This window comes from Ctenopharyngodon idella, chromosome 11 (assembly GCF_019924925.1).
Source record: "Ctenopharyngodon idella isolate HZGC_01 chromosome 11, HZGC01, whole genome shotgun sequence".
Classification (NCBI taxonomy): domain Eukaryota; kingdom Metazoa; phylum Chordata; class Actinopteri; order Cypriniformes; family Xenocyprididae; genus Ctenopharyngodon; species Ctenopharyngodon idella.
In genome coordinates, this window is record NC_067230.1 from 21896631 (window position 1) to 22183439 (window position 286809).

Below are 286809 nucleotides of genomic sequence, written 5' to 3' on the forward strand. Positions count from 1 at the left end.
ATTTTTTCTATTTGAATATATATATATTAAGTATTTTTTTACTGTGATGGTAAATCTGAATTTTTAGCATCATTACTCCAGTCCTCAGTGTCACCTGATCCTTCAGAAATCATTCTAATATGCTGAATGGTGCTCAAAAAACACTTTTTCTTTTTTTTTTTTTATCATGTTTAAAACAGTTTCTCAGTATTTTTCTCGAAACAATGATAATTTTTTTTTTTTTTTTTTTGTCAGGATTCTTTGATAAAAAGAAGATTCAAAAGAATAGTATTTATTTGAAATACAAATATTGTGCATTATAAATGTCTTTTATAAAAGTATAAAAAAAAGTATAAAAGTCTTTTGTATAAAAGTATTTTATAAAATAAATACTGACCTCAAACTTTTGAACAGAAGTGTGCATATATATATATATATATATATATATACACATAGAGTATACAAAAGTCATTTAATACATTTTACATTTATATTTACATTTTTTAATACATTTAAACATAATTCTCTCTTTCTTTTTTTTTTTCTTAACTTTTTTGGTGACCATTTCAGTCACAAAAAGGCATTATTTTAGTGACCAAAATCCACGGAACATACTGTACATCACATTACAAAAAAGAATACTTTCCTTTGGGAAAAAAAAAAAAAAAATGGTACTGAGGACATATTTTCCAATTATTAGGTAATTTACTGTGCCCAGCTTATTTTTTTACTCCATGTCCATTTGGCAGTAAAAACAGTCATTAGGCCAACAGTAACTGACGTGTCCTTGTCGAGGTTACAAACATTATTTGAACTGCGGTGTCTAGGGAGGTCATTACAGTCATGCTCATTTAATTGTGGGCTTTGTATGTCACTTTTTGCACACTGTAAATCCAACATTACCAGCTTACTCAAACTCGCTCTATTATGTCGAATTTAAAACCATTTAAGTCAGTTTTTCAATACGCCACGTGCAATTAGACCATTCGACAGATCCAACTGTGTGATTGGCTTTGTCTACCGTTCGTGTCACGGGCCATTTTTTTTACGATTATCCCAAAAATAAAGCAAAACGTAGGCCTAATAAAAGTCCAGCTGTAACTCCTGTGTGTTGGACTGAGACTCTTTTAATTTCAACAAGCGCTTTGATGGATGCTAGTTTAAATTTCTTTAACACAGGAAATTAGCTTTCATTCTCGTTGCATCAGTCGAAAAGTCACCATTGTGTTGTCTCCAGCCCAAAAGAAAACATTATCACAGTGCGCTTGCTGGTTCACCTTTACTACACCTCTAACTGCTACCTCACCACCTCCCAATGAGCTGCCAAACTAATACAAAGAGCGCAGCGGTTCGACAGGTCTGCCTCTGTAGCCTGATACGGCACAGGCTTGTCCAAGCTCTCCCAATTGATTCAGTGGCACGCTCCGTGTTTAAAAAAGAGCGAGACGTTGGGGGGGTAAGAAGACTTTTAGTTCATTCATTAATCACAGAAGTAAACAGCCCATCCAGTGACACCTGGTGAGGTTAATGCTCGGGACCCTGGAGTAATCACCACCTCCCCCATGCACCGACTCGCCGAGCCACTCACATGAAAGCTTGTGATTATAGAGGAAATGGGAATTAGCAGAAACATTTCGGAAAGGCAGTCTCCAGTCCGTTTGGTAGCGAAGGATGGATCGGCGGGAAAAACGGAGAGGCTGTGGGCTGATTGGAGCCTTCCCTTGAGGGAGCCGAGCTGGGAGAGGCAGGGGGCCAAAGGTCGAGCCTACACCAAATTAGTAGTGTCTGTTATTCGAAACCAAAATAAAGCAGGAGCAGAAGTAAGCGATTTCCCCCCCTCCGATGCTGGAGTGCTTTCTGGGCTCTTTCTTGAAAATTACCGAGAGGCCACATCGCAATTAGTGGTTTGTTTCTTTTAGACTGAAATATGGCCATAATTCATAGCTTTCAAATCATTTCATTGGAAAGATGTATTGGCTAGCCGAACTGAAGAAGTAATTGTAACACATGATATGGCAATTTGTTACCCAGGCAGCAAGTACACAAGGTATTTGCATAGCGTCGCATTAAACGTGGGAGAGCATATAATTAGTTTCCAGTATGGTGTGTAACAGAAAACTGACTGCGAAAGTTATTACACCTCTTTCATTAAAGAAGTATGAGGCACTAAACTTTGCTATACAGCTTGGCTTGTAATGGCTCCAGTTAGTGTCTCAAGTGTCAAAATATGCTTGGACGTACAGTACATTTCCAGGTTTTTTCCTGTACCTAACACAACGTGACTGCCGGCCAGCTGAAAGCCAAGGTCGCTCGATATTTTACTCGAATATACAAACACGATCCGCTGTTTAGAGCCTGTTTAGGACATCGACCATGAAAAATTACTCTCATGTGCGCCTGATAAATGTTCAAATGAACGGTATGCCAGGGCTTTGTTTAACTGAGATTTTAAGGGCTAATCCATTTGACATGAATCATTAAGTTCTCTATGCAATAATTACAGCATCCACGTAAGGTTCCAAAAGCGTGTTTCGATTCATAACAGCCTTGCCTTTCCCAGAATGTTGCCTTCACAAGCTTTTGCCAATGAGAAACCAGAGCATCAGCTTTCCAAATCATGAATAAGAATTCCTGCTCCAACGCTGCCTGTTCCTCATTACGGATTGTATTATAACTTGGGTATCAAATATAGAGCATGTTTCCATCTCTATTACATAATGACCTTTACTTTGAGAGCAATCAATCCATTAGTAAACAATTTAAAATCTGTTTGCAAATGCAGAGATGTAACAAAAGATGTGCTTGTTTCAGGTCAGTTAATATGATGCCATTAAACTCTACAGCAACGGTCACTCTAGAAGTAGTATATTATTCCTTTCCATATTGTTCTCGTTTATTAAAACCTAAAACACAGGACGGTATTTATCATATAAATACATATCTTCACATTAAACATTTATTTAAGTTTAAAATATATTTTTTTTATTTTACCTGTATATTGTATTAGAGCTTCCGCTAAGAAAAAAAAAAGTCTTTTTTAATGTACAAAACAATCGGTCTAGCAATAAGACAAACACTGCAATAATATTACAGTAGTTTTTATAATGAAATCCTGTGAGGTCATTTTCATCTGTGTCTGTATGAAACAAGAGGGCACCAGTACATGGCGTGATATGAAAGATATGAAAGTAGCACTGTTTTTAATTACCTACTGGAGATAAGTGTAAGCTGTTAATCGATGGTATATGCTGTTGTTAAAACCATCAGTCCACATTATTTCAATTTATTTTTAAACAATCATGCAAAGGGTTAGTTCACCCAAAAATGAAAATTCTGTCATTCATCTTTAGAACACAAATTAAGATATTTTTGATAAAATCCGATGGCTCAGTGAGGCCTCTATTGCCAGCAAGATAATTATCACTTTCAATGCCCAGAAAGCTACTAAATACGTATTTAAAACTGTTCATGTGACTACAATGGTTCAATCTTAATGTTATGAAATGACAAGATACTTTATGTGCGCCAAAAAAAATAAAATAAAATAAAGACTTTTCAACAATATCTAGTTATGGGCAATTTCAAAACATTGCTTCGAAGCTTTACGAATCTTTTGTTTCGAATCAGTGGTTCAGATCGCGTATCAAACTGCCAAAGTCACGAAGCAGTGTTTTGAAATCGCCCATCACTAGATATTGTTGAAAAGTCGTTAGTTTGTTTTTTTGGTGCACAAAAAGTATTCTCGTCGCTTTATAATATTAAGGTTGAACCACTGTAGTCACATGAACTGAACTAAATATGTTTTAGTACCTTTCTGGGCATCTGAAAGTGTTAATTATCTTGCTGTCAATGGAGGCCTCACTGAGCCATCAGATTTCATCAAAAATATCTTAATTTGTGTTCTGAAGATGAACAAAGATCTTACGGGTGTGGAACGACATGAGGGTGAGTAATTAATGACAGAATTTTCATTTTTGGGTGAACTAACCCTTTAACAGTGAAAGTCCTGGTGAAAAACTACATTACCCATGATTCTGTAGACAAAATCTCTAGCAATGATAGATTCCCAACAAGCAAATTGCAGCAAAAGTACTTTAAAGGGTTAGTTCACCCAAAAATAAAAAAAATTCATTAATTACTCACCCTCATGTTGTTTCAAACCCGTAATACCTTATTAGTTACCACTTTCAAGGCCCAGAAAGGTAGTAAAGACATTGTTAAAATAGTCTCGGATTTCATCAAAAATATCTTAATTTGTGTTGAACAAAGGTATGTTCCTTTGACCCTTTAACGCCCGCCTACTCACCTAAAGCATATACACATCTTTAAGTTAAATTTTTAATTTCATGATGTCATTCGCAATTCCTGGGATTGTAGATTTTTCGTTCATTAAAGCCGTTTAATTTATTTTTTGTCAGATTTTCAAATACTTTTTTGCTTCCAATCAAAGTTTATAATGTTGTGATTCACCTCTCAATTGGATGGTTTAGTTCATGGTTTATAACTCATAAACAAAGATATTTTTGAAATCCTTATGGGAAAAATACTTTCGGAAACAAGGCTGCTGAAAAAGTGGGCGGGCGCTTATACACTCTATTATAAAATATCAGGCCACTGGATGGCGCGATTGACCAATCATAATCCAGTATTCCAGAGAGCCTTGTAAGCAATGAAATCGTCTCTTCAAAAGATTTGGCAGCGCTGCCTAACTGCACATCTGCCTGGCTACATCGCGAGCAGTGATAAATAGCAAACTACACTTAACGTCCTCAATAGAGGTTCACTGAGGGTTTTTTATGTGAAAGTTTACAAGTGCTCGGCAATAAATGAAGCCACAGGAGCACTTTAAATGACAGAAGAAGTGGATTTAAACATCTGCTCTGCAATACAGATTCCTGAATGCGGAGGAATGAGGGCTGCTCGCTCATCCAACACAGTCATTTTGGCATAGCTGGATCTGGCCTAGTCAATGAAGACTACACATTCATAAGAGTTACATTACAGGAATTACATTAGTGGTGTGTCATAGAAACTAATTTACACTTTAAAACTGCACTGTGTCTGGCAGCTGCATGTAAGATGTTTGGAGAAGGAATATTTTGCCAAGAGCTCCTGGCAAAAATGACTGTACTCCGGAATCGTTTAAAAATATTAAACGGCACATAGAAAATATATGATGTAAACAAACCTGAGGGTTGCTGTAAATGGATACAGGTCAATTAGGACATAATGAACAGAATCTGGAATTATTTAACATTAAAACATTAAAAAATTGTTCCGTGGTAACACTTTACAATTAAGTTCAATTTGCTGTATGAGTATTGTTCATTGTTAGCCTTATACCGAATTATATATTTAATAATGTTAACGAATGAAACCTTACTGTAAAGTGTTACCATTCGATTTGTGAGAGTTTGTTATTTAAACAATGTTTTGTTGAAAGAAATCTGATTCTGCTCGATTAAACCTAGAAAAACAAAAATTATGGCTTACATTTTAGGGCTGTCAATAAGTTGAAATTATCACGATATCATGATTAATGATTTTTGTCAGTTTCTTTTTAATGAAATAAAACTAAATAGAATGAGTAATCTTAGTCAGTTTTTGTGGATCTGAGTCTTATGACCTGTGGGTGATATTTCATACTTGTTTAACTTTGATGATAATTAAATTCCAATACACAAAGACTGCAAATGACTCTTAAACGTCCCATCTGGATTTAATTTATAATTAAATTAGCCATTGGGTCTTTTTTAGAGAATGTTTCTGTAAATCATCCCCTGAACTGTCAAAATTTTTCAGTAGAGAAACTCATAAAGCTACTCGGTGAGCCCACAGTATTGACTGTTTTAATCAAAAGTGAATAATTGTGATACTATAATATGGAAAAGTGATACTATAATGGAAATCATCTCTGGTTGGTGTTGATAAAGCAAATAATACAAAAAAAGTTTGGGAATCACTGTTGTAGAGCGACAGAACCACCAACAACAAGTACAATGTTGCTTTGCCCATCCTAAAAGAACAATAAAACAGCTCTTAAAAGGTGTTGAGATGAAGAAGTGCAGGTACCATGATAAGTTATGCACTAAAAAACAAAGCCAAGTATATTTCAGGCCAAATCTCCTCTGTCATTCTCTGTGCAGTAATTTTCCACAGCATTGTTAATCTAAATTCAAGGTCGTTGTTTATTTCATTCCATAACATGGAACAGATTTCATAACAGGTGATTTATTTCATCTAAGAAGTATGCTAAAGCTGATTTTCTACTGGCTTGATGGGAATGTTACTAAGGTATATTTGCTTTATCCACTTGGGGGAAAATATTTGAACCAAGAATGTAATTTTGCTTGACTCTTCGTCCTTCGGTGACTTTGGAGGCCATAACCTCTCCTTGTCCTCCAGTATTTCTCTCGATTCAAGAAAATCACTGATGGCACCGCTACTCGCAGATGAGGTTAAAACAGTTAGCCAGCTATCTGCCTGGCTCATTGAAGAAAGCATACTAACCTTGTACGCTGAATTAGCAAAGGGTTTCTGCATCGATAATCATCAATCTTCCATGGCAGCGGGTGCCTTCGGTGCAGGTCAGAGGCTGCCATGTGCAATCAAGAATGAGCTGGAAGTCTTCGGGGTGCTTGGAGAGACTCTTACCAATCCCAGATGAGAGCTTTACTTTGTCTCGAATTAGCTCATGAGTGTGTTTCCAGCGCACGGCACGCACCTGCAGACACAAAGGATAAACCACGAGAACGTTTCAAAGCTTTAGTATGAAACAGAGCAGAACTCGTCAGAAAGCAACTATTTTTTCACAAAGCTTTTTTCAAACACATTTTCTCAACACCTTGAAGGTGACACAATGCTTAATCACCATCACTGCTGACATGCTCTTGTCTAAACTCTGAGGTAAAGATAAAATACAAGCCATTGAGCTTCAAAAAGCTGCACAGTGAGGTAATTATATAGAAAGTATGTCATGTAACTAATGAGGTGGATAAAAATGTAAAAACAATATTGCACCTCACCTTTTGAAAAACGAAGCTGCTTATCTTAGCAAAGAAAGATACTAGGGGGAAAAAAAGAGATCTTGACCGTAATTGGTCTAAAAATGCTATAGAAAGGTTGTAGAAACTTCAGTCACGGTAAATTAAGCATTCTGACAATCACAAAAGACTTCATGTCTTGACTTTAAACATCTGCATGCTCACATGTTTAAAAAGAAAAATAAGTCAGAACATGTTTGATGTTAAGAGCAAATGAACAAAAAATAAATAAACTAATTACGTTGTTGTCATACCTTCGGCACAGCAGATAATATGTCGTTGTCTAGACCTAATTGGTTATTTTCTTTTGATGTAATGTTATCAATGTAGAGTGCTGGTAAGCCTTGATTTGATTTTGTTTTGGCAGTTAAACTCGTTCCAGACCACAGCATGTTGACCTGATTGAACGGTTGCATTTTCCACCTGATTTTTCAATTATTATTTATTAATAATAAAAGGATTTAAAATGTTTAATATTTGTATTTTAAATTGTTCTATTCTGGGTTAAAAACAACCCAAGTTGGGTTATGACAAACCCAGCGGTTGGGTTAAATGTTTGCCCAACGCGCTGGGCAGTTTTATTTAACCCAATTATTGTTTAAAAATTACTATATGGCTGGCTTAAAATAAACCCAAAATAGGTTGGAAATTTAAAAAAAACCATAATGACTAGAGGCAACAATAATAATCAAAAGGTGAACATTTATTAATAAATAATTTAATACGTTTATTGTTTAATTATTATTCATTAAACTTATTAATAAATGTTCATTTATTAAACATATTAATAAATGTTAATTTCCAACATATTTTGGGTTCATTTTAAGCAAGCAATAATTTTTAAACATTAGTTGAGTTAAATAAAACTAACAAGCACACTGGGCAAACATTTAACCCAACCGCTGGGTTTGTCCATTTTCAACCCAACTTGTGTTGTTTTGTTTGTTTGTTTTTTTTAAACCAAATGCTGGGTTCAGCCTGCTGGGAAATTTTATTGTTATTTTTTCATATTTTTACCCATGTGCTGGGTCATTTTGTTTTTACCCAAATGCTGGGTTCAGCCTGCTGGGTAATTTTATTGGGTTATTTTTCATATTTTTACCCAGTTGCTGGGTACTTTTCTTTATCTCAGCTGCTGGGTCATTTTAACGTCAATGAACCCCCTTACATACCTACCCAGCGCTGGGTAAATGTAACCCAATGTTGGGTAGTCTGTCCCAAACAGGTTAAAACTGGAACTAAACGGTCATTTTGTTTTCTGTCCTAAGAGAAAACTTCCTGAGGGGAAATTCCTGAATTAAATTAAGGTTTGTATTACATTGTATTATTACTGTACAAAGAAAAAAACTTCTGTAGTCTCACATTTTACCTTTTTTGTTCACATGTACGCCGCAGTCTGCTTAGAACGCTAGTCTTCTAAACGCAGCATACCACGTGACCGGATCTACACTCAAACGTAGATCCGCCATGGCAGTTTCATGGCCGTCAAACGAATGCGCGACCAGGGCTGAAACACGACATCTCTGTCATATGTTATGGCAAGCCGATAATATGTAACAAAGTTGTTGTGCGCTTCACTGACTACAATATGAGCGCTGTTGATCTAGTGCGCTATGCGTTAGACGGTTGAAACTTAAATGCCTGACAGATGAGATGGCACAAGGTAACGCTATTTTTATGTAGATGTTTTCAAAAATGAATATATTAGATTGCCATTTAACGAATTGGAACAGCCTACTGATACAATTTTCTTACCACAGATTCCCATTTGCTGCTGTTGCTGCTCCGGTCACGTCCTAAAACATTTAGCCTACTAAATGTTTTGGAGTATTTTATGATGGTAAAAGACTGACTTGCCATTGAATAAAATATATTGTATATGAACTGTCCGGTCCTATGTAGCCTACAGAGATTTTATAGTGTATTTATATTATTTAAGATAAAATAAAACAATATTAAATTGACTGTCCCAGCACTGATTAAAAAAAATACAACCCAGCAAATGGGTTTCATGTATTTTTAACACAGCATTTTTTAGATTGTAGAGTGTACTATTATTTTTAGTTCATAGTTTTTAAAGAAAATTCCAAACAAGGAAATATTTAAACTGTTGTCCATAAAAAAAATAAAAAAAAATTTCACAACCCTTTCCACCAACTGTTTATGTTCTCCTTTGTTTTTTATCACATTTGTGAGTATCACTGAAGTGACCAGCAGAAAGGAATAGTTTAAAAGACACCTCTGTTGGGTTCTTTTTCTACACGTCAAGACCAACAGAAATGGATCTGTGACCCCCTAACCTCAATAACATTGTACAATAAAGTCATTTTGGTAGGAAATATGTAGTCGAAATGCAATTAGATCCTTATACATCATCTCCAGAGTAGGTTTATCTAAGGGGAGGACAGGGCTTTTGAAACTGCACTCTTGCTGTGGAAATGTCTTCCAAGGGCTGACACCGTGCAGTCAAATGAAGAAAGATGGTGCTTGTGTGGAGCAAATGGCCCATGACCAAGCTTAAACACCAACTGTGGCATAAAACGAGTTGATAAATGTATCATAAATCTCTCCGACAGAAAACCCAGCGACGTTTCATTCATATTTCACACTTTTTTTCAACTCAAACACCAAATAGCCGGTTGTTAGCTGACCTGCGCGCCAATTAAAGTAGTTATTGAACGTGTTTACAAAAGCCTTTGTGTGCAGTGGTTCCTTCGGAAAGAGTAATTACTCCAGTTCAAGTGTGATCTGGAAAGCATTTGATTAACAAGCTCGATCCCATCCGCTGGAATGAGAGTTACCTTCTGATGCCATGTCCTCCTTGTCGTTCAAAAGCTTTTCTATGGCGTGGAGCATGGGGTAACCCAAAGGGAATAAAACGCAAACATGCAATTAGAGGGGCAGCGAAGGAATGAACACAGAATAAAACAACCCACATTAAAAAAAAGATTGTAGTATGTAGCAATGCCAGAGGTTATGGTTTTCCCAGGCAATACATCTTGATATTTTGATAAATCGTTGACATTGATTTCCAGTGGAAAGGTTTTTGTTGTGGTTTCTTACACGGTTTTATCAGGACTACTATGGATTGTACAGAATTAATCAACGAGATCAGAGCGATTATGATGCCAACGAAAAGGAAAACGCTTCATTATCATGTGAGGTTGAGCTACACATAAAAGTCCAATCACATTCACAGAAACTTAAAGTGAGTCACAGCACACAGACATGCCAAGTTGGACTTTCTTAGTGGGTGGTCTTTCCTCTGCTTGATGTGGAAACTGAATTAGCACAGAGCCAATTTCGCCCTCGATCTGGAAACATTTTCTACCTTCCAGAACACGCTTAATATAGAGACGTAATAAAACACCTTCGGCCTCTGGCGTGTTGTTTTACCAAATAACATCTAACTGGCCATTACTCCCCATTAAGGCTAATGGTTAGACTAATTATGATAATTCCATAAAAGGTGCTGTGTTTAGCCCAAACTGTGGACGAACATTAACTTAATGACTAAGGCTGACCTCTCTCGAATGCTGCTGGGGTGCATGTCTCTGATAGGCTATTAGTCACTAGCATTTTGCATTATACTGTTTATGTAAAAGCCCCCAAAGAGCTATACAGTCATACTTGTCTAGAGGGTTATCAGATCATTGCCAATATCTGTTTCAAAATACAAATGAGGTGGATTTGCTCTCTGAGCCACAGATCTAGCAATTTCAAGTGATGCTTGAAGAAAAAAAGAAAGGAATATTTACCATGTGTCAACTTGTGTCATTGTAAATGGCAGACTAAATAGGTGTTAGATAAGACGTTCCAACCTACCTCTTTCACAGGATTATGGCGGAAATCCCCTCCACACCCTCTGAGTGGAACCAATACTGTAATGTCAAACACTAAGACAGCCTAGTCATGGATACCTTCATTTGAAATGACTTGTCTTTCCAAAGAGAAAACCGTCAGATTCCGCAGGGTATGTTTTGTCTTATTGCCGAGGCAATGGACACACCGCAGCTCATGAAAGAATGCATTAGGGCCGCTTAAATATTTTTCTTCGCCACTTTCCCTGCAAATTCTTTGAGATCCTTTCAGCAATCAGGAAGATTTCCGTAAAAATGTTGTCATTTTGCCTCGGCTAAACGCTGGAGTCGTGGCACTCTGCGGTATTCTGTTTTCATAAGAGCAGCGGTATCGGCTGTTAAAAGTCAGGGCACAGTATTAATTGTATATACGAGCCGCTGGCAGGCATGCATTGCTGCTGATTAACACTGGGTCTGGAACCAAAGCTGTTGTCCCAGGTGCGCTGTGTTTAGAAAGGGACTGTATCCAAAATGAAATACTTTGCAGAGGAAGTCCATCACAGCCCGTGCGCTGGCGAGCCAGACCACATTTAACCACTTTTGGTGCGCCTCCGCTTCCTCAATTGCATTGTTAAAAGAAGATTTTTGTGAGAATGATCAAGGCCAAGAAAAGATTTAGCCAGATATTCAACGAGGGGTTTTCCTGCCCTGATACAATCTTATTCTACAGGCCAGCACATTCAGAATTGTTTTAAGAATATATAAGGATTTATGGTTAGTTTCAGTCCTCTAATCTGATGTGATTAGCACAACATGGGACACTTTACTGTTTGTATCACTTTGCTTTCCTCTGTTTGCAGCAGTCCAGAGCGATGCGAAAGCTGTGCGATTTCAATGGCTACATCCGAAAGCTGAAAATGTTGCCTTCGGAGGATGCATTCCAAGGCAGGAAAGCATCAAGGCATGTCCGAATCCAATGCTGTCTCCTGAGATACCGTCATCTGATTGATTTTTGAAAGCAGCATAGATGTATCCTTCACTGCCTTTGATATCCAACAATCTTGTGCATGCCATTCCTTGAAAGTTGAGCTAAAAAATAAGGATGGTATCAGAAAGTTGCGGATGGTGGTCAGTTTCTGTGTAAATGTACGTCTTTGACTAAGGTTTTCCACTACTATTAGAGCAAAGTCCCTTTCAAGGAAAGTCTGTTCACTCAGCGGCCATATTTGCAACACCTCCAGGCATCTATTTCGGGCATCCAAGACCAAGTCCTATCTATTTGAATGGGGGAATCGTTAAATCTCAAAAACTGCTTGGCGAACTCACAATTAAATAACATATGTCACATCAGCAACAAAATCTGACATGAACTGTTCTATAAATGTTGTTTCTTATGCTAAAATAGCATAATTAAAAAAAGTTTATTTTTCAAGCTAGACGAGCCAGTGCGCACGTGCAGTCCTATGCGCCAGCCTCATTTTTTGTATGGGAACCGGAGCCTTTAACGGCAGCTGCAGTGACGCAATGACTTTATCAATCAGCGATTGGCTCTTTTACTTAGAAGGCGTGATGTATTCCACCATTTTGCACATTGCAGTTTCTCCCATTCATAACTAATAGGAGTGAACTGTCTTTCTATATCTATAGACTTTGATTATAGTAATTAAATATTCGCTTAGTTATCACCAAAGCTTGCTCTATTTTCCTGCAGATCACACTGTAAAAATACGCTCTATCTACTCAATAAAATTGTAGCAACAGATTACAAGCAATATTATTAATTAAATTCAACATATAAAATTGAGTTAGCATTAATCAAATTAATTCCTTGAAAGTCAACCATTTAAAATGTGTAAAATTAGCAAACACCATTACAAAAACCCACAAAGTGACATAGAAAGCAGAGTCAAACTGCCTAACTAAATGAAACACTGATCACCATAATAGTGACCAAACATTTTCAATCAAATCAACATCAACATCTAAACCTCTGTTTATTCTTGTGTTTCTCTTTGCTTCAGTGATTCTGCTTGTTATCATCGGGTGTCTTCAATGTTGGCAATAAAAAATAAAGAGTTCTTAATTCATCTTTGATGTCTGTCTTTTATTTTTGTTTAAATTTTACATACATTTTACTAATTTTAAATGGTTGACATCAAAGGAATTCATTTGATTAATTCTAACTCAATTCTATTTGTTGAATTTAATTAATAATATTGCTTGTAATCTGTTGCCAAAATTTTATGGAGTAGATATAGCGTATTACTTTTTACAGTGCATTTAACCATTACGATGCCTCAGAAGCCTGTCCGAAATCAGTTTTATGAAGTGCCTTAGTGTGCAAACGCTGTCTGCTAAGTCACTGCCTGATAAGTCAAGTCAACTGCTTAATCTATGGATGCAGACGAAGTTTTAGGTGAGTTCGACTTGAAGCGGATCGGTGACCGTGAGAGCGATTCAAAAGCATGCATAGCCGTCTGCTCTCTAAACGCTCTTGTGGTAGTTTGATGTCATACACTGATCGGTCTGCGCAGTCGAACACACCTTTTCTCTCACCAGCAAGCAATGAATGGGAAATGGAAAACCCGGAATGGAGCTGGAACGGACTGATGACATGGCAAATAAATAAATAAATAAAATTAGTCTTTTGGTAAAAATTAGTCTTCTTTTTTTGTTTAAAGCATTAAAAAGTAAAAAAAAAAAAAAAAAAAAAGCAGTGGAAAAACTCTTCCAGTTCAGTAACATTCAGTTGTATTAAAATAAATCTTAAAGGGTTAGTTCACCCAAAAATGAAATTTCTGTCATTAATTACTCATCCTCATGTCATTCCTCACCCGTAAGACCTTCGTTAATTTTCAGAACACAAATTAAGATATTTTTTGATCAAATCCGATGGCTCAGTAAGGCCTGCATTGCCAGCAAGATAATTAACACTTTCAATGCCCAGAAAGCTACTAAAGACGTATTTAAAACAGACTACAGTGGTTCAACCTTAATGTTATGAAGTGACAAGAATACTTTTTGTGTGCCAAAAAAACAAGATAATGACTTTATTCAACAATATCTAGTGATGGGCGATTTCAAAACACTGCTTCATGAAGCTTCGAAGCTTTATGAATCTTTTGTTTCAAATCAGTGGTTCAGAGCGTGCATCAAACTGCTAAAGTCACGTGATTTTAGTAAATGAGGCTTTGTTACGTAACAAGAGTTTCGAAATTTCAATGGGCAGTTTGATACAAGCGCAGAACCACTGATTCATAACAAAAGATTCGTAAAGCTTCGAAGCTTCATGAAGTAGTGTTTTGAAATCGTGCACAAAAACTATTCTCGTCGCTTCATAACATTAAGGTTGAACCACTGTAGTCACATGAACTGTTTAAATACGTCTTTAGTAGCTTTCTGGGCATTGAAAGTGTTAATTATCTTGCTGGCAATGCACGCCTCACTGAGCCGTCGGATTTTATGAAAAATATCTTAATTTGTGTTCTGAAGATGAACGAAGGTCTTACGGGTATGGAACGACATGAAGGTGAGTAATTAATGACATAATTTTCATTTTTGGTTGAACTAACCCTTTAATATCTTACGCAGTGTTGCTTCTCAAATAAATGTATCTTGTTTTTTTTATTATTATAACCAGAAAAAAAAAAAAAAAAACTACTTGCAAAGCTTGATGGTTTGGCTTCCTTTGTAACCATTTTCATTTTCAGAGAAAAAAATTAACTGGCTAAATTTTCTCTAAAGCGCACTGAATGTTTACTGATTTAAATATTGTTTAAAAGCAATATCTCACTCTTAATCATGCTGTAGTACTGAATATTCAATACCACAGTGCAATTGCTTGTGTGAAATTGCTTTATTATACATCTCAGCATGGCTCTTTGGTTAATTAAAGGATACATAAAACTTTTAACGCAGCTGGCGACCAACCAGGAACACTAACATAATAAGCATTATTGCTAATGACTGTGTCTAAGAATTGGGGGCCACGCCACCGTTCGATTGCACTATGTGCCGTCTCTGCCTTCAACAGAGCTGCCAGGATCATGGTAAATGGTGTTGATTAGAGCAACACTGGTACTCTGAGCCAAAGCAGCTGCTTTGATTCTGACTGATTGCTGGACGTAGGGAATTAAATGAAGTATTCACTTGTCAGGGATTGTTTGGCTGACTACATGTGTACTACATTATTACTTTTTTTAAAGCTTCACATCATATGCTTACGAATGTCTAAAGTAATTCTGGCTGTCCAAGTCCAACGTGTGGGAGTCCTGATGTCACTCGCTTTCTTGATAATGCATTATACATTATACTTTGCTGAAAACCACAATGCAAGATTATCTGACAGCTGTCTAGTTGGTTTGGGAAAAGTTTGGAAAATAATAATAATAGTAAAAAATGCAGACTTGCACATTTAAACTGAAATTATGACTTTGTTCGAAAGCATAGGTCCATGACAACCACAACCTGCAGTCAATGAATTTACATGCTTATATCTGACTTCATTAGTCCATAAAGGAGGGCATCTGCAGCTCTTTACAATCAAATGGACTGTATATTCAGTGTCAGGTTGCTTGATGAAGTGGCAGGGAGTTCTGGCTGTCAGTCTAGGAACTGCAACACATTATTACTTCAGCAGTACCGCACAGAGTAATTAATGTCCATACATGCTCCTGTTTCCTCCCGTCTCCTGGCCCCACGCTCCACTGTTGAAACATGAATGACTCTCTGAGGGGTCACAGAGCGTGTTTTTACAAACTACCCTTCCTCTCTTGGCACAGTTTCATTTACATGTCATCTGCAGAGATGGACACCACCGACGCTATGAATGTCCATTCATGTAAGAGGTCTTGATGAGCCAGTGACGATTACATTTGGAACAAAAAGATTATACAAGAGAAAAATCGGGCATAGAGTAGAATAAACAGGTATATTAACCGTATTGTTTTTTACTTCTTAATTTTTTACTTCATAATGATAAACCAAGAAAAATGTTAAATTATGCCAAGTATCTTTGACATAATAGCAGTCATTGCATGTGAATTGAATGTTTAACTTAATTAAGTTAGATACAATTAAGATGGAAGTACACAAAGGCCAATATTACACCTGTACAATTGAAAACTGCCTATAATATGAATTCATATTTTGTGTTCATATTGTTAATCAATACAAAACACATCCTCAAATGGAAGTCATGTCATATTAGATTTTAAAGCTAAGATTAATAGTGACATCAGACTACAAAAATACATCTTTTAATAAACCTGAAATAGATGCTTAAATAAAGTGAAATGCAATTTTATTTTTATAAATGTAATATTAATAAATATTATGGCAAAGTGACCGGGTTGCTCTCAGTGCATTCTGAATATGTCATTTTCAGTAGATCATAAACATTTCTGATGACGGAGGCCATCACATTCATAAAAAAAGCAATTCGTGAAATTATGTAATAATGCTAATAAATCAAAAAACAATACAAAACCATGTGTAATTTCTGAAGGAGAGAAGACTGCTTAAAATTCTGCATGATTTATAGTAAATAAAACTGAAATAAAAATGCCATTTCTACTGCTCACAACAGATTTTTTTTTAATACCACATTTCAATATTCACGAATCGTCACTGAAAGCGTAATTTTGGAAGGAGATACAGAACTGAATTTGGCTAATTGTATATTCATTCAATAAATGTGCAACAATATGTAATGTATAGAAAGTCTGTACAATGAACTGTATACCCAGCTAACAAAAATATGTTCATTACATTACCATTAAGTTATAAAAACATTATTTCTGAATGTTCTCTGAACATTCAAAACATCCAGTTTATTAAAAGGTTTCAAAAATGTTATTTCTTGGTTATGCGAACATTACAGGAACATTCCATTTTATCATATTGCAATCATTATGGGAAAGTTATTTGGGAATGTTCTCTGAAGTAGTAAAACATGCAAGACGAATGTCCAACTAAAATGTTCTAGAACATTCCATGAACAATGTATAAATAACGTTTTTGTGCTAACATTTTGAGAACATTATTAAAGACCAAATAACTTTGAACAGACATTCTATTAACGCTACTGGAATAACGTTTGTTCATAACCTTGCCAGAATGTCCAAAGTTCTGAGAACGTTCCCTTTAGCTGGCTACGTACTGCACTGAAGATTCCGGTTACGGCTTACAATTGTAAGGAAAGATCTTCTGTACGTGTTCTCTACACTATAGCAAAAATATAAAGGATGAGTCAGTGTCAACAACCGTGATAAATTTGCTTGAAAGAGCAGAGTGAAGCTTTTCCTGAAGGGTCAGAGTAGGCTGAGGTTTTAGATTATGTGTGTGTTGGAAGAAAAAGGGTGCCATGTGCAGTAACCTGAGCATAGATGTGTATTGCATGTGTGTGTGTGTGTGTGTGGGTGTGGGTGTGTGTGTGTGCGTACGCTTGGGGGAAGGAGCACATCTGAGAGCAATCCCCTCATGTGACAAAATGCAGACATAACAGTCTGCATCGACACTTGTTACCAGCACATAAACACTTGCCTTAGAGAGAGTGGGTCGAGAGAGGGCCTGCAGCAGCTGAATGGGGCTAGAGCAGATCTGCTATTTATCAAACCCTAATTAACTGTTAATTTGCCAACCTTTAGGTTCAAGCATGTGACCAATTTATCACACCCAACAAACAGACTCTCCAGCTCTCCCAAGGGGTGGTCGACAAGACAGTCAGCGCTAACGCCCCCTAGATCCAAGCCTATTAGGTCTTTGTATATAAAATAAGAGATTAAAAATGCTGAGAGTTTAAAAGCAGCAACCACCATCACAAGGAATTTAATTATAAACCAGATAAATAAATAAATAATAAAGGATGCTGGTTGGAATCTTAGATTTTACAAATTTAAAGCACAAAATATGCCTTGATCAAATCAAGTAAAAAATACTTCTAAGTATATGAAATTTTATGTATATGAAAATACAAATCTGTATTTGTCTGTTATTTTCTTCAGTGAAACACAAAAGTTGATTTTTTTTTTTTTTTAACTGTTACGTAGCTCTTGCCAACATTTCATTAAATTGAATGTCAAAAAAACTAAACAAAAAAAAAACACCAAGAAAGAAGTTAGCGTATACAATAACTATGAATAGTTTTGTGTTAGGAACCGAGAGAAATTAAAGTCTTTATTCATGATAATTAATGATATTCAATATAATATGTTCTTCCACCAAAGCTTGCATCTAGCAAAAAGGCATCTTTTCTTTTCTTTTTTTTGGGATATGTGATAACCAAACGAGACACAAACAAGACAAATCCATTCTCTAGATGTGAATGCAGGTTAGACGTGAGGATGAGTAAATAATGACAGCAGTTTCTTTTGAAACTGAATGATTCCTTTAAGTATTTCTTTGTCCTGTTTCCAAACGCTATGAATTATATGCTGTCTGAACATTAAAACAGTTTAATTCGCATCTGATTGTTTATGACAAAGATGACTGACAGCAAAATATTTGTGCTAGTCCTGAGCTATAGAACACATTCACCAATGTGGCTGTTAAATTATTGGCATAAAAAAAAATTAAAACATTATTGTTAGTGTAATTGTCATAATTACGGTAATCTGAGGATACACAGGATTTTCACGGCATGAATAGATGCGACTTTGCAGCAGTGTTGCCAAATCTTAAGTTCAATTTATCACACCCAACAAATGCACTCTCCGCCTTTCCCTAAGGACAGTGGAGGTGACTGCTCATGTGTTTGAATGAGTTAAAGAAGACATCACAGGCCGTACACAAGCATATGGAGGTCTTTATAACACACTGGTGAAAGCAGCTGTCAATGGAAAGGTGGAAGTGCACGCAAAAAAACATCTTTGTTGAGAGATGTGTTATTCTATCCTTGTGTTTGAGTGGGTCGTGTCTATTAAGGCGGACATCACTAACACCTCACAGACAAATCACGCTATTAGCATGTCACATCGAGCGGAATTGCAGATGAAAAGCACTGATGGGAATTAATCTGTGACGAGCCTTGAATGAAATGAAAGAGTTTTCATCAAGCAGTGTTTGTGCACATAAACCATTCTGGCAAGGCTAATGAGGGAGAACTTGAACAGTGGATTGCTCTAAATGTGATGTGAAGACAAAAGAAATAGCAGGGGTAATATGTTCCCCCCTCTTTAATTTTCCAATTGATGTTACTTTACCTGTATATATTTTAGCACACTTACTGAAGCACAATGCTATGCTTTTCTTAATTTTGACATTTCATTTGAACATCAACGGACAGATCAAATTTTTTGTCTGGATAACAGATAATCTGTATATCTATATCTCTATCTATCGATCTATGTATTAACCAAATGTATATTAATTTATTTTTAGTGGAAAAGGCAAAAATGCCACCCTCAGAAATGGTGCAAATGTTATATTAATAATATATATATATAATAATGCATTAATAATAATAGACAATGGAAGTATTATTTAATACTCATTAATAAACTTAAATTTCGACCATGTTTATTATTCATCATTATTGAATAGAATCTGAATTATAGTCATTGTTGCTATCCCTTGTTTAAAAATATGTAATTTAAAGGAATATTTCAGATGCATTTTTTTTATTTTTCAGTTATTATAGATTATTTTATAAGTTTATAGCTTATTCAATCTGAGTGAACCAAACTGATGCAAAGTTTTGAACAGAATATTCGATTTTGGAGATTTCAAGAATATAAATGATTAAAAATAATATCTGATGTATTTTATTTATTCTGGTGGAAGTTAACAAAATGGAAACTTTTAGTTTAGTTTTTTTACTATTAAATTGAGTATTTTTTTTTTTACTACATAACACCTAAACAGCACCTTGCAACATGTTTCAACCAGTACATGCTTATATCTTAATCGCTTCAAAAAAATATATCCATAAAATGTGATTTAGATTTGCCTGAAGTTGTTGGCCGTGTTGTGGGAGGGTGTAACTACAGATAAAGAAATAATAAATGCACAGTCCCACAGCAATTAGGATCACTCAAGCATACAGCTAGAAGCTCAATGCCAAATTGGGTAATTCTGCTGCAATTGCACTTCCTAGAGCAATTATCATAGGCACTTTTGAGAAATGACAGACTGTTTACAAACAGTCAAGGCTTAGTTTGTGGGGTACATCAGCATTCTGTGTACACACACACTCAATCTTACCAGAGGATGTAAGATTGTTGGGTTTGGCAATTTAAGTAAAGTATGACATGTTAGAAGCCAACATGATGTGACTTTTTTTCTTGCATGTTTCCAGTAGACTACATAAAAATGGGACTCATGTTATCAAGCCAGCGACAACTGCCCTGTGTAAATGAACTTGACTGCAGTCGTCCTAGACAGTAATTAACAGAAAACCTGTAAGCACAAATATGCTACTGACCGCTCGTTCTCGGTGTGCCTCGCATACGTTGGGATTAAAGGCGAGTATTTAAGGTTGATGAAATACTGCTGCAGTGTGTTCCCCGGGCAGCTGCGTTTCCCCCAGGCTGCTCTCGGTCAGTCTAATGCGCTCTGATGGTCCCACTAGAGTATTTCCTTACACACTCGCCCGGCCGGCCAGCTCTTGATCAGAAGCAGAGCTCGCTGTGGCCATTCATCCACCCCCCAGCCCGGCGCACGTGCGTCCGTGTGTGGGGCTCAGCGTGTGAGAGCTTTAGCGTAATGACATCCCGCTGAGAAGAAACCTGCGGCTGAAGCGGATCACCGCTTGCAATCAAGCGCTAGAGACCGTGTCATTGCTCTGCACTGAATGTCTTACAATTCTCCCCAACTTTCGCTGAGACAGCGTTGTTTGCTCAAAACAGAGTGCAGTTCCATTTGGTGCCACTAGTAGAGGCGCTGATTCACTAAAATTACCAACGCCACACAGCAACGTCATAAATTACGTAAATTTGGTGTTGTATATATTGATAGACATATTTCTTGATTGCTTATCAGTTATGTTTCATAGGAATTGATATGTGTAGTATCCGCTATGTTGGCATTGTCATGTAAGTCAGTTTGCGAGTGGGAATTTTCTGAGTTGAGGGCCTGTCAACGAGAAAATATGGTGGGTGCAATAGAGTACCTTAGGGATGCCGTGTTTTTGTAGGCAAAACCCGGAAGCGAGTTAGCATTTTAGGACTTCCGGTTCCATCGCCCCGAAGTCAATGGGTTTTTGCTAAATCGTCTGAAATAAGGTCTGTGGTTAACAAATCTTCTAAATATTTTCACGTTTTGATCTATGACATAAAACACACCAGTTATAACCTGCTTGTGATTTTTTAAACCTTTATTGTGTCTTACAAACGGCGGTTGCTAGCAAATTGCTAAAAGGGACTACTTCCTTTGGCGGGGACTTTCGACGTCATCATGACAAACAGGACATTTGGACAGCATTTCTCATGAAAAAGTGGTTAAGTATTCATACACAGCGCAGATCATAATCAGCGAGCATGTTTTTAAATAAAGTTGTTTTCTAAATAAAGTTTGAGGAAGCTTGGTGGTGGTGACGTTGATCCGTGACCATGGTGTGCTGTAGTCCGTTTATAGCCTACTGTTAGCTTTTCATATCTGACGACTTTATTTAGGCTTTAAAATGTATAAATGTTGTGTTAACTTGTAAAGATTATCTTGATAGACAAAACGTGTAAGTGTCATAACCCTTTGTTAAACACAGAGCTTATTTTTTGCGATTTTCCAAAAGCCTACGGGAAAAATGCATAGGCGTTCGACGAGGGAACCCGTGCACCACTAACTTCCGGGTTGGCGTACAAAAACACGTCATCCCTGAGGTACTCTGTAGATGCAGCATCTGTATTGACGATGATTTTTAAAAAAATTATTATTTTTTTTTTTAATTTACAATGAACTAGCTAAATTGCTGTAGGTTATTTTTGTAGAAAAAGTCTAACTTGATGTTGAAGGCACAATAGGTGATTCTCTACAGAAACATTTTTTTATACCGGTTGAAAGTCTCATATCCTGATAGCAATAACTATTTTAAACAGTCTAAATGTATTTTTATGAATATATATCATCTGTGGAAGGCGTAGAACTATAAAAAATGCATCCAATCTTTATTCTTTCTGAATGACATACGATGTCTTACCTGCCTGTCAACGTATGTTTTTCCATACCCTCGCGCACCCTGTTCACGCAGACATCATATGTCATCAGCGTGTTTCATGCATTGCAGCATTTATATGGACAGACCTTAGTCACGGAGCACCACAAACAAACAGCAGCCGCCTTTTACAGTTCCTACCGAATCAAATCAACAAACTTATGCTGTGTTCACAGCATAACTACCATAATTAAGAGATTGCAACCATTGACGTTCTAACTGGAGCTGTTCAGTCAGACTCTGAATTATGCATAACCATGTGAACAGTATCAACACTGAAATGAATCTGCAGCAGTCAGGTACAAGCTCTTTAGCCGGGGACACACTTAAGGACTGTAAGACCGATTATGAATGTAATTTGATAGTCACGACTGATCATGCCCAAACACGCCAAGTCAGAGGCAGTTGCGTACAGTCGGTATTTAAATTCTGTGTAAGTATTTAAGTCTGCTTCAGTCAAAGGAAACAGTCTTTGTGTGTTGAGCTCAGTCTTAGAATGTTTTATCTAGTCGTTAAGTGTGTCCCTGTTAAGTTGTTTACGTTCATTATTACTGTATTGTAATGTTATGTGCTTTGAGACATAACGCCATCTCTTGTGACGCTTTACCGAGATAAGTTGTGCCTCTTCATGTGTTTTGGAGGAGGTGTAGCTTGAGACAGCGATTTGCAGGGAGGGTGGGATCATATGCTTTAAATGCTAGCAGGCTAATGTTAACATTTCCCAGATCACCTACTGCACCTTTAAGTGATGTGAACGCACCAGCTTATAAATACGAACTTCGCAAGAGGACTTACTCATTACTATAATTTTTGTATCATATTACAGTGATATATGTAATGTTGTAATAATAAATGTATCAATATTCTATATTAATTGTAATTGACAAAAGATCGCCACTATGGCTGAATACAGAGCGGAAGCTTGTTTGCATCACTCAGACTTATGGAAATACGTAGCATAGAAGATATTGGAAAGTCAACGATGCGGCTGACTTCATAGGTCACATGACAATGCCAAAAGTAAACATACTTTATTAACGGTTGAGAAGTTTTTCATTAAATGTAGTACAAAAATAAAATAAAGGTTTTTATTGGCATCTATATGGTTCTATGAAGAACCTTTAACATCCATGGAATCTTTCCATTGCACAAAAGGTTCTTTTTAGAGTGGGGGGAAAAAAGATTTTTAAAATGTTCTTCACATTAAGAAAAAACGGTTCTTTTAGGAACATTGTATAAGCCCCTGAGTGCAAGATGAGTCATAAATATTTTTGATCTGCTAAAAGTTAATTTTGTCAGTGTTATACACTAGCTTCAAAGCTAACAGACATGGTCTAAACGCCAAAAAAGGAGGAAACTTTACTGAAACCAGAGCCAGTCTAATGATTTTTCAAATGAATGAGTAAAAACATAAGCTACACCTTATCAGAGATATCTGTATTTTTCGGAAATGCACGTCTTAAACTTGACACATCATTGGCCTATTGTCACGTCAAAAGCTAAAAAATTAAATGCTTTGTGCCAGATGCAGGAAAAACACTATTCAATCAATGCACTTTAATTAGACAGATTCTGGTTTCCTCTACAGTCTGGAACACACACTTTGAAACCAAAGAAACCGAACAAAAACATGCTTCCCAGGTAGAAAAACATGGCACTGACTTTTCCCTCTTTGTCTTCCTGACACCCCACCCACTCGCACACACAAACACGAATACACGCACACTAATGGTTGTGTGCTCTGCGAGGTGTTGTGTTATGAACCAGACCACTGGGCTGTGTGAGCGTACCACATTTCTAGGTTCTAGTCTGGACACTGTGCAGGCTCTAGACTGGGCACTATTATCACAGCTGCAAGTTTGCCAGGGAAATTTGTCTGTAATTCACCTGAATTAGAATCACTCAGGCGGCTTGCACTAGTTCCCCTCAGAACACAGCCTAATGGTTTGTTTATTTTAAAGGTTTTGCTTCTAGCAAATCATTCCTTATCTGTCATTGCCTTATTGTCCCACTGGGTCACCCAAAGGAAGAGAGAAGCAAAAGGGGTGGGGTGAAAGATGGAGAGATAAGCAGATACGTACCTGTTGCTTCATTTAAATAAACTCATAGGCGTTTCAGCTGAGGAATCGGAAAACTCAAATAGGCCTTAAATGGTCAGAATATGATAAACGTCCTTTAACAAAAATTATGATGCGTATAGCCTCAAATATTTTTATGTTCCCCTTGTTAGAGACATTTGATTTTTCCAGTGTCATAGCATTCCCATAAACAATTCTAAACAATGCACTGCAGTTAAACAGAGTGGGCATTGACATAAGACAGAATGATTTAGTGATAACAGTGGGTTACAAAATAATATATTTTGAAAGTGACTCGTCTATATAACAGCATTGCAAATGGTCCTTGACATCATAATTGTTGGGAGTAATGGCCTCTGCAGATGTCTGTCAACTCACTCTCTGGTGTAAAATGGTAAGGTATTCGAGTGGAGTGGCTGTTTTGTTCTCTGCCAATGTTCCTAAGAGCCATGACCACGCGAAAAGAGCCGAAAGACCACTCCAAATCTATCTGTCACGGCCGGCTGCTTCTGTGTCCTATCTGCTACCACTTACTCAAACATGCAACAAATTTGCTTTTAATTGCAGGGATTCTGCTCTGCTTGTAAATAGTTTTGCTTTGACAGTTCATTTATTTTGTGTGATTGCTGCCATCTATTTATAGTTTTAATTCAGGGGGAATGCATTGCATATGAATTCCTTGTGTCATCTGTGCCCTGCTCAAAGACAAAAATGCATGAATTATTATTGCCTGGTGGGGAAGTGTTTATTTATTCATAGACCCCAAAATTGTTCTTCATCCACGCTTGGCAAAGCAGATGGCATTTCCTAAGGACTCCACAGGTCTAACAAATGAATTGGTGGAGCATAATTACTGCAAACATAGACTCTCTTTCAGAAATTTGGGTTTTATTAAATCCCAATTCGATATTTAAAAACATTAACATTTACTTTTTTTTTCTTTTTGAGTTTGAATTATAAAAGTATACACAATAAAAACATTTGCATACATTAAGGATATATAGTTGATTAAATATATAATAATTAATCAACTATATGGCTTATATAGGCCTATTTGATGCAGATTTTAAACAGAAAGTATAAACAGTGCTATCTAGATTTCATAAATGTAATTTTTGGGCAAGTTGTAGCAAATTGATGTAGCAAATTTTATACAAACTATTACTTCAGGTGACCAAAACAAATGTTTTTTGTTTTTCCTGTTAGCCTATCTTTTAAATTTTTGCTGTTGCTATTTATAAACTTTTGCTGAAAAGATAAAGATTTGAATAGCAAATTAGCTATTAAGTGTCAAGCTACTGAGTGAATCTTTTTTTCGTGGGCAACAACGGAAGGAATGTGTCTATACAGAAACTATTAGAAAAATAAACCTACCTTGGTGAATATTTACTGGAGTGAAAAGTGCGACAACTAGCCAAAGAGACCCCTATAATGTTGCCACAGTCGCAGTAACAGCAGCATGTTTACTCGGCACTAGAGGGCAGATGTTCAGCGGATCTACAGGTGTTGTTGTCATCGAGTGTTTGACCACCGCAGACGGTAATTAGCGGCTCAGCCCTTCACGCTGGGCGCGATAACATCAGTGGTTGAAGATGCGCCCTTATTCATCTTCCCGCCATCAGCGGTCACGGTCCATTTCCGCTGCACAAACGCCCGCGGATGTTTTCCTGATTAAAGCGGCAGATAGAGCGCCTGTGGGCGGGATGAGCGGAGTCAAGTGCAGCCTGTCACTGATGATGCGGGGTAAGTGTTGAAATATTTACCCTGCAAAACAGAATGGATTTGTATTCAGGAATATTCACGAGATACAGCGGGAATTAGCCGTTCTGATTTACCAAGACCAAATGCTTTAGATATAAAATGTTGACAATATCATATCTTAAGGTTTTCCCCTCAAGACGATGTATTAAAATGAAGAAAAGACCTGGAGGGTTGTTACAAACTGTTTAAATGTCTGTACCTTAAAGTGCTTTCTTACGTTAGCCTATGTGTTTCAAACTATGATATTTCCATGTTTATCCTTATCAAATTATTATCGTTTCGAAATAGCTTACCTAAACGATGTAAATTATTGTAAAGTACAAGAATGTTGTTGTTACAATCTAATGGATAAAGGAAATCATTTTAAATCTAATAACCTAATCAAATTTCTTTGTTCAAAATTTTATTCCATCCCCCATCACAACTACCATTTCATTTTTAACATTTTAACTCAAAATGGCACATATAGGGAACATTTATATTCCAAACAGCAAATGCAGCTGGAATAAATGTAGAATACATTAAACCGTCTAATAAGGCTGTTGTTATATGATATTATATATTAAATTAAACATTCAAATTATACCAGTTCTGTCATTTAACATCCATTAACATGATCATACATAAAAACCCATAATCCATTTGTGAAATTTTACATTAATTTTACTGCACATTTAGATGTCATATCTCAATATCAGTATAATTTCAAAGTGATTTTTTAAATAACATGTTGCTCATATATAATTATGACTGAATCACAGTGTACTGGAACTGAAAAAATGTTTTAATACGCTCTTTATTTCATTCTCAACCACGGAATTAGCCCTTTAAAGGGATAGTTCACCCAAAAATGAAAATTCTGTCATCATTTACTCGCCCTCAAGTTGTTCCAAACCTGTATAAATTTCTTTGTTTTGTTGAACCCAAAGGAAGATATTTTGAAGAAAGTTTGTAACCAGGCTGCTTTGGGGCACCATTGATTTCCATAGTAGAAAAAAAATACTATGGAAGTCAATGGTGCCCCAGATCTGTTCAGTTTCCCACATTCTTCAAAATATCTTCCTTTGTGTTCAACAGAACAAAGAAATTCATACAGGTTTGGAACAACCTGAGGGTGAGTAAATAATGACAGAATTTTTATTTTTGGGTGAACTAACTCTTTAAGACGCACCTTCATTTTCTGTTTAGTTTAATTTATTTATTAATTTAGTTTTATACATGCGTATTCACATTAATATGATGACGACTTCTTAAACGTCAACCAAAATGTTCTCCTAAATCTGCAAATCACTCCAAATCAAGTTGTTCAAATACAGACACACTTTGGAGGACCAACAGGATATACCTCTGTTGAATATTTAACCAAATACACTGAACCAAATCTTTTAGTAAAGAACGAGAGGTGTGATAATGTTGGCTTTGTATTACTATGTGAAAGCACCTGAGCCAGACACAAGAGGCTAAACCAGCTGCTGTTTCCGCTAGCTCTCCAATTTTGTTTAAAGAAAAAACATAACAATTATTTACACTTCAGAAAGCCAAAGGTCAGGCAACAGAGTTTGGAGAATGAGCACCTTGCATCTGCTTCATGCTCCAAGGTGGAGAATCTGACATGAGTGATTTTTGCCATACACCCTTTTGGTGTTAAATGAGATCTGACCTGGGCAAGGGTTCACTATTAGCTGCAAAATCAGATATGCAACTGAATGCGCACACACAGACTTCTTCCAGAGCTTGTTTGCTTGGATTAGCAAAATTTTCATTCTATACTAATACATTTTAAGGTTTTTAAATGTTGTCATCCAGCATTCTAAATAGCACTGATAAATAAAAATCAGATCTCTCAAACTGAATCAAATTCCTCCAAAAACAGATGCCTGTCTTCTTGTAAGAACTTCAAAACTCATCTGAAACAGAACGGCTGTCAGAGCTCTGATAATTATTTAGATCTGCCGCATACTTGTGGTAAGCAGGCTGAAACGCTCCCTTTTAAACGCTCCACTTTAAACTGACCAAAATTGAGCGAAGAATAATCCCTGTCAGTTGTAGTGGTCTGCCTCACATCAGCCTGGAAAAGCTTTAATACGACTGTGCCACATTCATTTCTGTAACATAAACGAACTCGATTCATTCTCCCATAGCCCGAAAGCGCAACTTAGCCGAATTTAACTGAGGCATTACAGCCGGCGGGCCTGTGACCACATAATTTCTCCTCAAAATGCCCCACACTTCCTCTCTGTGTTATCATTATGCCTCTCAATGAGACACTTGAAAGCCTCTGCCGTTCTGAGACCGAAGCGCTGAACTCTGGAGCTGTTCGCACTGATTGGGCCTTTTCCAAATGAGGCCATGGTCTATATCAGGCCCGTTTGACGACATAACAAGCCTGTTAATATTCGAAGGAAATGCTGGGGGTCACAGAGCTCGCAGCCATTTGACCTTCAGGGTTCAGAGGGCAGAGAACCGAGGGGTGGCACATGGCAGAAAGAGAGCCCTAATGATTTAGATATCTGTTACACACTCAGCAGAAAGCCAATCTCCTCTTATTAACCGTCTGCCCTGAGAGAGTCGAGCGTCTGTCCGCTAAATAATAAACCAACTTTGTGGAGAGTGGGGCCAATTTTAAAGTGCATTTGAATCGGCATCTCCAAAATGACGGATAATGAAAGACAGTTGACCGCCGTCGGTGTGTGGTACGATGACGATTCATATTCTTTAAAGGCGTATAGTTGGTATACAGTAGGTGGTGGAGGGAATGTCAAATATTATGGAAGATTATAGAGTCTTTTGGACACATTTGTTTATTTGCCTTGCGCTCAAAGCACTCTTGCACTTCAGAGTTAAGGAGGGTGCTCGGCCTTTGTGGCTTCTGACAATGAGGGTTGTCACAGAAGTGGGATCAAGTGAGCTTTTGCTAAAGTTCGGCTGAAAACGGCCCGTCTTACTTGCCGAGGCATGGAGTGGTGCTCAATTTCATCTAAATAATTTTGTACACATGAGCCTTACAAAACCGTGTCCTTGGAAAACACTTTCAAAAGCAATTTCCGTGTTGTACTACTGCATGTAAACAGAGTAATTGTATTTGGGAAACTCCCTCTGCCAGCTGAACGCAATCCTCCTTGCACAACGTTTTTTTTTTTTTTCCGCTGGGACAGAATTGGATTACAGTTTTAATTTCATGTATGATTACGATATCGAAAATGATAAGCAGAATATGTGTGTTATTAGATCTTGGGACAGAGTATCGTTCATTGCATTGAAAATATAAACATGATACTATGGCTTTTTTGTGGAAATGTACTAAATACTAAATACTAGTTTTTTAAATTAACTTGTGGGTCAAACCGTTGTTATTTGGGGACACTGACTCTACTCTTAAGTTACAGCCCAAGTGTTTCCTTATGGTCATTGGGGTTGCTTACATAGAAAATGGCTGGTTTCATATGTATGGTAAAAGACCAGATGTTTGCATTTGTGAGCCTCAACCCTAAATTTGTTGCATCTGGCGCTGAGTTTCTCTGTTTATGCCGAACTGAAAGGTTGCGATTATAGATGTTTATTCACGTCACAAGGATTTGATCACACTACAGTGTGAAACACTTCACAACTGCTCATGTGAATGGGGGTCACAGAGAGTTTAAAGACCTGATGGGAAAAGCTTATTGGCTAATGGAGGCATAGATATGCCCATTCATAAAGTTCTGGCATAAAGTCTACAACATTTTTAACTTTTTTCCCCAAGTATCTTTTGCAGGTGGAATATTCCACTTAATGTGACCCACTTATTTAATCAGCTCTGGTACCCACACTTATGACCTCATAGCTAGTCCAACAGCTTTAAAACATCTCAGTATGTCAGCTCATTTAGTTTTAACCTATTTGTGTCATCAGTGGTTATTGTACAGCAGGGGTCTTCAACCTTTTTCAGGCCAAGGCTTCTCATTCACTTGTTAAATACAGAGATCAAACAGGGTCCACCTGTAACATATTGCATAAAACTGCGTATTGCAATTTAACCCTGACCTATAAAAACAGGCAATTAGTCCGATATTAATTTAGATACTTTATAATGTTAAGCATTTTTTCCCCTTCACATAGACTACTAGAGCTGCACGATTCTAGATCAACTGAAAATTACATTTTTTTATTTTTTTTTTTCAAATAGAGATTATGATTCTCCCACAATTCTGAAGACAACTAAACAAAAGAAAATGTAATTTACTAGAGGTTCTGACAAAATATTGCCTTCACTCTTTTTTAAAATGTTTAAATAATTGAATTGAATGAATGATTCAATGACTCAAATACTTCCCGTTTCATTATGGGGTGAATCAGCGCTTTTGAACCAATCTCTTGAATGAATGATTCAATGACAAATAAATGTTTTTAACAGTCACTTTTTAACAGCAACAATGTAATTGATAGAATCATTATTTGAAGCCTCAAGTTACTTTCAAAAGGTGATGTTCTATTTTGATCGCTAGAAGACATCAGTGTTTATGTGCGAACTATAAACTTTTTTCTCAGTACTTCTTTGATAATTTGAATATTTGTAACACATACATAATGATACTATGTTTGAAAAGACTGTCTGTAGGTGAAGCTGATTCATACCTAAACATGATAACTGCTTTCTCTGGGTCAGATTTGAACGTTCTGGAATGATTTTGTCAAAGGTTTAATAGGCACAGGCGAATTGTTGTCATTTAGGAATGAGATCGTGTGGGAGTTTGAATCGCGATCTTTTAACGATTAATCGTACAGTTTACAATACCGTTCAAAAGTCGGAAAGGTCGGAAAGATTTTTTAAATAAGTCTCATGCTCATCATTGCTGCATTTATTTAATCAAAAATACAGTAAAAACAGGATTATAGTGAAATATTATTACAATTTAAATGACTGTTTTTTATTTTAATATATTTAAAAATGTATTTAATTCCTTTGATGACAAAGCTGAATTCTCAGCATCATTCCAGTATTCAGTGTCACATGATCCTTCAGAAATCATTCTAATATTCTAATTTGGTGCTCAAGAAACATTTTTAGTAATATTAGTGCTGAAAACAGTCGTAAAACTTTACAATAAGGTTAATACTTGCATACTTTAAACATTCATTTAAACATTCACTAATACTCTATATAAATCCAAAGTTGTATCTGTTTTATTTAACAAAACATTTAACAGACCGGAGCTTACATGAACCAACAATGAATGACAACAATGAATTTTTATGAACATTAACAAAGATAAATAAACACTGTAACAAATGTATTGTTCATTGTTAGTTAATATAAGTTAATGCATTAACAAACGTTAACGAATGGGACAGTTGTTCTGCTTTAATTTTTGTGGAAAACATAATACTTCAATTATTTGAAATAGAAATCTTTTGTAACATTTTAAATGTCTTTACTGTCAAAAATAGAAAAGAAAGAACAACAAATTCTTGCTGACCAAAACTTTGAACGCAAAATAGAGACATGCACATAAAACAGAAAGTCCCTGAAGGATTTCTTCAGGGGCATCACTGGGACCTTCCTCCCCTCTGCAAAAATCTTCTTGAACCATGAGGAATGTAACTTCTAAGACCCTACAGCGAGGCTGAAGACCACCAATAATCCACAGCGATGCCTGCATCACTGTTAGGCCACACAAAGACATGACTTACTCAAACATTCCAATGCAATTAAAGCATCTTCTGCATGGCACGTTTCACTAAACCACTGGGGGCTTGTTAATAAGACCGCAGGGCTTTTACTGAAATCACAGTGAGAGGCGGGCGGTCCATTCACATCTGTGACCGCTACACCACATATGATCACCATGAGATAAGCTCAAATATGACACTCCGCAGATCCACCTGGACTCCCCCGACACTGCAATTATGAAACCACTTGCCCTCCTAAAGACACCTATAATTAATTCCTAATGGACTCAGAAATGATTTTAAGCCTTGTGACAGTGCTGTAAAACAGAGCTAAAGGGAAAAACCTAAATAAAAATGGACAAAAAGAATGTCTTCTAAACATTAGAAATTCTGTAGACATCCTAAAAAAAGCATATAAACATCATAGAAATAAAATAGCATCATCAAATAATTGTTTGATTACATAACCTGTAAGTGTTTCATCAGAACCGTTATTGTTTTCAAGTAACAAGTAAAGTAACGCATTACTTTTAAATTTACAACCAAGTTACTTTTTCAAATAAGTAATGCAAGTTACTTTGTTTACCCATTTATTGACTAACATCATTTCACTTTTGGTTTGAAAAGGGCCTTGACGTGCCAAAAAAATTAAAAAACAAACAACCAAGTCCAGCCCAGGTGAGATTAGGTAACGCAAAAGTAGCAAAACACATCACTTTCCATAAAAAGTAACTAACATAATTAGTTACATTTTTAGGGAGTAACGCAATATTGTAACATATTACTTTAAAAGCAACTTTCCCTGACTGATCAGAACCATTTAAATATTAAACACAAGAATTTTAAAGTCTCAATCCATATCCATTATTTTTCTCAATGTAGCCAACATGCCTGTTTTTTTCTCTAGGATATTTTTGGTCGAGGAGAATGTCCTCCATTGCTTTAGTCATCTGCCGTCCACAAGCTTAACAATAACACACACTCTAAAGACATCGGGCAGATGTCCCTGTGGATGAAGAGTACATTTTAAATGTAAGTATTGTCTTACTCATATCTGCTGATCTATCCAACCATACATTTGGAAATACTACCAGTCAAAAGTTTGGACACAATTAATTCATGTTTCCCACAATTTAAAAAAAAATCTTTTTTCCAAAAATAATTGAAATTAATTTTGTAGAAATAAAACACAATTTGTACACCCAAAAAGGTTTTTAAAGTACAATTTTTTTTAAAGTACAAATTTATTTTATTGTTGTATTGTTTTTTTTTTTCATTATTTAGTAGGATCAGATATTGAAGGAAAATGCAAAGCTTCATATTTTTAATGAATTTACTGCTATTATAAAATGTAGATAGTAATAAAAAAAGTAGGTGTACAAACTTTTGACTGTTATTGTAAGTTTTAAAACTAAATAATTAAAATACATGGCAAATAAATCACACAACTTTTGTGAAATAGGCCATGTATTAATAGATTGGTTTAAGCATAGCATTAAAAGATATTTAGCCACAGAACACATGAATGGAGATGTTAGGATTCTCTTTAGGGTTAATGTCCTATTTTATATATATATTCCATTGTTTTTTTAATGCAATAATTGATTAAAGGTCTTAACCACCAATCTTCTTCCAAATCAGTCATACTCCATCTTTCTGAAATGGCACTGTTTTTTCTGATGTTAACTAACTGCTAAAACAATGTTTGCTAAACACTGCTGTGCACAGACAAACAAACTGGTGGCAGGAACAAGTTAGGCCTGATATACGAGCCTCTTCTGCAATTCCTCTCAGAGATAAACATCATTAATACGCTACAAAGTACTTAGGGGGGGACATTGGTTGCTACTTTGCTTGGGGGGGTGGTTTACCGTGAGGCAATGAGCTGTGGCGTTCTCTGCGCTGTGTGGGATACGTGGCAGATGTCGATGACAAAATCCGCATTTTCATGTCGAGAGTGGAACCCTGCCACATACTCCAACAATAACAAATAAAAAACTCAAATATGGTTTTACCCTGAATTATTTGAAATGCATGTCATGCCGTTAAGATTTATGTGGGATCGTGTGTAACGTTAAAGACCAAAAGGAAGAAATTGAGGAAAAAGTAAACATAAAAAATGTGAAATTGGTTGAAGCCACATTTTTACAGTAATTGTTTGCTTATGGACAATTGCTTTTGAACTGTAAGCTAAGATTTCCTCTACAAATTAGCTCAAAAAAGACCCATCGATGACAGACCTGCATTTTGTTTATACAGCAGCTATTGTGATGCACATTCTAGAACATTAACTTTATTTTGATCTGTAAAACTAGTGTCATAAGTGGAGCAGATGTACCTGTCAACCCTTTCCACTGAGAAGCAAGCAACAGACGCATTTTCTGGGATTTCTATCTCCACCTGGTGGCTCTCTGCATGTTCACCTCCAATCCTTGTAAATCAAGAGCTGAGATGTTGAAAATGAGTCCTTGCTCTTAAAAACTATTGGAAGCCACTAGGAAGTAAAGAAAAAAACACAAAGATAATTTACACAGAGCAGAGATATCATGAAGTGCAATACTATTCTACACACGTCCCCTTACACATACGCACTGTTGCATATGACGCTCAGAGTATATTTGAACTATACGACATAGTCCGGCAACACGAATAGAGATATTAACAGTGTTGACCTTGGCTTGGTTTGTGAGAATGATTTGGCCGGAGCCGCCGGCTTGACTCGCTGGTGTTTTGGCTTTAGCTGTGTATTAAAGAAGAAAAGCAAAAAGCGCAGCTCGACTCCCAGTGGACAATGTGGTTCTAAATGGGGGGATTGTGTGCGAGTCGAGAGTTTCTCCAGGGCATCAGACCTGAATGGTACAGTAGCATGAGCCCATTTAAAAGTAATTACCACAGCATGTTCCAGGGAACGTGTGTAGCCCTGCCATTCCATATGAATGGTGGAAGAACATGTTACCAAAACTGACTTTTGTGTGCCGTTAAGGCACGGGAACAGATTTTATATACATAATGAGCAACTCACTGCAGTAAGAAAAACAAATTATGCATGGGACAATAAAGCCTAATACAAAAGGTTAAATATAAACAGCAAGAAAAAAGCATTTCTGCAAACACATGACATGGATGTTAATTCAAAACACATCTTTGTGAGTCAGAAAACAGAGTGCACCACTACAAAAGTATCATTCACTGCCATGAAACAGTGGATGCATTTAATTGTTTGAACATATAAAAATAAACCACAACAAAGCAACACACATTTTGTACAAATAAAAACCTGAAATAGTTCCATTGTTTTGATTCGGAAAGGTGGATACAAGATTTACATTGGTAACTAAAACACTGCAATTTATGAGCACAGTAAACCTGGTTAAGAATGTACATACTCTATTACCAAAATAAAACTCATGGCATGATGGTATGGATCTTTAAAATAGCTGCTTAATAATAATAATAACAATAATAATGTAACATTTCGTATTGATGAGCAGTTGCACTTGATTTGATGACAAATTTTGCTAAGACAAAAAAATAAACTATTGCCCAATGTTAATGATAGAAGTGTCCTAAGGGGCTCACAGACTGATAAAAGATTTAAAACAAAACCTCTTAAGAATTATACAAGTATAAAAGGCTACAAACATTAATAAATTACATCACTGACACAGAAAACACTTCACAAGGTGCTAGTAAAATAACTTTAAAATCCATCAGGGGTATTTTAGCTCAGGCTGGTCGTAGAAACATTGTTGATTTTTTTTTTCTCCTTATCCCCCATCATAAATGAATCATAATACACATGATTTTCTGCATGTAAGGCCATATGAGAATAAATGTTACACTGTGTATTTTGTTCTCCAGGCAACACCTTTAGTCTAATGTAACAGAATGAAATGAAAACAAAACAATGGTTAAAAAAAGTACAGCTATTGTGTATCTAACAAAAAAAATGAAAAACGTAATGACTATTTCTATATCTTTATATATATTTTTGTTTGTAATTAGCAAAAACTAGTAAAAATGTATAATGAAGTATTAAGGAAAAAAGGATACAAAAAGTAGTCATTTAAAAAGCTATATACAGGCTACATTCTACATACTGTACTGTGAAGCAATATAAATGCATATTTCATTCTAGGGTAATTGGTGCTGCCTGTGAAACAAACAGAAGAGAGAAAGTATCCCCATGTAGTGAAATGTCATGGATGAGGCTTATCATCAGTGCTAGAGATCCTATTTATGTAGTGTTTCGTTGCTTTTGGCAAGTGTTTTGTAATGTAAAATTGAACTGTAATAAGAGCTACATTGTCAAACAATAAAATAATGCGAAAAACAGGATGACATAAAACTGATTGTAGTATCAATGTCTAAAAACAACAAAAATATATAAATAAAAATGTAAAAGATGTGTTAACTATTCAGTAAAAGTTTAGTTGACATTGTATGTCATGTGATACACTGAATTGCTAGAACAAGGGGAAATAAGATATTTTTAAACTATGTAATTAAGTGGAAATATAGTTTATCGATATGCATGTTTGATTAGTTTTTTCCCAACAAAGACAAATTTTTCCTATATTTGTAAAAAAAAAAAAAAAAAAAAAAAAAAAAAAAAAGTTAATAAAGATAAAATAAAGTTGTCATTTTATAGTAGCTATCGAGACAACATTAACAATATGAGTTCATATTTGTGCTTCACTGATGTTTTGTAAGTGCCTTCTGGCTTTTCTCAAGCTACCTATAACTTGTACAATTATATTAGGTCAATAAATATTATCTGTGATAGTGCTTAGCAAACAGAAAAGTACTTTTTCAGTTGTCCCATGTAGGTAATGCGTATAAAATGCTTTTTTGCTTAAGGAAAGTAAATTCCAAATGGGGGATTTTAAAATCACCCAGGCAGTTATTGTGAAAGTCGTCATCTCTTTAGTAATACTTGTAAAAAAAAAGAAAAAGAAAAGATAATGATAAGCCACATCCAAAAAGCAATAATGAACTTCTTGTTTGCAACCTTCCACCAACCCTTTCCCCCCGCAAAACAATGCATGCAACTGGAATACATGCAAGGGATACTTTCTTTGTCTTGGAATGACTGCTATTTACTGTATCTTATAATATATTAGCAACCCCTGATAAACTGATAGCCGTAGTAAAACAAGACAAATTCTTCTTACAAAATATTAATAGCAGGTATTCTGTACATTTTTAATATCTGAAAGTTATAAAGTAAAAGAAGAGGCAAAAACCTATCTGAGCTATGTTCTTCTTAGAAATTGAAAACTTGTGGGATCCTGTTTGCGTTCCCGTCCGTTTCAGTCCTTGCTGCTCTCATCCCGGCTCATCGAGGGAGGGAGGGATCAGTCCACGGGTCCATAAACATCAGGAGAAAGTCTGAGTAACCCATTGTCCATGTTACAGCAGGAGCTTGCCGTTACGATGAATCTTTAAGATTTTTCCAAGTCTCTGTTTGGCCGTTGCCATTCCTTTCTTTAGCCGCTTGGCTGTGGGCGAGACAAAGCAAAATGGTTAGCATATGCAACAACAACATCACAACTCTATGATCACTCACTTTCGCATCAATACTTTATTAAGCCACAGCTGTGTCAATAAATTATTAATGGTGCAAAAATTGCTGCTCTCATATTGGCCCGTGCAACATAAACAAACCTTTAAACATGAATTAACACTCATCACAGTAGATCCTATTTATGTTTTGGCCAAAATCACCTTTGGCGTCCGTCGAGTTCCCACGTTCGACTTTTGCTGGCGGGACAGATGAGGTGATCTGCGATGATGACGATGATGAAGGCCGCCTCTGGCTGAGGAAGACTCCGGGGGCCATGGGTTGCGAGCTGCCGGCGGTTTTGCCCGTTCCAGTGCTGTACTCGTGGTCGGCCAGGTTGGTCTCGGAGTCTGGGGTGGGTTCTGGAGAGCTGCTGTCCTGAGAGAGTTTGTGAGGCTCCTCTACAGCCATGGGCTTCTTTTTGGTGCTCTTTTTCTTCTTCTTGATCTTTTGCTCCTCCTGTAGCAAGAACTAGTTAGTAGAGTAATTTAACTAAATCAGTCTTACAGCTGTTTCTATGAAAATGGAAGCTATTAGAGAGGATTGAGAATTTTTTACTTTAATGACACTCAAGCTACATGAACTCCACAAGTTTGGGAAAAACCTGATGATCATGTTCTCCAGTGTGGTTTGAAAATGATTCAAAGAGCATATTGTGCTTTAAGAAACAAAGGAGTTCACGTGGTCAATGCCATCCATTTGCGACCTTAAATAGTGCAGGACCTAAATATTTCTTCATTTTGATTCAAAATCCTTTCAAAGTTGTTTAAATGGAATTTTAAATTCCAAGATGTTTATGTGGTCTCAGACGTTTGAACCCCACTGTAAATGAATGGCACGATGCAATGTAATGATTGCAAATGAGACGTTCACAAAATTTTTATTAAGTAAATTGTTTTACTCTGTATTTACATGGGCTACACTTTTTGGGGGAAAATACCTAAATCTGATAAAATTCGATTAGGTTTGCTGTGCTTGTTTGTAGGGCTACACAATTTGGCCAGAATTTTGTGATTATCAATGTGATTATAAAAATTATATATATTTTTATAATTTGTATTATTATTACTAAATAAAAATATTAAACAAACATATCAACCTAAATTCATCCTGTGTGTGTGTTATATATATATATATATATCAGTCAAACCAAAAATTATTCAGACATTTTTGATATATTTGTACTAGTGGGTGCAGGACACTACAGTTCATTTATGTAAGTGAGGATAGCAAAATAAAGTAAACTGTGACATATTATACCCAAAAATTCTTCATACAGTGGACTACCAGTAAAATTGATAAAAATTTGGAATCAAAAATTATTCAGACACTTTGACTTGACCATGTTTTGCTTAAGTGTTATCTGACATAATTAAGATAAACTTTTTCTGACACAGTTTAACTCTGAGATCTTGTCATATTTTATTACCATTTTTTTTTTAAACTATAGTGAATAAACTGTGATAATGTGTGAAATGTTCAAGGTGTCTGAATAAATTTTGGTTTGACTGTATATATAATTTTCTATTATAGTACAACTGTAACATTTCAATACAAATGTTAAACCAATTGAGGTTTTATTTTGTTAGAAAACCACAGCTGCTCTTTTGTTGACAATAGCCGGTTTATAAGCACTTCTCATTACAAGTTTGGGAAGATGGCTGGTGCATGTTATGTTCCCCAATGGACATTATAAGTGACCCAAACTCAGAGCAGATGCAGAGATGAGTTTGTATGGAGCAACATTTACTGTGATCCGAGCCACTCTGAGACTCTGAGACCCTAAAAACACAGAATCATGAGCCGCTCGCATGTATATATAAAAAAACAAAAAAAAACCAAAAAAAAACAGTGCAGCCTTTCACAATGAAACATGCAGCGCATCTATTTATTTAATTAATTTGCAGCCTTTGTGACTTGATAATCGCACTAAGCCAATTTAGGTTTTATTTCAATTAATCATACAGCCCTAGAATTTATTTACTTTAGAAGTAGAAATTAATATAATTTTCCATTAACAAAGCTATAATTTCTGCAGACAATGCAGACAATCACAAAATTGCTTAAAACTGGCTGATTAAATAACCCATCCAATGTGACTGCTTGTCACAATTTCTTAATATCAGTTAATGTTTTTAAATGGGTAACATTTGGGTGTTGCATTGAATGAACCGCTTCATTATGAGCATAAAGCGTTAACCTGATGAGACAATTTAGCTGCCGCAGCTGCCAGTCCTGTCTCTATGGACGCCACACGTGCCCCCTCCCGAGCTGGTCTCTCCTGTCGTGGTACAGTAGGCCCAACTCGTGCTGCAACAGTATGAATATAATCCCATGTGATTACATTTAAATTATAGTCAGATTCCCACCTGAAACTGTAGACTTCGCACTACCTGTTGGACTATATGGAGTGTCATCTGTATTTTTCCTTTTTTTCGATCTCGATTTGAAAATGGGGTTGTCCTCCTCAGATTCCAGGGATGGATAAACTGAAAAAAAACAAAAAAAAAAAAACAGAAAAGTACAAGATTAAAAAAGGCAAAAGTTAGCTAATTCTACAAATTCCACCATTTTCATTTCTACAGGAACTTCTCTTATGTAGAATACATGCTCCATATGTATGGTCTAAAGTGATTAAAGAAAGTAAACGTAAATATGTCGAAGCACATTACTTTTAAACACATAGCTTGTACATGAGAAACCACCCTATTTTTGCACTCCATAAACTACAGTGCTAAGTATTTTCTCATTGGACAGGATGTTAGCGTGACACAGATGCATGGCAGCTGTTCCTTGCCCTGCCTCGGCCTGCATGCACCTAGCTTCTTTGAACTCAACCACTCAGGAACACGCAATTTCCAACAATTAAATTATCAAGAAAAAGAAAAGAGATGTTTACAGAAAGGAGGAATGCTCGTGTGCTTGATAAAACGCTCTCTTAGTGTGAGTCCGAACGGGAATGTGCGTGCTAGTAATGACTAATTAGGGTATCAGATCAAAAAGCATTTAAAACAACAGTTTAAAACTCATGCTAATGGATTATTAACAGGCTTCTAATGGTCTTGCTGTTCTTGGAAGGGGTTCACAAAAGCTATAAAAGGGACCACTCAAAAAGGAGGGCTTGAAGAGTTCTAGCTGAGAGTAAACACGCCTGTCACTTTGCCGTGAATGAGAACCCTTAAGTCAAAATCAAACTCTAATCAGAACGTTGATAGAGCAGATTTACACTGTTTTGCTTTGCTCTAAGGACACCTGGGCAATTCCAAGTCATCATGAAACATCCTTGACAAATTGTCTCACAGGAACTAATTGGTCTTGATAATAGTGCAAACAAGCTATCCAAGATGAAGGTACGAGAGAACTACAATCTGTTCTCCAAATGGTTTCTTAAAGGGATAGTTCACCCAAAAATTAAAGCTCAACATTTACTCACCCTCATGTCATTCAAACTAGAGCTGCACAATAAATCAAAATTATCGAAATATTGCAAATGTTACATTTTGTGATATGCATTTAGCAATGGCTTGCGATAACTTAATGATTTGAAGGTCGACAGATAGCAGAAAATAGACTGGACACGATTGTGACATGCTTAATGTTAAAAAAAATTATTAAGCACAATAAGCCGTGGAAAATAACTCAATGTGGTACTCGCACGCACACAAAGCCACCTCTCGGACAGCATGCAATCCCGAATTCAGTTCATTCTAACAGTAAACTGGATCCGTGCATTCGCTCTTAAAGTGACAGGAGACTAATATACCTGCTGCCGTCTGTGTCATTAATGTTAATCGAACAACAAAAGACAAAGAAAAACAAAAATTACTTATGTAGCTTTATTAAGAATCAGTGTATATTTATTCATACACTGAAGACTAAGCAGTTTTATTTTTACAATTTCTGTTTTATACTTAAAGCATTATCATATCGCACATCTCATTATTTCACGGGTTAGCGCATATCACATTTTTCTTCAATATCGTGCAGCCATAATTCAAACCTGCATGACTTTATTTCTATTGAATTTTGGGGCCCAAACAACATTACACCCCTTCATTGTATAATCAACAAAAACAGACATTTTTCAAAATATTTTTTGAATTCCCCAGAAGTTATTACTTCTTTTTTAGGTGAACTATTGCTTTAAGCACAGTAAAAGAATCCGTTTGAAGAACTTACCATAATCAGAATCCTTAAAGCAAGCATCCAGGTGGTCCTGGTCATCATCGAACATGTCCGAACTGTCCACGCTGCTGCTCTTTTGCGTCTTTTTGGGCAAGCGTTTGGCTGGTCGCTTGCTGTTCCCCCCTGCTCCGGCCGCGCCGCTCGGCTTCTTGCTGGCTGAGCTGCTGTGCGAGTTGTTCTTAGCTTGACTATTGCTCCAGGTCGGTTGCAGACAAGAGTCTGATGACTGCAGGTTAGCCATGGACAACATGCCCTGGATGGCCTCCTGTGTGCTGGGGGATGCAGGTGGCTGACTGTAAGTCCATCAATGAGAAATACACAACACACACGTACATTACTCCAAGTGTCAGTGGGAATGAGAAGCGATTCGAATTTTAGGAAGTGAGTCGGGTGATGGGGAGCAACGAGAATGGAAATGGACACTTAAAGGTGAAGTGTGTAATTTCTAGTATAGTCTAGTGTAGCAGAAAGATTTCCCAGATGAACAGTCCCAAACAGACGCCACTGGTCAGGTTAAAGATGATAGATATATGTTTCCAAGCTGCACATTTTGTTTATACTAAAACTCTTAATATCATGAAAAGCAATTTGCAAATAAAGCCGTATTTCCAGGCCAAATTATTCAGACACAATACTCGAGGCAATGTCACATGACTTTTTTTTTTTGATACACATATACTATTAAGTAATGTGTTTCCATTGTAGCTAATTCTCTTGTCTACTTGCTGAATTTAAAAAAATGCATGCAAATTTTAGGCGCATTATTAAATTTTTACTTGCATCTTAGTATATCACCCCAACCCCAAAAAATGTGTTAACTAAAAAAAAAAAGGTTTTGTTAATTGAAATAAAGATTAAATAAAATCAAATATAAATATTAGATAAATATTATAAAACTAGAAATGTTGTCTTGGCAAGTAACTGAAATGAAATAAGTTGAAGCTAGAGTAGTAAAAACTAAAACTGAAACAAATTTAAATTAAAGCTAAATATAAATATAAAAAAAAATTACAAAAGCACATAACAAAATTACTGGAACCTAAACTAAAATTAAAATGAAAACTGAAAATATAAAAATGAAAGCTAATTCAAAATGTTGATAACAGTGTAAAATAATTATAAAACAACACCGGTGATATCCCAAAATCTGCATAAAAATAGGATGGAAACTCACTGCTGGCACTCTTCAGAGAAATACAAATAGTTTACTTATAGTTGATTGTGCATATTAAAAATAGTAAATTAAAAAATACTATACAATATTGAAATATTTTACTTATTACATTATAATATTTTAATATTGAAAACATTACACACATCACCTTTAAACCACCATAAAAATGGTTGATGTCAATCATGGCCAAAGAGCTTTTCCGCTGCAGCTGATGTATGGCATTGTTATGTGGATTTCTAAGGCATATTTAATCAACCGAACATGTAAAGCTAATGGGTGGGCCTGGCAAACTAACATGAAAATCCTAGTTAAGATTCAATCCAAGATGTGTTACCTGCGTTAACTATAACGTCTCTACTTTCATACATACTGAACCTTCATTCAACCAAAACTGAAAGCACAAGCCAGAACTTACCTGTTCTGTCTTATAATCACATCTGCTCATTCAATAAACCAACAATCTGCACATCTCACTCTTGCTTTTCTAACTTACCTGTCACTAAACATTCATTCCCCATAAAAAAAAGTTCATTTCCTCATCATATAAATCTCTTTAAATAGATCTTTTCATGTCAGAAGAAGATTCTACCGTGTGAACTAAGACTATTGTGTCCACATCTGCTTTCAAGCTTGAGGTAACTAGCAGAAAAATACGGATTTAGCTTGTGCAGATTACCACCTATTAAGTGATTAACCAGTGAGGTGGAACAATGAGTCAAGAGCTTGTTTAATGTGGTCGCAACTGACTGGAGGCATTTCCTCCCCACAATCCTGCAGTCATATGTCAGGTTTAAAAGCACAAAAAAATAATTTGAGAAATTAACATATTTTAGCCATGTTTTCCCTCTCATTTTGTGTTTGAGCTGATTTGCAGCTTTCAGCGCAGTGGAAATAGACCATCAAAAATGTGCCCAAAACAGCAAACAGTAAAATGAAGAGGAATGGCCTAAAGCTTTTGCTGTATTTGACAAATTAATAGTGCAGAGGGATTAAACAAATAACGCCAGCACATGTAAACTGCTTATAAAGAGCCGTGCAAACTATTACTTTAGCCATTGTTCGACAGATGAAGAAACGCCTGTGTTCGATGTGTTTACAGTGTGAAGTTTAAGAACTAACAGTTAAGCTAGAAATATGATGTGTTTTATTTCTTTAAGGGTCAGGAACATGCTTCATCATATAAATTGTATGTTCCCTTTGGCCCTCTGCCAAAGACAAAACATATCCATAATACATACTCTGCCACATTAGCGTGCGTGATGTACAAAACATACCACATGAATCATGAAAATGTATGAACTAGGGATGTGCACAACTGACCAGTCGATGGATTGTCTAAACAACTAGTTGCTTAAGGAAGCCTTGTATAATTACACTAGTTTAGGGTCATGTACACCAGATACTAGTCACGATTTTTCACATAAGACACATTCTTGTGTTCAAAAACAGATGGACGGAGCAAAAGAGAATAGAACAGAATGCGAGGTCTCAAGCCATGTAGTTTTAAACTATTTTAACTTGAAACAAACAGTAAGATGCCGTACGAGGGCCAAAGATGTCCATCTACATGTATATACCCATTTAAAACTAAAAACATAAAGCTGATTGAATACAATAATGACCTTACAGGGTTAGTTCACCCAAAAATTCTGTCTCTTATGTTGTTCGAAACCTGCATGAGTTTCTTTCTTCTGTTGAACTAAAAAGAAGATATTTTGAAGAATGTTGGTAACCTTACCAGGCAGCTGACGGTAGCCATTGACTTCCATAGTAGGAAATAAAATACTATGGTAGTCAATGGCTACCGTCAACTGTCTGGTTACCAACATTCTTCAAAATATCTTCTTTTGTGTTCAACAGAAGATTTAAACTCATGCAGCGTAAGGGTAAGATGACAGAATTTTCATTTTTGGGTGAACTATCCCTTTAAATAGGATAAATGAGATATTCAAATCAACAAAAATATGGAATAAATATCTAGGACTTTTATTTCACAAAACTGTCAAAGTCTACACAAAAACAAAAGGCTATGGATTATATTATGGAATTTAATATTAAAGGCAATGCTGCTTTAGAGGGAATGAACTTCTCGGAAACCGTTTACCACGCTGATAGCATGCCATAGTATACCATCGCAAAATTTCTCTCTTTTAAAATACTAAAGCGAAAACTCAAATAAAAGCAAGTAAGGCTATTTAGCCTTATTAATCAAGCAGGCTAACCCATCCCTTTCAGAAACCAGTATATGGACAACAATGTGCATACCTGTTGTTACTGTAGTCAATGCCGCCCACTTGTTTGCTGGCCTGTAGGAGATCCAGAATCCCAGCTGAACTGCCCCCTTTCTTCTTAGAGACCTTGGAGTTACGACCTTTGACCTCTGTCTTGGCCTCTGTGTCTATGTGGAGTGATTCTTCATCTGATGAATCTGGATTCTAAAATAACAATGGGAAAAAAAACACTCTATTTGACATGAAGTACATAATTTAAATGTACCAAAACATACACAAGCAGCTGAACGTTCTGCATCGGCAATATTCATTCTATATAATAATCCAGGATTTCTCTTTGGTTTGTGAGTTTTTTTATTGGTATATCCTGTAGCCTTTTGTAACCCCTCACATAGTTCGCCTGTGAGCCTCTGTCATGATTAACTTTCTCCCTCTCATTTGATTCAGTCCACAGCTATTTCCTTCATCAGTTTTGAGGTGATATTTGGCTTCGTCTTGCAGCTCGCTCTCTTTGATTTGTGCCGTATGTTGGTTTAAGTAGGAACATTATGGGTGAATTATCGCAAGCCGAGAACATCAGTGCTGCGATGTTTTAAATGCATCCAGAAGGAATTAATCAGCTACTTCATGAAATAAAGATTGGAGATTTGAATTTTATCCTAATTTCTTCCTGTTTACTGTCAATCAGCCTTTTAATGTTATTACCACTGTCTGATTAAAGAGAAATAGTCTGAATGTTCTGTTAAATAACACTGGACCAGCCCTATAAACGGAGTTGATGCTTACCTTCATGTCCGACGCTTGTAGCTTTGGCTTTTTCGATGGCTGAATGGGCTCTTTGATGTTTGATAAAACTGTAAATAACATCAGATGTTCGAGATTATTCTCACATAGCATGAAATGAAAGATTTATTGTTAATCAGTTAAAAGACTAGTGTATCTAATATAGACAAGCCCACATGGAATCAGCGGCCACAGATTTCCACATAATCTGAATGCCTGTCACTCACAAATTTTTACATATGCGCCACCCAAGGACAAAAATTAACACTGCCAAATACAAGCAAAAAAATTGAAGGTATGGAGGCCAGTAACATTATTAGGAAACTTGCCCCTGGAAATTTACTATCAGAAGTTTATCTAGGATTTGATGTGGTGACATATATGTGAAATATTCCTTGTGTCTGTGTATCTGTAACACAATGACCTGAGCTGTTTGCTACTAATTCAAGAAAAAAATAATAAAAAAGCTAAACAATTCCACTGTTATTAGGACAAAAATGATTAAAACTATTAACTAATTTAAAATGATCAAAATAATAATGAAAAACCGTTTCATGGCCTATAAGAAATGTTTATGAACAGTAACATTTCACTCATCATTGGCAGATATTGCAAAATGTTCATTTTGGACCCCACCCCCTCTGTGCTATAATTTTATTATACTTTCAGATATCAATAAGACTGTAGTTTAAATCATTGTTGTCGCCCAAAATCAGTGTAATAAATGTAACAGAAGTCTGCAGATTCCACCTGGGCCTGATTATAAAGTCTATAATCATTTTTGCTCTTAAAATTATGTTTTATTTAATCAGAAAATCACCCTGGCCCAGATCGCATATCATGAAGCCTTACAGGAAAAGTCTCTCTTGACTGCGTTCTTTTTCCTCCTGATTGGGAATTCGTCGATCTTAAGCTCCCCCTCATCAGAGACGTACTCGTACTCGTCTCTCACAGGCTTGGGCTTTTCTTCCTTGATGTTCTGTATTGAGCCAAAAACACTCGAATTGGTCTGGGTCTTGAGCATCTTTGATCTGAGAAAACCAGATGAAAAGAACATTAGTTGGATTGTCAGAAGAGACAATACAGACATAAAATTGCTGAAAATTACGGCTGTCGATAAAATTAAAATATTTATTACTGCACTTACCCCAGCAACTTCTTATTCGACAATGAAAACGCAAATTTATTGTCTTTATGGCTGAGTAGACCTTTGTCAAATTTGTGCTCTTCTTCCATTTTCAATAACGAGTCAGGTTTGCTGTTCTGCAAGATGAAAAGAAACACCAAACAATCATCAGTGCTTTGAAACTCTTCCCGTCTCAAACACTTCATGGGTCTTCGCTGTCAGCCGCTATCTGTCAGCCACGTCCACTGTGATCAGACGTCAAAGACTGAAGCCATTGAGGCTGATGACCTTGAAGACTATCTAGCAGAGACTCCTCTCCATCTGCAAATGTTTGGCGAGCGGCAAAGGAGCACTCGGATCAGGAGACTTGGAGCAACTACAAACATTCCTGGGCTGTCTGGCATTGAATTTTCCCCCTTGAACGAAAGCCCTGTAATGCCTTCCGTTCACCAGAATTAAGCTTTTCCTACAAAAGCCATCCCATGTTATCCAACAATAACGCCACAACACGCTCATTTTGATAGTAGAAATGAAGGCATATGTAAATACTTAGCTGGCATGTCTAGGATATGACATAGTATTATAGCATTAGGTAAACTCTGAGGCTGGGTAAAGGGTTCTGCTGCTTTGATGAACCCAGAACAGAGAGAGTGACTGAGCCGCAGAGTTATTTCTGCTGATTGCTTTGATCTAAAACGTGTAAATCACTTCTGGATGATCCCAAAGCCCAATGTGCTACTTTTCAACTTGTCTGGGTTTGATATCATTTACATGGATTTTCAAAGCCTCTCTCTAGCACTGATCTATGTTGCAGTGGAGGAAATCATTACGTTTGCATTACACAACGTTATTCATTACAATTGTGTCCTTACATTGTAAACCTAACAAACATACCTTATATTTCCATTTGGCCTCCGTCTTGTTCTTATTATGCTCTCGAATCATCTCAAACTTTGCAACGTCATTCGGTTTACTCGTCTCTTTCTCCAAAATACTCATCCCAGTCTTTAACAGCTGTGTAATGTGAGAGACAATAAAATGTGTTTATTTTAAAGGGATAAAAGTGCATACTGACAGTTCTAGAGCAGGGTGATATATTTACAATATATTCACAATGATTTTGCAAGTGCAGTATCATTATATCGTTTATGTTCAGTTCATTTTAATTAATAGATTCAAAACTCATTCAGAAATGTTCCTGGGAGTCTCTATTTGGCATTTTCCATTTATTAAAAATGCTTTACTAAAAAATATACACTACCGTTCAAATGTTTGGGGTCAGTAAGAGTTTATTTTTGAAAGAAATTAATACATTTATTCAGCAAGGATGCATTAAATGCTGCTCTTTTAAACTTCATCTAATATCTTCATCAAACTTTTATTCATAAAATAATCCTGAAAAAAAAAAAAAGTTTCCATTCCATTAAAATATTAATTAGATCAACTGTTTTCAACATTGATAATAATAAGAAATGTTTCTTTAGCACCAAATCAGCACATTAGAATGATTTCTGAAGGATCATGTGACACTGAAGACTGGAATAATGTTACTGAGAATTCAACTTTGTCATCACAGGAATAAATTACATTTTAAAATAGAAAACAGTTATTTTAAAGTATTTTGATCAAATAAATGCAGCCTAGCATAGGAGTTTTCTTTCAGAATCATAAAATAAAATTGTACCGATCCCAAACTTTTAAACGGTGGTGTATGTAGGAAAATATTGCTGTTTATGTGCATATAAATGGAAATTATCATTTTTGCTACTATTCTTTGCCTTGGTTCTTGATTTTTTTTACTACTTTGCATTACATATTTCGATGGATTTGTGTTACTATTTTTTGCCTTAAATATTGTTTTAATCAAGACTTTTATTGCATTTTACTTGTATTAAACATTTTGATGGATGTTTGGTTGAAATTATAATTCCACTGACTGCAAAAAAAAAAATCCACTCAAGTCATTTTACACACATAATATAATATATATTGAATATTATAAGATGGAAAAAAACGTTACTTTTTTGGGCTGGTCCATCTTGTTCAGGATGTCCTTTGCATGGGATTCAAGAGCTGCCAGACTCGAGGGCTTCTTCTCGGGTAAAATACCTTCTTTTGCTTTCTTCCCTTTCTTTTTGCCACCTTCTTTTATTTTGGGTTCCTTCGGTGGTTTGGGTACCTTGGGCATTTTGGGCGGTTTGGGTGGCTTTGTGGCTTTCTTCCTAGCTGGCTTATCTCGTGGCGGGGAGGAGATGTGTGCGGGGGATGTGGGCTCTTCTGGTTCTGATAGAGCAGACGGCGGTTCCTCGGCTGGGGGCTTTGAGTTGCTGGGTTCGCTCTTTATGGCTTTTGTTGCATTCTGAGACAAAAACACAGTGGAGAGGTTGTAAACCATTACTGATTCTGACAATAACTGATTGAACATGTACAAAAACATTCTACATAATAAAAATCAAGATCATATCTGAATAAATGAGAGTAAAGACATCCAACAAAAGTCTCTAACGACTTTGCAGTGTCTCACCTCTGAAATCCGAATCTCTTTGGCAAGGTCTTTAATGAGCTGTGCTGGCTTCATGTTTTCTGGAAGCTCGTCCTCATGTTCTAAAAGAGCCTTTGGGAAAAGACAAAAGACGAGAGTTATGGTCAACTTACATCATTGAAACTACAGAATATCGAAAATGTCCAATCGAATATCTACCTGTTTTTTAGTCCACGATCTGAATGCTCCATTGACAATTTTGGCACCGTGTACCAAGTAAGGAGGTGGCTGCTTGTTTGCCTTATGTAAACCTGCAAAATGTTTAGGAAATTTTGCATCAGAGTCCATTATTCCCATCTGGATCCAAACACTCAACTAGTGCCGTATTAGTAACACAAGATCCTCTCTAGAAAGGGCTGTTTTCTAAATAGGCAAATTGATGAAAGGTCCAACTTTCCTTAAATCATTAGCAGCAATGCCTAAGACCGTGGTCGCCCTGTCAGAAATGCTCAGAGCATGAAACTCACTGAAAGAAGGGGGGGGAGAACATTACACCAGAAATAAAAATGGACTACATTTTCAACCTGACCCATTACTGTTCAATAACAAAGGCTATTCATATATCAAACTGATTACTTCAATCCAGAGGGGCCTAAAAACATGTTCATGTGCAGTCATAGGCATTTTCTGGAGCGCCAGCTTCAACATTGATTACATTGGACTGGATACACAGCCACTACAGGAAATATATTCCACACTGCATTTAAATGAATAACATGAACATAAAGTGAAAGCTGAAACAGTGAAACGAGAAGGGGAGCAATAGAGCTGGCGGTGGCCCAGTCGGCCTGCTGGGCCGGGGGCCAAGGTCTTTTTTCCCTCTACCTGAAGTCACACACGAGATTTGAACCCTTTAAAAGATGACCTTGAAAGCTGATTCCCCCCATCTGAACATCAGATAGCTTGGAGACCAACTGCGGTCCTTTTTGCAATGTGCGCGCTACAGCAATCTGGCAAAATTAAGTAACGTGACGGGGGAAAATGGTGGAAATATAAACACGCAGTCCAAGGCCAGATGAGGGGAGTTTAAACACCAGGTTGTAATGGAGCAAGTGATTCTGCCTTTTGAAGCTAATCATCTGTGAACTCCACGATGCACCAATCTAATGACTGCAATAATACGCCGGGTATCCAGACCCTCCTCATCTGCTCAGCAGGCCCCTTCCAGGATCACGCACAAAGCGAGGGAGGAGGAAGCCATTTGAGTCTACCTTATGACATTAGATCTTTTTATTTCCAGTCCCAAAGTTCACTATTACGGATAAATCTTGTGGTGTGCAGGATGGAGAGGCAATTTTTGAAAGCAAAACCTTTGAAGCCACTTCAGGGGAGTCACACAGGGGAATTTTGCTGTGAATGATTTAAGTTTGCAATAACGTGAGTGGTTGCAGTGAAATTGACACTTTGCTCTTTTTTACTTGTGAGTTTTGTGAAACTACAATACCTACAAACAAGCCAAATAAAAACATACTTTTTTAACTGATTATATTTATTAATTGCTCACCTTTAAACCGCTCCAGGTAGTATTTTCCCACATACCAACATGCTGTTTCGAAGTTTGGAAAAGGAGTGAGGCTGGCAACTTTGAGTCTTTTTTCCACCTCATATGCTCTGAGTGGAGAAGCAAAGGGAGGATTACTTAAAAGTGTGCCTTGAGAGGAAATCGTGGTCTCACAGATGTGAGAAATGCACTTCAGAAGGCAAAAGCATATGCTCTTGACTTCCCCTCTTTCTTTTCATTGCTTCAGAGGCTTGTTAGTGCCAAGAATAGAACAGCGAAGGTTTGACGCTTGAATGCTTCAATTGCATCACCATCCTCCAGTTGTCATTGCATAGCAAACTGCATGTAATAACATTTAAAATGGGAACAGCCAAAGACATTAGGCCTACAAACCCACATAATAGTCATACAGTATGCACCAAACCCTCTGTACCTAATGTATATATATATATATATATATATATATAAAAATATATAATATATATATATATTTTTTTTGAACAGCATACTTTAGTGAACTACAGTTCTGTTCCAAAATCTAAATAAATTGCTAAACTGCTAATCGAACGATGCATAAAATGCATCAAAATACATGGCATACACAAACATTTTTAATTATATGTAACTATATTTTACGGATACATTTGAGCACTGACTGAATTATATTTATAATCAAATATTCAACATTTTTCTAACTTAGTGCACCATCTTGGATGGATTTTTATCACGGAGATCATCACACTGTATTATGGGAACCTATAAAATTTAACATACAAAGCTTGTCTTAGAGGGAAAAAAAGCAGATCACTGACCTCATTTGCATTTCTACGCTCAGACTGTGGACAAAATGCCCGGAGAAGGCTAAGCAGTCCACAGGAGTCAGTATTGCATTAATCCATCCTGCCAATAAATAAAAACAAAGAAATGTTAGAGCTTAAAGCATCTTTTTTTTTTCATTTAATTACTGGCACCCTGATGTCTCACCTGATGGAATAAAAAGAGTTTGCCCTTGTTTAAGTGTGCACTTGTAACACTTGTCCACCTGGTCAGCAAAAAACATCTCGCTGTGGTTGGAGGAAGACCTCCAGCGCTCATACAGAGAAAGGTTGGCAGAGGTGGGCTTGATCAGAAAGAAGATTTTCTCTCCCTATACAATACAAAGGTCAAATATACTGTTCAACATCCACTACACAACAATATATGACCACTGGTCAATCAGAATCAAGAATTCTAGAGAATTGTTTAAAAAATGATCTTATGTCCTGAATAGTATGTACTTGTGTATTAAATTGACCAGTTCTTTGTTGATTGCTACATATTTTGTTAATGAAAAAAAGTTTGTTTTACTTCACACCATATCAATAATTATGTAATTTTTAAATTAATAAATAATATATTTAAAAATTATTTTAAAATACAACAATTTTTCTGTATAAAAAAAATATGGTAAGCGAGATATAAATAGAGTCACCTTAAGTACATGATACCACACAGAGGCACCTCCACACTCAATGTGGAAGTCTGTATAGCTGTCTTTCACACAGATGAGACAGTATTTGGACACTTTGGGCTTCCCCAACAATGCATCATCAGGCCAGTAGTTGTCCACCCAGGATAACTTCCGAACTATCTGCGGACTCTCAACAATATTGGCCATTCTAGAGAAATAAAGGGAAGAATATTAAATATTCTCCAAACTCCAATAAATATGTTTCTAATGACACACTAATAAAATAAAAAAAAAACACCCATTTTATTATACTGATGTGTGAATTTTATTTAAATAATGTTTAAGCTTGATTATGCTGTATAATGTGAAAAAATTAAAGCACTATTTTCATTATTACTTAAAAAAACTGAAGCAATTTTTATTTAATTGAGAAAAACTCGAAGGATATATGCCATGTTTACATTTAATTTGCTTATGTTGATGTTAATAAATAAAAAGGAGTGTGTTTTAGTGTATTAGGTTTTGCTGTATCAAAATAGATACTAAAACTGAAATTGCACGGGTTTTTGTATAGAATTCTGAAATTTTGCTATTTTCACAATCCTATGCAACCTTTTATAGGGCTGCTTACCTTGTGTCAGAAAACTCCAGGTTGATCACATTTAATACTTTCTTTCTGCTTGTGCTGTAGTAAAAATCAACAAACTCTTTTAACTTCATCTTGCTGTCTGTTTGTTTGGTTACATCAACAACATCCACAAGAACATCAGGCCCTTTGAATGAAAAAAGTAGACAACAATTAGAACAACATAGAGGAATACTTGGTTTTACTATACTTCCACTATCAGCAACTGCATTAATATTAACAGATTCTAATCAACAACATACATTATCTAAATTCACTTACCGACATAGTTTTCCACGTCACTGACGTAGAATGTGGGTGCAGGCATGGCCATCCCCAGCCCATCTTTCTTCTGGATGAGAATTGGCTCGTTGAATCCATTCTCCTCAAGGTAGTCCAATGTCAACTGACTTCCAGACAGCTTGACCACCACATCTTCTGAACTGTGGTGGAAAATATACCGTAAGAATGTTACCTACAGTCACCCACACAATCTCTTCAAGACATCATACTGGAATCTCTTCAACATGTCTGGTGGAAAAGTTCAGAGCATGAGCAAAGCTGATCATGGAGCGCCATCTTCTGGACACTGACTGAACTGAAAGACTTAGTCATTATCAGGAGCACTGGCCCTTTAAATTCTTCACACAGGACTGGGATGATCTTCACAAAGGTGCATAAATACATGTGTACTCTACCTGGGGAATGTCCTGCTGCGCAGCTCTTTTATGAACACCTGACTGCCGTTTTGAACCGGTCTGACGTCGCCGCTTTGCCCCGTGTCATGCTTATTCCAGCTCTTTTTCTTTTTCACTGTTAAAATTATAAACAGATGAAACTAACCAAATCAAATTCAGACATAGTGACCATAATTCTCTTTAATCTTTCTCGTTGCTACCATTTACTTAATACAGAAGAAAACAAACACTTTTGTAAACTGCAGAAGAAAAAGCATAAATGCATGAGATTTTAACATGGAATGGTTTATAACCAAAACTGTGTAATTCTGTCATTTTAAATTACATTATTTTTATGAATATTGTATGTTATTTAGCTGGTAATCTTGGTAATGGAAAAAGACTACTTCAGTTGTAAAGATTATCACTTATCTAAAACTTGTTTTCATTCATTATAGGGTTGGACTGATGAAAAAACTAATGTAGAAACCAAAATGTTAGTTAACTTCACAGTTAATCACAAAGAAACAGCAAGTAACACATTGAATTAAACTTGAAATTTTGAAGTAGAAAGATTGAAATTGTATTTTCTTGTAAAACACTCCAATAATCTTTGTTTTATTTACAACTTTGAAAAATAGCTTTTTACAGTGCATATTATGTACATATTATGTATTTTAATGGTTTTCACATATTTCTACACAAAAATATGATACTGAAAATAATAGAAATAATTAATTATAAAAATAAATAATTTAATTTTCATATTCATTTATACACTATATAATATATATATATATATATATACATATATATAGTAAAAACTGTAAAATTATAAAATACTGCTACTATTTAAAGTTCTATTTTAATATAATTTAAAGTGTAATTTATTCCTGAGATACAAAGCTGAATTTTCAGCTTCATTACTCCAGTCTTCAGTGTCACATGATCCTTCAGAAATCATTCTAATATGCTGATTTGCTGCTCAATAAATACAGTTGTGCTGCTTAATATTTTTTGGAAACATTTTTAATTTTTTTCCAGGATTCTTTGATGAATAGAAATTTCAAAAGAACAGCATTTATTTTAAAAAGAAATCTTTTTTTAACATTATAATTGTCTTTCCTGTCACTTCTGATCAATTTATTGCATCCTTACTTTGTTTTTGTTTTTTTTAATCTCCAAGTTTTAAATGATAGTTTATATAAACAATGCAACAATGTTTATGTGTATGATATAAAATACTACTTATGATATAATATAAAACAAGAGAATTTAGTATATTATAATTCAACTTCACAGTCTGAAGGAAATATACTCACAGGTGGATTTGCCATGGGTCTTTTCACAGTTAGGACAGTGATAGATGTCAATATCTGGTGCTTCATCTTCATCCACTCCCACACAGCTGTAACAAACAGATAATATACATCTATTTATTTCTATATCTCCATTGCAATATTATTAAAATGGCACAGCAGCTATCGGCATTGAATTACAGCAAATGAAACCTAGTTAATCACAGTTCTATAAAACAAATTTGCAATATACAATGCATACATAATTATTCAAAGATCTGGTTCAAATTTAATCATTCTCCACTGACAACCATTTAAAACCATGTATTCTGATTAAATATTCTAAATGAAAATGTTAACAGATGGCTTTATCCAAATATAGACTTTCTTAGTGTGGACAAATCTTTGTCAGCTTTGCACATCTGGCCACTAATATTTTCCTGCCCATGGCAGCCCCTTAGTGGTTAGACAGCTTTGTTTCGCAGTCTCAGGCCACACGTCCTGAGGTATCGGAGGCCCCTGGCAGTCAAGGGAACCAGGCCGGTCCATAATCCAGTCCTACATGGTGGAAATGGTGCATTTTTGATGATGAACAGTGTTCAGCCTAAGCCAAATATGGCGTGTAGTCTGATGGCCAACAAGCTCAACCTCTTTCCAGCTGGCTTTAAAGTCCACCACATGCCTTCTGGCAAAACTACAGCAGAGATGTCATGTGACATTAATAGTGGCTTTCTCTTTACCACTGTCCCATAAAGTTGTTGAAGTGTTGTTGTATCACAGTTTGTAACTCCTTCAGACTTGTCAGTGGTCACTTGGTGACACAGGAGTGATCTCAGTTTAACTATTTATGTGTCTTCTAAACCCAATTGAGTGCACTAGCATGTCGTATTAAAGGAAAAAAAGTTGTTTTTTTTTTTTTTTTTTTTTAAATATTTTTGATTTTATAATTATTTCATATCTGTTTTTAATTTGACGTTATGAGTCTGATCAGTGGCAACAAAACATACAAAATCCACTGTGATTCAAGGCTGTAAATTAACCAAACATGAAAACCCTCCAAGAAGCTAAATACTCCTTATAGGCACTGTATGCATTTTTGTCTCCCCATCTGCAGTGCAAATGTTCTTCCTATACTAATATAACCCTGATGTATCTATAACACATTCCAGCCATTAGGAGGAGCTGCTCACGGGTCATGAGGAAATATGGAATTGGGAGTGTCCATTATGGGCTCTCCTCCAGCGTGGTATAACTACTACGTGCAGCCTTGTGAATAACACACATGCTGTCCACTCAGATGGTGGGTGGTGTCAGCACCCTTGAATCACAGCAAAAGTGAAAGGAGCCAAGTCTCACTGAGACTCAGGACAACAAAGAGTGCATGTGGGTGTGAAGGGTCAAACCGCCCACTCGTGCATCAGGATTAGCAGTGAAATACACACTTCCATGTTCTTCGCCTCTCCTTGGCTAATCCTTATCATGAGTATCTGCATGCTGCCATAAAAGGGCCAATCCCTTGTCGATTTAAAGGAGCGGTTTACACATAAAACTGATATTGCACAGTTAATAATTCATCGTCATGTCATTCCAAACCCATCTGCCATTTTTACTTTCGAAATACACTAAAGGAGTATACATGAACACAGTGGTCAAGATCCAAAAAAAAAAATCACCAAAAACACTATATGTATGTGCTATATTACTTTTTTTTTTTTTTAAATCTCCTTTTGTGTTCCATAGGGTGAAAAATCATTTAATGTACCTATGTAACATGTTTTTGATGTGTACTAGTCTCAATGTTGGTACAAAAATATATTACCATAAATTGTTAAATTTAATCATTAAACATAAAAATAAATAATGTACAGTAAAAACAGTAATATTGTGAAAAATAACTTTTCAATTTTAATATAATGATTTATTCCTGATGCAAAACTGAATGTGCCACTTTTACTTTAAAAAAAAAAAATAGAGCTTTTGAAGAATGTTCATGCAACAACAATTTATAGACACCACAGTGGTCAATATCCAAAAAAAGGGGGGGCAAAACTATTTAAAAATACGTATGTCCTATATTACTTGGAAAAGAGTGTGAACTATTCTTTTGTTGTTCCACAGAGAAAAATAGCCTTTAGGTTTGAACAACAAGAAGGTGAATAAACAATAACAGATTTTTCATTTTAGTGTGAACTGTTCCTTTAAGACAGAATACACACCGCTTGTCTCTCTGTGAAATTACATTCAGAACAACATGTCTTGTTGTGCTGGCACAATAGACCCTAAATCGTCAAATGACCGCCTGGCTGCAACGGATCCGCAGCAGCGCGCACGATGATAATGTTTATTTACGGGGCCATTTTGTATGTTAAGTGTTGACAGTCCAAGGAGAAAGCCTCAAAATCCCTTTCTGGAAATAGTCACATCTTAGAAAGCATCTTCTTAAAAGCACCTTAAGTACCTTAATGCAGTCATTGTATTCTATTTTGTGTCTGAATGACAAGAAAGTAACATGATCAGTGACAACTAGTCTTTAAATACTGCTTGAGTCACACCGGTCAAAAGCAGAAGTAAGTGAAGAAAATGTCATTGAGACGAAAAGAAAAAAAAAGGAACTGAAAGAAACTACAATTGGATTTTCACTCTGAGACAATGTAATTACACATTGTCATGACAGATTAAATCAACAAATACAACAACAACAACAACAAAGCATGAAGGAATATACCTAACATTATGACAGCTCTAAATGATTCTTCCTGTAAAGTCGTCCTCGAGACAGGTGTAAACAGAGTATTATTATAACTTATTTAATAAACTTGTGCAATATGCCAAAGCTGCTCTGTCACAGACTAGCTATTATTGTTAATGGGACAAATCACATTTAGGATCTGATGCGCCACTTGTAGCTGGCATCCTGCCCTGTGAAAGGAGAATGATGTCATTCATTACCACCTGATGAGTCGACTCGAGAGCACACGCCCACAACTACAAACAGCGGCATGCGGTCAGGAGGTGTGTTGCAGACGGCAGTGTTAAAAAAACGTATTCATTTCTGTTCACCAGCCAGTATGCATGAAGAAATCATTATATCAACATGTTTACCCTTGATGGAAATGTATGCTGATCAGAGAGGCACCTGATTAAACATTTATAAAACATATATAGATAGTGCAGCTGTTAATGAAGGATGATTAATTCAAGCAACAAAAGGAAGTTGTAATAATAGTGTGGAAGTGGAACTTAGCAGTATCTTTGGTGGTGATGCTCATCTGATCAGTTTACGAAAAATGATTTAAAAGTAGCCTAAAAATTCCAACAGCATGATTTTAGTTTAGAGCCCGTGGCTGCTAAGGGGTGAAACTGAGGTAAAAAGCGAGGTTACCGAGTTCACATGCACTCGAACAGGCCGTGTAACTTAGTGTTCCCACACTTTTTGACCTACAAATTTCTATGAATTAAATTTTCTGTTAGCTTTTCAGTCATTTGTGATATGGATTTAAAATAATTTGGACTAAAAAGAATGATTCATTTATGAATAAGATCATCATTATGGCTTGTGAGCAAGTTTGCGCTACCCACAAGCAATATGAAATATAGTGCAGAGCAAACTAGAAAAATGTGTATTCACTATATTAATTCCCATGACTTTTAGAGGCCTGGATAACACAAGTTCCAGTTTTTCCATGATCTTGGGAACTCTGATCCTAAAGTTACTTACGGAGAGTTCTTCCTACAAATGAAAGTCACTTAGGCTAATATTTTCGAAAAAAATCTTATCAGTAGCTGTCTGAAAGCATCATCAAGTTTAATTTAACCAAAATATTTCATAAACAAACATGCAAACATGCAAAATTTATCAATGATAAATCTATGAATGCTGCTATTGAAACTTGTCATGGTTAATTGCAGCAGACAAAATTGTAATATTGATTTTTATACATTGCTATACAGTCAAACCAAATATTATTCAGACGTTTTTTGATATTTTTGATATATTTTTACTAGTGGGTGCAGGACACTATAGTTCTTTTATGTAAGTGAGGATAGCAAAATAAAGTAAACTGTGACATATTATACCCAATAATTCTTCATACAGTGGACTACCAGTAAAATTGATAAAAATTTGGAACCAAAAATTATTCAGACACTTTGACCAGACCATGTTTTGCTTAAGTGTTATCTGACATAATTAAGATGATTTTTTTCTGCCACAGTTTAACTCTGAGATCATGTCATATTTTATTACCGTTTTTTTAAACTATAGTGAATAAACTGTATTAATGAATGAAATGTTCAAGGTGTCTGAATATATATTAGTTTGACTGTATATATTTATCTTTTTGTTTCTGTGCTCTATTTATAAGTGCGAGTGACCAGTTTAAATTTAAGATGCATGGAACGTAAAGTTCATTTTTTTTATATAAATATCACTATTCCATAGCTGGTCTATAATTCCATATTGAGAAACTATTATAAACCGCCTTTAGTTAGCTAAATAAATGCAATAGATAACATTATTTATTTTGAAGGTGTGTTTTAGAACTAGCAAGCATAAAAAAAGAAGAACTACCAAACTATAGATGATGTCAAATCAAATATTGTTTTAGATGATCAGATGCTGCACACAAATTTTGTATTGGATAGCAACTGTCAGTTAGCAACTTGACTGACACAATATTGTAAGTTCACTCAAAGTAAGACTGAAACTATTTTTTCTGATAAGTTAACGCTGTCATAAACAGCTTATTAAAGAATTATAAGCGTTAACATCAGCGTGTACACTTTAAACGCCATTTCTCCCTTCATCTGATCTCACAGAATCAGTCGCCCTACCCTCTCGATATAGAGGTCACAGATGTTTAAAATCACTGAAGGCGGTAAAATCTCATTCACTCCAACAGAAACAAACACTTCAGCCAATTCCTTAAACATTTGAATGTGCAGTTAACCACATATTCAGACTGAAAACGAGAACGAGACCTGATTCTATTTACAGCGCGTTGCGTGTGTTAAACAGTCACTTTCTTTAGATCGTTAAACGACAACAGTCGTCATGTAGCTGATTATCATATTCTTGACCGCATGAATTGAACGTTTGAACTGTAACAATCACTGGGTTCATTAAAGGGTTAAAATTAAACGCGCGTAAATGTTTCAGTCAGTGAACTGGAACGCTTGTTCTTTGTTTACATTTACAAAATAGAATTTTAAACCTTTTCTCGCTTAAGTTTCGTTCACGCTAAGAAAACAAAATGATTAGCGGGGGGAATTTAAGATGAAATCGAATAATGACAGACTACACATCGACTCCCATTATCGGATCGAGTTAAACTCGTTTGCTACGACTACATGCTGCTGTCAGTGGTGCTTCACAGCACATAAACGGCGAATAAATCTGAACTTACTGGTTTTGATCATGATGAATCTAGTGGCTAGATGTCACATTTGTATGTTAAAATGTGCAGAGCAGCTCTGAATCTGCAATGTCTGGCTCATATGCAGCCTACTATTCTTTCAGCAGACACCAGAAAGGACAAGGGCAGTTTTCAGACATTTCGAAGCCCGTTAAAGCACTGATATAGGAGCAAATCAGGACGAATACGGCGCATAAAGGACCGTAAAAAGGTCTAAAAGAAAAGCCATTTGTGTTAGCAGACACCCACGGCTCACTACTACGACAACGTCCAGTCTGAGACGCAACCAAAGCGTGCGATGCACGCAGATCGAGTTCACATCGTAGAAAATACATCGAAATGGCTTTACGATTAAGCAAATCTTTTTGTACCGTTCACAAAAATGTGTCAACCGAGCCAGCTAAATATAACTCCGCCTTCTTCTTCAAGCGGCCCTCGCTCTTCAGAGCAATACAAAATGTGCGCACGGGAGCAAAACGCTTCCATCCAAATCCACACTTTAATAGTTGTACGAAATATTGTGGTTACCTGCCGTGAAACCAGTCTTTGCAGGCGTCGCATTCGATCATAAACTGGGTTACGTCGTAAGGTAATCTGCAGATGCAATACACGGGTACAGTCGCCATGTTAGATCAATTCACAACAACAGCCGGAGAGATGGATGGGGGCAGCAGGAACCTCCCGTAACACAAACTACAGCGATATGAAGAGCCGCGGAGCTGCTCCTACGTCCATTCGAACGTTTCCCAGATCCGATGTTACAATGTTACGATGTTAAAATGTTTCCCGCGCTGCATTGACGTGTGCATGCCCCCTGGTGACTATACGAGCGCCGAGACTTTCATAAAGCCCAAGAAAATGCATCCTTTCATTGTAATATTGTTACGTCAGTCTGCAAGACGGGAAAAATCGCCTCGGTCATGCTGGTCCAGATGAATGGAGCTCATTAAACGCTGCGGCTGCTTCTCAGGGTTTCCCGGGACGATAGAAAGACGAAAATCCACCGCCAGGGATCTCCAGCCAACCGTCGAACCAGCTGCAGCAGAGTCTGTGACACGTTAATAAGGTCTCATGCAGTTTTGGCATAGACGTGAGAGGATTAAAAGAACAGGGTTACTTCAAATTTTGACAAGGTTATTATTTTGAACTATAGATAAAGTTGTGAAACGTAATTATTTTTTTTTTTTAAACGAAGAAAAACTGACAGGGAATTGTATGTATGTATATAATTAATGTAGGCATATATTTTCACATATATATTTAACACAATTTTTAAATAAAAGCGAAAGTGAGGCAAGGAATAAATTATGATTTTTTTATACACACATATATAATATATATACACATACATTTTATATATTATATAATATATATATATATATATATATATATATATACACATATATATGCCGATGAAGACAAAATGGGTCTGAAGAGACTCATGACACAAATTAATCAAATGTCATAAGAATATTTAAACATTTTGCTCAGGTACATTCAAAACATGGTCGCAATGACGATGCAAGTTTTGTCTAAATACACCAAAGTGTTGGTAAAATACATAATATGGCAGACCGGTAGTATGACCAACCACCAAAATTGGTGTCATTCTACTTTGACCAGTGACTATAATTGTATAAGCAAAATATTTTTTCTTTCTGGCCAGTAAGTGCTGTCCCAAACTGCTTCAGGGAAAATTCAGGGAACATCTGATGAATGTTCTAGGATAAGTTTGAAAAATGTATTTAAATAATAATAATAATAATAATAATAATAATAATAAATACCAGTTACAACCTGAAAGGTAAGTGCACATTTGACCTCTTGGTGGTGCTAGATGGTCTGAGATTTAGCCACCAGTAGTGTTCAGACTTTCTGCCAATCATTGCGCTAAATGTCACATCTTTTTAATGATTCTCAAGGCTGCCATTAAGCCAAAGCCAGAAAAAGAGGAAGATGAAACTAACAGCACATAAATAAGTGCTTGTCTCATAGAATGCAAAAATAGGCCATTAACTAACATTTAGAAAATATTTTACATATTCTACAAAATGTTCTCAACATTGCTGTTTTCAAAAATGAAAGTTTATTACTAAAGAACATGACTTGACAGTTTATTCTCCAGCAGGGGGCTGAAAACATCCACATGCTGTTGCAAAGCTTGACTGCAACACTGTAAAATCATGAAAAATTAAACCTGTGTAGTAAAAACATTTTTACAAGCTATGAACTCTTAAAAAAAAACACACACACAAAGAGAATTATTCTAAAAGAATAAAGACTTTTATTAAGCATTGTAAGTTGCATTCAATTTCCTTCAAGTACATCACACCACAATCCATCAACAATCACTCAAACCCAACAGTAGTTCATTCTTTTACAATCCATGAGTTAGGAAGAAACTCCGATCAACTTACATCAAGGTAACCTACTTAGACTTGCGGCAGGGGACTGAGGGGAATACACCATATTTCTGATCACTAATGTGCAATGAAAAGCATCAGGAGGATTAGATGGAGAAGTAATGATTCTCGTTTAGAAGTACGTTTATAAGTTCTGAAAACACTAAAGTAAACATCAAAATGATTACAAGTGTACTTGTTTAGGCTAAACTCTCAAATGGGAGGGTCGAATGTTTCGCAAAACTTGTTCCGAGCTAAGAAAAGGGGGAAGAATTTAAGATCAAAGCCATTTTTTTTTTCCAAAGATTTTGTTTTTTCAGAGATGGTATGCTAGTATGAATGCGAAAAACAGCAACAGAGAACAATAATGTATACAGTGATGAGTACACCAGGATTAACAATATTTAACGTGGCTAGATAATGTTGGAGTAAATACAACAGAGGTCAATAAATCACAAAAATAATCAACTTAGGGTTAGCGCAAATCAGTTACTGACTAACAGTTAACACCTTTTATAGGACTATTACTGATTATCAGCCTTTTTAAATTTTGCAGATGGGCACGGTATTTGTAATGAAGGAAGAAATAGGACAACATGCATTATAACTACACACCTTTTTTTCTTTTAATTGTGAGCCATGCAGAAAGTTTAGCTGAGACAGTTGTACTAATGTGCTACGTTTGATTCAAGAAACCACATTGATCGCTGATCACTGATGCATGGCATTTTCTGACACGGAAAGAGACATTGGTGTTTTTTCAAGAGCTCATTTGCAACTCGTGAGATTTTTCTAACCATTTCTTGACATATTACCTATAACCGCTAATGTATGACATTGAAATCATCAGAACTTAAGATGCAGTAGTAATACTAATTACTCAATGTCAAAACAACCGCACATTTGAAACACGAGTAAACTCACAGTGGTGACACGTGAGAAATGCGTTGTTGGTTTTCTCTTTTTCAAATCGTGAGTTTTAGGTTCTCAAACAATAAAAAAGCATTTACCGTGACAATACGAACTCAATTACAATGGCAAATATATATATGGTACTTGAATCTCAACTTACTAAAACTAAAAGACTGGCAAATGAAATAAAATCAGTATTTCGGTTTCTGCATTTCATCAAGAAAGTAAAATAATTTCATGTAACCAGTTTTAAAACACGTAATATCATTGATGAGGGAGAACACCGTCTTTCATCGTTAAACTGGTAAGATTCTCTATTTATTGACTTGTATATCTATGTTTTACTGAGAGGTATCCTCATCATTACTTGTGGCTTTAACTCGCTGACATCGAAGAGGGATTTCAAAAATTCGTAAGTCCTCATTTATCGCTTTCGGAGAGGAAAAAATGTACACCAACTGTAGGCCTTCCATCCTTCCAGATATTCCTTAACACTTAACCTTCCATCAACCTTCACCCTCTCTATAAAAATAGGTTTACTCTTCTGCTTGTAAGACAGTGGCGCCCAGAGCTTCATCTCTGAGGCCCTCACCGTCTTCATTTAGTGCATTTAAATGAGGATTAGTATTGCACATTTTAGATTCGTTGCTAAAGGCACTTTCAGGTTGGTTTGGAGCCCTGCTTTCCCCTTCGTTTCCATTGAGCTGGTCTTCCTCTTTACCCTCCACCAAGCCGTTCTCTGCTGCATCTTCTGAGGGCAGATGTGGTGTTTTGGTCGCCAACTTGGGCTTTTTTCTGTCTTTTAACACGTCATTGGTTGAGGCAGCATAAACAGGCTTGCTCTGTTAAAATTAATTTTACACCATTTTTTAACGTCAATGTCCATCAATCATCCAATCAGTGTAAAAATTTAGAATAAAAAAAAAAATCACTGATTTTTTATTTTTTTAACCACACACTGCATTTAAATAATTTAATGATATGTCCCAGGACATGTCATGGAATTGATGCACTACCATTGAAAATTTTGTGGTTGATTAGTAAGATTTTTTTTTTAATGTTTTTGAAAGAAGTCTCTTATGCTCACCAAGGCTGAATTAATTTGATCAAAAATAAAGTAATATTATGAAATATTACATTTTAAAAAATTTTATCCATTTCATTATATTTTAAAATGTAATTTATTCCCGTGATGGCAAAGCTGAATTTTCAGCATCATTACTGTATATTATATGCAGATTTGGTTCTCAGTGTATATATTCTTGCTGTTTTAAAATCTAGAAACATTATGAATATAACATTCACCTGGTATGATCTACTGTAGTATTTGGTTCCTCGACCAAAGGTCCTTATAACAGGAGTAGAAATCACACCTCTTGGACGACTGTTCAAAGAAAGGGAATATGTTTGTTTGTTATTTTATATACATATATACACACACACACACACACACACATACAGTATATACACAATATTTAAATGCAGATATTTCTGCAACAGAGACAAATACAAACCGTGAATAAGCAAGTCAATTCAAAATAAACAGTACAGACAAGAAAAATTTACTAACGGTACATATAAATGTATTTTTGGAATGATACAAGAGTACAGAAATACAAACATTAGAATTGTATAATTTATTTAAAAACAAGCAGTACTACAGTACTAAAGAAAAATTACAGAATATTTCATGCTTACCCTCTGGTTGGTCCACCAACTGACACCACCTGTATGGGAAACGATGCTCTTCCTCTTCCACGACGACTACCGGCCCATTGACCCACCACAGTGCCTGCAATCTCAAGCTTACCACCTTGTGAGGGGATGGCTTGAAGGCCAACTTGAGAGGAATGAAATGAACAACGTAACTTTAAAAACTCTGAAGAAACTGCATCCTTAAAAGATTAAATCAAACTGTTTAGCTTTTTCAGCTATATGTGTTTATAACAGCGATGTACTTTGAGTCACAGATCTTTGCAAAGAATCGGTTGACCAAGTTCATAAAACCAATCTTGAGCTTTTCACACTTTACATATTCAACCCTGGGTCATTCTAAACCCTGGGGTAAACGGAATCCTGGGTTATATTGTTTCGCACTTCTCATAATTTACCTGGGTTAACAATTAATCCTGGGTATTCATACACTGATGTTTCACATTGTACATTCCTAAACCCTGGGCTAATGTTCTTATTTGCACATTTGCAATTTCAGTGTCATTGATTGGACGACTTGCAACACCTCACTTGTCAAGGCTGTGGCATTGCGCATCCTCATATTATATATTGCGGATGACAGCTATCAAGTTTGACTTTTCTGACTATTAAAGGTAAGAATGAAACTGTCTCTTCTTCACTCCTATTGACACGTTTTACGTCAGCATTTAACATTTTTCCTATCAAACACTGAAACTACTGTTTATACAATGCGCAGTGTTTCCGTGACTGTACAAGGCAAGTAAATATAAGGAACGCAATTGGTTGTTTATTGCTAAGCATATAATCATAAGCCATAACATTCTAACACAGTTTTGTTTCACACTATATTCGTTTGGCACCAAATTGCAGGGTTAACAGCACAAAAGTGGTGTTAACCCTGTTCCAGAGCAGGGTTTCATAACCCCGGGTGAAAAACGTTGCTAAGCCTGCTTCTAAGTTACAAGTGTGAAATGTTTCACTACTCAGGGTTTTAAAGTGGGGTTTGTAACTACGATAACCCAGGGTTAAGCGCCGTGTGAAAAGCCTTTCGGTGATTTGTTCCTCAGTTTTACTGCCCAGTAATAAACATAACTTGCATTGTATTATCAAGTTGCTACTAAATGAACAATGTGTGTTCACACATTTCACATCTAAGCTAAATAAACAATTACTAATAAAAAGGTGTTTGGTATGTTATGAATGTGTACCAACCAGTCTAACAATCATTCTTACCAGGCATGCCCCTGCCTCTACCCTGCATTGGGGGCAGAGGAGGTGGAGGGTAGAAGGTGCTGTTGTGAGGGTAGAAAGGCATTCCGTGTGGAGGTGGAGGGGGGAATGCGAGGGGCTGGGGTGGACGAGAGAAGTTCAGACCCTCCAGGATACTCTGACGCATTTTCTCTACCTTGGCAACTAGTTCTGTCTGGAGACAACAAGCGGACACATGTATATTTTAGACTGACTATACCTCTGGATTGCAATTACAGACTTACAATTTCATCCTTACATTATAGAAAAAAAAAAAAACAATGTGAAATTAGCTTTCACCTTGAAAGATTACTTTAACTGTACATCAGATTACACCTTCAATTCGATGGATTAATGATTAACAATTTAGTAAATATTACAGTATATACTGTGCAAAGCCATAAAATACAGCGAGCAACAAAACTATAAATTAAAGTGCACTACAGAGTGCAAGCTCACAAACGGTGTTTCAGCTCCAAAAACATCTTTGTTACACATTTAAAAATAGAGAAAGGTATATTTGTTATTTGTAAATAATTTATATCTCAGTTATTATAGATTTGGTTTGGGTTCAGCATTTGCAAATATAGAATGTGTGAGAGCACCTCTGACTGATGTCTTTTAATATATAATATGCTTAATATAATTTTATTGCATTTTATATACACACTACTATTCAAAAGTTTGGGGTCAGTAAGATTTAAACAAAAAAAAAAAAAACTGAAAGAAATATCTTATGCTCACCACTCCTGCATTTATTTGATAAAAGAAAAATAGTTAAAAACTGTAATATTGTGAAATATTATTTCAATTTAAAGGGTTAGTTCACCCAAAAATGAAAATTCTGTCATCAATTACTCACCCTCATGCCGTTCCACACCCGTAAGACCTTCGTTAATCTTCGGAACGCAAATTGAGATATTTTTGTTGAAATGCGATGGCTCAGTGAGGCCTACATAGGGAGCAATGACATTTCCTCTCTCAAGATCCATAAAGGTACTAAAAACATATTTAAATCAGTTCATGTGAGTACAGTGGTTCAATATTAATATTATAAAGCGACGAGAATATTTTTGGTGCGCCAAGAAAAAACAAAATAACGAATTATTTAGTGATGGCCGATTTCAAAACACTGCTTCAGGAAGCTTCGGAGCGTTATGAATCGGCGTGTCGAATCCGCAGTTCGGAGCACCAAAGTCACGTGATTTCAGCAGTTTGGCGGTTTGACACGCGATCCGAATCATGATTCGACACGCCGATTCATAACGCTCCGAATCTTCCTGAAGCAGTGTTTTGAAATCGGCCATCACTAAATAAGTCGTTATTTTGTTTGTTTTGGCGCACCAAAAATATTCTCGTCGCTTTATAATATTAATATTGAGCCACTGTACTCACATGAACTTATTTAAATATGTTTTTAGTACCTTTATGGATCTTGAGAGAGGAAATGTCATTGCTCCCTATGTAGGCCTCAAGGAACCATCGGATTTAAACAAAAATATCTTAATTTGTGTTCCGAAGATCAACGAAGGTCTTACGGGTGTAAAACGGCACGAAGGTGAGTAATAAATGACAGAATTTTCATTTTTGGGTGAACTAACCCTTTAAAATAACAATTTACCATTTCAATATATTTTAAAATCTAATTTATTTTCAGGATTCTTTGATGAATAGAAATTCATTTGAAAAAGAAATTTCTATTTAATGTGTATTCGCTAAATGTAAAAATATTAATTTCATAAAAAAAAAAAATTATTACTGACTTTAAACATTTGAGCAGTGTGTGTGTGTGTGTGTAAAAAAAAAAAAAAAAAAAACTTCTCCCTTAAACTAAATGTGTTGACTACAAAAAAAAAAAAAAAAAAAAAAAAAAAAAAAAAAATGTGTCACAGTCCTAGTTGAATTTCTTCTGTTACCCAAGGCTGTTTATTTGCAGCCTCAGCTATTGATTTAGTATCAATAATGAAGTACCAGAGGCTGGTTGTGTATCGAAGCCCAAATTGTTTCAATCTATCCCTAGCATACAGTTCTATCATCAATCTTTTCTGCTGTAATACTTCAATCCGGTGTGTCAGTTTAAGGTCAGTGTTAAATCATTATATCTGTAAATCTTGTGAGGTTGAACCTTTCATGCATGTTTAAAAAAAAAAAAAAAAAAAAAAAAAAATGCCAATGCCAATTATACCTGACCATCGCAGAGGTCAATGAGTTGGGCCTTGTCTCTGTTGGCCCGGATGAGTTTACTCTGTAGCAGCTTGCCGTCAAAGTACATCCACGGACAGCAGTGTTCCCAGGGAATGGGCTGCCCGCACACGTCATTGGCAAACAGCGCCATATCCACTCCACTCATAAAAAGAGCAGCCACCTGAACGCCGCGTGGATCCAGGTTATCAATCTGGAGGCGACAGATGCAGTGACAGTCAAACAAAGCTCTTAAGGTGAAATAACCACCCAGCAGATTACAACCTCCTCTCCCTTCAGCCAAAGCACAAAGCAAGCATGAACAAATCATAGTCTATCCATACAAGGACACTAATGCACAAACCACACCAGCCAAATCACGAACAGCCATCGAAAGCAACCAGCAAGAGCAGCAGCGAAGCAAAAAGCGCGTATGGACCGACAGAACTGACAGACATGGACAGACACAACACAGCACAGCAAGTGTGGATGGTTCACGTGTTTTTATGAGCTCACAGCAACGCAAACTGAAATGAGCAAGAAAAAAAAGCAGCTCAGCTAGGCAAGTAAACCATCTACACAAAAAGACCACATTCCTAGCACTCAAGTTGCTCAAATGCCATGTCTTTTTTCCCGCAAAACCGACTATCAGATGAAAACATGCTTTTACAAATCATTAAGGCCAATCAGCCTGGCAAGCGTTCTTACAAAATAAGAAGTGTCCAGAAAAATACTTAAAACCTCACTTTTTGAAACGCAAGTGGCTAGTTGCTTTAAATACCTTAACACGTAAAAATATCATGCTATTAAATAAACTGGAAAACCGGAGCCGGTTCATAACCAAATCTGAATGTGAAACACAAGCTTTAAAAGAAATTAATTCATTAATCTATGAACTCTTCAACAATCATTAAAAGCTATCATCACAATAATGAATAATTTCGTGGGCAAAAAAATAATTTGTGAATATTTTGTACTTTCATTTTTGGATGCCAAACAAATCATTCAGGTATACATTTAAAAAAAAAAAAAAAAAAAAAATCATACTCTGCACAAATAGCTTTATGTACAAACAACTGTCTGCGGATGTTTGTATGGCAAAATGTATCAAAACTTTTTTTTTAGGAGATAACAAATTCGTCATTAGGCTCAGTGCAAATAGTTTGCGCACAAAAATTTTTGTGAATATTTTTCTTCCATGTCGTTTAGTTGCATATGCCTTGATATGAACAGGCCTTTAATGTGGGTTTGTGGGTATTCTCTGGACGCTCCTCATGCAACATTCTCCACATAAATCACCTTCAGGTCCTGCAGCTGGTCAGGCTCATAAAGTTTAGGAGAAAGTGCTTGAGCTAGGAAAGCGTCAAGTTCGTTACGACGCAAAATTCTTACTCCTGGCCATTGTAACATAAACCTGAATTAAAACACAAAGGAGTGAAATATTACAAATAAACAAGAGCTGATACTGAAGGCCCTTACTGCAATGGTTTAAGCCATTTGTAATCCGTGGGAAAGCATTTAACACAGTATCCTACCATTTTTTTTTTATGTCTTTCCAAGACTTTAGAAATGGAAACTGTGTTTAGATGCTTACCGTAGTACACAACAGAGCACCATGAGAGGTGTGGGGACATTGGCAGGGTTCAGCATAGCTGGAGTGTCCGACCTCATGCAGGCCAAGAAAGCCCTCATCCTCCGGTTCTTGTCCTCCACTGCCTTGCCCAGCCAGAGTTTCTTCAGGTTTGGGCAGGTCCACTCCCGGAAGGGAAGAGCTTCCACTAGTTCAGGGGTGTGTGGCGATTTGCCTTTGTAAGCAGCCCATTCTTTTATTATCACTGTTGGATCTACAATGTCACAAGACAAACACACTGTTTAGTCTGCAGACATGACTAAACAAGAACTAATTGGATTACCTTGATGTTTGACAACATAAGACATTTAAAGACCACTCCTTCGTCAAAAAATATTGAGTGTAAACAAATAAATTTGATATTTTAACATAAATATTTATAGGAAGCTATCCAAATATTATCTTATTGGTGGATCATGGGTAATGCAGTTTTTTTCACTGTGAATTTAGCTATTTATTTTTTCCTAGTTCTATGGAAGCATATATTGTTAATCCCAGAGTTCACTGTAGATCTGCCTTGACAGTAATTTCTCTAATCGAATAAATTAATGGAATGTTTACTTCTGAAAGATGGAGTATTCCTGTTCTATTTTCATATCTTGTATTCCAATTTCCACTAAGAGGAAAAAAGACATCAACATTACCAGAGCTGATGTTAGTTCTTGAATGATGCTAATTATTGAAATTAATTTGCCTAGATACGATAACAATAACAAGCTAATGTCACTCAAGTGCACTCTGTGAGTAATTAAATCAGCCATCAACAGGCCCCCGTAGAGAATTTAGGCAATAAGAGCAGGGTTGGGAACTGAGAACCAATGATTTCAAGTATGTCTGAATACCGGAAAGCTGGAACAATTAATTTTTCCTAATTTTCAATACACTTTTTTTAAATTTTAATTAACAATTGAGGAGATTCGAAAAACAGAAGCAGAATTTTGAACTGATTTAGGGAAAAAAAAAAAAAATTTGAAATTTAGAAAAGTCTACATTTGTAAATCTGCCAAAGCTTACCAAATTTCGATGGTTCTTAAAAAAACATGTAAAACTGTTATTGTTACATCGATTTTGATCAAATAAAATAAAAATTATTTTGGAACCACAGACAATTTTTTCAGTTTTCCTTATTAATCATACTTCTGACTGTTGCAATTTAGATGTTTAGTTCTATTACTCACAATCTGGGAGGCGATTTCTCCTCATGGCAAGTCTCTCTGCCTTCTTTTTGGCCTCGGCCAGGCTGAAGAGCACCCCGTAAACATATTGACGGATTGGCCGGTACAGTTGCACCGCAGAGGGCAGGTCTTTGTTAGCTTCATCCTCAATGGTGACAGATAACTTTATCTCACCCTGCAAAAAAACAACCATCAAACACTGTCAATCGTAACAGTTTAACAAGGAATAGTTACAGGTGAGATGCTAATAACTAAAAGTTAACCTTGGTAAGAACATGGTAGATGTACGGGTACATGAGGCCCTTTTTGTGTCTGTGCTCAGCGACTCGTAGCACCTCTGGTGCCACCATTGGTAAAGGGGGAGTGGTAATATCCATGTGATTTCTTGTTGGCATCGAAAGGAGGGATGGAATCTGGGCATTGACCCCTACGTGACCTCTGCCCACCAGGCCTTGGTTTACAGGGGAGGTCACAGAGGGATCAGACTGAAAGAGAAATCAAAGAATTCACAAAATGGATATAAAATTATTGTTTCAAGATTATCTATTATCTTTTAACAAAGATATAATCTTTTGACATATAAAGCTAAAAAGTAGACCTACTTTATTTTGGTCCCCATGGTCTCCTTCTGGGATGTTGTCCATCTGGTTTCTCTGTTTGTCCCATCCCTTATGGTCACTTACATGGCTACATTTGAGAATGAAAGGATGCACCGATATTAAAATTTTAATACCAATAAGCCGATATATACATTTAATGTTATGCCTGGTAAATTAACAGCCAATATTAAAATTCTACACTATTTTGTCTAAATAAATTCAAATTAAAACACAAAAAATTTAAATCAATCGTATAACACTACTAATGAACTTAGGCATCACAACCTTATAATGTATAGTACAAAAATGGACATTAATTTTGTAATTGCCATATATTCTGTTCTTAAATTATTAGTGTTGTTATAAGGCTTACGTTTAAGTGAGAATTTAAAAAATTTGGGGCAATGAACATATGCTTTTTTCCCCCTTTTACTGGTAAAATATCCAATATCAACCATATACATAAAAAAAAAAAATAAACCATAAAAAGTAATATCATCTGATACAGTTTCCATAGCAGAAATAATGCAAGCAAGCATCAAAACAGTAGCTTTACCCACAAAACTGTCTGTACCATCAAAACCTGGGTAAACCATTTTCGAAAGACACATTCCCCACATACATTCCCTTGTTCTCGGTTACTCACTTGGCAGTGGAGCCCATGTTTTCCTCGTTCTCTGAGGACGAGGATGTGGACGACGTGGTGAGGAAGGCTGGGTCTGTGTGGTTGGAGTTGCCGCCGTGAGCCGGGTTGATGGGGGACAACCTCTCATAGAGCGGCGTGTGCTCCTTTCCGTCACTAGGAATGTTGCTGTAGCTGTTTTGTTCTAGGAGCCCTTTACCCGATGGGTCCGCCTCATGGACAGGCTCGGCCAACGGTGGGCCGGAATAGCCATGCTGGACCTAGGAGAATGAACAGAAACATGTATTTGTTTCTGATGAGTGAGCGCAAGTCATTCAGGATGGACCATAATGGTGAAATGGTTCTCACCCCAGGTTTGCCTGGAATGTTAAGCATCTGCGGTGCTGCTGGCACTCCCATCTGATTTGGTCTGACTGCAGGCATACAAATGTTAAAAAAAAAAAAAAAAAAAAAAAAAAAGTCTAGTTCAATCTCTAGAGAAAAACCTGAAAAAAGTAGAGGAGCATGGAAATAAAAACAGCCATACAGAGAAAAGACTAAAATTTTCTAACTGAGATTCTTGTTATACCGCACATCCACCCACCATAGAAACTGACCTTGATGCATTCAAAATGTGTGTAGGCACAGATGTATTGAGGTTTATGAAATGCAGCTCTTGCGGTCATACCCATACCATTCTCTGCAAGTTTGTTTCCACCACAGGAAAAAAAAAGGTAATCGTGACTTTAAAAACCACACAACTCTGACATTTTTAGTCAAATTATAAACTCATAATTGCAAGTTTACATCTCGCAAATCGAATTTTTACCTCAGAATTGAGAATTTACATTTCGCAATTGACCGTTCACAAAGACCCGCCCCCTTTAGTTACTGTTGCTATGTCCGACAAGCCATGCCGATCTCACGCCACACATCATGTTCTCACTCAGTGAAAAATACATCATGGAGCAAAGACGACACTGACGACGATTTTTCAAGTTCAAGTCCACCTACGTTAATCTGCTAACTCCCCTGACTGCTTTGTCGGACAAAATGGCGGATTCGGCGTTATGACTGGATAGATCGCCTGTCAATCAGACTCCTGGCGAAGGGTCAATTCTGACTTTTTTTCCAGAATTGCGAGAAAAAAGTCAGAATTGTTTTATTCCACCTTAGGAATAAAAAATAAAAATGGTAATTGTGACTTTTTATCCCACAATTATGACCTTTTAATGCCGAGTTAACGTCTCACAATTTAAAGTTATAAACTTGTAATTGCGAGTTTACATCTTGCAATTGACTTTTTTGCTTTGAAATCTGAGTTAGCATGTCACAAAAAATGTTCCCCTTAGAAGTTTATATCTCTCGATTCCAAAACATTTTTTATATAAAAAAATAAATAAAAAAAAAGTCAGAATAGCGAGATAAGCCGCAATTACCTTTTTATTTTTTATTCACTGGCAGAAATAAGCTTCCATAACATTGACAACATCAGAACATTTAAAATCATGCAAAAAGTCGACCTGTCTGAATTCTGAAAAGACTATTAATAATTCTACAAGACAATCCCTCTAATTTGTCAAACATGCTTTAACTAATTGGAAGATGTCGAATCGAATTCTCCTCTCATCTCATAACTATTCAATTGACACCATCTCAATGGACCTGTTGAAAGTTTTCAGGCGAGCAAAGGAGAGTTTTTCCAGACTAGCAGCTCTCTTTGCGAGAGTCCTTTCTAAAGAAGCCTATTTGCATGCACAGGGCAGAGCAGCCATTCCAAGAGCACACAAGGTCCGAGGCAAGTGGGAAAATTTCTCACATTACTGTGAGGGCTGAGGGCGAGAGAGATGGTTAAGAAAGAGACAGAGTGTGCCTCTTAAACCTGGCCTCAAACACAGACAGGAAAACACAGCACCAGGCAAGCATTAGTAGACATGTCCTGCTCCAAGAATTTAACAAGCCCGAACCAACAGGAACAGAGATGCCATTCTGTTAGAGATGGAAAATCAAAAATATGGACAATCTTACCTAAATAGGGAGGGAAGTAAGGGGGCTTGCTGGCGGTGGCGTAATACTCCACTGCTTTTTTGAAACGGACAACTTTGTCATCGGTTCTGGACTAGAATGCAAAGCCACAGAATTAACACACATTGTCCATAATTCTTTGTGGTTAAAGGCACCCAAAAATGAAAATGTTCAACATGTAGTTCTAAACCTGGTCAGCTTTCTGTGGCACACAAAATACATTTTGAAAAAATATACAAAAGTCAGTGGGGTCCAATTTGTTGTTTTGGACCACATTGACTTTCACTGCATGAACAAAAACTTTATTTTATATTTTAATCAATTGTGCAGTCCTACATAATTTTCGTTTTTGAGTGAACTATCATTTTAAAAGGTGTGTTAGCTTACCTGAGAGTGCTTGAATATGTCTTTAGTGATTGCGTCCAGGTCATGGACATCTTGTAGGTTGCGGACATAGTCTGCCACGGCTCTTATGACGACATCACATGGAGGAAGAACGAGTTGGTGCGCGCGGACCTGGGTCAGAGAAAACAACCCATCACACCCCCAGCAAAAGCTCCTTCTGCTTAAAATGTGATGGGCGTCATAGGAGTACATATCTGACTGGGTACAATCCGATACGTGTACAAACACACAGATATTAGGTTAAGTGACAATGGAAATCATAAACTGCTAAAAAAAAAAAAAAAAAAAAAAAAAGGCCTATTTTTACAATAATCACCAAGTGATTACTAAATATAGAGCCAAACACAGAAACGTGCAAACATGAGCCGAGAATGATAGCGCCAAAAAGTGACGAAGCACGCACGGATCTCCAAGTCAGGTAAAGTCAAGTAAAGCCCACTCTATTCTAGCTCATGGTGAATCAATAAAGCCATCTGTCAAGCAAGAGCCACACAGAGAGAAGATAACAGAAGGCTACGCATGAAGCTATTTCTCAGCTTAACTCTTTCCTTTATAGTCGTAGTAGTTGATTTGCCTGGGCGAGATTCAAAGACTGAGTATTTAAACCTAAAGGGTACACACATTGAGGACAATGCTGAAGTGATTTTGCATGGTCCTGATAAGTTATTTTCCAGACCTCATTTCAATCTGGTTGTCAAGGAAACTGGTCACAGTGGCTTGTAACTGGGGGAATCTAATAAAAACTTAAGTCTTATTTTTGCAACGTTTAAGCATTTATTAGTCGATATAACAACCTGAAATATTTGAACTGTTATCCACAACACATTTACTTACATTATGTAACGTATTTGCAAGTAAAACAGGACATTCAACGGGAACACCAGAATGTAGCCAGACTGAATGCATGTTTGCTCAAAATTTTCTTAAACAGCTATTTGGCTATAAAGTGTTAAGTATGAATGAACACAGCTGAATGACAAGTGAAAAATATACACAAACACACACACACAGGCCAAAAAGTCGCTGTTTGGGTTTAAATGACTGGATCATTATGCAGTGATTATTATGTTTCTAACATATGTTTGGCAACACTTCTTCTAACCCTAATTGATGGAGTGTGTAACTTTTCATTTCTTAAACAACAATGTAGGAAGACACATCATGGCCATATTCCAGGATGACAATGTCAAGATTCATCAGGCTCAAACTGTGAAAGAATGGTTGGGAGGAAGCATGAAGAATCATTTTCACACATGAATTGGCACCTCTGAGTCCAGACATTAAATTAATTGAAAGTCTTTGGGACGTGCTGGAGTAGACTTTACAGAGTGCTCACCTCTTGCATTGTCAATACAAGATCTTGACCAAAAAATTGATGCACCTCTTGATGGAAATAAATGTTGTGATGTTATTTACATAATAATCATCACTGCAGTAATGATCCAATCATAGACTCTTAAGCATTTGCCTATTTATATATATGCAGAGACCAAGGCAAAATAAAAAAAATTAATTGTTTTTTTAATAAGTGGCTTTACCTTCAAGGATGCTAAGGGGTGCTCAGGACCAAGTAAACTCCAGTGAAAGGCAGCCAAGTCTTCATCAGGCAGTATGTGATTACCTTCAAAAACAGCATTTAGTTATTTAATCATGTATTGCAGAAGTATTAACATTTTACACTTTTTTATTGCAGCTGTAAAACATTTTTCAGCCATGAAGTTGAATGATTTGTGACAATATTAATAACCTTTGAGCAATTATTTCTACGTCTTTTTAAAAAAAAAAAAAAAAAAAATAGAAAAAGAAAAGCATTTATTTGAAATAGAAATCTTTTGTAACATTATAAATGTCTTTACTATCACCTTTGATTAATTTAACGCATTCTTGCTGAATAAAACTTTTTTTAAATGCCTCTATTATGATATTTTCAAGGTCCATAATTTTGGATGTCTCCCTCAATAGGTTTACATACATCCAAGGTCAAAAAACACTTTAATTTCCCATAATATACATTGCACATTAACTCATCTCTCAGAGTCTGAAAACAGTTTGTTCGAAGATTCAGTATCACTAAACCCCTCCTGAGAGCACACTCTGCTCTGATTCGTCAGACAGCCCAGTCTGTTGCAATTGGTCTACCGCTTACAGCGTGTGTCGGAAACGAAACACCTATTACCAAATCTTAATTTCAGCTCCGGAGGCTTCCTCAGCGCTGGTATACAAAGTGATACGAACAGTAACGATGCCGTTGGTTTTTCTGTATCAATTACAGCGCATCTTCATCCTTTTAAAGTGCATGCAAAGTGGATTCGCAGTGCAGAAAACACATCTCGACAACATGAACCAAACTCTTCCAGGCCTCAGCTACAACTAGTGTTTGAGGGCAGGTAAAAGTAGACATTGTTCGCGGACAGCCAATGAAAGCCATAGGCTGGCATTATGCAAATGTGTTACATTGTTACGTAGGTATGTAACAGGAAGTGAAACTGGAATTGCTGACGACTTGTGTCGGCAGTTCAGAATCGATTCTTTCTTTAAAGAGGCAACAACTTTATTTTTTGTGCAATTTGATCTTTAAAACTTTGCAGACTTTTTTAGATTCACAAACAGCGATATTACACACTGCATGAAAGGTTATATTAAAAAAAAAAAAAGCATAATAGGTATACTTAAAAAAATATATAGTGACCCCAAACTTTGTACAAAGGTAATGCAGGACTTAATTTTATCCACGGGAATATCCTAGATGAAATAAATATTATAAAGACAAACCATTTTGTCTTTAGAAAAACATTCAGAATAAGACAAAGAACATGTATTAGGGTCAATATAGGTGTCATGTTGACTCAAAAACTGCTAGGCAATCCTACAAACCTACCTAAAAGTGAAGCAAAAATGACAAAACGATTTGGATTGAGATTTAGTTGCTTGGCAACTTCGTGCATCAGGTATTGGCTGGTGGTGAGGCTTTTGCCGTTGCGGCTGAGTTTGAGAGCATGGGCACTGAAGTAGCACGGGATGTTGCACAGGGCGTAATCAGAATCATAGGCAACTAAGCCATGGAACCCATTTTCCCTAAATAAGGCAATCACTTCCTGGTGATGATCCTCGATGGTCTGGACAACCTGAGTGAGGAAGCAAATAACAGGAAGGCTCATTAGAAGAATGAAAACAAATTTTACATTGATGAGACTGACTAGACTGCAGGGTTTCACAGATTTCCATGAAAGGATGTGTGGCACGTTTAGCCTAGGAAATGTTATTTCTAATTGCATCACATAATGTGATGCAATCGATTAGCACTATTTGAAAGAATCATTGATGAGATTATTCTGGGCTGTGATGTGAATTTTAAATCTATACATCGAGCAACAGGAAGTTCAATGGCCTTTAACTGATAGGAAAACAAACAAATCCATCATATTGCACATATTCTGGCCCAGTTTCTGAATTGATCCAATGTTTGTGAGTACAGGAGATAAGTAGATAAAAATCCCAGTAGTATAATATTCCATGCCTGCATTAATAACAATAATCCATACATACAAACACTTTTGCTGAAAGTCCCCTAAAAAAATAACTTAATAAATAAATGCAAACAAAAGTGTTCATGGGCAAGAATCTCATAAATCATGTCTCTCTTCTCAGAACAGGGCCCATAAACTTAGTCACAGCCTGTACGGCTGCTAAATCTCAGCAGAAGTGACGCAGGAGAGCATGCAGCCAATCACAGAGCAGTGCTTACTATTTCTGTGTCACAAGAGTGCGACGCAACAGCCAATCACAGAAAAGAAGAGGTGGCGCTTCCTTTTTGCCAGCACAACCTACTACTACATGGCTCTCATTTCTTCGTTTTTCTTCTATTCTGAGAGGTTTGTATTTAGTTATTAATGCATAAGGTTATTAATGTGCACTCAAAGATAGCACTTTTCCTTATTGTTGAGAATCCTTGTAAAATATTGAATAAATATTTAAGATTTGTCTTTTTTGTTATTAGTTATACCACATTTACTTTTTAATATTATGTCATTCATTCACTTATGCTTTCTTTTTATTCAGTTTTATTGTCAACGTATTGCCAGCCTGTACAGATGGCATCTCTGTGTTCACCAAATGCCTGTGGAAATGAGATCTGATACCATCAGCATGTCCTACAGATTTGTGTCCAAGACCTGTCTTCCTCTGCACACCCAACCCATGTAGTTGGATGTAGCTGATTAGCTGGCTTGTAGGTTGGTTTTAGAGAGGTTTTGGGCAGTTTTCAGCTTTTCAATCAGGGGGAGGGAAACTTAAACCAGCTGCCAATCTTGGTTCTAACATGTTTTAGTATAAACAAGGCAACATGCAGACCAAGGTAAGGCTTGATTCATATCTGAAGAATACTGTTTCACTGGCAGTCTAGTTTGATTACCTTCCCTTGGTCTGCTGACTGGTTTTTGGAAACTTTTCAGCTTAGCCAGACTGTGAGACCGGCTTAAATCAGCTAAGACCAGCAAATGTGAAAAAATAAATAAATAAATAAAAACACTCTTAGGCTGTTTTTGTTAAGCTGGATACACAACATGAAACCAGTCTAGGCCACCTGCTAACTGTCAACCCACTGTCTTGTAAGACGAGCACTTGCCTGATCACTTGATCTGGGTCTGGTTCTGCTAAGCTAATGGCTGCATATGTAAAAAAACAAAAAACAAACACACAACGAGCATCTGCAGCTACTCACCCCGATGTGGAACCTGAGGAGCGCCAGGCGGATACAGTGAGCCATACACACCGGTGGCAGGAACCAGACCTTGGGCGGTGGGGTTCCCTTGTTCTGGACGTGGCTTACAATCTGCTGGGCGGTCTGCCTCTCGTTCACCTGTCGCTTGACCCACTCGTGGAGACGGCCTTTCTCCAGGGCGCCATTGAAGCACACTAGCAGCTCGATGTTGCCGTTGAAACAGGCTTTGGCGAGGGCTGCGAGGTACCCGAGCATGTGGTTCCACTGGCCTCCGCTCACCCAGTCGGTGTAGAAGCCGCCGTAGAGCCGGTGCAGGCAGTTCTCGGCGTCAACCAGCAGCCGGAGCGGAGTTTGAGGGGGTCTCTGCCGGCCGCCGCCGACCAGACTCCCCCGGGCGAGCTTTTGGAGCTCCACCGGCACCACGGCATTGGGGCAATGCTTCTCAATGTATTCCTGGAAACCCTGCACACCCATGACTGTTGTTTTACAATATGATATCTACTGTTATTTCGGGTAGAGTAAGAACGTAAAATTGCCTGGAGGAAATGGAGACAGAGAGAGAGAGAGAGAGAGTTGCAAGCAAGCAGCCTCTCCCGAATGCTGAAAACCGGATTGAAGAATATTGCGGCGGATGTGATAGTTGATCAATCGAAAATCAATCAAATCGGAAATGCATCTGTAGTTTTTGGTGAGTTGTTTTTTGGTTCATGGCTGCTAGCCGCCATGTGCACCCTTATGGAGCCATGTCTGCGGTCTGGATGTATCTGGTGTGTAGGGGAAAGAGAGGAGAAGAGCGACGCAAGGCACGTACAGTCACACCGGAGGAGGAGTCTGGAGTTCAGTGGGCGCGGTTCGTTTGGAGAACTGTTGCATGTTATGATACTCTTGCTTTTATAAAACGTCTCATATTGGCTATATTTCTCAAAACCGTTTTAAAGTTGAAAATTTTAGCAAATAGTAACTATTGTGGAGTAGTATATTAACTAATGTTATTTGCTATTAAATTGTATGGGGATCTATTTTTCATATATCAGCTGTATTTGCTACGGACACAATTTCAATTGTGACACCTACTTAATATAGCTTAAGTAGTAACCATTCATTAGATCTAGAATCTAAAGATACTAGTAAAACATTTAAGTAGGCCTACTGGACATTTTAATCGTACAACTTACATTAATTACATTATTTCTAACTGATAATCTGTTATGAATTATATAATATATTAATAACTGTTAATGTTCTTAAAGTTAATAGCTTTTTTTAATACTGGGGGGCCATCTGTTGGTTGAGGTCCCCGTTTACAGGAAAATTAAATGTTTTTTCAATGTTCAATCGATAGAGGGCGCCAATGCGTTATTTATATTTGTACACTAGAAGCCAGACGTTTCTCATTAGAAGCAGATCATTTGGCACATTGGTGATAAGATTTGATCTAACACACTGGTGATCTAAAGTCATTTGAATTATGTTAATTTAAAACAGCTAGAGAACCTTAAAAGTCCCTTAAGGGTGTGCTTAAAAAATAAAATTCTGTCTTAATATTCTTTCCCTTATGTCATTACAAATCTGTAAGAAGATAGTTTGAGAAATGACTCTATATACACATTATTCAGTCAGAAAATGTTAAGAATCATTTTATTTGTGTCAAGAAATCGTTTCACAGTCATGACTGAAGAAACTGAGAATTCTACATTCTTACTGTGTGAGAAAAGACTGAACATTGAAAACTAGAAAAAAAATGACAAATTATACAAAAACTGTAACATCAATTGTATTGAGGAAATATTTACATTTTTCTTGAACACTGAATTTTCAATTATTGTACAAAAAAGTGGCACATACTATAGTCATCTACATACATTTTTGTCTACTTGTGACCAAACATCTGTATACAGTGTGGCATTATAAAAGTGCAATTTAAAGTCTGAGGTTTGGCTGAGTGAGTATATCACAAAGAATGCGACAAATAAATGCACAGGCCATGATTAAGACTGTTACTGTATTTCTGTCTTTAAAAAGAATAATTAACCCGAAAAAAAATGAACCTTCTGTCATTTAAAAACTTTTTGAAGAAACTTAATGTGTCTTAAGCTCCAGAATGGACCAGAAGGCACCATAAAATTAGTCCATATTACTCTAGCAATGTGTAAAAAAAAAACATTCATAAGTCATTAGTTTCATTCATTCATTCACTCATTGGATATGTTGTTTTATCCTTTTGGAGCTTGACAGTCATAAACTGCTGTTGTACAAAAATATAAAGAAAACAGGTTTGGAACAACATGAGGGTGCCAAAATAATGACAGAATTTTCATTTTTGGGTAAACTATCACTTTAACATCTACACAACAACTATCATACTTTCTGCTTTGTCTTTATGTTTGCATGCACAATCATACAATGATATTTCTTAATAATCCAACAACATGTAAGGCCATCCAAACAATGATCTTTTATCAGATTAAAAAACACCTGATTGCAACACTTAAGATTTCTAAATGTCTATATGTAAGCACCTTTACCGATATTTGTACAAAGGCTTTTATTCTTGCATCAGCATATGTTGTGCATGTAAACATATTCGGTATCATTAATTGAGGTTGTAATTATAAGTGGTCCCTTTGTTACCTTTAACACTGCCTCCTTATCCAGACTAATAGTTGAACAAAATAAAAAATAAAAAATGTGGGGTTCGGTTTAGGGGTGTCTGAGTTAGACTAGCATACAAATCACAGAAATTGAGATATTCCACAAATACCATGTTGTCTTCACCAGACCATCTCTACATGATAAACTGGGCTAACAGATGGCAAAACTGCTGCTCAGACTTCCAGTGACATTCTGAAGTGTTGTACCCTTTGAGCCAACTCTTTGGCAATGGCATGTGCCTCCTGGACAGCCAGTTTGTCAGGGAAGTTCAAAGCTGCCTTCTTGGTCACCACGGCCAGTTGCTTGAGATGGGCACACAGCTGATTGCTCATAGGTAACATTTCCCGGTTGGCCTCACAACTTTTCGCTTCATTACACAGAGTGTTCACGAGTCTTTGGCCCACCATAATAACAAGCTTGCTGTGGGAGATGAATTTTTCAGGGGGTTGGCCATCATTCAGACTACTTGTAAGCACGGCGATGGCCTTCTGAATGGCTCCAAAATATAGCCGGCAGTGGTCAGAGATGGAAGGCTTCCTGGAGGTTTGGAGTGGACTGCAGGGGCTAAGGGGTTGTGATTTGGAAACCTTTTGAAGACACAATAAATAATAAAATGGTTTATAAAGTTAAAATCAATAAAAGTTTGCTGTGAGCTATACTGGGAGGGTCACAAGTTTTTACCTGTTTTTTCAAGTTATCACCATTTTTCTTTGATTTAAAGCTGCTCTTTGCTGGTTTTGGTTGTTGGTCAAACTCTGTCTTTGTCTGTTGGAAAGCAATAACATTGGATAACAATATTATTGTTCATGTCTGTATAATTTACTTAACATTATGCTATTATTCAAAATTTTGGGATCAGTAAGAGAAGAAATTCTTAGAAGAGAAGAAAATTTAAAAGAAATTATTACTTTTATTAAGCAAGAATGCATTAAATTGATCAAAAGTGACAGTCAAGACATTTAAAAGGTTACAAAAGATTTCTAATTCAAATGATAATAATGTTGAGCACCAAATCAGCACATTATTATTATTATATAATTCTATAAAATATAATATAGTATTTTACTATTATATAGTAATAGTATTTTTACAATTAATGTTAATAGGAGTAGTTTGTGGTGTGATTTCCCTACCTGAAGTTGCACATAGTCACTCTCATCTATTCCTGAGTCTTCCATTGGTTCACGTTTGCTGTTACTTTCCCTTTCAGATGAGCCTTCATTCTCCACCATGTCTGGTTCCTTAGTCGGCACTCTGAAAAGAAGCTTTCCATTTGCGTTCAGCATGGATACCAGTCTCTTCACATCCTCTGGTACAGTCCTAGCCACCATAACAAAGCGCTCCAGGTGGTCAGGCGTCTGGGACTGGCTGGCATCCTGAACTAACTTATCCAGCAGCCAGCCCAGATCTCGTAGAGCGCCTGAAGCTTGCTGAAGGATCAAGCCCGAGTCTTCAACGATGGAGAGCTGCTTCAGGAGCCTGGTCTGCAGGTTATAGTCTGTCAGCCGCTGCGCGTTACCTCTGACATCCAAGGCAAAGTTTAAGAAGCAGGTGACGGAGTCAGTCACATCTTCGGCAGCCGTGCGGATCTCATGGAGGTGCTGTCCCAGGTGCTCTTTGCTCCTCCATTGGCTGCTGACGAACAGCATAAGCTTGGGGACGGACTGGCACACCGTTTCCTGCAGCTCAAGCAACCTGTTGCCAGCTTCCTCCTGTGAAATGGTGACCTCACGCAAGGGCTCAGGCTCTGGAGAACTCAGCATGAAGGAGTCGCAGGAGCTCCTGGAAGAACTGGAAGCTGTGGAGGAAGTGGAAACCGTTGAGCTCCTCTGGTGGTCTTTGTTATTTTCATTGTGTCCTTCCACAGGCTGCCTGGATGTTGTCCTGCCCCTTGAGGGCCAATGTTGAAGTTGTTCATACATGGGTCCAGGTTTACCCCTGTAGTCAAGGGGTTCATCCATTTCAGGTAGGCTTTGCTGTTTGGGTAAAACTACAGGGGTCTCTATTTGTTTAAGGCAAGGTGGAACATCATAGATGTATGAATTGGTTGACTTCCCAGTGTCTGTACAAGATTGCACCACTGCATTGCTCGGTTTGGGGATGTCATAGAGGGGCTGGATGACACCATGCTTCCTTTCAGGCCAAATGTGTGTTGGCAAAGTGTCATAAAGAGGCTTGTTTGAATTCATAGTTATCGGTGGCATGGTTCCGTAGTGACCAGGTTCACATCCTTGCTTTTGTGGGAAGACAGGCACATCATAAATCCATTCAGACTTACAGGGTTTCGGCATAGTACTATAACCACATGGAGGCTTTTGAATATCCTCTCTGATGGAGGGCATTGGGATATCATAATTGGGGTCTTGGGAAACTAGTGGGGCTATAGTGGCGACCTAAAAAAGAAGCAAAAGAATTGAATTTTTCATTTCGAAAGGGTTCTGACATTTCTGAAATTGATTTAAGTCAGAATTTGTATTGAATCTGGGTTACATCAGTGAAGACTCATTCAAGCTTTTAATATGTTTTTATGTGTTACTGTACAGGCGTTACCATGCCTACTTTTTTTGTGGCCGCATTTTGTAGCATTTCATATTGCTTATGAACCTCTGTGCTTGACATCAGTGATGCTTTCCTTTCCAAAGGTTGCCGTATAGATGGCTTCAAAAGACAAGTTAGACAGTTTATGGCATTAACTTTTATCAATATTATTATGCAGAGTATTTCTTAACCAAAAATGACTAGTGTGAGGGTTTTCAAACATTTCAATTCCAAGGACCCCCAAATAAAAGCATGTTTTCATGTATAAAGACCCAAAGAAAAAAAAATATTAAAGGGTTAGTTCATTAATTACTCACCCTCATGTCATTCCGCACCCGTAAGACCTTTGTTCATCAAATTAAAATATTTTGATGAAATCCGAGAGGTTTTTTATCCTTCATTGAAAGCAACGAAATTGCCATATTCAAGGCCCAGAAAAATAGTAAACAATCGTTAAAATAGTCAACGTGACTGCAGTGGTTCAACAAAACAAAAATAACGACTTTATTCAACAAATTCGTCTCTCCCCTCTCATTTTGCTATGCTATTTACATTGCAGCATTTCCAGGTTCTACGTGCGAACGTCAGCTCAGTATTGGATAAAGTCTTTATTTTTGTTTTGTTTTTGCGCACTTGTATTGTATTATTCTCGTCGCTTCATAATATTAAGGTTGAACCACTGTAGTCACGTTGACTATTTTAACAATGTTTTTACTACTTTTCTGGACCTTGAATGTAGTAATTTCATTGCTTTCAATGGAGGATAAAAAAAAACTCTCGGATCTTAATTTGTGTTCCGAAGATGAAAGAAGGTCTTACGGGTGTGGAACGACATGAGGGTGAGTAATTAATGACAGAAATATTTTGGTGAACTAAAGTGTAAATGAAACCCTGGGCTAATGAACCGATTAAAAAACCTCAAGAGGACTTACTTTGAACAAGGTGGGTTTTCTCACCGGGCTTGGGACATCATATATTTCTGTACCAGTTCTGGGATGAGGGGTTAAAGCCTGAAAAGAGCAAAAATAAATGTTTAGTCACAAACCTAACTAAACAAACAATCAATTCAATGCTTTATGTAGGTGTCAACACGTGGCCCGCTTCTTACTGCAAGTAAGGATCCTTCAAAGTGCTATGCACTTTACTGTATATGTGCCCAGTTAACCCAGATTTCTAATTGAAGCCATGCTATAAGCTACTATAGTAAACTTCTCTCCCTGGAGCAGGAGGGGAAGTGGGCAACATGTGCACCCAGTTGCCTCACCTATTACATAGTAACTTGCACAGACACTTCTCTCTCTCTCTTTCTTTCTGTCTTTCTCTCTTCCCCTCTCTCTCTCTTTCTTTCTCTGGGGTCTTCAGCCTTGGATCTTCTGGTTGCAGTTAGTGGTGTCTGAATTCTGTCTTTGCTGTTCTTTTATAAGCTCATAAAGCCCCTGTGCTACATACCTGTCCCCGCAGAGAGAGGCCCTGGTCCCCATCTGTAAACTCTTTGCCAGCAGGGGTTTCCGAGACTTTGCTTGTTGTTAGCCTCAGTTCAATGTATACTAAATCATCTACATATTCAGATCTGTCTTTTATGATTGCAAGGGGGATATTGCTTTTGAGTGTTACATTTTTGAAAATTTTCAGTCTTTTTTGCTCTGCCAACGAAAAGAGTTTCAAGCAAAGTCACAACCGTTGCACGGTTTTCGTTACTTCACTGTCATTCACAAATCCTCTTTCATGGCCGCATGGCCTTAATATCGAGAATTTAAATTTAATAGTCATTTCACATACTGTTTTTTGCCTACTATATAAGGAAGTATGCATAATCGGATGTAGCCAGTCATTTGTTTTTAGTCTTGAATTAATCCATGTTTTGAATGAGTCGGTTGGATGAATGATTCAGTGAATCAGTGTTTGAACTTATCAGTTGGATGAATGATTCAATTCAATGACTCACTCATAAAGACAAGTCACTTATTGTCATCTACAGGTGTAATGATGAGGAAATATATGTAATGAACCTGAGGAAATAGTCACGAAATAATCCTCACCACCACTAATGGACAAACTGACAGTCTGGAAAGCTGAAAAGTTCCAGTGCTGTTGGACCAATCAAATTCAAACAAAGGAACTAACTATTGCATAAAACATAAACGAGACCCGCGGTAATAGAAAATGTGCTGAGAGACTTACTTCATGTGGAGACCTGGTTCTTTCTGGATCCTCTTGTGGCTTGTGCTTATCTGGTGAAGGGTTGGCTTGAAGGGGCACTTTATATACTGCATTCATTTCTTCATAAATATGATTCTCTGGTGGCCTGGTAGCTTTTGGAGTTTGATAGATGTTCTGATGGCTATGGTTGCTCAAGTAGTCCTTCTGTACATTTAAGTTCGCACAAACTTTCTCAGCCTCAGCTGGGGAAAGGGGAGCCAGGCGGTTCGCTGGTGCCAGGCCCTGACGTCCATGAAGAGAACATTTCCACCAGCCGATGCTCTCCACCACATTTCTCTCTAGCACCACGATGATGTCACCCTTGCGAAAAGCCAGCTCATCTTCCGTTTCGGCTGTGTTGTCAAAAAGAGCTCTGGCAAACAGGGTCTAAAGGAAACAGAAGACAGAAGATATGAGAGATTGGTCCTTTAAGACAAGTTGTGGTCAGAAGAAGACACGTAATGACAATGACACACAATGAAGGAGCACCACGGATGGCAGCGCTATCTTGGAATTGGCTTCGAATAAACAATGGCCTTGTGTGACAAGGATAATGGGCCAGTGCGTAACTAGGCACGACTTTGAAGCCCTGCTGAAAGAATCCCTGTGACCTTGTTCCCTAGATATCCTCTGAGACTTTGTTTAGATAGGCAGCAAAAATCCAACACAAATATACTTCATTTTTGTAGTCTGAACAGACTATTTTCTTTGCCTTATTGCAATATTATACTACCAGTATCATGATATAATGTTGATAAAATGCTTTTGTTATGTCTATATATATATATATATATATATATATATATATACTGTATATAAAACGGTTAGTTCCTGTCCTTGATTCTGATTGGTCAATAGCTGTCTTTTATTCACAATATTGTCTCAATTGATATTGTTTATTGAATCTTACTGTATTATGTAGAAGAGTGTTGTGAGAAAGAGATCGATTGAGTGAGTTTATTACCTGCATTCAGATTTAGCATTTTCCTTCAGGTCAGTCCTATGTTCATAATAAAAAATATGTTTAAATGTCCACTGCAATATCTTGTCCTTTTAACAGTTAATGGGTTTTCCCATGACTGACAGCGCTAGTCAAAGCATTTGTCAGTTGCATTTTGTTCCGTGTTCACAACAATTCAGTCTTTTCCATAAAGACAGTCTTTGCTGCCATCTAATGGCGTAATAATGTAACTTCTGTTGCTGTTCACGGTCAGGGACTTTTTTTTTCGGCGATTTCCAGTGATTTTACTTCATAAAGTTGCATTGATACATATTTTTTATTGTATCAATTGTATCACTGTATTGTGTGGTAACCGTTTTATAAAAGCAATAAGGTACGAGAGGCTGTGCTGTATCGTGAATAAGTCACAGCTGAAGGGCGTTGTTACGCACAACCCTTCAGCCGTGACTTATTCATGATACAGCACAGCCTCTTGTACCTTACTGCTTACATTTTTATATATATATATATATATATATATATATATGGGGTCAATGAGATTTTTTAAAATAAATTAACGCTTAAATTAATGCATTAATGCTTGATCAAAAGTGATAATAAAGAAATTTAATGTTACAGAAAATTCCCATTTCAAATAAATGGCAAACCTTTAAGTTAATCAAAGAATTCTAAAAAAAAAAAAAAAAAAAATTTCAACATTGATAATAATAATAAATGTTTCTTGAGCAGCAATTTATCATATGAGAATGATTGAAGGATACCATCGGGCACCTTGACATCAATTTGATGTCAAATATTAGTCAAGACTTGGACGATGCTTGATCAATACCATCATTTTAAATTCAGTTTGGACGGCAATTTCTTCTGGTGGTAATTGGGTGAAATGGGAAGTTAATCCCACACTGAATTTGGTTAAATGTATATGTAGGTTAATATGTTTGACATTAAATTTACATCAAATCAATGTCATGTTTTAGACGTCAAATTGATGTCATATTGATATCACGTTGACATCAACGATTAGTATGGCGTACGTCACATCCATTTGGCACGTCTCCTTTTGAACCGTGTGTAGCCATTGGATTTGTGCATGTATCCAACTGTAACAAATTGCTCTGGGTGGACTTTAGCTTCAATACGTTTTTCATGCTGAAAATTCAGCTTTGCCATCACAGGAATAAATTACATTTTAAAATATATTCAAATAGAGAAGAGTTATTTTAAATTGTAACATTATTTCACAATATTACTGTATTGTTGATCAAATAAAAACAGTCTTGATGAGCATAAGAGACTTCTTTCAAAAACATTACAAAAAATCGTACTGATCCCAAGAATATGTGCACATGTATGTATAAACAAAAAAAACCTGAATGACCCCCGACCCCCAAAAAAAGAATGTTTTTTCACATTGAGTACTATTTGAGAATATGGATATCCAAAGGTGTATGGATGAAAAGCCTTTCTCAGTGCTTGGTTTTCACTTCCTGCAACAATTTTCTTCAGAAAAAAAGGAAGCATCTTCCACACACTTCCCTATATGTCTACAATAAAATCCCAAAATACAACATTTGGGGTTTTTTGGTCTAGACTTATCTGTGGGAAACAGGGTGAACAATAGATCCATTCAAGTAATTTTTAGCAGAAATATCGAAAGCACTCTGACTGTCTGTAAATTCAATAGCATTTCCAGAGTTTGATACTGAGGTACTTCAGATGTCTGTACAGTTATTTATAAATAACCCCTCAGACATAAACACAAACACCTGCAGCTGCAAATCATACAGTAAACAAGATATATGATGTGGGTGACATCTGGAGAGCCACTCACTCAGCACACATCACCACACGCGCTCCCAGTATTGTGCACACGTCTCTTTAAATCCCGTCCCATGTGCTCACAAATTCCTCAGCAGCAACAGTGCACATGCTTGAAATAAAACATCACATCGTACAGCACTGGCGAACATAATGGAGAAAAACCTGTGTGAACACGGACTGTTACACTGTTACACAAATCCAATTAAATTGTCAGTTTAAACGGTCAGATCAGATTTCAAGTAGTTTTTCATTTTATACATTATTTTAATTATGTAAGGAATAATTGGCTCCGGGCTGTTGAATTCTTAGAAAATAATGCACACCGAGGTGGTAATGCGGCCACGACGCGAAGTGGGTGTGCATTATTTTCTAAAAATTCAACAGCCCGGAGTCAATTATTCCGCTTAGGGTTCCCACACCTCAAGACACTGTTGTATTTCAAGACATTTGTCAGGTTTTTGTCCTTAAAACACTTTTGTGTGTGGGACTAATTTCTTACGCATCTCATCCCAAGCATCCGTTGCTAATTCCAAAACATAATTTCAGAACTAGTAATGGAGGCTTGAGCCTTAATAACAGAATAATAACATTGATACAGTTATTAACGCGCTTGAGAGAGAGAGAGAATAAGCATATGTGAATTAGCCTACCTGAGTCTGTGCAAGTGTGCATCTCTAACGGCAGCAGTGTCTACTAATAGTGAAACTGTAAGTTTATCTACCACAAGAACTGCACAGTTATTACCTCGCTGGTGAGACATGTCACGTATCTTTTAGGTTGCTAAACCATTGTACTGATTAGTTCGTCAGAGCAGCGCTGACAAAACGTTTCTGTGCGAGTGTGTGTCCTTACTATACAGTAACGTTACGTGTGTACGTTTGAGTGAGAGCGCGAGGAAGTATGCGCTTTCAGGAAACAATAAAACGTATTTTGTGGCAAAAACCATGACAATAATTTGTCGTTTTCATCCTGTTGTTTACTAGATTTATTTGCTTGGTCGGTGTCATTGTGGGTTTTGTTTCTTTTGCGGTTGTATACTGTAAGACCTATTGAAATAACTGAAATCATTTGGTGAAGTGATAAGGAACTGCAGTGCGGTCAAGACCTACCTAGAGGTTTGCCAGGTTTTCACAACAAAACCCGCCCAAACCGCTTGTTAAGTCGTGACGTAAGGAACGCCGTTTCCGGGTCCAAGCCTTGACTCGTTTCACTTGGGAATGCCATCGACGGCCGTTTATGAGCAATATTTATTCATATTAAACATCAATCATTTTAAAAAGTTAAACATTTTAAATACTTACAGTCTACACCACATTCTCCGTGCTCACAGCGTCACAGACATTAATAATTTAACGATTTAAAAAAGATGAATCGTTGTCTGGCCATCTGGAATTTTGGCATGGAGATAAAGGTTATGATTATAATTTTTTTGGTAGTATTACACCACATCGTGTGTGTATATTAGCACCATTTGTTGTTTTCTTGTGGTTTGAGATCAGGAAGCGCTGCCGCGTGACGTCAGACTCAAAGGAGCACTCCACTTTTTTTGAAAATAGGCTCATTTTCCAACTCCCCTAGAGTTAAACAGTTGAGTTTTACCGTTTTCGAATCCATTCAGCCGATCTCCGGGTCTGGCGGTACCACTTTTAGCATAGCTTAGCATAGTTCATTGAATCTGATTAGACCGTTAGCATCTCGTTAAAAAATGACCAAAGAGTTTCAATATTTTTCCTATTTAAAACTTGACTCTTTTGTAGTTACATCGTATACTAAGACCGACGGCAAATGAAAAGTTGCGATTTTCTAGGCCGATATGGCTAGGAACTATACTCTCATTCCGGCGTAATAATCAAGGAACTTTGCTGCCGTACCATGGCTGCAGCAGGCGCAATGATATTACGCAGCGCCTGTGACCCCCTGCTTGCACAGGGAGCGTGCCTTGCAACCATGGAGACATTTGTGAGAGATGCTGCGTAATATCATTGCCGACATGAAAACCACCCGCGGCAATTGCAAGTAGTGCAATTCGCGGGAAAACTGCAGACTTGGCAACACTGCACCTAGAACTACTTTAGCCGTGCGTCTACTTGAAAATAATTGGAACGATTTGAGCATTCAATGGCATAGTATAAATGTAATTTAATTAAATGCAATATTTTATAACTGCTGTAAACAGATCTTGTATTTAACATAATATTATTTTAATATTTCTGTAATGACTCACAACCACCCTAATAACATGTCAAAATATAACTGCTAAAATTAATAGCTATCTGCAGGAATAGGTGCCACCTCCTCTTCATTGCAATGTACATGTGTGTATGTGTGTATGCATGTGTGTTCAGTAGCTGATGTTCAGCTCCCCAACCCCATATCCTCTCCCCCCACACACAAGACAGCCTTCCTTCCTCAAACCTCCACTCCCTGCTGATAAGAGGCAGACGTATGCGCTGCCTTAAATGGCTCATGGACGGAGCCTCCATGACAAAGCCTCTATTCAGCCCACATGGCTGACATACTAAGCACCTGTTCCGCTCGCAACCCTCCAGTTGATTGCAGCATAGGCACTGGTTAATGCACGCTGACCACAACAAACCGCAGGCCCTCCTACTCCGATTCACACAGACCAAACCACAGCAGGGCTAGTCCCAGCGTGCTTTGTGTATGCATGGGAACTTAGCTGCAAACAATAGCACGAAACCCGAATTTGCACCTAACATACTTTATTTTAAAGTAGGCATTGCGTGATGTGGTTCTGCCAGCATACAAAATAATATTAACATATTTCTTGTGGTTGTGTTTGTCATTTACATATCTTCATGAGCACATTGATACTAATATTAAACTGACAATGAATGTGTTCATTTTCTATTTAGTTGGTTGTTTTCTATTGGTGCCAAAAGCAGAACAAAAAATTAAAAAACATCTACAATAATTAATATGCCAAGTTTGCATAAAAAGGATGCAAGTTTGCGCTGAAAGGAATGACAGTGCTTTTAGAATAGCAGTAACATGTTTCTGTGATGTTACCTAATATGCAGAGAAAACTACACTGAAAAAAAATGGTGTTGGATTTAATTTAAAACTTTTTTCACTTAATGTCACAAATAATTACAAAGAAATGTTAAGTAGCACAGTAATGAGGCTAAATGTGAAATAAAGTGAAGTAGAAATACTGGAATAGTATTTTCTTGTAAAATATAATCCAATCATCTTTGTTTAATTACAACTTATAGGAAAATCATTTTTAAAGGTGTAAGTCATCCATTGGTTGAGAGGTTAAAATCATAGATGCACATTCATAGTTGCCACATTTGACCACCCCAGACTAGATGCTCTAGTCACTCATGGTAAAAATCAATGAGGTTTCACAACATTGCACAGCCTCTGTTCATAAAAACCACTGTGTTGGTTTGTGTTTTATATGTATTATCTCAATATTACAGGTTTTTAAACTATGGTAAGTTTTTAATGTCGTGTTAGCTAACGCCTTCGTCTTGTATTGTGTCATTTTAGCAAAGTCCTCTGCTGAAGTCTATTGTAGATATAGATATTCATACATGCGTATAACTACGGTTGCAGACAGAACTTGCTCTCGAGTGTTCACAGACTGGCTTTGACTGTTCCAATATGACAGATGGCTTTCATATAGAGTGGTCAAAATATGACACATTTTTGTAGGCCAAAACCAGGAAGTGAGTTAGCATTTTAGCACTTCCGTTCCATCGAAACAAAGTGAATGGGTTTTTTGTTTAAATGGCTGAAATAAGGTTTGTGGTAAACACAAGCTCAAGATGCTTTCATGTTTCATTCTATAACATTAAATACATCAGTATTAACCTACCCATGATTTTGTAAGCTGTTACATGTCTTGAAAATGACGGTTGCTAGCAAGTGGCTGAATCTTACTAGAGAGGCTGTCACGCCGAACAGGTAAGCTCAGTCTGCTTTTTCAGCGTCGTTATGCTTCTAACTGCACTCTTACAAACTATTCTAATCCAAACTTTCAGGGAAAAAGTCTTTTGATAAAGACTGAAGGAGTTGTCGGAAGCTTAGTGGTGGCGACGTTGAAACTGTGCGACTGTGGTGTAGCTCACTTATTAGCTTTTTGCTTATGGTGACTGCATTTAGGCTTCAAAATAAAAGATGTGTTCATCTGTGAAAATTATCTTGATGGACAAAATGTGTAAGTATCATAAACTTTTGTTGATCACAGAACTTAATTTCTGCAATAATCCAAAAGCCTATGGGAAAATCCTATTTGGTTTTTTTTTTTCGAGGGAACCAGCGTGATGCTAACTGCTGATCGGCCTACAAAGTGACGTCATAGTTCCACCACGCAATTGCAGCCTTTAGAAACAGCTAATGAGGCATCTGTGTATATATATTTATCTATGGTTAAAACATTGAGCATCCTGACCTGCCTGACATAGCAACACTGGCTCAACCAACGGCGTGAGTGTGGGGCGGGGCTATCCGTTTGCCCCAGCCAATGGATGACTGGGAGGTTATTCAAGAAAAGCATTATTTTTGCCATTATGTTTAGTGATTCTAGTATCACCGAAATAATTCTGCTAAAAAATTGGTTTGAATATTGCTCACAATGTTTCCTACAGCTAAGTAGTCTAACCAGCAGATTTCTGTGTACTGAAATGGTGTGGATGTTTAATGAATTTGCCCCTCGTGTGTATGACTGTACACATGTCTTAAAAGGGAAGATTGCTGAGTGTGTACATTTCTAAGTTTGTGTTTGGAGTATGCGCGTGTGTACAGTGAGAAAGGAGGTCAAATTCAGCTGGGATTCCTGCACACGCCTGCTTGCGCGGATCAGACTCGGACAGCTGGCCTCAGCTCTCAAGAAGCAGCTGTCTCTCTCCTTCATGTCTCACACCCTCTCTCTCTGCACGTCTTGTTTTCCTGTGAGATGAAAACTGCCATCATGCCATGGTGTGCTTTAACATATTAATGATATCTACATTTTTAGGTTTTTAGCAGCATTTATTGCACAGTTTACTGAAATACTTGATTTTGATTGGTTAATCGCAGCAATAATTTTCTGCTGGGTGATATAACTAGTATACTGGGTGATATAACTATATCTTTTTTTTTCTTCTTCTTCTTTTTTTTACCTTTTTGATGACAAACTACTGTTTAAAAGTTTGGGGTCAGATTTTTTGGTAACACTTTAGTATGGGGAAAAATTCTCCCTTTTAACTTGTTGCTTATTAGCTTGCATATTGGCTGTTTATTAGTATATAAAGCATATATTAATGCCTTATTCTGCATAACCATATTCTATCTACACCCCTTAATCCTACCCCATACCTAAACTTAAACGCTACAACAGCTACCTTACTAACTATTAATAAGCAGTAAATTAAGAGTTTATTGAGGCAAAAGTCGTAGTTAATAGTGAATATGTGTTCCCAATACCAAAGTGTTACCATTTTTTTTTTTTTTTTTAAGAGATTAAGACATTTATAACGTTTCCAAAGATTTTTACTAAGCACAGCTGTTTTCAGCATTAATGATAATAAGAAATGTTTCTTGAGCACCAAATCAATATATTAGAATGATTTCTGAAGGATCATGTGACACTGAAGACTAGAGTAATGATGCTGAAAATTCAGCTTTGCATCACAGGAATAAATTATGTTTTAAAATATATTACAATAGAAATCAGCTATTTTAAATTGTAATAATATTTCATAATTTTTCTGTTTTTACCATATTTTTGATCAAATAAATGCAGCCTTGGTAAGCATAAGACCCATTTCAAAAACATAAAAAATCTTACCAACCCAAACTTAGGATGTATCTCATTATTTCTGTATGTATAAATTAATATAACAGCCAGACGAATATTATCAAACAATAAACCCATTTGAATGGGGATCCTGATCACCTTGTTGATTTTATTTAGCAATAAAGACTCACTGACTGTACATTATCTCTTACTTCTAACATTAAGCTGCTCCTACAATGACCAAAATTCTAAATGAAATTAAGATTCATTGCTTTAGAGAACTACATACATTTCTTTGAACATGATGCTTCTGTGCAATTTCTAAGTATACTGTCAGAATTGATCCATAAGTGTTAGCTTTTACAGTAAGAATGTGTTAACATTTTCTGCAAAAAGTGATGTACAATAGTGTGTGAAAATTGCCTCCCATTTGCCAAGAGCAAAACCCTAGTGAGTCAGATCAGCACTTCACAGCAGATGATTCTAGGTACAACAAAACACTTATTGCTGTGCATAGAATGATGCAAACACATACGTCAGATCTTTTCATCTCTACCACTTTCTAATGCAATATCCATTAACGTATGTCATTAACTCATCCTCAAGTCGTTCCACACCTGTATGGCTTACTTTCTTCTGCGAAACACAAAAGAAGATATTTTGAAGAATGTTTTAACCAATTTTGTCCATACAATGAAAGTCATTGGGGTCCATACAACATTGGACCAAACCACACTCAAACATTTTTTTGTAGTGAACTATCCCTTTAATTGCACACATATTTGAGACTGCAGAGAGGTTGTTGATTAGACAGTGATCTATATTTCCAAAAAAGAAAAGTAGAATATTTTCTCTTGGACTGACAGGATTGCTTTGCCGTAAATATTTGTAGTGCACACACAGGGTCATGGCATAGGCAATGAGCATATTTACAGGGACAGGAAGCTGCCTTGTTAAGTTGATTTATTAGACTTTCCGACACTGAGTGAGTGATGCAATGTAGATCATCTGAGAGGTGCTTCATGCAAATTGTCTTCTCAAGAAAATTCCACTTGCTTTCCAAGCTCTGAATCATTCCTTGGATAATCCTGGTGTAGAGGCTTGATTAGAAGTGACAACTTAAAGGGATAGTTCAAAATTATTTCATTTACTCACCCTCAAGTTGTTCCAAAACCTGTATGAATTTCTTTTTTCTGCTGAACACAAAAGAAGATAGTTCAACTCGTAAAATTAAGGATGGTCCAAGGCACTCGAATCTTATAGAAAACTTTTTTAAAAAGCCTTTATTTCATCATGGCTAAATATTAAAACAGGTGACAAGTGCACAGTCTGCACACCTACACGCTGCGGCTGATTTTGCCTTCGTCAGGGTGTGAAATCAGCCGCAACGCATATGTGTGTAGACCGTGCACTTGTTTTAATATTTAGCCATGATGAAATAAAGGCTTTTTAAAAAAGTTTTCTATAAGATTCTAGTGCCTTGGACCATCCTTAATTTTACGAGTTGAACTATCTCTTGCACCCAAAGAGCACCGAGACACTTATTTTGCATTTTTTTGCTTTGACAAAAAAATATATTTTGAAGAATGTCGGTAACCAAACAGTTGATTGGGCCCCATTGACTTCCATAGTATTTTTTCTCCATACTATGGAAGTCAATGAGTCCCCATCAACTGTCTTGTGTTCAGCAGTATTTATTTATTTATTTTTTAAATTTATGTGCCCTTATAATCTTTAATCAAAATGACTCCCCCTCTCTTTTACAGCAACATCTCTTCTCTGATGACATTTACTTTCTTATTTGAAATGCCGTTTCACTCTGATATATGTCACAATAGGGAAGAATAGACTATCGCAACTTCTGTTTCATGCGGACTTTAACTGCATTTATATGTATATATATATATATAGCAGTGTAATGGGACAAAGCACATCACAGTGCCTAGCAATGATAAGAAAATCAAGCACTAGTTTCACTGAGCCTGAATTTTGACTATAGGAATGGTGCCTGGTCCACTTTGCATCTTATTCAATTCAAGAACTCACAATAAGGGACTTTCTGACCAATATGCAAAGCATATAGTTTGTTTCTTTATGTGATGTTTTAGCAGGATATATGTTAAATTGATGATACCACAATAATATAATTACGGTAACACTTTACAATAAGGTTCATTGGTTAAACATTAGTTAATGTATTAACTAACATGAACTAACCATGAGCAATGCATTTGTTACTGTATTTACTAATCTTTGTTAACGTTACAGTTGTTCACTGTTTGTTCATGTTAGTTCACAGTGCATTAACTAATGTTAACAAGATTTTAATAATGTATTAGTAAATGTTGAAATTAACATTAACAAAGATTAATAAATGCTGTATAAGTGCAGTTCATTATTAGTTCATGTTAACTAATGTAGTTAACTAATTTTAACTAATGAACCTTATTGTAAAGTGTTACCATAATTACTTTATGGTCAGATTGACTGATTATTTCACAGGCATAACTGAAACATAGCATTGTGCTTAATTATATTCACTAGCAACTAAGTGCCTCAAATAAAACTGAGGCTGCGTCCAAAATCGCATAGGTACTAATTTTGAATAAGTAATTACTTCACGATCGCTAAAAAAGTATGTTCTATAGTATGTACAGTGTGTATGTAATCTGGATGTACTACATTCGCCATGTTGCCCTTATCAAGTGACCTATCAAGTCACTGCCATTCACAAATCCTCTCCCATGGCCTCATAGGATATTAATGAGTCCATCGTATGTAGGTCAATCCGGGTACTTTTTGCCTTTGACTTTTTGTTTTTTGCCTACTATAGCAGGGAAGTATGTGATTTTGGATGCAGCCTGAATGTCTTTTAAAGTCGGCATGAAATGGAAATTCTTCCTGAATACATTTTCTAATGTTTTTCTATGTTTAATTTCATTTTCTATGTTTAATTTCATAAGTCTTAACTCGATCTTCCAGAAAATTCTGTCATTAATTACTGACCCTCATGTCGTTCCAAGAATAAACCTCATTGGTTTGAGCTTCCGGAAGAGGTTTGTTCTCATGCGTCATTCATGTTCTGTTGAGCTTCTGCTTATGTTCGCTGATCTATGTTTATATGTTAGTAAAATACCAAAATTAATCTGTTCATTCAAAGCGATCGAGTCTCTTCAGAAAATTTGGACTAAACCACTCAATTCATATGGATTACTTTTCAGATCTCTTTTTGAAGCGTCAAAGTTGCAATTGTGTAGGCTGTAGGGAAACAGAAGCTCATCAAAAAGATCTTCATTTGCATTTCAAAGATAAACAACAGTCTTACAGGTTTAGAACGACATGAGGGTTAATGACAGAATTTTCATTTATGGGTTAGGTATCATGAACTAACAACCAACAGCATTTATTAAACTAGGTTAATGCCAATATACTATTGGCCATGCACTATTTATTCACAATACATTAATTAATGCTCACTTAAATTAAAAACAAAAATTTAACCGTAAATGAGAGTGCTACCGCATACTCAATTTAGGTTAGTGATCTCTGGATAGTTCAGCATTGAACGCAGAAGATGGTTTAGGTCATAGTAAGGCAGAGGTCTTCAACCCTGCTCAACCCACTGTCCTGCAAAGTTTATTTCCAACCTGCTTCAGCTCACATGCCTTTGTATTTTCAAGCGATCCTAAAGAGCTTGATTAGCTGCTTGTTTGATAAGGGTTGGAACTAGTGGGTTCCCATGGAGCAGGGATGAAGTCCTCTGTAGTAAGACATTGGTAAGCAGGTCAGTGAACATGAACTCCCCACTCATTGTATCTATAAATCATCTGACTTAAGCTCCCTTACTATTTTCCGTGTTACAACAATGAGATGACTCAGAGACCACTTCCTGGGACCCGTTGATTCCCATGACTCTTATTTATTTCTTTTTCCCAGGGAGGATATAGGAGCTAATAATGATTGACTGATGTTTAGATATGATATATACAAGTAAGCTAAATCATCAATCACTAGCAACAAGTTCCCCTTTTGGAAATTTAAGAGTTTTGAAATTGATGCCTCACCGGAAATGTCATACATCTATGCAATACAATGATTAGAAGATTTAGCATAATGATAAACTGCAGATCATGCCAGTCATGATTATGATATAGTGCAAATAAAGGGTCAGGGTTGATGAGGCCCAGAGAGTGAACTATTTTGCAGAGCGTTTTTTTTTCTCTCCTTGCCTGGTTTTATTTAGAAGCCAATTTCCTGACCCTTCACGTCTTCTGCTTTTTATGCATACATGTTGTCACCACATTTTGAAGTCTTCCTATAGCTGAGGCAACATCAAGCCCAAGTCACAAATGTTTCTAGATCTGTTTCCCCAAATTCAGAGTTTTAGTTGTTTAACCTGCACTATTTCTGTTCTTGTGTTAAATTAAATGTGAACATGCATGACAAATGTAGATTATAGATATTATATGTTGTATCTTACAGTATTTTTTTTTTTTTTTTTTTAAATAGGCTACCGTAAGATACAAGTTGCAAAAAGTAACCTAATAATATGTTGAATATACTATTTTTATTGAAGAGGAAAAGTCTTTGATTAATTAAATGCTCATTTTCAATGACTTCAGTACCAGTTTTGGTTGAGGAAAATGAAAGGGTTAGTTCACCCAAAAATGAAATTTCTGTCATTAATTACTCACCCTCATGTCATTCTACACCTGTAAGACCTTCGTTCATCTTCAGAACACAAATTAAGATATTTTTGATGAAATCCGATGGCTCAGTGAGGCCTCTATGCCAGCAAGTTAATTTACACTTTTAGATGCCCAGAAAGCTACTAAAGACATATTTAATATTGTTGAAAAGTCATTATTCAGTTTTTTTGGTGCACAAAAAGTATTCTCATCACTTTATAATATTAAGGTTGAACCACTGTACTCACGTGAACTGTTTTAAATATGTTTTTAGTACCTTTCTGGGCGTTTGAAAGTGTAAATTAACTTGCTGTCAATAGAGGCCTCACTGAGCCATCGGATTTCATCAAAAATATCTTAATTTGTGTTCCGAAGATGAACGAAGATCTTATAAGTAATAAATGAAATAATTTTCATTTTTGGGTGAACTAACCCTTGAAGTTCTCCAAAAATTAATTGGTCATAACCATTTGATTAAGTAACTATACATAAGTTAAAGCCTAGATTGCATGAAGGACACAATAGTTCTTGTTGGAAATGTGGGTAAGAGGAATCAGACCGGTCTGTGGGTGTGATTTCGCAACTAATATCTGTCACACCACATCGCAGATGATTAAAATACACAATATAAGGAAGAGCACAGAAATGGCCAAAAGGTCAAATGAGGGAGAAACTTGGAAGTATGGCCATTACATATAATACACACACACTAATGTTCAACAGTTTGGGGTTGGTAAGAGTTTTTTTCTTTGAAAGAAATTACTTTTATTCAGCAAAGATGCATTAAATTGCTCAAAAGTTACAGTGAATACATTTATAATAGGTTCGCTGTAAAAAATCGAACCGTTCGGTTCTCCACCCACGGTTCGGCACGCGCTTGCACTGCGGTTCATCCCAAATCTGACGACGCAGAAAACAACGTGCAAAACAGACAGACGGATTCGGCTAATGTATGTTTCAGTCGATGGATATGCATTCTAGTTTTGATACGGTACAACAGCGATGATTAAAAGAACATGGACAAAACAGTCACTGTAAACAAATGTTCCGAAAGCTCTATGAGCAGTCATATACGCTGTCATCACCCGGATGTTGATAGCGCGCGACGCGAGCGCAGGTGAGAACTGAACATCTCACGTTGCTGACTGTGTTTAAACTAAACTCATTTAAACCTTGCCAATTTAAACATTCATCCGTTAAGACGCGAAAGAGAACTCGCGCACGCTGTGAGGAGATTTGTGTGTAGGCTACTCATCCGAAGCGCGTACACAGAGAACCGCGTCAAAGCGCAAATACTCTCGCGCAAATTCTCTTTCAAGACTTGCACCTAAACGGACAAATTCACACAAAAATTATGTCAACACGCCCATCTTAGCGAGTATCCTAACAAACATAGTAGGTTACGTCTATGGTGCGTTCACACCAGACGCAAATGAAGCGTTAAGCGCGAATGATTTACATGTTAAGTCAATGCAAAGACGCATATAAACATCCTGCGGCGCGATTCGCGCGAATCGCATCATGAGGCGGCGCGAATAGAACGTTTCGGGCGTTTGACACGCGAATCGCGCGAGTTGAAAAATCTGAACATTGGCGAAAATTCGCGCCATTTCACGCGCGAATGAAGCGAGTAATCTCAAAATGTTCAAGCGTCCAACTACGCCCGAATAGCGCGATTTATTCGCCCAAGTCGCGTCTGGTGTGAACGCCCCATTAGGAGAAAAACGAGACAGACAACGCATGTGTATTTGTATCAGTGTACTGGATCTTTGAATTATGTCTTAAAGGGAAAGCAGTCTAATATAGTTTTAATGTTAACCGAACGACAAAGCACGAAGAAATCACTCTTGACCGAACAGCTTTTGTAACTTCAATAGTGTTTCATCTTTAACTATTCAAATAAATTTAATTGCAGTGTTATTTTATATTTGATTACTTTATTCAATTTCTGTACCTGAAAGCTGTTAGATACCTGAAAAACCTGTAAAGCATTGTTTATTTTATTTGTATCTTAGCTCTCATGTATTTATTTGTGCTGTTTCTTGTAGTTAGATTATTTGTTTTTATTTTCTTTATCTTTATTTGACAATTGTCCTTGTTTTTACTGAACATAGCACATAACAAACTGTACCGAAACTGTGACCCTAAAACCGTGATACAAACCGAACCGTGAGAAATCTGAACCGTCCCACCCCTAAATTATAATGTCACAAAAGCTTTGTATTTTCAAATAAATGCTTTTTTTTTTTTTTTTTTTTTTTTTAACATGTTCTATTCATTGAAGCATTGTGAAAAAAAAAAAATCACGGTTTCCACAAAAATATTAAGCAGCACAACTGTTTTCGACATTGATAATAATAAGAAATGTTTCTTAAAGCAACAAATCAGCATATTAAAATGATTTCTGATGGGTCACGTGACACTGAAGATTAGAGAAATGATGCTGAAAATTCTGGAATTTTATATACATTATAAAATATACATATATTCAGATTGTAAAAAATAAAATAAAAAATAAACTGTAACAATATTTCACAATATTACTGTATTTAGATATATATACAAAAAAAATGCAGCCTTGGTGAGCATAAAAGACGTCTTTCAAAACCATTAAACAAATCTTACCAAAATTGGATATAGATTTAGAAACAAGCACAAAACATATCAGACACATAAACTAGCAGCATTCGTCTTAGAAACACACATGATACTTTTAATGTGTCACACTGGGCAAATATAAAAATATTTAGTCACCTGTGCTGCCTTTCTCATAATACTCATCTGATTGGCTTTGCAATTACGAGCAAAGACATGTAAGAAGGTGCAAATTGCAACTGCGGTTGACAAATAAAGATCAGAAGTTCAACTTATGTTGTTCACTACACAAAAGCAGCATCCGATAACCACAGGTCAATATGCTTATAAAGAGCAGGGACTTTCTTCACTAGGCATAGTTAAAAGTGCTAATATACATCTAACTGAAGTTTTACCTTCCATCAAACCTGTAACCTCTCCAACTTAACTCGACCCTAGTTTCAAAAGAAGAGAGCATGTTAACGACAGCCATAAAGTGCCATTCTCTTCCTTTCACTCGGAGGGTTAGCGGTATCACATTACACAGCACCCTCTGCAAATTTGGGGGTCTATATGAGGCTCAGGGTGGTGAGGGCAAGGGTTACAGGCTGACACCACATCTGAACAGTGAAATCCCAGCAGTTGGTCATCGACGAGCAGAAAATAAAAAAGTGTATTGTACAGAAAACCGGTTCTTGACAGCATGATGGTAGGTTCCCCTGAGCAATGGCTTTCATATTACTAGTTCTAAAACCTCACTGAGGGTTGAACTGATCTAAAGATGTACCCAAAGAAGTGATGCTTTGTTTCTGAAGAAGTTAAGATGATTTAGAAGTAAACCATACTGACCTCCATCTTTCTGAGATATCAGTCCTGTGGTCAAGCAGTAAATAAATCCCATTCAAAAGTCCATGTAGAATTGACAGACTCAGCAAAGCTTATCCAAAAGCATCTGTGAATCTAAATCTATCTGTAATGTATTTCTATTTTTGATGTCTGTTTGCTCTGTTTCTATGTTCTATGGTCTTCTTGCTGCTCTCACACACATACACATTGCCCAAATAAACCTAGAGTCCAGACACTTCACAATAAGGGGCGGGGAGTGTGAAGCATTCACTCATGACATGTCTCGCTCTCATGCACGCCAGCCAATCCGAATCCCCTTTAACAACTGCTACCGCACCTCCTCCAGCTTCTATGAAATTGTGAGAGAATATATGTGTACCAGGAAAGCCGCTTGGCGAAAAGCAGAAGTTGGTTAGACAAAACGTAGGTTCTTTTCCAAATAAAAGACAAAGACAATCAGTCTACATCCACTATTTGTTTCACAAATGTATTTTCACTTTCGTCTGCGCACACATGAGATGGATTCTCCAGCGGACAGACTTTGTTTTCAAGACAACAGATTGGCCGGGTGGGGGTGGGACACCAATGAAATACAGCAGATAGTGGGTCGTGACCCAAAAATGGGTGACAGGTCTGTTTTAAAAGGGTTGTGGACAGCTTAAAAAGCATTGTTAGATGCATATAATAAAATACAACTTATATTATAATTGTGTAAAGTTACGCTTCCTTATTTAATTTGACATCAAAGCACTGGCAAGAATTCAGTCACACTCTATACTATTACACTACAATCCATTAACCTGATATTCAAAAATACACAAAGTAAAGGAAACACATACAGCCCACAGCAGATACTCCGGACAAACAACTCTATAGTTTTCTTGTTACACCTATTATGTGTATAAACATTGCTTCTGTGAAGCCATTGAGCTCATTTGATCCTCCCTGAAACCAAACAAATAAATACAGATCTGTCACACAGAAAACAGGCTGAATATCACGCACTGTGAATATGGCTTTGTACTAGTATTATTAAGCGTCTGGCCAGTGCAAAAAAAAATGAGGATCTTGAAACTGAACGAGGAATTACCCTTCGGCGTCAAATACTTAAACATACTTTAAACAATTTAGCCTTGAAAAAGATAGCTGCAAAAAAGCAACTCTTGCCTCAAGGTGAAAAACTTTTTTTTTTAGATGTTACAAACTCATCATTAACATAACCTTCAACAATGCTGAAGAATTTCCAAAAATATCAGCAGTTTTTTTAAATGTCTTGAAGTTCCACAGAACCGAGAGTCTATGACACTTATGTTGGGTATGATTCATCTACAGTTTATAGAGTTTTAGCAATTGCAGACTGGCTTTTAAGTGTTCACACACATGAACAGACAACATATTACCATACAATATGAGGATGTTGCTGGGTCACAAGTCTGATTCTCCAGGGTTTTCTAGAGAATGGCTCTGCCAACATTTCTTCTGTAAATGACTAATGTGGCATTTCACCTATATGTGACGGTGGTGGTGGGCAATATTTCCATTTCTTTCTGTGAGTGCTTTGCTTCAAACATTACCCACACCTAAGATAAACATAGAATATTCAAAACCACAGCAAGTTTTCAAATGAACTGTTGCAGAAAACCATGTAAGCTGCCAGATGAACTGATCAAACCAAACGAAGGACTGCAAATAGATGTTCTACAAAGATTTGAGGAAGGAAATACTTATATTAGGATGATTATTTTGACCGTGTCATACCACTATGATGCAAATGGATTGTGAAAGGTCAAAAAGAGCTCTTTCTCCAGTCTCTATAGTATTTCGAGGCCCTAAATATGGTTTGGGTCCCAAATGTTTGGGGTAAGTATAATGAGCTGGCATTCGGATGTAAACAAGGAAGCCTGCATTGAGTTCACTACGTATGACAACGGTTCAAATTATTGAATAAAGTTATTTTTGTTTTGTTTCGGCACACAAAAAGTATTCTTGTCACTTCATAACATTAAGGTTGAACCACTGTAGTCACATTTCCTTTCTGGACGTCAAATGGTGCAATGACGTTGCTGCCTATGTGTGGACCAGATACCCTCGGATTTCATCAAAAATATCTTAATTTATGTTCCGAAGATGAACGAAGGTCTTTCGGGTTTGGAACGACATGAGGGTGAGTAATTAATGACAGAATTTTCATTTTTGGGTGAACTAACCCTTTAATATGTGGCCTTGTTAGGAGAAGATCAATGAATTGCTTCACCTGTGACTGGTCATAATGTTTTAGCTCATCAGTGTATACTAAAATAGAAAACAATTATTTTAAATTGTAATTATATTTTATATATATACTGTATATATATATATATATATATATATATATTCACAATAAAAGTGTTTTACTGTATTTTCATGCAGCTTTGGTAGCATAAAAGACTTTTTAAAAACATTTAAAGAAATCTTACCGACCCCAAACTTTTTAATGGTAGTCCCCCAGGTATGGAGTTAATATTGTGCCATAATTAAACAGACAAATCCAGCATTTTGCAAACAAATACGATCTGCTTTGCAAAGGAAAACTCGACACACACAAAAAAACAGAAAGTGATGTGCAAATACAAAGGTCAGTTTGAGCGAAAACGCAGAGGAGTAACAAATATATGTATTGTGTATATAAATAAAATTACATTTATTATTATAAACGCATGTTTCGGGGCTTCTCTCGGGAGACCAGCGTAAATTGACCCTTAGCAAAGCGCCATCTGCTGTTTTGGAAGAGGAAGTTGCTCAACTGCATTTGTGAGAAAATCAAGCTGAGAGATCTCAGAAAAAGGCAAGTGTCTTACAGTCGTAACAGACAGGTGTGCGTTTGTATGCACTAGATTTGGTATTTGTTCAAAGGTTACATGCCATTTGTAGGATGGTTTGTATTTATTTGTGAAATATGATGTAGGCTCAATTATTTCTATTTGTAAAACAAAATACATATATTTGTTACTCCAAACTTAAATAACACCGGTTATTTGTTACTCAAACTGACCTTTGTACTTGCATACCACTTTTTGTTTGTTTGTGAGTTGAGTTTTCTTTTGCAAAGCAGATAAAGTTTTTAATGTTTATATGTCTATGTGGTGTTTTTAATATGCTTTAAGACAAACCATGTGCAAATTCATGAGTCAACACCACTGCTGAGAATTTTCTCTTTAAAACTGCAGTGATCTAAAGACGTGGTTTGAAATCACTGGTGTTTGTGACATCACAAACTATCTTGTAACCAATCACGTCAACGTGCTGGTGGGCTTTAGCATTACGATACTATGATGATCTATATGCTTTTCTCCACTGCCGTTCTGAGTTGTTCAAAGCATTTCTAAGGATGCTGATTTTTAGAAGGCAGCTGTCTGAGTCATCGAACGGGAACATGGTTTGTGTAATATTAGCAACACATTATTAGCTGTTTGATAACAGTTAAGCAAAAGGCTAATCATATTAATTACCGTTATGTGTCCGATGTTGTAAAAAGCCATACCATTGTGCAGCGTTTACCTCAGTAAGTTGACCGAGTGGATCTCTGAGCTCATGTTAGTAAGTGGAGGCGGGGCTATTTATCATATTCATGCTGTATACTAACTGAAGCAAGGGTGTAGAGTTACATTCAAGCTATTTTAGGACATTAAGAATTTATTTTTCACAGGCATTTAAATATGTCATTTTGGTGATTAAAGAGGAGTTTTAAGCGATAAAATTATTGACTACAGGGAGACTAAGTCTACAGGATATTTTCATTCTGAATTTTTTCATGATTGAGATGGTTTAGAAACAAGTTAAACAAAGTCGAATGCTAAGGGTTAGGAGTTCAAAACCTTAACCTAAAGTTTGAGCAATAGCAAACTCCACTAAAAACTATGGTTCAATGATTCAATGGCATTCACAAACGCTTCAGACGAGTGACTATTGAAAACTGGTACAAGAAACACTTCTTTCACAGTCTTTTAATATAAAACAAAGAGAACAGTACAAAAATCATAACTGAAAAGACGACATCCTAGGCACTTTCCATTTCATCTACTTGTTATCAGATACACAAATAACACACACACACAAAAAAGTTTTTTGTCTCTAGCTTTGAGTGCAATATGAATGCACAAGTTTACAGCTCAATGTTTTGATGTTCCTAAACGGTCCTGAATCCAAAAAGTAAAGTTCTAAAAATCTGAAACTGATGCATCTCAGATGATGATTTGTAAAACAGCACCACCCGACAGTAATACACAGGTACCGCAGTCATAAGAGGCAACAAGCTCTGATGCTTTAAAAAACGATTTTGTGTGTTAAATGGTACGCAGCCTTGGCAAAGGAGCCTGTGAAGTCATACACAGTGTGGACATTTCTGTGTTTGGGACCTGCTGATGATAAAAGAAACTCAGACCCTTTTGGTCTCAAGGCACGCAAATGTCTCTTAGTCAGTGGTGGTGCGGCGATACCAGAATCGGGCTCTGAAGTCATCACTGCAGGTCATGAAGCCGGGGTTGGTGGGTGAGTGTACGATACAGCGCACGATGTTATTGTGGCCCAAGGAAAGCAGGTTCTTCCTCTCGGCTGTGCGTGAATCCCAGCAGCACAAGCTGATGGTTCGCTCGTCCGGCAGCAGCACATAATCCTCCGTGTGGTTGAAAACACCCTGAGTGCGGTGCGTTTGTCGCCCACTGAGACCAGCACCTGCATGACAGGAAACAAAATGAGGGTGAGCTGGCAGCAAAGCATGTGAGCCACAATGATGAAAAATACTGGACAGGGGGCGTGATGACAAACACGGTATTTCCAACATATATGTCAAGGTTTTGGTTTATTCGCCCCAAATTGGTTTATTCGCCAATGGAAGTTCCACGAAAACTAAAAGAAGAGAAAAATTAAATACTAGCACATTTTACTGATGCAAAAATACCATCAAAATATTTATTATAAAATAAATAGTTCCAGTCCTGGATGCTGATTGGTCAATACAGTGTTCTAGCCTTGCTAAAATACACAGATTTCCTGATTCAATTTGATTCAGATTCTAAAGCTCTAGATTTGGTTCAATTCTGATTTATTTGAGTATATTTCAGATATAATGTCTATTCTGATTACAAACTAGAGAACTTCTCTCTTAGTTAATGCTGTAAATTATATAGAGCAATGTTTTAGACTGATTCAAACTGGTAAAGAGTCTTTACTGAAGTTATTAAAAGAACAACTCATAAGAGTCATGCGTTTCTGGAATCAGGGTACACTGGTTGTGATACATGTTTTTGACTCACTAAGAAAAAAAAAAAGAAAAAAATTGGTTCACGAGAGTCTTTTTTCTAGGAATCAGACTACACTGGTAATGCTATATGTTTTTGATTCAATATAAAGAACCGACTCATAAGAGTCATTTTCTTGTAAATCAAGCTACACTGGCTGTATTGTATGTTTGTTTTGGAGCGCAACAGCATCTATAACTCAGTAGAACAATGTTTTATGTGGCAGTACTGTCTTTTATTGCATTACATTTAATACAGAATGCAAAATTCACATCTGAGGTAAAATGTCACCATGTCACTGAATATTGTTTTGGGTCCATTGCTGCTGAATAGAAATTGGGATTGCTCAAAATGGAAAACTGACACCCTATTGCTTGGGTAGAACCTACTCATTATTCTCCATCAAGCCCATAACTTAATCCATAATCTAACCCTACCCATAATTCTCCATCTCACCTGTGTACTTGACCAAAGTCCGGCCTGTGGAAATTTCCCAGAGTTTGGCAACAGAATCCTTTCCGCTGGACAGAATGTACTTGGAGTTTTTGGAGAAGACGGCCGAGCAGACCTCAGCGCCGTCGTGGGCTTTCTCAAAGGTGGTCACGCACCGGTTAGACACTCCGTCCCACAGTTTGATGCTGCCATCTTTGCTACAGGTGACGTAGCTGTTGGCGCTGGGATTGTAACAGACTCCGCTGATGGTGTCTGTGTGCTGATCCAGAGGGTTGCAGGACACGAAACATTGGAAAGTGTTGACATCATAAAGGCGTAGAGTTGGGTGTTGCGTGCCCACCAGCAAGAAATCCCCAGATGGGTGGAAAGAGATGGAGCGCAACATTTCAGCTTCCTGTAGAAAGTGAAAGAGAGAATCATTCCAAGGAAATCCCCACAAACAGCTTAAATAAATGAAGTAGTGTTGTCAAAAGTATCATCTTGCTATTGAAATTTTAAAAATGAGACGCTTTGAGCGGATTCGTAAACACCTCTGACTGGCCACTGTGTTCACGTGCTCAACATATATGTCTGGGATTGGCTACAAATGGAGCAGCTACCTTGGCTACCTTTTCAAACAAATTTAGAGCATAGGTCTTCATCCCTGATCCTGAAGGCCCAGTGGGACAGTGGGCCTCCAGGAGGAGGTTTGAAGACCTCTGATTTAGAGGCTTGTTTTAGTTAGTCTGTATACCTGTATGTGCTTGAAGGCTCTTTTTGCAGATGGCTTAGAATAATCGAAGAGTTTGAGGGTGTAATCCCGAGAGCCGGACGCCAGGATCTGTTCGGTTGGGTGAAAAGCCAGGCATGTGACTTCATCTACATGATCGTACAAGGTTCTGATCACAGGGTGGTTCTCCATGTTCTGCTGGGCCGTTTCATTCATCATCACCTGTAACAAACAGAATTGCACGTTCAGATTGTTCAACTGGAGTAAACTACGTATGATTGTAGGATGAAATGAAAGTAGCGGCAGATCCCTTCTTCTGAATTGTGACATACATCTGAGTGTAATGGATTACTGAAAAAGAATAATTGCAGAGCAGGGACTTGGTTCTATGCATCGGATGTTAATTGTAGGGCTGGGTAAAAAATATTGATTTCTCGATTTTAAATCGATTCTCATTTTTACGAAGCGATATCGATTCTTAAATCCCAAGAATCGATTGGTCTAGCCTGTTTTCAGTTGATGAATGAACAGAACATGTAGCGCGCCTCCCATCCAATAAATCACATTAATCTTTGTGCTTTGTTACTTTTGATATGAAGTTTCATATTTCAAATGACATCCATCTTATTATGAGATTCAAAAAAATAAATACCGTTTTGGTGCTGTTTAATGTGACGTGACAGATAGCTTTAGCGCCTCAGTTAAAGAGAAGCGGCAACATCCTCTCCGCTTTAATACCAGTTACAGCGCGAAATAAACATGACTAAACATCTGAAGGTATGTTAAAATACACAGTACAACTTACCGAAATCCGTATCATGTCTCGTGTAATAGTGTTTCAACCTCGGAAAGACGTCAATAAAACAGCTTGTAAACAATTTCACGTAACATCACATTTACCTCAAAAAAAAATATTCAGTGACCATAAACTCATTAGTCAGCTAGAAAAGTGAACTCTAGAAAGCAGCATTCTGATAAATATAGCTATGCACCGTTACATATTCATTATAACGTTCTTCAATATTTAATGCATGTTTGAATAAATCAGTTATGACAGCCACGATTTAAATGTTTATATTTCAAAAAAATGAATTGGAGTAGAAATATGATTATGTAATTCTAAACTTTATTTATTATAAAAAACCATAATTGAGTGTAATTTAAGTGTTTGTATATAAATAAGTAAATTTTAACCTTCAATATTATAGTAATGTAGTACCAACTGACTCCCATGTGTAGTTTACAGCATTAGTTGAGAGATTTTTTTCCTCTAGAAAATTTGCCATGTACTGTAGGCTAACTGATATACTACATCCAAAATAATCGATATCGAATCGAAATCTAATCAAATCGCAAGCATGTGAATAGAAATCGAATCAAATCGTGAAAATTGTGTCAATACCCAGCCCTAGTTAATTGAATTTTGAAATGTGAGCATTGAATTCAAAAATAGAGGCAGATAAAAGGTGGCACTCACCTCCAGAGGCATGGCACTTTTGGCCAGCATGCGCTCAGTATCCAGGATCTTAATGGAGGCGTCGGCCGAGCCCGTTGCAATGAGCTGGCCATCGCGGCTGTAGGTGGCCACACGGCACGGACCCTTATGGGACGTCACATAGCAGGTCTCGTACTCTGATGCTTCTGGGGACATGGTCTGCACGTCTGCATCAAACTCCAGGTCGATGCCCACACCGGGAGCCACTGTGTCTGAGCGGCCAATGGCGTACTGCACTGCACTGTCATCATTCTCCATTCCTAGGAAATCAGATGAAAGTACTTTTTCAGTCTTTCTAATTTTGTTAAATAGAATTTATCCACAAACTTTTGTATGTTTTTATCCCTTTTCATATTACGTTTATCATTATTTTATTACTATTCCTTGCAACATTTTACATTCATAAATGTAAATAAAATACTCTAATTCAACTGCTTTTTAAACACTTCTATGGGGCAATACTTGCAAGATAATAATACACTAAAGTAGATTTCATAATTTCATGTATTGCAACCCTCTTAGAATATTTAGTTTATTCTTTGTTGCTTATTTGGTACAGGTTCAGTTTATTGTCATTTAGCAATTATACAGGAGAGGTAAAGTTATATACAGTAAAAGTGTCAGAAACTGACAGGCTTTTACAGCTTGTAGTCATACCTATCTTGGCCAGCTGCATGAGCTGCTCTGATGGAGACACCACACTCTGGGGCTTCACCTCAGTGATCAGGCTGTTGGCGATGGTGGTGTAGCCGTCATAGAGAAGCTGGCTGATGATCAGCCTGTACAGATGATGTCTGTCCTTCAAAGTGGGCTTTGGCCGGAACATCTTTGCTGCCTGCAAGTGAATGAAGTAAGATATAAACGCTCAGAATGCACGTAGTTTTGTGTTTCTAAACCTAATAAGCTGCCTACCTAGACAACATGCTTAGGCGCGTTTTATGATACTCTAAATGTTGTCTCGCTTGGGTTAAAAACACAGTCATTGTTGTTTATTCTGGTGCACTGTTGTCGCAAATTTGTATGTGATATAGGCAGCGGCGTATTATTTTAAAGGTGGTTTGTGTCTGTTTCTGAAATTAGGCTTGAAGTAAGCAAATATTACAATATAAACGAAGTATCATTCATTTAAAGTTGCACAAAATACGACTTACCAATTCACTTCAGGAGGCGCGCACACGCTCTGTACGTCTGACGTCACGACGCACGGATATACGGTAGAGTTGTGGGAATAAACCCGATAAATTAAAAGTCTCTGGCTGATTTAAAGTAAAAGTCCCCGACCGATTGTTTTCGTTCAATTTTCACAGAGATTATTTTTATGATGTTAGAAAAAAAAATTCACTTACAAATATTGGTAACACTGTATAATTACTCAAATTATAATTTGATTTTAATAAACATCCTTATATATCCTTACATGTAATGCTTTAAAGTCAATTAGGAAATTAAAATAAAAATATAATGCAAATAAAATATCCAAAAAGCTGATCTGTTTATTAATGACTTAGTTATTATAGTATAAATTACAGAATAAGAAATAGCATTTAGAGTTATATAATGGCAGAAAGAGCAGGAGGGGGAATATTAAATGGAAATATTAATAATAATTAAATAAAAATGTGCAAAAGGGGCAATATAAATCTATCCTTTCCTCAATTTAATCCCACTTTTTTTTCTTTTTTAATTTAGCATGTCCTTAAACACAAATTAGGTAAAAACAGCAAATGATCTGTTCAAGATGGACATCCACATGTCAGAATTCTGTAAATATGCCTCGAAAAACAAACAGTACACCATGGTAATTTTTAAATCTTTTTCCTCTTTAATGTATTTACAAGCTTTACATTTCCTCTGTAGTTCTTCATTACAAGAACACTGAGCAATCCTGGCAATGCTCTGACATTAGTGTTTGCGCTTCACCTTCAATGCATACAGGTATTTGATGTCTGAATAATTTTCATTCTGTTCAGGATGCATATTAATTTTATTGTGTTTGTCAGGTTATTTGCAAAGTTCGCAAAAGCCGAAGCATAAGAACCAGTAGTGGGAATTTCTCCAAACAGCCTGAAACATCAGCAACATTGGCCGAACCTGGACCTCGAGCCAAAAACGTATCCTTTTAATTCTTTCGCTGGAAATATTTACCCTGTTTTAAGGTGAATCACATGAATCCAGGGAGGCTGCTGACACATTTAAACAAAATTAATATTATTGTTATGATACATGTTTATTCTTTTATTTCTATCAATGTTCTTTTTGCCTGCAAATGTTAAATAGAACTCCATATTTGCAGTCTCTTAAAAAAATAATAAATTAAAGACTTCAGAACCTATTTTAAGTCTCTTCTTTTAAAAGTAACAAAAGAAAAAAAAGTCAAACTTTAAAACAAAAATATTTTCTATATATATGATACAAGTATTTAGTGTTCCCTCCGTGTTGTAGAGAGTTCCAGCTCAAATTGGCCAGCGTTTCAAAGTCAAAGTTCCTGTGTCTGCAGGAGTAGGTGTGTCTATGGCTAGACTTGTACAGTCTGTATGCATTTCATTGTTTGCGTCAGTAGGGGGCCTCAGGGCGTCGGCCACCTATTTATGTCAATTATCCTCAGACTCCTCCTCCGCCTCACGTAACCAGGTGAAGAAAGCAGTGACCGACTTCAAAGCTACGCCTTTTCCCTGCTGTTCCGCTGGGTCTTTACTCGTTTCCCATTGATAGAAAGCGTCCTCTGAAATAACGTCCTCATCGTAAAGACAATCGAAAAACATTCGGAGTAGATCTGTGAACAGAAATAGGTCAAAATTACAATCCTAGGAATCTTTCATTCAGCTTTGGCATCTTTACTTGCAACTGCTACATACTAGGTGGTTGATCCAGGGTGACAATCAACGACTGAAGAGCATAAAGTGCTTGCAGCTGCCGCTCTGTGTCCGAGTTAAGGTACTTATGTAATATAGGCAGGCGTCTCTGGATGATAGCAGCGTCCACTCTACAAGACGTGCTTTCATCTGGAGAAGAAAGAGATGAAAGCAGTTGGCAACAGGACGATAGAGATGAAGCTGTTTAATAAAAGGTCAGAGAATAAGTAGTTTGCTCACCTTTTACTGCTGCTTTACATACAGCTGTCATTAAAGCTCTCAAAAATGGAGAGGAACTCATTTGAGATTCGTCCAAATTAGCCTGAGAAGAAAAGTCACAATTTCTTGAAATTGTGTCATATACTTGAAATGTTTTTTTTTTTTTGCATATGTTTTTTATACAAGAGAGGTCTGTGAGTGTGGGATCAGTCTCACCTCGATCCAGTCGAAGATCTGTTCATCACTGGCCATGTCTTCTAGCAGAAGCTGCTCCATTTGTTTAAAGAGCTCCTCAGGACTGAGGCTGGGTTTAGCTGTGGCCGGAGAGACAGGGGAGACGTCTGACACGGTGAACTCTAACTTCTGAAAAAAGAAGAAATATATATATTTATATTTATAAATTGCAATACATATACTACAATTCAAAAGTTTGCAGGCGGTAAGACATGTTTTTGAAGAAGTCTCCAACAGTCTCTGTTCTATTTTAAAATGTCATTTATTCCTGTGATAGAAAAGCTGAATTCTCAGCATCATTACCACAGTCTTTAGTGTCACATGATCCTTCAGAAATCATTGTGATATGCTGATTTGGTGCTCAACAAACATTATTAAATATTCTAAATATATTTGTGTGGATAACACATTTTTTTCACGATTCTTTGATGAATAGAAAGTTCAAAAGAACCCCAATTATTTAAATATGAATCTTTTGCAACATTATAAATGTCTTTACTAGGGATGCACCGATACCGATACCAGTATCGGTATCGGCCCGATACCAAGCTCGTGTACTTGTACTCGTACTCGTAAAAATACCCCTAATACCAAAGACTGATACTTCGCGTGACGTAACTGACAGAATTTTCCGCGCACAGAGACGCCGCCGGCAGCAATACTTCAAAATTAATGATGACAACACACACATTGCAAACTGCATGCTTTCAATCACAATTCGTTATAGATTAGTGAAGGCGGGATAGGCGGAATCGCGCTGAATGACACAGACCAGAAGTTCTCTCTCTCATTTCTTGCGCGCGATCAGTTCTCCTCGCGCCTGAATGGTCAAATGCACACATAGTTGTCAAAATGTCCATCGTGTGGAGTATCTCATGTAAATACAGTCAGTTATGGCTTAAGTGGACGTAAACATTTGGGTGAAAACAGGATATGTGTCAGTATCCATGGATTCGTTCTTAAAGAGACCGTAGCCTATATTTGACATTAATGTTAATAAAACAACAAAAGATGTTAAATAAATGTATACATGGTAAATAAACCTACTGTATCTGAAAAACAAGTTTATTTAATTTGTATCTCTATAGTATTTGTTTTATTGTTTGTAAATTTCTTTTTATATAACAACAATTATATATATTGGTAATAATCGCCTTTGAAGGTTATTGGACACTGTGAAATTTTTGTTCTTTAAGTTTGTGACAAGCACATAAAAATTATTACTTTTTTCATTAGAGTAATAATGAAGAAGCTGTCCTACATTCATTAGTCTCACTGTATTGTGCTTGGAAAACTGCAACATCACCAAAAAAAAAAAAGAGAGAGAGAGAGAGAGAGAGAGAGAGAGAGAGAGGAATTAATAAATGTATAGGCATTGGTATCGGTATCAGCGAGTACTAGAAAAAAAGTATCGTTACTCATACTCGGTCCTTAAAAAATGGTATCGGTACATCCCTAGTCTTTACTGTCACTTGTGATCAATTTAATGTGCCCCTGCTGTATAAAAGTATTTATTTGTCTCTTTTTGAATGTTAGAGTCTATGAGATGTTTATATAGACCGCATTTGGAGCAGATGTCAGTTATGCCTGCATAGTGGTGGCAGAAAAATAGCAGTAATAGGTGGAAGAAAATGGGCAAAATCCACAGAATAAGAAAAAAAATGTTTTGTTGTGCTTTTGGATGTCAGAACTGGAATGCAAAAAATATAGTCTTTATTTTTATAGAATGCTGCCATTGAAGATGCCTTTTGAAGCTAAACGCAGATGTTTATGTTGCAAGTCACAGACTGGACTGATGAAACCTGTAATGACAGGTTTCTATTAAATGACAGGCTACTATTAAAGCATGAATTTGATGTAAACAGTAAGTCTACATAATATTCACATATGCAATTCATAGAGGACATACATACATAGCAGTTACTGCATGAAATAATATTTAAACCTAAAACATTTACATAGATAACTTTTAAGCTTAGCCTATAACATTTCTATCTTACAATTCTGACTTTTTTTCTTGCATTTGCGTGTTTTTATCTCCCAGTTCAGACTTTCTAACTCGCAATTCTGATGGGAAAAAAGCGAGTATATCGAGTATATCTCACAATTCTGTTTTTCCTACTAAGAAGAGATATAAACTCAGATTTGCGAGAGAAAAAAGTCAGAATTGTGAGATATAAACTTGAAGTTAACTTTTTTTTATTCTTTTATTCTGTGGCTTCCATAGACTGTTACTGCAGAACTGTCATTTTCTACCACCCGGCAGGCTCCGCCCATAAAAAAAATTGTCATTGTTGTTTGCAAACACAAATTAGGTCTATTTGCAACTAGAACAATATCTGTCTAGCACAAAACAATGAGGATACCCCCAATAAAAAAGAAAATGCCACAATTTATGTAACTCAGTCGAAAACTAATGAAAAACGGCAGCATTTGACTTATTATTTTGGAAAAAAAAGTGACATGTGAAGGTCAAGTATGGTAAACCGTTGATCCTGGAGGGCCATTGTCCTTCAGAGTTTAGCTCCAACCCTGAAAAAAACACTCACCTGCCTATAACATTAGTAATCCTGAAGACCTTGATTAGCTTCAGGTGTGTTTAATTAGGGTTGGAGCTAAACTCTGCAGGACAATGGCCCTCCAGGATCAACGTTCCCCATCCCTGATTTAACCCATCCAGTTAGTGCACACACATTAGGAGTAGTGAACACACACACGCTCATTTTTGCGGCCATTGTGGCACCTAGGGAGGTACTGGGGGTTAGGTGCCTTGCTCAAGTCATTTCCTGCCAGTATTGAGAAACAAACCCACAACCTTCAGGTTACCAGTCTGACTCTCTAACCATTAGGCCATGACTGCCCCCAACAAATTTTGTTTAATTATTGTAATATCTATTACAATATTATGTAAAATATCTAAAATGCAGCACAGGGATCAAATGATTTGGTAAATTGAATGAATGAATCATACTTCCTAATAAAGAAAAAGAGCTAACATTTTAAACAAGTGTTCTTGATTATTACCTCAGTTTGTGGTAAGAATTGTGAAACACTGCTACTTGTTTTTAAAAAAAAAAAGTTTGTTACTGGACAAGCTACACTTTTTTGAAAACAGCAGAACTACTTTCACAAAAAATGTAGTTAATTTATTTATGAGTATTTGAATCTGGGAAGGTGTTCAGGCTGTATTCGCACCTGTTGTGAGATGAAGGCAGGAAGAAGTTCTCCCTCAGGCAGGAAGTCGGCCCAGTTCAGCCCAGACTCTCTCCACAAGTCTCCAACTTTCCTATGGCTCTTTAGCACAAGTAGACGCATGTAAATACGCAAACTCACAGGGGCCAAAACAATACACAAAGCTACTTTACTGCAAATTGTTACTGTCGCAGAGGTGTTTGGCTATGAAAGATGATCATTTTTGGCAGCATCATGCAGGAGCCCCTAAACCACAGATGGATCAACTAGATAAAGATGAACTCAATGCTCTAAAACACCATGTCAACAGAAGTTGAGCTTACCATTTGTTTGCATAGTAGGTGCAGTATTTCAGAAAATAAGATGGCAGCTCTTCCCACAGGGAGTAGCGGTTTACTTAACTCACTGTAGAAACAAAACAAATCTCCATTAGATGCTAAACTGATTCCCTCTGACAGCTGTAGCCTGTGTGGACCTGGAATGACTGCAGCTACTGTGCACTGCCAAACTGTTAAAGCCCCAGAAGTCATAAAACCCAATTCAATGAGGAATTTAGGAAGTGGTGAGTTTTTATTTATTTATATTTAGAATTTAATTCTGTATTTCAACTTTTTGTGAACACCAGTCTTAAATCACAATCCAAAAAGATTTACATAAATTATTCAAAAATATTGTAAAAATGTTCTAGTAGTGTAATAGTGACACAAGGTAACTGGGTAAGGATGCTTGCTGTATTTTTTCTCTCTTTTATTAAATGTTACATAAATATTATTTTAATGAAACACAACATCTACATTTACCCCAAGTAAATTATTGTATTCTCACTTTGTTAATTCATTATTGATTGTTATTAAATATTTAAATTCTCTCTTCTGTATTTTTAGTTGACTTTGAAAATAATTTTGCCACTATTCTGAAGCCTAGTTTCAACTTTTAGATGTAGTCTTATAATATAATATAATATAATATAATATAATATAATATAACATAATATAATATAATATAATATAATATAATATAATATAATATAATATAATATAATAATACTGGAGCTTTAACAGAACATGCATTTGTTAAAACGTCCTTTGAAAGGAGATTCCACCTCAAAAGAACAAAAGTCTATTAATTATGGACAACACTGTCATTGGGTTTTAGGGGTGGAATGTCCTTTTATCACAATTACACGAAATCACCAAACAGAACTCACAAAACCCTTCTCATTCAGACAGTGTTAGGGTGTACTCACACTAGGCACACTTGTTTTGAACCGAGCCCTCGCACGATTGCCATCGTAACGATGACAGTAGTGCACACAAAAGTAGTATCTGTTCCGTGCTCTGGCATGGTTAGCACTCACACTGCATGCGAACCGTGCTCGAGCCCAACCGAACCGCGCTCTGGCCCACCTCTTCCAAGCGTGCCAGGGCCGGCTAAACGAACCGCACCAGGGCATGGAACGGAGTGATCACACTTGTCAAACGAACCGGGCTTTGGGGGTCAAACGCGCTCGGGCATGGTTCAGAGCGCCTAGTGTGAGTACACCCTTAGGCATGACCTGTGGGGTCCTGACCTGAACAGCTCTCTCATGCTGATTCCTCCCTCTCTCAACAGAGGACTGAGCAGTTCAGCAAGGTAAAGCCAAATGAAGGGAATATCTATGGCCATATCATCAGCCTGCTCCAACATCTCTGAAAACCTGTAGAGTGAAGAGACAGAGAAAAAACATAGCGCTTTAATACCATAGTATGAAAGCTCACACTTGTATTTCAATTCTCTTGGTTATTTTGGTCCGGACAAAAAAAGAAAATGATACATTTAGTCCTGGTTCGCTTAGCGTTCACACTGTCATTTTTGAGAATGAACCTAAAAATATAAAACCAAAACACGCTTTTATGAAGTATACTTTGCAATGGAACTTACCAAACATTAAAAACAATGCTGTGTGTTGGGCTAAATGTGCTTGTTGTGTGTAAATATCATGGTATTTATAGCAGCTGAGAACTCACAAACAGCTTATAAAATGAGTAAAGGAGTCAAAACAGTGTCAGGATTTCCTCTGATGCCCACAAGCGAAGATCTGCTGCAAGGAGACGGCAGTTCTGATGGCTGTACTGAGCTATAGTGGGCAACATAGGCCTTATGATGAGAAAAAACAGGCATGCTTGAGCATTCTGTATATTTTAGAGTCGCATTTTGTAACATCACATCCTGTTTTTGGTTTGTTTAGATGACTTTGGTCTGTGATGAGTTCATACTCCAGTTGATACCAGAGTTCAATTGGAAGAAAACAGAGATCCCCTGAAAATGTGGGTCTCGGTCTGCTTGTTAGGTGCGCACCAGGTTTCAGATGGCAGCGTTCACACTTCAACCACACTAACAGAGCATTCACACCAGAGTTTGTTTTAACTGAACCAAACCAGCCAAAGGGCTAAACCAAAGTGTGAACACATTCTTCATGAAATGTGTGTATGTGCTCACCCTTTGTAGAGTTGAGAATGGGGTAAAATGCCCTTCTGAATAAGCTGATAGTAGAGCAGTCCCATATGCTCTCTGGCTTTCTGACTGCGTTCCAGTGTGCACTCCAGACCCATGCGCACAAACACATATAACAGAGAGGGCTGCTCCATCTCCACTACACACTGCACTGCCTCCTGCACACGGACACATTAACACTGTTTACAGTACTTCAGTACAATCAATCACATAGCAGATATTCAAGTTACTTTACACACACTGAATCAAACACATTACTGAAAATTTGCATGACGGCAGGTACAAACATAGACACTATTACAATGAAATATAGACTTTCTAAATGTATCATGGTGGAAAAAAGAGGCACATAACTAAAGACTTCCAACCATTACATATCAGAATTCGAATTTGCCCAATAATGGACTGGACAAAATATATTAAATCTTAATATTAAACCTGGAGAAACCTTGAGTTTCAATTCAATTTTTAATTCATAAATTGAAACTATGTTAATCCTATGAATCCTGTTTATACCAAATATAAATACTTAATACAGTACCGTTCAAAAGTTACATTTTTTAAAAATGTTTTTTAAGTCTCTTATGCTCACCAAGGTTGCATTTATTTGATAAAAAATTCAGTATAAATGGTAATATTGTGAAATATTATTATTATTGTTTACTAATTGAATATTTTAAAATGTAATTTATTCCTGTGATGGCTGAAAGCTGAATTTTCAGCATCATTACTCCACCTAGGGCCCTGTGACGTTGTACCTTGTAGTCATTAATGTGCAGAAACTCATCGATGATGGACTTGGACTTCCGCTCAGCCTCCTCTTCGGACAGGACAGGCTTTTCTGAAACACCAGTGATCTGCAGCGTCTCTGATTTCACTGCAATTAAGCAGAAGCTCAGTATTTTAAATATAAATTGCATACATGGGTTATGCATTCATTAGTGTGAGAATGTGTCCTTCCTCACCTGTCTCTGTGGCTCTGTTGTTCTCTATCTCACATTTCTCCTCTGAGATGCTGGCTTTGCGAGGTGTGTGGTGTGAGTCGGGCCCCTCTCTCCGTGTCTCCTCAGGGGCCATGTTGTCCGTTAGCTCCTTGGCGCTACTACCTCTGCTGAAGGGCCCCGGTCGCGATGGCCCCAAACTCACCGGCTTTTCACTACGCTCACGACCGGTGCTGCCTCGACTGACAGAGACATACAGAATAAAACGAATAAAAAGATAACCAACTTTTTTCAATTTTTATTTCTAGCTCATCTATTTTCAGACGTTGGTTACCTTCCCAGTGAGCGTCTGGAATCGGATTCTGAGTTTTGGGCTGGAGGTAGGCTGGGCTGAGCCGTGGACGACTGCAGTGCAGAATAACGGTTCAGGGTGCTGCTGGCAGAGCGTGTCAACTCTGGAAATATAGGCATACGTGTATACATACACGTAATATACAAATAAGTAATTTAAACCTTACTGAATGGGCGGTCAATTCAAGATACATGAATAACAAAGTCTTGAATGTTACTGTGTATCGTGTGGATTTTTCCTCACCAGAGTCACTGGCTTTGGCTCCGCCACTGCTGCCCTTTATCCAGTTCTGAGCCCGTGGACCCAGCTGAATCTTTTCATCGATTTGAGGCTGTGATGTGGGATTGGTTGTGGTTCAGGGTTCATAATGGGTACGAAAGAGAGCATTTACTACCTCACAAATGTTAAAATACCTGATTATTGATTGTTAAAGCACATGTGGACCCAATGTCAACCTATTCTGTGCTGCACTTAGTTCACCCAAAAATGAAATTTCTCTCATTAATTACTCACCCTAATGTCGTTCCAAACCTGTAAGACAATTCGTTCATCTTCATAACACAAATTAAGAAATTTTTGATGAAATCCAAGAGCTTTCTGACCTCTCTTTATACAGCAATGTCATAACCAATTTCAAGCCCCAAAAAGGTAGTAAAGACATTGTTAAAATAGTCCATGTGACCACAGTGGTTCAACCTTACTATTGTAAAGGGACGAGAATACTTTTTGTGCGGAAAAAAAAACAAAAACAAAAACAAAAAACGACTGTTAATCAATTTCTTCTCTTCCCTATCATTCTCCTACGATGTTCATTTTGTAAACACAGTGCAGAGCTTCTGGGTTCTATGTCAGATCGCCGGCAGAGGCTCTTGGATTTCGTCAAAAATATCTTAATTTGTGTTCTGAAGATGAACAAAGGTCTTATGGATTTGGGATGATATGAGGGCGAGTGCTTAATGACAGAAATGGGTAACCTAACCCTTTAACAACTGAGATTATAATCAGCAGGTGGCAGTGTTACCCCAATCAATTTTGTGCTGATATATCAGATTGTATGCTTTGATTCATATCAAAAAATGTCATGTGTGTAAAATGAAATGTTTGTGCAGAGACCAATCTCTTCACCTTGGAGATCTTGGGGATCTTTGTGGGGTCGATGGTCCTGCTGTTCTTAGTAGTGGGCACGGTGTTCCACGTCTCCTCCCTCTGCGACCGCTGTTCTCTCTGATCTGTAACCACAGCCACAGAACAGCGAGTTACACAAGTTACTTCACAACAGATCACAACTAGCCGATATTAGCCACTGAACACTGAATCAGAAATGCCATTAGTTTAAAGCAGTGGTTGGTTCACAATCATAATAATAATGATAAATAAGAACAATAATAGTAATAATAACCCTATAACAATTCTGTAATCACAAACTACTAGAAAATTCAGTTCTTGAAACTTATGAATATACCTTCTGGATTTTTAATATATCACTACTCCTAGATTTTATATTAAAAAAAAAAAAAAAAATGAAAACAAGCAGCTTTGTCATTACAACAGAAGTATCTTAGCCTACACGGGGACCTTCAAATATTGTCGTGGAATATCGGGAGTCAAAAAGGTTGAGAATCACTGGTTTAAATGAATAGTTCATCCAAAAATTTGAATTCTGTCACTCACAAGCTCATACTCATCACTTTTTTGGATTATCTATTCCTTTAAAGTGCTATTATGTTGTTGTTGTTTTTTTTGGATATTACCTTTCATGACATGTAGTGTGTAGTATAGAATGTAAAAGGTCTGCAAAGTTTCAAAGATAAAAGTGCATGATAAATGGGAGTTACTGTCTCCCAAAAGAAAGAACCGATTCTGAACTACCTAAAACGAGTTGTCAGTAATTCCAGTCTTACTTCCAGCACAAACCCATGTAGGTTTGTAACAAATTTGCATAATGCCAGCTTATGGTCTTCATTCGCTGTCCACGAACAACATCTACTTTGACCCGCCCTCAAACACTGTAGTTGTAGCTGAGGCCTTGAAGAGTTCGGCTCATGTTGTCGACATGTCAAGAAGATGCTGTTTTCTGCACTACTAAAGCAAATCCCCTTCGTATGCACTTGCAAAGGATGAGGACTCAAACTCGAATTGATACAGTAAAATCAATGTCATTGTTACTGTTAATATCACTGTGTATACAAGTGCGAAGGAAGCCTCCGGGGTTGAAATTCAGATATAGCAATAGGCATTTCATTTCCGACGTGCGCTGTAAGCGGTAGACCAATCACAATACACTGGGCCACCTGACCAATCAGAGCAGAGTAGGCTCTCAGAAAGGAGGGGTTTGGAGAGACTGAATCTTTGATCAAACAGTTTCAGACACTGTGAGAAAAGAGGTGATTCTGCAATGTATATTACGAGAACATTAAAGTGTTTTTTGACCTTCAAAGCAAAATTAGAAAGCTTTAAAATAGCATTATGGGGCACTTTAACATAATTAGCCAAGTTGCTGTCGCATCAACAAATGCAACAGACCAATCAAACCTGGTTAACCATTAATCTCCTCTACAAACAAGCCATTTGCTGTCTGGAAAGCCTGCTGTCCAAACAACAAGTTCCCATCAATGTTTTGATCTTCATAGCTTATCTCTGAGTATCCCTGGAAATTTAAATGAAGGTTTGTCCTCTGGGTGGCGCTGTAGTAGGTCTTTTATGGCTGGAGATACACTATAAAGCTGCAAGTGTGTGCTCTGGATCTCACCTGGCCTCCTCTTGATATCCTTCGACAGAAGCTGCTGATGAACCTTCCTCTGTTCTTCCTGCTCCTCCAGCTTGGCCTCTTTATGAATCTGCTCTATGGTTTTAGGGCCCTGGTCTGCTCTCCGAGAAACCCAGTTATGCTGGACAATATAAATAAACAGGAAGATCAGATGTCTATGATTAATTAATCAATGTAATTTTGTAAAATAGTTAAATTCAACTCCAAACTATATAATATTACAAACCATTCAGATTTTCTAAAAGTTGGGTACAATAAATGCTTCAGCATTTTGAAAGAAGAATCCCTCCTCTTTTTGTCTCTGCTCTCTCACACATTTTTATCACTCCAAAGTGAAAACTAAATCTGAGGAATGCAGGGGAGAGACACCAAGCTGAACTATGCTACGGGCAAACAGATGTGAACAATGTCATGGCCAAAAGTTATAACCTTGGTGATAATGTATTTTAACCTTTGGCTGTTTCTGGGCCATTGAGTTCAGCGTTTCTATGTCCTTGCCAACATTTTCACTGGCCTCAATAAAAAGAATATACATTTATAACTGTAAAATAGTCATAATGCATAATTTTAAATTATTATTATTTTTTTTAAATATTTAAATAAGGACCTAAAATATTATAATTATTCTTATCACATATACACTACTGTTCATACGTTTGGGTTGGTAAGATATTTTAATGTTTTTTAAAGAAGTCTCTTATGTTCACCCAGGCTGCATTTATTTGATCAAAAATACAATAGAAACAGTAATATTGAGAAATACTATTGCAATATTTTCTATTTTAATATATTTTAGAATGTAATTTATTACTGTGATGGCAAAGCTGAATTCTCAGCAGCCTGTACTCCAGTCTTCAGTGTCACATGATCGTTCAGAAATCGTTTTAATATGCTGACAGTTGTGCTGCTTAATATTTTTTTTTTCAGGATTCTTTGATGAACAAAAGTTCAAAAGAACAGCATTTCTTTGAAATATTAATCATTTGTAACATTATAATTACTACCACTTTTGATCAATTTAACAATAATAATAAAAAAAAAAATCGTACTGACCGCAGACTATGGACTGGTAGTGTATAAATATATATATTTTTCATCAAATCTTATGTATTATTTAAAAAGATCATTTGTAATAATAGAAATCAAGTATACAATTATTACAATTACAAAAAGGAAACCCCAAGACAGCCGTAAATTCAAAACACTTTTGTAAAAGGGTATCATAAAGCACTATAGATTACAAAGTGTTTAATTAAATAAAAAATGACGAGAACTCGACACAGATGTTCTTGCTTCTTTCTGGTTCTTGTATCAAAACCAGGCCTTTTTAAACGTCTGGCAATGGCTATCAGTACACTCTCTCAACACACATACAAACAGACACAATCCCTGCTGGCACTCACCAGTCTCAGATCTATCACATCCTGTAGCATGAACCGTATCCGTGACGATGTCTTGCGCTCTTTGACAATTTTCTCCATCTGGTTGAAGTATTGGTCCATACGGGGCTATTCAAGGACACAGAGAAGAGGGTGATGAAGAACACATCAGTTCAATATCAAAGACTGAGTTCATGTGTACATGGGCCCTTGTCAATCACATCTTGCTTCTCTGAAAATGTATTGATTATAAATGAAGACAGACCTTTTTTATTGTGGCAGTGATGTGTGATCATGCAGCACAGATTTTCTTGTCTGTACCCATCCATTATTTAGGACATATAGGGAGTCATCATAAATCTAAAAATAATGTTTTGAGGCAAAGAACTGCACTTAGCTCCTAAATCAACAAGGTCAATAAACGCAGAACCTATTTCCCAACCTGACTCCATGTGAGCTGAAAAATGCCTGAAGTTCCTGCCGCAAGGTCAGCGAGAAAGGAAGGATGGATACAGAAAACATTTTAATTTACCCTCTTGCCTAACACTTAGCTCCAGGGTTTATGGCCGTCTGTTGGGCCCAGCTGGAACACATTTAGACTGCATGTGTGTACAGCGTTCAGAATATATTCATTTCTCATTCTTTTGCTTTGCACTGCAGCATTTTTAAATAACATTTTTGCAGCTTAGTCCTCTTGTAGAGCTGCAATGACATTCAAATGACAAAAGCATTTAAACATCTTCGCAATTAGATTAAAGACCTCAAAAAAATTGCACAATAAGCTGTGCTGGGGAACTTGGTGAAAAAAAAGTTCTCCAGGCAAAGCTTTGGACCGTCCTCTGAACACTGTGAAGTCTAAAATGCTGGACACAAGACACAGATCTGGTCATCTTAGTAAATAAGAAAGTACTACTACTGCATTATATACTATGTATATTGTTCACACTATGCAAATTTTCTCTATGCATAAAATACCAACACGAGATACAAAATTTGCCAAAATCTACAGTATACAACAGAGCATGCTGGGAGAAATTAAATTTCCCACAATGCAATGTGCTTAACTTGATCCTCCATTTCAACTTAGAATTGCTCTAAAATGTTTATATTCAATTCCAAAATATTATTGTTATGTTTCACTTACAGTAACGGTCAAAAGTTTGGGGTTGGTGTATATATATATCTGTTGTAGAGTTAATGAAAGTTATCATGAGCATTGTAATGTTTAAAGTCTTAACAAATGTCTGTAGACCGGGAAGATTTTAAAATGAGCAGTTCATTCATAAATAGGTAAGATCGCTGTGGAAATACAAACCGGAAGTCAAAAGACAACGAGCGCAGTGCTGAAAAGGGGCAGAGCTACATAAGGTCGAGAGAGAGAGAGGTCGAGGTCGAGAGAGAGGTCGAGAGAGAGAGAGAGGTCGAGAGGTCGAGAGAGGTCGAGAGAGGTCGAGAGAGAGAGAGAGAGAGAGAGAGAGAGAGAGAGAGAGAGAGAGAGAGAGAGAGAATTTTTTTTAAAGAAACGAATACTATTATTTAGAAATGATTCATTAAAATGATCAAAAGTGACAGTAAAAACTTTTAAATTGTTAAAAAAGTTTATTTCAAATAAATTCTGTTAAATAAAAAATGAAATCAAATAAATACTAAAAAAAATCTATCACTGTTTCCACAATAATGTTGTCACCTGTTCCAATTGTTTTTAACTTTAATAATAATAAGAAATGTTACTTAAGCACCAAATCAGCATATCAGAATGATTTCTGAAGGATCATGTGATACTAAAGACTGCAAAATGGCTGCTGAAAATTCAGGTTTGCCATTGCAGAAATAAAGTAAATTTTAAAATATATTAAATAAGAAAAAGAAAAAAAAATAGTAATAATATTTCAATATTTAAGATATAGCAAGAAATGCAGCCTTAATGAGCACAAGAGACTTAGTGTACTATTTATTTATTTATTATTTATTTATAAATTGTAGGTAGTATACAGTGTATACTGTGCCGTAGTAAGTAATATTCCATTCTGAAAAAGCCAATTAGACCCTTCTCTCCAATGAGACTCGCAGTCTGGTTCTTACAGGGAAAATCCCTCTGAAGCAATCTAGTGTTAGGTGTCTAGCTCAAGAAAAAATTGGTGCCAGTTCATGCTCCAAGGCTCCAAGCACTCTTTTGGAGGCTAATCCTTTAGCCATTATGCCACACCACTGACATCCTATATAACTGAGCTACTGGCCAAGAATACCAAGCTGTCAGAGAAGCAACTAAGATGCCAGTCACAATACTGACAGAGCTGCCAAGATCTCTTCATTCTAGAAGATGTCAATCTGAGCTATTTTACTACAACACATGCACAAAACAATTAAGCCTGATTTATACTCGACAAGTCCGCAAGTTCGCTTGGGTGCGCGCGACAAAGTGATGTCATCGCGGTGTTGGCGGAAGTGCGCGTTCAGTGCGTGCGAACCCATTTGAGTATGAGGTCTCTGCGGAACAAAAGTGGGCCTTTCTGTATTTGTGGGTGTTTTCAAACTGGTGGGTGTTTATATATCATGCAATGAAAATGATCCCCTTCACCCCACCCCTAAACCCTACTCACACTCTGACGTGGGCAAATCAGGTAACGCTCTCAAAAACGGCCCTCTGTTTATGGCCTCGCCCATCAATCATTAATGTCCTGCAGAGACCTGTACTTGACCCATTTTGCGTGGTGGTGTGCATGGCAAATTTTGTAACTTTCCGCGTGGCTCCGCATCCCGAAAATGCACGAATGCGAGGCAAATCTGTCAGAGTATGTACTTCTCACCACACCAGCACCCAGTTTTCGTGTCTAAATTAATCGTTTAACATTTACAAAATGTGCCTACAATACCAGAAATAATCCCCTTTAATGAAAATAAAGGTCCATGTTTAATAAAAATGTTCATGAAACTAAATGAAAATTATTAGTGAAATTAGAAAATATTTTAGAGATCGTTAATTTAGTTGTATACATGTTCTCATATCCATATATTTTGTTCTAATGTCACAAGTAATAATCTCAAGGTTTACTGGGTTTTACACGATCCTTTTTGCAGTGTGATTTTGATGAAGTGTAAACTAGAATAAACATTGTCACATGTACCTTTCTTCTTCTCACCGCTGCTTACTGCTGATCTAGAGAACAATTTCTCTGAGTATAAATCAAGCTTTAGTCTGTCCCTCGTTTTTGAGTATCACTGTTAACACTTTACAGCATGAGCTCTTGTGGCCTGCTGAGTGCTGCCTTTCCAGGGTACTGGACTGATTTATTAGTAGCCTATTTTAACAAACAAACCAACAGCAGAGGCATGCTGAAGAAATAAGAGAGGCAAGTGAACAACAGCGATTATGTGGTTAGTTAAGAATTCTTCAAAAAAATTCAGCTTTTGAATGTCCTCTCGTGCTAAATATAGCTCCAATCGTTATAAACTGTAGCCTCAGACAGCACGCCCACAGGCAGCTCACGAATCGTCTGGATATTGCACACAAAAATGTCAAAAGCTTTCTGAAAATGGCAAGCCCCAGTCTGATTGGCTGGATTTATGCAATGTCCAATGAAAAAAAAAAAAAAAAAAAAAAAAAAAAAAAGAAGAAGTTTTTTATCAGTCTGCCAGGAAACAAAACTGTTTACATGTTCCCACACCGTGCACTTTGAAGGTGAAACCAATTCCAGGATTTGCCAATATTTGCAAGGTTCTGGCACTGAATCTTTGAAAGATATTCAAGAATTTTCTTTAAGGAACTTAGAAGCACATCTGCACATGATTTCACATTTAGCTGCCCCTAAACATCTTGTAAAAATCTGTGTTTGGTTCCTTTACATGTCTAAGGTTTGAAATTAACCTTTTGCAAATATCTACTTGCCATACTGTAAATATTTTGTTTCTTGACATTATTTAGATGGTTCTTATGGCATCATATGAGTCAATTTCCACCTTGTAGTAAGAACTGCATCAGTTAAAAAAAAAACTGTGAAGACACATTGTGAATTTGTTAGTGGTAGTGACAGTTCAATACGAACAGTATTTCACATACACTATCGTTCAAAACTTTGTGGTCAGTATGATTTTTTTGAAAGAAAAATAATACTTTTTTTTGAGTCACTTTCATCAGCAAGGGTCAATCTTAAAATCCAACTTTAACTATGTATTATTTTGCAATTCCATATAAATCAACCAAATGTCATGCCAAAAACAATTTTTACTCACATCTGGTGCTTGACAAATGTTCATTTTGGACCCTACTTGTCAATTAGATAGTACCGTTTTGTGTAAGAGGGCAGTTCTTGACCAGTTTGCAAAGTGGAGCATACTTTTGCCTTTAGTCAGAAGATGTTTTACAGTGGTTCTCCATCATGGTCATATTAGACTACTTAAAATTAAAAGCAAAATATTTAACCTTGGATACACCTAGTGTCTTTCCAAGGGATTTTCACCAATGATCTTGTGAAATTTGAATCAATACAGCTCCAGAATGTATAATAACAAACTGTTGGGCGAGTTACCTTGGCTTTCTCGAAGTCAAGGTCTTTGCCGATGGTGGTGAGGAGTCTGCAGAGGCACTCCAAGCTCTCGTCGTCATGGTTTTTTAGTAGTTTTACCACACAGTCATGCATGATGGGCTCTGTCAGCATCTTGAGCTTGAACAGCTCACCGATGAATTTGATATTTCCTGTAGAGCGATGCCGGGCCTTGTCCTTCGCCTCCTCTAGTTCCTCTTGCATTCTTTCCCTTTCTGAGGGCTATGAGAGAATGAGAGTTTATTTGTAAACGGCATAATTCTTCTAATAATGTCTTTAAAAGAATAGTGCACACAAAAATGAATTATGCCATTATTTACTCCACCTCATGTCATTCCAAACCTGTATGACTTTCTTTCTTTGGTGGAACTAGAAAGAAGAAATGTTGAAGAATGTACTAGCAGTGTTGTTATTGTTAACTAAAATAAAATTAAAACTAAAACTAAAAATTGATTTTGGTAGCTGAAATAAAGCTGAAATAATATAAAACAAAATATAAATATTAGACGAAAAACTTAAAGAAACTTAAAAAAAAAAAGAAAAAAGAAATGTTGCCTAGACAACTAACTGAAATAAATAAGTTGAAGTTAAAATACAAAAATTATTAAAACCTAATTAAAGCTATAAAGAAAACAATAACTAATAAAAATGTAAAAAGTACTAAAACAAACTAAAATTAAATGAAAACTGAAAATATAAATATAAATATGAAAGCTAACTTAAAATATTAAAATAATAATAAATAAAAATAATTATTAGCCAATGAAGTATGTATTAGCCACTCTTTACCATAAAATGATTTGGGTCGGCATGAGGGTGAGTAAATGACAGATTTGTAACTTTTGGGTGAACTTATTAAATTATTCCTATTAAATATATTTGGCCTGGTGAATATAGTACATAAACAAGCATTACAGACAAAAAGTCAAAAAAGCAAGTCTAAATTAATTTTTGAATAATTACTGATGTGGCAGAGTCCAGCTCCTTTTGTTTTCTCTCAAGTACGACGTCGTCCACTTTGTCCCTCTCAAATTCCTTCTGACAGCGGTTCAATAGCAGCTTCCGGAAGTTTACTGTTGTATTAGGTTTGTCTGCTGTGGGCACTTTTAGCTACCATTGGATCGAAAGAGGAAGAAATGTCCATGACATATTGAAAAAAAGAATAATGTGAGGTAAAATAATGGATAGTCCAGAAGAAAATAGACATGGAAATTTCACAACGTGCACAATTAACACAAAATAAGTTCATAGAACATACCGTGGCCAGGCAGCGACACATGTTGGCGTAGGCCACAGAGAAGCTGGGCTCATCGATGGCCTTCTCAAACACAAGGTCTATGACTCCTTTAAGCCTTTCTTCTGTGTTGATTGTGAGATCTGTTACCTGCTTCATCAGCTGATTGAACATCTGGGGTGTGAGCTTGTTCAAAATGCTACGAACTTTCCGGAACAACTCCTGAAGTGCCAGAAAACAGATTGCCAACACATAGCGTTCAAAACAACAAAACAACCTTTAGATAAAATAAACTCGCTTTCTAAATAGACAAATCAGGAATCAAAGGATGTGAGAGCATCAAACAAATACCAGTGCCTGATAAGAACAAAAGAATCCAACATGTGACAACCATCTAATTCAAACTCGAGAGTGTAAGTCATGTCTCGAGTGCTTCTTTTACTGTGAATGTTTACAATCATGGATAAGAGCAATAAAAGGAATTCACACCTGGGTTCTCAGGGCCTCTGGGTCATCTGCGACACTCTCTCTCTTCATCCCAGGTTTCCAGGCGTTCTCTGACTTCTTGAGCTGAATGTCATCATTGACGGAAACGTTTACAATGATCTTGCGTGGAGGGGGTCGTCGCACGTGTATAAGCTTCAGATAAAGTGTTGTACAGACAGAGTGTCAGTTTAAAATGTAGACAATAACTTGGTGAATCTTATTTATAAATCAAAAGCAAAAAAAAAAATATTTAGCAAAATTAAGCCCATTTGAATGTATAACAGATGTTTTATTTTTTGAGTTTACTTGTATTTTTCACTTTCAGTGATTTTTATTAGATTTTATTTCTTTACAGTAATACTTTGATTTTTTTTTTTTTTTTTTACAGTAAAATAATATTAGAAAAAATAATTTTAATCAACATAAAGGCATTATTAATACTACCATAATATATATTTGATAATATTTGATATATTATTTATAATTCAAATATATCATTTTATTGGGAATTGTAGTAACAGATTTTTTTTTTTTGCATTAATGCAGTAATGAGAATAATGAGTAATGTCATAATGGCCCTAAAAAGTTTCATTTACTTTATGGAAAATTCAATTAATGAATTCTTTCTTTTAATTTTGGGGTGACACATGACCCATATATTATTCTTAGAAGGTTTCTTGATATGGATAGATTCATCAACCAAATTGCTACATGTTTTCCCAAATTGCTCAAATCACAACTTGATAGATTAGGAATTTTTGTGCATGAGAAAACCTTACATTTATATATAACTATTTATTATAACTCACTGGGGCTCCACGTCCTCCTGGCATCTGCCTGCTGAAGTCAGCAAATGCAGGAGTGAAATCCTGGGGAGTGCCTCTGGAAATCAACCTGGGGTCCACAGACCTCAGCGGCAGCTTGTTTTGGTTAATCTGAAACAGAATCATTTCCATAACTTATCCAGCAGGGGACGCAGTAAGAAACAGAGCTGTGACATGAATGAAACACCAGATCCCCCTCCCCTCCTGCGTATGCTGATCTTGGACTAGCTCTACCTATCTGTATCTTTATCACAACCAGTATGAGAGAAACTGCTTTGAGATCAGCCTTTCCTTGCCCTACAGCACTGATGGGCAAACAATATTTACCATGGAGACCAGCTCCATTTGTTATTTATATATCAACAACATGTTCAACGGTTTACGCTCCAGTCATCTTGTGACGAAGGGAACAAGAACAGCCAGAAACAGATGTGAGCGAGTACACATGCAGAGTAAAATCTAGGAACTGAAATGGGAAACTGAAAGTACAGAGTGTATGTTCAGAACAACAGAAACAAGTGTTGTCGGAAACAGTAACTGAGAAAGTATAAACAAATGACAGTGACAGGCTCGCTTGTATCAACAGATTAAACTAAAGTTTAAGACTATGCATCAAATAGGGGCAGAGCATTTATTTTCTATCGTCTTTAGGCTAAATGATGCCTCCTGCCAAGTATGACATAAGCGTAATGCAATTTTAATGGAAACAGGACGTCTAGGGAGTTTCATGGCTGAAGAGTGCAGCTCAGCCGAAGTTTAGAAGTCAGGGAAACATACTTGTATTACTGTACTTTTCATGTTTTAAGCACCACAAGCGGAAAATTATATTTGCAGGTTTTTTTTTTTTTTGCTTTTTTTTTTAGGAAGTAGACAAAGAATGTGCTTTTGACACTTAAAATGATTAGGATCACCCTGTTAAACTGAGTAGTCAGGTTGTGAGGTTTTACATTGTAAAGCTGTCCTTTATGACTGTTGCTTGTCAGACTGTATGAACATGTGAGCCATGTCACACTGTAGAATCTCAGCTGTCATCAATGTCAGACTGTATGCCATTCAAGATGCGTTAAAAGAGACGCACACAAGAAGACTCGTCCAGAGATTTACATCATAAATCCGTGACACGTTTGGTGAATGTGAACTGCATTTACATGCTTGATAGAAATGGTGGCTAGCAAACAAAAACAATCTCTTGCGTTAATTTTGATCATGGCTTTTCTTAAAGAAGAAAACTGGAAAAACAAAAAACAAAGACGTGTGCGTGGAGCAAGAGGTTGTTTGTTCTTGTCTCACTAATTGTGTCATCAGGTTTTGTGCTCCTATTGGTTTTTGATTTGACGTTGTCGTAGGAGACGCCACACTGCAGGACTGTGCATCAAATCTGCCAGAATTCCATTGGAGGTAAAATTTTATCGCAATGGTCATTAATTGGCTTAATAAGCGAACCTGTCAAACTATCGATCAAAGACTACAGATTTTAGCCTAGGATCAGATGAATCTTTTAGGATTATCAAAATTTGTCTCAGACGGCCAAATCGTGGCCAAAATCATACAGTGTGAACCCAGCTTAAAACATGGGTTGAAATTCTTGTCTGCATATTTATGAGGTTAATAACACTGATTGAACATAGGACAAGCGACCAGTGGAAAGTGTTCAAGTTAAACATTTCAACAAAGCATATTTAAGCATGTTTGGTTATGTATATTTATTGAGGCAAGAGTTGCATAGTTTATGATTGGTCGTCTTGCTATAACATTCAAGCATCCCATTGTTTCACATACACTAACTTTCAAAAGTTTGGGGTCAGCAAAATGTTTAAATGTTTTTGAAAGAAGTCTCTTATGCTCACCAAGGCTGCATTCATTTGATCAAAAATCAGTAAAAACAGTTATATTGTGAAATAGTAAATATTATTACAATTTAAAATAACTGTTTTCTAATTTGAATTTGTTAAAATGTAATTTATTCCTGTGCAGTGTCACACGATCCTTCAGAAATCAGCCGCCCAATAATGAGTCAGCATTCTGACGTATAACCTGGAAGCGCTGAACATAACAACAAATGCGAATGACACAGAATGGAAGATATTGTTGAATAAAGTCATTATTTTTGTTCTGTTTTCGCGCACAAAAAGTATTCTCGTCGCTTCATAAAATTAAATTTGAACCACTGCAGTCACGTCGACTGTTTTAGCGATGTCTTTAGTATCTTTCTGGACCTTGAAAGAGGTGATTATATTGCTGTCTATGGACGAGTCGTATACCTCTTGGATTTCGTCAAAAATATCTTAATTTGTGTTTCGAAGATGAACAAAGGTCTTACGGGTGTGGAACGACATGAGGGTGAGTAATTAATGATAGAATTTTCATTTTTGGGTGAACTAACCCTTTAACCTAGTTTAAAAGTAGTCTCAACCAAGGGTTAAAAAAGGCATGTGAAAAGCCTTGAATGTACTTATTAGCTGCCAATATAATACTATTATTTATCAAATGCACTTTGTGTTTTTGTTTACATAGTCCAAGCAGTAAGAATTCCACAAGAAAAATATAAACTCCAACAGTTTTGACAATGTACACAAGAAAACAACCAAAAAAACACCTTGTCTAGCACCACATCACTGATTTGAGGCAGTCCCTCTGGCTTCTGTACACAGGCTGGCATGAACTGAAAGCCCAACAGGAAGTCCCGGTCATACTGTCTCTTTCCATTAGATTGCACAAGACCTGAGGTGGAAAAAGCACAGCAATAGTAGGTCAGATATGTAAACGAGACTAGTTTGTTATGGAATTTAATAAGAATAATAAATTGGAAGCATCAACAAAAATTCTATAAAATTTTAAGTTGTTTTTGATGACACAAACACCACAAAAAAACCTTTAAAAAGCACTCTCTACATTGAAAACTTGACTAGAAATAGCAATTCAGGACAGAGCTGTAAACCAAAGGCTACTGGATATTTAACAAACAGTTCAATATGCCAATCATGTGACCTCCAATGAATAAAAGACTGCTAAATATCTACACTAAAAACAAGACTAAATAATAAGACAGTTCCTGGGCAAAGTCTTACCTTCCTGCATGAGTGGAGTGGGGGAACACATGGACCCCCGGCTGTCCCCGAGTGTAACGCCACTGTCAGTACTCTCCGTCTCCACCCCATTCCTGAATGGCTCTGTTTCAGTCTCGCCGTTCTCCTCTGAGAGGTTCTCCTGGTGCTCAGGCACTGTAAAAGGGCTGCTGTAGGTCCCTAAGGTTAGCTGTGAGACCATCTCATCTTCAGCAGAGCTGTCCTTTGAGGTCTCCTCCTGATGTAGAGCGAAGAAAAGCAGCATTACACAAGGGCCTGGAGGAGTTATGTGAGATGAATGACAGCATAATGGTTTGTGTTATGATAACAATGTTATTATTCTGTCTTACGCTATGTGGTGGGGTTTCGCCAATTTTCCAATTTCCCTTTTCTAAGGACAGGATATTATAACTAACAACAAAACTAAAATAAAAATAAACAGAAAATTCTTCCTTCCATTCTTCTACAAAATATCTTCCTTTGTGTTCAGAAGAACAAAGAAATGTATACAGGTTTGGAACAACTTGAGGGTGAGTAAATGATGACAGAAGTTTCATTTTTGGGTAAACCATCTCTTTTGCACTGATGTCAAACCTCCATGCACACACTCCATCTCACCTCATTCTCCTTCGGCAGTGTTTCCACCATCAGAACTTCTTCATTTGGTTTCTTCCAAGACTTTGGTACAGCAGAAACAGCTTGGGCTATCACAAAAAGGATACACAATTGTTAACTGGTTATTTGAACTTTTTTATTTTGCCTGATATTGACACAAATCAGTACACATACCTGATGGTATGAATTTTTTAGAATTGTTCTGAGTTTGTGATTCTGAAGCATTCTGAGCCTTCGGTTGAACATCGTCTGAGGTCTTGTTTTGCTCTGGCGCCTCAAGGACAACTGACTGCACTAGTGGTGCCAAACCAGGTGGTACAAGGATAGAAGCGTTGCTAGAGGTGCCTGAAGAGGCCTGTATGGTTGGGATCAAGGGCACATGTGCAGCTAGAGAAGGGAGGTGCTTTGCCTGGAGCTCCTCTAAGGCTACTGGAACTTCCTGACCGGACTCCTCCATGGATGACACTCCCTGGGTTGGCAACTGAACCTCACAGGACAATGATATCTTTAGGGCTTCCTGGACCTCAGGCTCTTCATAGCTTGATAAGGGAGTTTGAGACTCCGCAAGGCCATTTACCACTTTGAGGGACAGTGAGGGCGAAGCAGACAATCTGGGAGAAGTTTCAGAAAGAGATTCCTCGCCAGAAATGACCTGATGCGTCTGAGCCTTAGTGGTTGCAGGAGAAATAAATTCTGGTTCTCCTGCGGCAGTGGGTTTAATGCAGCCACTTGAAGGATGGGAGAGAACATCGGAAGCCACCTCTGGAGAAGAAGAGGCTAATAATGGAAGACTTGGGGCTTCTCTTTTCTCTAAAGAGGACTCTGAGGGCCTAGGCCCAGGAGATACAGACTTTATAGGACCAGACTCCATTTTTGGCCTGTCATCTATAAGGTCAAAAGCAAAAAGAGGGTCAAAACATGAATAAAAGAAAATAAGAAGTCCTTTAGGGGACAAATCATATCACAAAAGGGTGTTGTGTGTGGAGTTATACCTAAGCTGGGTTTGCCATCTGTGTACGCAGGACTCTCTGAGAGTCTCTGAGATGGGTTGACATATGTCACTTGTTCTGGGGTCTGACAGTTGCTTGGCTGCTTTGAGGTGAAAGAGAGAAAGAACAATGCAGACACATCAGTCAACCATAGTACAGTCCTGCAGAGCTAGACCTTGTACTATCGGCATAACCTCCAGTCTAACATCTAACTTATTCTTGCCCAGAACCACCTGCACAGACATACAAAGAGTTTGGTTCCAAAACGCTATAAATCCATTTTGATTAATTTGAGTAAAAATATGTTTTCTTTACCAAGAAAGCGGCAAGATGAAAATCACTATTTTCTGTTTCAAACTTTCACATAGCATCTTTTGGTTATAAAAACATTAAACATTCAAATCTAGATTTTGATTTTCAAAGGTTTATTATAAAAACGGATTATTTTTCTCCCAAAATGCAATAAATCCATGACACGTTTTTTTTTTTTTTAAATGCAATTAATCCATCAATATAAAAGTTATTTTTCATATTGAAAATACACAAGTTGATTTACATATATGACAGCCTCTGAACTTTGTCAATACTAATCTTATATACAGGGATCTGACTAAAAATACATTCAGTCGTCGCTCCTAAAATGAATTCAACGAGTCATCTTGTTAATGTTATAAATTAATTATGTCTCCGTTTGTCATTACCGATTAGAGTATCTGGCACCACCGCACGGTTAAAATAAACACATTTGCCGAGTACATTGGTATTAAAAACAGCTTTTAAAAACTGTTCATGATTCAGTTTTGGGGACCGGGACAGAAGTTTGATGCTGTCATGGAACAAGAAACAGTCAGCATTTTTCCTCCTCGAGTGCCTCATTTTCTTAATCTCCCCACATAAATGATTACATTTCGATGACTTCCGTTTCTTCCCCACTGCAGAAACCACCACAGGTTCATCAATGCCATCAAAATTATTCATTTTTCTGTTTTTGTTGATCACAAAGTACAAAGCTGATAAGGAAAACTAGGATGCCGGGGGTATTCAGAGGGCCGCCATTACTGTTTACAGTGTGTGGAATGGTGCGCTGTGATTGGTTGAGCGGACATATCGCATTCTGCAGAGAAGCGAGACTGGCGTTTGTTGCGTTTTAGAAAGAAGGGGAGAAAACATGACGGAAATCGCATTTTGCACAAAATTAATAACTGACTTTTTAATACCGACCAGATACAATACTGATTTTGGCGGAAACTCAATTTTTTAAAAAAAAATGGTGTTTATCGCGTTTTGGAACCAAACTCTTCAAAACTACCCAACAGCAGCTTAATTTCATGTAAGGGGTGGGTAGATATGACAATGATATTTTCCTTGCATAGTATTACCATGATGATACCATGTTTTTTAGACATTTATCTTAGTAATATTATGCATTTTTGGACATGTTACCATGGTAATAGCACATCTGTGGATAAGCACCATGGTAAAGCCATTTTTTGTAAGTAGATATCATGGTACAAAGGTGTTTTGGACATACGGTACTATGGTGATACCATGTTTTTGGACAGGTACCATGGTAATACCATGTTTTTTGGGCACGGTAATCTCATGTTTATTTAAACGGGTACCATAATCGAATGTTTTTTTGGACAGGTAACATGGTATTACCATGTTTTTTTTTTTTTTAGACATAAACCATGCAAGTAACTAGGTGTACCATCTAAATACTATGGTACATATGGTATTCATTTTGTGCCATGGTATGTGTCTATTAATCTATTAGCATCTGATATTATCCATGAACCGCCACAGTACTTTTTTCTGAGGTTCATGGTGCTGGATCGAGAGGGAGTGGAATGTGGCAGCCATTGCTCACACTACCAAAACATTTAGCTGCTTATTGACACACTTTATCGATTTATTTTTTTGTTGTCCACAGACTAAAATATACATAAACATATAATGGTGCAGCCAACAGCCTAACGCTCTCAGTGTGTTCATAGGGATTAGACTGGGGGTAGTCTGTGTGAGCTGGAACTAATCCATGCACACCCTGTGTGCCAGAGAGAGAGAGACAGATAGAGAGAGTGAGAGAGAGAGAGTAGTGGGTGGCTGTACATGTCTGGAAAATAGCATTAGACAGGTGAGCTTAAAACAGCTGAGCCAAGGACCCAATAGACTTGAGTAGTGAGAGCTTAAAGCTGTGCTAATTATTAAAGACGTGTTAAATACTCACATGACGCAGGAACTTATGTTAAAATGCATTAAGAACTGCACTCCACTGAAGTGAATAATTACTTCAAGTGTAAATAACTGAGAAAGAACAAATTCTGCCACCTGATACGTCACTTTCCTTTGAAATTACACATGTAATTTTAGCCTATACTACACCTGCTCCTGTTTGAAGTGATGCCTGTTTCTGGAGGCAAAGAACAATGTGTATTTCTTGCCTGTGGAGGGGTGGGCGTGGAGGACAGATGTCCTGTGGGAGGGGTTGGTGTCGAAGAGGGCCGTCCTGAAGGTGGGGTTAAGGTAGAGGCTGGGTGCCCAGCAGGAGGAGTAGGATTCCGGCTTCCAAACATGATTTCCTCCGTGATGTCCTTACCACCCTGATTGGGGTCTCGAATCCGGATCTGTGAGGACAATGGCGCAAAACAACAAATAATAAATAACTGATAAATAAAGACATTTATAATGACGTGAAAAAAAATGTATCCCAGTTTCCACAAAATATTAAGCGGCAAAAATGTTTTAAACTGTGATACTAATAAGAAATGTTTCATAAGAATATTAGAATGAAGTATCAAATTACTTTTTAAAATATATTAAAACAGAAAACAATATTATCACAATATTATTATTATTATTTTTTTTTTTACTGTATTTAGAGACTTTTTGCGAAAACATTAAAAAGTCTTACAGACCCCAAACTTTTAAATGGTAAAATATATATATATATATATATATATATATATATATATATATATATATTTCAAATTTGTTCAAATGCTTGTAATTTCTTTCTTTGTTCTTTATTTATTTTACTACCAACTGTTTACTTGAAAAATAACTTTACTTAATAAATAAATAAACTATATGACATTGTTTTAATGCAGTCTGTTAATATTTATACGAATATATAACTTAAATTACAGTAGTATGTTCAATGGCACATTTGTTTTTGTTGTGGTTTGGTCTTTAGTACTGAAATATATCACTGGCATTTTTATCCTGAGAGTTCAATTTATGTTTCATAACTTTGTGAATTCAAAATCAATGCTTAGATATGACCTGACATCTTTAATTGGCTTGATGGTACAGATCTAATCTTTCAAAAAGCCATCAAACTCACTGACATAGCAGGATTTTCCAGATCCCATCATTAAAATCCAAACACTAAAGTTTGCAGGAGGATGGGTGAAATTTCTAACTGGCTTCATTCTCACTTTGGCTTGGGATAAAACACCTCGGCTATGCCAACCTTGTCCCAATATGCAACAAAACCATCACATAAGACAGTCTGATCCAAATATGTCAGGAGGTCCACACAAATCAACTTCATTCCCAGACCAATTCAATACTTATTCTTCATCTTGAATTCTGGAAATTTAATAGACTAGCATGACATAATTACACAAAAAGCCAAGGCCAATACCGGGGTAAAACTAAGACTTGATGAATATCTTTTTTAACAGCATTTTCGCATTTAATCTGGGTCTGCCAGCCAGGGCTGTTGGGATTAAATCCAAGCCTTATCAGTCTAAAATGAATTGAAAACTAAGTGGATCCCTTGGCGTTTCTAAAACAAGGTGGAGAGTTTCAGGTACTCACTGGTTTCTTTTCACGCTTGACTGGTGGAGGTGGCAGTTGTGCAGGCACTATGATGGGTGGAGAGGGAGGGTACACTGTCTGGCCGGTGTAATATGGCGGCCCGGCAGCTGTTATTGGAAATAAGAAGGAAGGAAGGAAAAAAAGTGAGTCATGTCGCTGTGTTAGCTGCTTTCGCATGAGATCTAAACAGCTTCGGAGTGAATTGCTTTCTGGAAACGGGGTCATTTCTCAGCTAATCAGACACACACTGAAACTACCTGGAGCTAATATAAACCAGCTGGGTGTGACACAAGCGCACTCACACTGAAGTGTGCTCTACAGAGAGGTCTGTACTTGCCATAAGGAGCGGGGTATTCCCCAGGGCCGGGTCCTGGGTAGAAGGTTCCAGACCCTGGTGGCTGGACGGTATATTGCTGCGGGTGTCCCACGTAAGGTGCACTATGACGATACTGAGAGAAGAGGTGGGGAATTTCATTCAAATATAATATAATATAATATAATAAATGCATAACCATATATTATATTATAAGTTAAATGCCTTAAAATCATGTTTATAGAGTATGTTTGTATATAATCATATATGCATATATTTAATGTTTAAAATGCATTAAAAATATATTAACTGAATGCATTTATTGAATATGTTTGCATAAAAAACATTTTACATTTAATATAAACATTAATGAAATTTTTAAAAAAAAATATATTAAATATGTTTATATTAAATTTGTTAAGAGGTTTATATACAAACAATCCTTAAATTGAATATTGTATATAAATTAATGATAAATTGAAAATTAAAACTCATTTAAAGAATGTTTATATACAAACAAATATCATTTGCATATGTAATTTAAACATATCTATTGAATATGTTTTAAAATGTGTTAATATACTGTGAATATTTGTATATAGGCATTTGAACATTTAATATAAACATTTTAATAAATACTGAATGAAATAAAACATTCATTCATTTTAAATATTCATTTTATATATATATATATGATTAGTATTGTTAAACATCCCATGCTGGTTATTTTATAAATAAATTAAAGAATGAAACAGCCAAATTGGATAAAATTGCATTAAAAACATTTAATGAATTTAAAATTTCCACTTTCCAAATTTCCACTTTCCATTTTTAGGTTTTCATTACAATGGGAAAATACATTATATATATATATATATATATTTATATTTAAATTTTTTTTTTTTTGTGTATACAGTCCATACTTGTGGATATTTATTTCTACTGACTCTTTACCTGGGGAATGTAGTATTGGTGTGTCTGGGTAGGAAAGTGCATGGGTGTCATGGTCATCATGATGGGCTGGTTGGGGGAATAAACCGTAGCCGTGGGGGTCTGTGAGCCTGGCCGAATGGAGGGGCTGTTGGTAGGAAGGGTGGGCCGTGCTGTCTGCATCTGAGTCCTGTGGAGGAACTGTGGAGGAAGTCAAAAAATAAGGGTAAAGGCCCCGATATACTTCAAATGAAATTGAAGAACAAATTGATATGACAGAGAAGAAAAACAGAGAAAGAAACAGAGAAAGAAGAGATTCAAGTCAGTGTTGACATAAGACAGTTCACCTCAGGACATCCTGCTGTGTCTGTCAGGCAGTTTATTCAAATCATAAGGCATCTGAATTTGCAGTTAATTGACAATCTTAAATTCAGACACTGGAACAGCAGTGATCACAAATGCTTGATGAATTATATCAATTCTGCTCATAGAACAGACACAAAGAAACATAAACACACACATATACACACATAGCAGCCTGGAGAAATGAGCAGTATTCTCATTCTCTGCTGTAGCGGGGTGATGGCACAGCTCTGGCACAACGGTTTATTCATCAGGAGAATACTGCATGCCTGCTGGAGGAGTCGTCCCCTCCCCCATCACTTCCTCCCCCGCTTTCCCTCTATTTCTCTCTCTCGCTCACTCCGCACAGCAAATATTACCTCAGCAAACCCAGTCAGTGGGCGCCAGCAACCATGCAGCAGTGGAGTGAGAGGTGACCTCTCTCTCTCTCTCCCTGATTCTACACACACTTATGCAAACACCATATGCAATTTCCGTCATGGGACTGATAAAGTCTAAATGTCTGTCTATATTTGTGGTTGATTTTTCAAAAAGGGAACATTTTTAGTCCCTTAAAACTATTTTAAAGAAAAAAGGGCAGATTATAATACATTTTAAATTTTATTGTGTCTTTTTAATGAATGGATACATCTGCAAAAATGTCTCTATTTTGCCCATACCTAGAGTTTATTATTAATAATTATTATAATAATTTTGTATTTATTGTCTATATAAATAATTAAATATTTTACAATTTTAATAATAAATAAATGTATTATAAAATAATAAATAAAATAATTATTTTATTATTTATAAATTAATAATAACAGTGTATTTATTATTTATTAAATAATATATATTAACAACTAAATATTGTTTATAATATTATTAAATATTTTAATAATAATAGTTATTATTTTTATTATTTTAGAGGAAACTTTTCAGAGAGCACTTTGGCATGCTGAGAGCATGTTTTGCTTTAGCATCCTAATAGTCAGCACAACAGAGAAATTTAATCACTCATTTAAAGGGGACCTATTATGCAAAATTCACTTTTGCATGGCGTTTGGCTATAAATGTGTGTTGGCAGTGTGTGTACACAACCACCCTATAATGATAAAAATCCAAACACTCCTTTTTTTTTTAATCCCCATAAATCATAAGTGTCTCAGAACAAGCCGTTTCCAGATCCCTGGCAATGTGACGTCACATTAGCTACAGGCCCCGCCCACAAATGTTGACAGACACTGCCGTTTTAACATAGAACCGCCCTGAGCGAGTTCACAGCCAGTTTTACAGTACATTGCTGCACTGACGAGAATGTCTCCCAAGTGTTTTAGGTGTTCTGTAGCTGAATGGATTAATCCACATAGCTCTCTCCATTTACTCCCTAAATCTGAGCTGCTGAAGACGAGGTGGATTAATTTTGTTTTCGAAGAAAATGCTCCCTCAACTCTACCGAAATTCGTTTATGTCTGCGTGAATCATTTCACACCAGACTTCTTTGTGAACATATGTCAATACAAAGGGACAATACAAAACAGAGGTTGTGCTAAAACTTTGTTACTCAAGGATAGATCAGTAAACTGTTCGTGATCCAGCTTACAGTCTCCAGAGTGATACTGGATATGGCAGTAATGAAGGTGAGAGCACTTTATTACAGTTCATCGGAGTTGATTTTGATAAAGTTTAGTTGAGTTGATAAAGTTTACCAGTTTATTAAGCACCATCCGAAATGGCATGAGGTCTTTATATATTTGTTTACTGTTAGTTGTAACGAGTGTTTCGGTGTAATTCGCTATGTATGTTGATGATAATGCAAGGGAGAGAGAGAGTTTATGGATAATATTTTAATGCTCACTTGCTCTGTGTTTTATTAAGCTCTTACAGTGATTTTCTAGAGTGAAAACAGACGCTTCATATTTTGTGTGAAGTACAATAAACGTCATAAAACTCATCAGTAAGTCGAATGGGGTCCGGTACAACAGGCTTGTACTAATATAGTGGATAAAAACAAGACGACAATATAAGTTATAACCGTAACTGAACTAAACTATACCTGTTCTATCTCCATGCAGCATATATTCGCAGTTTCTGACATTATAGTGTGTCTGACTGAATCCTGACACCGGAGAATCAGCTCTTGAAGCTCCGCCCTCTTAGGCCGAGCGCAGCAGCTCATTTGCATTTAAAGGGCACACACTGAAACGGCACGTTTTTGCTCAACCCCAAAAAGTGGCAACTTTAACATACGATAAAAAATTATTTGTGGAGTCATTAAAGCTAAAGTCATCAATGAAGCACTTATGCACAAATTCACCACCTTCAACAATTGCTTGTTGTGAACAATGTTCCAGTTATTATGCAGAATCTGCAGGTTTATGCGAAAGCCACAGTGGAGAGATTAAAGAACAATATTTTCTAGAGTCTGCTGCTATTTCTTAGTGTAGTACTTGGTCCCAGGTGTCTGTCACAACAGACAGATGTCTGTTTTAGTAGTCTAGCAACAGTTCCAGTAGAGAACACAGCTGGATGCCATGAGCTAGATGTTGCAATTTCACAATATTTCTTTCTTTTGTCACACACAATATCAAAAATCCATCACACATTAAAGACCTACACTAGTAGGTTGAATAAGCCATGATCAGATGCTTATTCCAGAACATATGATAAACAGTTTGAATAAGCCTCATTTTTCAAGATTATAAGTAGTTTAATGTGCTCTTAATTCAAGTATCACTCATAAACACTGATGAGCCAAAACACTATGACCAATAACAAGTGAAGAAAATATCGTTGATCGTCTCCTAACAAGGCCACATATATTAAGGTCTCAGTAGATTAGATGGTAAGAAAACAATCAGTTATAATCAACGTGTTTCTTTTGAATGCGCACTCGCTTTTTCATCACTTTCACTTTCGGCGGTACTGACCACGCATTTAACAAGATAAGATATTTGTCATTGACACTCAGGATCTTTTGCACACAAAATCCTCAGCCATCGTCCTATCAGTCATCTCTCCTTAAGGCTGATTTATACTTCTGCGTCAAATGTACGCCGGAGCTACGGCGTAGGTTGTGTGTAGCACACGTAGCCTACGGCGTAGCCTGATGTGCAGCTCTTCAAAAATGTAATGACGCGTCAATTCTATGCGGACCGCAAGCGCTGTGATTGGTCTGCTAGAACCTCTCCCTCAGGTCAAAAAACTGGTGTGGAGCAAGCGGAGAAGAGCGAGTGTTTCCAACTTCCATAGGAATGAAAAACGCTCTGTTTCAGGGAACACACGCCTTCAAACTTCAACAAAAGCTGTTGCCTATTTGCCGCCATCACTGCTGAAGCTTCTCTGACCATGTACATGACAAGCTGCTTCTTCTTCGGCTTTTGCCTTGATAGTCAACATGACCACGGACACTGCCTACTAGAGCTGGGTATTGACACAAATTTCAAAATTCGATTCGATTTCGATTCACAAGCTTGCAATTCGATTTCGATTAAATTCAATTTGATTCAATATGATTATTTTGGATATATATAAGGAACAGTACATGGCAAATTTTCTCAAGGAAAAAAAAAATCTCAACTAATGCTGTAAACAATACATGGGAATCAGTTCTACATTACTATAATATTGAAGGTTTAAATTAACTGATTTGTATACAAACACTTAAATTAGTGGAAGTTAAGGAAGTTTTTATAATAATAAAGTTAAATACTAACTTTACAATTATGTAATTGTATTTCTACTCCAATTCGTTTTTGAAATACATTATTTAAATGGTGGCTGTTATAAAAACTTGACAGATTTATTCAAACATGCATTAAATACTGAAGAACATTATAAATTATAACGAATGTGTAATATGGTGCATATTTAGCAAAATGCTATTCTCTAGAGTTCAGTTTTATAGCTGACTAATGAGTTATGGTCACTGAATATGGTTTCTGAGGTAAATGTGACATAACGTGACATTGCTTAAGCTGTCTTTCGCAGTTGAAACACTGATTGAGCTATTTCATGAGACAGGATACGGATTTCGGTAAGTTGTACTGTATCTTTGAACATACCTTTGGGTATTCATTCATGTTTATTTCGCGCCGTAACTGGTATTAAAGCGGAGGAGATGATCAGTTCACGTGCGCTTCGCGTTGTCGACTCTCTTGAACTGAGGTGCTACAGCGATCTGTCAAGCCACATCAAACAGCGCCAAAACAGTAATTTTCTGAATTTTGTAATAAAATGGACAGAATTTGAAATCTGAGACTTTGTTTCATATCAAAAGTAACAAAGCACAAAGCTTATTGCCATTTATTAGATGGATAAGCGCTACAATGTTCTATTCATTCATCAACTGAAAACAGACTAGACTAATCGATTCTTGGGATTTAAGAATCGATATCAGTTCGTAAAAATGAGAATCGATTAAAATCGAGAAATCGATATTTTTTTACCCAGCCCTACTGCCTACTAGCGGTCTGCATGCATGTTGACACGGACAATGACGCAGAAGTATAAATGAAAACAGACGCATAGCCTATGGCGCAGAGGCTCGGGCGTAGGTCCGACACAGAAGTGTAAATCAGCCTTTATTCTCTTCACGTGACTACTGCTGCACTGTGCTACAACTCTGAAGCTTGTGCTGTATGGAGCAGAGAAGACGCTTTCAGTTTATAATTGTAGCGTCCATTGTCCAACTGATCTAAATGGTTTTTATTTCTATAAAATAGCAAAACGACAGTGGGGACAGGGCAAATAATGTAATCAGTGTACAGCCGAACACAGTGTAACACTGGTAACACCGACTACCAGAGCAAGCCTACCAGCAACAGAATGTTGGGCGGCGCAAAAGTCTCATCGATGCACGAAGGCAACAAAGGCTATCTCATCTGGTCTGAGCCAAAAGACAGTCTACTGTGGCACAAGTGAAGTCAAACAAAATTTTAATGATGGTTATGAGAGGAATGTGTCACAACACAGTGCATCACACTGCTGCGTAGCCGCATGATAATGGTGTTCCCTGGTGGAAGTGGTCCCTTTCAGCAGGATATTGCATCCTGCCGCATTGCACACATTGCTCAGGGATGGTTTGAAGAACATGATAAGTTCATAGTGTTGCCTTGGCCTACAAATTCCCAAGATCTCAATCCAATTGAATATCTGTGTGATGTGCTGGACCAACAAGTTTGATCCACAGCGGCTCCACCTCACAGCCTTGAAGGATCTACCACAGGAAACCTTAAGGGGTCTTGTAGAGTTCATGCCTCAGAGGGTTGGCGCTGTTCTCCCTTACGTTGTGTTTACACAAGACGTGAGCGGCACAATGTGACACAACAAAAGCAAATAGAACCCATTATAACCCACTATTTCTGATGTACTTCAAGCTATTTGCAACTTTGCAAATGTCACGTCCGGTGTAGAAACGATGTTACACAACATCTATCCTAACTGTACGGCTCAGGTACAGCCAAAAACATTAACAACATGGCTCAGAATAACCCAGGACTACCATTAAACAAGCCTCAGAGAGATTTCCCGAAGCCAAAAGTGTGTGTAGAAACAAGAACAATAAAACCAGTGGACGGCCCATGACGGTTGGCTGAAAAATGATTTAACACCACAGAACTGATCCGCTAGTGCCTGAAAACCGAGCGGAGATTATGCGTAACTGTCTCTGCTCACCACAGTGGCAATAAACATGCTGTTGAGCGTTGTTGTGCTCTTTGGAGAGGACACAATCATTTATGTGGCTATCAAAAAGATCAGAAAGAACCGGACAAGTTAAGTTAAATACACAGAGAATAAAAGACTATGTGCACTGACCCAAATTGGGTTTCACTATGTACCCTATAAAATAATGTGGTTAAGGGACTGGACTGGCATGCTTTGGTGTAAATGGATACACTATGTGTGACATCATGTAATAGGGTGGCATGTTTACAACAGTAGCTGAAATAAAGCTTAAGAGGAACAGCTCTCATTTAAATTTACGGCATATGATGCCAGGGCCCTCTGTTTGCATAAGGAACTAGGGAAAATACAAATTCAGCAAAAAATAAGCAGAGAAGCCAAGTAAAGACACTGATGATGCCTGAACAAATGCTCAGAAAAGGATGTGAGATAGTTATATCACAATCATCCCAAAAGTTTGTGAGAGGAACTGAACTTTACAAAGCTTAAACTTACCGTAAAAAGCACCACTAGTCAGTGTTAAGGCACACCAAGGACAATAACTATAACAATAATGATGATAACGATGTAGTTCTAAAAATTGTGCTAAATATAAAACAGAATCCACACCACAACTATAACAATAACAGCACAAAGAAACAATATTGTTGGAATCACTGTCAGAACAATTGTTTTCCAGCTGATGAACAATACAGTTATCGTTCTTGGTTTGAACGGGCCTTTATTATTGTTGACGAAAACTAAAAAAATCTATGTGAAAAAACGATAAAAAATAAAAATAAAAACGAACAAAAATGTATTTTAATTTTTTAAACCGAACATATTGTAAAGCTTTTAAATTGTATTTCCTGCCTAAACTAGATTTTTAATGTCATTACTTAAATGATTATTAAACTCACTAAGGCAGCACAAATTATAAAACTAAAAGAAAAACTAAAACTGAAAATATAATTCACTGGAAAAAAAAACTAAAATAAAACAGTCATAGTGAAAACTAAACTTGACTAAAAATAAACTGAAATGATTTTTTTATAAATAGAATATTTCATATTTCAAATTTAAATTTTAAATTTAACATAAATATCGGTTTATAGTACTTTAGCCACTTTTGGGTCAAAGGTGAAAACAGAGACCTGAAAAAGGAAACAAGAAAGAAAAGAAACATGAAGACCACCATTGGAGAACAAACTTTGCTTGTGTGTGTGTAATGGGTGATTTCCTCTCACTGTGACTCATACAGGCCAACAGGGGATCGAGCGCAGCCTGAGGCGAAGACCACTCTGTGCTAAACTACTGTCACAATGCCGTACAAGTGTATGTGGGAGAATGTGTGTGTGTGGAAATGCCAGGGAGGGATGGAAGCGGAGACTTGGTGTCTGTGTGTTTGTAAGGGACAGAGATAAGAATGAGTGCATGTATCTGAATGGCAGAAACAGAGAGAAAAAGGGCACGAGTGACTGAAAGAAAAAGGGCATGAGAAATTGTGGATGTATGAAAGGGACAGAAATGAGTGTGAGAGAACATGAGAGACTAAGAGAGAGAGGGACAAATGGAAGATGGAACATGGATGGAACAAACATGTTATTCTCACACATATTGCTATTTGCACTTCTGGTTAGATACTAATTGCATTTAATTGTTTCTGTACTTGTACAATAACAATAAAAGTTGAATCTAATCTAAAAAAATATACATTCACTTTAAATTAACAAATTTCAATTTGAAATCTGTTTCTTATGTATTTATATCATATTAAACATGCTATACAAAAATACAGTAAAAACAGTAATATTGTAAAATATTATTACAATTTAAAATAACTGTTTTCTGTTTTAAAATATTTTAATATATATATATATATATATATAAATAAAATATTACATTTTATTTATATAATTCATTTTATTATTTAATATACCTGTTTTTTTGTTTCTGTAAAGCTGCTTTGAAACAATATGTATTGAGAAAAGTGCTAAACAAATGAACTTGAATGGAACTGAATTGAAACTTTTCCTGAAAAAAGTTAATCTAAATATTTTAAAATTAATTTGCATTAAAATGCATTTTTCTTAATCACAAGTGCCCTCATCATGCAGGATACAGAACCTCGATGAGGCTCAGACCTATGTGTTCTCTTCTTTCTATTCCCTGACCAATATTCAACACCAGCCAACTATTCCACCCTCTGTGTGTGTGTTTGACACTCCCTCTCCACTCTCTCCTATTTCTGTTTGTTTTCTAATGGCCTGTAGGCATCAGTTTTAGCCAGTCTGCAGTGGAAGCGAGCTGGGACTTGCCGCAGCCACAGGGGAGAAATGAAACCTTAACTCAGCTCTTTTAACATCAGCACAGATGTCAAAGCTTCTTTCGCTGCCGCACATTACACAGCCAAGCGCTGTTCTATAGGTTGAAAAGATCTGTGTAAATTGTTATGCTTTTTGCTCTCCCCCCCCCTCCAAATAAAAAAAGCATAAAGGTGCGATCACAATGATATTCTGGTGAAATTTCACGGGCAAAATCTGTATATTATCAATAATATAGCGATGCATGAAGCACAGCTCACACAGAATTCACTTTTTCAAAACCAAGCAGCTTTCATTGGTTAACATGGCGAATCTGTGAAACTTTTGAACATATTGCAAAATCTGGATGCGGAAATCATTCTTCCTCACGCAAAATTCCAGATCGCGTGGATTGCTATTGAAAAAATTTGCTGAAAAACAGTAAATGTAACCACACCTCAGTTTATTTTAAATAATGACACATTCAGCCCAGTCATCATTCCATTTCTCTAAAGATTTTCTTCCTGTAATACACTTCATAATACAGAAGTATAAGGGTTATGCGCAACAAACTTCTGTATTCTGTAAAACAGGGAGCATAGCTTTCAGTTCAGGTCTTTTGTATGTGCATTTTTAAATACAGAGCTGTTTTACTCAAGATGCCATCAGAGGAACTACCAAAGAAGAACATAACCGATGTCCATCATATAAGGGTCAGTTACGTGACGGGTCATTTTTTTGTCCAAAGGCCTTAGTAATAAAAAACAAAAAAAGATATGACCATCCAAAGCATGTAAGGTAGTACAACTAGATCTCTTTTATTGAAATCAAAAGGTTTTAATTATATTTTGCTACATATAAAGGTATTTTAAAGATTTTGAAGTGTTAAAAGGTCATTCGGTTTAACCGTCCAAAGGCCAATTCATTTGTGATTAAAATATCTTAAAGTGTAATAAGTGTATCTATTTTTTATTCTGGCATGATTTTATAGCATTATATATTAACATAGTGCACAATGGTATTAAAATTATGTGTAGAAGTCGTTGCTTTGTTATGAGAAAAACGTCCGGAAAAATGAATTTCATTGATGTCATTCGGAGTAACCAATATAAAAGGACCATTTTGGATCAAGTCATGCAGTCAGTATCATGTGACAGGATGTGACATCATTCAGACACCTGCAAAGGACCACATGGTCATGAAGCAAAGTAACTAACTCTCTTTTAACTATTTGAAAAATTCAAATTTTCACTTGCTCATATGCATGTCCTGAAAAGTTATTCGGTATAACTGCTATAAAACATGGAAAATATTGTAAAAACTTGTACTAAATATAAAATGTTTGATCGTCCTTTTGCTAGCTAGTTAGCAAGCTAACTACCTAGCTAGCTAGATATCAGCCTGTTAGCATTGTTTGAAAATACTCAAAAGTGTCATTCGGTAAAACCGAAATTTTGGTTAAACCGAATGACTTTTTTGGTTACAAACTTTGTCCATCTTGTAAAAAATGACAAAAACCACATAATCTCATTGTTAGCACTTAATAAAACTTCAAAATTAATTACATCTCCATTAGGTTTTTTTTTTACACTTTTAAAAACCTTATTCGTCAATGACCCATATGCAGATTGATATCTAACAGTTTTTTTTTTTTAAACTTTTAGACTAGACAATTTTACGCATAAAAACAATACAAATAAAAATAATAAAAATAACTAACTTGGATGTCTGATGTCAGTTCATACTTCTGTTAACACTTTCCTGTTAAACAGGACCCATTTTCCTGTTTGTTTCTGGCCACGTACACAACGTAAGTTTCAGGAGTGACAACCGCATTTAACGTTCTGGCATCTCTCCTGTTTGGTTTATTGTGACCAAAGTAGTAATATTACACAAAACACATTCAGAATAAAGCATTTGGATTTGTTTCGGTTTATTATGGGCTTATTCTTCTTCGCTGATTTTCCTATCAAGATCTGGCAACTCGAATGAGTCAAGGCTCGTGCTTTCCCTGTGATTCACCACGCATACAGAAGAGAAACACATCTCCGATGAACGTTAAAAAACGTCATTAACAATTAGTTGTTCAGTTCGGTTCTGTACACACTGCATAGAATTTCTCTAAATGCGGTTGTCACTACCTGTATTTTGCGGGAGTTAATTCGGTTGTAGCATGCGGTTGTCACTCCCGTATTTTACTGAACTGTGTGTGTACAGAACGCGATTAAGCACTAAAAGGTGAACTGACAACTGAATTTAGCTGCAGTGTGTACGTGGCCTATGCGACTTTCGACATGAAGCCTATTATGGATGCACTTTCCATTAATTAAAAAAAGATACCTTAGTGCATTTTGACGTAATAAAGCCCAATTACAATCTCAACCATACAATAATAGTTTCTTATAGATAATGTAACATAATACAGCAGTGCTACATTTCAAGCTAAGCCCACTGCACATGGGTTAGCACATCTGCTACACACTTAAAATTCAAGGGGGAAAGTCATTTAGAGACAGCAGGAAAATAATCTTTTCTAAATGCTATTGCCCAGTACTGCACTGAAAATCTTTAAGCTTCCACTTCCTCATGTCAATCAGTCTTATTTTCTAGCTACTGTGCATACAAATCAATAATCAACGTTTAAGTGTAATACATTGTTTCTTGCTATTATAATTCTGGTGCAAATAAATTATGCCTGGCATACGAAATCATAGTCAGAAAAAATCAGATTTTTTTTTTCTTTTTAAAATGGAACAGTTTATTTAATCTTTTTCTTTTTCTTTTTTTTTACATCTATAAAAATATGCATGTGTTTTGCATGCATTTTGTTGAGATTTTGTTGAGTATCATATTTGATACATCAGGATTTTATGGTTCATATAATAGAATATGAAGCTTATACTCAACGAAATATGCAATTTAGTGCAGTTGCTGATATTTATTTGGCCAAAAAGTCAGATGAAATTCTGATGGCTTTTAATGCAAATCATTGTGATCTTTATAACAGTATAGCAGACTGCTTGTATAAAATGCATATAAATATCAGTTGTTACTCTGTATTAACCCTCTACGGCAAAGTTTTCTTAAGCCCTATGTTTAGTAAATCTTTCTTTAAATGATTACAACCAATTAGAAAGGTCAAGAAAGTACCAAAGAACAGTCCAGTAAGGTGTGGGAGTCACTATCAAGCACCATTTAAAGGTGGGACGTCCTGTTCTGACACATGGTCACAGGAGCACATGGTGTGAGAAGAAGACAAGATTATTTGCTTTAGTAATCTTATTTAAAATGACATGAACTGTACATAAAAAATATGTGTGTGTATGAAGGTGTAGAGAAGCCTTTTGTCAGGTTTTATGAAGTTTTTTATTTTATTTTGCATATTCAGAAATTCAGTTTTTCTTTTCGTTGCCTCAGGGCAACGTTGTGCGATAAGGGGTACTTTTCGAGGATGTTTTGGACAATACCTCACATTGGCCATAATGTGTTATAAGATGGGAATATGCAGGGCTCCTATGAGTGCAGGAACACCCAAAGTGATGTGCAAAAACTGTAACATACACCTCTATTTCACAGCAGAGAAGAACTGCTTTTTGAAGTTCTTTTTGAAATCTTATTACATGTAGTACATTATATGGCATGACACACTACATGATACAAACCTATGCATGTATCAAATTCAATATATCAATGTCTTTCAAGTGTTTTTCCCTTTTTATTTAATGATTTCTTGACATTTTTTTTTTTAAATTTGTGATTTTGATGATAATTTTCTCTATGATTCTGTACCATTGTTGCACAACGTTGCCCTTATCAATAAAGTGTTCCCAAATGAACCAAAAAATGATGTGGAATATTTTTTTTTCATGTGCCATCAACATGTGTGCAGTAGAGGGTTAACCTATAATAAGTTTTAAGATGATATTTAAATGCTTAGATTTCTGATCAAACTCTGTAGGGGGCAAAAAAACAAAACAATGCAATGCAATGCAATGCAATGATAATTGAGAGACGTACAAATAAGCATTCCTTAAAAAAAAAAAAAAAAAAAAAAAAAAGATGTATGGATAATCAAGTTAAAAAAAAAGGTTCTTCATTCCAGTAAGTGTTCATCTTGAAATATTACTAACAATATAAAAGTTATTCTTCTTACATTTACTTTAGAAAAATCAGTAAAGATTTCACAACAACAAAAACGTGAACAATGACCTTAAGGGGGATGTTTTTAGAATTATACTAAAAGGCCTTTTACTTGCTAAAAAAAAAGTATAAACTACCAATAAGACTAGAGAAGACATGTAGAAGATTGTGTACAACAGGTTTTTCAGCATATTGGTAATTTATAGGCCTTAGACATTTGCCTATTAAATCCAGATACATTAGGCTTTTATAGGGTTAAGCCCTGTGAAGAGCACAGCCATTGGAAGGGGAGATGTGTGGCAGGTTGGGGAAGAAAGTCACTCAACTTTCCTTATGTGTATATGGACACCCTTGTGTGGATGGACTTGTGGCTACATGCAAAGTGCAAAAACAAATCATTAGCAACAAACAACAAACAAGTTTTCCTTGTAATGAAACACCGAAGCACAGCGGATAGAATATCAATCTGGAACACACTCATGCATGTACAGACACGTGTAATGCTGCCCATGAATTCAGCAATGCAACTTACATTCTAATAATCATAATGACCTCTGAACACATTTGGTTACGACTAACAAAAGCCCAAGTCGTCTAAACACAACAATGATTCTGCCCAGGACATGTTGGACAAGGACAAGTATTTCATCTAATAAAAGGTGCACTAACAGCCTCGACAAGAATTAGCAATCACTGTCAGTCTATATCGCACATCTGCTCATCAGATAACATGAATAACAAAACATCATCATTTAGACGCTCTTTCAGAAAAGACAAGAAATGGATGAGTCAGAGGAGACGCTTCTAATGTCTGGTTCTCAAGGACGGGAAGCTCATTACACAGTCGAGCTAATACACGAATATGAATATGTCTCTAGTCATAATGGCTCTTAAAGAGGACCTATTATGCTTTTTTACATTTTCAACATTCTTTAGTGTGTAATGTTGCTGTTTGAGCATGAAAAAGGTCTGCAAAGTTAAAAAAGCACAAAGTTTACTCCAAAGGGAGTTTTTCCTCTATATCAGTAAGTTTCTGAACTCCCTGAAACGCCTCAATTGTACTCTTGACTTTTCTTCTGGGAACATACACGTCACAATATTCCTCATTTAAATAATTCCTGCCCAAGGCATACGCAAAAAAAGGGGGGGCCTGGTTGAGTAGCCCTAGTAGTGTATTGAAACTCGAGGTTATGGTAAGGGGCATTTCCAAAACACGCTAGAAGCGGCTAACTAATCACAACACACTGGTCCAGCTGACCAATCAGAGCACATAGTGCTTTTCGGAAGGAGGGGCTTCACAGAAACTAAACAGAGCGTTACTGACAGACTGGGAAGAAAGAAGCTGCAATAACGTAACATGAAAAATAATGTTTTTCTTTTACATTCAAGCATGAAAACCTACTCCAGACCCCAAAAACAAAATCAAGACTTTGTAAAAGAGCATAATATGGCCTCTTTAAAGGGATAGTTCACCCAAAAATGAAAATTCTGTCATCATTTACACCTCTTTAAGTTGTTCCAAACCTGTATAAATGTCTTTGTTCTGCTGAACACAAAGGGAGATATTTGGAAGAATGTTTGTAACCAAGCAAATCTTGCCCCCCATTGACTACCATAGTAGGAAAAAAAAAAAAAAAAATACTATGGTAGTCAATGGGGGGCAAGATTTGCTTGGTTACAAACATTCTTCCAAATATCTTCCTTTGTGTTCAGAACAAAGAAATTTATACAGGTTTGGAACAACTTAAGGGGGAGTAAATGATGACAGAATTTTCATTTTTGGGTGAACTATACCTTTAAAGCTGTAATTTCTGCACCACCAGCTTAACCCATTGAAATTTCTTTCAGCCAATGGAATTGGTTTGGGGTTCTAGGGCGGACTGAACTGTTCATGAAGCCATTACCATCATAGACATAAGTACTGGTTTTTCAAATTACAGTAAAATTGTGAACCAATGTGCTCAAAACTGTATTTGCACTGCTGTTACTGGTGTTATACATCTAATGCAAAACTGATGGGGGTGGATACATGTTGCCATGGTATTTCAAAAACACAGTGGTCAGTGTGACAAAGTTCAGTAATGACTTAAGACATTGGCAGCACAGAACACTTCAAACAACCTTGTAAATGACAGTCGTAGTGCGATTCTCTCTTGAAATTTTAAATATTTAGTCATTTAGCAGATACTGTTTTTCCTCGAACCCTAATACTTTACGGGTATCAGTCCAGATCTTTATACACATAAGCAAAATCAAGAAGCATCTCTGATAAGATAGAGAGTTTGTGGGATTTACCTGATGGTGGGTTGGCCGAGGCCCTGTCACAAACTGGTGGAGATAACAGCAAGGTTTGAGGTCATCAGGAGCGACAAAAGAAGAGAAAGAATAGAGAGACAGTGAGGATAACAGATGACCCACCTTGGATGACTTTGCATTTCCATTACAAATGAAATAAGAGTAGTGTAGCAGGGTTGTGTTACATGTCAGCAGAGCAGGTGGTCCAATTGCCTGGTCTTAAATCTTAATTATTTTTTGGTCTTAAAGGAATAGTTCAACCAAATATTAAAATTATCCCATAATTTACCGACCCTCAAGCCATACTAGGTGTATATGACTTTCTTCTTTCAGCTCTTCTCAGCTTTCTAATGGCATTGAATATTGTCCGAATTTTTGAGGCTCCAAAAAAGCGCATCCATCCATCATATAAGTAATCCATACGACTCCAGTGGGTTAATCAAGGCCTACTGATTGATGGGTTTTTATAAGAAAAACTATAATCACTAGCTTTCTGCAACGAACGTAAAGCGTTCACGAAAGCCAGTGATTATAGCTTATAAAGTTATATATGGATGTGCTTTTTGGAGCTTCAAAAACGTGGACACTATTCAATGCCATTACAAAGCTGGGAAGAGTAAGGATATTATTTAATATAACTCTGATTGTATTCGTCTGAAAGAAGAAAGCAAATACACCTAGGATGGGATAATTATAGGATAATTTTAATTTTTGGGTGAACTATTCCTTTAAATTAATGATTGAAGTTGGTTTGAAACACATAAACTCATTGAGTCCAACAACCTCAGGACCACACTTTTAATTTGTGTAAATATTCTTTTATATTAACAAGGCAAGCAGACTATGGGTGGTACATGGAATACACTACCATTCAAAAGTCTGGGGTCAGTAACATTTTTTTATTTATACATTTATTTAGCAAGGATGCATTAAATTATTATTTTAAACCTTCTATTCATCAAAGAATCCTGGAAAAAATCTATGGTTTTGAGCAGCAATTTTTTTTTTTCAGCATTCCTAATAAGAAGAAATGCTTCTTGAGCAGCAAATCAGCATATTAGAGCATTTTGAGTAATAGTTGCTAAAAATTCAGCTCTGCCATTACAGAAATAAATCACATTTTAAAAAGTATAAAAATAAAAAACTAATTGAAATTGTAATAATATTTCACAATATTACTGTTTTTAATGTATTTTTGATCAAATATATGCAGCTTTGATGAGCTTAAAAGACTTCTTTCAAAAAAATTGGCAAATCCTACCAACCACTAACTTTTGAACAATAGTGTAAGTAAAATCTTATATCGCATTAATCCCCATGATAAAATGTTACAAGTTATTTCATCTATAATTGGTTAATTTTTCAATGCATTATAAATATCACTGGATGTGCCATGTTTGAAGCTGTAGAAAAACAGCCAATATGTGCACACATGTGACCATACATCAACTGAATTCTATATTAATGTAGTTGTGGCGTTGCTTGGCAACCATAAACTGTGTTTATACCAGACATGAGCGTTGTGGCACCAAAACGGTTTCATTATTAGCAACCAAGGTGTCTACACCGAAAAGGTCTATTTGCTGAACAATTTGTAGAGTAGGCCATCAGTTTTTTTGCTTGGTGTCAGATTTTTTAAAAATCGGTCTAAACAGATTCTCTACTAATTGAAACATTCCTACCACTGGAGGAACCATCATACCACTCGGACCTACTACATATTAACATGCCAAGAAGACATGTTTATAATTATTGCATTAAGACATCATCACCACAAAAATTGCAGAGAGCAGCTCTTACCGGCCGACTTTGTGGCTGTACGCTCATTGGTTGCGTCTGTGGCGAGTACACCAGGGGGGCGGAGCCTGGATTCTGAGCTGGGTTATATTGAGGCTAAGGAGTGAATCATAGACAGCCAAAAGTTTAGGCAACTTCCCTTTTGAAGCTCAATGTATAGTTTTCAATCAGAGCATAGGATACAAAAAACAGATCATCATTAACTGTGTGACTGTGTGCATATTGACTTAATTTCTTTGTCAGACAAAACCCAGATGAATACATTACCCTCTCAATCCACAGCAACAGCGTGTTTATAAAAGTGTCTGTCGAGTGTGTATATATCTGTCCAGTGTGTGTGTGTGTGCGCGTGTGAAAGTCGTGGGATCATTACAGCACCTGTGTCGGCTGGAAACACTATTTATAAAATAGCGACAGTGTTCCTTCAGGCTGGTGGTAACCATGGTGAGGAGAGCGGTGCAAAAATCACTCATAACACAAACCCTCTGCGCTCTGTATTGTGCGTATGTGTGTGTGCGAAAACATCAGACATCTAAATGTAATATACAAATCTAAATGTCACAGTTAATTCAGACCCAACAAAGGCAAAGAACAAACATAATTTTTAGTACAAATCAAGGTGACCTAGAAAAACATAGCAACACCAAAATATAATAAGTTCTCCTCTGAATTGAGAAATTAAATTTTCCTTGATTTTTTGACATAAGAGGTCATTGTACTAAAATATCCTGTAAGTTTCAGAACTCAGAACTCCCTTGTTAGGGGACAGCTTTTATTGAAACCAAGCTGCCCAAAGGACTCGTTTTGGATTTTGTCACATTATGGCGTAATAGTAATACGAAAGACCGCCTCTGCAGAAGATCAACGCCTACTTCTACATCATTGCCTCTTTAGCCCCACCCACCAAATCGAACGTCATGCAGTAGTAAACACGACGCAAACACATTACTCAAGCAACAAAACGATAGAGATGCCTCTGAGGATTACAAGACGTTTTGCAGTGCCGAGTTGTGATCATAACATTAAGAAAGCATGGATGAACTTTATTTTAACGAAGTTCCAGATCGCGTCAGTAAGACAATGTTCGTTTGTTCGGTTCATTTTACTTCGGATTTGTTTTTAAACAAGACATTGTTCGGCGCAGGATTTTTCAGAGAGAATAAAAGATGATGCAGTGAAGACTATACTGGATCCGACAGTAATGTCGCAACACACAAAAGTGTGAGCAACAGTGTTTTTACCATGTGTATGGTGTATATTTTAGGACTTCCTCACAGATCAGTCATACAACGAAAAGGCGTCATGCCTCAGACTAAAAGGTTTCAGTCATCGGGCAAAACGGCCTCGCGCCTCAGACTGAAAGGCTTCAGGTCTCAGGAAAAACGACGCCAGGTGTCAGGTCTCTTACAATTAGGCATCGAACGAAACAGCCTCAGACCAAAAGGCATCAGACCAAAAGGCATCGGATGAAACGGACTCAGACTAAAAGGCATCAATTTTTTTTTTTTTTTGTATAGCCTAACTTTCTATTGGCTTTTATCCCACCATAATGCCATCCTTCAGTTGTCTTTTTCTTTCTCCCTTTTTTATATATTTAACTGTTACAATTCCCAAATTGATGTAAGGTGTGTGTGCGAGCTTTAATTAAATATTACACTGGTTAGGTTCTATACAGAAAAAAACATGCCGATTTTCACATTGGGCTGAATGAAAATGTAAAATGTGACTCTTCCATCCAGATAGTGGTATTCTGTTTTTATTGTTATTTTTATTTTTTATGCATTCCATTTTTATTTTTATGTATTTGTTTCCTTTTTATGTAAAGCACTTTGAATTACCATTGTGTATGAAATGTGCTAAATAAATAAAATTTCCTTGCCTTGCCTAATCAACTCTCTGACAGTAGGTGGCGCTGGAACAGCAGAAATAAAGCCGTTTCCTTGGTAACCTCTGTACATAAAGCAGCTGTGTTTATAGAGTACCTCAGGGATGACGTGTTTTTGTAGGCCAACCCGGAAGTTAGTGGCGCACGGGTTCCCTCGATCGAAAGCCTATGCATTTTTCCCATAGGCTTTTGGAAAATCGCAAAAAATAAGCTCTGTGTTTAACAAAAGGTTATGACACTTACACGTTTCGTCTATCAAGATAATCTTTACAAGTTAACACAACATTTATACATTTTGAAGCCTAAATAAAGTCGTCAGATATAAAAAGCTAACAGTAGCCTATAAACGGACTACAGCACACCATGGTCACGGATCAACGTCACCACCACCAAGCTTCCTCAAACTTTATTTAGAAAACAACTTTATTTAAAAACATGGTCGCTGATTGTGATCTGCGCTGTGTATGAATACTTATCCACTTTTTCATGAGAAATGCTGTCCAAATGTCCTGTTTGTCATGATGAAGTCTAAAGTCCCCGCCAAAGGAAGTAGTCCCTTTTAGCAATTTGTTAGCAACCGCCGTTTTTAAGACACAATAAAGGTTTAAAAAAAAAATCACAAGCAGGTTATAACTGGTGTGTTTTATGTCATAGATCAAAACGTGAAAATATTTAGAGGCTTTTTTAACCACAGACCTTATTTCAGGCAAGTTAGCAAAAACCCATTCAAAAACCCCATAGACTTGAGGGCGATGGAACCGGAAGTCCTAAAATGCTAACTCGCTTCCGGGTTTTGCCTACAAAAACACGTCATCCCTGAGGTACTCTATAACAACGCAGTCAAATAGCTCGAAAGATTTTTTACCTCTCTTATAACAATTAACCATGGTTTTACTACAAATAAAACAAAAAACATGGTTATTGTAGTTAACCATGGTAACCACAAATTAACCATGGTTTTGCTACACTATAGTTTATGGTATTTGTAGTAAAATTATTGTTATACAAATAGTAGTCTATCAATCCGACAAAAAAATCATAGTTAACACACTTTTAACCATGGTTAATTTTCTGATGCGTTTATGTCTGATGCCTTTTAGTCTGAGGCCGTTTTGTCCGATGCCTTTTTATCTGAGTCCGTTTCGTCTGAAGCCTTTTGATCTGAGGCTGTTTCGTTCGATGCCTAATTGTATGAGACCTGACACCTGACGTCATTTTTCCTGAGACCTGAAGCCTTTCAGTCAGAGGCGCCATGCTGTTTTGTCCGATGACTTAAGCCTTTTAGTCTGAGGCATGACGCCTTTTCGTTGTATGACTGAGGTGTGAGGAAGTCCTAAAATGTACACCGTATATGTGTCACTATTGATTTTTCTGTTACAGATCATTTGATATGTACTACTGAGTGTTTATACTGTAGCACCACAGTCAAACTGTGAATAGTTGTGACTTGTCAGTTGTGTGCAAATGACAATGTATACGATTTTCACTTTATCGAAAAGGAAGAACAATGAATAGCCTATATGAACAACAGTGCGACAAATGATGGTACTTATTTATTTATACACAAAACACCGCAATTTTTCCAGTCAACTGCAACTGTGGTAAATCAGAACTTAAACTTAATTTGCCACAACCAAGACTTATAAAGCATATGTATTAGGGCTGAAAACTGTATCACGATATGTTTCATATCGGTCAATATCGATAATTATTGATATTTTTTATATGACTCATTTAAAATAAGGACCAGGAGAAAAATATATTATATTTAAACATTTTTATTTTAAACTTAACCTTCCTCTGATCATAATCCCCTCAGTTATTAAGACAGAAATGTCAACAACCATGGAAAACTCAAATAATTAAAATGTAAACAAGTCTAAAGTCACAATGAACACTCAACAATTATCTCTTAACATTTAAGGTGCAAAATGAAAGAAAATGTAAGAAATGCTTAATAAAGTGTAATAAAATAGTGCAAAGTGTTAAATATAAACATAGAGAAACCTGAGAATTTAATGGTATTACCAGTCTTGGTGGGGACGACGGTCTTGCATAATTTGCAGACGACATTGGTCTGACTACGGTCAGACTTTTAATATCCAAAAAACTGCCATACTGGCGAGCTGACTTTTCCTCTTTTATTTACAATTTCCTTGCTCGCTGCGGCACTCCTTTTCTGCTTATCAGTCGCCGGTTACTGAAGAGGAATCCAGCAGACCAGTACGAGACAACGATATGGCGCAACCAAACATGATACTGTAACATGATTGGCTGTTAGCGTGTCACTCCCTACGTTGCTAGGTTACCAGAGAGCGAGTGCCTTTGTTAATGCAACCAAACTTGCTTCGCAACCTCTGTTTTCTTCCGACGAAGAATAAAAAAATATCGAACGTTTTATCGAACACATTTTTTATTGATATCGATCACGTGTCTATCGCGATACATATCGTTATCATTTTATCGCCCAGCCCTAATATGTATATGCATATACAGTATCTCACAGAAGTGAGTACACCCCTCACATTTTTGTAAATATTTTATTATATCTTTTCATGTGACAACACTGAAGAAATGACACTTTGCTACAATGTAAAGTAGCGAGTGTACAGCTTGTATAACAGTGTAAATTTGCTGTCCCCTTAAAATAACTCAACACACAGCCATTCATGTCTAAACTGCTGGCCACAAAAGTGAGTATACCCCTAAGTAAAAATGTCCAAATTGGGTCCAATTAGCCATTTTCTCTCCCCAGTGTCATGTGACTCATTAGTGTTATAAAGTCTTAGGTGTGAATGGGGAGCAGGTGTGTTAAATTTGGTGTTATCGTTCTCACTCTCTCAAACTGGTCACTGGAAGTTCAACATGGCACCTCATGGCAAAGAACCCTCTGAGGATCTGAAAAAAAGAATTGTTGCTCTACATAAAGATGGCGTAGGCTATAAGAAGATTGCCAAGACCCTAAACTGAGATGCAGCATGGTGGCCAAGACCATACAGAGGTTTAACAGGACAGGTTCCACTCAGAACAGGCCTCGCCATGGTCGACCAAAGAAGTTGAGTGCACGTGCTCAGTGTCATATCCAGAGGTTGTGTTTGGAAAATAGACGTTTGAGTGCTGCCAGCATTGCTGCAGTGGTTGAAGGGGTGGGGGGTCAGCCTGTCAGTGCTCAGACCATACGCAGCACACTGCATCAAATTGGTCTGCATGGCTGTCGTCCCAGAAGGAAGCCTATTCTAAAGATGATGTACAAGAAAGCCCGCAAACAATTTGCTGAAGACAAGCAGACTAAGGACATGGATTACTGGAAAGATAAACTTTGGTTCAGATGGTGTCAAGCGTGTGTGGCGGCAACCAGGTGAGGAGTACAAAGACAAGTGTGTCTTGCCTACAGTCAAGCATGGTGGTGGGAGTGTCATGGTCTGGGGCTGCATGAGTGCTGCCGGCACTGGGGAGCTACAGTTCATTGAGAGAACCATAAATGCCAACATGTACTGTGACATACTAAAGCAGAGCATGATCCCCTCCCTTCGGAGACTGGGCCGCAGGGCAGTATTCCAACATGATAACGACCCCAAACACACCTCCAAGATGACCACTGCCTTGCTAAAGAAGCTGAGGGTACCTAAACCCTATTGAGCATCTGTGGGGCATCCTCAAACGGAAGGTGGAGGAGCGCAAGGTCTCTAACATCCACCAGCTCCGTGATGTCGTCATGGAGGAGTGGAAGAGGACTCCAGTGGCAACCTGTGAAGCTCTGATGAACTCCATGCCCAAGGGGGTTAAGGCAGTGCTGGAAACTAATGGTGGCCACACAAAATATTGACTCACTTTTGTGGCCAGCGGTTTAGACATTAATGGCTGTGTGTTGAGTTATTTTGAGGGGACAGCAAATTTACACTGTTATACAAGCTGTACACTCACTACTTTACATTGTAGCAAAGTGTCATTTCCTCAGTGTTGTCACACGAAAAGATATAATAAAATATTTACAAAAATGTGAGGGATGTACTCACTTCTGTGAGATACTGTATATTTCATATATGTAACAGGATATTTTTTTAACATCGGAAGTTTTCAAAACAATTCCACACGTGTAATGGCGGGGACACTGAAATTATTTTAATATGCAAACCTGTCACCAAATCATAGCAGTGGGCGTTTACTTCCAAATCCTGAATGCGGCACGCCCATCAAAATGAAGTATTTGAAAGAGAGGGTCAAAAACAGGATAGAAAATAGCTTATTACTTCTAAATTAGGATGTTTTTTATGTAAAAATCTTGATAACATTATAAGTGGACCTCAGAGAACATTATGAAATGAAAAAAAAAAAATGCAGTTCACCCCTTTAACAGATAAAATCGCAAGTAATTAAGCAAACAATTATGTAGACAAAGAGAGAAGACAGACAGATGCGGATGTGGACATGCTGAGGGTGTTGGTACTTACCCCTCCGCCTGTCTCCCAGCCCTTGAGGAAGCGGTATGAGGGACCGGCAGGGACTGATACCTGAGAGAGGGCTGGGGATGTGGCATGGCCGGGTGGGGTGCCTGCCAGGTTTGGGTGGGTTTTGCTGAGGTCATGACCTGGGTATGGAGGACCAGGGTGTCTGGATACCTGTGGAATGACCACAAACAACATTTACACACAGTTTCACACCACAGTGCCTTTCAGTTAATGCCTACTACAGACTGTGAGATTTCAGCAATCCTATAAGATCATTACTCATCACATCGTATGACATGGATCTATTAAAGTTGGGTACGACATGAATGTAGACTGTACGATGATGACACCTATTGAATCATAGTCTACAGCGCAACTTAGTTGGTATAGAAGAATAAAACGTCATCAGAATGTGCTAGTGGTAAACAAATAGAGCAAGATGAATCGTACTTTGCCAATTGCAGTTTTTATGTGGAGGAGGAAGCACAAGAGAAGAAAATAGACATGGTCATGGCTAGTGAAAAGAAGCTAACTTGGCATGCCAATTTTGTAAATGGAGCTTGAGGTAAGTAGTTGTAAGTTTTTACGCCATGTCGCGCTGATCAAAACGCCATTTCATGTTGCATTTTTATTGGCTAGTCAGTAGATTTATGTCGTAGCAGCAAACACACTGCGAGATGATCATGCTAAATATCTGACACTGTCAGAAAATTATCGCAGGCTATCTTTGGTTGCAAGGCCATGACAACGGCCGTCTTTGAACCTGTCTCACTGTACAACGTAGGACCATCGTTTAGGGGCCACGACCACAGAAATCACTACGATTGGTCAACTTTTGTCTGGGACAGCCCCAAATTGTACAGTGTGTACCGGGCATAAACGGGATATGTGTCGAGTTCTTGCTATTAGCGACACCAGTGGCCATTAAGTGAACTGCAGCCAGCAACGTGCACACGTAACGTACAAGAGTCTGTACATGATTCAATGCCCCAATATACTCACGGCAAAGTTGTTTTTCTTTTTTTGGAAGTTGGAAATACCTTTGCAGCGGTATACTGTTAAAGAACATCCCGATACCGTCCACACTGCTGAGAGTGACAGTTAGATGAAAATGAAAATTTGCGCTGCTTGCTTTTCTTTTAATAGCGTACAAAATAATAGACAATTCTAGGGGTACGTTTCTATCTGTCACACTTTAATAATTCTTTTTTAGGTCAACTACTGTTATGGCACACCAACTGTCTGAGGAAAATTTTGCTGAGAAAATTAGTTGAAGTTAGTTAACTGTCAACATGTATATAGCTAGATTAGACAAAGGCATCTGTATCATCTGCCTATAATAATAATAATGATATTAAAAGTACGCACAGTAAGTATGTACAATGGGACCACACACATTGGCATACTTAGAGTACATTTCTGGTCTTAGGGATTGTCTATGTATAAACATTATAGTGATGTATAATGACTAAGTGTACATGTGTGTGTGATCACTCACACTGTAGACGGCCGTCACCCCAGAGTGGGCGGGAAACATGCGTTCCTCCAGTGATAGCGCTGCTCGAGGGATCCTGGGAAGGGTAATGTTAGAGAAAATCTCTAATAGGTTTAAAATGTCAACCTTAGAAACTTGAAACATGAAATAATAATGGTGCAGTCTCTTTCACACCAATTAATATTACTGTCCACTTCCTCCAATGACTTGCATTTGGTGCAAAGGTTTGAGAAAGTTAACACAAACACATTTTCTCCCTCCCTTCACTAAAATGTCCAATTCCCCTTTCACTACACCCCATACCTCAACCGGCCAGAAAGATGTCAGACAGAAATCCTGACATGGAATTCCAAATATGTGAGAAATGGATCGGTGCACTTTTGGATACAATGTGTGTTCTAACACGTTAAACAAATTAAAAATATTAAAAGTAAGCTGCAAAATTCCTCTCTGAAAATCAGAACACTGTTACTTGACTGACAAAAATGTCCCATGATCTAAAATTCATGTACCTCCCTTTTTACAGCTCCATTTCAAGAAATGGTATCCTCAACATGTTCAGGTTGCAGGTGGCAAGTTATTAAAAGACATGGGAGTCATTTGAATTAAAAAATTTTATGGTATCAGCATTATTTTTTAGCTACAATTACTGCACATTCACACATCACTCAGCCGGTCTTCTTTAAAGGAAGTTCTCCAGCAAGGAAAAAGAGTTTATTATAAATGCTGCACTGTCATACCTGTCTGAGGTATTCTGTGACACAAACGATGGGGCCGGTCAGAACAGATAAACACGTATAGCGAAAAAGATGGATGGATGTGACAGAAAAAGAGAAAGAAAAGAGCAGGAACCGGCTCCGGCGGTTACTGTATCTGTGTCCGTAAGTGAGAGATGAGCAGATCACATGGTTTCGGGGAAAGTAGAGGAGGTCTGGCTTTCCTCCTTCATGCGCTTCATGCACTCATGAACACTTTTTAGACTTTCTGTGAGATCCTGCCTTCCGATTTGCACTCTCTTTCCCATTCTCCCCCCCTCCTACCTCTCTGGCCTTCTGCCAACCTAAACTCTGAGAAAAAAGGGGGATGGGGGAAGTAAGAGCTGGGAAAAAAACAGCCGGGAAGAGAGTTATAATGTGTGGCAAGAGGTTTTCCTTCACTCGTAACAACCTAAAATGAGTGCACGCATACATTCTCACGTGCACTCGCATAATGAATCTGACTTTGGAAACCTATATTCCAGGTCATCAGGGACATATCCAAGGTACCCAATCAGAGTTCAGAGGGGTGCACCTGAGGAATGCAGCTTTGGGGACGGCCCGCGAAGCTATGTGATCAGGTTAAAACTGACAGCTGACACTCGCTAGACTCTGGCAGGACACAAGGCACGACTTACTGGAATTACAGGCTGATCTGATTCCTGTGTTCAAAGTTTGGCACTCCATTGCATAACCAAATCCCTTTGCATGGTCATGGAGGTGTTTTGATGGCACGACACGCAAGTGTGTGCCCACATGTGTGGAGAATTTGAGAAGAATTTACAAATTTTCCAAAAGCAAAAAGTCATCTGGGTTCTTGAGACACTGAGACAGTTGTTAACAAGCATCTCTTTTGAAAATATCCTATTAGTGCCATGGTCTCTGGAGAGTTATGGTCCTTTAGTCTCTAAATATTGTCTCTTTAATTACTGCCAGTAGAACGAGTACAGAGAATGGCAAAGGATGAGATGGCAAAACTGTGTAGCCTTAAACTTTCATAGTAGCTTATAGTAAATCCAATTAGGCACCATATGGAGTGATAGAGAGAAGGGAACTGTGGAAAGAAAGAAAGAAAGTAAGTAAAAGAAGAAAAGAAGGAAGTACAGGAAGGAATGACCAAAGTAAATGAACGAAAGATAGAAGCAACTGAAGGAAAAGAAAGAAGAAAATGAATGAAGAAAATAAGGAAGTAAAGTAATGACCAAAAAAGAAAGAAAGAAAGAAAGAAAGAAAGAAAAAGAAAGAAATGAATGAAAAAAAGAAGGAAGTAAAGGAAGGAACATCCAAAAAAGAAAGAAATGAAGTAAAAGAAGGAAGGAAGGAGGTGAGTAAACAATTGACCTTTCGCAAACACCCGCCCCTTTTAGTTACTGTTGCTATGTCCGACAAGCCATGCCGATCTCTCGCCACACACATCATGTTCTCACGCGGTGAAAAATACATCGCGGAGCAAAGAGGACACTGACAACGCGTCGACAGACAAGACAGAACAGATTACTTTTGATATTAAACGAAGTCTCAAATTTCAAATTCTGTCATTTTTAAAGAAATTTAAACAATAAATACCATTTTGATTGCTGTAGCACCTCAGTTCAAGCGGCTCGTGAACCGATCATTTCTTCCTACTAGTTCATTTATAGCATCAAATAAACATGAACATCATAAGGAATGTTGTTTCAATCGCGGAAAGACGTCAGTACACACCATTTTTCAAGTTCAAGTTCAAAGCGTTATGATTGGTTAGATCGCCTGTCAATCAAACTCCTGACGAAGGGTCAATTGAAAGAAGGAAAATAAAGGAAGGTAATGAAAAAAGGAAAAAGGAAGGAATGAAGGAGGGAAATTTGTAAAAAGTTGCAAAAGAAATATGGGAGGAAGGAATGACAAAAGTATAAGAAGGAAATAAAAAAATGAAGAAGGGAAAGAAGGAAATGAAGAAAACGAAGGAAGGAAAAAAGAAAAGGAAAGGAAAAGGAAGGAAGAAAGAGAAGTTAGATAAACCAGAAGTAGATTGTCTACGTGGCAGGCAGAGGGTCTACAGCTGAGGGCGCGAGAGGGAGAGAGAGAGAGAGACTCAAAAGAGGTTCATTCCTTGCTACGTGATCCTCAGGTCAGACTGTAGTATAAAGGCGCAGTATGATTTTTAGGACTGTTTTCTATGATCACATCTCATATTATGGCCAAGATGCATAGCTGACTTTTTGTAAAATGAGGATCTGAACCCTACGGCCCTCATCTGGAGATATATATATATATATATATTATACTCTTATATATAGATAGATCTGTTACTCTTTAAGGAATATGGTCACTGACCATATATAAAATTCATGAAATGAAATGCAGTCCATGTACACAGTCCTGCAGCAAGACTGCGGCCAACACCACAATTCTGACTGTTGAGAAATCACAGAAAGTGACCAAAGGTAAAGCGTCATTGTTCAATGCTTAATATGGAAAGCCAACGAGAATTAAGACACTAGCAGTTTGATCCTTCCTGAAAGTGTCAACACTGTGCTTTTGTGGTGCTATCAAAACATTGCTGTTTGTTTAATTATCCTGAAACAATGGCATATGGAATGTTTGTATTCTTTTTTTTTAGTTCTGTTTGGTAATATCTGGTAGCGCATAAACAACACCGCACCTTAACAGGAAAATGGCTGCTGAAAATTCAGATTAGCCATCACAGGAACAAATTACATTCTAAAATATGTTAAAATAATAACATTACTGTGTTCACTGTATTTTGATCAAATAAATGCAGCCTTGATGAGCACAAGAAACTTTTTTTTTTTTTTTTAATGATTATGCATATAATTTCTGCATCAAGTGGAATCGCAAAAATGTTTTCAAACAGGTTTCCCAGTAGTCGCGCCCAAAACTCACTACATTGTCTGAGCCAGAAGTTGACATGTCAAATTACTCAAACTGTGCAATGTTTTCCAAGCATCACAGAGCAAGCCATAGTAGTTATCTCTAATGCATTTAACTGAGATTGGATAAAAGAAAACGACCCACTTCACCTTCAAAAACGAGAGTTCCTTATCCCTATCGGTTTTGCATTTTCCTGATAAGCATTTAGGGCTGATTGTACAGTTTGCGAAGGAGATGAAAAAGTGGAAAAGCAGGTGACAATATGTGTTGAAACTAAGAAAGTGGTTGCATTGAGAGGTTTGGGGTTGCAGCAGGCGGTGTGTGTGAGACTCTCTTTGACCTAGGCGATTGTTGGCAGGCGGTGGGAAGCCTCATACTCTGAATGCTAAGCAGCGCTGCCATTGTCTGAGGGGTGCAGGGCCAGTCGCATATGTTACCCGTCGCTCTGGCAACCACTCCCTCCAACACCCCAACCCCCCTCAACACAGCATCATCACCAAAGGCACGTCCCGCGAGCAGGAATCCCATCCGCTGGGACGATTTTCTCTGTGACATGAAGCAATACAGTGACTTCAGAGCACAGGAAGGGATCGTAATTGCGATTTATGCAATCATGAACACTCTGGAAGACACCGATATCCATCAAGTGATGTAATCATCGCTATTCGACATAAGTGTAACCATGTGTGCACACAATAGTTAATTTTTACAGCCATGTGTTTTTGCTGAGATTTGTGGTCGATGCCGATCACTAGCTGAACAGCTAGGGCTGATATAATAATATTTCCAATAACAAAGTAATAACAAATAATTTTGGGAATTATAGAGAACTTAAGTCTGAAACTGATTGGGAAGATCTCAATGAGGGAGGCCACAAAGCTGAGCTCATTAGGTGATGGATGTGGCATGACATGACAATGAAAAATACCCTACTTAAGGCCCGTTCACACAGAGGATAACTATAACAATAGATATAGTTCTAAAAATCATTCTAAATATAAATAAACAGCAGAGTTCACACCACAACAGAACAGAGAAACAATATTGCTGGAATCACAGCAATTTTTTCCAGCTGATGAACGATAAAAACATCAACAGCCAATCAAAATCCATCCGGAGTGCCAGCAACCCCTTCAGCCATGACTTATTCACGATACAGCACTAGCCTCGAGTATCTTATTGCTTTTATAAAACAGTTACCACACAATACAAATATTAAAGCCAAAAATATGTATCAGTGCAACTTTCATGAAGTAAACTGTCACTCCTTCCGCCGGAAAAAAATAGTCCCTGACTGTGAACAGCAACAAAAGTTACATTCTTTCACCATTAGATGGCGGCAAAGACTGTCTTTATGAGTGAGTCACTCAGTAGCGAAGACTTTTACATTGAAAAGACTGAATTGTTGTGAACACGGAACAAGACGCAACTGACAAATGCTTTGACTAGCGCTGTCAGTCACGGGAAAACCCCTTAAGTGTTAAAAGGACAAGATAATACATCGGACATTTAAACGATTTTTTATTATGAACATAGGACTGACCTGAAGGAAAATGCTAAATCTGAATGCAGGTAATAAACTCGCTCACTCGATCTCTTTCTCACAATACTCTTCTACATAATACAGTACGTCAATGAACAACATCAATTGAGAACATACAGTTTACATTGCTAAGAGTGGTTGCTAAGGGTTTTACACAGAACCTTTGGGTGAAGCGGTCATAGCCGTGTTTTATCGTGAATAAAACACAGCTACTGACCAATCAGAATCAAGGACAGCAACTAACCGTTTATAATTATCGTTATAGTTTTCTTTATAGTTATCGTTCTTGATGTGAATGGGCCTTTAATCTGGATTTTTGTTACAGGCAAATGAAACCAATGAAAACCATAATTTTAAAGAAAACCAGGTCCTAAATGTCTATTAGTACATTCGTGAAAACAGAAGCATTTTGTTATATATATATATATATATATATATAACAAGAACATCTGACTTTTGTCCTTTGTACAAAGACGTTTGTGAGGTCAATGCCAAAAATTTTGCTTATGTCATTAGTGACATAAATTTTAATCATTTCTACTTCTACTTCTTCTCTGATGTGTTTTCAAAGTGTTCCTTTAATTTTTTTGAGCAGTTACTTTTTGAGCAGTTCAATTACTACATAATTTATTTGTTTTAAAATGAATTACATTTTCTAAAACTTTATTCCCAGGTTTAAATTAGATTGGACCCTTCTGCAAGTGTTTACAAATAAATGTTTTAGGACACATGAATAAGAGCCAAAAGAGTCACTATGCTAAATAAAGCCAAATCAGTGCTTGCAGAAGGCAAACAAACGTTGACATCCTGACCAGTTATAACATCCATGGTTACAAAAATATAAACAACAGACATAGTATGTAAACTATGTGAGGTATAGTGTGCACTATTTCTTTAATGATTGATATGCAAGGGAAATAAGATGTCAACTGTATTTTAATGAGACTTTCAATTGGCGGAAAATCATTATCTGAAAAAGTCTGAGGAATATCAAGTTGGTTTCAGTTTCACTCCACTACATGCTTAAGTATTTGGCAGATGCATTCAATAAATAATGCTAGAGTCATTTTGCTTCAGTGTTAAAGGAACAATTCACCCAAAAAAGGAAATTCTGTCATTATTTACTGTCGCTCATAACTTCCTTCCTTCTTTCTTTGGCTGAACACAAAGGAAGATGTTTTGGAGAATGTTTCAGATGTGTTGATTGAAGACAGTGGTACTCAAAATGCTCAAGATGATTTGGAAGGATTAAAGGATTAGTTCACTTTGAAATGAACTTTACTCACCTTCAAGCCATCCTAGATGTATATGACTTTCTTCTTTATAATGAACATAATTGCAGAAATATTAATAAATATCCTGACGTATCTGAGTTTTATAATGGCAGTGATAGTGTTGAATCAGCATGAGCTGAACAAAGTGCTTTCATCCACATCCATCCATCATAAATATGTGCTCCACACGGCTCCGGAGTGTTAATAAAGGCCTTCTGAAGCGAAAACAATGCGTTTGTGTAAATATCCATATTTAACAAGTTATGCAGTCAAATATCAAGCTTCCGCCAGACCGCCTTCCGTATACAAGTTACGAAGAAAGTGTAAACTGGCGTCGTGTTAATTACACTTTTTCCGTAACTTTAATAGGGAAGGCGCATGACGTAGCGTAAGCTTTGTGAACTGCAAGAGGTTTACACTTTCTGCATACATTCAATACGGAAGGCGGTCTGGCGGAAGCTCGATATTCGACTTCATAACTTGTTAAAATATGGATATATTTTAAACAAATGCATCGCTTCGCTTCAGAAGGCCTTTATTAACACTCCGGAGCCGTGTGGAGTACACGTTTATGATGGATGGATGTGGATGGAAGCACTTTGTTCTGCTCATACTCACTGAACCCTATCACTGCCATTATAAAGCTCGGATGCGTCAGGATATTTATTAATATTTCTCAGACTGTCTTCGTCATAAACAAGAAAGTCATATACAATTAGGATGGCTTGAGGGTGAGTAAAGCTTGGGCTAATTTTCATTTCAAAGTGAACTAATCCTTTAAAGGGTTAGTTCACCCAAAAATGAAATTTCTGTCATTAAGTACTCACCCTCATGTCGTCCCAAACCCGTAAGACCTTTGTTCATCTTCAGAACACAAATTAAGATATTTTTGGTTTCTGACCCACACATAGTCAGCAACGTCATTGCACCTTTTGAGGTCCAGAAATATAGTAAAGACATCGTTAAAATAGTCCATGTGACAGCAGTTCAAACTTAATGTTATGAAGCGACAAGAATAGTTTTTGTTTGCAAAAACAAAAGAAAAACAATGACTTTATTCAACAATTTTTTCTCTTCCCTGTCAGTCTTCTATGCGGTTGACGTAGTGAATGCAGTGCAGCACTTCCGTGTTTACGCCCAAATGGCTGCTACGTCTACGTCAACAGCGTAGGAGACTGACATAGAAGAGAAGAAATTGTTGAATAAAGTCATTATTTTTGTTTTGTTTTTGCAAACAAAAAGTATTCTCATCGCTTTATAACATTAAGGTTGAACCACTGTAGTCACATGGACTATTTTAATCATTAGTCTTCAGTACCTTTCTGGACCTCAAAAAGTGCAATGACGTTGCTGCCTATGTGTGGTTCAGAAACCCTCGGATTTCATCAAAAGTATCTTAATTTGTGTTCCGAAGATGAACAAAGGTCTTTTGGGTTTGGAACAACATGAGGGTTAGTAATTAATGACAGAAATTTCATTTTTGGGTGAATTAACCCTTTAATTTACCGCTACCTTTATCTCCTTTTTGCTATTGACTTTCATTGTATGGACAAAACCAGTTCTTCAAAATATCTTCTTTAGTGTTCCACAGAGGAAATAAAGTCATGTTTGGAATGACATGAGGGTGAGTTTTTGGAATTTTCCCTTTAAAGTCCCCCTGAAATCAAAATGTAATTTTGTTTTAGCTTTTAGTATGAATATGTTAGCCTTAAGGTTATGAATAAGCTGGTGTGTTCCAAAACAATGACAAAATTCGCATTTAGGAGATATAAGTATTCAAATCTTACAGTCTCTCACTTCCGCTAAAATGGATCACGGATTTTCATGACATCACATCGCACTTCAGTTTTTCGTCAAATCTTCGGTCCAATCAAATGCTCTCTAGAATCTGAAGTCCCGCCCCCTCCTACACTCTAACAGAATCATTTAAAATCGTAAAATCGTTTATTTGCTCACACATTTACTAGTTTCTACATGGTGAATGGCACATAGTGCACTATATAGAGAATAGGGAACGATTCAGACAGTGTAAATATGCTCTCTGGGCCAGAACAACGCGAGCAGTCTGTTCTGGCCCAGAGACACGAGAGCACAGAGCGGATCATATGCGCGAGTCGGCTCAGACCACAAAAGGTATCGGACCCATTTTAATTCTGCACAGAATGCTCTATATAAGCGATATAAAAGGACATTATGAGGAGAAACGGTTAGAGATTAGAAGGAAACAGAGGTTTTACTGAGTCTAACGGCTCTGGCGAGCTGTAACATAAATTAAACGCTATTGGCTATTTAAAAAAAAGGGGCGGGGCTGTTCGATATATCGCCCTGTCTTCCTGTTTCAGTTGAAATTACGTCAACACATTGAATAATGCTGCGCCTTCCAACACTCTTCAGTGGGCCTTTAAACCTATTTGTGCACTTCTGTTTGGTGACACTAGTTGCACAAAAACGACACTTCACCTTTAAATCTTCCTCAGAAAACATGGCTCAGACTTGCAGAACAACAGAAATTCTCATAGAGCTCAAGAGGGTGACCCAGATTTGCAGTACGCCTATTGCTCAATTACTTAACTCGACTGTGTCTAAACAGCCTTTACTTGACAGATTACTCCACGTCAGATCAAATCAGGCACAGATTCCTATAATACATTTAGCCTGACCCACACTAGCAAACATGACTTTCATGTGACGTGATTTACTTTCGAAATCAGACTAGAATGACGTAGCCTCATATCTGTTGATGTTTTCTATTCAGCTGTGGTGGAAAAAATGTCTCGGTAGGTGATGACAGTAAATCAGCTTGAAATGTGAGTAGTTTTTTTTGTTTTTTTTACAAATATTGTAATTTGTAACAAATAATTGTGCAACATTTAAGGTATGAATGTCAAAGAATTAGGCTAGATAATAAGATTGGCATGTGTAAACAAATAACACTAGAACTTTTCTCAAAACTGACCCTTTTTTTTGTAACTAATTTTAACCAGCTTATCCCAAAGTGATATTAGTACATATATGAATTCCCCTTAAGTTCATACAGGTGCCCTCACAGAAGTTATTTGTCTGGCGGATGGATAAAAAGGCAAAAAAAAAAAAAAACTTACACTGACAAGTGATCAGAGAGATCATATATTTGGAAAATAATATTTTCTAAATTTGCAGTTGAGTTTGTTTGGCTCAGGCCAACAAGCAGCCATTCACAACACCACAGCAACTTCCTAGTCCCACCCTAGCAACCAGCAACAGCACCCAAGCAACCGTACATATGCCATTCTGGTCTCTTTTGACTGAGGCCTTTAAGAGAAAATTCATTTGATCACAAAACTAGAACATGCAGCAGGTAAAACATACACAGATTCTGAAAGATCTTAAATTGTTATGAACCCACTGGACAAAGCTGGGATTGTCAAGTTCAACGAACAAAGCAAGTGGCAAGAGGGCCAACAAACAACAACAGATACCAAACAAGTAAATCCTTTCGATGAAATCGATGCACACCCCGCTCACCCCTGGCAACGGTTACTATATTATATTAATATGAACAAATGCAATCTTATATTAGTAATTTCGTCATCACAACCAGTTACACATGAATGTAAACAAATAACAAGTCAGGTGATGTGATTACAAAGCAAAATTCGCACTCGTTTGTCCATTAATCTGCGTGGGACACAAGGGGCTTTGTTATTAGTAAAGGATACTGGGTAGGCGGCACGGCTGACGGCGGAGGAGCGTTCTGGACTCCCGGTGGTAACGACACGGAGGTCAGCGCTGCGCGGAGCTGCGTTGGCGGTGCCGGTCCGGTAACATGTCCACTAACAGAGACAGCGGCCGGTTTCGCAACCACTTTCGGTGGCAAACTCATTGCAGAAATTTAAACCAAAACAAAAAATACGCAGCTGAAAACGGTCGTACGTTCCAACGATATCTGGCCGTCTCTTCTCTCTACGAAGGCCGGGACGTGTGTATATCCTTATGCCATGGATTTCATTCAAATCTGGCTGTTAGTAACAAAAATGTCATTTTATCTTTGAAATCGGGGGTTGTAGCTGCTCTATGCATGGGGACGATAGAGGGGTTGTATCCCCCTCCAGCCACCCTGGATCTCCCCGGTTGAATTGTTCTTCGCCTCCTCAGATGGCCGTCTCCGGGTTTGTTTGCTCCGCTTTGCGTTGTAACATCACATTAACGAGTCGCATTATAGGAATTTCTCATAAAGATGGGAGACTTCGCTCAACATGGCGTTGTTGCGGCTGCTTCCAGCAGTCCGGCTGGAAGAACGACTCGATAAACGTCGGGTAAATTCGGAAATGCTCGGGTTCACCTTACGCCACACCGTAGCGATTGGAAGAACGACTCATTTTCGCGAATCGGTTCATTTGAACAGTTCGTTTCAAAGACGCCGTTCATAAAACGATTCAGGGATTATTTTTTACGTCGTGACGCAATTACGTCTTCACGCCTCCTGACAACGTTTGTTACCAACTGGAACTTTTTATGTAGGCCTATTTTTTCCAATTTACTTTAAACAAGACTAGACTTCAGTACATATCTTGAATATTGTGTGTGTGTGTGTGTGTTGATAAAACTGTAAAACAATCAAGTCATAAACATATTTACAGTACATTTGTAATATTTCAGCTAGTCGGCTACTAAATTAACTTTTTGCCACATCAGTCAAATTCGAAATAGGTTGTTGGTTCAATTAGTTGGTCAGTTGTTGACTCCACAACCGCTCGAAACGATTCAGTTCAATTTGTGAACGACTCGTTCAGGCAAAATCTAAAAAGAACGATTCGTTTGCGAATCGGACATTGCAATACGCCAATGAGAGTGACGTCATAAAGGCAGTCGCCACTCGCCTGCACTGTTTAAAAAAGCTAGTTTATTGCAACTTTCTCTTTAACAGTCATTGTCAACTTTTTTTTTTTTCTTTTCTCTTCTCTTCCATATGTTCAGATGGCATTGGATGTATTGTTGATACATTCTGTGTAATGTATGCAAAGTTGTATTTCATTAATGTCATCTCTGAATTGTTTGCAATAAAAAAATAAAAACAAAATTCCTGCACTGTTTCACACAATGAATGGCATCTCCGTTACATTCCAAGCCATCAATCTTCAGTATAAGAAATGAATGAGTCATGCGCAGTATATGATGACTGAATATAAGACTGCAATTCCACCTTTTTTTTTTAAAGGTCCCGCCCAGATTTTGGTTTTACTTACGTATTAGTATTACTTACGTTTGATGAAAGATTTTTGTGAACTTTAACGTTTATGGAATATATGCGCTTGCTGTTTTGAGTATGTTTACTGGGATTAGATAGTGGGAGCTAAATAAGAACATTAGCAAACCTTTGACAGGCATTTCTGCTCCCATTAAAAACTGTGAATGTGGCGACATCTGTCGGTCATCTGTCAGACAAACCACAAAATACCGGTTTATAATACCACTATAAACCACACAATTGCGGTTATTCGTGTTGTCTGTTTCATTCATTCAGCCGTCAATGAAAATTACAGTTATTGATAGGAACTCTGTTCCTCTTAGTAATGAATTCTTGAAAATAGCCCATTGTAAGTAGTCAAAACAAATTTTGAATACATTTGATGAGGTACTAGAAAGAAAGAGTTTTCAGTAACACTTTACAATAAGGTCTTGTTTTCTTAACATCAGTTAGCTAACATGAAGTAATGAGCAATATTACAGCATTTTTAAAATCTTTAATAATGTTAGTTATTAAAATTGTTTATGTCAGTTAACAGTGCCTAACTAATGTTTTTAACTAAATATCAACATTAACTAGGACTAATGTGCATTAGAAGTATTTTCTTGTTAACTAATATAGTTAACTAATGTTAATAAATGAAACCTTACTGTAAAGTGTTACCCACTTTTCTTATTTATTTTGAGGGTGGAAAGGACAGTTGGAATCCGTGTATAATGAAAATATTTTTTCCCAGCAAGTCTTATATTTGCATAGTTTCAAAGGCACATTCTTGTATAATGGTCCAAAAACAAATGCAATATAACTGTGGGCACACTGTTCTGCTCACATATGTACTCTTCAATTAACATCATTAGAGTTTAAGTTAATATTGCACAGGCAAATTCAACAGAGGATATCTTGTATAAAACTTGTTAACCATGAATTAAAATGTGAGCAAAGGTATTTAGCTAAATCTGTTGCGCATAAGAATTAGCAAACATTCCAGACAAAGAAAAACACCAACAATGTATTACAGAGAACATAAATATTATTTCCTATTAGAAAAATAAAAGCATTTGCTAAAAAGGCACATATTCAAAGAAAATTTGTTTGCAAAAGTGGCAATTCATTCACTCATTACATTTAACCACCAACTTCCAGTGTTTTGAATGTTTGTATAAGAATAAAACACCATTATATAGACTTCCATGGAGTCATTATTTACACCTACTCCTCATTAAGAGGCAAATAATTCCTGCTGGAAAACATGTAGTCCACTATAAGTCCACCAGCTTTCTGGCAGTCAAGATTAGGCAACCTGAGATGGACGTTTGGCATATTTTGAGCGATAACAGCGGTCGCTTCACCACCTTGCTCGCTCCAGGTTCAGTCCCTGTCACCACAGCTCACACTTCTGCTTGGGATTCATGGGTGAGTCTGCCTTGCAGCCAAAGTGCTTTGAGAACTCGTGGGAATTGGAGATGGTGCCAATGACCCGGAAGCGTGACGGACTGTGGGGGTCAGTGATAACGCCCTCGTGAGAGCTTTCAGGAGTCCGAACTGAGCACCACACCTACAAAAAAGGAAACAGGGTTTTATTAGACCATAGTAGGGCATAACCAGATTATTACATTTTCGAAGAAATTTTGTTTAATTTAGTTAATTTAATTAGTTTTACTCCATCGATGTTAGTTTTTAGTTGTTTTCTTGTTTTTGTTTTTAGTTTCAGTTTTAGTATTTTAGGGCTAAAAAAGTTAAAGGTGCAATATGTAAGATTTTGCAGTAAAATATCCAAAAAACACTAGGCCAGTGCTATATATTTTGCTCACTTGAGTACTTACAATATCCCAAATGTTTCCAACTATTAGTAAATCGTGAGAAAATTGCAATTTTGACCAAGGCTCCGGGATGTGTGAGGAGTCGCCTGTCAATTGCGTCATACCCGCGTTACCCGGTTTTATTTTGTAGAAACCATGGAAACACCAAAGACACTTTAATATATTGCACGTTTTAATGGACAAGGGAACAACTGTTTTGATATATTTATAGACAGAAAACTAATTGTTGTTTTATAGCTCAGCATGTTTAGTCTTATTGTTTAAATCTAATTTTCTTGATTTTTTGTGAGTACCATGCTTTACCATGCCTCAGAGAAACACTATTTTGTCAAGTAGCTAACATAGCATAATCAGATGCAACTTTATTTTTAGTAACAGTAATACAGAATTTTCTCCGTGATACAATACGTTTTAAAATTAATTGCATGCCATTTATCGACACAAGCCATCCAGCATTTAATGATATTCTAAAATCGATCTATCTTACTGCAGTGTGAAACAGTGTCTCACAGCAGCCACCGAGCGAACGCACAGAGTAACGTCATAACATAATTTTCAACACTCTCAAATGTATCTAATATAATACACAGAGCTGCGTTACCTTATACTCATGACCAGAAAAGCGGAAACGGCACCGGCGACTGTGGTATAATTAAAGTTCAGCTGCTCGTAAGGCGTGTTTTACGCAATCACTCCAGCGGCCTCGTTCAGCTCCCACAACACTAGGTCCTGCTCTGCTTCATACTACAATAACATTAATAATCGCATCCATGAACATGATTTCTTCCCGAGTCCCATCCCTATTCTTTTGCACCATCCGTTGAGTTGAAGACCACATGTCCCAAGATTACACTCTCAAGCTACGCCTTTGTTTTGAATAGGCCTCTAGCGACCACTAGCGGTGTAACATAGAAAGCAAACATTTTTGAGGCACAAACCTGAGCAAATCCCACAAAGAACAGCTGATGATTGGTCATTCCAAGGGCAGGCAGGGTGGCCTCCTCACCGTTCTTCTCGATCCAGTTTACATAAGCCTGCAAAGCAAGTGTGATAACATAAGTCCGCTAATAATTCAGTATGCTACACTGCATGCTGAGATCACAAATAAACAGTGCCCTCGTGTCAACGGTTATTTTCCTCTCCATCAGAGAGGTTAACGCAGGGTCTTCTCCGGCCATATGCTTTGCGCATCTGCTCTGTAACCTATGACTTTTCAGCCAATGGAAAGAATCCGAGCGGCTGGAGGTAGAGTAGCCCATTCCGAGCCACCTGTTGCACTGCGAGGCTTTTCAGATCACGACGGCCCCAAAGCTATCAAAGCCGCCAACGAGAGACATATAGAGATCGTAATGCCTTTCGTATCAGATTCTCATACGTCATTTGCCGTAGCTGTTGTCATGTTATGGAAAGTAACCATTGGTGTTTCATCTCTTTATAACTCGCTGATGAACGAAACAAATCTGTTGATTGAGTTAAATCGATTTAGATTCTAGTTCATGCAAAGTCTTGTTCCACAACAGGATCTTCACAAACCTTATAAGCTGCCCTCAGGCCTCCGTTGTCAGCAATATTTTCTCCCAAAGTGTGTTTCCCGTTCAGAGGTTCTTTATTTATACTGTAGTTGCTGTACTGCTCCACCATGCACTGAGTCTGGAGTTTAAAAGCGTCCACTGAAGAATTTTGCCACCATGAACGCAAGTTCCCATCCTTATCATACTCTCTTCCTGTAGTACATGTTTAAAACACTGTGTTATAACACACACATATTGATAAATGGTCACATCTATCTATCTATCTATGCACATTTTAACAGTGACTTTTCCAACTTTTTGTATTTTTTCAATTTTTTAGTATTCATAATTAAAAAAAAAAAAAAAAAAAAAAAATCTTTTTACATTATTTGTATTAATTACTAATAATACTTGCTAGACTGAGGTTCTAAAAACTGATCAACAGACAGATGCATGATTCGATAGTCTAATATTTAATTAATAATTTAATAATCATTTAATGATGTGTGAAATGTATTTACTCTATAGCAACTACTTAGGTTTATAGTTACTCCTGTGGTTATGTAAATCTGTTAATAATCAATCAGTGGCACATTTGACTATTTATAGCAATTGACTGAATCTTACATACTGGAGATCTTATCTGAAATAATATAAAGTAATAATTTAGAGAGAATAATTTTGTTACCTTGATCGTCAAAGGCATGGGTGAGCTCATGCCCCATAACCACTCCTATACCACCGAAATTCATTGCTCTAGAAAACAACAAATACACAATAGGATGAGGTAAATGATATAATATATCCGACAACAAACTGCCTCTTTCTAAAAACTCAAGTAAGAGGTTAAATAATAAGCAAGTGAGGTTTTGCTAGTGGGAGCTCTTACTTTGGCCAAGCATGCTTATAAAAGGGAGCCTGTAGAATGCCTGCTGGAAGTACCATCTCATTCTTTGTCGGGTTGTAGTAGGCATTAACTGTTGGTGGAGTCATACTCCATCTGTATGCGAAGAGACAAGCAAGAAAGAAAAAATGAATGGCTTGCCTGTTCACTGGCATACACATGAACAGACACTGGGGTAGCTTAATTTAAAAGTTAATACAAAAATGACAATTCTGCCATCATTCCAAACCTGTATGTATTTTGAAACATGTCTGTTTTTTATATAATGAAAGTCAATGGGGTCCAATGTTGTTTGTGTTCTTTGCATTCAATTTAACAGAATAAAAAAAAAAAAAAAAAAAAAAATCAACAAGGGTTTGGGAAGACATTAGGGGGAGTAAATGACAGTGTTGTTATTGTTGACTAAACCTAAAACTAAATCAAAAAGTATTAAAAAGTTGGTTTAGGTTGATTGAAATAAAGCTGAAATAAAATATAAATATTAGATGAATCATTTAAACTTAAAAAACTTCAACACAAATGTCCTTGGCAACTAACCGAAATAAATAAGTTTAAGTTGAAGTACTAAAATTACTATAACCAAATTAAATTATCCAAAATATTTTTTAAAAATAATAAAAATGACAGAAGCACATAAAGATTAACTAAAATTAAAGTGAAAACTGAAAATAAAAGCCAAAAAGCCAAATCAAAACATTAATAAACACTATAATAGTATATAAATAATACTAAAATAACACTGGTAAAAGATGAAAATGTTCATTTTTGGGTGAACTATCCCTTTAAGAGATGTGTGTCAGAGCATCATTTTGTGTGCAAGTAGGACTGATACTCACTGATCTCTGTTGGGGGTTTTTCTCAACTGATCAGCTGTCACTCGTGCAGAGAAGTTGTAATAATTCATGACATTTTGAAAGTAAAGCTCTGAAACAACATCAAACTGATACACAGTTTGAGAGGCCGAGATTTTAGTTCAGGCACTCTACTATATTAAAGACATTTTTCCATGAACCAAAAAAACCAAACAGAAATGAACAAAATGTATACATACATCATTAAACACCTTGTCCAGTTCTTTGGGGTTCATAATAAATTTTGGATAACCAACCATGTTGTATATTGCATCTGCCTAGACAAGAAAAAGGAAATAAATATTTTGAGTGGCATTATAAGAGCACAGTTTAGACTTCAACACCAGGTGGCATTACAGAGCATCAACAAGCATAAAAACTTGTAGTTTTTCTGCAATATAAATGTATAGTTCCCAAGAATTATTTTTTGCACTAAGTCTCTCTGATATTCTGGTAGCTATATTATACCTTTAATGGGATTTTTTAGTCAATTTTATTGTCCACCAGGCAAAAAAAACCCCAAAACCTTAAAGTAATGAAAATGATAAACAATCATCAATTCTAAAACTAAAGCTAATACAAACTGTTTAAAGTCTGATATTAGATAGGTGTTGATTTCAGTAAGATCCAGCCCTGCGGGCAGAAGCGGTGTAAAGCATCATGTGGGATTGTGCTGTTGGTTATCACCTTTTCTTTGGCTGCTTTTTTTGTCTCAGGATCCATCCAGCCGACAGTCTTCAGGCTGTCTTCAAAGGCCCATTTGATCTCGGAGACCATCTCTTCAACCTGAAAAATACAACAGGAGAGAATATAGTTTATAGGCCTGGAGGAAAAGATGGGGATGGCATGCAAAACATCACAAAATACTCACAAAAGCTTTGCTGTCTTCGGAAAAAGTAGCTTTGACAAAGAGCGCCCCGAGAGCAAAGCCCAGAGCACTGTCTGTGTCACTGACGCAAAGTTTCCAGCGTGGTGTGCAGCTCTGGAAAACACAAAGGTGACATATTAACAAAGGTGATATATCTCACAAACAATCTACAGTACATCCAGACTTGAACTTCTGCAGCTACACAAAGTTTAGTTTTCATGTGCACAAAATGGGAATTAGCGTTTGAGGAAATGATCACAAATAATTTTTTCAAGACATTTAAGATAAACAAATGTGCATGTAACAAGGTAAACAGGTTTTTTTTTTTTTTTTTTCACTTATCAGCGAGACTATGGAGGCTTGTTTCCGTCACTAAATAAAAAATAAAAAAGGTAATTGCGACTTTTTCCTCACAAATGCGAGTTTACATCTCACAATTCTGAGCTTTTTTCCCCCTCACAATTGAGTTTATATCTTGCAGTTCTGACTTTATAACTCGAAATTGTGTTTACATCTCGCAATTCTGAGAAAAAAAGGCAGTAATGCGAGATTTAAACTCACAATTGCGAGTTATAAAGTCAGAATTGCAAGTTATAAACTCATAATTGTGAGTTATAAAGTCAGAATTGCAAGACAAACTCATAATTGCGAGTTATAAAGTCAGAATTGGTAGATATAAACTCATAATTGCGAGTTATAAACTCAATTGGAGACAAACTCATAATTGCGAGTTGTAAAGTCAGAATTACAAAACAAACTCATAATTGCGAGTTAAAAAGTCAGAACTGTGAGTTATAAAGTCAGAATTACAAGACAAACTCATAATTGCAAGACAAACTCATAATTAAGAGTTATAAAGTCAGAATTACAAAACAAACTCATAATTCTGAGTTAAAAAGTCAGAATTGCGAGTTATAAAGTCAGAATTACAAGACAAACTCATAATTGCAAGACAAACTCATAATTGCGAGTTATAAAGTCAGAATTACAAAAACTCATAATTGCGAGTTATAAACTTGCAATTGCGAGTTATAAAGTCAGAATTACAAAAACTCATAATTGCGAGTTATAAACTTGCAATTGCGAGTTATAAAGTCAGAATTACAAGACAAACTCATAATTGTGAGTTATAAAGTCAGAATTACAAGACAAACTCATAATTGCGAGTTATAAAGTCAGAATTGCGAGGGGGGAAAAAAAGCCAGAATTGTCAGATAGAAAGTCGCAATTATCTTTTTTATTTTTTATTCAGTGCCGGAAACAAGCTTCCATAGTGAGACATCACATTGTTCTCTTGAAGGTTTCTTGAATATGACGCCCAGATGTGGGCAGCAACAGGACATGTCTTGTCACCCATTCAACTTCCCATCTCTTGTTTAGAAACGGAGGCTCTAGAGATAACGGCTAATAGCTCACAATGAAAGACTATGAGGGTAAAATGGAATTTTAGCTTTTAAAGGAAATGAGACGTTAAGTGAAAATGTCTGTGGAAACAGTGATACGTGTTTTTCAGGATTCTTAAATGAATATAAAGTTCAAACGAACAGCATTTAAATAGCCTTGGAATCCAGCATAGACATTATATGGATTACACTAACAATACATTTATGGTGCTTTTTGTCATTTTTGGGGCTTTGACAGCTCCAAGTCACATTTCACTTTCATTGAATGACAGAAAGCACAGTCAACATTAAGTTCCTCAGAAGAAAGAAGTTTGGAATGACATGAGGATGAGTAAATGATGACAGGAAGTTTCATTTTTTGCTAACCTATCACTTTACATGCAATAATAAAAGCTATACCCACACTAACATACTAAGCTGTGCTGAAGGTGACCGTCCTTATGGACCCTCTCTTTATCTCTTATCATAACCCATCACACACACACACATCGCCCAAGGCTCAGTCTTTCGTTTGTTATTTCAGCCTGACCCCAGCGGAAAGTGAGGCCAGGGCAACAGGATCTCCTCCTGATAAGAGTCTGAATAACCAGGCTCCCCGCAGAACAACACACCGCCTCTTCATACACACCAACCCTAATACCAGTTACTTTAAGAGAAGTCGAAAAGACGGAGAGCAGAAGAGAGAGGACGAGGGTAAATGATCACATTTCCCTCTTTTTGCCTTTCATGCTGACTGAGCACACTGACTAGTTTAATAGTTTAATATTTGGGTAATTTTGCTTTTGAATATAAAATTATTTTTGCATCAAATGATCCTTGCAAGAGGAAGATAACTGTAGTGGAATAGAAAGAACAGCATTTATTTGAAATTATATATAATATATATATATATATATATATATATATATATATATATATATATATATATATATATATTATATATATATATAGTAACAATGTAAAAGTCTTTACTGCCACTTTTGACCAATGTAATCAGAATCAGAATGCGCTTTATTCGCCAGGTGTGAATTTGTTAGTAAACTAAGAAAATAATAATAAATAAGTAAAATAAAATAAAATAAATAATAATACTAATGTGGTTTACATCTGGAACAGAAGACATACAGATTTGTATTGTATATACAGCAGGATGAATAGAATATTCTATTTATCCTGCTGTATATACAATACAAATCTGTATGTCTTCTGTTCCAGATGTATACCACATTAGTATTATTATTTATTTTATTTTACTTATTATTATTTTCTTATAATGATCATTTGCCCTTATTTTCATATATATACACACACAACTAATTTTTACTCTCTCTCAAGTACTAAAAGTGAATACTAAAACAGGGGTAATTGCTATGTTATCTGCTTAAGCTGGAGATAGCGTTGGGGAAAAAACTGTTCTTATGCCTAGATGTTCTAGCGCACAGATGAGTCCTTGCTGAATAAAATTATTAATTTCATGGTCACATGGCATGACAATCAATCAATGCCATTTGGAAATCTGAGATAGATGACAGATGTTATTTTTTAACTGAACACAGGAAAGAATATGATTTGTTTGATCTGGCAGAGGGTAAGATTATTAAAGAATAATGGCTAAAATTTAGGTCTGTTCCTCAAATTTTACTTCACAAAGCTATCAAAATAAACAGTGCTTGGTTGTATGGACCGCTTTTATGATACTTTTATGGTGCTTTTTTCTACCTTGGCAGTAAAATTAAAAAAAATTAAAATAAAAAAAAACTAAAAACAAAAATGAATAATGTGCTTTAAATCTCAACTATAGAAAAATGAAATTATGTATGATAGATAGGGAAAAAGAAAAAGAGATAAATGTGAAAAACATGACTTTGTTATTTGATATTTGATGGATCATTCATGACTCTTTCAGTGACAGCAGTGCCTTGGGCTGACAGATGTCAGCTTTGATCTTCGTTTCTCACCTTCTTGGTGCCGTACATGACTTCAAGGAAGTGCTGCTCTGCATCTTGGAACCTCTGGTCTAAGATGGACACCATTTTCCGCACCACTTTCATGATCATGTAGTTATTCAAGACACTGGGGGAGACACATCAGCTTTGATCTTAGCTAACAATTTCCCAAAGGAGAATGTGATTTTTCTACAGGTCAGTTAAATATACCCCTTTTCCACCAACACGGTTCCGGTGCGGGTTCCCGAGGTGGAGAAATGTTGCCGCTCTCTCGTTGAGCAATCTAATAACATTGCACTTATATCTCTATATTGCTCTTTATATCTAAATATATAAAACTATGCCTGCAGGAGAGACCCAGCATACAAGAGAGTGGGTGAATCAACAGTTTCAGTTTCAATTCACACAATGCCTGCACAAAGGACGAGCAATGTTTTTTTTTGTTTTTTTTTTTGGTTATAGTCGGGTAAACAACACATAGCAGCGTTATGTCAACGTTTGTTCCTCAAGTAGAGTGGAAACACATACTTGGCTCTGGCTCTAGAACACGAAACATTCTGATGGAGAAGGGGTAAGAGTATCACCCAAAAAAAACCACACAGCGTAGCTGGCTAATTCAGCCTAATGTTGGTTTACCTCTTGTTGGTGTTGCTGATGAGCTCAGAGACTTTCTGGAGGTATTCTTTAGCGTATACAACCACAGGCTCAGAGTCATTTATGGCAACAGGGGCGAACACTGCAGAGAGGAAAGGAATCCAATCTACTGCTGGAGCCAACGTCTACAGCACAGACACAAACACATGACTGATTTCCCAGCTCACATGCGACACCACAATTTGACTTATGAAAGAATGCTTTATATCTCCAGCAAAGGAAACACAACTACATGTTCTGAAATTGTTACAATCATTTTAATAATCACAACCTTTAAGAACATGTCTCATTGAAGTAATCATTTAAATCAGTGGTTCTTTAGCTTTGCCATCACAGGAATAAATTGCAGTTTAAAATATATTACAATAGAAAACTATTTAAATTGTAATAATATTTTACAATATTACTGTTTTATAGTATTTTTGATCAAACAAATGCAGCCTGATGAGCATGAGAGCCTACTTTTTTAAAACAAAAAGAAAAACAATCTTACTGACCACAAACTTTTGAATGGCAGTATAGACTGAACAGAAAAACTAACTTTGCAAAACTGACAAAAATTTTTCTGTTCAAAAGAATTTGTAGTCAGTACAAATGTTTATCTATTGTCAAGCAACTTGCCCATGTTAGCATCTGGCTAGTTTAATAATTTAACCAAGTGACAGATAAAATTGCATCCAAATAGAGCTGGATTTTTGACTGCAACAGGAAAATTATGGGAAACATTTTGTCCCCCATTGTAATATTTTGCCATCATTACTATGCATTTCATTAATAGCCTTTCCATTTACGACTATATCAGAACAGACCTGTGACCATTTTTGGTTCATGACCCACCAGTAAAGAACCACAGATTTCAATCAAACAGTAGTACAAGTAACCACACAGTAATACTCACAGCTAACTCTTTAGCTTGTATTTTATGGTAAATTTTCATCTCGTCACGTCGATTTTCCTGAGGGACCGTGATGTTTGCCAGGGCTGTTTCAAAGTCTATGATCTCCTGCATCATCTTTTGAGAGGTCTCCTCTGACCCCCCCAAAAGAATCCCGAGCTCCACCAAGAAGTTCAAGTATGCTTTTAAATACTGAAGAAGGAATAACACCACAAGCTGCAGACCACAGCAAAACACTACCAACAATCATGAACAACAAAATAAGGTCTCTTTGTTTACCTTTTCATTGGCTGTTTTATTGAGATAGTATTCTCTAGAAGGAAGTCCCAATCCTGACTGATCCACCTGTGGAAAAAGGGGAATCAACAAGCTAAGCTACAGTGACATGCATCTTGATATAAAGCATGTTATAATACATTCTGACAACCAGCTATTATAAATCAAAATACAGTATCTAGAACAGTGCAGAGTTTCCCCCAGACATTTAAGAATTCATGTTATGGTGATAAAAAACATATCCATAAGTGTTCCCACCTGGATGATGTTGCTGTTGGAGCTTTTTGAGTCTGTGCTGACAAAAACAGTGAAAAAGGGGGAGGTTCGGAAGTTGGCTGACACAGTCCGTAAAACCTCCTGGAAGTTATCCTTCTCCCACGGGCCTTTCAAACCCCAACCTCCTGTCTGGAAAAACAATGTTCTGTTATTAAGAATTACATCCCAGAATAAAAGAAAAAGCAGGTTTTTATTAAGGCTGATATATTTACAACAGATCTTTTGAGTTTCATATTTGTTTATGCATATGAGGTCACCTGATTGATGAGATCCTGGAGTGGTTTTGCCCCAAGCTCTTCAATTTTGCTCTCATTCATACAAGCTTGGTAATACCACTGGGCTTTTTGCTCTGCTTTGCTCAGGCTTTTCATGCTGGTATTCTCTGAATTCAACAAATGAAGAGAAATTCAATGTAAGAACCTTCATGAACCCTTGAAGCAAAGTGAAACGAAGCCTATAAGTTGGTAGGAGCCTTTCAGGATGGAACTTCATTACTGGTTTATTTATACAGTGGGGCCCAAAAGTTTGATACCCCACTGAAAATCCGGGATTCAAAATCTAATTAAGAACAATATAGCTGCAATTATCAGGGTTCAAGAGCTTTAAGGCCTTTAAACACATGCGTAAAAAGGCATAATATTTTAATTAGCAAGCCTGTAACCATCTCGATCATAGATGGAAAAGACCATTTACAGCCAATACAGGCAATTTACCACAGGAAATATATAGTTTATAAAACTTTTTAAGAGTTATCGAGGTTGAGCCAAAAACCTAGGACTAGTTCGCCAAAGTTGGTTTTTGAAATAACCTCTAACATTTAATGAACGTTTCAATGGACAGCGGCAGTCCTAGAGGCAAAATTGCTCAGAATGAGGAGTTCTACCATGTGCTACAAATGTTGTGGGCATGTGTGATAAATCATGTGATATACAATCCTTTATGCACGTTAAAAATGCAAAGGCACCCCCGGTGGACGTTTTCTTTCAAATTTCTCACAGGCCTCTAAGGCCGTGAGCCAAACAGGCCCAGCGTGTTTAGTCCAGATTAGCCTCCGTTAACCTTGTCTGATAGCTGCCCGAAATTTAATTAACTGATGGCAGCCATGTTTTTTGTGCTGATCCTTGGAAAATTAACAATTACAATGGGGTTTCAACGCTACATGCTTGAACCCCTAATAAGAGGATGTGATGATGACGTCGAAAAAAGTAAGTCGTTTCATTTTTTTCAGGCCATACTTTGTGATGATGATCTACCTGGACTTACCTAATAAGTTCTTCATGACGGCCATGTTGTGTTCCCACAGGTTGCTGAAAGGACCCCAGCGGGATTTTCCCTCAGGCAATGGGTTTTTTCTCATCCAGCCCCCACATGCAAAGTTGTAGAAATCCTGGCAGGGGTCCACCGACCGATCGAGGGCCCCCATGACCGTACTTGCCACAGTAACGCAAGGCTCTGACAGGCACATTCCCGGATGAGCTGTTAAAAACAATATAAGTATATAATAAATATACTGCTGTATCCATTAAAGGATATGTCTTTTATCATGTATATGGGCCAAACAGATAAGAAAGTATTCCCGATGTCTCTTTCACTCAGCATATCTTACACAAGTGTAATCATAAATGAAGTGCAGTACTGGCTCAATGCATGATAAAACTAAAATATACATCCCCACTGCAATTACTCATCTTCATCTCATGAAAAGGTAAATCAACATAGCTTTGATTATGGCTTGGGATTTTGGGGCGCTACACTTTCGGTGCAGTACCTCATACTGCATTCAGGCTGCACATCATAAATATGCCTTGAATTGAGGAAGATCCCAGGACATTAACCCATCTGGAACTATTCACCTACCAGGGGTTACTGCCAAAATTTGGTTTTCTGAGAAAAGGACTGTATTTACTGAGAATCCTGATTAAATGGCCACGCAGCGACAGTGACCCGTGAAAGCTACAGCAATTAAACCCAGGAGATCACAGCGTTGTGTTTTCCCTTTATAAAAATACTTAATGTAACTGTCAAAAAAAAAAAAAAACAAAAAAAAAAACTATTGACTAAACTACTAACCTCTTATAAGAAAAACATTTGGCCCAAAAGATGTATCCCTAGCTCCTAATCTGGAGAGATAAGGCCAAGAAACTATAGGCCTGACAGAGGCTGAGGAAATTAGAGGTAAACAGTCTGGCAAAAGTCGTTGTTCTTTTATACAGCAATTTGTCATGCTTGGGCAACAGTAGATGGTTGAATAACAGGAAGTGGCATTCGGTTCACTTAAAAATAAAAACTTTGAGCTGCAATAAAAGTGAGTAAATGCTTCTGATATGAGGTCCAGAGCATATCATGCAAATGCTGATTTGACTCAAGTATTTAAATTTAATTGCATATTGTTATGAAATCTCATAACTGCAGGGTTCTACGGAAAGCATATTTTCCAATAATATTTTATATATAATAGCATATTTATATACATTATATAATTACATATAATTAAAATACACTGGTTTCTAGGGTATAGAGATGGAGTTGCTCCTGCCTGCAAAAACACTGCCACATTATGTAAAATTTGTACCATCAAATGAAAGGATAGAGTAACTCACATTCTTTATAGTGCAGACCCAAAGACACGATGCAGATGAACAGGGCCACGGACAGAGCGCACACGATGACCACTAGTTTCTTCTCAACATGGGTTTTCTCCGCCCAGCACCGGAGACCCAGACCCCGCTGTAGCCCCACCTGATAATCACATAAAGTAGTCAGAAAATAAGGGTTAAGACTGAAATAACTATCCCTGCAAATCACCAGTGATTTATAGATGACGAAAATGACACTGAAACCTGTTCCAAAAGAGTGATCATTGGCAAATGAAGCAATCCTCAAGGGTGAGATGATTATTTGTGTTGCTTAATGAAAGTGACACCTGTGTAATCTGGTACTGGTAAATATTGGTATAACATGGTGCAGGTTATATTTCAGGTTTTATATAATATTGCATGGGAAAATGATATATGATCATGTCCAACAACAATATTAAACTTTGGTGGGACCAAATATCATCGTCTTTCTGCTCCAATTCAAAGTACAGATCACATTCCCACCTCAACAAATGATTGAAAGGATGATCTCAAATAATAATAATAATAAAAGGTTTTACCGAACAAACCATGCGCTTCAAATTTCTGCTTTTAAATCCTCTGGAACAGCTGGCCTGCTTTACTTTCACTGTAAGTGTGTTACTGTAACCACAAATATTTTCTGTGGTAATCGACAGCATATCACAGATGCCGTCCACAGAGAATAACTGGTATTGAACCAGGAACATTCCTTTAAGAGTTATTAGCATTGGGTTAAGCATTATATCCATAAGAGAAACTTACCCACAACAACACAGCGATAAACTTCCTACTTTCTAGGAAAGGCTCTTTACTAGGAAAGACTGCCAAGTCTGAACACTATTCTGCCAAACGCAGTGCTATTCAAACCTAACCACTGGAAAGAAATTTTCAAAACTAGATCTTTTTAATATCTCAAATGTTTTTCTCAGACAGTAATGAGATCAGCCTTTTGTACTGAAATTCTCACGTCTCCTTTAGTTACAGAAGATCTCAACAACCCAAACTGTATTTTGAGACCCAAAGACAAACAGTTTTCATTGAATACCTCCTTATGCAAAATTAATGTTCAAAAGTTTGGGTTTGATAAGGTTTTTGAAAGATATCTCTTATGCTCACCAAGGTTACATTTGTCTTTTTTTTACAGTAATAACAGTAATATTGTGAAATAGTACAATTTAAAACAACTGTTTTCTATTTATGTAAATGTAATTTATTCCTGTGATGGCAAAGCTGAATTTTCAGCATCATTACTCCAGCCTTCAGTGTCACATGATCCTTTTGTAAATGTCTTTACTGTCACTTTTGATCAATTTAATGCATCCTTGCTGAATAAAAGTATTAATTTTTTTTTTTTTTTTTTAAATTTACTGACCCCAAATGTTTTGAACAGTAGAGCATCTATAACTGTATAAGAAAGCAGTCTCTTCTGTTTCCTGTGAGAAAGTTGGTGAAACATACCTGAGAACTCTACAAAAAATCCAAGGCTATGAACTTTAAGCTTTAAACTTTTCCTCTGATTGATTGCCTCTTCATTTAGATTCTATACTGATCAAACAAGGCTTGAGGATTTCATAACTGATCAGCTCTCGGCAGAGGAGGTGCAAGAGAAACTAAATAAATGACCTCTGTAATACCAATCAGATTAAGCCCTACTAAGCTCACAGAGTTCAAAAGTCACTTTTAGTGGCCAACTGCCCAGCTGTGCAATTACTCAGCTTAGTTTGGATGCATACCAGGTAAGTCTGTGTTTGTATGTGTTCTGTGGCTTCAATGAGCCTTAATGCCAAACTCAGGTCTCTCTCCAAAAGAGAGCAGAGGGAGAAAGTAAAACAGACAGTGAAATGTTTTCAATAAAGGCACCCAGAACATTTAATACCCTTGATGATCCAGAGAAAATATTTTAGGAACGGTCAGAGGATAATGAAGTTCTGGTTCGAGAAACAAAAGACCAGAACATATTTGGACTTCAAAATGAAAAGGCCAAATATTCAGTAATAATTCTTACAAGGTACTATTCTAAAACAAACATTAGTGTTGCAAAAAAGCTACAATTGAATCCATAAACATTGAGATATACTGGTTTGAATATACTAAGCAGATATCAAAGTCCTTTTTGAACATCCTTATAAACATTCAGTTTTTATGCAAATCAGTTTTTTTCCGCAAATAGCTTTTGGTTTTATAGCAGCAACAAAAATACTCCATCAAAAAAAAAAATTTAGTCAGTAATCTGTCATTTGGGAACATTCAAATTAATAAAAGTACTTAAAACCAGTTAGGTCTTATATATTATTTAATATGACTGATTCAACTTGACTAAATTAGATTACAACAACAAACCATAATTTTAAGGGGTCAGATCAGGTGGAACAATGGCACAGTTTCCTTATAAAGCGCACTTTATCAGAAAAAAAACACCATAGTGAAGCAAAAATGTAGCTAGCATTTAGTTTTTTTGACTTTTACACACACAAAAAAATATCAATTGTGTACTTATTAAAAGCAAACAGAAGTGTAAGGCATATTCACACAACACAAATAGAAGAAACACTTCTGGGGAAAAACTGTTTAACAGTATAAGAAGAAAGCTGTATAGAACAGTGCTAACACACAGCGGATGTTTGAGATGAAAAGCATGAGGAAGTAACTAAGCAAACAACTTTTGTAAAGGATCAAGCAAACGGACAACTAGTTCAATGGATTGGCTCATATTTCAATACACACGTCAAGAAAAATAAGTTTAAGAAATGAACTCTCACCTGCATGGTGGAGGTGTGGTAGATCCCATCGGAACCGGTATCCAACAGCTCCTCTTCATCCAGTGTGGCCCGTTTGTAAGTAGACATCTGAAAGGTCAAATGAAGAATAGATTCCCTCAGTGATTCCATAACTAAACCAAAGAAATGTTTCAGCAGCTTTTGGGAATCCTAGCAATGTTTATTCCTGTGAGTTCCATCAGGAGAAGATTGTGAAGTTAGTCGTCCCAAAGGACTAGTGGAGGCTCTTGGTTCAGCGTGTCAACAGTGCTGGCTGATCTCTGTGTGAATGGGGTTTCCTCTTCCACCCCCTGCTTTCACCTCCTCCCAAGCCAAATTTCCAACCCCCCAACGTCAGCTACACCTAGGAAAAAAATCTCCAAAGCATGGTCAGCTCGGTCTTCACAACAAACGTGTTGGGAGATTTCAAAGCTCTCTTCTCAGCTTTCCTTGGTGCAGCCCTCCTAGTTAGGAATCCTAAACAAGGGATTCCTGGGAAGCTTGAACTCCTTCCAGCTTGCGACAACACTAGCGTCACCATAAAGGCAGGAACTTGTGAAAAACAGGAAGGAGAGAGAACCTGATGTACATACGTGAGGGTGTGTGAGTATACGCATGTAAGAGAGAGAATGTGTGCATTCCACAATGGGCTTTCATTTAGAGCTGGGAGGGAACTGTTGGAGGTGAGTTCCCGCCCTTTTTCACTCCTACCAATAGTACTTTCCAGGACAGAAGGTTGGGCTTGTACAAAGCCACGCCCATTTAATGTTCTTCAGCTGCCTAGATTAGAATAGTCACCTTATAAGTATGACAGCCAAATATTGCTGTCCCAGTCTGAACTCTTAACACACATAAACAAGCACACATATGTATATTTTCTGTGTTAAATATGCTTTATGATAACGAAGATATGTCTGTAAAGACATTACTGAGAGCATATTTAAATTAAATATTAATGTAAACACCTAAATATTTCTAAACATATTTTATTTGATCACATGTGTATTATTTAATATAATAATAAAATTATTGTATTATTTCATATTAAAGTATTTTATAAAATATATATTTTAAATGTGCACTGTAATGTTTTTGCTTCATCTTCACCCCAGTGTCAATGTATTTATTTTGGGGATTTTCTTATTATTAAGTTAATTAATTGGCTTAACATCTTATTAATTTCATAAAAAAGGATTTGAGTTTTTTACTGTTTCTGTAAATGATAATATAATTTCCTTCTGCCATCTGGCTGCATGAAAGACTGATTGTCTTCGGTCTTGTCAAAGTCAATGGTCTATCATGAGGTCTCTGTGGCTTCTGAACAGCTCGAGTCAGCAGTAGTACTCAAACAGCAGACAAATATGTTCACTTTCAGCCAAACCCCATTTCAACCAGGCACATAAAACACAATTCAGACCCTCTAAAGAACTGTAAAATATTAACCACAATATGACCAGTCCAAACAGAGTCCCACCCACGATCCACAGTAAGCATTGTATAGAATGTATTCTGGCCAGACGTACTTCTCACGACCTCAGATGGGTAAAGCCCTGTCATTTGATGACCCTGACAGGGCGGGAGAGTAACACATGAGGGTACTGACAGAAAGGGCTGAATTTCTTCCAACTCGGGAAGCACAAGTCTTTCTGGCATTTACAGAAAACGTACCATGTGCCTATTTTGTCGTGTCATTTGGAAACTATGAGACTGATAGAAGCAGTTTGCACTAAAATTATTCTTTCATATAACTCAAATACTTAATTTTATTAAATAAAAAAAAAAATTATAGCCAAAAGATTTTTATTTTCCCAACCTAGCGTCACAGCCAATCATACCTGTAATCATTAAAAAAAAAAAAAAAAGAATAGCCAAAGGCTTCACGATTTTTTTTTTCGTTTGTTTGTTTTGGTTTTCCCAACCTAGCGTCACAGCCTGTTTGAAGATTTTAAGATACTTAAAGGGTTAGTTCACCCAAAAATGAAAATAATGTCATTTATTACTCACCCTCATGCCGCTTCACACCCGTAAGACCTTCATTTATCTTCAGAACACAAATTAAGATATTTTAATTAAATCCGATGGCTCAGTGAGGCCTGCTTAGCCAGCAATGACATTTCCTCTCTCAAGATCCATTAATGTACTAAAAACATATTTAAATCAGTTCATGTGAGTACAGTGGTTCAATATTAATATTATAAAGTGACGAGAATATTTTTGGTGCGCCAAAAAAACAAAATAACAACTTATATAGTGATGGAAGATTTCAAAGCACTGCTTCATGAAGCTTCGGAGCGTAATGAATCAGCGTGTCGAATCATGATTCGCATCGCGTGTCAAACCGCCCAACTGCTGAAATCATGTAACTCCGAACCGCTGATTCGACACGCTGATTCATAACGCCCCGAAGCTTCAGGAAGCAGTGTTTTGAAATCGTTATTTTGTTTTTTTGGCACACCAAAAATATTTTTGTCGCTTTATAATATTAATATTGAACAACTGTACTCACATGAACTCATTTAAATATGTTTTTAGTACATTAATGGATCTTGAGAGAGGAAATGTCATTGCTGGCTAAGCAGGCCTCACTGAGCCATCGGATTTCAACAAAAATATCTTAATTTGCATTCCGAAGAAGGTCTTATGGGTGTGGAACGGCATGAGGGTGAGTAATAAATGAAATTATTTTCATTTTTGGGTGAACTAACCCATTAAATCATACTTGTAATCACAAAATAATATAAAATAATATCTAAATAAAAAAAAATGTTACAAAAAAATTTTTTAACTATAGGGCACACATCAAAGATCTTTCTATACACAGGAACGGGATATTATACAGAATATTCAGCAAACATTCAATGAAAGGAGGTTAGGAGATTAATAAAAATTTTATTAAAACAATTATTAAAAATTAAATAAGTGAAATATATTAAATTTAAGAAAGAAAAATGACTGTTTTACATGTTAATATATAATATTATTTATTTGTCATCCAATTTGCCGTGCTGTGGAAAAGGTTCAAGTTGTGTCACTTCCTTGATTTTATGGGCTATTCCTTTATTTTATAAGGGTAAAGGCCTGTTCACACCATGAACGATAACTATAAAGATAACTATAACGATAACTATATTTGCATCCACACCAACGAACGATAACGGTCTGTTTATTCTAAGCTCACGCGCTGCGGTTTCAAAGTGTGTACAACATGTTTTTGCTGTTCTTGTTGTATTTACACGGCTTTAACCAGCAGATGTCCTCAGGATCTTGGCGATTAACTTCTCCACAATGTCGTCTGCCATTTTAAATGCGCGAGCCTTTAAATTAGAATGGATTCTGATTGGCTGTCAGTGTTTTATCGTTCAACAGCTGAAAATATCGTGATCCCAACGATATTGTTTCTCTATATCGTTATGGTAATAGCTGTGGTGTGGACAGTACTATTCTTTTATATTTCGAACGATTTTTAGAACTGTATCTTTATTGTTACCTTTATCATTCTTGGTGTGAACAGGCTTTAACAGATAAGTAATGGGACACAAAATTTATGGAAAGTGGCTCACATATTACACATTCTTCTTGTTCGTAACACAATTACTTATGGACTTCAGGCATAATTCTGTCCAAAGACGGACTCAGACACTTTCCTGGCAGGTCTGCCCCAGCAGATGTGCAGTCATATAGCTGCCAACAGCATATCAGCGACCAGCAATGACAATGGAGTCTTCCCTTTACGTCGCTTTCCAATGACATGACTCACTGAACGTTTGGCTGGAGGCTCAGAGACCTGCCTGTATCCGGTCTAGGGCTTTGGCTTGAGGGTTTCCTCAACCATCTGTCGGCTCCAAATCGAAGCAATGCACAGGTGTACAGAATAGCTTGGGTGCCGATTCTATCAACGGTGAGGATGGATTCATAGCCTCTTTCCTATAACCTGCCCTGCTTTAGTATTTACTCAAAGCCGATCTGGGATCAATTCCTGCATTTTCCATACTCATAAAGAGCGTGATTTGGAAAAAGGGAAGTTGGACCCAGCACAGTGTAAGACACAATACAAAATATGCCCAGATTCCTGGACCATGTCTCAAAAGCTGCCATTCAGTGAGGCAGTAAACCACAGCTATGAGTCAGAAATTCGCCACTGATCCTGTGAACCGCCCAATTGTTTAAGGCACGAAAGCATTTCTCTGACATGACTAAAGCATTTGTTTGCCACTGTGTTAACATGTGAATGTGTATGCACACTATTTGCAAGTATGTGTGTGAGAGCGAAAGCACATTTCATTTCATGTATGAGTTTGAGAATCTCTGACTTGGATGTGGCCTAATTCCTGTTCACATGCCGAACACATATTTTCACATAAGTCATTCTACATAATTCATATAATATATATATATATATATATATAAACATTCTACATAAATTATTCTACATAATTCATATATATATATATATATATATATATATATATATATATATATATATATCAAATCTGATAATTAAAGTTAAGGTTATGAAAAGCATGTAGAAGCACCTAAATAAAGAAGTCTGTTTGATACTTGGTAACTCTGACACATGATAGTGTCATTATGCATTATTTGAGGTCTTTCCCTGGTGGCACCCATTAATACTTTCAGTAGCAAGTGTTTCATTTACAATCTCAAATTACACTCGAATCAGACACTAACATATCGGGTACTGTGGTCTGAAGTCAAAATATCTGATGGGAAATTAAAGCAGGTTAGTGTTTTTAGTCAGCTGACAAAAAAAACAATAATCTTAATAATCACACGACATGAAATGCATGTAGACTTTAAAATATTTCATCTTCATTTAGAAAGTGTTTTATTTTGATTGTTTTTATTTTAAAAATATGAATTTAAATGTAAAATTATTTAATTTTTATGATTTAATTCATTTTAAGGTTTTCATCAACCCACAAACACCAGCAAAAAAAGAAAAGAAAATTCTGTTATCATTTACTCACCTTCATGTCCTTCCAAAACTGTGACTTTCTTTCTTCTGTGGAACATAAAGAAGATATTTTGACAAATGTTTCAGTGTTTTTTGTCAGTGGTAACCAAAACAGTTTGGTTACTAACATTCTTTAAAATATCTTCTTTTGTGTTCCAAAGAAGAAAGTAAGTCACGTAGACTGGAACAACATTCGGGGTGGTAAATGACCTTTAAACTGTCACCGCTAGCAGGACGCTTGGTGCTGTTTTTGTTTGTTGCTCTTTTTTTGTATCACATATATTAGTAATCATCTTAAATTAGGTATCATTTAAAAGCTTAGAAACTCAAATTCATCCTGTGAAAACTGCTATGAAATTGGACATTGCTTTACCATGGAAACGGTGCCTTAAATCCTTTTAGCAGGCTCCTCCCCCAGTGGGCTTTGTCATGTTTCAAATTACAAGATTTATTTTAACTAATTTATAGTCAAAACTTTTCTAATCTTGACAAAACACATATCGTTGGAAAGGTCTGAATCTCAAGCTTCCATATTTTGCATCTGTTTTGTGATAGAAGTGATATTTGGACAGAAACTTATTAATTTGTTACAGGAGAATGCATAAAAAAAAATTAATGGAATGTGGGTGACACCTGGTGGCTATTTTTTGGTACAACACCTAAACAAAATTTCATGGGAACGTCAATTTTTGTGATATCAACTTCAAATTTGGAACACAACTTGGACCTATGGCTTTGATTTTATAGAAATTTTTGAGTAAAAATTATTTTGTAAAACGTTTATTTTATATAAAATACTTTTTTTTTAATACAGTACATTTGATTTACAGTACATTTAAACTAATATAACTTTTTCATACTTTCATTTTTGGAAGTGCTTTCACCTTAGCAACAATCTGCTGAGTGGAGTGTCTTCTTTAAAACAAGACCAAACTTAGGTCTATATTCCAAAGCTTTCTTGAATTACAACAATTTAAGTTTTGATAGTGCATTTTCACGTCTATGCTCAAAAAGGGGGTGACAGTTAAGGGGTTAAGTGTCTGGATCCAGCACCCCCTCTGCTCCAGTCTACAGTTACCAATTTTAACCAAACAAACCAGTAAATCATGCATGTCAAATGTGTCAAATGTCATCCAAACAGAAACAGTAAGGACAGAATCATGTGTTATTAAATGTAGAAACCCATCCGAATCAAGGAGGATTAAGAAGTCGGAAATATACAGACGAGAGGACCAACAACAACATGCTGCTCTGCGCTCTGGAACATATAACAACATGAAGTCTTATGATAACGACAGAGGTCACAACTTCTGGTGTCAGAGATTACCCGGTGCAGTCTTCCTTTCTAGGATTACACTAGAGATAAAAACTTAAACCATTGGACAACTTAATCTCCTGAGAAAATAGTGCAAGACATGGCTAAACATGATGTCAATATCTTGTAATCAGTGTCTGGATTTAGGACGAAAAGCTGGTAACCTTGCTGTTACTTGACCAACAGTAAACATACATTTAATTTAAACCAGCTCTATTAGTATATACTTAAATGTATGTATGTCCTTGATGCAAGCTACTGCTCATAGGCATTCTTGGCAATATGTACTTACATCAACATTAAACAAAAAAATTTTATTTGAAGAACATAAGACTGAAGAAGTCACAAGCCAAACCGTGTTTACAGCCTTGTTGCTGGTCTGCGTACAGCTGTAACTTTATTGCCCTATGGAAACACTCATGATGAATTCTAGGTAATAAGTAACCTCTGTTCAAAGTAATACATCCCACACGGAACTGACTTAATTAGTTCAGTTTCAATATATGTATATACACTTACAGTAATGTGGTTTAAAGTATTAAGATAGACGCACAATCTTTATACTGATCTTTATGACAGAAAGATTCACAGGTTTAAGCACTACTGATATATAGATAGAAAGACGACACATTTAGCCTACTGATATATAATGTTACACTTATACAGCTCTAACTGCTGTAGTCAAATTCATATAGCAAAACATACAACATTCTTTGAGCTAATTCAGCAATGCAGTAACATGCCAGCATTTGTTATTTTGACAAACAAGGAAAAGTTCGGTTTCCTTACCATTATATTTTTAGTCTCTCTCTCTCGCTTTCCTAGGCAACTGTCCACTTGGTGTAATCACTATATTACATATATTTTTGGGTTGTACAAACGACTTCAAGCCAGTATCCCCCTGTTGACTCGACACAGCATGCACACGACTATACACAGTTTAACTGCGAGAGACCCGTCGGGATTATAATAGTAACTTCAGTCGACCAATCATATTACAAAACAGCTTCCCACGTTCAACTTCTGACCAATTGCATTGTAGCTGTGGGCGGGTCTTTGTTGGCAGCGCAGCACTCATAACAGGGTCGATGGGTATGAATTTAAATTCGCTTCTTGTCAGATAGTGCCATCATGATCAAGATTTTGTTTAAATTATAATAATCTAATTACAACCATGAATGGTTGTTGCAGAATTCCTTTCTAATTAAAAATTATGTGTACAAAAATGTACTTTTCTGTATTTATCTATCTATTATTATTATTTTTGGAGGAAATAGACCTATACTGAAAATTCTTAGCTTTAACAGTAATTCAGTCTGATCAGCTCAGTGATTCGAATCTTTTGAATCAAGTCACTAACAAGATTTAAAGGGTTAGTTCACCCAAAACTGAAAATTCTGTCATTAATTACTCACCCTCATGCCGTCCACACCCGTAAGACCTTCATTCATCTTCGGAACACAAATTAAGATATTTTTGTTGAAATCCGATGGCTCAGTCCCAGCCGGCATATGACCGACCTTCAACGTTGAAATGTGGTTGAAATAAGGTCAGTTGATGTTTCAACGGTGAAACAACGTTGATACAACATTGAATGCTAAACGGTTGAAGCCCAGTCAACACATGACCGAAATTCAACGTTGAAATATGGTTGAAGTAATGTCAGTTGATGTTTCAACAGTGAAACAATTATTAAATGTAAAATGGTTGAAATATGTTAAGAAAATCACTTATAAATCAATGCTGAAATAAGCTCAGACTATACCTTAAAAAAAACAAGTGTTTAACCATATTATATAATAATAATAATAATAATAATAATAATAATAATAATAATAGTAATAATGTATATGAAATAAAAATGTGTCGATTCAGGCCTATTTTGCCACTTCTGTGTCAGTTTGTTGGTACGTCGATATTTCAGAAAATAGAAATTATATGCTCATTTTCATTTTTTGCGGTCTGAAGAGATATCGCGAGATTACACGAGACTACCTAGATAGTAAACGCCAGCGCCTGGAGCGGATCTGAGTTACCATGGAAACGGGGAAACGTCAAGCAGCAAGACTCCGTCTCGCTGTTGTTTTCACTGATTTTAGGTAAGTTTAGTCCATAAAATCACACAAATAATATATATATAACTGTTCCTGATTCCTTTCTTACGTGTAATTGATACACTTCTGTTGAATATTTACTTCAAAGAAATTATTTAGTGTCTTCGAAAAAATCCGTTAGCATCTCAACCGTTTTCAGAAGCGGTTGGCTAACTAACTCTGTATTTTGAGCTCTTATTTAATGAAAGTTTGGGCTTTTAATCGCATCTTTATGTATAGATGAGATGTTATAATAGTTTTGTAGAGGTTTTGCTGGCAAATTGTTAATGGATGATAGTAAACTAATTTATTTAATGTTAAAGTTGCTGTACCGTTAATCGGTGACGTCACTTACACGGAGCGCGAAAATTAACTGAAACTGTTTCAAACACGTTTTGATCTCTAATGGTAAACAAATATGGATAAAAAATGTTCTGCAATTTCAGGGGCGACAGAAAAGCCCCTCTACAACAAAGGGGAAGCTGACAGAGAAGGAGGAAACACAGGTGAACTGAGAAAGCTCATTAAATACTTTAAAATGCATTTATTTCACGATATATCTAACCTATATCACCATGCATCTACAATTTTCTTATTAGTTAAGAAGTCTTTGACATCCAAACGTAAGTGACACTACATGTACGATACTGAATTCTAAAACTAAAAATATAAATGTTGTTATCTTAAGTAATATATATATATATATATATATTTTAATATTATGTATATTATTCTTTCTCTTTTCTGCATTCCACCTCTGCTCTAGTTTGGTTCCTTGTAATAAACCTGGCATTTTATACTAAATAATGTTGGCTCTGTGACAAATTGCATGTTATGTTCCTAGATCCTTCCATGCTGATGGCCTCCTGCACTCCAGCAGAGCTGAGCGACCTCCTGTCAAAGGCTATGAACCAGATGACTATAGTAAGCAAAACCTCAAACATACAGTATACTACTGTAGAAAAGTTTTGGGTCTGTAAGATTTTTACATGTTTTTGAAAGAGGTCTCACATTTTAAAATCATTAACCCCAGGTTGTTTCAGTGAGATTGTCTTTGAAAGGCCCGTAGGCTAAATAATCAGCTAAATGAGGGAACATTGGTGACAAATAAAATGTTATAATGCTTGTAGTTATAATCATTTATTTAACTAATATAACAGGATATCATGGTCATTAATCTATTTTATTGTATTTCTCTATGTCTGTTTGTAGTTATGTTTGCTAGTGAGACAGACACCATACTGTTCCACTCAAAGGTATTTATTTATTTGTTTGTATACATGTATGTATTTTTTATTTGTTACTTAAATACTTTTTACTTATAGATGCTGACTGTGGTTCAGGGGGTCGACAACTTTAAGCATGTAAGTTAATTTCGACAGAAATTTGGCCAGCTTACTCATTGCTCATACTCTTTGCCTCTGATATGTTTGAATTATATCACCAATGCAATATCAGGGGGTATCATTAGAGTTCTTAAAATTATGTTTACTCTTGTTACCAGATGAGATGCAATCTCTAGCGTTTGGTGCTGAGATTCTTCAGGACAAGGCCTTGATGCCATTCACACTCAGTACATGAAGATGGTGAGTTTCACAATAGCTGCACAGTCACAAATAAAGAGACTGACACAACAGGCTTTCATCCTTTATATACTTATATGTAGGGAGGGTACCAAAACCTGTCATTAAATGGGCCCTGGGGCTAAATTATGAAACCTTGCAGTATCGATAAGCTTGGACATTTATTATTGTTTAGGGCTATATAACGTTTCATGGTAACGTTATATATCGTTACCATGAAATAAAATGTCTATCGTTAGAGACTTTCAGTGGTAGAAAGAGTACTGAAAATTTGTACTTAAGTACAAGTACTTTTACATTGCTGAAATAATACTCAATTACAAGTAAGAGTACTGGTGTCAAAAAGTACTCGAGTAAAAGTACAAATTACTCTTCTCAAAAACTACTCAAATTACAAATTACTAATTACTTTTTAGCCGGCGATATTTAATGAATTACCAAACAATATTCAATCAAATCATAGATCTAAGTAGAAAATTGCTACTTTCAATAAAGCACTTTCACCGTATTTATGAAGTGCATGAATTATAGTATAGTAATCAATTTGAATGGAGCCGTTTAATTCAAGTCTTCTGAAGAGACACGTCCGCTATATATGATGAACAGATTTTAATATAGGCTTTTGTTTACATATTTAAACATAGCTCAATTACAATGACCATTCTCACTTAAATATTTGCTCACTCTGTATTTCTGTCTTTACAATAGGGTAACTTTGTTGCAATAGCTCACATGCAGCACAAGAAAGCTTGATTTCAAACTGAATTGAATTTACAAAAAAGACAAGTAAACAGACAGTAATAAAATAAGAACAAATAAAACAAATTACCTCAATTCCGTTGAGGTATATGAAATATACCACTGATTTTTTTATGCCGTGTATCTTAAAGGGTTAGTTTCACCCAAAAATGAAATTTGTCATTAATTACTCACTCTCATGTTGTTCCAAACTCATAAGACCTTCGTTCATCTTCGGAACACAAATGAAGAAATTTTTGATGAAATCTGAGCGCTTTCTAACCCTCCATAGACTGCAACGTTATTACCTATTTATGGCCCAGAAAGGTAGTAAAGACTTCGTTAAAATAGTCTACGTGACTACAGGGGTTCAACCTTAATGTTATGAAGCGATGAGAATACTTTTTGTGTGCAGAAAAAAAAAACAGCTTTATTTTTTGCACACAAAAAGTATTGTGGTCGCTTTATAACATTAAGGTTGAACCACTGTAGTCACATGGGCTAATTTAACAATGTCTTTACTATCTTTCTGGGCCTGCAAAAATATCTTCATTTGTGTTCTGTAGATGAACTTATTATATGAACTTACTTAATGTCTTATGGGTTTGGAATGACATGAGGGTGAGTAATTAATGACAGAAATTTCATTTTTGGGTGCACTAACCCTTTAAAAGTCATATAATATGTTGTTTATTTAGATAAAAAGAACATCAGGATGGTTTGACCTGTAATGTCTGTATATAGTGATGCAGTTAGACAGACTGGGTTATTTATATGTACAAATCATACAAATGCCCCATTCTGAAACATACATTTACATTATAAAGAAATTAAAGATCCACCTTTGTTTGTTGAAAGACTTTCTAGTGTATTTCACTTATAGCCAATACGATTTCCTGTAGCAGCTATGGGAGTGACGGTAAAGTAGACATCTTTCTCTCTACTGACTGCCGTTATCAATCTCTCTCTATTTTTTCATCTTTTTGAAAGTTGTGAAAACACTGTTTAGTTTTTCTTTTGCTATTTGATAAAATTGGAACACAAAAAATATATTTAATTTATTCCCTCATTCACCGCCATAGACTTTTACCCAACTATAACGACTTCCACTTCTGAGAAACCCGGAAATATGAAAAGATCTATAGTAAAAATTAAATACCTGATTTTAAGGACTTTTCAGTGAACCATTTCTTTCCTTTTTGTAGATTCACCAAACATCTGGCTGATTACTGGCAATTTGGTAAGAGATTGTTGTCTATATCACTGTCACTTCTTTTTCTAGTTGATTTATTAACATTTTGTGATTTTCGATTACTTAATTGAATATAAATGTACTTAGGTTGGTTTTAATTGGTTTACTTAATACAAAGTATAGATAGGATTCTGTTGTGTAATGTTTCTCCATATAATTAGTAATATATGGAGCCCCCAGAGGAAACAATATAAACCTGCATTGGTAGATGCAACTGAATGAACTGTAAAGTGTAAGTATTAAAATGATAATATGTTTTGATGTATGTTTGTTTTTAATATACACAGCAGTAAAGACAGTGAACAAGTGAAGAGAGTGGAGGGGATGGCATCAGAAAGGACCTTGAGCTAGGACTGTCTTGGATCACCCAAACCACAACTACTATGTGTCCAAGCACTGAACAAGGCTTTTCTCCTTAAATATTAAATGTATTTAATTTAAGGCAGGGTTTTATTTTTCCTGCATAGTGAATTACTAGGTGGCTGCCTCTGTCAAATCTGATGCTGTCTCCAGCTATTAACAAAACTCAGGCAGGCAGTCACATGCTCCGATACCCCTTTTCCACCAACACGGTTCTGTTGCAGGCTCCTGCCTGTGTCCATTCTCAAACTGTTCTACGCACCTCCACTGCACAAAAGGCAGTTCCAGGTCAGAAATATCGGTACCCTCCCTCTTCAACATCCTTCGCCAGTCATCACATTCACAACCACCACAGTCAACGCAAGTCAAGGTCCCTGGTCCACAGCATCAACCATCTTTTTAGGAAGATGAATACTGCATTTCTTGATTTATCTTTAAAATTTACAGTTTTCTTATGGAGTGCAATCCCTCTCTAGACGGACTGAGGTCTATCGGTCTTACAAAATACTGTCAGACACTGCATATGATGTTCTCAAAATAAAATAAAAAAATAATTAAAATATTTAAGAATTTGTGCTTGTAAAGAGTTTTTTTTTTTAAATCTAGTTGAAGGTATAGTACACATGAATGTGGGTACATAATACAGATTTTACTTCTGCATCATTTTGAGCTAGAAAAGTCTTGATTTAAGGTTTGTGCTGTAATTGTAGAAAAATAACCCTTTCATTTTCATATTGTATGCTACAGGTTTTTAATATTACCTCTAAACATTGCAAAGTTGAGATGTTTATTTGTTTTATACAGTATTTTTTAGTATTTATTAGTGCATGTACAGTAATTATTTAGTATTGTCATGTTAGTACAAACGCAAACTAGATTGTAATTTAATGTAAAATAGTGTATTCATCCATGTTGAAGGTAAGAGGGTGAAACAACGTCGCATTTTCAACGTTGATCCAATTTGCAAAATCGAAAGGTAATCCAACATTAATTCAACCATAAGACGGTGAAAGCACGACGCGATATCAACGGTGAAACAACGTCGTAATCTCAACGATGAAACAACGTCACAATATTAACGTTGATCCAATTTGCAAAACCGAAAGGTAATCCAACGTTGATTCAACCATGGTACCCGACGTTGATTCACCGGTGAATCAACGTTGAAATGCCGGCTGGGGTGAGGCCTGCATAGCCAGCAATGACATTTCCTCTCTCAAGATCCATTAATGTACTAAAAACATATTTAAATCAGTTCGTGTGAGTACAGTGGTTCAATATTAATATTATAAAGCGACGAGAATATTTTTGGTGCGCCAAAAAAACAAAATAACGACTTATATAATGATGGCCGATTTCAAAACACTGCTTCAGGAAGCTTCGGAGCGTTATGAATCAGCGTATCGAATCATGATTCGGATCGCATGTCAAACAGCCAAACTGCTGAAAACACGTGACTTTGGCGCTCCGAACCGCTGATTCATAACACTCCGAAGCTGAAGCAGTGTTTTAAAATCGGCCATCACTATATAAGTCGTTATTTGTTTTTTTAGCGCACCAAAAATATTCTCGTCGCTTTATAATATTAATATTGAACCACTGTACTCACATTAACTAATTTAAATATGTTTTTAGTACAATAGGATCTTGAGAGAGGAAATGTCATTGCTGGCTATGCAGGCCTCACCGAGCCATCGGATTTCAACAAAAATATCTTAATTTGCGTTCCGAAAATTAACGAAGGTCTTATGGGTGTGGAACGGCATGAGGGTGAGTAATAAATGACATTATTTTCATTTTTGGATGAACTACCCTTTAAGCATACTAAGACTTCAGATGTATTGGCAGATCTATTATTTTTTTCGTCGACCTTTTTAATCAAGCTATAAAAAGAGACAACAATAACAAAGTAAGGTTCGTTCAGCACGAGATGTAAATGAATTTGGTTCACAGGAAGGAGAGAAAATTGTGCAATGCGTCAGCAAATGTTCACATTCATCGCGTTTGCATATGCGACCTTTTAATGCAGTGCCGCTTCGAGTCTCGTTCAGACTCGCGACTCGTTCAGTGAAAATTCGTTCAGCAGGTCCAACCAATAAAATGCTCCACAGCCCGCACTTGGTTTCCACCAAGTGTCGTTCTTTCTTCGAAAACAGCAGTCACGCGGTTCAGGGAACCAAAATATCAGTCAATACATTCAAATCAAATGGAGTTCACATAAATGATTCATTCACATAAATGATTCATTCACGAGGTCCTTTTTAAGAAGAGATTATCAGGAAAAATACAGTTTTCATGCGATTACAGTCTTAGCTATTACTGGTAACTAATTACGCAAAACCTTTCAGAAATTACCTCATTCTTCACGTGTAAACCATGATGTCAATCTTTAAGTATTTATCGCTAAAAATGCTCTGTGAACGTTATTAGGAGGTTTATGTGGATTATTGCGAGTCCATAGGCTTTTCACAGCTGGGAATCACAGGGAAGCAAATGCCCACAATAGGTCAATGGCCGATTACCAGTCGTTAGCCTTTCAATGAGCGATTTGTTCTCTGATGGGCAATCAAGCGCGTTGTTGCGTTCATAGTGACATCTTGTGGTTAGTCTGATTAGAAGTGTCTGGTAGAAAGTCAGGGAAGAAAGTTTAGAGCAAAGACATGAGGTAATGTTAGGTAAATACAACAAGCCCCCATACACATCATTAGCACACGAAAATTGAAATCCTTGTTGAAAAGTTGAAAGTGTTTTTATTATTATTATTTGGGTCTCTAGCGACCTTGTTGTTAGTTGTTAGTTACTTGCGACTTTTTTTGCCTTAGGGAAACACTTATGCATTCTAGGTAACTAGGTAATGAGACACATGAGAATATGTTACATATTTACACATATTTATTTTATTTATTTATTTTTTATTTTCTGATCACATGACCTTTTGTGTGTGTGTGTGTGTGTGTGTGTGTGTGTGTGTGTGTGTGTGTGTAGAAGATATAATATATATAGGAGATATAATATACACGTGAAATTTAAAAAAATTATACTATATACATGACAACTGCAAGGTTTAAGGCTGCACTGATGCACATATCACTTTCCATCTTTTATTGCAACCTATTTTTTTACTGCTTATTCTTTTCTTAGCCTACTACTTACTTATTTTAACCTGAATTTAAAATGTTAACTTGTATAAAATACTTTTTATTGTCAAGTACTGCTGTTTGCTATGATTTTACGCAAATAAAACTGATTTAAAGTCAACGAACACTGGCAATCTGGCTCTGCTTTGACAATATTGTTGTTTGAATCAAATAAAAATATGCAGGAATGAAGGGGGAAATATAAGATAGATACGAGGTAAAAAAATAAAACTGTAAATCTAATGTCCTACATGATGTTCTTCTTCAACTCAAACGGCTCCTATCAACAGGAGGAGCTCGCGCCTCAGATAGCGCTATTATTAATAGTGGATTCGAACCGGGGGTCTCTCTCTCTCTCTCTCTCTCTCTCTCTCTCTCTCTCTCTCTCTCTCTCTCTCTCTCTCTCTCTCTCCTTGGCTGGCGCTTTGTGTAGCGTTATAAAAGCTCGACTAGAGAACAGTACGTGAATGTGAGTCCTGTGTTGCTGGAATCGCAGAGGTGTACGGATACATACGGCATAGGGGTGAGTATGTTCACTTTTGCACTGGATATCTGCTGAATGACTCTGTTCATTCCCGCCTCATGTGACTGGAGTTCTAATGGCAACGCTGGGAAGAGTTGGAGAGTTGTGCTGGTATTCATTCAATACAATCCAACAAGTTGCTCAGGTTGTGTTGTGAATGATCTCAGTTTGTATAACGGTGAGTCGCTCTTCCAACTTTACTGCAATTAAGCAATTTGGGGATCACAATGACTCGCTCCAGTGATGTGGAGAATGTTGATGGCTTTCCTGTTCTCTAGAGCGGTAATCGCGTTTTGGCAGCCAATGGCTGCAAACAGACATTGTGTATGATCTGAAAAGATGAGAGGATGTAATTGAAAAGAGAAGCGCTTTTCTGTGCATCACTGCACACGAGACACTGGGACATTGTAGAGTGGCAGGGATCCAGTGAAAACGCTTTTAACTGTAAAGACATGGATTTTATGCATATATACTGGACAAAGTAAGCCAAAATATATGGGTTAAATGACAAATAAATATGTCTGAGATATGTCAAAGAAAATAAATGTACTCATTCATGTTGGTTGCATACATCAATCGAGTACTAAAATACTTTTTTCTTGCACAAAAATACTTTACTTTTTAAGGTAAAAATATTTTATATCATGTCAGGAATATGAAGATGTTTTTAATTCTTTAATGACCTTGATACCGTACTGAAGGTCTGAAGGGGTCCTCTCTGTTTTATGGTGTCCTTGTCACATGGTGGCATAATGGCTTCCTGCATGCTGATTACATTACATTGACTTTGATTTGGTGGGCAGAAGTTTTTTCTTATATTTATACTTTTTTAAAACACGCTTATTCAGATATTGAAAAAATGTTTGAGGCTTTTAATCTGTTTATGAATAACGTAGTCTAAGTGCATGTTGGTCAGTCTAGAGAAAAAACATAAAACAAACCATAAGAGGTTACAGGAAAAGATGCATATGCCTTTGAATATTAATCTTAATTTTTCACATACATCAAGTACATTTCACTTAAACTATGTATATTGGATTGGTAATGGTTCATTATTATTAATGTATTCATTTATTTCATTTTTGGGCACAGTCTCACTTTTCTGTACAGTTTTACACTACTAAACCATTGCATTTTTTCTGAACAAATGGAATTTCTATTGTAATTTAAAAACCAATCCCAACTGGATAATGAAAACCCTGAAAAATAGGAATTTTAGTTCATCAAGTAGGAGTTTATTTTGGATATTTAAAGGATTCCAACAAGGATTCCTGTTTGATCCCATTATGATCGGTTCCAAATTATGATCAAAATTCCATTAGAATGTTTGGATGAGGGATCAGACTGTTGAGACAGGTCTATAACATTCTGTCCGACTATGAATTCCAGCCTATTGCCTCACTCTTTGTCTTTTTCTGCTTTCTCACATTTCTGATTGTAGGCTATTAAAGTTACGACACTTTCTTGTGCTGTCTTGTCTAAATCAGGGCAGGTAACAGAATTAAAAGAAAAACAGAAACAGCATAAAGAGAAAACGCAATGCAAGGACAGGAATAAAAGGTTTTATTTTACAACTTCCTAAGTGCTTCCCAGACATAATATGTGTTTGTGAGCTTTTTATTGATCATGTGCCCAACTGATTTGTATGCAATGATACTAATGTGGTTGTAGATGTAACAATAGCACGATTAGAAAGCCCAGTGCAGCCTCAGTTCATATGAACTTGAAAACACGTTGTTTAAAATTTCTGCTCTTCGTTAAAAGGGTTTGTTGTTCAGAGAGACTCATCAGCATAATTAGATTAATTAGATTCGGTTTTGTCTTGTGTTAGAGTATCATGTTTACCAAGATGTACAGCCTAATAAATGTTCTGTGATAGAATGGCCTCTAGGATGTTAGTAGGAGTTAAATGTAAATCATGTTATATGGCGTGATCTAATGTTCCAGTTTATTAGAGCGATGGAGTTGTGGATATACCTTCAGGGGTTTACTGGCATTAAAACAACATAACAGGTTCTGACAAAACAACAAAACTGATTTGTCAGGGGTAAGAACATAGGATGCCACTCTAGAGTAGACATGAAATTGCATGTCCTACAGAAGGCATTGATCTCGATAAGTCTGAACACTTTATTCACTGATGTTCCTTTTCAAAATAATGTGAATCTCTTTTCATAAGATGAAGGCATGAAGGAAGATTGTCTCCATCAGTAATAACACTAATCCTCATCCTCCTGAACACAGATCTAATTCGCGATTGTAGTTCGAGCCAGTGTGTCGAAAGGATAGGTGGTTATCTGTGTTTCTGGTTTGGAAGTGTTTTCTTCCAAGAAAAGGACAACTTTACATTCAGATGCAATGAATCGTGAAGGAGTTTCTGTTTTGCTGACAACTTTGTTCTCCGGTTTGCTGTTTCTTTGTGTTTTGGCACTGCTGTGTTTCTTCACCTGCAGACTAGCTTCAAGAGTACTGCCAGTTGGAGCCCCACTGCGTTTTTGACAGAGCTTGTGAATGAGCCTCAAGTCATGGTAAAAGTCCCTCTGTAAAAGAGTTGGGGGGGGGGGGGGGGGGGGGGGGGGGATGCTTAGAAGTTCACTAGTTTAGGTTGACTTGCTATTGATGGTTTATCGATTACAACACAGGAAACAAATGCTGTGAATTACTTGCATTAGTGGTTGGTTGTTGGTTTCCTCTTGATTTTTAGTTTTAAAGACTAAGGGATTTGACCAATATCGGGGAGATTTAAAACTGTTTTTAAACAAACCAGTTAAATACCAAATTCCTTAATTATCAAGAAAGAAAGAAATCCTTGCACAAATGTGAATATATATATATATTAATTTAGCAGAAGCTTTTATTTATCCAAAGCATCTTACAGTTGAGGATTACAACAAGCGATTCATCATGAATTGGCAATAAACACGGGAAGTGCCAGTAATACAAAGTTTCAGTCAAGCTTCAACAGAAAGGGATTAAAGGGGGGGTATCACACACAGTTTCTGCCAATCTCATGTTAATCTTGAGTACCTATTGAGTAGTATAGCATCCTTCATATCTCCAAAAAGTCTTTAGTTTTATCATATTTATAAAAGATTCATATGCTGTACCAAGTCTTTCCAAATAAAGCCGAGCGCCTGGAGGCATGTCCTGTGAGCGGAGCTAAAGAGTGACAAGCTGTCACAAGCATGCGCAGCTTTTGCGTAGCGATCGTCTGCAAGCTATCAATGGTCAGCTAAACAACTGTATTTGAACACACATAATACACCATCGCATTATCCATGGATAACTTTTGAATCACTATAATGAATATAGCGTATAGTGAATGATGAATAATGAATTTATGAATTCACTACGTTCGTGTTGTTTACATTATATGCACTTACGCTCCAATTGCCAACAAAACAGACATTTGATGCAGTTTTACTCACCACCTGCGGTTCCGACTCATGACCGGGATCATTACTGCTGTGACCGCTCCATCTCTCAGTTTCAAACAATCTGTAAATCCAGCGTAGAACTGGGCCTTGTTTATGAAACCATAAGCGCCGATCCTGAGGGCTCGAGCAGCCACGGAAAAACACGAGATGTTCTACATTAATTTTAACCAATAAAAAAGTGATTGCAACTATCAGTTTCTATGGTTATTTCAATAACAAATATCGAGAGTGCATCAATGTAATGCGTGAGCACAAATCTCCCAGTTCCACTTAACGCTGGGTTCTTTGGGAAGCAAGGTTATCTATCCCTCACAACCAAAAACACACTTCTTTGGTGATATTGTTGATTTCGTGAAGTCTGTGACTTGTGCAGCGCTGCCGACGACTTCCGTAAAGCCGAACGCGCGTTGATGGGCGTGCTCTTGCTCTCTCGCTCTGGTCAACGTGTGTGCGCGCGCTCTTCTGGGAGAAGTGCCCGTACAAGAAATTCCGCCCCCGTTTACGTAACACAGGCCCATACTCGAAAAAAAGACCCAGAAGTTCGTGAGGATTTGGAAGAGTATTTTTGGCACAGAAATACTCTATCATACGCCTGACTCGTGTTTTGAAACTTTGGCCATGTTTAGCATGAGAATCCAACTCTTTAACAGTGCAAGTAAGTCAGAATGCATGAAATAGCATTATACACCCCCTTTAAAGAATAATGAGAGTATAGACAAAGTAATAGTAAAAGCATAGAATTTTTTTAACAGGATGCAGTTAAGTGTTTGTGAAAGAGGTGAGTTTTCAGCTGTTTTCTTGAAAATTGTGAGGGATTCGGCTGTCCAGATGGGGTTGGGTAGATCATTCCACCAGCAAGGGACAGTGAATGAAAATGTCATCAGAGTGATTTTTTGCCTCTCTGTGATAGTGGCACGAGTCGCCGTTCACTCACCGATTACAGGCTTCTGTAGGAGATGTAGACTCATATGAGAGAGTGTGGAGGTTGGAGGGTGCAGAGCCTGTGGCTGTTCTGTAGGCAAGCACCAATGTCATTAATATACTGATTGGCTTCATCACTCTGTCTCCTCTCCACCAATAAGCTGGTGTGTGGTGGGCGTTCTGGCGCAATGTGGCTGCCGTCGATTCATCCAGGTGGATGCTGCACATTGGTGGTGGTTGAGGAGATTCCCCCGTCCATATGTAAAGCGCTTTGAGTACCCAGAAAAGCGCTATATAAATGTAAGGAATTATTATTAACTTGATGCAAGCCACAACCGGAAGCCAGTGCAGAGAGATAAACAGAGGTGTGTGACATGGGCTCTCTTGTGCTCATTGAAGACAGGAGTGGTCCACTATATTATTAAATGTCTTTAGCTACTACATACTGACATTTAAAATGAATCAATTGATAGAATAAACTTATTATTTACATACATGTTTTTACATTGTACTATATTTAAAAAAAATACCTGCAAGAAGTTACAGCTTTAATTAATTTATTTCTGGAATTACATCTATAATTACACTGTTGACCCTTCCCTTACACCTTAACCCACCCTCAAAGGGTTAGTTCAACCAAAAATGAAAATTCTGTCATTAATTACTCACCCTCATGTTGTTCCACACCCATAAGACATTCATTCATCTTTGGAACACAAATTAAGATATTTTTGATGAAATCCGAGAGGTATATGACTCGTCCAGCAATATAATCAACACTTAAAAGGTCCAGAAAGGTACTAAGGACATCGTTAAAACCGTTGACATGACTGCAGTGATTCAACCTTAATTTTAAGAAGAGATGAGAATACTTTTTGTGTGCAAAAACAAAACAAAAATAACGACTTTATTTAACAATATCTTCTCTTCTGTGTCATTCTCATATGTTGTTTACGCCCAGCGCTTCCAGGTTCTACGTCAGAACAGCAACCCATTATTGGCCGGCTCCTGCGTCAGAATCACACGCATGCGTCGTGCTGCTCACGTGATCAGCTTTGGCCAATACTAAGCCGGTATTCGGATGTAAACGCGGAAGCCTTCACTCTGCTTCCTGTGTCAACTGCTTAAGGATAATGACAGGGAAGAGAAGAGATTGTTGAATAAAGTCGTTATTTTTGTTTTGTTTTTGCGCACAAAAAATTACGGAACCCCAGACATGACATGCAGGAAAAAATAGTAGGCTAAATCGTGCGCACGATTTATTAATTCATTCCCTCTGTTTACTAAAACTTGCGCACGATTTACTATTTCGTTCCCTCGATTTATAAAATTAAGGTTGAACAACTGCAGTCACGTTGACTGTTTTAACGATGTCTTTAATACCTTTCTGGACCTTGAAAGTGTTGGTTAAATTGCCGTCTATTGACGAGTCATATACCTCTCAGATTTCATCAAAAATATCTTAATGTGTGTTCCGAAGATGAACGAAGGTCTTACGGGTGTGGAACGACATGAGGGTGAATAATTAATGTCAGAATTTTCATTTTTGGGTGAACTAACCCTTGAAACCTACCCATACCATGAAACCTGTCACTAACCTTACCCGTATCCCACCTCATTAGAAGCAAAAGTGTTTTGCAATACAGCCTGAAAACAATAAGTACATTGTATACCTAAAAATCTTTTTTTTTTTCTTTTATGTAAGTACATAGTAGTTAAAAACACCTAACATAAGGTGTCACCAAAACAGTTTGTAAACTAAGAACCCTATAGCTGTGCATTTCAATACTTTACATGACTAGCACAATGCTTTTTTTTTTTTTTTTTTTTTTTTTCCAGTTTTACAAATGTAAACACAAAGTGGTCAAAGCTCCAGCATAGGTAAAGTATAGGTTGATTGATCGTATGGCTTTGATGCTGATTGATGGTTTCTGCGCAATGATTAAAGACCCCATTTAAAAGGATGAGAAGCAAGCTGAGAAATTGCGTGTTCGTAATAGAAATCTTGTGGTCCTGTGCCTTGGAACAGAGGTGTCCAGTTAATCAGCTTTGTCATGCCTATTAAAGCACCGTGTGCAGTGGCACTCAATCCCATTAAAGTGGCCTTGACTAAAGAGTAGAAGACAGAAAGGTTTAATACTAATGCAGCCATATTACGTTTTAGGTGAGAACCTTAAGGTAGCTACTCAAATTAATGTTCAAATATGCCACTAAATTATTGTTTGTATCAGTTTTTGTGACACATCCCCAGCTGAAAATAAATACCAGCAGTAAATAGTTGTTTTCTGTGCTTAAAGATGAAGTGTGTCATTTCTGCGCTACTGAAGTGGCACCAAACATAACGGCAACAATAATGATTGTTTTCAAATCAAGGAGGTCTATAATAGCTGGAGAAAGGTAGCCCCGCCCCAAACTCACACCATTGGTTGAGCCAATATTATTGTGTTAGACCGCTCAAACAAATATATACAGTACAAGTGCCACATTTGACACAGAGTTCAAATCAGCATATGAGCGCTTACTTAGAAGAAATATTTTAACATTGACATTAACTTTTTTCACTGCAGATCTGTCATCCTTGGAACTTGAGTTATTCTGCAAACGGCAGCTGACAGATAACAAAATGAAGGTCGCTGCTCTCCTTATCCTTGGTTGTCTGGTTTGGGAAGGACTGGCAAAGCCTAAGTTTCCAGGTCAGTTAAGATACTTTTTTGTTTATTGGCCTTTATTAGATAGGACAATGACATACTTTTTCTCTGCAATGATAAGCATTTTGTCTCTTTAAAAATGAGACTAATCCCGTTCCTGAAGATCTACCTTCCAGGAAAGTGTACCTCCAACCCAAATCAAATACACCTGAACCAGCTAGTCAAGACCTTCTGGAAGACTTCAGGATAATTACAAATATTTGTGTTTTGAGCAGGTTTATAATGAAACTCTGCAGGAAATGAGCACTCCTGCTTTATAGTTTGCTAGAGAGTCATATAGTGTCAGATGAGTGCTCCATAAACAGTGTAACACCATCTCAAGCCACTGAAGGTTTAGTGGTCTTCTTTTCGACCTTGATTCAAATATGGATATAGAATAAAACTCATTTCACATGTACGTTAGCTTCCATAAGAAGATTGGACCCACGGGTCAGATGGTCCCAGATATGTTCATTTATGTGATTGTAGGTTTAAGAAGCTTATGTGGACAGAAGAAGATATGTCTAAAATAGAAACTTCAGTTGTTGTTCTTATCCAGCATTCGTTAAATTCAACTCAGTTTAGTTTAGAGAGAGATAAAACTCATAATCTCTAAATGGAGGACCTTCATCTAAGGCCATTGTCATTATCTTGTTTTGCAGGAGCATCTTTACTGGTTGTGTGTTATAATTTGTGGGCAAACGTGTAAACATGTTTTCTTATGGCTTGTAGAACAAGAGAAGGACCCTAATTTCTGGAAGGGCTTGGCTCAAAGCTCACTAAAAAATGCTTTGACCCTCCAAGAGCTCAACAAGAACATTGCCAAGAACGTCATCCTTTTTCTTGGTGATGGTAAGTCACGCCATCCGTGAATCCCTGTGGATCTTTACCATGAGATATTTGTCTGGTTATAGTATGGATAGTAAGTTGACATTAATTGTAATTTCTGTTCATTCAAACAATATCAATGCACTTTGCTTTTGTTTTAGTTTTTTCAACCAAGCCTTGAAAACTGTTTGTGCAATACCAGGTCTAACGAAAAGAGTTAAATATTTTTATGACCCTGCTTCAAAATTAAGCATTAACAATGGATACCAAGTTAATGAGAAATATGAAAATTAACCACAGTCAACAACAGGTTGAACGTTGGAACGTCAGGTTTCTTCTGGCCAAATTTGAAAGCACAGTGGGGATCAAAGTGAGCTTGGACAACAAATGCAAGGAAGGAAGGAACAGATAGTTTGATTGTCTGGCAGAAAAATCAAGATTACCTCAGCTACAATAGAAATCATCCAATTTTATAGAAAGAATTTGGTTTATTGCACACCACACCCCTATACCAGCAATGGCGGTATAAAACACCAGTTTACCAAAACCTACAGTATCTCACAGAAGTGAGTACACCCCTTACATTTTTGTAAAAATTTTATTATATCTTTTCATGTGACAACACTGAAGAAATGACACTTTGCTACAATGTAAAGTAGTGAGTGTACAGCTTGTATAACAGTGTAAATTTGCTGTCCCCTCAAAATAACTCAACACACAGCCATTAATGTCTAAACCGCTGGCCACAAAAGTGAGTACACCCCAAAGTGAAAATGTCCAAACTGGGCCCAATTAGCCATTTTCTCTCCCCAGTGTCATGTGACTCGTTAGTGTTATAAGGTCTCAGGTGTGAATGGGGAGCAGGTGTGTTAAATTTGGTGTCATCGCTCTCACTCTCTCATACTGGTCACTGGAAGTTCAACATGGCACCTCATGGCAAAGAACTCTCTGAGGATCTGAAAAAAAGAATTGTTGCTCTACATAAAGATGGCGTAGGCTATAAGAAGATTGCCAAGACCCTGAAACTGAGCTGCAGCACGGTGGCCAAGACCATACAGCGGTTTAACAGGACAGGTTCCACTCAGAACAGGCCTCGCCATGGTCGACCAAAGAAGTTGAGTGCACATGCTCAGCGTCATATCCAGAGGTTGTGTTTGGCAAATAGACGTATGAGTGCTGCCAGCATTGCTGCAGAGGTTGAAGGGATGGGAGGTCAGCCTGTCAGTGCTCAGACCATACGCCGCACACTGCATCAAATTGGTCTGCATGGCTGTCGTCCCAGAAGGAAGCCTCTTCTAAAGATGATGCACAAGAAAGCCCGCAAACAGTTTCCTGAAGACAAACAATCTAAGGACATGGATTACTGGAACCTGAGTATACAGTTTTGTACAGCTCTGCAAGCTTGAGACATTTAAGTGCACTATAATTTGTGCTTTTAGATATAGTAGGTTATTAAGTGACAAGTAGTCATTTCATCTCACTGTTCTGAATAAAATTCAAGATTTAATTTGAGAATGGCTTGTTCATCAACATAATATAAGGGCTTTCTCAAGCACCTTTCTCAGGAACAGGCAGACCATGTTATTCATGATAGATGGTGCTTGAAGGAAAGCATATCTTAAAAATAGTGGTTAATTATGACAACCTTTGTTGTTGGTAGGTATGGGTATATCTACGGTCACAGCAGCACGGATTCTAAAGGGTCAAATGAGTGGAAAGAGCGGTGAGGAAACACAACTGGAGATGGACAAATTCCCCCATGTTGCCCTCTCTAAGGTAACATCCCTTGTGTTGTAATCCCATCATGCCATTCCTTTGTGTTTATAATCCATGCAGTCGCTCACCCCAGGGCCACAGAGAACAGATACAAATCATACTTTGATTTCTCTGTCGGCCACAGTTCAGGGACGATGATTCTCACATAGTTAAATATTTCACAGATGTTAGCCAGTATTAAAAGTGAGGGTGGTGAAAGATAGTCAGTTATCTCTTAGATTCAGCTGTTTTTCTTTTTGGCTTCATTTACATTTTTCACATAACCCTATAAAGTCTTCTGTATCATACTTTATATTTCTAAGGCCTCTAAATTATCAGCATGAGGTGAATAACCTGTTGTACACGGTCTACTACATGCCTTCTGTCACTGATTGATATTTTTTTTTGCCAAGTAAAAGGTCTTGTAGTATAATTCCCTTCAGTTCATGGTTCACATTTCTTTTTGCTGTGAAATCTTTACTGATTTTATAAAGTAAATGTAAGAATAACTTTTATATTGTTAGTAATAATTCAAGATGAAAAAAATTAGGTTTATTTGATTATCAATACATATTATTTATTTAGAAAAATCATGTTACAATGTGAGTATCAAATATTATAGATCAGGCTTTTGAGGAACCTTTATTTGTACATTTCTCAATTATCATCATTATATTTCATTGCCAACAAACATACTCAAACTCCATAAAACGCTTAGAACTGGGAACAGAACAACCAACTAAACAATGACAAGGATGGTTAGAAATATAGGGTTTAAATACAAGGTCAAACAGGGGAGTTAACAAGATAATAAATAAGACACAGATGGGACAAATTAACTCAATGAGGGTAACCATAGAAACAAACAAGTCTCGGGGAACTGAACAAAGGAGGACATGTGACAAACAGAACATGGTGCAAAACAGACAGACATGTGACACCCCACCCCCCACATATTATATTATTGGAAGGTATATATGCATTTATGTAAGTAGTTTATGCTGCTATAAAGATCTCATTGATTTACATTTCAAGCCATCAGAATTTCATCTTACTTTTTGGCCATATAAATATCAGCAACTGCACCAAATAGCATATTTTCTCAGTTTGGGCCTCAGAATAAAATTAAGCTGTTTTTTTTTTTTTTTTTTTCTTAAGCATAAGCTCCATATTTTCCTAAATCATACTAGGGTAAATTCAGGGTGATTGGGACACTTTTTGCCATTGAGATGACTGGGAAAATGTGTCCCAATCAAGCTGAATTTTCCCCCTATATGAGCCATGTCTGAATCCTCTTGCTAGTTTAACTACGGGAAAAATGGTACCAGGAGCATGGTCCAAAAGGGTTGTACCTAGTCTCTTAATAAGTCATGGGTGTGTTTTGGGTAATAAACTAATCAGAGTCTCCTTTCCCATTCCCTTTAAAAGCCAGTTGCACTTGCACCATGGAAGATTCGCTATTTACATTGTGGAATTTGCAAGCGGAAAGACTGAATGCTTCTCCAGAGAGGAAACCTTTTATTTTTAATATTTAAAAATGTTTGTGCTGCTGCTCGTCCCTGTGTGTGTAATAAGCAGAGTGTACGCAAGTTGTGCACCCGCTTATAGGCGTATATTACTAACACGCCCTTTAAATAACAAAAAAAAAAAAGACTGCGCCATTGAATTTAGACCAGGTTTTTGTTCGTCAATGGCGCAGTTGTTTTCAGTTGCCTCAAAATAGCAACGCGCCAACAATGCACCTGAACACACCAAGTTTTCAGACCAGCACGCCCATGGGTGAACAGATGGGCGCGAGTGCATTTGCTATTTAAACAACGTGGCGCTGGACATGAAAATGATAACTGTGTCAGGCTGAAATTAGTAAAAAACACTTGCGTTGCATTGGACCGTGTGTATGATAGGGCCCTAAATGTTGTCAAATAATCCCTTCAGCTATTAAAATTGTGCATGTCCTCCCCCATCCCCCAGACATATAACACCAATGCTCAGGTACCAGACAGTGCAGGCACTGCCACGGCATATCTGTGTGGGGTCAAAGCCAACGAGGGTACAGTTGGAGTGAGCGCAGCAGCTGTGAGATCCCAGTGCAACACCACTCAGGGGAACGAGGTCACCTCCATTCTTAAATGGGCCAAAGACGCAGGTAAGATCCGCTGTTCAATCCTCCAATACAGCAGCTAAATTTGCTTCTCTGTTCTGACTTCTGTTGTAATTAGAATATAGATGGGATATTTGTTTCTGGGCTAATTTTTTTTTTTGCCAGCAATCCATTAACTTATTTTTGCATGAGAGAAACAAAGGTGGCACATAAAATAGGTTGAGCAGATAAAGTATTGAGGAAAGTGGAAAAACACATCCTTATCTGAGGTAAAGGAATAAATGAGAAGAGTGACAGTTTGACTGATGAGCGCAGCACGCAGGCGGCTTTCTCATATTTTATTCTCATGTTGAAAATAAAAACAAATGAAGCGTTTTATAAGACGGAAGTCCTCCGCTGAAGGTAGAGGTGAATGTAGCCGAGTGGAATTTGCACGACATGACCAGAATAAACATTATAAAATCCAGCTGAGAGCTTTAAAAGGCGGACATTCTAATCACTGTCAAACTGATAACCTGACCTGACCTGATCGGAGTACAGCGGAAAATGCTTTTATTCAGAGAATGCATTAAAATAGTGTACCATACAACAGCTTGACCTTAGCGGGACAACAAGACGTAAATTCAAGCTGTTTCTTTGACCAGTACAACATTGCAAAGCTGATGCAGTGCATTCTTCAGTTTGTTTTCTGTAAGTCAGCTGCTGATTAAATATCCGTTATTTAATCACTAGATAGTCGAGGGAAAAAATATGTAATCAACAAGAATATAGATATAGTGGTAAACAAGGACATGTCCCTACAGGAACAATTAACAGTTAGTTGCAACTACCTGTATTTTTCCCAAGGCAAATCAGTGGGCATTGTCACAACAACACGAGTAAACCATGCCACTCCGAGTGCCGCATATGCCCACTGTGTAGATCGGGACTGGTATTCAGACGGGGAAATGCCACCTGAAGCACTGCAGAGTGGATGCAAAGACATTGCCAGACAACTCTTTGAAAATATCCCTGACATTAATGTGAGTTTTCTCATGATTTCCCCCCAGTTTTATAAATTGATTCTATATAGTGTTGTGTTTGGTCATTCAGTATCTGGTATCATTTTTAGTTAAATAATGTATTTAAAATTGTTATTACTAATTATAATAACAATGAATATTTAACCAAATAATTCATTAAAACAAATAAATAATAAAATAATGTAAAATATTATTTACAATAATAATAATAATAATAATAATAAATATGTACAATAAAATATTAACTATGAATTATTATTGTTATTAATATAATCATAATAATATTATAAAATGATTTGTTATTATATACATATTTTAAATATTTTATTTTAAAAATGTATTATTATTATTATTATTATTATTATTATTATTATTGATAATAATGATACTCTAATAATAACAACTTTAAATAAATTGTATATTTTATTAACATATTGTTCATAATGGCTATATATATATATATATATAAGTAACATTATTTAATAGTATTATTAATAGTAATTATAACTATTATTATTAATATTATTGTTACTATTGTTATAATATATTATTTATAGTATTTATAATTGTTATTAGTAATTATAATAACAATAAATATTTAACCAAATAATTCATTAAATAAAATAATGTAAAATATTAACTATGAATTATTATTGTTATTAATATAATAATAATAATATGATAAAATGATGTTATTATATACATATTTTAAATATTTCATTTTAAAAATGTAGTATTATTATTTATTATATATATATATATATATATATAAAAAAAATATTATACATATTGTTCATATATTATTATTATTATTAATAATAATAACTATATATATTATTTTTATATTGTAATATTAATATTATAATTATACATATTTTAGTAACATTATTTAATATTATATTAATAATGATACTACTACTAATAATAACAACTTTAAATAAATTGTATATTTTATTAACATATTATTGTTCATTTATTATATTAATAATGGCTATATATATATATATATATATATATATATATATATATATAATTTTTCATATTGTACTATCAATATTATATATATATATATATATATATATATATATAATATTGATAGTACAATATGAAAAATAATATATATATGTATTAGTAACATTATTTAATAGTATTATTAATAATAACTATTATTATTAATATTATTGTCACTAATAATAATATATATTCTAAAATATTTTAACTGTTAATTACAAATTATTTTAGTAGCATAGCTATAAATAGTGCAGAATATTAAATATTTCTAATTTATTGTACTTTTTTTTTTTTTTTACATTTCACCATCTTAAACTGTTTTAGTTTAAATTGGATTTTATTTTAGACCGCACTGTGTACAATAAATGTGTGATATTTCTCTTTTGTTCTTGATTTGGACGGGCAGGTGATTATGGGGGGTGGGCGGAAATATATGTACCCCAAAAACACACCAGATGTGGAATACCCAGGAGACAAGAAACACAACGGTACACGCAAAGATGGCAGGAACCTTGTGGGGGAGTGGATTGACAGAGTGAAGGATAAGGTGAGAGATGAAACAAGGGAAAAACAGGGCACTTCATTCCATCTTTCATTTACAATGTCATGTCCAATTCAGTTCAGGAAAGAAAAAAAAAAAACACTTCCACGCTATGCCTCTGCTGACAAATCTCTTTTTTCATTTTCTCTCTGTGTTTGCCTCACTCTGGCAGTGTATTTGTGCTCTTTTGATGATGCCCTCTTTATTGACTTCCCTGAATCTGTTCTGATGCTCTTGAGACCGCTAAAGCTGGCTTTACAGCTGTGCAGTTAATAACAAATGAAGACAATTTGTACTTGTTGTGAAACTGTATTACAGAGATTTGGTTGCAAGATATTGGATCATAGCGGTGTAATACGTTCTATAAAGCATCTAAATATAAGAGGGTATGGTCATTTCTCTAACCTATTTATTGTTTCTCTCTTAACCTTTGTGTAAGCAGAGAGGTTACTATGTTTGGAACAAGAGGGATCTCCTTTCCCTGAATCCAAATAATGTGGATTATCTGTTGGGTGAGTTTTATAAACATTCTGGTTAAGTGATCTTGTTTGAGGCAATGCTTTACTGAATTCCTGTTCTATTTGCACTGCAGGTCTGTTTGAGCCGGCAGATTTGGCCTATGAGCTTGAGAGAAACGAAGACGCTGACCCTTCCCTCACTGAGATGGTAGAAGTGGCCATTAAGATCCTCAGAAAAAATGAACGCGGGTTCTACTTGTTGGTCGAAGGTAAAAAATATAGTGTACATCACTGTTCATTAAAGCACAGATGTGCATGCGAGGTCATTTCAACATCTTATTAAATTAGTATAAATTATTTGGCATTTCTCAGTACTGGGGAAGCTACTCAAAGTAGCTTATACACAAAAGTGCATAACTAAACTACTTATTAATTAAATTAAAATGAATTGAATTAATTTTAAAAGCTGCACTATAACAGCTCAGCTACTGTCAGGTACTGGCACTGTAACAACCCTTTCAGCTATTGAAGGGAAAGATGTGTACAGAATTAATGTGTCTAAATGCTCTATATGAGACCTCTGACCGGGCTGTCCTCTGAAAGGTGGGCGCATTGACCACGGACACCATGAAGGCAAAGCGAAGCAGGCCTTACATGAGGCAGTGGAAATGGATTTGGCCATTACTCGAGCTGGTCTCCTCACCAGTGTTCATGACACACTAACCGTCGTCACGGCTGATCACTCTCATGTCTTCAGCTTTGGAGGCTACACACCACGAGGAAACTCAATCTTTGGTAGGAAATGAAGGCTCAAGACTTGTTGGGAGCACTTTAATTACAGAGTAGGGTGTGATTTCTTGGTGATTTATGGCCCAGACTCAGAGCTTTAAATGTCCTTTCCGCAGGTTTGGCCCCCATGATGAGTGATATTGACCAGAAGCCCTTCACATCCATTTTGTATGGAAATGGCCCAGGGTTCAAGTTTGTTAACGGATCTAGAGAAAATGTCTCAACTGTGGACTACGGTAAGTAATTACAGGCTTATCGCTTCCTGGTTCTTCCTGGGGACCTACTTTTGGGAGGCTTGGAATGCTGGGATTTACTTTTAATTGTTCCTGTTTGGCTGCTTTTCTATGGTATGTTACGTAACCACTAAAGCATAATGTAAAAAGCCTATACTCTGGAGAGTGTACAGTAAGGGTGGGTACACAGCTCTGATGGTATGCTTGATGGATTGGAATGCTACAGTCCATTTTGAGGATATGGAAAGAGCCTGCTTAGAAATAAAGCGGGAATATAGCGTATTGCATTTGTGGATCTGCTTCTCTCATTCTGTTTCATTGCAGCAAAGTTAAAACCTTGCATTCAGGGCTATTCAAAGATTTCAAAGTCTTTATTGGATAGAGAGATGAAGCAGATGTAAATTCTTGTGTGGGGTCAGTAAAATTTAAAGCGAAATTAATACTTTTATTCAGCAAGGATGCATTAAAAACTGACCAAAAGTGACAGGAACAACATTTATAATGCTACCAAAGATTTACATTAAAAAAACTGTTCTTTACAACTTTCTACTTATTAAAGAATCCTGAAATGTATCACAGTTTCCACTAAAATATGAAGCAGCACAACTGTTTTCAACAATGATAATAATAAGAAATGTTTCTTGAGCAGCAAATCAGCATATTATAATGATTTCTGCAGGATCATGTGACACTGAAGACTGGAGTAATGATGCTGAAAATACAGCTTTGCCATCACAGGATTAAATTAAATTTTAAAATATGTTAAAGCTGCAATATGTAAAATTTTTGCAGTAAAATATCCAAAAACCACTAGGCCAGTGTTATATATTTTGCTCACTTGAGTACTTACAATATCCCAAATGTTTCCAACTATTTGTAAATCGTGAGAAAATTGCTATTTTAACCGAGGCTCCGGGACGTGTGAGGAGTCGCCTGTCAATTGCGTCATACCCGCGTTACCCTCGGTTTCCGTTTTATTTTGTAGAAACCATGGAAACAACAAAGACTTTTTTGTAAAGAAGCTAACATAGCATAATCAGATGCAGCTTTATTTTTAGTAACAGTAATACAGCATTTTCTCCATCATACAATACATTTTAAAATTAATTGCATGCCATTTCTCAACACAAGCCATCCAGCATTTAATATGATATTCTAAAATCGATCTATCTTACTGCAGTGTGAAACAAGTGTCTCACAGCAGCCGCCGAGCGAACGCACAGAGTAACGTCATAACATAACTTTCAACACTCTCAAATGTATCTAATACAATAAACAGATCTGCATTACCTTATACTCATGACCGGAAAAGCGGAAGCAGCGCCGGCGACTGTGGCATAATAAAAGTTCTGCTGCTCGTGAGGCGTGTGTTGCGCAATCGCTCCAGCGGCCTCGTTCAGCTCCCACAACACTCGGTCCTGCTCTGCTTCATACTACAATAACATTAATAATCGCATCCATGAACATGATTTCTTCCCGAGTCCTATCCCTATTCTTTTGCACCGTCTGTTGAGGTGAAGACCACATGTCCCAAGATTCCACTCTCAAACTTGGCATCATCAAGCTACGCCTTTGTTTTGAATAGGCCTCTAGTGGATGAAAAAACTACATAGTGCACCTTTAAAATAGAAAACAGTTATTTCAAATTGTAATTATATTTCACAATATTACTGTATTTGGATCAAATAAATGCAGCCTTGATGAACACAAGAGTCTTCTTTCTAAAACATGAACAAATCTTACAACCTTAAGCGTTGGTTTACATGATATTTTCATTTTATGTAATACGTTTTAATGTGAGAGACTTGTTAAAGACCCCGCTGTCCTTATTGAATGTTCACGGTGTTCTCTGATGCAGTGTTAACTCTAGTGTATAAGCGCCCTGAATGTCAAACTCAGCGGTAGTTGAATGATGATAAAGTGCATCTCTCTCAGTTTCCACCACCCATCTTTCATACTCTTTCTCTATATGTTTGACAAGCCATAGAATTATGGCTATTGTTCTGGCTTGGTCTCTCTCTCTTCTCTCATTTTCTTCCCCATCACTCTCTCTCTGTCTCATTACTATTCCACAGCATAGGTTTGACTGTTTCAATTTCTGTTTTCACTGTTAGAACACAATCCAAAAACAATGAAGTAAAATGTATTGTCATCCCTGCTGTTGACATTCTTCTGGGGATGTCAAATACACCAGTACAAAGACAATACCAAAATAATAAATAAAATTTAATAGTACCAATTTTTTATAGTATCTGTGAGTATTGACAAGCAAACACCAGTATAGACAAGAAAAAGAGAAACTCACTGCTGTTATTTTTTTCTTTGTTATTTATTACTGTTTATTTGAATTTATAAAATTTTATATTGCTCATATTTTGTAATCATTATTTTATTTCTTCTAATTATTGAGAAATGGTTCCAGGCTACATACTGCTGTTTATTTGTTAATATTCATATTAATATTTAAATTTATCTTTATATTAATTGTAATTTAATTTTAATTTAATATGATATTTATTTAATTCATGGGTGTCAGAAGCAAAAAAAATGTGGGTGGGTCCTCCCCCAAATTTTTTTTACTGGAGTAGATGCTAAGAATTGCGCGGCATTTGCGCGAACAATTCTTGAGTTTGCGCCTTGAGCACAGTAGGCTATAACTGCTGATTGGAGTTTTACTGACATAGCCTGACAACATCTCATCTGACACAGGTAATAAAAATAATTCAGCAGAGGCAGGGATACATAGACCAGAAGGGGGGAAATCCCCCTCATCCCCCCCTACAAATCGCACCCTGGATAGATAGATAGAGCTTATCGATCGTCATTTAAGCAAGGTGCGTGGTTCGTGCGCAAAACTTGCAGCAGACACAATCTTTAAATGTGCATTGAAATAGAAACAATACAAAGTCCTTGAACGAGGAAAGCACTAGAAATTTTGTAAACAAGTCAGTTTAATAAAATTATTTCATCATAGCCTATCGGGCTCTGTGCTTTGAGAGGGCATTGACATATGAGCAGTACAGAGCCCAACTATTCATGATTTTTCCCAATATTCCAAAGCTATTGTCACCATTTGAAAATTGTCAGTAAAGCAAACTGTATCTTCCCTGGGAAATACTACGAACTGACATGCTGAAGAAAAAGAAAAACCAGAATAGCCTAACTTTTTATAGCCTAAGCTATAACAAATAATAATAATAATAATAATAATAATAAATAATTAATATTTTCGTTTCTACAACTAGTTAATTTCCTCGTCCCTCCTTAATTTAAAATGGTAATCGGCTTACGTGTCTGTAATTTCAGTAAAATAAGGGAATTAAAGGGTTAGTTCACCCAAAAATGAAAACAATGTCATCTATTACTCACCCTCATGCCGTTCCACACCCGTAAGACCTTCATTCATCTTCGGAACAAAAATTAAGATATTTTTATTGAAATCCGATGGCTCAGTGAGGCCTACATAGGGAGCAATGACATTTCCTCTCTCAAGATCCATAAAGGTACTAAAAACATATTTAAATCAGTTCATGTGAGTACAGTGGTTCAATATTAATATTATAAAGCGACGAGAATATTTTTGGTGCGCCAAAAAAAAACAAAACGACTTATTTAGTGATGGCCGATTTCAAAACACTGCTTCAGGAAGATTCGGAGCGTAATGAATAATATTAAATCAAGGGTTAATAAAACACCATATACACATTAGTTAAATATTAATATGAATATTAACAAAATAAAATGAAAACAATAGTATGTAACCTGAAAGCAATACTTGTTTTAAGTTTATTTTGGTAATATTCATAATAATATTTAACTGAAGTAGTGTGTTTTATTGATTAAAATAAAAATTAATATTTAATTTTATATTATTATTATTAAGATAAATATTAAGAAATTACAATAAAAATAGCATGAAAACTCTTCTTTCTTCTCCCCCCAGAGCACAACAACTATCAGGCTCAGTCTGCCGTTCCCTTGAGCATGGAGACTCATGGCGGTGAAGACGTGGCCATCTTCTCCAAAGGCCCCATGGCTCATCTTCTTCATGGAGTCCAGGAGCAGCATTACATTCCTCATGTCATGGCCTACGCCGCTTGCATCGGCCAAAACAAAGACCACTGCCGTACAACCTCCGGCTCCTCTTCTCTCAGCCACATCTCCCCTACGCTGGCCATCCTTCTTTCAGTTACATGGTTTCTGTGCTGACCTCTCTCTTGTATCCTACCGTGATTAGATCAGGAACTGAGTTTATGATTTTTTTGTAATATGTGATTAGTTTTTAAAGCATTTATCAACTTCAGGACCAATGTGTGGGCATTTTAGATAGGCTGAAGATGTGAAGAGATTCTGTTGCAATGATGGAAACAAAATGTAAAATGTCTTTTTTTTTTTTTTTTACTTGCCATTTAAGCGACATCACACAAGTACGGTGTTGTGAATACCAGAACTGCTGTGATTCAGTACAGCAATGCAAATGTGAGCGTGATATTGCTGTTCTCTAAAGAACATAATAATGAATAATTGTGATAAAATCTGGCCAGCAAAAATACTTAAGAAGGACGCCAAAAGAAAAATATCACGCTTTCTGTATCGCAAGGCAACAGGCAGATTGACAGTCTGTCTGGAACAGATAATGCAAAATAGAGGATCGGAACTAACTATTGTTTAGCAAGCTCACATTACACAGTTTTAGCTCTGAAAAGTCACATGAGATCAGTAAGATTTTTTTTTTTTTCTTTTTGGAAAGAATTCAATGTACTCAACAAGGATGCATTAAATTGATTAATTTTTAAAAACATTTGTTACACAAAAGATTTCTAGTTAAATAAATGCTTTTGAACTTTCTATTCATCAAGAAATCCTAAAAATCCTATCATAGTTTCCACAAAAAAAATAAGCAGCACATTAATAGTAAACATTAATAGTAAAAAGAGATGTTTCTCGAGAACTAAATCAGCATATTAGAATGATTTCTGAAGGATCCTGTGACACTTAATAATAAAGTATATTAAAATAGAAAACTGTCTTTAAATTGTAATAATATTTCACAAAAATATTTTTTTTTACAGAGCACCTAAAGGGACATTGTGGTGGAAAAACTTTGGGATGGGAGAAAAAAATATATTTCAATGCTTTTGCATTGCTCGCAAAAGTTTTGTGTTCCCTCTAGAAACTTTGCGTTCGCTCGCAAAAAAAAAGGTTTTGCAACCCGAACACAAAGTTTCATGGGTGAACACAAACATTTTTGCGAGCAAACACAAACTTTCTTGGGTGAACGCAATAGTTTTGCGAGAGAATGCAAAAACATTAACATATCATTTTTCCTCCCATCTCATATTTTTTCCATCACTTTGTCCCTTTAGGGGCTCCATAGTTTTTACTGTATTTTTTACTGTATCAAATAAATGCAGCCTTGTTGACCATAAGAGAGACATACTGTCCCAGGTGAAAAAAAAAAAAAAGTACATTTCTATAATGTATCTAAAGTGCTCTATTTTTGCGCACTAATTTTGTACTTAATATACTAAAAATTGTTCTTTAGTACTTCTTAAGGTAATCTTAAGAACATCTAAGTGTACTCAACTGTGCTATTTTGAGACACCATGAAATATAAACTAAAATGTGCTTTTAATATACTACCTCTGTATTTAAAAAAAATGTATTTGGATACTACTTATAGTACATTTGAACCCTGGTTTCACAGACAAGGCTTAAGCTAGTCCTAGACTAAAATGCATGTTTGAGCGGTTTTAAACTGAAAGAAACTTGTACTGACATATCTTAAAATACGTCCCTGCCATTGTTTTTTTTCTCAAGATGCACACAAGTAATATTTTTTTCTAGTGTACGTTTATAAAAGCTACTGTCTGTGAAACCGGGCCATAGTGTACTACAAGTGGTAACTAAATATAGTTTTTAAATACAGAGATCGTATATTAAAAGCACATTTTAGTTCATATTTCATGGTGTCTCAAAATAGCACAGTTGAGTACACTTAGATGTTCTTAAGATTATCTTAAGAAGTACTAAAGAAGAATTTTTAGTATATTAAGTACAAAATTAGTGCGCAAAAATAGAGCACTTTAAGTACATTATAGAAGTGTACTTTTTTTCCACTGGGTGAGCCCAAACTTTTGAACAGTAGTGTGTGTCAGCAGATGTTTTAATGATGATAAGATGTACAGAATAATTACAACACCGTTCTTTTCAGAAGATGTGGACAGTGAGTTTGAGAGCTGTGCAGTGTGAGCTTGGTCAGCAAAGCGATTAAATTAAATGAGTAGAACTATAACAAGAATATTCATTAAATAAAGATGTTGTAACATATCATATGGCCTATGGCAAAATGACTCTACTTATAAGGATTCTTTCACTCAGCATTTTTCTATTTTTTTTTTTTCCTACATTTGAAATCAAATACAATCTACCTCACTGGCATGTGATGCCCACCTGCATTACATTCCCCTGTGAAGACCAGTTCAAAACTCCAATGAAAGTCACTCGTTTTGAGCAACTATCACTATTTTAATTGTTACTTTTACAAAGGACTATTCTCCTTTACTAGTCAAGTCATGTTTTTTACTTTTTTTTTTTTTTTTAAGAGGAATCCCTCATATGCAAAACAATAATGTACATTAAAATGACTGGAAATGCTACTAATTACTGTACATCTTCAACAGTGTAATTAGATTACTGTACTAATTACTCTCTCTAAAAAGTATCGGATTACTTATTACTAATTAAATCTTATTTCAACTTTAACCAGTTGAACAATCCAAGGATAGACATGAAACTACAGTTTTAATTCTTTCAAATAAGCATATACAACTGCATAATTTATTCTTGAACTGACCAAAGTGTGTAAAGGGAGAAGGTGACATTAAAAACATTAGATGTTGAATTTTGATGTTAAATCCACTATTGTTTTATATAGAATTGTTGTATAGTCTATACAGTAATGCAATTTCATCAGAAGTAACTGTAATTAAATAAAGAGTAATCCCTTACTTTACTTTTTCAAGGGAAAAGTAATTAGATTACTTAGTAATCAACACTGATCATTATGTTGATTGATCTGAAACAGAACTGTATCTGTAAACTGTTTGATCATCAGACCAATTGTGGTGTATGTTTTTGAAGTACTGTTTATCTTTTATGTTTTCACATTTTATTGAGTGCAGAATCTGATTGGTGGTGCAATTGTTTGTTTATTTGTTTGTTTATAGTCTCTCTATGAATGTAGGAAGTACATAAATAATGACAAACATAAAGTAAATGACAGAGAGGTTATTTTCCTTGGCTATTCACTTGAACCCAAATTCAAATATGCTGTCAGAGCAGACATTGCAAAAGTCACTAAAATATACGAAGTTCTGGAAATGCAAGAAAGATTTCACAATAAAGGAAAAATGTGTGGGGAGAAATGTTTTTGCATACGTCATTTTGTTCACTGTTGTGGTTTTAGTGAAATGCAAAGAGCTCAGCCACAGTAAATGGCCCATAGTGTGCAATATGGGAAAGGAATATGACTAACGTTGACATTTAGACATGAGGATCTATGCTGATAGTTTAGAAAAGCTGCCATCATCACATTTTAAAGACTTTTAGCAAAGAATATTTTATGACACATTGTTACCACAGTGCTCAGATGCATTTCCATAAAAACAACAATTATGCAGGACTGCAACAAATTCGTGGTACGACAAGTCAGCACCACCAGCTTGCAAAAATCTGTCCTGCAGCATGATTTAGGGATAGATTAGAACTCGCACACATTTTTATCTTCTCATTTATGTCCCAGAGTGTGACAAACCAGCCAAACTCTCTTTCGGTCAGCCTGCTGCTTTAATGAGGGAATGTGATATTTGTATTTGATGTCACCTGAGAGACTACCTCTATGGAAATGAGGGGATATCTTGGCCCCAAACTCATCTTCTTTTAGCTTCTTTGACCTCTGTCGGAGTCCCAGTCGAGTTGACTTTATCATCACGACACATTTTGCATTACATGACAATTTGCTAGAGTTTCCCCACCCCCTTCTCCAAGGCTAGTGGTTTTTATATCCGCAATCTACATCTTCCTATATCACCCTGACATTCAAATGCCAAGGCTGTTCATTTCCATAGGCTGAGAGAGATATTGTCCTTCTGGCCTTCACAAAGTGATGATAAGGTATAAAGTAGTGGGGGATGTGGCGGCTGCTGAAATGTAAAAAGTCTTTTAAAGTTTTGTTGTTTGACCTTGAGAAACCTCAATTATATTATTAGTTATAAATAATAAATATAAATATTTATAATATTTTATAGAAACAAATATTTATAATAATTTGTTATATATAATTTATATAATCTATAACATATTTAATATTTATTAACCTTTAATATTTAATAATAATATATTAAACTAAAATATTATTGTTATTAATATATTAAATGCTAAACAATTTACAATATTATTAATAGCGCTGTTAAAGGGTTAGTTCACCCAAAAATGAAAATTCTGTCATTTATTACTCACCCTCATGTTGTTCCACACCCATAAGACCTTGTTCTTCTTCGGAACACAAATTAAGATATTTTTGATAAAATCCAATGACTCAGTGAGGCCTGCATTGACAGCAAGATAATTAACACTTTCAAATGCCCAGAAAGCTACTAAAAAAGTATTTAAAACAGTTCATGTGACTACAGTGGTTCAACCTTAATGTTATGAAGCGACGAGAATACTTTTTGTGCGCCAGAAAACAAAACAAATTAACGACTTCATTCATATATCTAGTGTTGGGCAATTTCAAAACACTGATTCATGAAGCTTCGAAGCTTTACGAAAATTTTGTTTCAAATCAGTGGTTCAGAGCGTGTATCAAACTGCCAAAGTCACGCCCCCCAGTGGTGAACTATTACAATTTTGAACCGGGGGAATATTTACTTCAGTGCGAACAAAAAAAGACCCTCATTTGGCCCATTATGAAACATTAAAAAAGATAAATAAGCACGTGATTGGATAGATGTGACATTTGGGTCACATCTGTCCAATCAGCTGCTGGTCAAATCATGTCAATCATTTTCAATTACCTCACTGCTATTGCTAAACCTGCATAGCGGCAAAATGTCTGAAAGAAAGTACGATAGTGGAGCACAAAAACGGAAAATACAAAGGTTAAAAGAACAAGTGACCAAGATATATTGAAATAAAAAAATCCCTAAATTGACTGGATACTTGAAGGGGTGTAGGTAATCGTTACTATGATTGACATGTCCAATGAAATGTTTAGAATCAGCTCCAGGGCGGGATTTCTGCTGAACTGGGCTGCATTCAGCCCCGACAAAACGTTGCAAAACATTTTTTAAACGGAAACGGTGGTGCGTTGAACCAAAGCCACTGGAAGGCAAGCCTGCAACCTTTAGCCAAAAAAGCGTAACGGCTAATGCTAACTGGTGGTAAGGGCGGTACGCATTGGCGGTACGCAGGGAGGAGTTCTGAATGGCGACACGATAGGCTGAGAGGTGCCGCACGTGATTAGGTTAGCCGTTACGCTTTCTCCAATGGTAAGAGATACAGACCCTCTCATCTCTCTATAATAATAGGATCTCTGGTTGAACACCCTGTTCTGATGATGCAAGAGTTGCAACTATGGCAGCTGAGAAGGACATTCTTTGTGTTCTTTTTGAAGAATTTTCAGAGCCTGATGAAGTTGGTATAAATACTGCCCTTGCCGTCCAGAATAAAAGAGAACATCCCAATCGAGTGAAGGGATTCGTGGAAACTGCGGTTAATTATTGTGATCCAACATTTGCCTTTATGTTTATGAAAGTTTATGAAAGTGACATGTCGTTCAACCACAAACGTTGCGCACCGGTTTGAGCTTGAATGTGCCCCTGGGGTGCAACGGTGTGCAACGGGTTTGAGATACCTTTTCTCTTGTTTGGTGGGTGTGTCAGAAATGTCAGCCCGATCAGCGGCAACATGTATATAAACCACACAGTACTGAAGAAACAGCTCGCACAATGGGTATGAATGTAACATAAAAATACTATACATATTTATATATTTTGCTATTGTATTGTGAAGTGACACTTTAATAAACTTTTCTATACTCCTCTGATTATATAATGGTAAATATTACAATATCATAGCACAACAACAGTGATCAGCAATAATGATAAGCCTAATACTCACAATAAAAATAATAAGGTCATATAGATCATAACACAGTCTCAGAGGTAAGAAGTGGATTATCCTTCACCTGAAATGTTTGTCTTTTTTTATCCTGAAATGCGAGGCAAATGTCGGATCACAATAATTAGAAGTTTCCACAAATCCCTTCACTTGATTGGGATGTTCTCTTTTATTCTGGACGGCAAGAGCAGTGACTGTAACATCGAGCGTATTTTGCAGTATTTAACACGTATTTATACCGATTTCATCAGGCTCCGAAAATTCTTCAAAAATAACACAAAGAATGGCCTTCTTGGCTGCCATAGTTGCATCTCATGCGTCATCAGAACGGGGTGTTCAACGCACCGTTTCCGTTTAAAAGACGTTTTGCAATGTTTTGTCGGGGCTGAACGCAGCCCAGGTTTGGGGGGAAAAAAATCATGCGCATTGGATACATCAAGACCGGAAGTGGCGAAGTCACAAAGTCCGTGAGGGAGAGATTGACAGAAAATCCAAACATTTGCCTATCATTCATCGATCTCAAATATGGCTTATCACTTGAAACATGTAAGCAGTAGCAACTTTACAAGTCCGCTCGCTCTAATATTAGCCGAGTCCAGGGGCATTTCCTCCAAGGATGCAAGGGAGGCAGTGCCTCCTCAAAAAAAAAAAAAAAAAAAAAAATAGGATGAGAAATTAATCCATATTACATATAAAACAACACAAATATTACAAATTATGACATTAAAAAGAGCGCAAGTCACTCGTATTTCTAAAGGAACACTGCCCAACAGCGACACCCGCAGGTAAAGTTACAGCAGGAGTCATGCCTCCCTTTCTACTAATAGAAAACCATTAGACCCCTATAGACCTTATGTAGCTCCGCCCCTTTTCAGCACTGCGCTCGTTGTCTTTTGACTTCCGGTTTGTATTTCCACAGCGATCTTACGTATTTATGAAAGAACTGCTCGTTTTAAAATCTTCCTGGTCGACTGACATTTGTTAAGACATCTGCTTTAAACATTACAGTGCTCATGATAACTTTCATTAACTCTACAACAAGTAAATCCACTTCACCAGCTAGTTATGCCACAGAAATATACAGAGCTACCGCAAAAACGGAAGTTCAAAGACAATATTATAAAGATATAATATTGTTTCTTTGGCGCATAAGGTCTATAGCGTGCGGTGGGTTTTGTGGGGGGTAATTGAGAATGAATGCGGGAAAGTCACGTGAGAGGAGGCAATGTCTCCATCGCGCTATGATTGGATGTAATTGGTTATGGTTGGATATGATTGGTTTGTTTGATAAATCCCGCCTCTTGTTTGTTTGCACGTTCCGCGCGTCAGTTTGAATGAACAAATGATGGCGTCAATGGGAAGACTAATTGAAAAGTAAGTAAACAGATCACCCAGTTAGATATTACCGCTTTATGTCACGTCAAAATCAAACTTGAAATGGACTGAAAACATGATGATTGCGGTGGTTTTTAGCGCAATCAGCTTGGTGAAATTAAAAGTACATCTTCCTGTCTGTGACAGACGGTGTTTACGGAGCATGACTGATGATCCAAATAGCCTAAGTTGACTATTAAATAGAAAAACATCAATACACAAATAAAATATATTGTTTAAATTGTTACAGCCTTTAGTTATTATTTTGGAATGAATGTAGAAATGCTTAAAATACTAACTTGATGAGATTGACTTGGTTTTGATAAATAGAACATTTATTACAATACATTGTTAATGTAAATACAAAATAGAATTGTATTTTGTTTCTTTTTTTTTCTTTTTTGATGTAATGTAATGTTCATTTAACATGGAAGATGTGTCAACGAAAGAGTAATGCACATGAATTTACATTTGATTCATAAAAAATTAAAAAATGTGCCTCCTCATTTCAGAACACCACTGCACGCCACTGGTCGAGTCTTAAATTTGCACTAATTTTGTTCAGTGCTTGTGTGGAGAGCGCGTGACACGGAGGCGCCGGTGTGAACACGTCACGTGCATTTAACTTAAAATACTCCGTCATTTTGGTCATACAGATAAGAGTAATGCAAACTGTAAAGGGTCTACTTTTATATCTTTAAACTCTCAATAACAGCAAAACGTTGTGCTTTTGACGAAACAATCAGGATGCGCGTTCTTCCGTCTCGGTCTCAGTGAACTTGAGCATGAACCGAAACTCAGCGTAGCCTATACTTCCCTCACAGACACGAGAAATATATCTATAGAAAGCTTGAAATGTCTACTTTTAAACGAATCAATTCAAATGGAAAATAAATATTCTCAGATTATGTAATCTGTATGTATCTCATATCTAATATTCTTAAAACATAATTGCTTATAATGCTTTAAAAATAAGTGGAACACCAAGTGTACCATATTCAGAGGAAAGTGGCAGTTACAGATGACCCTGAAGAGTATTTGATCGTATCTTCAAAGCCTCTTTGGAGCAGCTGTGATTGACATAGTGAATCCATCAGAGGAAGTCTTTATCTGTGAGAGCCGGGAATGAGGGCACTGTCTGACAACTCGCTAGCACGTGGCACCATTGCGACTTTATCTGCCTCTCGCTTTCTCTCTCCTCCGCTCCGCTCCTTCTCTCCAAACTAACCTCTTCCTCTGAAAGGATCCTGTGTGAAAGACTGTGTCCTCTGCAGAGCTGATCTCGTGATCTGTCCTCTTGAGAGGCCTGGCATAAGACATGCGTAACTGGGCTGAATAATTGAGGGGAAAGGGCTCGGGATGGACTCTTGCTCTCTCAGATCAAATCCAGAGAGCAGGCCCAAGCTGACAGCCACTGTCTGCCCTCATAAAAGGAGTGCTGAGGCTGCAACAAGGTAGTAATGCTCCCTTTTGCAAAACCCATATCCGTCTTTAACCCCTATCATTCTCTCCCTGACCTCTTACACAAGGCTTGAGCAAAACAAGCCTTCAGAAGCAGTCATAAAGTGACAATGTATCTCGAACAATGCATGTAATATTTTCATCTCAAACAACATATTTTAGTGCTTTATTGTGGCTTAACAAACCAAACACAGTAATTTTGTGCTCATACATCAGAGAAGCTTATAATATACTGCTAATAGATCATCTATTTTGATCTATTTTGGATTGCTTTATGACATCCTGGTACAAGGAGTGGTGACGGATCCAGCAGGTTTTTAGTGCAAGCATTTATTAAAAAAGAAGGCTTTTAAGTGGGTTGACAAAGCATTAGTATTGTACACAATGGTTGTGAGTTTCCCCATAATTTACAAGCTTTTTATGTTATATAATCTTTTTACCATTTTCTGTCATCTCTGTCCTCACCCAAAAGCAATTTTTCCAAAGCGGTCCATACACTGGATGGTATATGTGTGCATATATTCCAAAAGGGATCAATGCTTTTGAAGAACAAATTTAAATAAATCATTTCATTAACAGATTCTGGATCAAATTCTAGAGGTGATGCATCCAGATCCGGCTTGTTCTGACAGGGTTAGCTGACCCAAAAATGAAAATTCTGTCATTAATTACTCACCCTCATGTCGTTCCAAACAGGTAAGACCTTCGTTCATCTTCGGGACACAAATTAAGATCTTTTTAATGAATTCTGAGAGCTTTCTGTCCCTCCATTAGCAGTCAACGCAACTACCAATTTCAAGCCCTAGAAAAGTAGTTAAGGCATCATATAAGTAATCCCATGTGACCCAAGTGGATTAACCTCAATTTTATGAAGCGACACGAGTTGTTTGCAAAAAAAAAAAAAAAAAAAAAAAAAAACATAATTTACCAGTTTATTTACAAAAATATTAGTTCATGCAACAACGTCTGCTCCCACGTCAACACAACACCCATGCGTCGTGATGCTCTCCTGAACACGCGCGCATACGTCATGCTCTCGTTAATGGCCGTTGGAGATTAATATTTTGTAAATAAAATGGTAAATTATGTTTTTTTGGGTTTTTTTGCACAAAGTTCTTTCCTAAGAAAAGCTAGTAGTTCCAAGTAGTTACATGCAGTTCAAAATATATGGCTGTCAAAGGTGTATAGACACACTAATTATATGTTACAGACCTGAAGAATTCTCCAGAAGATGTTCAGGTCATTGCAGAAAGGGAGCTTTCTGAATAAATGACTAATATCAGTGAAAAGGCTTTTAATACATGTAAAGGCAAGCCTGAGATCTAAGAACCTTTGGCATTGAATATCATCTGTTCTCGCTCACATCATTTTCCTTTATACACACAGAAAAACAAGATCCAGCTTTCTGCAAAGCCACGGGGGTGATTTTTGCTTCAGTATTTAAATTAATTGAGAAGGAGAACAGTTCTGCTTGGCCTCCCCCACATATTGCTTTGGTTTGTTCTTCATAGGAGTGCAGCATAATGAGAATAATGTGAAGAAATAGCCACAAATGAGTCCACAGATGAAAAGACATAAAATGAAGTCAGTTGAACACTTTGGCCCATTCCAAAAGCATATTTTTGAAAAGATTCTTTCCTAAGAAAACACCATTAAAAGGCCAATTTAGTTATATGGGTTTGTCAGATTATATACACTGTAAACCCTAACGCTCAAAATAACTTAATTTAAACTTAATTTTAGTGCAGTCAAATTAACTTGTATGAGTATTTAGCATGTTCTTTCAAGTTCACACAACTGATATACACTATATTACCAAAAGTATTGGGACACCCCTCCAAATCATTGAATTCAGGTGTTCCAATCACTTCCATGGCCACAGGTGTATAAAATCAAGCACCTAGGCATGCAGACTGCTTCTACAAACATTTGTAAAAGAATGGGTCGCTCTCGGGAGCTCAATGAATTCAAGCGTGGTACTGTGATAGGTTGCCACCTGTGCAATAAGTCCATTCCTGAAATTTCTTCACTACTAAATATTCCACGGTCGACTGTTAGTGGTATCATAACAAAGTGGAAGCAAATGGGAACAACAGCAACTCAGCCACGTAAAATCACAGAGCGGGGTCAGCGCATGCTGAGGCGCACAGTGCACAGAAGTCGCCAACTTTCTGCAGAGTCAACAGCTACAGACCTCCAAATTTCGTGTGGCCTTCAGATGGAATGGGTTTCCATGGCCGAGCAGCTGCATCCAAGCCTTACATCACCAAGTGCAATGCAAAGCGTCGGATGCAGTGGTGTAAAGCACGCCGCCACTGGACTCTAGAGTAGTGGAGACGTGTTCTCTGGAGTGACGAATCACGCTTCTCTGTCTGGCAATCTGATGGACGAGTCTGGGTTTGGCGGTTGCCAGGAGAACGATACTTGCCTGACTGCATTGTGCCAAGTATAAAGTTTGATAAAGGGGGATTATGGTGTGGGGTTGTTTTTCAGGGGTTGGGCTTGGCCCCTTAGTTCCAGTGAAAGGAACTCTTAATGCTTCAGCATACCAAGACATTTTGGACAGTTTCATGCTCCCAACTTTGTGGGAACAGTTTGGTGATGGCCCCTTCCTGTTCCAATGACTGCGCACCAGTGCACAAAGCAAGGTCCATAAAGACATGGATGAGCGAGTTTGGTGTGGAGGAACTTGACTGGAGACACAGAGTCCTGACCTCAACCCGATAGAACACTTTTGGGATGAATTACAGTGGAGACTACAAGCCAGGCCTTCTCGCCAACAACACTGCCTGACCTCACAAATGCACTTCTAGAAGAATGGTCAAAAATTCCCATAAACACACTCCTAAACCTTGTGGAAAGCCTTCCCAGAAGAGCTGAAGCTGTAATAGCTGCAAAGGGTGGGCCAACTCCATATTAAACCCTACAGATTAAGAATGGGATGTCATTAAAGTTCATGTGCACGTAAAGGCAGGCGTCCCAAAACTTTTGGCAATATAGTGTATTTTAAGTAAACTGAACTGTTTCATTGTTTTGAGTTGTATGAATTTATTTCTTTTAATTTAGACTAACTTAAGTTTAACTGAAACTGGGCTGGGATTTCTATTTCCCAGCATGCTTTGCCCATAGCACTCGAAAGGGAGAGAAAATGCTAAAATTAAGTGTCATATAATGTTTTTTGTTGTTGTTGTGCAAGATTAATGTTAAGTGGGAGATTTAGTAGTGATTAATGTTTTGTTTTCCTAATTAAGAAGAGTTTCTGTAAATGTGGAGAGTTTTGGAGAGTTGCCATCATGGTGACAAGTGGTGCATGTGGCTTGGTTTAGGAGCAAGTATGTTAAATTCCTTATATTGCTGTACTCATTTAGCAAGTGCTATACCATGCTATTGTTAACATGTTAGCAAATTGGCATTTTCTGAATTAGCTTGTTATAGTTAGCTAATATTACACTAATAAAAATGTTTACATTGAGGTTACTTGACAATTTTGAGTGAAGTGTATGAATAAGTCTACTCAAACATTTAAAGTTAAGAACAATTAAAATGTACAAAATAAAAATCTGCTAGTTCTGCTTACTTAAACTTTGAATTACTTAACTTTAACATTTTAAGGCAACTGATTACCTCAATTTTTTTTTTTTTTTAGTTTTGTCACCTTATTCGGGTATACAGTGTAATGTTTCAATACAAAATCGTATACTGTCATTTTCCAAGTATATGCTGATGGAGATTTTATATTTTACTTAAACCAAATATATTCACCTGCATGTTTAAATTTAAGCACAGCTATGCAACCACTAAATGTTTCTATTTACAAGCACAGTTTGCATTCATTGTTACTGAATTAACACCTAACACTTTATTTGTAGAGAAATGTGCACTCTTAAAAAGGTGGCTTTCGCAGTGACGTCATAGAAGAACCATTTTTGGTTTCCTAAAGAACCTTTCAGTAATCAGTTCTTAGAAGACCTTTTTTTCTTAGTGTGAAGAACATTTTTTACTATAAAGAACAATGGAAAGGTTCCATGGACGTTAAAGGTTCTTCATAGAACGACCGATGCCAAAAAATTATGCTTTAATAACAAAGTTCAGAAGGAACACGTCAAATTGCCTAACTAATCAGCAAGAGATAAGGCCAATACATATACATAGCCGACTCTCCTCGACAGTTTTCTGCATCCCTCCACCACCCCGTCTTCTCACACTTGCCTGGTTTCTAGCCTAACCAGAGATACGGGTGGAGTACAATTAGTTCGGGCCATAATTCCAAGCTCAGAGGACAGCACGCCAAATACGCATACTTTTTATACCATCTGATTATTTGTAAGTGTCAACACGTGAAAGAACCTTTATTTTTGAATATGTGTCTATAAAGTGACATCTTTTGCCATTACAGACTGGATTTCCCATCCCAGTTTAGACTTCAAGACAGTGTATTCTATTTTCTGTTCCTCCTAAATCCATTATCCCCAAACTCTAATCCTTCATGGCCTTTTCTTGCTTTTGCACCAAAAACCTCAAGCTTGTAATGGCCATGACTTTTGAAAGATGTGCGAGTAAATCCTAAATATTGAAAAAACCTTTGTGCCAAAAAGGTTCTAGGAGAGAACTTTTAAATGATTGCATATATTTTTAATGGGTTGTTTCAATGTTTTTTAGTGCTAAATTATGTTTATGAACTGTTAAATTCATAACATTTAATCAAAATTAAATAAATAAATAAAACTAAATTAATTAATTTAAACTAAATCCATAAAATGTGAATCCCTAAAAAGTTCCATGAAGTGCCTGAGAGAATTCTAGAATATTTTCTTCTAAGAGCGCAGACTGGTTTTATTTTTATTTTATTCAGCGTGTAGTACATCTTGTGTTTCCCCAGACAGAGTCAGGGTCAGTTACTGAGCATTCATTGTCCTGTGTTTTCTGTGTTGGTAGAACTTGTACTGCAATTTGTAACAATCACACAGGGTAGTGGAAAATTACAGCTGTTTGCCATTGGTGTATTGGTGTTTATGTCACAAGTTAATGTTTGCACATTTTTCTATGGTTTTCAGCTTGTGAATTATGAATGCTCAAACACAGGGAATGCATTGAGGTTTCTGCATGAAAATATTTACCCATCTCATTCTTAACCCCTCTGTTTTAACCCTTTAATAGGCCTCTCATCCATTTGCTAGATCATCCTTTGAGCCATGATATTATGGTAAAATAATTTTGGTACTCAAAAATTTACTGCTTATATCTACCACATATTTGCAATGGCATTGGTAGCTAATAGCAAAACTACAGTTTTATTCCTAGTAAAAGTCACTATAGTCTCTATGGCATTTTTTTTAACAACCTAGGGTTACCATGTTTTAAAGTCATTAAAATACAAGACATTTCTCAGTTTTGCACTATTATACAGTTAGCTAGTCTGATTTTATCTCTCACCTACTTTTATTACAATATATATTTCAGGTAATTTTATTCTTTTGGAGTTTGTCCATTAAAGGGTTAAATGTGATAATTTGTTTTGGCTGAGACTGTTTAATAATGTTATGTTCATTAAGGACAAATGTCAGTAGTCAAAACATAGATGTTGACTGGTAAAACACAGGGAGAGATAAAAAGACTTCAGGGAAGAAATCAGGGTTAGCAGTAAAACGACCACCAGACGCTCAGCGTGTATTGTACCCTGCGTGACTGAAAACAAATGTTCAAAAACAGAAGGTTATATAAAAAGTTTTCATTAGTCTCTCCCACAGTTCTCCAGTGACAGTACAGTTCCACTGCGACTTACAAAGGGCATCAATTTAATGCTTTTACAAACTTTACATGCAGTAGACGGTCTTAATCATGAACGGCCCATTCTGGGGAAAAAGAACTAAACACAAAATGCGCCAGAGTGAAATCTTTGGTTTAGACTGAGACGTCATTGTGTTGTTAGTAGTTACCACAATATTTAGTTCTCAACTCTATAACAATGTGAGGCCTGTTTATGTATAGAAACTTACATAATGAAGTAAGGTACTTTGAGACCTTTCAAAGGAAATCTTTTATCCACAGACTGTTAAACATTAATATTTTTTGACAGAGTGAGCTTATGATGACAAAAGTTCAGCATTTCTCGCCCTTTTACCTATTCACTCTGTCTATAGTGGGTATATTTCATCCAGGTAAACAACTACAGTACACCTAATCCTCGTGAGATCTGGTTGCAATGGAAAATGTGACAATTGGCAACAGAGCTCAGTTGAACAGTTCAATAAACAAGATATTGTTTGCCAATACTTCATTTTACTTCATTTATTTTTGCTCCACCAACAAGGATCCAAACGAAGCCAACATAGAATTTTGGCATTCTTGAACGAATATTGAATAACAAATTGGTTAAGTCATTGATTCAGTGACTCACTCATTTGCTGCGTTTCCCAAAAGCATCGTGAGCCAAGTTGATCGTAGAGGCCATTGGTGGCGATGGTTCGATGATCTACTTAGGCTTATGATGCTTTTGGGAAACGCAGCCCTGTTTCGTTCAAAACACTGTGTTCGAAATCACCCCCTGTACCCTCATTCACTATTCCCTACATTACTCCACTATTATAACTTGAAACTTAGCAAACTGGCAGCTCCTGTAGTAATGAAAAGATTTATCTTGAACTCTGTCATGGAAACTAGCATGTGTAAACCTTAATTAAACAATTTAATCAATTAATCAATTAAAAAGAAATTTATACCTGGATGATATTACGCTGTACCCACATTGGACTAGTGAAAATAGATAGAAGGATGATTCAGCCGAGGGCGCATGAAAGATGCATGAAATCATTCTGCACGACCCTTACAGTGCATTATGGGTATTCTCTAGCTGTTGAGTGTACAACGGTTGTACACTCATTATTGTGGTGCATCATGGGATTGAATGAGTGCACTCGATAACGTCCACTATGGTCTCAGACTCCATTACAAATGGCTGCCCCCTCAAATAGTGCCCTATTTAAGGGTATAGGGGACGATTTCGGACACAGCCCCTCATTAGGTGTATTCGTCTTGAAGCGGCGCTGCAGAAACAGATCGGTGTATGACGTCAAATCACTACGAAAGTGATTAGAGAGCAGACAGCTCTGTATGCTGTTGAATTGCTCTCGATGTACTTTAATTGTCATACAATGATCTGTCTGTGCAGCGCCGCTTAAAGTCAAACACACCGGTTGAATGCATGATTAATGATTTACTCATAAAAACAATCACTTGCTGCCACCTATTGGCGTAAAGATATAATTATCACTGATGTATATTGTTTTTATACTTAAAGGATTAGTTCACTTCTGAATGAAAATTTCCTGATAATTTACTCACCCCCATGTCATCCAAGAAGCTCATGTCTTTCTTTCTTCAGTCGAAAATAAATTATGGTTTTTGAGAAAAACATTCCAGGATTTTTCTCCATATAGTGGACCTCAGTGGGGTTCACCAGGTGGAAGGTTCAAATTACAGTTTCAGTGCAGCTTCAAAGAGCTCTACACGATCCCAGACGAGGGATAAGGGTCTTATCTAGCAAAACAATCAGCCATTTTCTAAAAAAAATAAAAATTTATGTACTTTTTAACCACAAATGCTCATCTTGCACTAGCTCTGCGATCCGCCACACATGACGTAATCACGTTACAAAGGTCAAACATGACGTAGGTGAAAGTACTGATCCAGTGTCTACAAAGCAAACATACAAAGATTAAGCCAAACACCCTTTACAAAAAAAAACAAAAAACAATGATATCGGACGATTTTGAAGTTGGAGGAGAAAATTAGATGGAGTTTTTCGCCCTACCATGGTACTTCTACCTATGTCAGGCGTGACCTTTCTAACGTAATCGCAGAGCAGTGCAAGATGAGCATTTGTGGTTAAAAAGTATATACATTTTTATTTTTAGAAAATGACAGATCGTTTCACCCGGTGAACCCCACTGAAGTCCACAATATGGAGAAAAATCCTGGAATGTTTTCCTCAAAAACCTTAATTTCTTTTCGACTGAAGAAAGAAAGACATGAACATCTTGGATGACATGGGGGTGAGTAAATTATCAGAAAATTTTAATTCTGAAGTGAACTAATCCTTTAAAATAAGTCTATAACCTTGCTTCATTTAATGTGTGGTTTCTAACCTAAAGAAAATAAATAAATAAATAAATAAAAATGGTTGAATTTCTGTTTCCAACCTTGCCCTTCAAAAAGCCCACTCAATATAATAGCAGTTACCACATACTCATGAAAAGTGTCATGACTCATAGTCAGAAATCAGGATGAAGTCTAAATCTACTCTGCATTTACCCAACCATTGTTCTCTCAGCCTTCACTGTGAACCCATTAAAGCTGTCAAACTCTCACGCCACTGAGACTAAAGCTACTTCCATGCTACCATACTACCAAACTACCATTTGGATGTGGGAAGACATGACATTTGAAGTATTATCTTCTTATTAAATTATATTTATCAGCATGATATATTATGAAGACAGAAGTTTGCATTCCTGATAAGTGAATCCCAGCGGGTGGGATGGATCAATGCTCTGTCTTTGTATGCAAAAATGTTGCCATGATTAGGTGGAGCAGATGAGACATTTCTCCTTTATGATAAAATACTCATTCTGAAGGCTGATGCATAAAACCAGACCAAAATCTCTCAAAGTGTCTGTTGTGGAGTCCGGGTTTACATCATTTCTGTCACAGCATTCTTCCAACAATGATGATGCCCGATGTAAACACTGTTTTTCATTTGTTGACAGTTAATCATATTACAAAATGCATAACAGCCTCTCTGATTCATGCCGGCTGTCTTTGTTTCAAATGCATTGCGTAATTCTGTTAACATCCAATTAACCTGGTTGGTGAACCTGAATGATGCCCATTGAATGACTGCCACACAGGATAATGTACCAAATTAAAGAGGACATTAGGCCAGACTTCATTATAGTATCTTTATCCAAGAGCAGCAGGTTACTCTTCTTGTTACTGTTCAGTCATGGTAGCTTTATTTTATGAAATTCCAGTGCAACAATAATGCATTCACATGAATTAATTCAAATCATAAGCGGTACAGTTACAACAATAGCACTATTATTTAAATGAACAGTGCACCCAAAAATTCCAAATCTGTATGGCTTTCTTTCTCCTTTGGAACACGAAAGAACAATCTATCTACATTTTTACTCCAAAAATACAAACCCGATTCCAAAAAAGTTGGGACACTGTACAAATTGTGAATAAAAAAGGAATGCAATAATTTACAAATCTCATAAACTTATCTATATTCTATTGTGAATAAAATATAACATATCAAATGTTGAAAGTGAGACATTTTGAAATGTCATGCCAAATATTGGCTCATTTTGGATTTCATGAGAGCTACACATTCCAAAAAAGTTGGGACAGGTAGCAATAAGAGGCCGGAAAAGTTAAATGTACATATAAGGAACAGCTGGAGGACCAATTTGCAACTTATTAGGTCATTTGGCAACATGATTGGGTATAAAAAGAGCCTCTTTCCGGTCTTCCGGTTTTCCGGTCAAGGCCGGAAAACCATACTGGATGCCTGTGATCTTCAGGCCCTTAGACGGCACTGCATCACATACAGGAATGCTACTGTAATGGAAATCACAACATGGGCTCAGGAATACTTCCAGAAAACATTGTCGGTGAACACAATCCACCGTGCCATTCGCCGTTGCCGGCTAAAACTCTATAGGTCAAAAAAGAAGCCATATCTAAACATGATCCAGAAGCGCAGGTGTTTTCTCTGGGCCAAGGCTCATTTAAAATGGACTGTGGCAAAGTGGAAAACTGTTCTGTGGTCAGACGAATCAAAATTTGAAGTTCTTTTTGGAAAACTGGGACGCCATGTCATCCGGACTAAAGAGGACAAGGACAACCCAAGTTGTTATCAGCGCTCAGTTCAGAAGCCTGCATCTCTGATGGTATGGGGTTGCATGAGTGCGTGTGGCATGGGCAGCTTACACATCTGGAAAGGCACCATCAATGCTGAAAGGTATATCCAAGTTCTAGAACAACATATGCTCCCATCCAGACGTCGTCTCTTTCAGGGAAGACCTTGCATTTTCCAACATGACAATGCCAGACCATCAATTACAACATCATGGCTGCGTAGAAGAAGGATCCGGGTACTGAAATGGCCTGCCTGCAGTCCAGATCTTTCACCCATAGAAAACATTTGGCGCATCATAAAGAGGAAGATGCGACAAAGAAGACCTAAGACAGTTGAGCAACTAGAAGCCTGTATTAGACAAGAATGGGACAACATTCCTATTCCTAAACTTGAGCAACTTGTCTCCTCAGTCCCCAGACGTTTGCAGACTGTTATAAAAAGAAGAGGGGATGCCACACAGTGGTAGACATGGCCTTGTCCCAACTTTTTTGAGATGTGTTGATGCCATGAAATTTAAAATCAACTTACTTTTCCCATAAAATTATACATTTTCTCAGTTTAAACATTTGATATGTCATCTATGTTGTATTCTGAATAAAATATTGAAATTTGAAACTTCCACATCATTGCATTCCTTTTTTATTCACAATTTGTACAGTGTCCCAACTTTTTTGGAATCGGGTTTGCATACCTATCCCTGCAGTTCACTGGTAACAACTTTTATTTCTTTTCAAATTATGATAACAGAGGAAGATTATCAATTACTAAAGGTTTATTTTTGCACAGTTCCTTGCACAATACTTTGTAATGAATTCAAAACACTTTTACCATAATGTATGATTTATAAACTAATACATTTTGGTGTTTGCATCACGTAACCAGCTCCATATGGCTTTTGTATAGCTTTTGTAAACTTGCTTCAGAAAATGCAAACATGCTTCATTTTTATCTCATGTTTGTTTTTGTTAACATTATCGAGCGCCACTCACTAGACATTTCATTTCTGAACTGCTGCGATAGGCTACGTACAGCAATAAGCGCAATAAAACGTTGCCGGATTCACTTGAATCTGTTTCGGATAAAACAAAACACGCTTTTAATTTCACTTTGAAGTAAGACAATATCATTTTGCAGAACCTTGGCCACAAGCACATTTTTCCAATTAGCCTGCTCAACAGAAGATAAATTGGAGTTCAAACAACATCTGACCTTAGTGACTTATTCCCCCTAAAATATCTTCATTTGTGTTCCACAGAAGAAATAAGAAAATCATACAGGTTTGGAACAACATGCGGTTAAGTAAATTATGACAGAATTTTCATTTTTTTGTTGAACTATGCCTTTATCAGTATGAACTGAATGCTCAGATGGAACAATGAGAGCTGATGACAAACTACATAACTATATCTACCAGGAGGTTATTGAGAGGTCAGTAAGGTTGAGGGCCAAATGGAACTGAAGCGTGATGATTCAGAGCCACTTCATACAACCTCCACCTCTATTCTTATCATCAGACCAAAAACAATTTTGATGAAATCCTTGAACACCTTGCTTGTGCTCAAAATGTGTCCAGCAGATGCCTCAGACAATCCAAGGACATTCTCTCGCAGTGACTCTATATCCCTGGCTACGGCGTGAGCCTTCAAACAGTCCCTCAGTAAATCAGACGATAATTAACAGTCTCTAATCCCCTCTCCACTACCATACTCTTCCATCTGCCCATGAAATGGGATTATTAGTGGAACTCCAGAGAGCTACACAACGACTGGCATCTTACTGCCAGGGACTCCGGGTGGAATTGTTATATTTAGTGCTGATTTCCAAAAGCCCAAACCCAGATGATTCAAAGATACATTTTATAGCTTGAGAGGGAAACACTATCCTCCCTTACAAACAATGCCCCCTTCTTATATTTATATTGGATGGTATTCAGAAAGTCCGTCATTCTTAGAACAGCCATTTAAACAAAACTTTGGTTTAGACTGGGTGAGGTGTTCCTGTCTCCACATAGGAAATGGGATAAAATTCCAACGAGAATAAAATTTGTTCCCTCTTCTGTTTATGCAGACTAGACTGTAATGTTTTGGAGGACCAACTCTGTAACTTGTTCAAATAGCTGTTTATAAATTATGTTCTTTCCTCAGCAAGTACATAAATAGCATCTTGCCACTTTTTTTTTTAAAATTTATTTACAAAGAGTAGGCCTGGTAGAAAATAAGGGTCAATTCAGTTTAGTTTGTGCTACATTGCCACGCAACACAACACAGATAAATTCAACACAACATACTGTAAGGCCTATATACTGTGCACATACAATAGTTTATAATAAACACAGATAGAAAGAGAGATATAATTTTATTAAATAATAATAAATATAATAAACAGATTTAGCTTTTAATTTTTACCGTTAAAAACTGGGATGTCAACAGAACAAAATAACAGATTAGGTTAATGATTTTCAATTGGTTTTTAGAAATCTGAACAGTATAATATCAATATAAATGTGTAAAATTTTTGATTTAGGCATAGCCTATTTGATTAATATCTTAAGTTAAATTTTGACAGCCTTAAAGGATTAGTTCACTTTCAAATGAAAATTAGCCAAAGCCAGACCGCCTTCTGTATTCTTCAAAAAGCTTACGCTGTACGTCCTACGCCTTCCCTACATGACGGCAATTCCATTTTATCCGTAATTTGAATATGGAAGGCGGTTTGGCGGATAAATCCAGATTCCGCCAAACCACCTTCCGTATAACTAATCCTTTAAGAAATACATTTTTTTTTTATCATCCCATCACCACAGACTCCAGTTTGAAAACACATTAAGAGGTCAGTTCACCTAAAAATGAAAACTCTGTCATCATTTACTCACCCTCATTTCATTCCACACCCGTAAGACATTTGTTCATCTTCAGCACAAATTAAGATATTTTAATGAAATCTGATATTTCTGTCCTTCTATTTACAGTCCACGCAACTACCACTTTGACGCTGCAAAATGTTCATAAAGAGATCGTAAAATAAATAATCTAAATTTTATGAAGAGACTCAAATTTTTTTATGAAAAGATTTAATTTAGGCCTTTATTCACATATGAACATGTTTGTTTGACGCCCGAGAACAAATGAGGTTCATTCTCGCGTGTCACACTTCCGCAAGAACCAATAAGGTTTGTTCTTACGCATCAAGCACTTACAGTTGAGCTTCTTTTTATGTTCACTAATGAATGTTTATATGTGAATAAAAGCCTAAATTCAATCTGTTCATCATATAAAGCAATCGTGTCTCTTCAGAAAATTTGGATAAAACAGCTTGATTCACTGTAAAACATTTTCAGCTGGTTAAACTAAGAAATGAAAGTTCACCTGCTGCCTTAAAAATTGAACTCAACTTAAAGGGATTGTTCACCCAAAAAATGAAATTTCTGTCATTAATTATTCACCCTTATGTCATTCCACACCTGTAAGACCTTCGTTCATCTTCGGAACACAAATTAAGATACAACATCTAGTGATGGGCGATTTTAAAACACAAAAGATTCGTAAAGCTTCGAAGCTTCATGAAGCAGTGTTTTAAAATCGCCCATCACTAGATGTTGTATCTTAATTTGTGTTCCGAAGATGAACGAAGATCTTACAGGTGTGGAACGACATGAGGGTGAGTAATTAATGACAGAATTTTCATTTTTGGGTGAACTAACCCTTTAAAGGGGACCTATTATGCAAAATTCACTTTTGCATGGTGTTTGGCTATAAATATGTGTTGGCAGTGTGTGTACACAACCACCCTATAATGATAAAAATCCAATCACAATAAATCATAAGCAGTGTCTCAGAACAAGCCGTTTCCAGATCCCTGGCAGTGTGACGTCACATTAGCCACAGGCCCCACCCACGAATGTTGACAGACACTGCCGTTTTAACATAGGACCGCCCTGGGTAGCGTTTCCCAAAAGCATCGTAAGCCTAAGTTGAATTGCCACAATGGTCTCTACAATCAACTTAGGCTTACGATGCTTTTGAGAAACGCAGCCCTGGGCGAGTTCACAGCCAGTTGTACAGTCTGCCATTGCTGCACTGACGAGAATGTCTCCCAAGTGTTTTAGGTGTTCTGTAGCTGGATGGATTAATCCACACATCTCTTTCCATTTACTCCTTAAATCTGAGCCACTGAAGACGAGGTGGATTAATTTTGTGAACGAATGTCAATACAAAGGGACAATACAAAACAGAGGATGTGCTAAAACTTTGTTACTCAAGGATATTCAAGGGGGGGATCACGAACATATTCAGTGAACTGCGAACAGGTGCGCGTGCCAGAAGGGAGCGTGAGATTCAGTGAACTGCGAACTGCGATTCAGTGAATTGCGAACAGGTGCGCGTGCCAGAAGGGAGCACGAGTGCATGGAAATATTAACGCGAAGGGCCTTGCATCACCAGTGCAGACCACCATCAGAAGCTGAAAGCATGCCTGGCCTCGGCGATTTACCTGACTGAATTTGGTGAGTGATGGTTTCAATAATTTTAATATTTTCTGGTATATCTAAGTTAAGTTACCCAGGAGCTCTGTTGACATAGACTTAGCTAACGTTAGCTACAGCTTGATGAATTGAGTCATTGAACACAGCAGGAGAGAACGCGACGTTAGCCAGCTAGCTAAAGCTCCAGTGGAAAATTATTAGCTAACGCTACCGTTTTTGAGGAGGTAGATTTTGAGGTGAGGGAACTGACAAGGCAAAAGGTAAAGTGGTCCACCGTTCTATCAATAAGCAGACCTGCCAACCTGTACGCAATTTGCGTAGCGGACACGCATTTTGACTTCAAAGTATGCTGGTACGATTTGTCACTCTAAACTACGCAAAAACCTGGTGACGCCTCTGTGCACGCGCAGTCCTCAAATCAAGCAACAGCAAAAGAAGAAGAGTTTGACCAATCATAGCGCTAGGTTCTTCCCCCAAATAGCAAGTGGGGATGATTGACAGATGCATAAAGCCTATCATTAAAAAGAGACTGAAAATTGACACCAATAAAGATTCCCGCTCGATCCCCCTTCATAATACTTAGTAAGGAGGCCATAATAATTTTTGACTCATGGCTGAAGTTAAGTTTCTCCAGCTCTCCCCAGATTGGCAAAAAAAGCATCTCAAAATGCATCAGATTGTTGCTTTAAAATATGGAATATTTAAATTTTTCTTCCGGGGGAGCATGCCCCCGGACCACCCTAGAGGGGTAATATCCTTCTCACCTTTTTCACCCCTGACCCGTTTTCATGCCTGTGCAAGGGAGAGAGAGAGAGAGTTTATGGATAATATTTTAATGCACACTTGCTCTGTGTTTTATTAAGCTCTTACAGAGATTTCTAGAGTAAAAACAGACACTTCATTTTTTGTGTGAAGTACAATAAACGTCATAAAACTCATCGGTAAAGTCGAACGGGGTCCAGTACATCAGGCTTGTACTAATATAGTGGATAAAAACAAGAAGACAATATAAGTTATAACCGTAATTGAACTAAACTATACTTGTTCTATCTCCATGCAGCATATATTTGCAGTTTCTGACGTTATAGTGCGTCTGGCTGAATCCTGACACTGGAGAATCAGCTCTTGAAGCTCCGCCCTCTTAGGTCGAGCGCAGCAGCTCATTTGCATTTAAGGGGCACACACTGAAATGGTGCGTTTTTGCTCAACCCTAAAAAGTGGCAATTTTAACGTGCTATAAAAAATTATCTGTGGGGTATTTTGAGCTAAAACTTCACATACACACCCTGGGGACATCAGAGACTTATTTTACATCTTGTAAAATGGGGCTTTAAAGATAACCTTTTCCAACTCACAATAGTCAAGACAATGAGACCAAGAGTTCATAAGTTTTTAAAAATTAAACTTAAACTAATCCATTGTCTTGACTATTTTTGAGTTGAAACAAAGGTTATCTTCAAGTTGAGTTAACTTACGTTTAGTTGAGTTCACTCACATTTTATGGCAGCAGGTGAACTTTCATTTCTAAGTTTAACATCCACATCTGTTTATATTGGATGCCAAACTGCTGTATGACTTGATTCGGTCACAGCCAATCAAAACACATTTGATCTGTGATGTACTGCTATGTGGAGCCAGAGCCATTGAAAGAAACGGCTCTGTGTGGAGCGAAATTTTGGACTGATGAGATTTCCGGGGGCTACCCAGTGGAACACTGCAGATGGGTTCCGTTTGTAGTCCTACAATCTGTAAGTGAGTTAGCGTTTTCGAGTCATGGTTCCCTCTGAATTTTTCATGGGTTTTTAGAATACCGCCTTTGGATTTATGATAATAAATTGAATAGCAGTGGATAATATTGCTGGAAAAGACAGTTTTGTTCTACAACGTAAATGAAATGCCATCACTCAAACGTGAATTCAGAATTTTATTGCTTCACAGTGTAACTACATTACATGCAAACTGCACAACACAAACAAGAAAAAAACAACGACAACGTATGCACCTTTTTTCAAACACATAATAGTTTTCCAACCGAGTCACTGAAAGGCTCAGTGGGAAAACTATATTAAAAGATCTGTGTGGGAAGGGATGAATACATCAATCTACCAAACTGCAGTAAAATAACACCTCGCACAATATAAAGGGCTTAGCAAATACAACACAGGAAAGCACAGCAAAGGCAGATGATAATAAAAAAATAACAGCAACAGAAATAACAGAAGCCTAAACAAGTCTCCATCTGTCAACACCCCCTGGGGTTTCAGTAATGCCCAGGACATTTTCCCTACTCAGCTGTCACTATCAGCATGCCCAAGTCCAATGCCATTGTCAAAAAATAACAAACAGAAGTGTATGGATCAGGGTGAGCTTGATAATGTGATTTCTTGGGATTCTATCAGATTTCAGAAACTGCATGTTTTCACAGCCTATCCGCTGACTTTTGTCCTGGGTTTTTGTTTAATTTTCTTTAGCGTACTGTATTGTTTTGCTGTTAAAAGTTCATTTGCCTGGCTTGTTTGTATTTGTATATTGTCCTGAACTAGATCATTGCAAGGAGCCAAGATCACAGCAGGTCAAGCTAAGTTAGATTTCAAAATATCCTTTTCTGAAAATACCACCCATTGAGATGAACACAATTAGGTTGGGTTAAAACATCACTGTGTATTTGGACATCCAGGAACCCCCCTCTGTAAATTTATTGAAGATAACACCCAGCTAACAGTGAGCGTTCCCAGAACTTTGGCTAACTTTCTGGCAAGGTTCTTTTAAAGTTACGAGCAAACATTCTTCCAGTAACGTTAATGGAATGTTCGTTCAAAGGTCTTTAGTAATGTTCTCAAAACACAAAAATTATATATTCATTGTTCATGGAACGTTTTTTTTCTGAAACGTTTTTGTTGAATTTTTTTCATCTAATGTTTTTTAAATGTTACTACTTGTTTCAATAACATTCAGAGAACATTCATAAGTAACATTCCCATAATGTTTGCAAAATGATAAAATGGAATGTTCCCTTAAGGTTCGCAGAACTGAGAATAAAAAAGAAAAAGTGGTTAAGGGAACATTCAGAAATAATGTTTTCATAACTTAACTCTCATATGTTGTTCATTTCCAGTTTACACTCAGGGTGTTTGCAGTCATTATGACCCCAAACATTTAGAGAGCGATTGTATAAAAAAAATATACATTTTAAATAATACAAATGATATATCATTTTTTTTCATTTACTTTCATTTATGCTGTTTTGGGGGATATGAAGTATTTTTTTTTTTTTTTTTTTTTACCTATTTATCACAAAATTCCTCCACTACACCATTAGCATGCATATGAAATATTACATTTTTATACAAAGAAAAAAAAACCCCCACAATGATCAAAATTAAATATGAGATGTTTCTGGATATTGATCTAGGTGTTAGGGGCAGAATTCTAGCATCTGCTGCTGGTTAGAGAAAAATCTGTAGGAAAAACAGTTTTAGAAAAAAAAGTGTAATTACCATATACATCCAGCAGAGGCCTATAGAGATCCATTCATTTTTCTGGATGTGGCTAACTGTGCTTATAACAGCTTTTGTGATGTATATTTTGTGCATTTATATATTTAAACATTATAAAATACATTAAATCTGTATTTTTGTCAAAGTTTCATTTTTTTTTATTTTTTTTTTTTTTTTAGGTCTTTTGAAAGCGTCTTGTTTTTGAAATATGCCACATAAATTTGAAATAATACCACGTAAGTTGCTACAAAAAGACAAGACTTGATTGGAATCACATATTTTTTTACAAATTAAAAAATACAGAAACTTTTTTTCCCACTTCTCCCATTCATTTTTAATTGGGGTCATATTGACAGTGACTTGTTTTTTTTTTTTTTTTTTTTACATACCTTCATAACAACCAAATCAAGCCCAGCTTTTTTGTGTGAGTATAGATAGATAATGCAAAAACAACAACAACAACAACAACAACAACAAAAACCCCCACAAAATCTCATGCTACTCAGATGAAGGGAACCACATTTTTTAACTAAGGAGAGTTCAAATAGTGTCATATTGACCCCAAACACCCAATTAGGGTTAATGGGAATGATATAGAATATATTTTTGTTAGCTGGGCATCTCTACACTGTATACATTTAAAAACAAAAAAAACTCTGAAGTTGTTAAACTGAATAACTAATTGTTTCACATTTTACAAGAAAATACTATTTCAGTCTTTTTACTTCAAAATTTCACATTTAATTCAATGTGTTAATTGCCATTTCTTGTGAAAACTGTATCAAAATAAGTCCTACAGCATTTGTTTTTTCAGTGCGGAAATCCTGAAAAACAACATAAAAAAAAAATTACACTAAAATACAAATAGGCTGGTCTCTGCTCCCTACGCAAACACCACTTTGATATCCTTACATAACTGGCTATCAAAACAACACATTAGCTGTTAGTATTCTATGTGGGTTAGCCTGATTCACAGTCATTTGGTGCTTGTGAAGAAAAAAAGGTTTGATGCTTTTGGACAGGAACCATTGCCGCTTGATTCTGTTTATCTGATGTGAGCTGTGAGCAGACTGATGGCTTGTCAACTCATAGTCAATACATTCAGTGTTTTGAGCACACACATGTCCATTCTTCACAAGTGAAATGTCTTTTTGTGCACATTAGCGCATTATGAATTGTGCAGTGCAGGTTGTTTATGCAAATGTGTTTCAATAAACACTGAGACCATGAGATGTGAAAACAAATATAGTACATCTGTTTCTCAAGTACACAAAAATACAAAGAGACTTTCCCAAAGAGCTGGGGCATCTCTGTCCAGCCAAGTATTATGTGTTCATAACCTACAGCTTTGGTTAGGCTTACAGATATCTAGTTGCTAAGCAAAGAAAAGTGCTTGCCTGAAGGAAATATACTTATTTACACTATGAAACACCTGTTTCTCATATTCAACAGTGCAGGACATCAATGAAAGACCTAAACATTTCTTGGGATAATGCTGTCCTCTAGTGTATGAGATGGGTAAATGCATTTTGTCTAGCTTTTAATTATAGTAGTAGTAGTGAAGTAAACGTGATAATAATTATTGTTGAAATGAAATGGACATATTCAAAATGTAATGTTCAACCAAAACCATTTATTAACAAATTGTTACAGCTGTGAAAAGGTTTACAAAGTAGATAAAATGAAATAAACTTGGTTCTGAAAGATGATTGTGATTTTAAAATATGCTATAAACAATTATTTCACGATCCAGAATACTTTCCAGAACGTTTAATTAATTAATTATATTTAATTTTATTTTCCAAATCAGCAAATAATAACAAATGCACAAATACGAGTAGACAACAATAACTAAGATTTAGCCTATATAAATAGCCTACATATATTTCTTAGACCAAGAAATATTTTCTTAATTTTATGGCACTGGACAATATATAGTTAAGGAGACCCATAATTCATAGCTACAACCATGCCTTTGAATGATGAAAGAAATATATCATTGGCGAAATAGCTTCCCTATACTATATAGTAGGCAAAAAACAGTATGTGACGAGAGTAGTTTTGTCTTCACATTACTCACATTAAAATAGTAGGCAAAAAGTACCCGGATGACCTAACCCTTCCGGCAAGATTTTGTAGTGTGCATTTGATGGACACTCCCCTGAGGCCACAGGAGAGGATTTATGAATGGCGGTAAAACGACGCTGGTAGGTCACATGATAATGACAACATGGCGAATGTAGTACGTCCAGATTACATTCATACAACACACATTCATTTTTATTCTATATAGAAACCGTTTTAGCTCGCAAATTAAGTATAGTTATTAAAAATAAGTACCTACTCATTCAACTCAATTATCAAGTGCACCTGAATATCTTAATTAGCTGGTTCAGTTGTGTTTGATTAGGATTGGATCTGAACTTCGCAGGAAGGTAGCTCTCCAGGATACCCCTGGTCTAAAATAGGCTATGTATGTTTAGATTCACTAGGGGGCAGAATCTCCATTCAAAACCACATTTTGTTTCTTTAAAAAAAAAAAAGATTTGTGGTCCAAACATTTTATGTAACACACTTAAATACATATTTTTCTCTTTGTTGTGTAAAATAAAATTAGTAACATGTTTTACCCTTGTATATTTTGCTCACAGTTCTGTAGAGTGATCATGTATGTTTGATGATACTGATGTAGGTACATGAACTTGTGGGCTCCATGTGCAGGATGCTGGGAGTGCGTGCGCTCAGGAACAGCCGGTGCAGGCCGCGTTGGCACAGATCTCACAGGGGTCTATAGGATTGATGATTTTCACTGTTGACAAAGCGTTAAAAAGGTCAGCCTCCTCTGTCTAACGACACTGTATTATGTTTGCTGATAATAATGTGACTTATCCACTCTGAAAACTTCTGGAGTGCTCTCACATTCAGCCAATAAAACAGTCTAGCCTTAAAGGTGGCAATAAAAGATATGGCCCATTACAGAGAGAAGCCGTGTTTACAAAGAGACAATTACGCATGCAAAAAGATCTTTATCTGCCTCCCTAAAGCACCATTTTATTGCACAGAGGTTGCTTGCATGACACTTACTGGAGTTATATTTCATTAAGTTTCTCCTTATATTCCTAAGGAAACATAAAAATGCACACAAAAAAGACAATTTGCTGCCATATAGTAAGAGTAAATAGCCAGCGTGATTCACACACTAGCTCAGATAATTTGATTAAGAACCTCTTTGATAAAAATGTTTCATGTTGACATCACTGACTTTTAATCTATAATACTGTTCAAAAGACAGGGGTCATTAAGTTTTTTTTTTTAAAGAAATAAATACTTTTATAAAGCAAAGACGCATTAAAGGCACAATATGTAGGATTTTTAGATGAAAATATCCAAAAACCACTAGAACAATGTTATATATTTTGTTGACTTGTGTACTTACATTATGTCCGTGCGTCGCCTATCAATGACATCACACCCGCTTACCCTCGGTTTCCGGTTTTATTTTGTAGAAACCATGGAAACATGCTTTAGTATATTATGTGTTTTATTAGACAGGTGAGCAACTGTTTGGATGGATACATTCATCGACAGAAAACTTATCATGTTATATAGCTTAACATAGTAAGTCTTATTGTTTAAATCTTGTTGTCTTCATTTACAGCGAGTACCATGTTTTACCATGCCTAATATTGATCTAGCTTACTGCAGTGTGCAACAAGTGTCTCATAGCAGCTGCCGAGCGAACACAGAGTAGCACTATAACAATTTTCAACACACAAATGTATCTAATATGATAAAACAGTGCTGCGTTACCCCACATACGCTTGACCAGAAGAAGCGGAAGCGGTGACTGCGGCATAATTAAAGTTCCGCTGCTAGCGAGGCGTGTCGCGCTCGTCTCTCATTAGCAATCGCTCCAGCGGCCTCGTTCAGCTCCCACAGCACTCGGCCCTGCTCTGCTTCATACTACAGTAACATTAATAATCTCATCCATGAACATCCCAATTCTTTTCCACCGGCTGTAGACGTGAAGACTACACATCCCATGATTCCGCGAAATGAAGGCGTCATCAAGCTACGCCTTTGTTTTGAATAAGTGACCTCTAGTGGCGAAAATTTACATATTGTGGCTTTCACAGGGACACGTTTACTTACTGGAGTAGGATTTTTCTCCATCTCTGGTAAGATAGCAATCATGACAATAAGTATGTTCTTTAATTATTAGGTGTGCAACGGATCGCAGTTAATCCGTGATCCGTACAGGATAAGGTCCAACGGTTCGGCACGCATGTGATTCGTGGATGAACTGCTAAATTTAACCATCATAGAGTGAAAGTTTATCATTTGGATGTGTTTTGTCTAGCCAATTAACACATTTAAATTATTTTAAAAGCGGAAGAAGAGGCGACAATCGGGACTCGCGAGCTGTTATGTGCGAACAGCCTCACACCCCCGAAACGCGCGCACAGAGAGAGAGAGAGAGAGAGAGAGAGAGCGCGAGCGCTCGAACACCGAATTAATTCCTCTTTCGTGTTTACTTGCTCTTGAATGGACACATACACACAAATTTATGTCAAAATACCCGTCTCGGAAAGTATTCTCTCGGTTATGTCGTGAACAGTTGAGAAAGAAACCGAAAGAAGATTGTGAGGAGAGCAGTCAGGAGCAAAGTGATAAGGACAGCTTTTAGGATAAGTGTGTCGCGTGAAGTGTGAGTACTAAGCAACATCTCCAGGTGCTCCGTTGAGAACCAGGCCAAAAAAGTTATGTGCACCCCTTTTCATAATGTCAAAAAAAAAAAATTCTGTTTCAAATAAATGCTTTCTATTTATCTAAAAATCTTGAAAAAAAGAAAAATATTAAGCAGCAAAACTGTTTTCAACATGCTTCCTGAGCAGCAAATCAGAATGATTTCTGAAGGATCATGTGACAACAAAGACTGGTTGCTGTAAATTCAGCTTTGCCATCACAGGAATAAATTATTATAAAATATATTACAATAGAAAACAGATATTTTAAAGTGTAATAATATTACATTTTTTTTAAAAATTACAGACACAATATTACAGATTTTAATGTATTTTTGATTTAAAAAAATCAAACAAAATGATCAGTAGAAAGAATTAAAAAACAGAGGAGGCTGAGGAAGTGCGTGATGCACCAAGACTAGAGAAATATATTCAGCTGTCAGCTCTTTTGATCAGGCCTCTGTCAGAGCTATAATGGCAGCTGCAGCATCACAGTTAAGGTGATTACTCCTCACTGCTGCTGCCTGCCTGCCACCGCTGGGGAAAGGTAATGCGTGCCTAGGAGACTGGCAGGGAAATCAGGCTGGCCATTGATGCAGCTATATGACACAGAGGGGGAAAAATGAAAGTGCAACTGTGATCGCTCACAAGATTTCTGTGCGTCACACTTGCCTATGACAAATCACATGTTAACTGTTGCACTGACCAGAGAAACACACTTCCACGCTTTCATGCTCTCCTTTTGAGCTTGTAAAACCGCAGAACAAGCATTCTGGGGCTTGATTCAGAATCTAATATATTAGAAAACATAGCATGGGCCAGTTACCCTCTGCTGGTAGATGCTGTAACTGCATGTTTTTCTATTTTTAATATTTAACATTTAATTTAGGTAACACTTTATTTTGATGGTCCACTTTAGACATTCTACTAACTATAAGCAACTTTGCAACGACTGTACATGTCAACTTATTCTACTAACCCGAACCCAAAACCTAACCCTAACCTTAACCTAACAGTCTAATGACAGTATAATGATACTCTAATAAGAGTTAGTTGACATGTTGCAAGGTTACTTATAGTTTGTAAAATGTCTAAAGTGGACTATCGGAAAAAAAGTATAACTATAATTTGCAAAGCTGAATTTTCAGCATCATTACTCCAGTCTTCTGTCACATGATCCTTCAGAAATCATTCTGATTTGCTGCTTAAGAGACATTTCTTATTATAATCAATATTGAAAACAGTTGTGCTGCTTAATATTTTTGCAGTGATGCATTTTTTTAAGGATATAGGATAGTTCTCTCATGAAACTCAAGATGCGCAGGCTAATAGGTCCTTAACTCAACCTGCTCGTAATCACATCATTATAGGCCACAGATGATTGGTTCCTGCTGTATTAGTAGCCAATGAGCTGTGTGCTCAATCTTCAAATACATGAGTAGCATTTGCCTTAGCAGTGTAGCGTGCTTTCAGAAACCCTCCACCTTCCCCAGCTCCACCTGTGTAGATCTGCTACAGGTAATTCATGTATGCTATATTGTACTTGAGTCTTACTTGCTCACAGCAGCGTGTCATGTATTTTTTTAACAGTAGCAAGTCTCATACTTGCTCTGCAGCAGAAGCAGCAATAAAAGCAGCAGCAGCGTAGCAGATCTATTCCACCAAGACCAAACATATCAAAACATATCAACATTGTCATACCCATTACCATGCCAAACACTCAGATGAAGAAATGTATTTAAAAAAAAAAAAAAAACATTTTGTAACATTGTACTGTCACACTTTAATGCACCTTTGCTGAATAAAAGTATTAATTTCTTTAAAAAAACAACAACTTTTGAACGTTGTATGTATATTATTGTATTATATTAAAATACAATATCTCATACATCTATAGGTTTATCAGTGATTTTACAGCACACCAACCCAGTCGTTGGAAGACTTCGTCAGCATCATCTGTTTCGCACAGCACACTGAACTCTCCTGGCAGGTCAGGGTCGGCACACAGGGACGCTGCATCGCCGTAGGTCTGTCGCGGGTTTGTGCTCGTGTCAAACTCCATAAGCTTTTTCAGGGTCTTTACTGCCTCCAGGGAGAAACTGTACCCACTGTCCTATAAGACAGACATCCAATAAGAAGCCAAGATGTGAATTATTGTCCCTCACTGCAAAGGAATTTTTTCCCACATGGTTCTGTCACAAACTAGTCATAAAAAAGTACGTTTTTTTACTACACAATTAAACTGACAGACATCTGGATGCAGACCTAAGATTATTACCTTATAGAAAGCCAGGCTCTCTTTTTTAAAGAGCTACCATTATCCACCATTTATATTGATTGACAGGGTTCCTACACGCCTTGAAAGTACTTGGATTTCAGACACATGAATTAAAGGCCTGATAAGTACTTGAAAACAAATACTGGTCCTTGAAAGTGCTTTAATTAAATTTGAAATAAATTTTGTGAAAATTATAACATGCCCCCCTTAGTCCTAGTATATTTGTTTTGGAATATTATTTTACAGTGTGCTTTCCATTGCGGTAACGTTACTTCCCCTTGCTTGTTATTAGGCGGGGTTTGGACGTTTGAGTTGTGACACTTGCTGTGTCCGAAATAAACATTCTTATATGGATGTGCGATTTTGATCGTGGACGATTAAAAGGTCTCCACGATCTGCTTTTGAAGAAATATCATTGTGCTATAGTGCTTTCTGTCAGTTGCAGTCCTGACGCCTCTGTCTCAACATACTGTGTAGTACAATGCGATATACATTCACATAAAATGTTAACACAGCGGTAGAGTTATACTCACGGAACACTGCAGTTATTCACAATCACAAAAGTTTATTATTTGCATGCGTTTTAAAGACTTGCCGGTTAAACATTTTATCCGCGTGCTGGTCTGACAGTGACACGTGCTTTTCGGAGCGGATCCACCCGAAGCGCGCACACTCTAAAAGCCTGTCAAACACTGCATTTGCTGGACAAAGTTAAATACACACAAGGTTTACGCCATCGGTTAAATGTAAAGTGAAAGTAAGCAGTTGAAAGAAAATCGAATGCGTGTCAATATATTAGATGCGCGCAAGAGCCTTAAAGGGACAGACAACACATGCTGTGACTTGTCCTTAAAGGGATAGTTCAACCAAAAAAGACAATTCTGTCACTCACAAAGTTGATCCAAACCTGTATTAATTTGTCTTGTGCTGAACACAAAAGAACATATTATGTCATTCTTTTTTTCTTTTATATTTTGTTACCTTGTAAAGCTACTTTTTTAATATATAGGGGAATTAGTTTGACTGTACTGCTCAGTCACTGGCAAAATAGTAAAACCAACATGAAAAAGATTTGTGATCAAATCATGAATTGTGATATTTTTGCCATATCGCTCACCCCTACTTATTAATAAGAATATTATGCATATTATGTAGAGTTAGTTTTCCCACACTCTACCCTAAATTCACAATTGCGAGTTAAAAAGTCAGAATTGCGTGATTATAAAGCCACAATTGTGTCTTATAAAGTCAGAATTGTGATATATAAATTGCAATTCTGATTTTTTTTTTTCCCTCAGAAGTGCTCATTTAAATCTCTCAATTCTGACTTTTTTTTCTCAGAATTGCAAGCTTTTTTCTATAATATACTGATTCTGACTTTATAAGCCACAATTACTATCCATATAATCCTTATAACCCACATTTTTTTTTTTTCCATCAATTGCAAAATTTATTTTTACAATATTCTCTCTATATTATAATGTTTTTACTCAAGTAATGATTCATAAAAAAAATAATAAAAAAAACTAGTGTGGAAAGATTGTTAACATTAGAGATAAGGAAGCTGCAAACGGTTTTAATATATTTCTAAAATTAATGTACAAATGATTCTGTACCTCTTCTGGGTTAAAATGGATGCAAATGCAATAGGAGGGTTAAAATGTTAAGTAGCTACTGTAAGAGGTCTTTCATGACGCTCCATATGCTGGGATTTGAATTTGATAGGTGCTTGATATAAAATAAACGGTGCTTTAAAAAGTCCTTGAATCTGGTGTTCATGAAAGAGTGGGAACCCTGGATTGATATTGAAAGTCTGAATCTGAATTATACACCAGACCACATGTAGCCATTCATAAAATAGCTGAAAAGAGGAACATCATATAATTTTCCATAAATGTCAAGTTCAGTTGATATCTACAGAGAAATCTTTCAAATACACCCAGAAGGGGGAAAAATGAGCTGAAATATTTAAAAAATAAATAAAAATAATTATATTTCCAACATAAATAGTAATTCCAATCATAGTAATCTAAAAAATAAATTTCCTTTGTGCAAAATATACTTTCATTCTTATTAAATAACTTTAACACGTGTCCTATCTGACAAAAATATATGATATAAGGATGACAAAGTAGTATTGTCAGTATTTTGTCATAATTATAAAAGGTGCCCTAATGTTATTTGTTACATTGAAGGAAAATCCAGATTTTCACATATATTTTATTTTCAAATATATTAAATATCTACTCCTACAAGACAGCTTATATTTATCAAATATAGAAATGCATTGAAATTGCAGTGCCAAATTCACACTGGCTTGACAATGAAGCTAGTAATATCTTTCCCAAACATACTGTCAATTCGATCCAGCTTCACAAAGGGAGAGCAGTTTGTGCGAATGGACCAATTTTGACTTACCGTAACCTGCACACATTGTGAAATTTGAAAGAAGCTTGTGGTCAGGAAGAGGAAAATAATCAGCGCTCTCATTTTCAGCCTCAGATGGACAGTCTCAGAAGTGTGGCTCTTCACAGAGAAAGATTGCATTGAGTAAATTCAGATTTACATCGGGTCAAGCTATATAAAATGTTCTTATTGTTTAATAGGCTTCTAAGTAAACTATTAAGACCTGGTGGTCGTATACAACCTGTCGTTTACATTCTAAGCACTTTGATAACAAAAGAGGATGTAAGTGTTTTCTCTATAGATGAACACATGCAGCCCTGTTAGTATAAGTGATGAATAGTGCCAGTTAATCTCATAAATCCATCCGTTATGAGCACATACAGGACGTAGATGTCAGCTGGCTGGCTTGCAAACTGGGATTTAGGAATTAGATTGTACACAAGTTCATTTCCCTATAAACTTGTATAGGGTTGTCAGGGGATGATACATTAGTAGTGCTACGGACAAACTGATATCAGCTCAGAAGCCTGGCTGAATCATTTGATAGAGTTGGGGAAGCTAAACTGAAGCTTCTCAAGGTACACGCTTCTCATAATGTAAAATAGTTAAACTACAGTCAAGCTCTTTTGAAAAAGTAATTATCTACTCTACAAACTGCTAACAAACATAACTTTGGTGGTCTTGAATTGCATTTTAATATCAGAGCAGTATTTATCTGGCACAAAAACAATGATGATCTCATTTAGGGTAACAACGTTAATAGGAAAAAACACAATTCAAGATTTAAGATTAATTTAATTTGAGAGAGAATGATTACCTCAGCTTGTTTGTGTATTAAAAACACAGTAGAAGGGGAAAAAGAAACAACTGCTGAATCCAGAACCGTGTAGCATCCCAGCTAACAGGGAACGTTCTCAGAACTTTAGCTAATGTTCTGCTAAGATTCTCTCAACATTATGAACAAACGTTCTTTCTTACAGTAACATTAATAGAACTTTCGTTCAAAGTTATGGTCTTTATAGTGTTCTCAAAACGTTAGCACAAAAATGTTATTTACGAATGTTTGTCTAACATCCGATGTTCAGAGAACATTCAAAATGATAAAATAAGAATGCTAAAAATTTTTAACGTTTACATAACCAAGAAAAAAACGTTTTTAAAATATTTTAAAAACTGTACGTTTTGGAACATTTAGAAATAACATTTTCAGAACTTAATGGGAACGTAAGCAAAATGTACTTTTGCTAAAATGGACATCATTTTGTTAGCTGGGATACTCATACTATGTTTATCATATTAGTATGGCAGAAATTGTAAGAGTAGTATTCTACTATGTGGTTCCGAATTCAACAAATTTTCTAAAAGCTGAATTTCTTTTCATTTGTCACAGCGTTCTAAAAATGCAGTGCTTATGCAAGAGACGCGGTCAAAGATGTCTGTCTACCACGTTTACATAGAAAAAACCATTAATTCCACTGCGTTTTTGCACTTTTCACTGCGCTACTTTTACGTTGTTTTGATTTCTATGTAAACATGCGCTAGACAAATGTGTATAGATCATTGCTCTTGCCTTTTTTGCAGCGTATGATATGGCGTTATGTGGCGCTAAGATTAAAAGTTAAAATAAAAAAACTGTTTTTTTTCCCCATTCTACTCCGTTTTATGTGAATTGCCCCTATTGCTGCTTTCTATGGTAATATTCTGTCATAGATAGCAATGCTGAATCAGTCCGCTGCTTATTTCAGTTTCACAGAGTCTCTGGGAGCCTGTGCATAGTGTTTATGACGATTATTATTTTAATCAAAATGTGTTTGTGGTCATTTGTATGTTTGAGAAGTGAGCCTGTGTGTGATCTAATAATGCATGGGGATAAAACTAAAATGCATCAGTGTTATCCTGACAAAACTGGGCGATGACACAGCAGGATATTGTGTTTGTGTCAGTCCACTAGACTATAGCAGCTCTGCAATAAAACACAGAGAGGTTGGAAAAAATTGCATCAGGGCATATTGCCACTCATTGTTAGCCTTGGAGACAAGATGGCATTTGATCAGTGTTGAACTGAAGTGTTGACAGTCATTGCTTCAGACACAGCAGAATCTGACTCTATTTTAGTTCTAGTTTTTAGTTTAGTTCTATATTTTAGTTCTCAGCCTCTTTTTGTTCTAATGCTCTTTTGGGAACCACTATCAGTCTGCACCTGTGATGGCCTTGGAATTCTAAATGATGCAAACAAACCATCCTACAATCACTATCAGCAAATGGAGTGTTGCTGGCAAAGCAAACAGTCTTGAGCACATTTTGTGTGTGTGTGTGTGTGTGTGTGTGTGAGACACAAATTTATACAATGATGTGGGTATTACACTGGTATTACAATGGAAATGTGGTTTATGATTTCCCAAGTCCTCGTAATTAAAATGGCTTAAAAACATACTAAACAATGTTTTATTAAAAATGTAAAAATGCCAACAATGCAAAAAGTTTTCTGTGACAGGTAGGGTTAGTGTAGGGGGATCGAATATACAATTTCTAGAGTATAAAAACCATTACGCCTATGGAATGTCCTCATAATGGCAGGTGCACCAACACACACACACACACACACACACACACATATATATATATATATTATATACACTGATCAGGCACAACATTATGACCACCTTCCTAATATTGTGTTGGTCCCCCTTTTGCTGCCAAAACAGCCCTGACCCATTGAGGCATGGACTCCACTAGACCCCTGAAGGTGTGCTGTGGTATCTGGCACCAAAATGTCAACAGCAGATCCTTTATGTCCTGTAAGTTGTGAGGTGGGGCCTCCATGGATCGGACTTGTTTGTTCAGCACATCCCACAGATGCTTGATTGGACTGAGATCTGGGGAATTTGGAGGCCAAGTCAACACCTCAAACTCGCTGTTGTGCTCCTCAAACCATTCCTGAACCATTTTTGCTTTGTGGCAGGGCGAATTATCCTGCTGAAAGAGGCCACAGCCACCAGGGAATACCGTTTCCATGAAAGGGTGTACATGGTCTGCAACAATGCTTAGGTAGGTGGTACGTGTCAAAGTAACATCCACATGGATGGCAGGACCCAAGGTTTCCCAGCAGAACATTGCCTAAAGCATCACACTCCCAGCTTGCCTTTTTCCCATAGTGCATCCTGGTGCCATGTGTTCCCCAAGTAAGTGACACACATGCACCCGGCCATCCACGTGATGCATAAGCAAACGTGATTGATCAGACCAGGCCACCTTCTTCCATTGCTCCGTGGTCCAGTTCTGATGCCCACTGTTGGCCACTTTCAGCAGTGGACAGGGGTCAGCATGGGCACTCTGGCTGGTCTGCGGCTATGCAGCCCCATAAGCAAAAAACTGTGTATTCTGACACCTTTCTATCAGAACCAGTATTAACTTATTGAGCAATTTGAGCTACAGTAGCTCGTCTGTTGGATCGGACCACACGGGCCAGCCTTCACTCTCCACGTGCATCAATGAGCCTTGGCTGTCCATGACCCTGTCGCCGGTTCACCACTGTTCCTTCCTTGGAGCACTTTTGATAGATACTGACCACTGCAGACCGGGAACACCCCACAAGAGCTGCAGTTTTGGAGATGTTCCGACCCAGTCGTCTAGCCATCAAACTCGCTCAAATCCTTATGCTTGCCCATTTTTTCTGCTTCTAACACATCAACTTTGAAGACAACTTGTTCTTGTTCACTTGCTGTCTAATATATCCCACCCATTAACAGGTGCAATGATGAAGAGATAATCAGTGTTCTTCACTTCACCTGTCACTTAACGACTTCATTACTGTTCGTTTTGGGCTTGTTGTAGTTGGACTTAGAAGTCCTCCTTAATGGCCAAAACCTCTATAGTGAAGGAAATGGTGTACTTTCCATTCTGTTGTTCACTATTTCACTGAAGCTTTCAAAACAGGCAAATTATAGTTCCATCAGCAGCCTGCAGCTTCTTCCCTGAGCTTACGAGTAAACATGCAGAAAGAACATTGTACTTAATCAATTTTTACTCAAAGCACAGGACATCAAAATACGTGACTGCTTTTATGCAGAAAATGTTGCGCAGCATACAGGTTTGGGCTTTTATGTGGCCTACAAATGATCAAGAATATGTGTTACGTCAGGGTGACTGATGTACTGCCTACATGCACTCAGCAGAAAGGTTTCATCACAGACACATCCATGCTGCTCAAACTCACACAGGCAGAGATTCATGCCTGAAAGGTTTCATTTCAAGTAGTTAATGAAAAAAATAGAATATTTAAATGAGCAGTGAAGTAGTTTCCTGCAGACATCTATCAGTAAATACACTCTTAATGGTCGTGTCACTCAGCATTCAATAAATCTTTCATGAGCAACGGCCCACCAAACCGCATCAAGAAATCGTGGCACATGTTGCTTTCAAATTGACAGGATACAGAATATAAACATGAGGTAGTCTGCTACTCTCATGTCAGTCAAAAAGTGAGATACACTTGGAATGAAATCCTGAGACATCCTGAGCACCAATTACTCATTTTGAATATTTTTCTTCCATCAAAGTGAACTAATTGCCTAGATTTGGCTGTAAAAACCAAATAACACTTTTGTAATGTCAATCATATTCTTTCTATATTAAAAATACACACACTGCAAAGACAACAGGGTAACACTTTAGAATAATGGTACTCTGAACATGGGCATAAAATGCATCACTATGAGCAATTGTCTACCTAGTCACTCTTCAACACCTATACTAGGGACCTGGCCCATTATTTTAAAGTGGGAAAAAAAAAGTTTTTCACTTTAAAATACTGGTCCATTATTCTAAAGTGTTATCAAGAACTTATTGAGGCTGTAAATCTCAAATAACATTTTTCTAATGTCAATAAAATTCTTTCAACAATAAAAATAATACACACAAAGCAAAGAGAACAGATTTTCAAAGCATTTTATTGAACACTGAGGTATTACCACACACAGAGGAGTATAAAACCCAGCAAAACTGAGAAATAGAAAAAATAAAAAAGACACTTCTTTCTTAAATAAATGAAATATGTGCTGTAACAAAACAAAATATGGGAAAGGAAAGAGGGGAAGGAAGTTTAAGTAACAGTTCATAAACAGTGTGCTGTCATTTTCAGTTTTGCCATTTAGGCAACATTGGCAATGTTCATATAGTCAGCTATGAGAACTTATGGCATTGATTGAAAATATGCATATTTTATTAAGTGGAGGTGAGGATGATCAAGCATTGGGAAGAATTAGCAGCCGGTACAAGCCGCAAAAGCACATATTTCACAGATGTCCACATTCACAGATGCTGAAACAGACAAAGCAATAACTCAAGTTACTCAATGTCATTTAATAAATTTATTACGCACAAATGAAAAAGTAAACCAGGACTCCTACCTAGTCTAGCAAGGGACATTGTTGCTCCTTTCTGCATGCACAGGGGCACAAACTCCTGTGGCAGAGTTGGATTGGAACACACAGAAAAGTAGCTCGTCTTGGCCAGCCGTGGGTTTTGTGTTTGTGGTTTTTGTTGATCGGTCAGCTGCTGGAGGATTTTCACAGAGTCCAATGAAAAGGAAAAATCACCTTCCTGCAGGAGGGTGAGTGTAGAAATAAACTGATGAGTTCAATGTATCAGGACTGGCAGCTGGAGTTAAACTTAATGAAATTTGTATGAATGATTCTTTATAAATGACTCATGGCTCAAAGGGGTCATTTGCAACATACACATAACAAAATGAGGTCAGATGCAAATAGTCTATAAATCACATGGAAATAAGTATAGAGTATAATTGTGATTAGTAAGAAGTTTTTAATAATAGAGAAGCAGTAATGAATGATAGCAATAAAAGCTTGAGCTTACCTGGACTTGCACAGCCTCACAGACCAGGCAAAGAGCCACAACGAGGAAAGCGACACACAGGACGGTCTTCATGCTGGCTGGTTCTTCTCGAGAGGTTTAGTTTAGTATGTTTTTAGGTTGTTGTCACGGCAATCTCTGCCTTTCTCCACGTTCTGTCTCCTCTTATAAAGGAAACGGTCCCAGACGAGCAACCTATCAGAACCTGCCATTGTTTCTTTGCTGTTAATGAATAAAGAGGATAAGTTTTACAATGTCGTAAAACAGAATTCATAAATGCTACGTGACCTCATCTGTAGTTGTGACATGCACTTTTATGGCCTTTTAGTTAGGTTTGCCTAGTGGCCTGTTCTCCATTCTCTAGTTAGGGTTAATTAATAACCACACAATAAGTCCACAATAGTGTCTTTGTGTTATGAGCAAGTTAAATCCAATGAGAATACCAATGCAAGCAAATATCAAAACAAAGCTACACCTTTTCTTTTGTTATTGGGTACTTTTTTTCCCCAATCACAGACTATGACTAAATGTTTAGTCATACTTCCCAAATATTACAATAACAATAATCTCATATCTCATGTTGCAGGAACTATGGTGGCTTGTATTCTTTTAAGGAAGTTTCAAAAGTGAAAACAGACCTATCTACACTCATAAAAAAGATTTTTTGATGCTGTTTACTTTATTTAAACAACTTATTTTGATTCAACACCATTGTATTACGTTTCTGGTTCAAATTTAATTGCTTCATGTTAAATTGACTTGAAACGATTACTTTTTGACTTTTTGATGTTTTCATATTAAAATAACATGTTTCAATCAAGTAAACTCAAACAGGACTTTCACTTCCCATCATGCTTTGCAAAGGGGCTGATCTGGGAGAGTAAATGTTGAAATAAAGTGTTATTTTAAGTAGTTTTTAGCAAGATGAGAACATGGAGAGACTTTTTAATGTTTACTTTCTATTATGTTGGTATTTAAAAGTTCCTGTTATGTTAATAGTTTTGGGGTTACCATTGTGGTGAAGTGTTGAGCTTGTGCTTGGGTTGAGGACCTGCTAACAAAATTTCAAATGACTTTAATAACAAAGTATTCGCTATGGTAGTGCCCTGGGCTGTGTTTCCCGAAAGCATTGTAAGCCTGATGATTGTAGCTCCATTGGTGGCAACAGAGCTATGATCAACTTAGGCTTATGATGCTTTTGGGAAATGCTACCATGGATGAAACCAATATCGCTTTTAGACTGCCAACACAGAACATCACAAAAGTTATGTAAATCACACATCTAAACAAGAAGCATTAATTGTAGGGTTATTTGTATAATTCAATTAATATGGAAACTAAAACCATTCATTCAAGTTAAATGAACACAATTGATTCTAGTTTGTATAACATGGTTGATTCTATTGGGTTTTACTTGTTTCAATCTTGTGGAACCACTGTCCATGATTGAATTGAGTTAGTTTAAAGTATCATTTTGTTTGAGTGTATATATACAGTATGAATCAAATATAAAGTTCGAAAGAAATATTTTTATTCAGTAAAGATGCATTAAATTGATTCAAAGTGACAGTAAAGACTTCAATAAAAATGACAAAAAATGATTTCAAATAAATGCTGTTCTTTTGAACTTGAATCCTAAAAATGAATCAGTTTCCACAAAAATGTCACTGTTTTTAACATTGATAAGAAATGTTTCTTGAGCACCAAATCAGCATATCAGAATGATTTCCGAAGGATCATGTGACACTGAAGACTAGAGTAATGGCTGCTGAAAATTCAGCTTTGCATCACAGGAATAAATTTCTGTTTTAATATGTTTTAAAATGTAAAGTTATTTTAAATGTTGATAATATTACACAATTTTTTACTGTATTTTTGATTAAATAAATGCAGCCTTGGTGATTATAAAAGACTTCTTTCTTCTGTTGAATGTAGCGCAATTCACCACTTGTTATCTAATGTTAAACCTAAGCCTTGACACAAAAACAGTTGTTAACGACTACTGTACAACAAAGCAGATCTGGCTTTCGAACAAGCATATTCTTGCCGCACGTCCTCTGGATAATGTTTGAACTAAAAACAAAACTAAAGCTAATTTCATTGTACAGTTATCACAAATCACAATTATGTAATAAAATCAATATGCTTTCAGGGAAGGAGAAGGAAGACCAAAAGAGCAGTGTACGAAAGTTCATATTAAACTACTATGAACTCTTTTCCCGCCAGCATTTACTAAAAAAGTTGCCAGCCAGCACCAGCATTTTTGATCATATTCACAATTTTTTATGGCCCCCAGAATATTTTGTTGTATGAATATGTAAATAGTCAATAAATCAGAAGAAAAAACAAAGCCTCTGCTTTTAAACAAAACAAAATTCTAGCTTTTTTTTTTTTATCTACAGTTAAATGTAGGTAAGTTTTCGAAACAAGAAAGACTTGTCAAATACTTCGCCAAGAGTGAACATAGAGTAGATTGAGTCCATCCACGCCTCCAAAGTATGCACAGTCATATTACTCTTCATGGGTTTGACATTTTTCTCTGTAACATTTGTCAGTTTTGATTTATATGGTTGTTGTTGAATGTTTGGTGATCACATTTGCTTACTTGCTCCTTAATGGAATGAAAGCTAACAGAATATCTCATCATTGGTCTGGAAAGAGTTACCGGTAATAATTATCATAATGAAAATAGTCATTTTTGTTTAGATATGTACAGGTATAAAGACACTTCGTTCAGTTAACTATGCTGACTCAATGAACATTTAAATGGATATGCAGGCTGATGTCTGTCTGGTTTTGATAAACCCTTCAATCATTAATCAGAAAGTTTCTTCTTCAGAATTTCATTATGACAGCATGAGCCAACAGTTCAAGCCGACATCCTCTCAAATGAATTATGAACAAGAACTTTCAGTTCAACTACATGAAATGTTTTAGACAAACATTTAGAGTATCAAACCTGCAAAATCTGTTTTTATAATTGGTGTATATTTATAAAAATCACCAGGTTCTTTAGAAGGCTTCAATTTGAGACTGTGATGGCGCCCACACATGATGATGTAATTTCATTTCAACATTGCAACTGCTTATCGACCAAGCCTCTTTTGTTGTCATTATATGTGATGATTGGCATTGCAGACATGCTCACAGGTGACAACAGACACTCCAACATGTTTGTAACACAACACACGCATCTCACGCTTATCAGGAACATATGGACGTGAGGCATAAAGGGATAGAATCCAATACTCGTGTTTATACAGAGGAAGCTTCCCATGCTTTAATTTGCTATTGCTTATCATGGCACTGAGACAATGATCATTATGTATTGTGTTTACTTAATATTATCAATATTCTCCTCCTTGTGAAGGCGCGTTCTGTTTTAAAACTGCTTTATAACTTAATGGCCCCGTAACTGTTTTGACCTTTGCATCAGATGCGCCGTGAGCTGTGAGAAGAAATCAGGGCAGTGGTAAACATAAATGTGCTCTAAATTGTAAGTCACAAATATAAAAATACAGGGGACAGAAAATAATAGACTTAGAGAAAGTTTATAGAGCTCTATAAAATCAACATTTTTTATGTTCAGTTTAATATTACTACGATAATACAAATTAAAAAAAATATATCAGAAATCTCCACTATTATTTATTGCCTCATTTATAGAGATGCACCGATACTACATGTATCCGCCAATAGCCAATTATTCAGAATGATATCTGCCAATACCGATACCGACAGTTTGATTTTCTTATTAAATTCTCCCAAGTAATGCTGTAAACTATACAGGTAACCCCCTCATTTGGTACATTACTATAATATTAGAAGTTAAAATGAACAAAAGAGCTATTATATTCAACTGCTATTTATTTTCAGATAATTGTGGAGTGGGTGCTGGTGAACGATAGATTAGGGTTCACCATCTGCCCAGCGGAGGACATCACCAGCCCCACTCCAGACCCAGAGCCCATCACCTTGCTGCACGGACATGACGCCAGAGCCCATCACAGACGGAGAGCCAGAGCCTGCCGCGATGGATATTGTCAGACAAGAGGAGAGGACTGAGCCCACCATGGCCCTGGAGCCCGAGCCCCACAAATTGTCTGACCAGGTGTGAGATCCGGCAACATCATGTGTTGCCGTGGGATTACGGAGTACGAGGGAATGGAGAAAGACCCCGCCCACACTCCGACCACTGAGGGTGAGCTTCTGTGATGTAGCATATTGTGTTTTTCTGTTTTTACATGCATCATTCATTGCAAACGTAAATGTTAAACAAGTTGCAAATGGTCCATATAAGATGATGCAGATGAAAGGGGTGAGCATGAAGACCATTTACAATGATTTTCAGTGAAGTTAATTTCTAATCTCATTTTATTGATCAAGTGAGATGCCCCTTGGGGAACGGAAGTCCAAATAAGGGCCAAAAATTTGTTGCTATAAAATTTATACAATTAAATTGTCTCACCTGTCTTCATGATGCTTGACTTCAGGCTTCTATGGGGCAGATCTTGTGCCAAATGTGCCAAATGGCCTTTACGTGGAGGAGGTGAGGGACAGCTCACACACACTGTAAATCAACAGCTTGGGAACAAATTCCACCTCTGAAAACAACACAAAGTCAGAACAGAATAGATTATCTTTATCGGGGGTGTACACAAAAATTACATTTAACTTGCAATTTAATACAAATATGTAAATACGTATGTGAAATAAAATATAATACAAATATGTGTAGCCAAAGTAAATGTATTCGACTGGATATTTAAAGAAAACAAGTTTAGTTAAAATGACCGGAAGAATAATTTTAATGGTTTGTTAGCCTACAAAATATAATTTTATAATAGGAAAAGTTAGATTAATATTTGATGAAATATGAAATAAAATAATGTACTTTGTACTTTGTCCTTTGTAAATGAAATCATAAAGGCTACAGTAGAATATTTTTTATATTTCAATAATACATTTCTTTAATTTCAGTAGTACAATTTCGGTAGTACAAATTCCAATATAACTATGTATTAAGTATAAATTAAGTACAGTAAAGAGGTACAATTAACCAAGAACTTTACCCTGCTCTTTATTGTTACAATGTTTCCAATAGATAATGGAGCCAATTGTAGGTAATAGGCTATAATGGAGATTGTAAAACAGGACAGATGAGAGAAAAAAAAATCCCCTTCAATCACTCAAATAGCTACTGTGAAAAACAGGCATTTTTGAGTCACAGATACTGTGAAATGTAATTATTTGGAATCTACATAAAAATGTATATTAGATCAACAGTATCGTCCAAACTAGCCAAATTTGTTTAAACATGCAGCTTCATAGTGAAGATTGTTGCTGTTTTCAGAGCTCCCAACATAAATATGTTACTTTTATAAGATTATTTTCTTATTAATAATAAAGATTAATAATAATAATAACAATAATAATAATAATAATAATTTTTAAATACAGTTGTGGCCAAAAGTGATGTCCGGAGGGGATACAAGTTTGATTAAACCATCACAATATAACTTTTTATTATTATTATATAATATTATTTTATATTATTATATAAATATAATAATATTTTATAACAAAACAATAAATTTGTTTAAGGTATTTATCTGACAAAAATTATGTGGCAAAAAGGCAAGCTACAGGTTTTATTTTACGATGCAAAAGAAAAAAAATGCATATAAAAAAATAAAGCTCACAGGAAAAAGAATACACCGACTACAATACAATTAATATTTTTTTGGTTTTCTCTTGTTTTCGCATATGTTCATAATTTCTTTGCCTGGCCAAAAATTATGTCCGCATAATTTGGCATGTTTCATTGCGTTATCACAAATAAAACTATTGACTCCAATCACAGCAATATGCATACAAAATCTTTAACAAATTTTTAATAATATTTGAATAAAGGGTGAAGATGTCAATTTTCCTAGGCCAGATATCACTTTTGGCCACTACTGTATATTTGCAGTGTAATCATGTTAAGAGCTCATCTTTTTTATTTAAATATGTTTCTTGATTTTCACAATACATTAATAATATAATGATATTTCATGTATTCTGACTTATTTACACTGTTAAAGAGTTGGATTCTCATGCTAAACATGGCCAAAGTTTCAAAACATGAGTTGGACGTATGACGCAGTATTTCTGTGCCAAAAATTCTATTCCAATGTTTTTTTCAAGTATGTGCTTGTGTGACGTCAAAAAGGTCAGAATCTCCTTGTACGGGCACTTCTCCCGGAAGGGCGTGCGCGCGCGCACATGTCGACCAGAGCGAGAGAGCAAGAGCAAGCCCATCAATGCGCGTTCGGCTTTACGGAAGTCGTCGGCTGCACTGCACAGGTCACAGGACTTCGCAAAATCAACAATGTCACCAAAGAAGTGTGTTTTTGGTTGTCAGGGCAAGACAACCCTGTTCAGCTTCCCAAAGAACCCAGCGTTAAGGGAACCGTGGATGGAGTTTGTTTTTCCGGGGCAGCAATGGAGTTGCGCAAGTGTTTTTGTTTGTTCCCTGCATTTCGGCGAAGATTGTTTTATAAACAAGGCCCAGTTCGACTCCAGATTTGCAGATCATCTAAAGCTGAAAGATGGAGTGGTCCCAGCGATAAAGGTTCACAGTCATGAGTTGGAACTGCAGGCGGTGAGTAAAACTGCTTCAAATGTCTGTGTGTTACTGGCTATCGGCGCAAAAGTGCAAATAAAGTAAACAACATGAACGTAAAGTTAATTTATCGATGGAGTATGCGATGTATGGTGTGTGTTTAAATACATTTGTTTAGCTGACCACTATAGGTGTCTGTTTGTTTATTGTAAAACCACTCCAAACAACAATACACAAAGAGTGGGAAAATATGCTGAAATAAATGAATTATTTCATAGTAAACCTAGAACGCGCTTCTTCATTCCAATTTTGCTGCTGCTCCTTTTCAATTTCAGCCTCTGGATCTGATTCTGGATATATGTATGGCTGAATCTGATTGATAACCATAGTTGATTTAGGACAACATTTTTTTCCACATTTTCTAAGGATGTCACAGCTTTCAGACGCTCTCTACGCAATAGCTGCGCATGCTCGTGACTCTTTAGCTCCGCCCACACGATACGCCTCCAGGCGCTCGCCTTTATTCGGAAATATTCAGTACAGCCAGTATCTTTTATAAATATGATAAAACTAAAGACTTTTCGGAGATATGAAGGATGCAATACTACTCTATAGGTACTCAAGATTAACATGAGATTGACAGAAACTGTGTGTGATACCCCCCCCCCTTAACAAGACATTTTGCATTTGATTAAACCATGTTGTCTTTTTATGTTTTGTTAACAATTTATTTTTCTACAGACGGATAATCAGATCTACACAGTCACAGAGCTTGTGAAATCTTACACCTATCAGAGACAGGAAGCGGTGACAACGTGCCCAGGATGGTGACTCACATCATGGACCATTAATTGAGCTCTTGTCCTCTTGATCTTTGCACCTGAAAAGGAAACACGGAACTTCAATTAATGCAGGAGTCTGATTGATAAATAAAGTCAATGCTCCCCAGAAATCAAAGCTCAACATGTAAGGAAATGAAAAGAAGATATATTTTTGCCAAGATATATATATATATGTGTGTGTGTGTGTGTGTGTGTGTGTTTGTATGTGTGTGTGTGTGTAACACTCATCCGAAGATGATTTGAAAATAAAACAGGATTTATTAAAGAACTCAGAATAGGCAGGCAGATAACAATCCAAATGATGCGAGATAGTGTGCTACGCACAAACAATACCGGACAACTGAAAAGTGAACAAGGAAACAAAGACAAAAAAACAAACTAACAGTCCATGAAAGCAAACTAACAGAACATAACCGTGACATCAAACCCCCCCCGCAAGGCGAGACCTCGCGTCGTAATAAAAAGATGGCAGAGGGAGAGATGGAGGGGGTTTAGGAGGTGAACGAGGAGCTGGCAAAGGGATGGTGACAGGAGATGGTGAAGGGATGGTGATGGATGGACAATGTAATGATGAAGGGATGATGATGGGTGGTGGTGACAGAAGAGTGACGTGAGGATGACGCCGATCCCCTGACGGCGATGATGGAAACAACTTGTTGGCACAGACCCAGAGCTCACCAGTGCCGACAGCCTACAGCAGAGTAGAGGGAGGGAGGAGCCAAGATGGGGTAGAGGCTGACGGAGACGAGGCAGGTGCAGATGGAGAGCCGATGGAAATAATAGGAACGGAGCACAGCAGATGGCCCGTAGGTCCGTGGCAGAAGTAGAGTGACGACTGACTAAGGGGGAGCCGGTGAGATGAGGGAACCCGGTGGAGCCACAAGGCCGAGCGTCTCCGGTGGAGCCGAGGTGAAAGGAGCCAAGGAGGAGCCGACAGGTCGACAGGCTAAGATGGGGCAAAGAGAACAGAGGCCAGAGGTGGCAGATGGCAGAGGGAGGGATGAAGGGGGGTTTAGGAGGTGGACGAGGAGCTGGCGAAGGAATGGTGACAAGAGGAGGTGCAGAGATGGTGACAGGAGATGCCGAAGGGATGGTGATGGATGGACGATGTAATGATGAAGGGATGATGATGATGGGAGGTGGTGACAGAGGAATGATGTGAGGATGGCGACGATCCCCTGGGGGCGATGATGGAAAGTGCCAACAGCCTATGACTGAGTAGAGGGGGGGGGGGGGAGCCAAGATGGTGTAGAGACAACAGGTGGGGGACGACCGACGGAGACGAGGCCGATGGATCCACAGGCGCAGATGAAGAGCCGATGGAAATGAGCGACATCGCTGGCACTGGAGACCTCGGTGATGCCGCGGCATCGAGCGTTGGAGGTGGAGCCAGAGTACCCGAGGGCTGAGGCAGAGCCGGTGTGACGGAGGACCGAGGCAACACCGTAGGGTAGGAGGAACCCACTGTAGCCGTAGAGGTGAAGGAACGGAGCACAGCAGACAGCCTGTAGGTCTATGATGGAAGTAGAGTGACGACTGACCAAGGGAGAGCTGGTGGGACGAGGGTCTCTGGTGGAGCTGAAGGTGGGAGGAGCCAACAAGTCGACAGGCCAAGATGGAGCGAAGAAAACAGAGGCCTGAGGCTGAGCCGCAGGATCCTCTTGCATGGGCGCTGCAGGTGGATGCACGACCTGCGGCTCGACATCACAGATTGATGAAATGGAGAAATCATAGTTTCGTGATTTCACACTGAAGTTTATCAGCCAGTCTTCATAGTCCATCTTCATTATCCCCTCATCCACTGATGGTGCAGGCTCACACCACTGGTCAGATTCACAATGGAGCTCCACTTCCGGGGCAAGGGTCAGCTCTGTCCTCTTCTCCTCTGGCTCTGGCTGATGCGTCGCGGCGTGTGGTAGCTCTCTGTTTGCGGCTCACACAAATTCTCCACGGACGATGGTAGTGATTCGGGCTCTGGGTCTGGCTATGTCCTGGATCGGGGAAGGACGCTTTTCAGACACTAGATGACGGCTTTCTTTCAGTTCAGTCCAGAGATGTCTGGGAGGTCCATGGGATGATGGTAATTTGCCCTGATCCAGAGCAGTGACTTCAGGGTCTCATCGTCATAAGGGCAGGTGACTGCGAGACAGCAAAACTTTGCTGCATAATCCATTTCTTGGTCCAGCATTCTTTAATGCTGATCTGAAGAAGACAAGGATGATTCGAAAATAAAACAGGATTTATTCAAGAAATCAGAATAGGCAGGCAAATAACAATCCAAATAATGCGAGACAGTGTGCTACGTACAAGCAATACTGGACAACAGAAAAGTAAACAAGGAAGAACTTATATATACAGTAATAATGAACTCAGTGACAGGCAGCTGTGAGAATAATCAATGTCCATAAAAACTAATGAGTGGTAGGAAACAAAGACAAACACATGTGATAAATGAAAATGAACTAAAAGTCCATGAAAGCAAGCTAACAGAACATAACTGTGACATCATATATCACGGTGAAAAAAAAAAACTATAGCAAAATGTATTTAAAATACGTTTATTTCATACTAAGTATACTACAAATCCATTAACATATTTACTGACATATTGCTTGAGACTTACTAAAAGATAACTAAAGTGCATTAAGTACAAAATTAGTTGTTCCAATTTAGCAGACTTTAAGTATATCAATTTAGTATACCAAAAGTACAATTGCAGGGTATTTATAATAAGTACATACATATGTAAATGTATTTGTAGTATACTTAGCATGAATAAATGTATTTTAAATACATTTTGGTATATTTATTTTTCATTAGGATATATAATTTAATATTTACATTTTACTTTAGCTTTCTATTTGTAATACAAAACTTGTACCGGGATTTATTTAACATAGGCTAAGTAGAAACATACCAAACTTTCATGCTTACATTGTAATTTTAATGTAAGAGGATGTTATGTTGTTTATCTTCAACATTATATTAATGTGTACCACTGATTTGGCACCTAAACTTGTTGACAGCTTTTGTTTTGGAATCTTTTTTCCTTGTTCATAATCAGCCATAAACAACATCAAACACTAAGCAATTCTGTACTACTTTATGACTTGGGTGAAAAAAATGTATTAACATAATTTGAAACGTGAGAGATAATATATCAGTCAAATCAATGTCAGTGACTATGTAATTGCATTGTTTTCTTTTAGCTCAAGAGGGATACACTAATGAAGAAGAAGCTTTGTTTTCTTTTCTTTTTTTAATCAAGGCACAAACTGGCACGTTCCCATGACTAATATTACAGCCACATCTCTGTATAATTCAGTGCTGTAATCATGCCCATGTTGACCATGATTGCAACGCTAATTAATTTTGTGGAGAAAAGGTCTAAAAAAAAAATCTGTCCAAAGCAGTTGTTTTTCTGTTTATCGGATAAACATCAGGATTTAAAATATTTGAAATGCATCTATGAAATAATTTATGGAAAATTACCGATACTACAGTATAAAAAATATACCCATTTTTTATGTCAGTCATGACTGCACTTTATCTGATCTATAAAAACTTTTTAAACATATCGGTGTGATATGTTTTTCTCTCACAACCCATCTGTGGAAAAACACACAATTTTACAAGCGCAGATGCACGTCATGAGATTTAAAAGTAATCTAAATGCTGTTAGATGCTAATATGTTGCATGCTCTTTGTAGACTGTCAAGTTGATGAATTGCTGATTCACTAAATGTGGGAGACCTTTTCTTATCATTCATCATGTCCTTACTGTGTTGTCAAACTGAAGCCATAAAATAGACAAACACCTGTGAGTGGGGTTACAGTAGATCACACATTAAAGCTGGTGGTCACATACATATACCAAATTTTGATTAACAGCGGGAGATACAAAACAGATTTGTACCTGTAAACCTCTTGCAATAAACACTAAAAAGGTTTGAGTTTTATTTCAGGTCACAGCTTATTTATTTTAAATATACCCTATATTTTCTATATTCTCAAATGTCCACACACAATAACGAAAGTTTTTTCGTTTTTTTTTATATGACCCTCCTTTTGTTCTTTCATAAACCTGCATAATGTTTATCTGTGAGACATTAACTCCTTTGGGCCAGAGGTTTATAACAGTTTAACATTTCTGTGAGAATTCTCACATTATCTCTCACTATATTGAGTGCCTCGTGAAGCAGAGTCATTGATTTTGCATTGAAAAGGGTTTGATTTGTCTTTGTCTAACAGAAAGTGCCCCCCATATACAGACATCCGTAAGTCTGAGACCATTATATAAAGTAACCAGCACAATTCAAGTGAAAAGTATGTGGACTTTTTGGTTTAATGACAGCAGCACTCAAGAAACTCAAATACCTGATGATCATGAGGCTTATTTTCATTAGTGAGCTATAAGATTTCTTTAAATTTGATTGTTTAAACTTACTGTTCATTCCCAGATTTTCAGTGTGTTTTCAGACTTTTGGATCCCTGCCTTGCACCATCATCAAATCCTTCTCTAGTCCTGCTGATAGATTCATTAGAAACTTAATGAACAGGGGATTTATTCTGACTGCCTCATTGGACACGTGCCTCGGAACAGAAGACCAGCCTGAGTCATAATAAATGATTTAACATGTATGCAAATGTGTTAGTTGAACACTGACTCAAGGTTTTGGATTTGGGACTCTGCTATGACGACAGTGCGAGAGTCGATATAAACGAATACAGAGCTTACTCATGGATGACGTTCTTCCAACGACTGAAGCATTTAACGGCACTCACAAAGGCCAAGCGTGACCAAGCAAGCTTTTACTGGGATATGAATAACAAGAGCACTGCAGTGTTACAGTTGGTTAGTAGTTGTCAGGTAACGTACGTGCTGTGAATATCTCTAGGGGAAAGAATGAAGACACTTGTGACTACTCATATGATACTGTACTGTTTACCTAGGCAATATATTTTACTTTGAAAGCTTATATGCAAAGCAATAAGTCATGAGAGTATTTATGTTAGAGTGATTGCACCACAGTTAAGGGGTATTCCTGTGCTATGTAACTTTTGGCCCTCTAGCGATTAAAAATAAAACTATGCGTCTTGTGAAAGAACAGTGCATGTGCTTCAGCTCCGCTTTTCTGTGTGGATGAATGGTTTATGGCACCGATGTTCTCATGGAAATCTAAAAAAGATGTCATGTGAGCAGATGCAATATCTTATGCTGTTGTTTTAACTTAAAAATGCAGTGTGTAAATTTTAGCGGCATCTTGCGGTGAGGTTGCAAATTGCAATATAGAGAAGCTACGGTGACCAACACAGGACAAATATGTTGTCGTCTGAGACAGCAGAGAGTAGCTAGTAAAGCAAACGCGCTCTGTAGAGCAGTTTGTCCATTTAGGGCTACTGTAGAAACATGCCGGCACAAAATGGTGACTCAACATGTAAGGGGACCCACGTATGTAGATAGAAATGGCTCATTCTAAGGTAATAACGGTTCATTATGTAAGGTCTTTATACACCACTGAAAACATAGTTATGTATATTACATTGCATTTCTGTCAGTAGATCCTCCTAAAATTTACACATTGCACCTTAAAGGGAAACATTGATGTTTTTAAATAAATGACGTAACAAAGGTTTACATTACAAGTAGTTAAAGGATTAGTTCACTTTCAAATGAAAATTAGCCCAAGTGTATTCTACTTATGAAGAAAGTGTAG

The 286809-nt window shown here is 36.8% G+C and overlaps 8 protein-coding genes and 3 long non-coding RNA genes across 21 annotated transcripts; 4 read left to right on the forward strand and 7 right to left on the reverse strand.

Annotated features, from left to right (window-relative positions):
* The first annotated feature begins 8490 nt into the window (after nucleotides 1-8490).
* On the forward strand, nucleotides 8491-8906 carry LOC127522789 (uncharacterized). The gene is made up of 2 exons (XR_007932722.1): nucleotides 8491-8685; nucleotides 8783-8906. It is a non-coding gene; the product is annotated as an uncharacterized LOC127522789 (long non-coding RNA).
* Nucleotides 8907-25424: 16518 nt separating this feature from the next.
* Nucleotides 25425-35628, forward strand: LOC127522102 (uncharacterized). The gene is made up of 2 exons (XR_007932524.1): nucleotides 25425-25789; nucleotides 32364-35628. It is a non-coding gene; the product is annotated as an uncharacterized LOC127522102 (long non-coding RNA).
* On the reverse strand, nucleotides 34629-61248 carry phf2 (PHD finger protein 2). Of its 2 annotated transcripts, none has more exons than XM_051911693.1 (22): nucleotides 60554-61248; nucleotides 54636-54721; nucleotides 53335-53449; nucleotides 52919-53079; nucleotides 52643-52784; nucleotides 52033-52219; nucleotides 51546-51708; nucleotides 51374-51461; nucleotides 50565-50671; nucleotides 49220-49311; nucleotides 49043-49132; nucleotides 48539-48877; nucleotides 47413-47532; nucleotides 46540-46655; nucleotides 46245-46423; nucleotides 45396-45463; nucleotides 44644-44813; nucleotides 41199-41476; nucleotides 39413-39508; nucleotides 39220-39329; nucleotides 37184-37478; nucleotides 34629-36957 (listed from the first exon to the last, which is right to left on the reverse strand). In XM_051911693.1, exons 1-22 carry the CDS (start codon nucleotides 60649-60651, stop codon nucleotides 36869-36871), a joined length of 3189 nt encoding a protein of 1062 aa, XP_051767653.1. In that variant the 5' UTR covers nucleotides 60652-61248; the 3' UTR covers nucleotides 34629-36868. The 2 variants fall into 2 exon arrangements, with proteins under 2 accessions (XP_051767653.1, XP_051767652.1); XM_051911692.1 differs by having other exon boundaries at nucleotides 41199-41497; nucleotides 60554-61247.
* Nucleotides 61249-62286: 1038 nt separating this feature from the next.
* On the reverse strand, nucleotides 62287-81908 carry LOC127522103 (constitutive coactivator of PPAR-gamma-like protein 1). 2 transcript variants are annotated; one of them, XM_051911694.1, is made up of 17 exons: nucleotides 79640-81908; nucleotides 77798-78044; nucleotides 76458-76540; nucleotides 74902-75030; nucleotides 74518-74608; nucleotides 72859-72923; nucleotides 72514-72770; nucleotides 71871-71955; nucleotides 71532-71753; nucleotides 71272-71443; nucleotides 70058-70307; nucleotides 69763-69877; nucleotides 68468-68677; nucleotides 66268-66457; nucleotides 65038-65179; nucleotides 64645-64723; nucleotides 62287-64181 (listed from the first exon to the last, which is right to left on the reverse strand). In XM_051911694.1, exons 1-17 carry the CDS (start codon nucleotides 80111-80113, stop codon nucleotides 63876-63878), a joined length of 3117 nt encoding a protein of 1038 aa, XP_051767654.1. In that variant the 5' UTR covers nucleotides 80114-81908; the 3' UTR covers nucleotides 62287-63875. The 2 variants fall into 2 exon arrangements, 1 of the variants encoding a protein (XP_051767654.1); XR_007932525.1 differs by lacking the exons at nucleotides 62287-64181; nucleotides 64645-64723; nucleotides 65038-65179; nucleotides 69763-69877 and having other exon boundaries at nucleotides 66376-66457.
* cass4 (Cas scaffold protein family member 4) lies at nucleotides 81905-104014 on the reverse strand. The gene is made up of 7 exons (XM_051911695.1): nucleotides 103668-104014; nucleotides 87011-87415; nucleotides 85762-85839; nucleotides 84851-84949; nucleotides 83425-84684; nucleotides 82973-83056; nucleotides 81905-82878 (listed from the first exon to the last, which is right to left on the reverse strand). The coding sequence occupies exons 1-7, from the start codon at nucleotides 103671-103673 to the stop codon at nucleotides 82465-82467; spliced, it is 2346 nt and encodes a 781-aa protein (XP_051767655.1). The 5' UTR covers nucleotides 103674-104014; the 3' UTR covers nucleotides 81905-82464.
* A 3618-nt stretch (nucleotides 104015-107632) lies between these two features.
* cstf1 (cleavage stimulation factor, 3' pre-RNA, subunit 1) lies at nucleotides 107633-112894 on the reverse strand. Its single transcript, XM_051913515.1, has 6 exons — nucleotides 112749-112894; nucleotides 112255-112432; nucleotides 111580-111857; nucleotides 110127-110324; nucleotides 109397-109787; nucleotides 107633-108374 (listed from the first exon to the last, which is right to left on the reverse strand). Exons 2-6 carry the CDS (start codon nucleotides 112421-112423, stop codon nucleotides 108115-108117), a joined length of 1296 nt encoding a protein of 431 aa, XP_051769475.1. The 5' UTR covers nucleotides 112424-112432; nucleotides 112749-112894; the 3' UTR covers nucleotides 107633-108114.
* A 502-nt stretch (nucleotides 112895-113396) lies between these two features.
* On the reverse strand, nucleotides 113397-178009 carry eif4g3a (eukaryotic translation initiation factor 4 gamma, 3a). Of its 5 annotated transcripts, none has more exons than XM_051913510.1 (34): nucleotides 177365-178009; nucleotides 167224-167296; nucleotides 165729-165896; nucleotides 159396-159488; nucleotides 157596-157628; nucleotides 142873-143049; nucleotides 141943-142054; nucleotides 141606-141712; nucleotides 140225-140407; nucleotides 137784-137880; nucleotides 136966-137676; nucleotides 136795-136880; nucleotides 136180-136414; nucleotides 135708-135832; nucleotides 133097-133222; nucleotides 132291-132440; nucleotides 131826-132023; nucleotides 131531-131677; nucleotides 130553-130789; nucleotides 126051-126155; nucleotides 124630-124768; nucleotides 123006-123109; nucleotides 122124-122211; nucleotides 121863-121983; nucleotides 121553-121770; nucleotides 121346-121464; nucleotides 120573-120745; nucleotides 119665-119790; nucleotides 118418-118499; nucleotides 118098-118196; nucleotides 114885-115031; nucleotides 114690-114771; nucleotides 114453-114599; nucleotides 113397-114370 (listed from the first exon to the last, which is right to left on the reverse strand). In XM_051913510.1, the coding sequence occupies exons 1-34, from the start codon at nucleotides 177526-177528 to the stop codon at nucleotides 114189-114191; spliced, it is 5154 nt and encodes a 1717-aa protein (XP_051769470.1). In that variant the 5' UTR covers nucleotides 177529-178009; the 3' UTR covers nucleotides 113397-114188. The 5 variants fall into 5 exon arrangements, with proteins under 5 accessions (XP_051769470.1, XP_051769469.1, XP_051769467.1 ...); XM_051913509.1 differs by having other exon boundaries at nucleotides 137784-137883; XM_051913507.1 differs by having other exon boundaries at nucleotides 140225-140416.
* Nucleotides 178010-179616: 1607 nt separating this feature from the next.
* On the reverse strand, nucleotides 179617-202917 carry ece1 (endothelin converting enzyme 1). 3 transcript variants are annotated; one of them, XM_051913513.1, is made up of 20 exons: nucleotides 202748-202903; nucleotides 200657-200691; nucleotides 195675-195761; nucleotides 192898-193036; nucleotides 191561-191773; nucleotides 190555-190679; nucleotides 190280-190426; nucleotides 190025-190090; nucleotides 189749-189937; nucleotides 188833-188975; nucleotides 188209-188323; nucleotides 184851-184961; nucleotides 184667-184765; nucleotides 184180-184257; nucleotides 183965-184068; nucleotides 183114-183224; nucleotides 182913-182980; nucleotides 182247-182437; nucleotides 181652-181747; nucleotides 179617-180448 (listed from the first exon to the last, which is right to left on the reverse strand). In XM_051913513.1, exons 2-20 carry the CDS (start codon nucleotides 200660-200662, stop codon nucleotides 180272-180274), a joined length of 2265 nt encoding a protein of 754 aa, XP_051769473.1. In that variant the 5' UTR covers nucleotides 200663-200691; nucleotides 202748-202903; the 3' UTR covers nucleotides 179617-180271. The 3 variants fall into 3 exon arrangements, with proteins under 3 accessions (XP_051769473.1, XP_051769474.1, XP_051769472.1); XM_051913514.1 differs by lacking the exon at nucleotides 200657-200691 and having other exon boundaries at nucleotides 202748-202917; XM_051913512.1 differs by lacking the exons at nucleotides 200657-200691; nucleotides 202748-202903 and having other exon boundaries at nucleotides 195675-196547.
* A 1200-nt stretch (nucleotides 202918-204117) lies between these two features.
* Nucleotides 204118-208554, forward strand: LOC127522492 (uncharacterized). 2 transcript variants are annotated; one of them, XR_007932613.1, is made up of 8 exons: nucleotides 204118-204557; nucleotides 204651-204674; nucleotides 204896-204975; nucleotides 205264-205307; nucleotides 205377-205415; nucleotides 205556-205637; nucleotides 207578-207612; nucleotides 207912-208554. It is a non-coding gene; the product is annotated as an uncharacterized LOC127522492 (long non-coding RNA). The 2 variants fall into 2 exon arrangements; XR_007932614.1 differs by having other exon boundaries at nucleotides 207915-208554.
* A 2950-nt stretch (nucleotides 208555-211504) lies between these two features.
* Nucleotides 211505-234854, forward strand: alpl (alkaline phosphatase, biomineralization associated). Of its 2 annotated transcripts, none has more exons than XM_051912638.1 (12): nucleotides 211505-211644; nucleotides 218570-218695; nucleotides 219422-219541; nucleotides 221178-221293; nucleotides 223244-223418; nucleotides 224220-224395; nucleotides 225813-225953; nucleotides 226390-226459; nucleotides 226540-226674; nucleotides 227009-227200; nucleotides 227311-227430; nucleotides 231371-234854. In XM_051912638.1, exons 2-12 carry the CDS (start codon nucleotides 218626-218628, stop codon nucleotides 231634-231636), a joined length of 1581 nt encoding a protein of 526 aa, XP_051768598.1. In that variant the 5' UTR covers nucleotides 211505-211644; nucleotides 218570-218625; the 3' UTR covers nucleotides 231637-234854. The 2 variants fall into 2 exon arrangements, with proteins under 2 accessions (XP_051768598.1, XP_051768597.1); XM_051912637.1 differs by lacking the exon at nucleotides 211505-211644 and adding an exon at nucleotides 211666-211822.
* A 37849-nt stretch (nucleotides 234855-272703) lies between these two features.
* si:ch211-220m17.5 (guanylin family protein) lies at nucleotides 272704-273814 on the reverse strand. The gene is made up of 3 exons (XM_051912642.1): nucleotides 273647-273814; nucleotides 273181-273373; nucleotides 272704-273091 (listed from the first exon to the last, which is right to left on the reverse strand). Exons 1-3 carry the CDS (start codon nucleotides 273716-273718, stop codon nucleotides 273033-273035), a joined length of 324 nt encoding a protein of 107 aa, XP_051768602.1. The 5' UTR covers nucleotides 273719-273814; the 3' UTR covers nucleotides 272704-273032.
* Between the last annotated feature and the right edge of the window lie 12995 nt (nucleotides 273815-286809).

What these genes read in the sequence shown, in the direction of transcription:
- phf2 (XM_051911692.1), bottom strand. Translation starts at nt 60,651, where the DNA reads ATGGCGACTGTACCCGTGTATTGCATCTGCAGATTACCTTACGACGTA. An exon ending in GATCGTGGACTAAAAAACAG is followed by an intron (nt 49,133 to 49,219) that starts GTAGATATTCGA and finishes CTTTTCCCAAAG; the next exon opens with GCTCTTTTAGAACATGAGGA. An exon ending in AGTCAAGAGAGACTTTTCCT is followed by an intron (nt 45,464 to 46,244) that starts GTAAGGCTTCAT and finishes TGTTATTTACAG; the next exon opens with TTTTATCAAACATCAAAGAG.
- LOC127522103 (XM_051911694.1), bottom strand. Translation starts at nt 80,113, where the DNA reads ATGGGTGTGCAGGGTTTCCAGGAATACATTGAGAAGCATTGCCCCAAT. An exon ending in CATTTTTGCTTCACTTTTAG is followed by an intron (nt 76,541 to 77,797) that starts GTAGGTTTGTAG and finishes CTGTTTTTGAAG; the next exon opens with GTAATCACATACTGCCTGAT. An exon ending in GAGAAATCGCCTCCCAGATT is followed by an intron (nt 70,308 to 71,271) that starts GTGAGTAATAGA and finishes GTGACATTGTAG; the next exon opens with ATCCAACAGTGATAATAAAA.
- cass4 (XM_051911695.1), bottom strand. An exon ending in GAAAACCCACCTTGTTCAAA is followed by an intron (nt 84,950 to 85,761) that starts GTAAGTCCTCTT and finishes TGTCTTTTGAAG; the next exon opens with CCATCTATACGGCAACCTTT. An exon ending in GTGATAACTTGAAAAAACAG is followed by an intron (nt 82,879 to 82,972) that starts GTAAAAACTTGT and finishes TGTCTTCAAAAG; the next exon opens with GTTTCCAAATCACAACCCCT.
- cstf1 (XM_051913515.1), bottom strand. Translation starts at nt 112,423, where the DNA reads ATGTTCCGGCCAAAGCCCACTTTGAAGGACAGACATCATCTGTACAGG. An exon ending in AAAGTGCCATGCCTCTGGAG is followed by an intron (nt 110,325 to 111,579) that starts GTGAGTGCCACC and finishes TGTTTGTTACAG; the next exon opens with GTGATGATGAATGAAACGGC. An exon ending in GACTTTGGTCAAGTACACAG is followed by an intron (nt 108,375 to 109,396) that starts GTGAGATGGAGA and finishes CCTGTCATGCAG; the next exon opens with GTGCTGGTCTCAGTGGGCGA.
- eif4g3a (XM_051913506.1), bottom strand. Translation starts at nt 177,528, where the DNA reads ATGAGTTTGCCACCGAAAGTGGTTGCGAAACCGGCCGCTGTCTCTGTT. An exon ending in GTGATGTGGTGCTAGACAAG is followed by an intron (nt 133,223 to 135,707) that starts GTGTTTTTTTGG and finishes ATTCTGTTTCAG; the next exon opens with ATTAACCAAAACAAGCTGCC. An exon ending in TGTGTCGCTGCCTGGCCACG is followed by an intron (nt 131,678 to 131,825) that starts GTATGTTCTATG and finishes ATCCAATGGTAG; the next exon opens with CTAAAAGTGCCCACAGCAGA.
- ece1 (XM_051913512.1), bottom strand. Translation starts at nt 195,803, where the DNA reads ATGGAATCACTGAGGGAATCTATTCTTCATTTGACCTTTCAGATGTCT. An exon ending in ACCACACCTCCACCATGCAG is followed by an intron (nt 193,037 to 195,674) that starts GTGAGAGTTCAT and finishes TGTGATTATCAG; the next exon opens with GTGGGGCTACAGCGGGGTCT. An exon ending in TCATGTACGGCACCAAGAAG is followed by an intron (nt 184,962 to 188,208) that starts GTGAGAAACGAA and finishes TGTGTTTTCCAG; the next exon opens with AGCTGCACACCACGCTGGAA.
- alpl (XM_051912637.1), top strand. Translation starts at nt 211,681, where the DNA reads ATGACTCTGTTCATTCCCGCCTCATGTGACTGGAGTTCTAATGGCAAC. An exon ending in GGCAAAGCCTAAGTTTCCAG is followed by an intron (nt 218,696 to 219,421) that starts GTCAGTTAAGAT and finishes TATGGCTTGTAG; the next exon opens with AACAAGAGAAGGACCCTAAT. An exon ending in CATCCTTTTTCTTGGTGATG is followed by an intron (nt 219,542 to 221,177) that starts GTAAGTCACGCC and finishes TGTTGTTGGTAG; the next exon opens with GTATGGGTATATCTACGGTC.
- si:ch211-220m17.5 (XM_051912642.1), bottom strand. Translation starts at nt 273,718, where the DNA reads ATGAAGACCGTCCTGTGTGTCGCTTTCCTCGTTGTGGCTCTTTGCCTG. An exon ending in GTGAGGCTGTGCAAGTCCAG is followed by an intron (nt 273,374 to 273,646) that starts GTAAGCTCAAGC and finishes ACCCTCCTGCAG; the next exon opens with GAAGGTGATTTTTCCTTTTC. An exon ending in AATGTCCCTTGCTAGACTAG is followed by an intron (nt 273,092 to 273,180) that starts GTAGGAGTCCTG and finishes TGTCTGTTTCAG; the next exon opens with CATCTGTGAATGTGGACATC.